The 288,358-nt window shown below is 44.7% G+C and overlaps 1 protein-coding gene across 1 annotated transcript; it reads left to right on the top strand.

The window, feature by feature from the left end:
* Positions 1-37,315: 37,315 nt before the first annotated feature.
* tpm3 (tropomyosin 3) lies at positions 37,316-180,059 on the top strand. The gene is made up of 10 exons (XM_056298752.1): positions 37,316-37,439; positions 46,245-46,370; positions 73,640-73,773; positions 96,208-96,325; positions 129,672-129,742; positions 141,019-141,094; positions 146,757-146,819; positions 173,821-173,890; positions 174,027-174,105; positions 179,895-180,059. The coding sequence occupies exons 1-10, from the start codon at positions 37,326-37,328 to the stop codon at positions 179,896-179,898; spliced, it is 855 nt and encodes a 284-aa protein (XP_056154727.1). The 5' UTR covers positions 37,316-37,325; the 3' UTR covers positions 179,899-180,059.
* The last annotated feature ends 108,299 nt before the right edge of the window (positions 180,060-288,358 follow it).

The following is a 288,358-nucleotide window of genomic DNA, read 5'->3' on the forward strand; positions in this document are numbered from 1 at the left end:
TTGTTCGTTTTTGATGAAATTGTGCTTTTGTCGTCAAGAAAAGGCGTTTAACGCGATAAAAAGGTTTAGTGCGTTATGAATACGGGCTAGCTTACCAAAAGTACAAATGTGAACTAAATAAGGCCGGGAGTCGTTTTTGTTGCTTAAAACACGATTTCTCGACGAGAATATGCTTTTTCAAAAAAGCCATGTTCCCATGGCGAGAGACTCGTTTTCTGTGAGAAAATGCATTAAAAGGAGGGATTTCATCAGAAACACTATAAATACATATTGTACTTGTCGGAAAACGCACAAAACCTTGAAATAGAAGGTTTCTCACCAAAAAACGCATTGGTGAAACCCCTATATCTTAAGGCTCTGAGTGTTTGCACACATGTACAACAGGCATGTTTAAACTATAACGTTTTTAGTGAAATCATGTTTCTCTCGAGGAGAAAACGCGTTTAAAGCCATAAAAAGATTTTACTGTGTTTTGACATTGGACCAAGCTACCAACAACCTAAAAAATGATCAGAACTGGAGAAATTACACATTGACATTGGGTGAAATCACGTAACTCTTAAGGATATGTTGCAGACTTGTTGAATAGATTCATTTTTCTTGTTTTATTTGTTTTTGATGAAATTGTGCTTTCCTTGTCGAGAAAATGCGTTTAACGCGATAAAAAGTTTTAGTTCTTTATGTATATGGGCTAGGTTACCAAAAGTAAAAATGTGAACTAAATAAGGCCGGGAGTCGTTTTTGTTGCTTAAAACACGATTTCTCGACGAGAATATGCTTTTTCAAAAAAGCCATGTTCCCATGGCGAGAGACTCGTTTTCTGTGAGAAAATGCATTAAAAGGAGGGATTTCATCAGAAACACTATACATACATATTGTACTTGTCGGAAAACGCACAAAACCTTGAAATAGAAGGTTTCTCACCAAAAAACACATTGGTGAAACCCCTATATCTTAAGGCTCTGAGTGTTTGCACACATGTACAACAGGCATGTTTAAACTATAACGTTTTTAGTGAAATCATGTTTCTCTCGAGGAGAAAACGCGTTTAAAGCCATAAAAAGATTTCACTGTGTTTTGACATTGGACCAAGCTACCAACAACCTAAAAAATGATCAGAACTGGAGAAATTACACATTGACATTGGGTGAAATCGTGTAACTCTTAAGGACGTGTTGTAGACTTGTTGAATAGATTCATTTTTCTTGTTTTGTTCGTTTTTGATGAAATTGTGCTTTTGTCGTCAAGAAAAGGCGTTTAACGCGATAAAAAGGTTTAGTGCGTTATGAATACGGGCTAGCTTACCAAAAGTACAAATGTGAACTAAATAAGGCCGGGAGTCGTTTTTGTTGCTTAAAACACGATTTCTCGACGAGAATATGCTTTTTCAAAAAAGCCATGTTCCCATGGCGAGAGACTCGTTTTCTGTGAGAAAATGCATTAAAAGGAGGGATTTCATCAGAAACACTATAAATACATATTGTGCTTGTCGGAAAACGCACAAAACCTTGAAATAGAAGGTTTCTCACCAAAAAACACATTGGTGAAACCCCTATATCTTAAGGCTCTGAGTGTTTGCACACATGTACAACAGGCATGTTTAAACTATAACGTTTTTAGTGAAATCATGTTTCTGTCGAGGAGAAAACGCGTTTAAAGCCATAAAAAGATTTCACTGTGTTTTGACATTGGACCAAGCTACCAGCAACCTAAAAAATGATCAGAACTGGAGAAATTACACATTGACATTGGGTGAAATCGTGTAACTCTTAAGGACGTGTTGTAGACTTGTTGAATAGATTCATTTTTCTTGTTTTGTTTGTTTTTGATGAAATTGTGCTTTTGTCGTCGAGAAAAGGCGTTTAACGCGATAAAAAGGTTTAGTGCGTTATGAATACGGGCTAGCTTACCAAAAGTACAAATGTGAACTAAATAAGGCCGGGAGTCGTTTTTGTTGCTTAAAACACGATTTCTCGACGAGAATATGCTTTTTCAAAAAAGCCATGTTCCCATGGCGAGAGACTCGTTTTCTGTGAGAAAATGCATTAAAAGGAGGGATTTCATCAGAAACACTATACATACATATTGTACTTGTCGGAAAACGCACAAAACCTTGAAATAGAAGGTTTCTCACCAAAAAACACATTGGTGAAACCCCTATATCTTAAGGCTCTGAGTGTTTGCACACATGTACAACAGGCATGTTTAAATTATAACGTTTTTAGTGAAATCATGTTTCTCTCGAGGAGAAAACGCGTTTAAAGCCATAAAAAGATTTCACTGTGTTTTGACATTGGACCAAGCTACCAACAACCTAAAAAATGATCAGAACTGGAGAAATTACACATTGACATTGGGTGAAATCGTGTAACTCTTAAGGACGTGTTGTAGACTTGTTGAATAGATTCATTTTTCTTGTTTTGTTCGTTTTTGATGAAATTGTGCTTTTGTCGTCAAGAAAAGGCGTTTAACGCGATAAAAAGGTTTAGTGCGTTATGAATACGGGCTAGCTTACCAAAAGTACAAATGTGAACTAAATAAGGCCGGGAGTCGTTTTTGTTGCTTAAAACACGATTTCTCGACGAGAATATGCTTTTTCAAAAAAGCCATGTTCCCATGGCGAGAGACTCGTTTTCTGTGAGAAAATGCATTAAAAGGAGGGATTTCATCAGAAACACTATAAATACATATTGTGCTTGTCGGAAAACGCACAAAACCTTGAAATAGAAGGTTTCTCACCAAAAAACACATTGGTGAAACCCCTATATCTTAAGGCTCTGAGTGTTTGCACACATGTACAACAGGCATGTTTAAACTATAACGTTTTTAGTGAAATCATGTTTCTCTCGAGGAGAAAACGCGTTTAAAGCCATAAAAAGATTTCACTGTGTTTTGACATTGGACCAAGCTACCAGCAACCTAAAAAATGATCAGAACTGGAGAAATTACACATTGACATTGGGTGAAATCGTGTAACTCTTAAGGACGTGTTGTAGACTTGTTGAATATATTCATTTTTCTTGTTTTGTTCGTTTTTGATGAAATTGTGCTTTTGTCGTCAAGAAAAGGCGTTTAACGCGATAAAAAGGTTTAGTGCGTTATGAATACGGGCTAGCTTACCAAAAGTACAAATGTGAACTAAATAAGGCCGGGAGTCGTTTTTGTTGCTTAAAACACGATTTCTCGACGAGAATATGCTTTTTCAAAAAAGCCATGTTCCCATGGCGAGAGACTCGTTTTCTGTGAGAAAATGCATTAAAAGGAGGGATTTCATCAGAAACACTATAAATACATATTGTACTTGTCGGAAAACGCACAAAACCTTGAAATAGAAGGTTTCTCACCAAAAAACACATTGGTGAAACCCCTATATCTTAAGGCTCTGAGTGTTTGCACACATGTACAACAGGCATGTTTAAACTATAACGTTTTTAGTGAAATCATGTTTCTGTCGAGGAGAAAACGCGTTTAAAGCCATAAAAAGATTTCACTGTGTTTTGACATTGGACCAAGCTACCAGCAACCTAAAAAATGATCAGAACTGGAGAAATTACACATTGACATTGGGTGAAATCGTGTAACTCTTAAGGACGTGTTGTAGACTTGTTGAATAGATTCGTTTTTCTTGTTTTGTTCGTTTTTGATGAAATTGTGCTTTTGTCGTCAAGAAAAGGCGTTTAACGCGATAAAAAGGTTTAGTGCGTTATGAATACGGGCTAGCTTACCAAAAGTACAAATGTGAACTAAATAAGGCCGGGAGTCGTTTTTGTTGCTTAAAACACGATTTCTCGACGAGAATATGCTTTTTCAAAAAAGCCATGTTCCCATGGCGAGAGACTCGTTTTCTGTGAGAAAATGCATTAAAAGGAGGGATTTCATCAGAAACACTATAAATACATATTGTACTTGTCGGAAAACGCACAAAACCTTGAAATAGAAGGTTTCTCACCAAAAAACGCATTGGTGAAACCCCTATATCTTAAGGCTCTGAGTGTTTGCACACATGTACAACAGGCATGTTTAAACTATAACGTTTTTAGTGAAATCATGTTTCTCTCGAGGAGAAAACGCGTTTAAAGCCATAAAAAGATTTTACTGTGTTTTGACATTGGACCAAGCTACCAACAACCTAAAAAATGATCAGAACTGGAGAAATTACACATTGACATTGGGTGAAATCACGTAACTCTTAAGGATATGTTGCAGACTTGTTGAATAGATTCATTTTTCTTGTTTTATTTGTTTTTGATGAAATTGTGCTTTCCTTGTCGAGAAAATGCGTTTAACGCGATAAAAAGTTTTAGTTCTTTATGTATATGGGCTAGGTTACCAAAAGTAAAAATGTGAACTAAATAAGGCCGGGAGTCGTTTTTGTTGCTTAAAACACGATTTCTCGACGAGAATATGCTTTTTCAAAAAAGCCATGTTCCCATGGCGAGAGACTCGTTTTCTGTGAGAAAATGCATTAAAAGGAGGGATTTCATCAGAAACACTATACATACATATTGTACTTGTCGGAAAACGCACAAAACCTTGAAATAGAAGGTTTCTCACCAAAAAACACATTGGTGAAACCCCTATATCTTAAGGCTCTGAGTGTTTGCACACATGTACAACAGGCATGTTTAAACTATAACGTTTTTAGTGAAATCATGTTTCTCTCGAGGAGAAAACGCGTTTAAAGCCATAAAAAGATTTCACTGTGTTTTGACATTGGACCAAGCTACCAACAACCTAAAAAATGATCAGAACTGGAGAAATTACACATTGACATTGGGTGAAATCGTGTAACTCTTAAGGACGTGTTGTAGACTTGTTGAATAGATTCATTTTTCTTGTTTTGTTCGTTTTTGATGAAATTGTGCTTTTGTCGTCAAGAAAAGGCGTTTAACGCGATAAAAAGGTTTAGTGCGTTATGAATACGGGCTAGCTTACCAAAAGTACAAATGTGAACTAAATAAGGCCGGGAGTCGTTTTTGTTGCTTAAAACACGATTTCTCGACGAGAATATGCTTTTTCAAAAAAGCCATGTTCCCATGGCGAGAGACTCGTTTTCTGTGAGAAAATGCATTAAAAGGAGGGATTTCATCAGAAACACTATGAATACATATTGTACTTGTCGGAAAACGCACAAAACCTTGAAATAGAAGGTTTCTCACCAAAAAACACATTGGTGAAACCCCTATATCTTAAGGCTCTGAGTGTTTGCACACATGTACAACAGGCATGTTTAAACTATAACGTTTTTAGTGAAATCATGTTTCTCTCGAGGAGAAAACGCGTTTAAAGCCATAAAAAGATTTCACTGTGTTTTGACAGTGGACCAAGCTACCAACAACCTAAAAAATGATCAGAACTGGAGAAATTACACATTGACATTGGGTGAAATCGTGTAACTCTTAAGGACGTGTTGTAGACTTGTTGAATAGATTCATTTTTCTTGTTTTGTTTGTTTTTGATGAAATTGTGCTTTTGTCGTCGAGAAAAGGCGTTTAACGCGATAAAAAGGTTTAGTGCGTTATGAATACGGGCTAGCTTACCAAAAGTACAAATGTGAACTAAATAAGGCCGGGAGTCGTTTTTGTTGCTTAAAACACGATTTCTCGACGAGAATATGCTTTTTCAAAAAAGCCATGTTCCCATGGCGAGAGACTCGTTTTCTGTGAGAAAATGCATTAAAAGGAGGGATTTCATCAGAAACACTATACATACATATTGTACTTGTCGGAAAACGCACAAAACCTTGAAATAGAAGGTTTCTCACCAAAAAACACATTGGTGAAACCCCTATATCTTAAGGCTCTGAGTGTTTGCACACATGTACAACAGGCATGTTTAAATTATAACGTTTTTAGTGAAATCATGTTTCTCTCGAGGAGAAAACGCGTTTAAAGCCATAAAAAGATTTCACTGTGTTTTGACATTGGACCAAGCTACCAACAACCTAAAAAATGATCAGAACTGGAGAAATTACACATTGACATTGGGTGAAATCGTGTAACTCTTAAGGACGTGTTGTAGACTTGTTGAATAGATTCATTTTTCTTGTTTTGTTCGTTTTTGATGAAATTGTGCTTTTGTCGTCAAGAAAAGGCGTTTAACGCGATAAAAAGGTTTAGTGCGTTATGAATACGGGCTAGCTTACCAAAAGTAAAAATGTGAACTAAATAAGGCCGGGAGTCGTTTTTGTTGCTTAAAACACGATTTCTAGACGAGAATATGCTTTTTCAAAAAAGCCATGTTCCCATGGCGAGAGACTCGTTTTCTGTGAGAAAATGCATTAAAAGGAGGGATTTCATCAGAAACACTATAAATACATATTGTACTTGTCGGAAAACGCACAAAACCTTGAAATAGAAGGTTTCTCACCAAAAAACACATTGGTGAAACCCCTATATCTTAAGGCTCTGAGTGTTTGCACACATGTACAACAGGCATGTTTAAACTATAACGTTTTTAGTGAAATCATATTTCTGTCGAGGAGAAAACGCGTTTAAAGCCATAAAAAGATTTCACTGTGTTTTGACATTGGACCAAGCTACCAGCAACCTAAAAAATGATCAGAACTGGAGAAATTACACATTGACATTGGGTGAAATCGTGTAACTCTTAAGGACGTGTTGTAGACTTGTTGAATAGATTCGTTTTTCTTGTTTTGTTCGTTTTTGATGAAATTGTGCTTTTGTCGTCAAGAAAAGGCGTTTAACGCGATAAAAAGGTTTAGTGCGTTATGAATACGGGCTAGCTTACCAAAAGTACAAATGTGAACTAAATAAGGCCGGGAGTCGTTTTTGTTGCTTAAAACACGATTTCTCGACGAGAATATGCTTTTTCAAAAAAGCCATGTTCCCATGGCGAGAGACTCGTTTTCTGTGAGAAAATGCATTAAAAGGAGGGATTTCATCAGAAACACTATAAATACATATTGTACTTGTCGGAAAACGCACAAAACCTTGAAATAGAAGGTTTCTCACCAAAAAACACATTGGTGAAACCCCTATATCTTAAGGCTCTGAGTGTTTGCACACATGTACAACAGGCATGTTTAAACTATAACGTTTTTAGTGAAATCATGTTTCTCTCGAGGAGAAAACGCGTTTAAAGCCATAAAAAGATTTTACTGTGTTTTGACATTGGACCAAGCTACCAACAACCTAAAAAATGATCAGAACTGGAGAAATTACACATTGACATTGGGTGAAATCACGTAACTCTTAAGGATGTGTTGCAGACTTGTTGAATAGATTCATTTTCCTTGTTTTATTTGTTTTTGATGAAATTGTGCTTTCCTTGTCGAGAAAATGCGTTTAACGCGATAAAAAGTTTTAGTTCTTTATGTATATGGGCTAGGTTACCAAAAGTAAAAATGTGAACTAAATAAGGCCGGGAGTCGTTTTTGTTGCTTAAAACACGATTTCTCGACGAGAATATGCTTTTTCAAAAAAGCCATGTTCCCATGGCGAGAGACTCGTTTTCTGTGAGAAAATGCATTAAAAGGAGGGATTTCATCAGAAACACTATACATACATATTGTACTTGTCGGAAAACGCACAAAACCTTGAAATAGAAGGTTTCTCACCAAAAAACACATTGGTGAAACCCCTATATCTTAAGGCTCTGAGTGTTTGCACACATGTACAACAGGCATGTTTAAACTATAACGTTTTTAGTGAAATCATGTTTCTCTCGAGGAGAAAACGCGTTTAAAGCCATAAAAAGATTTCACTGTGTTTTGACATTGGACCAAGCTACCAACAACCTAAAAAATGATCAGAACTGGAGAAATTACACATTGACATTGGGTGAAATCGTGTAACTCTTAAGGACGTGTTGTAGACTTGTTGAATAGATTCATTTTTCTTGTTTTGTTCGTTTTTGATGAAATTGTGCTTTTGTCGTCAAGAAAAGGCGTTTAACGCGATAAAAAGGTTTAGTGCGTTATGAATACGGGCTAGCTTACCAAAAGTACAAATGTGAACTAAATAAGGCCGGGAGTCGTTTTTGTTGCTTAAAACACGATTTCTCGACGAGAATATGCTTTTTCAAAAAAGCCATGTTCCCATGGCGAGAGACTCGTTTTCTGTGAGAAAATGCATTAAAAGGAGGGATTTCATCAGAAACACTATAAATACATATTGTACTTGTCGGAAAACGCACAAAACCTTGAAATAGAAGGTTTCTCACCAAAAATCACATTGGTGAAACCCCTATATCTTAAGGCTCTGAGTGTTTGCACACATGTACAACAGGCATGTTTAAACTATAACGTTTTTAGTGAAATCATGTTTCTCTCGAGGAGAAAACGCGTTTAAAGCCATAAAAAGATTTCACTGTGTTTTGACATTGGACCAAGCTACCAGCAACCTAAAAAATGATCAGAACTGGAGAAATTACACATTGACATTGGGTGAAATCGTGTAACTCTTAAGGACGTGTTGTAGACTTGTTGAATAGATTCATTTTTCTTGTTTTGTTTGTTTTTGATGAAATTGTGCTTTTGTCGTCAAGAAAAGGCGTTTAACGCGATAAAAAGGTTTAGTGCGTTATGAATACGGGCTAGCTTACCAAAAGTACAAATGTGAACTAAATAAGGCCGGGAGTCGTTTTTGTTGCTTAAAACACGATTTCTCGACGAGAATATGCTTTTTCAAAAAAGCCATGTTCCCATGGCGAGAGACTCGTTTTCTGTGAGAAAATGCATTAAAAGGAGGGATTTCATCAGAAACACTATAAATACATATTGTACTTGTCGGAAAACGCACAAAACCTTGAAATAGAAGGTTTCTCACCAAAAAACACATTGGTGAAACCCCTATATCTTAAGGCTCTGAGTGTTTGCACACATGTACAACAGGCATGTTTAAACTATAACGTTTTTAGTGAAATCATATTTCTGTCGAGGAGAAAACGCGTTTAAAGCCATAAAAAGATTTCACTGTGTTTTGACATTGGACCAAGCTACCAGCAACCTAAAAAATGATCAGAACTGGAGAAATTACACATTGACATTGGGTGAAATCGTGTAACTCTTAAGGACGTGTTGTAGACTTGTTGAATAGATTCGTTTTTCTTGTTTTGTTCGTTTTTGATGAAATTGTGCTTTTGTCGTCAAGAAAAGGCGTTTAACGCGATAAAAAGGTTTAGTGCGTTATGAATACGGGCTAGCTTACCAAAAGTACAAATGTGAACTAAATAAGGCCGGGAGTCGTTTTTGTTGCTTAAAACACGATTTCTCGACGAGAATATGCTTTTTCAAAAAAGCCATGTTCCCATGGCGAGAGACTCGTTTTCTGTGAGAAAATGCATTAAAAGGAGGGATTTCATCAGAAACACTATAAATACATATTGTACTTGTCGGAAAACGCACAAAACCTTGAAATAGAAGGTTTCTCACCAAAAAACACATTGGTGAAACCCCTATATCTTAAGGCTCTGAGTGTTTGCACACATGTACAACAGGCATGTTTAAACTATAACGTTTTTAGTGAAATCATGTTTCTCTCGAGGAGAAAACGCGTTTAAAGCCATAAAAAGATTTTACTGTGTTTTGACATTGGACCAAGCTACCAACAACCTAAAAAATGATCAGAACTGGAGAAATTACACATTGACATTGGGTGAAATCACGTAACTCTTAAGGATGTGTTGCAGACTTGTTGAATAGATTCATTTTCCTTGTTTTATTTGTTTTTGATGAAATTGTGCTTTCCTTGTCGAGAAAATGCGTTTAACGCGATAAAAAGTTTTAGTTCTTTATGTATATGGGCTAGGTTACCAAAAGTAAAAATGTGAACTAAATAAGGCCGGGAGTCGTTTTTGTTGCTTAAAACACGATTTCTCGACGAGAATATGCTTTTTCAAAAAAGCCATGTTCCCATGGCGAGAGACTCGTTTTCTGTGAGAAAATGCATTAAAAGGAGGGATTTCATCAGAAACACTATACATACATATTGTACTTGTCGGAAAACGCACAAAACCTTGAAATAGAAGGTTTCTCACCAAAAAACACATTGGTGAAACCCCTATATCTTAAGGCTCTGAGTGTTTGCACACATGTACAACAGGCATGTTTAAACTATAACGTTTTTAGTGAAATCATGTTTCTCTCGAGGAGAAAACGCGTTTAAAGCCATAAAAAGATTTCACTGTGTTTTGACATTGGACCAAGCTACCAACAACCTAAAAAATGATCAGAACTGGAGAAATTACACATTGACATTGGGTGAAATCGTGTAACTCTTAAGGACGTGTTGTAGACTTGTTGAATAGATTCATTTTTCTTGTTTTGTTCGTTTTTGATGAAATTGTGCTTTTGTCGTCAAGAAAAGGCGTTTAACGCGATAAAAAGGTTTAGTGCGTTATGAATACGGGCTAGCTTACCAAAAGTACAAATGTGAACTAAATAAGGCCGGGAGTCGTTTTTGTTGCTTAAAACACGATTTCTCGACGAGAATATGCTTTTTCAAAAAAGCCATGTTCCCATGGCGAGAGACTCGTTTTCTGTGAGAAAATGCATTAAAAGGAGGGATTTCATCAGAAACACTATAAATACATATTGTACTTGTCGGAAAACGCACAAAACCTTGAAATAGAAGGTTTCTCACCAAAAATCACATTGGTGAAACCCCTATATCTTAAGGCTCTGAGTGTTTGCACACATGTACAACAGGCATGTTTAAACTATAACGTTTTTAGTGAAATCATGTTTCTCTCGAGGAGAAAACGCGTTTAAAGCCATAAAAAGATTTCACTGTGTTTTGACATTGGACCAAGCTACCAGCAACCTAAAAAATGATCAGAACTGGAGAAATTACACATTGACATTGGGTGAAATCGTGTAACTCTTAAGGACGTGTTGTAGACTTGTTGAATAGATTCATTTTTCTTGTTTTGTTTGTTTTTGATGAAATTGTGCTTTTGTCGTCGAGAAAAGGCGTTTAACGCGATAAAAAGGTTTAGTGCGTTATGAATACGGGCTAGCTTACCAAAAGTACAAATGTGAACTAAATAAGGCCGGGAGTCGTTTTTGTTGCTTAAAACACGATTTCTCGACGAGAATATGCTTTTTCAAAAAAGCCATGTTCCCATGGCGAGAGACTCGTTTTCTGTGAGAAAATGCATTAAAAGAAGGGATTTCATCAGAAACACTATACATACATATTGTACTTGTCGGAAAACGCACAAAACCTTGAAATAGAAGGTTTCCCACCAAAAAACACATTGGTGAAACCCCTATATCTTAAGGCTCTGAGTGTTTGCACACATGTACAACAGGCATGTTTAAACTATAACGTTTTTAGTGAAATCATGTTTCTCTCGAGGAGAAAACGCGTTTAAAGCCATAAAAAGATTTCACTGTGTTTTGACATTGGACCAAGCTACCAACAACCTAAAAAATGATCAGAACTTGAGAAATTACACATTGACATTGGGTGAAATCGTGTAACTCTTAAGGACGTGTTGTAGACTTGTTGAATAGATTCCTTTTTTCTTGTTTTGTTCGTTTTTGATGAAATTGTGCTTTTGTCGTCGAGAAAAGGCGTTTAACGCGATAAAAAGGTTTAGTGCGTTATGAATACGGGCTAGCTTACCAAAAGTACAAATGTGAACTAAATAAGGCCGGGAGTCGTTTTTGTTGCTTAAAACACGATTTCTCGACGAGAATATGCTTTTTCAAAAAAGCCATGTTCCCATGGCGAGAGACTCGTTTTCTGTGAGAAAATGCATTAAAAGGAGGGATTTCATCAGAAACACTATAAATACATATTGTACTTGTCGGAAAACGCACAAAACCTTGAAATAGAAGGTTTCTCACCAAAAAACACATTGGTGAAACCCCTATATCTTAAGGCTCTGAGTGTTTGCACACATGTACAACAGGCATGTTTAAACTATAACGTTTTTAGTGAAATCATGTTTCTCTCGAGGAGAAAACGCGTTTAAAGCCATAAAAAGATTTTACTGTGTTTTGACATTGGACCAAGCTACCAACAACCTAAAAAATGATCAGAACTGGAGAAATTACACATTGACATTGGGTGAAATCACGTAACTCTTAAGGATGTGTTGCAGACTTGTTGAATAGATTCATTTTCCTTGTTTTATTTGTTTTTGATGAAATTGTGCTTTCCTTGTCGAGAAAATGCGTTTAACGCGATAAAAAGTTTTAGTTCTTTATGTATATGGGCTAGGTTACCAAAAGTAAAAATGTGAACTAAATAAGGCCGGGAGTCGTTTTTGTTGCTTAAAACACGATTTCTCGACGAGAATATGCTTTTTCAAAAAAGCCATGTTCCCATGGCGAGAGACTCGTTTTCTGTGAGAAAATGCATTAAAAGGAGGGATTTCATCAGAAACACTATACATACATATTGTACTTGTCGGAAAACGCACAAAACCTTGAAATAGAAGGTTTCTCACCAAAAAACACATTGGTGAAACCCCTATATCTTAAGGCTCTGAGTGTTTGCACACATGTACAACAGGCATGTTTAAACTATAACGTTTTTAGTGAAATCATGTTTCTCTCGAGGAGAAAACGCGTTTAAAGCCATAAAAAGATTTCACTGTGTTTTGACATTGGACCAAGCTACCAACAACCTAAAAAATGATCAGAACTGGAGAAATTACACATTGACATTGGGTGAAATCGTGTAACTCTTAAGGACGTGTTGTAGACTTGTTGAATAGATTCATTTTTCTTGTTTTGTTCGTTTTTGATGAAATTGTGCTTTTGTCGTCAAGAAAAGGCGTTTAACGCGATAAAAAGTTTTAGTGCGTTATGAATACGGGCTAGCTTACCAAAAGTACAAATGTGAACTAAATAAGGCCGGGAGTCGTTTTTGTTGCTTAAAACACGATTTCTCGACGAGAATATGCTTTTTCAAAAAAGCCATGTTCCCATGGCGAGAGACTCGTTTTCTGTGAGAAAATGCATTAAAAGGAGGGATTTCATCAGAAACACTATAAATACATATTGTACTTGTCGGAAAACGCACAAAACCTTGAAATAGAAGGTTTCTCACCAAAAATCACATTGGTGAAACCCCTATATCTTAAGGCTCTGAGTGTTTGCACACATGTACAACAGGCATGTTTAAACTATAACGTTTTTAGTGAAATCATGTTTCTCTCGAGGAGAAAACGCGTTTAAAGCCATAAAAAGATTTCACTGTGTTTTGACATTGGACCAAGCTACCAGCAACCTAAAAAATGATCAGAACTGGAGAAATTACACATTGACATTGGGTGAAATCGTGTAACTCTTAAGGACGTGTTGTAGACTTGTTGAATAGATTCATTTTTCTTGTTTTGTTTGTTTTTGATGAAATTGTGCTTTTGTCGTCGAGAAAAGGCGTTTAACGCGATAAAAAGGTTTAGTGCGTTATGAATACGGGCTAGCTTACCAAAAGTACAAATGTGAACTAAATAAGGCCGGGAGTCGTTTTTGTTGCTTAAAACACGATTTCTCGACGAGAATATGCTTTTTCAAAAAAGCCATGTTCCCATGGCGAGAGACTCGTTTTCTGTGAGAAAATGCATTAAAAGAAGGGATTTCATCAGAAACACTATACATACATATTGTACTTGTCGGAAAACGCACAAAACCTTGAAATAGAAGGTTTCCCACCAAAAAACACATTGGTGAAACCCCTATATCTTAAGGCTCTGAGTGTTTGCACACATGTACAACAGGCATGTTTAAACTATAACGTTTTTAGTGAAATCATGTTTCTCTCGAGGAGAAAACGCGTTTAAAGCCATAAAAAGATTTCACTGTGTTTTGACATTGGACCAAGCTACCAACAACCTAAAAAATGATCAGAACTTGAGAAATTACACATTGAAATTGGGTGAAATCGTGTAACTCTTAAGGACGTGTTGTAGACTTGTTGAATAGATTCCTTTTTTCTTGTTTTGTTCGTTTTTGATGAAATTGTGCTTTTGTCGTCGAGAAAAGGCGTTTAACGCGATAAAAAGGTTTAGTGCGTTATGAATACGGGCTAGCTTACCAAAAGTACAAATGTGAACTAAATAAGGCCGGGAGTCGTTTTTGTTGCTTAAAACACGATTTCTCGACGAGAATATGCTTTTTCAAAAAAGCCATGTTCCCATGGCGAGAGACTCGTTTTCTGTGAGAAAATGCATTAAAAGGAGGGATTTCATCAGAAACACTATAAATACATATTGTACTTGTCGGAAAACGCACAAAACCTTGAAATAGAAGGTTTCTCACCAAAAAACACATTGGTGAAACCCCTATATCTTAAGGCTCTGAGTGTTTGCACACATGTACAACAGGCATGTTTAAACTATAACGTTTTTAGTGAAATCATGTTTCTCTCGAGGAGAAAACGCGTTTAAAGCCATAAAAAGATTTCACTGTGTTTTGACATTGGACCAAGCTACCAACAACCTAAAAAATGATCAGAACTGGAGAAATTACACATTGACATTGGGTGAAATCGTGTAACTCTTAAGGACGTGTTGTAGACTTGTTGAATAGATTCCTTTTTTCTTGTTTTGTTCGTTTTTGATGAAATTGTGCTTTTGTCGTCAAGAAAAGGCGTTTAACGCGATAAAAAGGTTTAGTGCGTTATGAATACGGGCTAGCTTACCAAAAGTACAAATGTGAACTAAATAAGGCCGGGAGTCGTTTTTGTTGCTTAAAACACGATTTCTCGACGAGAATATGCTTTTTCAAAAAAGCCATGTTCCCATGGCGAGAGACTCGTTTTCTGTGAGAAAATGCATTAAAAGGAGGGATTTCATCAGAAACACTATAAATACATATTGTACTTGTCGGAAAACGCACAAAACCTTGAAATAGAAGGTTTCTCACCAAAAAACACATTGGTGAAACCCTTATATCTTAAGGCTCTGAGTGTTTGCACACATGTACAAAAGGCATGTTTAAACTATAACGTTTTTAGTGAAATCATGTTTCTCTCGAGGAGAAAACGCGTTTAAAGCCATAAAAAGATTTCACTGTGTTTTGACATTGGACCAAGCTACCAGCAACCTAAAAAATGATCAGAACTGGAGAAATTACACATTGACATTGGGTGAAATCGTGTAACTCTTAAGGACGTGTTGTAGACTTGTTGAATAGATTCATTTTTCTTGTTTTGTTCGTTTTTGATGAAATTGTGCTTTTGTCGTCAAGAAAAGGCGTTTAACGCGATAAAAAGGTTTAGTGCGTTATGAATACGGGCTAGCTTACCAAAAGTACAAATGTGAACTAAATAAGGCCGGGAGTCGTTTTTGTTGCTTAAAACACGATTTCTCGACGAGAATATGCTTTTTCAAAAAAGCCATGTTCCCATGGCGAGAGACTCGTTTTCTGTGAGAAAATGCATTAAAAGGAGGGATTTCATCAGAAACACTATACATACATATTGTACTTGTCGGAAAACGCACAAAACCTTGAAATAGAAGGTTTCTCACCAAAAAACACATTGGTGAAACCCCTATATCTTAAGGCTCTGAGTGTTTGCACACATGTACAACAGGCATGTTTAAACTATAACGTTTTTAGTGAAATCATGTTTCTCTCGAGGAGAAAACGCGTTTAAAGCCATAAAAAGATTTCACTGTGTTTTGACATTGGACCAAGCTACCAACAACCTAAAAAATGATCAGAACTGGAGAAATTACACATTGACATTGGGTGAAATCGTGTAACTCTTAAGGACGTGTTGTAGACTTGTTGAATAGATTCCTTTTTTCTTGTTTTGTTCGTTTTTGATGAAATTGTGCTTTTGTCGTCGAGAAAAGGCGTTTAACGCGATAAAAAGGTTTAGTGCGTTATGAATACGGGCTAGCTTACCAAAAGTACAAATGTGAACTAAATAAGGCCGGGAGTCGTTTTTGTTGCTTAAAACACGAATTCTCGACGAGAATATGCTTTTTCAAAAAAGCCATGTTCCCATGGCGAGAGACTCGTTTTCTGTGAGAAAATGCATTAAAAGGAGGGATTTCATCAGAAACACTATAAATACATATTGTACTTGTCGGAAAACGCACAAAACCTTGAAATAGAAGGTTTCTCACCAAAAAACACATTGGTGAAACCCCTATATCTTAAGGCTCTGAGTGTTTGCACACATGTACAACAGGCATGTTTAAACTATAACGTTTTTAGTGAAATCATGTTTCTCTCGAGGAGAAAACGCGTTTAAAGCCATAAAAAGATTTCACTGTGTTTTGACATTGGACCAAGCTACCAACAAACTAAAAAATGATCAGAACTGGAGAAATTACACATTGACATTGGGTGAAATCACGTAACTCTTAAGGATGTGTTGCAGACTTGTTGAATAGATTCATTTTCCTTGTTTTATTTGTTTTTGATGAAATTGGGCTTTCCTTGTCGAGAAAAGGCGTTTAACGCGATAAAAAGTTTTAGTGCGTTATGAATACGGGCTAGCTTACCAAAAGTACAAATGTGAACTAAATAAGGCCGGGAGTCGTTTTTGTTGCTTAAAACACGATTTCTCGACGAGAATATGCTTTTTCAAAAAAGCCATGTTCCCATGGCGAGAGACTCGTTTTCTGTGAGAAAATGCATTAAAAGGAGGGATTTCATCAGAAACACTATAAATACATATTGTACTTGTCGGAAAACGCACAAAACCTTGAAATAGAAGGTTTCTCACCAAAAAACACATTGGTGAAACCCCTGTATCTTAAGGCTCTGAGTGTTTGCACACATGTACAACAGGCATGTTTAAACTATAACGTTTTTAGTGAAATCATGTTTCTCTCGAGGAGAAAACGCGTTTAAAGCCATAAAAAGATTTCACAGTGTTTTGACATTGGACCAAGCTACCAACAACCTAAAAAATGATCAGAACTGGAGAAATTACACATTGACATTGGGTGAAATCACGTAACTCTTAAGGATGTGTTGCAGACTTGTTGAATAGATTCATTTTCCTTGTTTTATTTGTTTTTGATGAAATTGGGCTTTCCTTGTCGAGAAAATGCGTTTAACGCGATAAAAAGTTTTAGTGCGTTATGTATATGGGCTAGGTTACCAAAAGTAAAAATGTGAACTAAATAAGGCCGGGAGTCGTTTTTGTTGCTTAAAACACGATTTCTCGACGAGAATATGCTTTTTCAAAAAAGCCATGTTCCCATGGCGAGAGACTCGTTTTCTGTGAGAAAATGCATTAAAAGGAGGGATTTCATCAGAAACACTATACATACATATTGTACTTGTCGGAAAACGCACAAAACCTTGAAATAGAAGGTTTCTCACCAAAAAACACATTGGTGAAACCCCTATATCTTAAGGCTCTGAGTGTTTGCACACATGTACAACAGGCATGTTTAAACTATAACGTTTTTAGTGAAATCATGTTTCTCTCGAGGAGAAAACGCGTTTAAAGCCATAAAAAGATTTCACTGTGTTTTGACATTGGACCAAGCTACCAACAACCTAAAAAATGATCAGAACTTGAGAAATTACACATTGACATTGGGTGAAATCGTGTAACTCTTAAGGACGTGTTGTAGACTTGTTGAATAGATTCCTTTTTTCTTGTTTTGTTCGTTTTTGATGAAATTGTGCTTTTGTCGTCGAGAAAAGGCGTTTAACGCGATAAAAAGGTTTAGTGCGTTATGAATACGGGCTAGCTTACCAAAAGTACAAATGTGAACTAAATAAGGCCGGGAGTCGTTTTTGTTGCTTAAAACACGATTTCTCGACGAGAATATGCTTTTTCAAAAAAGCCATGTTCCCATGGCGAGAGACTCGTTTTCTGTGAGAAAATGCATTAAAAGGAGGGATTTCATCAGAAACACTATAAATACATATTGTACTTGTCGGAAAACGCACAAAACCTTGAAATAGAAGGTTTCTCACCAAAAAACACATTGGTGAAACCCCTATCTTAAGGCTCTGAGTGTTTGCACACATGTACAACAGGCATGTTTAAAATATAACGTTTTTAGTGAAATCATGTTTCTCTCGAGGAGAAAACGCGTTTAAAGCCATAAAAAGATTTCACTGTGTTTTGACATTGGACCAAGCTACCAACAACCTAAAAAATGATCAGAACTGGAGAAATTACACATTGACATTGGGTGAAATCACGTAACTCTTAAGGATGTGTTGCAGACTTGTTGAATAGATTCATTTTCCTTGTTTTATTTGTTTTTGATGAAATTGGGCTTTCCTTGTCGAGAAAAGGCGTTTAACGCGATAAAAAGTTTTAGTGCTTTATGTATATGGGCTAGGTTACCAAAAGTAAAAATGTGAACTAAATAAGGCCGGGAGTCGTTTTTGTTGCTTAAAACACGATTTCTCGACGAGAATATGCTTTTTCAAAAAAGCCATGTTCCCATGGCGAGAGACTCATTTCCTGTGAGAAAATGCATTTAAAAGGAGGGATTTCACCAGAACCGCTAAAATTTCATATTGTACGTGTCTGAAAACGCACAGAACCTTGAAATAGAAGGTTTCTCACCAAAAATGACATTGGTGAAAGACCTACTTTAAGGCTCTGAGTGTTTGCAGACATGTACAACAGGCATGTTTAAACTATAACGTTTTTAATGAAATCATGTTTCTCTCGAGGAGAAAATGCGTTTAAAGCAATAAAAAGGATTCACTGTGTTTGACATTGGACCAAACTACCAACAACCTAAACAATGATCAGAACTGGCGAAATTACACATTGACATTGGGTGAAATCACGTAACTCTTAAGGATGTGTTGCAGACTTGTTGAATAGATTCATTTTCCTTGTTTTATTTGTTTTTGATGAAATTGTGCTTTCCTTGTCGAGAAAATGCGTTTAACGCGATAAAAAGTTTTAGTGCTTTATGCATATGGGCTAGGTTACCAAAAGTAAAAATGTGAACTAAATAAGGCCGGGAGTCGTTTTTATTGTTTAAAACACGATTTCTCGACCAGAATATGCTCTTTCAAAAACGCCATTTTCCCATGGCGAGAGACTCATTTTCTGTGAGAAAATGCATTTAAAAGGAGGGATTTCACCAGAAACGCTAAAATTACATATTGTACGTGTCTGAAAACGCACATAACCTTGAAATAGAAGGTGTCTTAACAAAAATAACGTTGGTGAAAACCCTATTTTAAGGCTCTGAGTGTTTGCAGACATGTACAACAGGCATGTTTAAACTATAACGTTTTTAATGAAATCATGTTTCTCTCGAGGAGAAACTGCGTTTGAAGCCATACAAAGGATTCACTGTGTCTGTCATTGGACCAAGCTACCAACAAGCTAAACAATGAGCAGAACTGGTGAAATTTACACATTGAAATTGGGCGAAAACACGTAACTCTTCAGGATGTGTTGCAGCCTTGTTGAAAAGATTCATTTTTCTTGTTTTGTTTTTGTTTGATGAAATTGTGCTTTTCTTGTCGAGAAAAGGCGTTTAACGCGATAAAAAGGTTTAGTGCTTTATGCATATGGGCTAGGTTACCAAAAGTAAAAATGTGAATTACCTTCTGGACCAATTGGAGTCTCTTTATAGAGCTAGCACTGACGCCATAGAGGAGTGAGTTGCAGTAATCAAGGCGGAGGAGATGAAGGCATGGGTCAGTATCTCAGCATCAGGGCTTGTGAGAGAGGATCTTATTTTTGCAATGCTGCAAATGTGGTACAAGGAGGATTTGATGATTTGGCGGATATGTGGCTCAAGGGAAAGGGTGGGATCAAGGATCAAGGATCACACCAAGGTTGCGTGCCTGGGAGGAAGGGGAGACAGTAGTGCCATCGATGGTGAGTGCAAGGTTGTTGAGAGTGGACTTGGAGCCATTGAAGAGTAGTTCAGTTTTGTCACTGTTAAGTTTGAGAAGGTTTTGCTGCATCCAGACTTTAATTGTAGACAGACAGGAGTCAGTGTGAGAGAGGGGTGGATTGTGAGGGTATTTGGTGCTAAGGTATATCTGGGTGTCATCAGCATAACAGTGGAAGTCCAAATTGAAATGGCAGAGAATCTGACCAAGAGGGAGGATGTAGATCATGAAAAGGAGTGGGCCGAGTACAGAATCTTATATAAAGAACGCCTTTTATTGCAAGCAGAATTTGATACTCTTTCTACCACCCACACTGAAGAATTATCGTTCAAATACAGATATACTTACTACGAATATGGAGACAAAGCACATAAGCCCATCAGTTAAGACAACCATCGGCTTCACATCAATCCCATAAATTCAAACCCCGACAGGTATAACTACGGATCCCGAACAAATGAATGAGCAATTTAAACAATTCTATACTTCTCTTTATTCTACTGAGAAATCCAACGATCCCTCTGCTTTTCACAGTTTTGTCTATCCGCTTGATATTCCTCAGGTTGACTCTGACTCGGCTGTAAGACTGGACAAGCCTATCACTATAAAGGAGCTTGAGAAGGCTGTTCAAACTATGCAGGCAGGTAAATGCCCAGGTCCTGGCGGTTCCCAATTGAATTTTATAGGAAGTTTTTCGATAAATTAGCACCAATTCTTATTGACATGTATAATGAATCCTTCCACACTCTCTCAAATTGCCGCATACACTTACTCAGGCCCCAATCTCTCTAGTCTTAAAAAAAGAACAAAGACCCTGTCTTATGTGGGAGCTAGCGTCCAATAAGTTTACTGTCAAGCTGATTTGAAACTTCTCTCCAAATTATTAGCGATGCGTTTAGAATCTTTATTACCATCTACTATTTCTCCCGACTAGACAGGTTTTATCCAAAACAGACAGTCCTTCTTCAGTGTTAGACGGCTTGTCAATATCATGTATAACCCCTACTTCATCAGTGCCAGAGGCTGTGATTCCACTTGATGCAGAGAAGGCCTTTGACCGGACTGAGTGGCGCTATCTCTCCAGTACTCTTGAAAAGTTTGGCTTGGGTAAAACTTTTAATAGGGTGAAATTGCTATATACCTCTCCCACAGACTCAGTCAGAACTAACAACACCCACTCTTACTAATTTCCTCTTTTTCACTCTTCTCGTCAACGCTGCAATTTGAGCCCATTACTATTTGCGATTGCAGTTGAACCATTGGCCATTGCTCTTAGACCAAACCCTCTTATAACTGGTGTTACCAAATTTGGTGTCGAACAGAAGAGCTCCCTCTATGCAGATGATTTACTTTTATATGTATCTAATATCTCTGTTTCTATTCCAGCTGCCCTTGAAATTCTTAGTTCATTCGGTAGAATATCAGGTTATACACTTAACTTGGATAAAAGTGAGCTGTTCCCTCTGAATGTAGAAGTGCGTAACTTTCCCTTTGCACACTTTGCCTTTTAAAATTGTTCCATTCGGCTTCACATGCCTTGGCATTCATTTCACAGATAAATTTGAGAACTTATTTAAATCAAAAATGTCCCCGTTATTGAGCAAACTGCATAAAGACTTTGAACGCTAGTCATTATTGCCCCTGTCTCTATCTGCACGGGTTAATTCAGTAGAGATGAACTCCTTACACTCATTTCTTTCACAAAATTTACAGCTTGGTGTCAGAGTTAATCTGGAACGAAAAAGTCACTGGGCTTGGTAGAACTTTATTAAAAAGACCAAAATCTTTGGGAGACTTGGATTTGCCAAATTTTAGATTTTATTATTGGGCAGCCAACATAAGAGTGTTACAGTACTGGACTCAGTATGAGTACTCCCCTTCATCACATGCATGGTGGGATTTAGAAAACTCTTCTTCTAGTCCTGCCTCATTGACAGCTCGTGTATATGCACCTTTAAGCTCCTCTTCTTCTTCGTACTCTAAAAATATTGTTGTTAAATCATCAATAAGGATCTGGAACCGGTTTAGACGACATTTTGGTTTACAGTCTTTTTCTCTATGGGCTCCAGTTGCAGCTAACCCTGTCTTTCCCCCCTCCCTGATGGATAGAGGTTTTTTTCCACTGGTCTACTCTGGGTATCAGAACATTAAGAGATTTATATATAGGAAACATGTTTGCATCATTCGAACAACTATCTGAGAAATATTCACTTTTAAAACCAAATTTTTTAGATACTTGCAAATCCGTAGTTTTGTCCATAATATTAGTTCTGAATTTCCCAATCTCCCGGATGCCATTGACCCCTTTTTAAGACCCTCACCTTGCACAAAGGGGATTATATCTGCTATCTATGGTCTGATTTTCTCACTGCACCCATTTTCGTCACAACATATTAAGAGGGGATGGCAGGAGGACCTGGGAGTAGAGATCACAGACGACCAGTGGAAGGTAATTCTACGGCGGGCCCACTCCTCTTCAATTTGTGCTAGACATGGACTGATTCAATGTAAAATTGTACACGTTACACATTTAACTAAAGTTAGGTTAGCTAAGACCTGGTGGTCCTAGGCTCCCCCCGGAACACCATATCGGTACCGAACTTAGTGCGGGCACCCGATGGGCATAGCCCACTGCAACCCAGAGCCCCTGTGCTCAATCGATATGCCAGCCACAGCCTCCCAGTGACTTGGATTACAGGCGTACGCCACTGCGCCCGGGATGATGTGGTTTTGTTGGCTTCATCACAACGCGACCTCCGGCGCGCACTGGGGCGGCTTGCAGCTGAGTGTGAAATGGCCGGGATGAGAGTCAGCACCACCAAGTCTGAGGCCATGGTTCTCTACCGGAAAGTGGTGGATTGCTCCCTCCGGATTGTGGATGAGTTGCTGCCCCAAGTGAAGGAGTTCAAGTATCTCGGGGTCTTGTTCACGAGTGGGGGTAGCATGGAGCGGGAGATTGACAGACGGATTGGTGCAGCATCAGCAGTAATGCGGACGTTGTACCGGACCATTGTGACGAAGAAGGAGCTGAGCCGGAAGGCAAAGCTCTCAATTTACCAGTCAATCTTCGTTCCACCTTCACCTATGGTCATGAGCTTTGGGTAGTGGCCAAAAGGGTGAGATCGCGGATACAAGCGGCTGAAATGAGTTTCCTCAGTAGGGTGTCTGGGCTCAGCCTTAGAGATAGGGTGAGGAGATCGGACATCCGGAGGAAGCTCGGAGTGGAGCTGCTGCTCCTTTTCATCGAAAGGAGCCAGTTGAGATGGTTCCGACATCTGATTAGGATGCCTCCTGGACGCTTTCCTTTGGAGGTTTACCGGGCACGGTCAACTGGGAGGAGACCCCGGGGTAGACCCAGAACTCGCTGGAGGGACTACATGTCCAATCTGGCCTGGGAACGCCGAGGGATCCCCCAGGAGAAATTGGAGTGCGTTGCTGTGGAGGGGGACGTCTGGAGTGCCCTACTTAGCTTGCTGCCACCGCGACCCGACCCCGGAAAAGCGACTGAAACCCAACCCGAGTGGTATCTATTGTAGCACTATCTATCCCTTTTAACTGTCAAGGACAACGCTCCTGAGTTCTCTATACAACTCGGTATCCAATAAACTATTGAAGTATGGTAACTTCGCTTTTTAGGTGTTTAAAGTATGTTCTAAAGAGTCTAAATGTCTTAGTGTCATCTGGTAACTCTAACTAAAAAGGTTGACTACCCCTTTAAGGCGCTCAAATATGGCATATGACCCCTTTAAGGCAATCTAACATGGTCTAGACACCTCAATGTGTCAGCGAGTAACTTATATTAAAACGGTGGACTAGCCCTTTAAGGTTGTCTCAACAAGTCACTTACCATAGCCTAGACACCACAGGAATAAACACACATGAATAATCCACACTCACACAGGTACATAGAATTATATATACAAATGTATTATGAGTAATAATTATTAGAATGAATGAAAGTGATAAGCCTCAATGGCTAACAAGCATCTGCATTCAGATATACACAAATTAATCAGACTAACACATTAGCATACAGCTCAATAACCCTATAACTAAGCCGGCAATAAAATAAAAGAAAGTCAACCCCCAGTTGCAGGCCTGTTTCTTTATCGGGTACGTTGGGACCCTAAACAGCCCTCTTCGCTCCCCTTGGAAACCCGCACATCCAGCTTGTACTCACAACGAATGCTCCTCTTTGTCTCAGTGCAGCAGCGAACGTCAGGCCGGCAGCCATCCTAGCTAACTGGCTAGTTAGCCGTTAGCACCATCTCACGGTCGAACCGTGCGCTCACCTAGGCAGCTCAACACGGCAACAGACGACTCCTTCTGCGTTCCTCGATGGTCGCATGAACACACCACTACGCTGGAACTGATAAAGTTACTTCGCTAAACTAGAAGACGGCCCGACTCACTGTGGGGAGAGCCCCTTACCGCATCCAGTCCATTCGCCCGCCTTGCTGTGCTAGCAACGAACACCGACTGGCTAGCTCGCTCCGTAACGTCGCTGGGTCCACATATGGGACTGACAAGTAGTCAGTTTGTCTCCCCAATACACACAAACAGTTCCCGGGATGGGTCTCGGTCAGACACCCGCACACATCACTGTTCACTAAACTTCAATTACATTTCTCTCACCGCAAAATAGCATATAACAACTCGACATCAAACTGCTCCGTTGCTCACACCAGGGACTAGTGACCACCTTTCTCCCAGTCTAGTCTGCTCGCGCTGACGTTTTCCACTGCCCTCTAAACCAATCAAATTCAAGGTAAGGTATTCTCTCCACAGCCAACCAATCACAACAATGGTAAGTTTCAACACTAAAAGCAAATGCATTTCACATTGGTAAACAACTGTTTTGCAGAACAATATCAACAATATAATATATTCATATTCAACAGGTTAACAAAATAACGAACATAGGCCAAACTGTTATCTAATAGTGCAATATAATATATCTAAGGCCTATAATTTAACCACAGGGTTACACCCTCCCCCTAGTGAACGTGTGAATGCCCTCATTCACCTAAATCTAACTAGTAAGGTCTCTGAACATCAGAGGGTATAAACTAAGTGTGGTGCACTAACTCTTTCCTATCCTGATAGTGACACCTCTGTGTACTATGGTTATAGGCGTATCACTGGCTTTTCCTGGCTCATCATAGGCAAGTCTTACGACTGGCTTTACTAACCTCTTTGGCCTACCTACTGGTTGTCTTTGGGGACTAGCTTCCTCATCTACGCTGCTAGCTTGGCCCTCATCTATGTCAGACTCTGACTCTTGAGCTAACTCTTCTTCAGACTCATTCTCCCTCTCTTCTTCTTCTTCACTTTGGTCTTCGTCATTGTTGTCATCATTTGGGTCTTCGTCATTATTCTCTTCAGTTCTAGCACCAGGAGGTTCCTCTTCCTCCTGAGGGATAACTGCTTGTTCCCGTGCAGCTCTACGCTTGTTCAGGACATCTTCCAGGTAAGTGCTGTAGGGTCTTGGTATCGGTCTCTCGTACTCAGACTCTGTAGATGAGTCGGTCGAGCCCTCTTCACTATCCTCTTCTTCTGTACTGACTGTTTGAGACTGTTTGGTTTGTTGCTTCTTTCTTGTGTCGGCTCTTGTCTTTGGCTTTGGTGGTGGTCTGTGGTCGCTCTCTTCTCTGCATTCTGACTTGCTGCCCGATAGGTAAGAGATGATCTCGGTGCAATGTTCTGATTCCTCCGTTTCCATCCTCCAGCTTCACTCTGTAGACAGGTGAGTTTGGCACCTGACTCACAACCACATGAGGAATCTCTTTCCATCGGCTTTTGGAGTTTGTGCTTGCCTTTGAGTCCGAGATTCTTCACCAACACTCTGTCGCCGGGTTCCAGGTTTTGTGATCCCACCCTGCTGTCATAGGCTATCTTGTTCCTCTGGTGTGTTTTGTCGGCTGTGGCAGAGGCCAGTTGGTATGCCTTTGGTTCTTCGTTGGGTAGGCTTGTGCATAGCGGGTAAAGTGATCAGTGACCACTAGCACGTTGCCAATACCCTTGGAGTCTGGCTCCACGGGGAGGAAGTCTATACAGACTAAGTCCATTGGCCCATTGCTCCGGATCTGGTGGAGCGGCGCAGCTCTCTGACAGGGACTCTTCCGTGAGACACACTTCCCGCAGTTTTTGACATACTGCTCTGTCTCTCCTGCCATTCTTGGCCAGTAGAATCTTGCCTTCAGCAGGTCAGTTGTTCTCTCGATGCCTAGATGTCCCATATCATCGTGTAAAGACTTTAGCATGACACCTCTGAACACGGCAGGCAGCACCAGCTGAGAGGACTCTTCTCCTGATGGTCTCTTGCTAATGCGATGGAGTAGGCCGTCTCTCAGTTGTAGTCTTCCCAGCTCCCTTTTCATCTGGCTCACATCTGGATTTGCTTCCAGATCCTCTGGCCATTGGCCATGTTTCAGAGCTTGGATCGTCAGTTCTATCACAGGATCCTCTTTCTGTGCGGCTTTAAGCTCGGACCTGGACATCTGTCCTATCGCACTCACATCCACGCACGTGGGGAAGGCGTAGAGCTCAGGGACACTTTCAGGACGAGCTCCTAGCTGTTCAGCATATCTCGGAGATGTCTTTGGGGAGCTCAGAATGCTTACTCGTCGACAGATTGACTGCACTCCAGCTTGTGAGATGGTCTCCCAGTCTCTTTGCCTCTCTTCACCCCTCTCTTGCCTCGACAGCAGGTCGGCGTCGATGTTGCTTTTCCCAGGTCGGTAGCGGATGTCGAACTCATAGATAGACAGATCGGCCAGCCACCGATGCCCTGTGGCATTGAGCTTGGCTGTAGTGAGTACGTACGTGAGGGGATTGTTATCAGTTCATACTGTGAATCTGGCTCCGTAGAGGTAATCATGGAACTTGTTCACCACTGCCCATTTGAGGGACAGGAACTCCAGTTGATGGATGGGATAGTTCATCTCAGATGCGGACAGCTTCCTGCTGGCAAACGCCACCGGCCTCAACCCCTCTGGGTACTCCTGGTACAGGACGGCTCCCAATCCCGTTAGGCTGGCGTCCACATGAAGGACATAGGGCTTGTTGGGATCAGCAAACGCCAAGACGGGCGCGTGGGTGAGACAAGTGATGATCTGGTGGAAAGCTGCAGTGCAGGCCAGGTCCCATCGCTCTCCGAAGGGTTCAGACTCCTTCAGGTAGACTTTCTTGGAGTCATTCGCAGCTCTCTTTCCGTGCTGTTTTGGGGCGTGTCCTTTTGTCAGCTCGGTCAAGGGCCTGATGATGGAGGAGTAGTTGGCGATGAACCGTCTGTAGTATCCGCAGAAGCCGAAGAAGGATCGCAGAGTCTTCAGGTCAGTAGGCTGGGGCCAGGTGGTGACTGTTTCGATCTTGGCTGGATCAGTGGCGACACCGTTAGCAGATACGATGTGCCCGACGTACTTGACTTTGCTCTGGCCAAACTGACACTTCAGCCCCGCCTCTTGCAGCCTGTCGAGGACTTTGACGAGCCTCTCCTCATGTTCCTCCAAGGTCCTTCCGAAGACTATCAAATCATCGAGGTAGACGAGCACTTCCAGGAGATTCATGTCACCCATGGCTTTCTCCATGAGCCGCTGGAACGTGGCTGGAGCTCCGGTGATCCCCTGGGGCATTCTCTCGAATTGGTAGAACCCCAGTGGGCAGATGAACGCCGTCTTCTCCTTGTCTTCCTCCTTCATGGCGATTTGATAGTATCCGCTTCTTAGATCCAGTACGCTGAACCACTGGCTTCCGGACAGGCAGTCCAGTGCGTCGTCAATACGAGGGGTTGTGTACTGATTCGGGGATGGTTCGACTGTTCATGGTACGGTAGTCGATGCACATCCTCACTTTCCCATTCTTCTTCCGCGCGATCACTATGGGTGATGCGTAGGGGCTTCGGGACTCCTTGATAATGCCTGCCGCTATCAGCTCTTGCACATGTCGTCTCACGTCATCAATGTCAGCTGGGGCGAGGCGTCTGGACCGCTCACGGAAGGGTCGCTCATCCGACATCCTGATACTGTGCTCCACGCCTTTGGCCAAGCCAACATCCCATTTGTGTAGGGAGAAGACATCCGCACGTTGTGTGAGCTTCGTGCGGAGTTGCTCCTTCCACTCCTGAGGTAGTGGCGAGTCACTGAAGTCAATCTCGCTGGCATCCCACTCCACTGAACTTGTTTCTTTTTTGTGGGTGGATGTAACGACATCTGTGGCATACACGTGACCCAGTACCGCTCCAGCAGGTATGATGGCTTCTTTGAGTGACTCATTCCGCAGCAGGACTGTGAACTGGTTGGGGTCAACGGCATAGCTGGGCACTACTATTGACGTCAGTAGCACGCCGGCAGGGAGGGGTTTGGAAGGAGACTCATCCATCATCAGGATCTCTTTCTCCACTGGCTGGGTGAACTCTACTTTGCAGCTGGCCGCACGGCCGGCCCCAGGCGGTAGAATGAGCGAGCCTGGACCTAGCCACTTCACATATCCCACTCCCTCGTCTCCATCTTCCGTATCGTGTAGCGGGAGGTTTGGTCCGGTCTTTGTCCCAGCATCCATCTTCTTGACTCCAATGGTTTGGGCGAGGTGCACCCCCACCGTTTCTCCATACAGACGTGCGAGACGCTTAGGTAGATTGGCCTTGGCGTTGGTCCCCACAATGATTGATGTTTGCTCTGGGCCTCTCGGTGTCGGGCAGATCAGGGCGAGCACGGAGATCGTCTCAGGGGCACCAGTGACTTTCTGGGGGAATTCCATCTCCACCACAACGTATCCTCTGTAGGGGTAGCTGGACTCACTCAAACCCCAGATGTCTAGGCCGTCTACTGGGTAGATGGGTACATCAGGTATGTACTTCTTGTACCAGCCTTCGAAGATTATGGTGACCTGAGAGCCACTGTCTAGTAGGGCAGTAGACAGATGTCCGTTCACCTTCACTGACTCGAAGATTTGGGCTCCGATTAAGCCTGTTGGCAGGTTTGGGCCTCGCTGTACGTCAACAGCACTTTTCTTGGACGTGACAGTCACATTACCAGTAGAACTATCACTGGGAGGCTTCTGGCTCATGACTTGGCCGCTCTTCCGTGACTGGATCAGCTTCTGAATCACCTTGCTCTGGTTCTCAGCGTTTTGACATTTAACAGCGAAGTGGCCGCTTTCACCACACCGGTAACAGAAGTGTTCATCGGAGCCACTGCGAGGCCCTTGGGGCCTGTGACGTACAGGGCGTGTCGTCTCCACTGTCATAACTGCTGCTTGGTTCTCTAGGGGACTGACTTGTCGGTGTGAGAGTTTATGCTGCAGCTGCTTGATTTGCTTCTTTAGGGCTGACACTTCAGGGTCCTGCCAGTGTTCCTGTTTGGGTCTGGCGACTTTAACCTCTTCAGCGACAGAGGGGCCCTTTGTTGACATGGTAGCTAACATTGACCTCAGCTCCTTGATCTCGGCTTTCAGGTTCTGGATCTCGTCCTGCTTGCTATCATCATGTTTGTCGTGGATAGTCTGCACTGAGGGGTTCAGTTTACTCCGAGAGACTTCATACTCTTCCTCACTGCGGATTTCGCTGAGCAGATCCACGAAGTTGGGAGGCTTGTCCGTCCTTTCTCTCAGTCTGAGCCGGATGAGCATCAGATCAGCCTCAATCCCGCCTCGAAGTAGCTGCTCTACACGGGCACGGTCAGCCCGGTCGGCTGGAAGTCCACCCTTCTGCACTACTTTGGTGAGGGAACTCTCCAGGCGTCTCAGGAACTCAGACAGCTTCTCTCTGGGTTTCTGCTGTAGTAAGCGGAAGGAGAAATACAGATCTTCCCCTGACTCTGCTGTTCCGAACGCGCGCTCCAGCGCTTCCAGGCACATTGCAGGACTCATGTTGGGGTCGGACACTCGCACAGCTTTGACTGTCTCCAATGCTGGCCCTTTGAGGCTTTCCATGATCCGCCGCCTTTTCTCCTTGCCACTGCAGTCACTGTCTTCAACCATGAGTTGGGCTTGCTCTAGCCAGTGATCAAATGGCTCTTCACCAGCTGGAGTGCGTAGGTTTCCTGAGAAGATCCGTAGTCGCCGGAAGCCACCACTGTCTGAGGAAGGCTTGGAGGTTTTATCGAGTAGGACGCTGACCACTCGTAGGAGTGCTTCAGTGGCTGATATGGGGTTCGGCTGCGGGTGGAGTAGTGGCGACGAAAGCCTGCAGGTCCTCTTCTGTCTTCCCCTCAGCTCGCAGTAAGGCTCTCAATTTACTATTGAAGTCTTCAACTGTAGCTTCCGGCTCCCCTACCATGACGATGGCCACGCCTCTGGTCCTTCGATAGATAGCACTTCAGGGGGGACGGTCTCTGACCTGACGCTCTCAACACTCACACAGCACCATCAGCTTCCTTAGCTTCGTACTGAACCTCCTTCCTCTAACTCGTACTCTTCCCAAACACTTGATGGTTTCCATGGCTTCTTCAACTTTGGCAGTTTCGGTATCTTCAGGTGCTAGAACCATTACTGCACGGTCCTCTTGCAGGCCCTCACCTCTGCACCAGCTCTTTAGATCACTAACTAACTCCATGTTTGCTTGTTGTCTTGTATCTCTATGCAAACTTACTAATAAAGACTCAATTCAAATTTCTTGGCTCAGGTAACTGACCAATGAGTAATTTAATGACTTGGACTTAAATGTACTGGTCTTACATACAGCTAAACACATAAAAAGATCCCAGCGGTGCCTCCATTTATGTAGCGCTATCTATCCCTTTTAACAGTTAAGGACAACGCTCCCGAGTTCTCTATACAACTCGGTATCCAATAAACTATTGAAGTATGGTAACTTCGCTTTTTAGGTGTTTAAAGTATGTTCTAAAGAGTCTAAATGTCTTACAGTGTCATCTGGTAACTCCAACTAAAAAGGTTGACTACCACTTTAAGGCGCTCAAATATGGCATATGACCCCTTTAAGGCAATCTAACATGGTCTAGACATCTCAATGTGTCAGCGAGTAACTTATATTAAAACGGTGGACTAGTCCTTTAAGGTTGTCTCAACATGTCACTTACCATAGCCTAGACACCACAGGAATAAACACACATGAATAATCCACACTCACACAGGTACATAGAATTATATATACAAATGTATTATGAGTAATAATTATTAGAATGAATGAAAGTGATAAGCCTCAATGGCTAACAAGCATCTGCATTCAGATATACACAAATTAATCAGACTAACACATTAGCATACAGCTCAATAACCCTATAACTAAGCCGGCAATAAAATAAAAGAAAGTCAACCCCCAGTTGCAGGCCTGTTTCTTTATCGGGTACGTTGGGACCCTAAACAGCCCTCTTCGCTCCCCTTGGAAACCCGCACATCCAGCTTGTACTCACAACGAATGCTCCTCTTTGTCTCAGTGCAGCAGCGAACGTCAGGCCGGCAGCCATCCTAGCTAACTGGCTAGTTAGCCGTTAGCACCATCTCACGGTCGAACCGTGCGCTCGCCTCGGCAGCACAACACGGCAACAGACGACTCCTTCTGCGTTCCTCGATGGTCGCATGAACCCACCACTACACTGGAACTGATAAAGTTACTTCGCTAAACTAGAAGACGGCCCGACTCACTGTGGGGAGAGCCCCTTACCGCATCCAGTCCATTCGCCCGTCTTGCTGTGCTAGCAACGAACACCGACTGGCTAGCTCGCTCCGTAACGTCGCTGGGTCCTCATATGGGACTGACGAGTAGTCAGTTTGTCTCCCCAATACACACAAACAGTTCCCGGGATGGGTCTCGGTCAGACACCCGCACACATCACTGTTCACTAAACTTCAATTACATTTCTCTCACCGCAAAATAGCATATAACAACTCGACATCAAACTGCTCCGTTGCTCACACCAGGGACGAGTGACCACCTTTCTCCCAGTCTAGTCTGCTCGCGCTGACGTTTTCCGCTGCCCTCTCAACCAATCACATTCAAGGTAAGGTATTCTCTCCACAGCCAACCAATCACAACAATGGTAAGTTTCAACACTGAAAGTAAATGCATTTCACATTGGTAAACAACTGTTTTGCAGAACAATATCAACAATATAATATATTCATATTCAACAGGTTAACAAAATAACAAACATAGGCCAAACTCTTATCTAATAGTGCAATATAATATATCTAAGGCCTATAATTTAACCACAGGGTTACACTATGATTGATCCGACCTGTGACAGATGCCATCGGGCCCCGGCCACATATAGTCACATGTTTTGATCCTGCCCTTCCCTATTCAATTTTTGGTCAGAATTTTTTTAAACAATTTCAAATAGTGTTGCGATTCCAGTTAGGCCGACAGCTTTAACAGCTTTGGTGTCCCTCCTACTGACCTGCCATTACCATCATATAAAGCAGACCTGGTAGCTTTCACAACTCTTCTGGCAGGACGCCTCATTTTATTACAGTGGGAATCACCCACTCCTCCATCTCACTCTGTGTGGCTCAGGGACAGTTTGTATTTTATTAAGATGGAGCAAATAAGATGTGTCACAAAGGGTTCAACAACCAGATTTCATAAAACATGGGGTCCTTTCTTTAAATTTTTTAAGGAACTACAGTCACTTGACACCCCATAAACTTGGGGTAATCTATTTACATGTGTGGTGATATGGGTGTATCCCTTAACTATTGTTTTGGCATTATATTTTTTCTGTATAATTTCATTTTATAATGTAACGTACACGAATAAGGAGACACCTCAGCCCTTGGCTAACGGGTCGGACCCTTTAGTCGACTGGTTAACGTTGTCGCCCGCGGTAGTGAATATACAAGTTCGCGCCCCGGCTGTGACGGTCCGGCCGGGGACGCCCTTCCCGAAGAAAGGGGGCAATGTAACGTTCACGGGTGAATAGGCTCGGTAGCCCTTGCCTAACGTGTCTACTTATCCATGCACGTTACACTATTTTTTATTTGTCTTGAGCATACAAGCTGTGTCTTCTCTAATTGGCTAGGTGGCCAGGCTATATGTCTGTCTGTTTTTGTTTTTTTGTTTCCTTTTTTGTCTTTTTTATGTTGAATTGTGGTTGCTGTTGGATTTTTTTCTCTATGTAAATATAAACATTGATTTCATATATGTCTGTATAACATTTTGATTGTAAAATTTCAATAAAAAAAGTTGTGAAAAAAATGGTCAATACTTTGCATTGTATGGTTTATTTTTTTTCCTGGTTTCCTTTTTTTCCATTTTAAGAGTATGTTAAAATAAAGAAATTAACCAGTATTTAATTTTTTTCCACGTGGTTTAGGAACATTATATTGGGTAGACCCCCCCCCACACACACACACACACATACATATACACAAAAGGAAACATTAAGATATTGGATCACGTCAAAATGAACTGTATGAAAAAACAACAACAAAAAAAAACAACTATTTTGAAGCCCTGGACCGTACATACTGTAGGCGTCACACTTGGCACATATGTAGTTCACAGCCCCTCCTTCTGCGCACCAGTGATACCACTAGCACCACCCTGTGGCCACCTTTTAAAGTATATTTAAATGGTATTAAGCAGTATTTTAGTTTGTTCCAGGTGGTGTATGAATGTTATGTTGGGGTGAAATACACTGAAAAAAAATCTATGTGCAAGCCCTGGACTCTACATGCTGTGATGTGTGATGGCAGACAGGTCAACATCGTGAATGCGCTCCTCCTACACAAACGTGATGCCGCTAGTTTCACCTTGTGGCCAGTTATAAGCCTCTGCATTTCTGCTGATAATTTGGAAACTCTTCAACCTCCAGTTAGAGTTCTTGACGTGTCAAATTCCTTATGTTAAGATGCTTCTAGACACACGGGCCATGCCCATTTTACCAAACTACTTTTCCACTTTGAATTTGTCCAAAATAAAAAAAAAATGGCTCAAATGATTATTGGAGCCCTCTGATAATGGCTTTCCACAGAGCCGTTTGATACGCCAAGCATATTGCCTGCAACAGCTCATCACTCAGCTGGGTATGGCTACTCTGCACATTGTGCAATATAATCCAAGACTGGAATGTCCTGTCCAGATGAAACCTGATATCGGTGTCAGTGATTCATTGTGCCGGTATGGTGTTATAACAGCAACGTCTTAGTATCTCCAGATGTATTAGTCCTGTGAAAACCAGGCTTGGCTTTTTGTTTTTTGTTTTTTTTTCGTTTTGTTTTCTTCAGCAGAGACCAAGCCTGTTCCTTCAACATGTCACATAAAACATATGGTCAACATGCACCATGGTTCTTGTTTGACAGGAGCAAAAGCAAAGAATATAATGTGTCATCGTCATGCAACACATATCATGAATTATTACTCAACATGAGTGTATAACGGGAAGGACCAGGGTGTGAGTGAGCGTGGCCTCTTTTCATATTTGGCAGCTTAATGTAAAACTAGGCAGGTGCACAATGGAGTCATATCTTTATTAAAATAACACGAGTGTTGAGCGGTAATGGAATTAAAAGTTGATTTGGAAAGTGTGCCGGTACAGTGCATTCATGTGCTGGCAGTAGCTGCTGCATGTATTGGCAACTATCGTTCTCATATGTTGAGGTAGAAACTTGATTTGAACAGTTACATGTTAGGCTTATGTCGGAGTTATGTGCTTGTATTCAACGTTGTTATTTTCTATTTGTGCTATTAATGTTAATAGCTTCTATTTACTAGTTATTTTATTCACTTTTTTGATTACATGGCTCATGAAATGCAATAAATTTGTGCTTGATTACGCTTGTTCTTGTTCCAATTTTACAAATCCATGAGTGCACACACACACACACACACACACACACACACACACACACACACACACACACACACACACACACACACACACACACACACACACACACACACACACACACTCCCATCTTCTAATCTCAGGGACAATGTCAGCCAAGAGATGTGTATTAATACCCTGAGCTGGGCTGATGGACTACATGACTGGCATAGTCATGCCCCTGCCATGGAGTGTGGCGAACTCTTATATCCATCACCAGCTTATGTGGGAAGTATTCTTGGCCGGCCAGGTGATGGAGGCTCTGCAAAGGAATGTGAGGATTAACATGATGGGAGCAGGGATTCCTCCCCCATATGTTGTGTTGTGTTCTCCTGCTCTGCTGGACAGGCTCCTACAGTCCAGCACTGTTCTCCTGCTCTGCTGGGACAGACTCCTGAAGTCCAGTAGTATTCTCCTGCTCAGCTGGGGCAGACTCCGAGAATCCAGCAGTGTTCTCCTGCTCTGCTGGGGCAGACTCCGAGAGTCTACCAGTGTTCTCCTGTTCTGCTGGGGCAGACCCCGTGAGTCCAGCAGTGTTCTCTTGCTCTGCTGGGGCAGACCCCGAGAGCCCAGCAGTGTTCTCCTGCTCTGCTGGGGCAGACTCCGAGAGACCAGCAGTGTTCTCCTGCTCTGCTGGGGCAGACTCCAAGAGTCTAGCAGTGTTCTCCTGCTCTGCTGGGGCAGACTCCGAGAGTCCAGCAGTGTTCTCCTGCTCTGCTGGGGTAGACTCCGAGAGTCCAGCAGTGTTCTCCTTTTCTGCTGGGGCAGACTCCGAGAGTCCAGCAGTGTTCTCCTGCTCTGCTGGGGCAGACTCCGAGAGTCCAGCAGTGTTCTCCTGCCGAGAGTCCAGCACTGTTCTCCTGCTCGGCTTGGGCAGACTCCTAGAGTCCAGCAGTGTTCTCCTGCTGAGAGTCCAGCAGTGTTGTCCTGTTCTGCTGGGGCAGACTCCGAGAGTCCAGCAGTGTTGAACATGGCTGATGTTGCAGTGCTTCAGCTCACAATCAGCTGTGTTTTAACATACACACGAGAAGCCCTGAATTATTTGGAATTTTTGGAAATGACCTTTGGTAATCCTCCAAACTACATGTTTGGTAGGTCTCTGGGCTTTGCTTTCACATTTAAAACATACATGACCTTTAACCTTCATTCTCACCCTGCAGCCCAGTGAGTCAGGCTGCTTTATTAAACTGTTCATTTGTCATGTTTTTGTAGAACTGATGTTAAAAACTTAATTTTTGAGCATGAAATGTTTGATAATATTAATCTTGAACAGATGATAGTATTTAAGCCAGAAAAAAACATCAGATGAATTTGGGAATAGTTTCCACATGTACTGACTTGTTACCAGTAAGAATGGTTTATAAGTACTCTTCATTTTACACATTTAACGTCCATAACCTTGTTCAGTACAACATGTGAAACAAAGAATACAGGACCACTGTACTCTTAACCACTAGGTTTAGTCTTCATACTTGGTTTAAGTCTAGTTTGGTTTAACTATACTCAGTAATAAAAGTAAAGAACACATCAATAAAATAACAAGAATAAGACACTATTCACTAACGGAGTCAGCCAATAATCAGTGTGTGTGCGCGCGCGCGCACGTGTTTGGGGCAGTTATTCAGCGGTTGAACCCGCAATGCTGCGATCTTTAAATCACGTCTAAACATCTGGCAAGCCGCACTGTTCCCTAGTTTAGCCTGCTCGGTCCATTGACTACTTCATTGCAGAGAACATTTAGTGGCATAGTTTAGCATGTTTGCTGGTCGCTTATCTTCCAGTTTTGTTAGGTGCATTTGTAACACCCACCAATGTGTGGACTCGCTAGCCCTTGGCTAACAGGTCGGACCCTTTAGTCGACTGGTTAACGTGGTGCGGGAGACCCCGGTTCGCGTCCTGGCTGCGGCGGTTCCCGGCTGCCCCCTAAATTCGCTACACATTCATCTGGGCTGTAACTGTGCACATAGTCTGACTCAACATGCAAAAGAAGTGGCCATCTTCTCACCTGCCGTGGACTGAAGCCTGGTCACCCAATTAAAATGGGAAAGAAAAAAGTTATTTTTATACTAATGCAAAAATTGATTGAGAGTCCATAGGACTTTCATCTCACGGCCTGGCGGCCTATCCAGGGTGTCTCCCCGCCTGCCGCCCAATGACTGCTGGGATAGGCTCCAGCATCCGCGCGACCCCGATTGGGATAAGCGGCTTGGATAAGGGATGGATGGACATGTGCAAATGTAAACCCCCTCGAGGTGCATGAGTAAAACAAGAGACTTGGAAGGTCTGATGAAGAAATATTTCTTCAAATTTCTAGTCTCGTGTTCAAAGTCTAATATATATTTGGAGAAACCTAAAATCTAAAATAGGTTAGAAAGGTAGTCATGGCCGAGTTCAAACTCCAGTCATGTCCAGGAGGAGGAAGTGGAGACTGAGTGAAGGGAGGTGGTGGTTGAGTTGTGGAGGTAGGTGGAGTTGGAGATTGCCTCCATACTCTTTTGGCAATTTGTAATATTTGAGAAGAAATGTGGGTGTGGTCCTCTGCCACAAATGGGAGGGGGCTTCAAAGTGGGAGGGGCCATGTCCCTTGCTAAATGACATAAATGTTCACTCTCTCAACTTCTGGATTGTGGTCTCTCCTCAGCTCCTCTTTCTTCTCTCTCATCTGCTGACTGCCACACACCTTTGCATATTTCCTCTATCTCTTTTTCTTCCCTTCTCCTTGTACTTGCACATTTTGGTTTTTCTATTAGCCACAGTAAACCTCAACGAACATGGAGGCTATCAAGAAGAAGATGCTCATGCTGAAGCTGGACAAAGAGAATGCACTGGACCAGGCTGAGCAGGCTGAGACGGACAAGAAAGCAGCTGAGGATAGGAGCAAGCAGGTGGGCACTACTCATGATGACCGCCACATGTAGGAGCATATCTGCTGTTCTTGCTCTGGTAGTGTTTTTTACATCTTTGAAAATACACAAACACTGTTCACTTTCCTGTCCTCATTATAACCACGGCCATGTGAGACTAGTTTTTCAGACGAGGGGTCTGTATGGCATCCCTTGCCATCATGTTTACGAACCTCTGGGCAAATTTGGGGAATATAAAATAATTGAGATTAAAGGACTCATAAGAAATACACGATGCTATTTGATTGTCTTATCTTAGTATATCGTGACATTATGAAAAATATAGATTAATTATTCATCATCTCTGAACTATGGAGGTTCCAGGCTATGAAAATATATACTATCACTTCTTCCACCAAGGACCTAAATTACCCGTTTTTCTTTGGAATGGCACTCTTTCAAATGATGGAAATATAATTAGAGGTAAGCATTTTTGAGAGTACATTTAAAAAAATATTGCCAGATGCTTCACAGCTCTCAGTTGCTAAACTGATTTGAAGAAGTGATCATTTATCGTGCATCTAACAATGGACTGGATGAAGGTTATGGTCAAGAATAGACTTGTGTTGTCATCCGCTGGGAGCAACTGGCTGGGACAAATGGAGCAGTGGGATCAACGTAGAGAATTCGGCTCATACCAGAGCAGGGCCGTCTACGAGCCACTCCAGCTGCTATTTCTGCTCTCAGCCGGGGCAGTTTAGTGTTCAAGGGTAAAGTGAGGTTGCAGTGATCTCTCGTTGGAGGGGATGTGGACGTAATGAGAAGTATGAAAAGCATGACAGCGTCAGAGAATACAGGTTGTCAGAATGGCATATTTATAGCCATTTGTCATTCAAAGACATTTCATCCCCCCTTCTCCCTTGCCGGTGTACATGAGTGACGAAGACAGACAGGTGCATTAGAGTACCAAATATGGTTAATTACTTTGATATTTTTGTCATTTCACTTACCTTTATTTATCCAGGTTAGTCCCACTGAGATTGAACTCTCTTTTACAAGGGAGACCTGGCCAAGAAGGGCAGCAGTACACCAGTTTCAGCACACACTCACATGAAGATGACAGAACAGCTCCAAGTGCAAAACAGCATAAAATGAAGGGAAAAACATGGAATAATGAATATTCCTTTTCTATATATCTTGAAAAACTTGTTATAGAAACCCTCAAAAACACACTGATGCGATATATTTGTGATTACTTGAAGCTGAAAAAACATTTGACGGTAAAGAGAAACAACTTTAAGGCTCGAACGATATAGACCCCCCCCTTTTTTTTCTGTACTTGGCCAATTACCCCAATCTTCCAAGCCGTCCCGGTCTCTGCTCCACCCCCTCTGCCGATCCAGGGAGGGCTGCAGACTACCACATGCCTCCTCCCATACATGTGGAGTCACCAGCCGCTTCTTTTCACCTGACAGTGAGGAGTTTCTCCAAGGGGACGTAGCGCGTGGGAGGATCACGCTATTCCCCCCAGTCCACCCCCCCCCCGAACGGGTGCCTCGACCGACCAAAGGAGGCGCTAGTGCAGCGACCAGGAAACATACCCACATCCGGTTTCCCACCCGCAGACATGGCGGGTCTGTGCACAGCTGTAGTCCACTGACTTCCGGTTTCTACTGCAACGATCATACCAGTTTCCTTTTGTTGGCGTGCGCTGTTGACAATGGCATATTTTTCGCGATGCCTGCAAGATTTGCCATGGATAAATGGCAACCATATGCACACAACTGTCCACACGCTTTCACCTGCACCTACCAGCAAACGGGCGAAAAGTTTCTACATATCAAGTTACGTCCACAATTACGAGGATGAGCGGGCGGACGGACGGGCGGGTGGACTGAATTGTGGACGTGAGTTGATATGTACAACTTAAAACTTTCCACCCGTTTGCTGGTGGACGTGAGTTGATATGTACAACTTAAAACTTTCCACCCGTTTGCTGGTGAAAATTTGTCGACAGTTGTATGCATGTCGTTGACATTTATCCATGGTAAATTTTAAGGCATCGCGAAAAATATGGCATTGTCAGTAGCACACGCCAACAAACAGGAAACTGGTGTGACTGCTGCAGTAGAAACCGGAAGTCAGTGGACTACAGCTATGTAGGAACGCCCGACCAAGCCGAAAAAAGGGTGGGGTTGTACAATTTACAAAAATGCATTTCGTATATATGACATGATTCATAAGTAAACATAAATAAATTCACAAGTAAACATAAATAAATTATTTTTAGAAAACATAACTTCAATATGTGCAATTGACATACTACATTGTTCTCAGTGTCGGTAACATGGGAATTCGAACAGGCGATCCTCGTGTTGGTAGGCAACAGAATAGACCGCCACACTACCCGAGAGGATGATATAGAGTTTTACATGTATATATTGAAGTAGAGTACTCAAAACAAATAGCTGTTCAACGTTGACAGTGTCACGCTACCTTACGTTATTTTTTTTAATTTCTCTTACATAAGAAATTTTAATAAATGGTAAAATTATAACTTCTATCATTCTAACCCAACATAATTGATTGATTACTTTTTCGCATTAGGATGAGTTGTGTTCAACAGCAGTCTGTCTTTATTTTTAGCTGTGTATTTTGTTTGTAATATAGAGCTTTGACACCAAATGTATATGCATCATGATACACCTGATGTATTTTGATATTTTTTTCCCTCTGAGTTTACTGTTAGAGTTTACTCTTGTTCAAACTAGAGAATCTTTTTTATAATTAAAATGACTATCTTTTATGTCTATTTTTACCAATGTATTATTTATTATGTATTATTGTCATCCACCAAAGGTACAAGCAAATAGGTAATGTAAATCAACACAAAAACAGAATCTGTCGCCACCCATCACCAAAAAGCCTCCACCCTCCGTCTCCCTGCAACGCAACGCAACATTGTGTTTGCATATTGTAGCCATTTATCCTTCTAAATGTTCTGCAAGTTTCAAGCAAAGTTTCCACTCTTTGCTCTCATTGCATAATCTCTTCACCTCAAGCAACTGTATAAAATAAATGTTTTGGATATTTAAGCAGTTTTAACTTTTTCCAAATTTGACATTTTTGTACAGCTGTTCTAAAATTTGCAGCTTTCAAACGTGTTAAAAATTTCAGCTCAAAGAGCATCGTGGTAGCACAACTAGTCAAGCACATACATAAACACAGCTTGAAATGTCATCCTGGGCTGGTGCGAGCAGGAGCTCACGCTCATGGTCACGCTTATGCTCTTGCTTGTGGCCACGCCCATGCTCATGCTCATGCTCTTGCTTGTGGCCACGCTTATGCTCATGCTCATGCTCCATGTCATGGTTATGATCATGCTCATGCTCCTGGTCATGGGGCATGGTCATGCTCATGGTCCTGGTCATGGTCATGCTCATGATCCTGGTCATGCTCCTGGTCATGCTCCTGGTCATGGTCATGCTCATGCTCATGGTCACGGTCGTGCTCCTGGTCAGGGTAATGCTCATGGTCATGGTCATGCTCATGGTTATGGTCATGGTCATGCTCCTGGTCATGGTCATGCTCATGATCCTGGTTATGGTCATGCTCATGCTCCTGGTCATGCTTCTGGTCATGGACATGGACATGGTCATGGTCATGCTCATGGTCATGCCCATGGTCATGGTCACGGTCATGCTCCTGGTCATGGTCATGCTCATGCTCATGGTCTTGCCAGCCAGCTGTGTTGTTATGGGGCAGCAGCACACAAGTAACAAGTGCCCGCACAAACGCTTAAATATAGTTGCAACACGTTTCTTAGTTTAATGTGGAATATTCCTAATACAACTGAGCAAGTTCCACAATCCCACCAGTAACTGCCGTGTTTTGGCTGCTAGCTACCAGCTGTACGCTCTCCATCACTGCTCTATCGGCACATATCCATGTACAGATGTTATGCCTTGCTCTAAGCAGCTGCTCTTCTAACAGGTGTTTTGCAGTATATCCCAACTTTGGAGAGGTGACTGGCTGTTTGTAAGGGGTGAGATTAAAATGCTTTAAGATTACAATTCAAATGGAAACAAGAAGGAAGCCCCGCTATACACAGACGTTTATCCTTCCAAAGTGGAGTATACACACTGTAGTATACACACTGTAGTATACACAATGTAGTATACACACTAGTGTACACAATATAATACACACAATGGTCTATAAACTGTAATATACACACTATAATGTACGCACTGTAGTATACACGCTATAGTATACACAATGTAATATACACACTGTATATATATAAAATACAAACTGTGTATTTTATATGTATAAGCTGTAATATACACACTGTAATATACGCACTGTAGTATACACGCTGTAGTATGCACAGTGTAATATACAAACTGTAGTATACACACTGTAGTATGCACACACCAATATACACACTGTAGTATATACAGCGTAATGCACGCTATAGTATACACAATGTAATATACACACTGTATATATATAAAACACAAACTGTGTATTTTATATGTATAAGCTGTAATATACACACTGTAATATACGCACTGTAGTATACACGCTGTAGTATGCACAGTGTAATATACAAACTGTAGTATACACACTGTAGTATGCACACACCAATATACACACTGTAGTATACACAGCGTAATATACACTGTAGTATACGCAATGTAGTATACAAGCTGTAGTATACACAATGTAATATATAAACTGTACTGTAGTATACACTGTAGTATTCAGACTGCAGTATACACACTAGTATACACACTGTGGTATATAAACTGTAGTATACACACTATAGTGTAAGCACTCTAGTATACACGCTGTAGTATACACAATGTAATATACACACTGTATATATATATATATATTTAAACCGCAGTATACGCAGTATACACTGTAGTATGCGCACTGTAGTATACACGCTGTAATATGCCCACTGTAGTATACACACACCAATATACACACTAGTATATACACTGTAATATGCCCACTGTAGTATACACACACCAATATACACACTGTAGTATACACAGCTTAATATACACACTGTAGTATACACACTGCAGTATACACACTGTAGTATACATACTGCAGTATACACATTGTAGTATACACACTATAATATACACACTGTAGTATACACACTGCAGCATACACACTAGTATACACACTATAATATACACACTGTGGTATACACACTATAATATACACACTGCAGTATACACACTGTAGTACACATACTGCAGTATATACATTTTAGTATACAAACCGTAGTAAACATGCTGTAGTATACACACTGTCGTATAGATACTGCAGTATACACACTGCAGTATAAAACACTGTAGTATAGATACACTGTAGTATACACACTGCAGTATACACATTGTAGTATACACACTGCAGTATACACACTGTAGTATACATACTGTAGTATATACACTGTCGTATAGATATTGCAGTATACACACTACAGTATACACACTGTAGTATAAATATACTGTATTACACACACTGTAGTATCTGCAGTATAGATACACTGCAGGATACACACTGTAGTATGCATGCTGTAGTGTACAAACAGTAGTATAGATACACTGTAGTATACACACTGTAGTATAGATACTGCAGTATACACACTGCAGTAAACGGTGGCATCAGAAAGTATTCGCCCCCTTACCATCCATTATTTTTTGATTTGCTGTGCCGAAGACACAGGTTAATAAAGGCAAAATCAAATTAAAATAAATCTCAAAGGGATTTTTCTACTGCAATAGAAATCATTCTCTATAAGGCCAAAATGACATCAAGTTTTTAGATGGCTTCAGAATTCTTCATCCATCATCCATCCATCCATCCATTATCTGAACCGCTTATCCTGCTTTCAGGGTCGCGGGGATGCTGGAGCCTATCCCAGCAGTCATTGGGCGACAGGCGGGGGGCGACACCCTGGACAGGCTGCCAGACCATCACAGGGCGCCCACACACACACACACACACACACACACACACACACACTCACACACAAACACACACCCATTCATACCGAGGGAAAATTTAATACGGGTGATTCACATGCCCTACATGTCTTTGGACTGTGGGAGGAAACCCACGCAGACACGGGGAGAACATGCAAACTCCACACAGAGGACGACCCGGGACGACCCCCAAGGTTGGAATACCCCGGGGCTCGAACCCAGGACCTTACTGTAAGACGACCGCGCTAACCAATGCGCCACCGTGCCGCCGGCTTCAGAATTATATTTAAAATAAAAACCAGAAAATTACTTAATTGATAATTACTCAGGGCGGCAAGGCGCCTTATAAAATTCCTCTCTTCATAAAACTCCTCTCTTCACAAAACTCCTCTCTACGCAAGAGTCCACTCTTCGCAAAACTCCTCTCTTCGCAAAACCCCTCTCTTCGCAAAACTCCCCTCTTCGAGAAACCCCTCTCTTCAAAAAACCACTCTCTTCACAAAACCCCTCTCTTCACAAAACTTCTCTCTTCATAAAACTCCTTCTCTTCACAAAACTCCTCTCTTCACAAAACCCCACTCTTCACAAAATTCCTCTCTTCATAAAACCCCACTCTTCGCAAAACTCCTCTCTTCACAAAACTCCACTCTTCGCAAAACTCCTCTCTTCGCAAAACCCCTCTCTTCGCAAAACTCCATTCTTCGCAAAACTCCTCTCTTCACAAAACTCCACTCTTCGCAAAATTCTCTTCGCAAAACTCCTCTCTTCGCAAAACCCCTCTCATCGCAAAACTCCATTCTTCGCAAAACTCCTCTCTTCGCAAAACCCCTTTCTTCGCAAAACTCCTCTCTTCATAAAACTCCTCTCTTCATAAAACTCCTCTCTTCAAAAAACCCCTCTATTCACAAAACCCCTCTCTTCACAAAACTCCTCTCTTCACGAAACTCCTCTCTTCATAAAACCCCTCTCTTCACAAAACCCCTCTCTTCACAAAACTCCTCTCTTCACGAAACTCCTCTCTTCATAAAACACCTCTCTTCACAAAACTCCTCTCTTCACAAAACTCCTCTCTTCACAAAACCCCTCTCTTCGCAAAACTCGTCTCTTCGCAAAACTCCTCTCTTCACAACACCCCTCTCTTCACAAAAACCCTCTCTTCACAAAACCCCTCTTTACAAAACTCCTCTCTTCATAAAACTCCTCTCTTCACAAAACTCCTCTCTTCACAAAACTCTCCTCTTCGCGAAACTCCTCTCTTCGCAAAACCCCTCTTCAAAAAACTCCTCTCTTCACAAAACCCCTCTCTTCACAAAACCCCTCTTTACAAAACTCCTCTCTTCATAAAACCTCTCTCTTCACAAAACCCCTCTCTTCACAAAACTCGTCTCTTCGCAAAACTCCTCTTTTCACAAAACCCCTCTCTTCACAAAACTCCTCTCTTCATGAAACTCCTCTCTTCACAAAACCCCTCTCTTCACAAAACTCCTCTCTTCACAAAACCCCTCTCTTCACAAAACCCCTCTTTACAAAACTACTCTCTTCATAAAACTCGTCTCTTCGCAAAACCTCTCTCTTCACAAAACCCCTCTCTTCACAAAACTCGTCTCTTCGCAAAACTCCTCTTTTCACAAAACCCCTCTCTTCACAAAACTCCTCTCTTCATGAAACTCCTCTCTTCATAAAACTCCTCTCTTCACAAAACTCCTCTCTTCACAAAACTCCTCTCTTCACAAAACTCGTCTCTTCGCAAAACTCCTCTCTTCACAACACCCCTCTCTTCACAAAACCCCTCTCTTTACAAAACTCCTCTCTTCATAAAACTCCTCTCTTCACAAAACTCGCCTCTTCGCAAAACTCCTCTCTTCGCAAAACCCCTCTCTTCACAAAACTCGTCTCATCGCAAAACTCCTCTCTTCGCGCTGGCCTCTCCCAGCGAACCTCCTCCCCCTTCCCTCTCTGTGTTGTTATCGCCCGTGTTTTATTGTCACACTTTATTTGAAGGGGTGCGCATGAGACCGACACGACGCTGTCATAACCATGGCATGACAGCTGTCATGAACATGGAGTCTTTATGAATGTTCATGCCTGTTGTCATTAAGCGTCATGTGGTGAGTTATGTCATTTATAATGCAAAGCTGACCTTGTCTGACATCTCTGCTGTAACAGCCAGGTAACCAAGCCGCCAGACTTGATAGATTTCACGCGTCTGTAGCTCAAACACTGTGTTAACTTTGCATTAAAAGCGTTGCAGCACAGTGGAGAGAGACAAATGGGAAACAGTGCAAAAAGAGCAGGGGAAAGTGCAGCACAGCTCCTGAGCTGGACTCGGACTCAGACACTGATAAGATCTGAGCCCATGTGGCATGTACTCTACCGCCTGAGTTACTGGGGGGCGGCGAAGAAATCTAGATACTGTTCCATGTGTTCAGAGGGAAATGCACCATGTATCACCTTCATCTGGCAACACGGTATTATCCCATGGTGTCATATTTTTACCCCATTGACTAAACGGTGACATATGATACAGAAGGCGCCCTTCAGCGTCTGTACAGGGATGTGGCAGGTGTTCCATAGACTTGGATTTGAAACTTTCACTCTGACTTTTATAATTTATTACATATAGACTTGGTTAGGTTGTGGTTGTGGTTAGGAAGTAGTTAACCTGCTAAGTCTGGATATTACCAAATGTATTTTTGTTTGTTGTAAAATAATCAAAAATTATTTATTTAAATTAATATAGACTTAATAGGCAAGTCAGTGGCAATCCGTAATAAATGACAGTATTGAACAGCCTCCTGACCAATTGATTCTAACGTTGTGTGCCCGGCCTCCCTGTTAGCATGAAGACGAGCTACTGCAGATGCAGAAGAAACTGAAGGGAACAGAGGATGAACTGGATAAGTACTCCGAGGCCCTGAAAGATGCCCAGGAAAAGCTGGAAGTGGCCGACAAGAAAGCTGCTGATGTGAGTATTACTCATCAGGCGGCCAAGACATGAGATTATGGGCCGTGGGAAAAACTTGTCAGGAATACAACAGTCATGTTTAACTGGAGGGTGTGTGCACAATTTGAGATACATTTTATGCATGTATTTATTTATTTACTTACCTTTTGTTGTTTTGTTTAATCTTCGATCATCTTGTATCAGGAAAAATACTATCACACTTGGCATTTGTTTACTACTTACCATCTTGTTTAACAAATTTAAATATTGAGATTTATTTAAATCTTATAAATAATACCTTGTGGTGGTGGATATCACAATATTCATCAAAATATTCATCAAAACAGTCGTTATTCCCCACACCCAACTACAATATTAAAAAGACCACACTTTCTCCATTTACTGGGCTGCAGCTGTTGAGAGCTTCAAAATCCTTATTTGGCTGTGATGTCAGCCAGTCCAGCATTCACAGTTTAAATCAGTCCCTTGTAATTTAAGGAATCTATTGCTATACACTCACTAAGCAACTGGGCTTTGACTGTGGTCAAACTCTACTATTTGGAGTAAGCTGATTTGGTACTTTCATTTCATGTATTGGGCCTCTACAAGGCTTTCTGAAACTAGGCCTGTGCCAAGGCTGAGCCCTTTGGAGGCCCAATATATGAAACGAAGGTTTGTTTGTATGTATGTATGTATGTAGCATCCCCCCCCCGGAAACTGTCAATGGTGTTGATAAAAGTGCTCAACAAATGAGGAGCAGAATATCAAGATAGATGTAGGAAAAAAACTTTTAATGTATAGCAGTACAAGCTTGTTTCGTGTGTTGCACACTCATCAGCTGCCAATGTAATTTCAACAAAGAACACACAGTTTATGTTGCCCCGTCTCATGCCCCTAATTTTGGTGGACAGCAAGAAAACATTTGAACTATTACAGCCGATGGGGTAGGTAATTACGATGCACAGCAACCAATGTTTGGGTAGAAAACATTACAACCAATGGGGTAAAGGGATGGGGCTTGTTTTGAAAAAGCATTTAAAGAGCCAGGGCACTGTTGAAATAGCATACATTTGAAATATAACAAGGTAATGTCAAATGGGGTAATTTATGTAAATCATATAGTGGTGTGGTGTTGGGACACAGTTTGAAGGGCAGGCAGTTAAAGTATAAAAATACAACATCTAATAAATGTCACATGTGTATCATGTAAATGGGGGGATAATAAAGACATTATTTTACTTGTAGTTACAAAGCAGATATTTTTTCCTGTGTCTACAGCTGGTGGCCAATTCATTTATATTGTTCAAGGTGGACATATCAGGCTTGCAAATAATAAACTACTTCTCGGCCAAGCATAGGTTAAATCTTTTGCTGTTAATTGACTATGCATTGCTCTTCGTGAGGATTTTCCATGAAATAGAGTAACTGATATTCTTGTCTATCAATGACCAAATGTGTCAGCTAAAGGCCGTTGCATTTCTTGCATGTTCATTCCTGAAGCTACTCCTATGGGCATTAAACCTAATTTTAAAAGGGCCCTCTGTTAATCCAATGTAAGTGTCCACATTGTAGTTGTCTTCTCTTGGCACCTATGCCTGGTAGATGACTCCCTCTGTCATGCATTTTCCTTCAAGAGGGGATGATGACTTAGCACGGCAGTTGCAGTTGGAGGTGTTTGGTTGTGTTGAGGGGGTCTGTGCCTTGGTCATGATGCTTGTGAACAGATAAGGGCCCTCCCCAAATTGTTCCCACAAAGTTAGAAGCAGTCCAAAATGTGTTGTATCCTGAAGCATTAAGAATTCCCTTCACTGGAACTAAAGGGCCTAGTCCAACTCCTGAAAAACAACCCCATACCATTATCCACCAAACTTTACAGCTGGCACAATGCAGCCAGGCAGATAACGTTCTCCTGGTATGCATCAAATCCAGACTCGTCCATCAGACTGCCAGACAGGGAAACATGATTCATCACTCCACAGAACACGTTTCCACTGCTCCAGAGTCCAGTGGCAGCGTGCTTTACACCACTCCATCCAACGCTTGGCATTGTGCTTGATGATGTAAGGCTTGCATGCAGCTGTTCGGTCATGGAAACCCATTCCATGAAGCTCCAGGTGCACAGTTTTTGTGCTAATGTTAATGCCAGAGGAAGTTTGGAACTCTACAGTTATTGAGTCAACAGAGCGCTGGCGACTTTTACGCACTATGCTGCGCCTCAGCACTCATTGACCCCGTTGTGTGACTTTACGTGGTCTGCCACTTCGTGGCTGAGTTGCTATTGTTCCTAAACGCTTCCACTTTTCAATAATACCACTTACAGTTGACCGTGGAATATCTAGCAGGAAATAAATTTCATGAACTGACTTATTGCAAAGGTGGCACCCTATGACAGTACCACGCTTGAATTGACTGAGCTCTTCAGAACGACCCATTCTTTCACAAATGTTTGTAAATGCAGACTGTATGGCTAGCTGCTTGATTTTATACATCTGTGGCAATGGGTCTGAATGAAACACCTGAATTCAATGATTAAGAGGTGTGTCCCAATACTTTTGTCCATATAGTGTTGGTCTGTAGCTACTGCAGAGTAGAGGGTCTTTGTATTTTTTAACCAGCAGGGAGATTGAGGCCTCTAATAGGGTAGGTGGCAGGCGGCCGTTTTCGAATGTTTCATTATACATCTTTTGTAAGACTGGTGCCAAAGGAGTGATAAATGTCTTTAAAAAGTCAGTGCGGAACCCGTCAGGCTTGGAAGATTTCAGGAATCAGGAACACTTTGTCATTTCACTTCATGCGCTTGTGTACATGAAGTGAAACGAAATGCCATTTTCCCCAGCCCACAGCAGTACAACACAAAGAGAAAAACAAATCCAAAAACTACAAGAACACACAGATCCTAACTAACACATATATCAAAACTAAACCAAAAAAATAAAACAAATCACTAGCCAAGGGAACGAACGCCAGCCAGGATGAATGTCAGAACCGCCGGTCTGCATGGGCTAGCAGTTAGCTTAGCCCGCCCCGCTTCCGCGTCCTGTCAGACCGCCCTCGGCGTTTCCTGCTCGGTCGCAGCTCCAGGCAGGGGCCGTTGTCCCACTGGACGACGCAGACCAAGCTCTCCCAGCCGATCCAGCGCTAGCTGTTCCAGCCAGACACCCTTGATACAACTCACCGGACTCATCACGACGACATCAAAAGACCACAGTTAACGCCAGATGAGGCTGTCGCCAGACTGCCCTTGGTGTTATTGGAACTGGCGGTCTGCATGGGCTAGCAGTTAGCTTAGCCTGCCCCGCTCTCCCAGTCAATCCAGCGCCAGCTCTCCCAGCCATCAAACAAAAACAAAACTTAGATGCAGACGTGGGCAAAGACACTGCTGGACCATACTGGGTGAGGCCGCCGCAAATGTGAATTCGCGCCGCCATCTTCCAACACCGGCACTGCGTGAGGCCGCTGCAAACGCGAATTCGCGCAACCATCTTCCCACACCGGAAGCGGTATTTGCCAGATTATAATAAATTGATTGCCTCATGTATTTCATTTAAAGATATAGGGTTGCCCAGTGTTCTAACTATCCATCCATCCATCCATCCATCCATCCATCCATCCAAGCCGCTTATCCGAATTCGGGTTGCAGAGATGCTAAAACCTATCTCGGCAGTCATTGCGCGGCAGGCGGGGACAAGCCGCCAGGCCATTGTCATTAATTTTCGGAAATTTCATCCAGTCAAGAGGCTGGTCCCCCTCCTCAGAAATCGGGGGGGAGGTCAGAGGTGTATATCTCAGAATAAAATGCAGCAAACGTGTCACTGATTTTAACTGGATCTGAGAAAACCTCTCCTGCAGGATATTGAATTACTGGGATTCATCTTGAGGCCACGGCGGCTCTGGCTTGAAGGGCCAAGATTTTCTCAGCCTCGTCGCCCATTTCAAAGAAGCGGTGCTTAGATTTAAGCAGTTGAAGTTCTGCTTTATGTGTAGTTAGGAGTTCACGTTCAGAATGGAGCTGTAAACGTTTGTTTTTTTATGTAGTTCACAGTCGGGGGAAACAGCACATTGACTGCCCAGATGGTGAAGATCCCGAAGTAATCTCCATCGACCTGGCCTTATCAGCGTTCTTCATTTTCAAGCTATATGAAATGGATTGGCCCCGTATATAGGCTTCGAAGGTTTCCCAAAGAGTTCCCCTTGTGACATCGATTGTGTCACTGGTCTCAAAAAAGAGCGTAATTCGCGAATGTATAAACTTTCTAAATGAGTCCTCGGCCAGTAAAGAGAAAGTGAAACGCCATTGCTTGAGGGAAGGGGTGGGAGGGTTGAGACTAATGTCGATAGAAACAGAGGTATGGTCCAAAATGGCAATGCTATGATATTGTAACGGTCATGAATAAGTAGACTCGCTAGCCCTTGGCTAACAGGTTGGACACTTTAGTCGACTGGTTAACGTTGTCGCCCGTGGTGTGGGAGGTCCGGGTTCGCGTCCTGCATGCTGCGGCGGTTCCTGGTCCACCGAATTCGCTACAATATTTACAGGTGGTTATTTTCTAAATTAATCTGCTGTCTACTAAAAAGAAATCTATTCGTGAGCATGAGTGATGGACATGGAAGAGAAAAAAAAGCCTTACTTGACGGGAATTTGGCTCTCCATGGGTCAGACAGCCCTAAACTTTTGACGTACGTGTCTAGTACCTTTGCTGAATTAGCTAGCATGTAAGGTTCTCTGACAATCTGTCGAGACTGGCATTCTGGACCAAACTGAAATCACCCCCTATGCTGGCTGTCAATATTAGGAAGAAGTATGAAAAACCTGGAGATGAACTAAGTATCGTCCCAGTTGGGCACGTACGCGCTTGCTTGTAAAAGAGGGATGTCCCTTAGTCTCCCAGAGAGATAACGTAGTGTAACGGGGGCAGTCCTATGCTGTTCTATGCTGGTCAGCCTGCTGCATGCCCGTCACTTCCATCATCAGCTCTGCGTTGTGTTCTATTTTCGGTGGGGTCCCAGATGTTGTGGGGGGCCCTCAGTCTCTCATCATCATCATCATCATCATGATCAAGGAAGGAGCGGGGACACACAGGACTCTATTTGGCCTACCTTGCCATTTATTTTGGTTTCAAACCCTTCGACAACCGTCCAGTCCTCCAGCGGGAGCGGTGTTTCTTACGGACGTGGGGGTCGAAGTTCAACCACTGCCCGGACTCCACTCGTGTGCGTTAGAAGTAGAAACCGTCCACGGGACTCCGATGTAAGAAAGGATAAACAAGTATTTTATCCTACAGCTTGCAGTATCTTCTTACAGGGATACTCAAGGTTACGTTCTCCTCAACCAGCAAAACTGTCCCACGGTAAGAAACACGTGTGGCTCGGCTCGATTGCTGCTTGAGACTCCTCCCACAAAACAAAATGGCCTCTCCCGCGTTCCCTCTTCCGTGTACCCACAAGACCTCTCTCTTAAAGCGACAGTACATGTATATGACGGTCGTTGGAAAACATACATAAAAGTAAATAATGACATAAAATAAAATGTAGTAAACACAAATAACAGCACACAGACAGGATTTGGTGATATTTCATACTCAAACAAAATAAAATAAAAACATTAATTTTAACCTGGTTACATTCACCCCTCCTGAAATTCACCAACATCCTGACAGCAGGATAAAAAGAGAAAGAGGAAAGGAAAAGCCCATCACTGACTACTGGCACAAGTGAAAAGAAGGACCTAGTCCTCCAGTCAACTTAGGAGCTACCTCGGTTACGAGGTCCAGAAAATAATGAGGTTGATCAAGTCTCAGAATTCCCTTAGATCAATGTGACGCCTGATACGCCACACCATGCACTTGGCCCAAAACAACCCTGTCTGATAGACACCTAATAACTCACATTAAACTAGTTTGAATGACTCCAACCTCCATCAAAGTTCAAACCCTCACACTCCGTAGAAATGGCATCTGAGCCATAGATTCTATTAACCTGTTCACTGACCTCACCACCCTCCCTGTGCGTGTCCTAACCCGACCATCGCTCTCTACTTGTGTGCGTGAGACAGTGCGAGCTGCAACATCTGTATCGAGTGAGGGTGGTGCCCCTGTGTGCGAATCAGTGTGAGATATAACACCTACATCGAGTGAGTGTGATGCCTCTATGTGTGGTGCATGTGTGTTGTGTGGTGCGTGTGTGTTGGGTGGAGACTGAGCAGTGGCCCCCACAGGACTGACTACCAGACTAGACGGAATGAACTCTTCCGCTTCTGCCCACTCAGATCTAGGTGAGTCTCCAAGTGATGAGACTGCTAGCCCCACTGCATCCCCTGAGACCGTCAGGCCATCTGCACTGTCCTCCTCATCGGACCCTGCGCAGTCAAGCAACTGACTGGTTGTACTGGACTCCTCACCCTGATCTAACTCAGGAAGGGGCAAGAAGTTGACCTCCAACAAACGGTTCCTGTGCACCACTCTGGTGTGCCCCTCTGCATCCTGAATCTTGTAGACGTGGATATTGGGGTTGACACCGACAACCGTGTACACTCCGTTCTCCCATTTGTCAGCCAACTTTCTCTTCCCTCGCTCACTCTGGTTCGCAACCAAAACACGATCCCCGACAGACAGGACAGTGCCCTTGGCGTGTCTGTTGTACTGTCGCGCCTGATGCTGCTGCTCAGCCGTGGAGTGCTTCTGAGCGATCTCCATTGCACTCCTTAGACAGGAAAGCAGAGACTGAGCATAAGAGTCATAGTCAACAACGTGAGGATCATGCAAAACCTGCCTGAACATAACATCCACCGGCAGTCTTGGGACACGCCCATACATCAGGAAGAAAGGTGCATAACCCGTGGTCTCGTGAACAGTGGCATTGTACGCGAGCGTGAGAGAATGGATCTGCTGAGGCCACTGTTGCTTCTGCTGAAGCGGAAGGGAACGGAGCATATTCCCCATCGTGCGATTAAAACGCTCTGTCCCGCCATTACCCATAGGATGGTAGGCCGTCGTGTGGGACTTCGCTACACCCGCCAACTTGAGAAGCTCTGCAATCAGGTTGCTCTCAAAGTTTGTGCCCTGGTCAGAATGTATTCTTTCCGGAAACCCGTAAACACAGAATACATGATCCCAGAGTTTCTTGGCGACCTGCTTCGCTGTCTGATTGGTGCAGGGGAACGCGTGAGCAAGCTTAGTGAAGTGGTCAGTAACCACTAAGACATCGACTGACCGCTGCTTACTGTCCTCAGCGGACCAGAAATCCATACACACAAGCTGCATCGGTGCGGAAGTTTTAATGCTCTCCAGGGGCGCGCAAGCAGCTGGCTCTGGGGTCTTCCCAAACACACATCTCCGACAGCATCTGACATATGCTCTGATATCCCTCTCCATGTCAGGCCAATAAAAACGCTGCCTTGCAAGAGAGAGAGTACGGTCCTGGCCCTGATGACCAGCGTGATCGTGGATACCAGACAGTGCCTTGTCTTTCAGACTCAGAGGTAAAACATACTGAGACCTCCTCTGCTTGGACACTAGGTCCTTTGTCACCCTGTACAAGACACCATCATTGACTTCCAACTTCTCCCACTGTTTCAACAGCCTGAGGACCTTCTGGTCAGCACCATGCCTCTCACGCCTCGATGGCCGCTTCCGAACAGCGACAAAGGGCAACACCTTGGAGATGCAGGGGTCCTGCTCCTGACTCAACCTGAGCTCCTCGGTGGATAACATTGGCAGTGTATCCTGACCACCCGACAGATGCTGAACGTGCTGGACCAAACTGAGTGCTGTGAATACTGATGCATCAGGCCAGTCACATTTGGCTTGACAAAAAGCCCTGACCTCAGCTGCATCACAAGCAAACCCAGATCGCGCACTACTCAGTGTTTGGGACTGGCAACTGAGTCTGAAAACATCCTGCACAGAGTCCCCCTCAACCCCGTCGGCTTCCTGAACAAGGGCCGGGTAGGGCTCCCTAAGTAGCCTCTGACTGACGGGCTTGGAAAAAGGGTCGCGACTCAATGCATCCGCCACCACGTTTTTCTTCCCTGGCAGGTGTTTGAGATCGAAGGTGTAAGATGCCAACTTAGACACCCAGCGGATCTCACACGCGTCAAGCTTCGGCTTCGTTAGGAGATAAGTCAGCGGATTATTATCTGTCCAAACGGTGAAGCTTTGACCCTTCAGCCAGTGGCTGAACTTTTCACAAACACTCCACTTCAGCGCCATGAACTCCAGTCTATGAGCTGGATACTTCCGCTGTGAGGCACTGAGGGACTTGCTTGCAAAACCAACAGGTCTGGCCTTGGACTCTCCTCGGGGTACTTGAGACAGCACCGCGCCGAGTCCGTCCAAAGACGCATCGACCGACAAAATGAAAGGCACCTCAAAGTCTGGATGGGCAAGCACCACACACTCCAGTAACATCGTCTTCAACAGATCAAATGCTTCCCCACATTCCACCATCCAGTCTGCGGAGGTAAGCTTACGGAAGCTGCCATGGGGCTTCTTATCCTTAGCCGACCTCCCCCTCCTCTTTTGTCCAGCTGTAAGGGCGAACAGGGGCTTAGCCACGGAGGAGCAGTTCGGGAGGAAATGCTGGTAGTAAAATACCATACCAAGGAAAGATTTGATCCTACGAACAGAAGGCGTGCACCCATCACCTTCCATGAGATCCTGCACTGCCATGTTGGAGATGACCTCTGCTTTGGAGGGATCGACAGACACACCTCCGCCATCAACCACGTGGCCCAAAAACCGCACCCGCTTCTGCAGCAGATGACACTTCTTCGGAGCCAGTTTCAAGTTGTTCTCCCTCAACCTCTGAAACACAGTGCGGAGCCTCGACAGAGCCTCAACCTCTGACGGCGCGAAGACAAGAAGATCATCAAGATAGCACAAAAGCTTCGTGAAGTTCAGATCCCCAAAGATCCCAATCATCATTCTCATGAAGGCTGCAGGGCTATTACAAAGGCCCTGTGGCATGCGATTGTATTCATGCAACCCAAGGGGAGTCGTGAAAGCAGTGTACCTCTTGTCATCTTCATGCATTGGGATGTTGAAGAAGCCAGAGGTGAGGTCCATCGTACTAAAGAGGCAGTTACCACCCAGCGCGGCAAGACAGTCCGACTGGTGTGGCAAGGGATGAGCGTCTTTCAAGGTCCGAGCATTCAGCCATCTGAAATCAGTGCAGATCCGAAGCCCGCCATCCTTCTTCCATACCATAACCAGCGGTGAAGCGTATGCGCTCGAGGACTTCCGGATAATCCCTTTCTCCTCCATATCAGTGAGAACTTGTCTCAACTTCTGATAGTGGGCTGGGGGAACCCTCCTGTAGGGCAAGCGAAAGGGGCGCTCATCCACCAGATGGATGCGATGTGTGTATCCTGTGACCTCACCACAGTCCAGAGAGTCCCTGGAGAAGATGTCATGGTACTCGGTGAGCAGCTGAGTGAGCTGGGACTTGCATGCCTCACTAACCTGACAGGAGCTGAGGTCAATGTCACTGAGTCCGAGCTCTGACAAACTCCTAGCCGGCTGGACAGGGGGACAGGCACTATCTGTGGCGTTGGACTCAGGCCTCCCTGCAACTGATTGCAGTCCCTGGAAAACATTAAAGTCCTCAATCGCCAAGCATGGAAACACATCAGCCAACTTGCAGTTCCTTTTCAGTGTGATGGCTTTGTCAGATGGATTGACAACAGTCATGGGTACCCACCTATCACCCCAGAGCGGTGTGACAAGTCGACCTACGAGGACACTGCGTGGCATGGCCTTGGAGTCTGTCGGCTCCACAACAACAGTGCTTCCAGCTGACATAGGCACCTTAGCAGGAAGTCTGCCCCAGACTAAGTGCTCGTGCCTCGGTAAGAGTGTCACGGCCTGGGTGAGCTTAACAGTACCTATCTTCTCAGGAACTGCACCACCCCTCCAGCGCTCTACATTCGTGAACATGGACAAGAACTGTTCAACGTCAGGACTAGACGGATGTTCCTGTCTGGACGCGATGTCCCAGTACTCAGTACCACTCTTGAGTACATGGGCCACATGTTTAATGACGTTTGTGCCGACTATCAGATCATCATGCTGACCGGGCACGACCAGAGTGGGTATGACAAAGGAAACACCATAAAGCTGCATGTTGAGGTCATAAAAACCATCAGGCCTAGTCTCCAGACCACCGCAGCCAATCAAGACAATGTTCTCTTCAGGCTGCTGCTTCTCAGGTAAAACACCCCCAGAGCGGAGCTTCTCTACTGCATTTTCACTGATACTGCATGACATAGAGCCAGTATCCAACATGCCATTAAGCTGCACACTCTGGTTGATAAGAACAGGAGCATAGAACAAGTCACTGAAAGCCTGAATCCTCTGTGTCGCCTGAATGACCATACGCGAACCCTGAGGTGCTTTGGCACACTTGTCTTCATACAAGTGAGCCAGGTCGGAGACATCAGTGAGGGATACATCTACATTACCCACACCATCCCTCTCTAGGTGTGGGTTTAGTAGTTTAACGGACGAGACTGACGACTAGCTCTTCCACCAGGCTGAGAACGGAGCTGGTTGGGCGGCTGAGGGTGAGGACAGTCCCTCTTCCAATGACCAGGAGACAAACAGTTTATACATCGGTTCTCCCGGCTGCAGTGGGAAAATGTGGAGTGATCCGGAGACTTACAAACCCTGCACAACCGCTGCGGTGCGTCTGGCACACGCCCTGCGGCGCTAGCTGGCGGTTGAGTCCGCGTCGGTGTCTGGACCGCAGCGCTAACTAGAACCTGAGTCTGCATTGTGACCAAACGGTCTAGCAAGCTCACCAAACTCCTCATATAGTCATCACCGCCAAAGACAGGTGCGGGAGACGGTGTAGGACACCTTGCACAAAATGGTGTAGATGACGCATGAGCCGGGACGGGAGATGGCACCACCGGCACGGTCGTGTTCAAGTCGGGAGCCACGTCGACTACAGGGACATGAACCTGTGAATGGAACCTACGCTCTACCGCGCCTGCTTCACGTTGTCCACCTGCAGCAACACGGTACTTCCTCTCCAGCATGTGCTCATCAAGCCTCTCTTGGATCTCGCTAGCAGACCATTTCCCTGCGGACTTGAACTTAAAAACATTGGCAAGAGACTGATCTGGACAGTGTTTGATAAACATCATGCTTACCGCATGGCTTGGCTCTTCAATACTACGGCCTTGCCGCTTCAAGCATTCGTCAGCCACCTCCACTGTCTTATTAAGCCTAATCCAATACTCCATAGCGTCCTCACCTGGCTTGGGCAGCGTACTGTGAAAGTCCGCCAGGGGCATGCTCGAGTATGTGAAGTCACTAAAGTGTTGCTTCAGTACATCAAAAATAATGTGGGGGTTCGCTATGTGGTCGACAGATGTGTTGCGCAGCTTTATCCTCACCACGTCCCTTGCTTTCCCCATAAGCTTAGCTAGAATCTCATGTGACTGCTCACTAACTGGAATGGCTCGCTTCCTCAAATACAAAGTCATAAGGCTCTCCCACTCATGAACTGTAAACTTATCAGAGCTGTCGCCCCTGAAAATAGGAGGCTCCCTAGCGTCTGTCTGCATTACTACTCTAACACTAGGAGCTGTCTCCAAACGCTGTTCAGCAGACCTAGCACTGTCTGTGTGTGTGTTTCTAAGCACTTGTGTTTCCTGCAGCTTAGCAGTGATTGACTCTCCTATCTTCTCTGCTAACCGAGTAATGAGCATGGCTAACTCACCCACTGGCTGCTCGCTGTTACCTAGCACAGCCCCTTCGCTGATACCTGGCCTGGCCCGTTCTACGTAGCGTGTGGAGGTGAACTGAGGAGTGCCAAATGTGGTCGGGTCTCTAGGTCCTGGTGCTCTGGTGTCTGGTTCCCCGCCCTCTAAGAGCTGCCCGAAACTCCTACCTACACCTAGCCGTAAACCCCCACCCACATCTAACTGGTACCCCCTCTCCATAGCACACTGGCGATCCAAAAGATCCTGATCAGCAATGTTACCCCCACCTACGTACGAACCACCCTCTGCCATGTTCCTACCTCTAACACTCAGATAAAATAAAAAATAAAATAAAAAAGTGAAAAGCTCAATTCATTTAAATAATTGAATCTAGAAATCACTAAGAGATTGAAACAATCACACACAATCAACAAATTCACCAATAGATTAATCACATATGCACATATCCAGTAGTTTAGATCAATAGATTATTCACACGAGTCCTTCAATCACATCAACATTAACCTTTTTTTCCTTTTTTTTTCGTGTGTTTTTCTTCCTTCAGTATATACAAATGTCCTGTTCACAAGCCCAGTCCATGGTAACCACAGCTATGACTGTCCAGTGTCCACACAGCTCAACTCCAGTCCACTGTAACATGAGTGTACAGTCTGTAGAAATACCTGAGGACGTCTGGGGCTTGATGACGACAGCAGCCTCCCGCGGCGAGCAACTGATGTCACTCTCAGAATCCAGGAGGGTCACGGCACCAATGTAACGGGGGCAGTCCTATGCTGTTCTATGCTGGTCAGCCTGCTGCATGCCCGTCACTTCCATCATCAGCTCTGCGTTGTGTTCTATTTTCGGTGGGGTCCCAGATGTTGTGGGGGGCCCTCAGTCTCTCATCATCATCATCATCATCATGATCAAGGAAGGAGCGGGGACACACAGGACTCTATTTGGCCTACCTTGCCATTTATTTTGGTTTCAAACCCTTCGACAACCGTCCAGTCCTCCAGCGGGAGCGGTGTTTCTTACGGACGTGGGGGTCGAAGTTCAACCACTGCCCGGACTCCACTCGTGTGCGTTAGAAGTAGAAACCGTCCACGGGACTCCGATGTAAGAAAGGATAAACAAGTATTTTATCCTACAGCTTGCAGTATCTTCTTACAGGGATACTCAAGGTTACGTTCTCCTCAACCAGCAAAACTGTCCCACGGTAAGAAACACGTGTGGCTCGGCTCGATTGCTGCTTGAGACTCCTCCCACAAAACAAAAATGGCCTCTCCCGCGTTCCCTCTTCCGTGTACCCGCAAGACCTCTCTCTTAAAGCGACAGTACATGTATATGACGGTCGTTGTAAAACATACATAAAAGTAAATAATGACATAAAATAAAATGTAGTAAACACAAATAACAGCACACAGACAGGATTTGGTGATATTTCATACTCAAACAAAATAAAATAAAAACATTAATTTTAACCTGGTTACAGTAGCATCCGTTAGGATCAGACAGGACATTAGCTGGTTCAAATGAATCAGAATGGCAGCACCTCTAGCTCTCCCATTGAGTTTCGAATGGTACCGTTGGCCTACCCAAGCATTTTTAATTCGCAATATATCACCAGTTCGAAGGTGCGTTTCCTAAAGAAAGAAAATGTCCCCCATGAGATGTTGAAGATTAACCTCTGCTTTTTTTTTTTGTGGGATAATTGGCTCCCTTGACATTCCACGTGCTGAATGGGGATGTTACTGTTGTTTGTCTTGGCCATTATTGCAAATGGGATGCATGATTCAGACTATCCACACCTGGACGGCCGAACAGGGAAGAAAAGAGGGGGGAAAGAGGGAGTAAAAACAAAACAAAAATGGAGAAAAAAGAAAAGACAAGCAAAGAAAATAAACTTAAAAATATCCAAAATCCACATCTTGCTGCAAAAAATCCAACAGTTTTTGCACGCTAGTGCCTCTCTTACCCTTTCTTCCTTACAGGAAATATCCGGTATCCCATATCCTATAAATACAATTATAGTAATCCGTAATTCATGGTTGTAGATAACCTTGTAGCGTTATGTTTGTACTGACCTGCATTCCGTACTTACAGAGTAGTCACGTGATCATGCAGCCTAGTGGCGGCATTATACACACAGCTACATGCCTGTACACTGTACCTGAGGTCCCCTATAATGATTATTAAATGTTAAGCCTAGATGTTAACACTGCCTCCATGCGAGTCATTCTACATGGTGTCAGAAGTCAAACCTGATACTTTCCCGACTCGAAAGGTACATACTAGTTAGATCCAACGCCTTGTTCCGCAAAGTGAGTTTAGTTAGCGGCATTGGCTAACTACGTCGCCGTTCCCTCTGCACGTAAGGAACTCCACAAAGACGAAAGAAGAAAAAGCTAGCTAGAAGTACGACAATGGCAGACGGATTTCGGCGACCAGACCCTCTTACCTTCGATGGTAATGTAGCAAAGAATTGGCGCATATTCGAGTCGGAATATGACATATTCATCGCCGCAGCACACAGTGACAAACCAGCCAAAAGGCAAGCGTACATACTGCTAAATTTAGCAGGAGCAGAGGCGATTGAACGTGAATGCTCATTCACGTATTTACCAGCGCTGCTAGCAGAAGATGGGGTCGTCATAAGGCGGGCAGAGACACGAGAAGACCCGGAATGTTCGAAAAGAAAATTCAGGGAAATTTGCAACCCTCAGAAAAACATCACCATGGAGAGGCAGTCCTTCAACTCCAGAAACCAGAAACCTGGGGAAACAGTGGAAGCATATGTGAGTACACTCAGGATCAAATCTAAATGCTGTAATTTCGGAGTTCTCCGGGAGGAGCTAATCAGAGACCGTTTAGTGTGTGGCATTACCAGTGATAGTGTCAGAAAAGGACTACTTAAGGAACGTGAGCTAACTCTAGCTAAGGCTATTCATATGTGTCAAATAAGCGAACTAGCTGAGCAACACAGCAAAACTCTATCCACTCCAGTGCATGCCCCAGTCAGCGTGGATGCTGTCCAATATCCAAAAGCCTCCAGATAAAACCAAAAGGGAGTCAGATTAATGTCACAGAGTGAACAAACTTCAACAACAGGGATCACCAACTGCAGAAATTATGGTGGAAATCACCCACCAAGAGAGTGTCCGGCATACGAGCAGCAGTGCAACAACTGCAACAAATACAACCATTTCAAAAGGTACTGCAGATCCGCTAGACAAGTCCGTGCATACAAACCTGTCAATCATCTGGTCACAGCAGACGACTCAAGACCGCAGCGATGGCTCATTTCATGTAGATGGACTATCACTAGACACTAGAGAAATCAGCACAATCAACCTGGAGAACATAAAGAACAAAAAAGAGAGCTATTGCTCCGTCACAGTGAATGCCAAACCATGGAAACTAAAAGTAGACACTGGGGCCAAGTGTAATGTCATCTCCTCAGACATTTACAACTTCGTGAAACAGGTAGATAAAATCGACAAGACACAGACAGCCAAACTAGTCGCATATGGCGGAACCGTGATCCACACAGAAGGCACTGCGCTGCTAAACTGTCAAATGAGGACGCAGACACATACACTGCAGTTCCATGTGGTGAAAAACAATGTCCAACCACTACTTGGCCTACCAGACTGCCTAAAGATGGATTTAATCACTCTAAACAACGACGTACATCAACTTGACGTCAGCGAGTATTCAACATTATCACACATAATATTCTCTGAATATGCTGACTTGTTCAACGACGAGATTGGCTCACTACCAGTAACATACACCATGAAAGTCGATCCAAATGTCACACCTGTCGTGAGGCCACCAAGGCGCATCCCTGTAGCGATGAAGGACAAAGTCAAAAAAAAGCTGGATCGGATGGTGACATTGGGAGTAATCACACCAATGACAGAGCCCACAGAATGGGTTTCTGCAATAGTTGCCATACACAAGAAGGACACTGACAACATCGGAAATGCATCGATCCAAGTGACTTGAATGGATCTTTAGTGCGCCCTCACCATCCTATGCGCACAGTCGAAGAGGTGGCTACATAAATGTTTGACGCCACTGTGTTTTCAGTGCTGGATGCAAAAAGGTTCATTCTGGCAAATCAAACTAGACACAGAATCCTCCATCCGAACAACATTTGCCACACCCCTGGGGAGGTTCAGGTTCCTGAGAATGCCCTTTGGAATCAGTTCGGCATCAGAGGTCTTGCAACGAGCGATGGAGCAGGTCTTCACAAGCTATCCATGTGCGATCATCGTTGATGACATCATCGTGGGCGGCAACGGAGTAGAGGAACATGATGCCAACCTCAAAAAGGTCCTGGACAGGGCTCGGAAAGTGAAGCTCAGACTGAATCCGGTGAAATGCAGGTTCAGACTCAAACAGGTGAGCTACGTGGGACACGTCTTCACAGACCAGGGACTCAAAGCTAACCCCTCGAAGATAAAAGCAATTGCTGAGATACCCCCACCTGAAGACAAGGCTGCTCTTCAGAGATTCTTAGGAATGACAACATACTTTGGAAAGTTAATCCCTAACTCCAGCGAACTGTCTGCACCACTCCGCCAGCTGCTGCAACGTGAAGTAGCCTGGTGTTGGGAAAAGGAACACGAAGATGCATTCAACAGACTGAAGGCCCACATATCAAGCCCTCCGGTGCTGAAATACTACGACGTGAGAAATCCTGTCACACTCACCTGTGATGCATCACAGTATGGCCTTGGTGCAGCTTGCCTACAGGGAGGAGAATCCATAGCATATGCCTCGCGAACCTTGACGGAGACTGAGACAAGATATGCACAGATAGAAAAGGAGCTGCTGGCGGTGGTGTTTGCATGTTTCAAGTTCTACGACTATGTCTACGGCAAGCCAATCACAGTCGAAACCGACCATCAGCCCCTCATCACAATCCTGAACAAACCAATCCACACCGCACCAGCGCATCTGCAACGCATGATGCTGAAGCTGCACAAGTTAAACTTGACGCTTGTCTACAAGAAAGGGAAGTTCATGTACTTGGCCGACACGCTGTCTCGTGCACCAAGGAAGAGCACATCACAGCATCAAACTGAACAGAACGACTTCGAAGTGATGGCAGTCCAGCCCACCTCATCAAATTGTCTGAAGGAGCTGCGCGAACACACAGCTGCAGACTCTTCAATGCAAGCTCTCTGCCGCACTATAAAGCAAGGATGGCCCGACCGAGCAAGCAGTACTGCAGCCGCTGCAAGACCATTCTTTACATTCCGGGATGAGCTCACCATCGAGAACGACATTGTAATGAAAGGAACAAGAGTGGTCATTCCCCAAACACTACAGTCTGAGTACCTGACCATTCTACACAAAGAACATCCTGGGGCCGAAGCAACGAAACGCAGAGCACGTGATGTTGCATTCTGGCCATCCATGGCAAAGGATGTTGAGAACATGGTCCAAGCCTGCAGTGTGTGCAACAGTCTAAAAGGACATCAACAGAAAGAGCCACTGCAACCCACTCCAATCCCAGAACTGCCCTGGTCCACCGTCGCCACCGACATCTTCGAGTGGAACAGTCACCACTACCTGGTCTTGGTCGACTCGTACTCAGGGTGGTTTGAAATTGATCCACTTAAAGCCTATTTTCACAAAGTGTGATCAACAAGCTAAAGCGGCACTTCTCAGTCCATGGCGTCCCTGACACTGTCTTTTAAGACAATGGCACCCAGTTCTCCAGTCAGACTTTTCGTGAGTTTGCCACAACCTGGGGTTTCCACCACGCCACCAGCAGTCCTGAATACCCACAAACAAACGGCCTGGCAGAACGGGCAGTTCGAAGCACAAAGAGGCTGCTTGAAACTTCAAAGAGAGATGGGACAGATCTACTTCTGAATCTGCTGAACATTCGGAACGTGCCACGAGATACAACCCTGGGCTCTCCCGCTCAGCGTCTCCTATCTAGGAGAACACGCACCACCTTACCTGCCAACCAGCAGCTGTTGGCGCCGTCGTCAGAGCACACTGTAACGGTCCGGGCTCAGCTGTCAAAGAAATGGGGAATGCAAAAAGCGCACTATGACAAGTCAAACAGACCACTGCCTGCACTGGAACTGTCCCAAATGGTCCGTCTTCAGACTACAAAGGGACATGACAAGATCGGAGTGATTAAAAGGAAGTGCAACAAACTTAGATCTTACATCGTTGAGTCGGAAGGAAAGGAATACAGGAGAAACCGACGGCACATTCTGCCAGTATCCAAAACTCAACATATCCTCGACCAAAATGAACACATTCCATCGGTACTTACCACAGAGCAAGATAACGATGGCACTCAAGTGGAACGCATTCTATCAGTCCTCACTAGAGAGCCAGACCATGGCACTCAAGCGACCACTGAAGAGCCACTACCAGTCGTGGAACCACCTGGACAATCTCAATCCCCCTATATCACAGGATCTGGGAGGATTTCAAAGCCCAACCCAAAATACACTGAATGAAGAGTGCATGGACACAAGAACGGACTTGCCTTGTTGGTTGAAATGTTAAATGGTAAATTCTACCTACCGTCATAAGTATACTTCTCTTGTTGTTGAAATGTTTAATGTTACAGTAACATAGATTTGCTTCCTTCGCAGAGTTACATGTCAGGCATAGTTCGTGTAAAACCAGCACAAGATAGCCAGTACTGCTTTACTAAATATAAGCTACTTTGAAATACAGTGAACATTTTGGAAACATAATTACAGCTCTGAACTCGTCCATAGGGTTAGTGGTTGTGTCAGGAAGGGCATCCGACGTAAAATTTTGCCAGATCATTATGCGGATTGACAAGACCGCCATCGGTGTTGTGCCCTCACAGGGTACCGATGGAAACTGTCGATTCCGCTGTGGCGACCCCTGGGAAACAGGGAACAAGCCGAAAGAAGAAGAAGAAGAATTACAGCTCTGAACTAAAGAAGGAGGATGTAAATAACCTTGTGGCGTTATGTTTGTACTGACCTGCATTCCGTACTTACAGAGTAGTCACATGGTCATGCAGCCTAGTGGCGGCATTATTACACACAGTTACATGCCTGTACACTGTACCTGAGTTCCCCTGCAATGATCATTAAATGTTAAGCCTAGACGCTAACGCTGCCTCCATGCGAGTCATTCTGCAATAGTAAAACGCGATGAGTCCGCGCCGCGCACCAGTGTCAGCGGCGCGGACTCATCGCGGTCGTAAAATCTGAGCTTTGCGCGCACATGGCTTGCGGACGTCCACTTTTAGTCCGGCTGAGTGCGCTGCGCGTACGTTCCGCCCGAGTATGTTTGGGCCTTTACACAACACCCAACGCCCCATTCACATTTTACACACACATTTACACTAACACATAGCTAAGACACATTACCGCCTGTCACTACACATACAGTATTCACACAGCCCACTAACAAAACTACCTGAGCACCATACACATCCCGCATTTCCCTCTCCCCTATTATTTTTTCCCTTTGTTAATTTTCATTAAACGTTATTAAGAGTCCTCCGCCTCCCGTGTGGTCGTCTGGGTCCTCCTGCACATCCCGTAACAACCTGCAGCTGTCTGTATACAAAATAAAAAGCAGGGGGGAAAGAACGCAGAGGGGACCCGTAAGACAACAGGATGGTTAAGCAACTTTTCTTTTGTCAGTCTAATATGCGTTTTTGTAATTATAAGACGTCAGCGGACCGCGATTTTAAATTAAACAACACTTCAGTTCGTCTGAGCACATGTCCCAACCCACGCACATTCCAGCTAGTGAAAGCAATGCCACCACCTTGGAAGGTACATTATGATGCATAGCAAGTCCCAGTCCCACTTTCCCAAACAAAACGAGAGCGAAAGCCCCGCATCGCTTAGGGGTTGCTGGACCATATATGAACAAATAAATGGCAGCTAAGTTGACACAACGGCCCCTCAGCTCCCTCTGTACTTCCATCCCACATTTGATAAGTCTATTCCAAAGTAAAATTTGCAAAAGTGAGTGCAGAGCAAAATTTGCCAAATGTCACTGTAAATTGCCACAATTGCTTTACTGTTTGTGCTCACTATAATACATACGACTTGTCGTCACCACATGTAGGGACTCATAATTGTAGGCATTGCGTGAGAGACTGCGTCAATTGCGAGATAAATGTGGTTTGTGAATGAAGCAATTTATGAAACTTGCATCCATTTTGCATGGCCAAGCCGATTGAATCCCTACCCAGATTTTGATCTATGTTGTGAAATCTGTCAAAATGCCGGTGGTATATAATTGATGCTTCTCCATCATGTAACTGATTATACCAGTTGATACATCCAAAATGGTGGACTTTATGGTCACTGTTGCTTTTATCATGGTGCACAAAGCATATGCATAGTCCATCCATTTTGGCAACTGCAATCTGCATACTATGAACAATAACTGATTCATCAACCATGAGATACACCCTGTGGGGAGCCTGGCCTGAGTGGCTAAAATGTAGGAGGCCGACTCAAAACAGTTTTTATAAAAATTATTTACTTACAGGGTGTCGCTACATGTGAAACAAGAATATATACAAAGCAAAGAAACAAATTAACAGTTAAGTCAACTGAACAACACTCAACTCATAACAATTGAGCTTTAAATTAAGAAAACCAAACTCACAACAATTGAACTGAAATTAACATCACATACACACATCTACACCCCGACGTCCTACAGCCCAAAGCTACAGTCCAAAGCTACTGCTTAAATCCTGCCTTGCAGTTGATCAGCAGTGCCTGAGTCCAGGCTGCACCACTGTGGCAGGGAACGCCAACACCTGGTAACAACTGAGATGGATGATGGGACAAATGGTGTGTTCTCACACACCCCAACATCACATCCATATGTAATTATTGAACATCTCATTCCAAAACCATGAACATTAATATCAAGTTTCAATGACCCACAAAAAAAACACAAACAAAACACTAGATTTCATGTCACGCCATTAATGTTGAGTCCAGAGTCACCTGTGAGCTGAAACAACAGAACAACTGGATCAGACCGGTTAGTCTCACTCACTGTTACCATTATCTCACCTAAAGCTCACATCTTCAATTCACCTTGCAAAACAGGAATAAAGTAATTCCACATGAATCTGTTTGGTTTTATATCATGATTGACTCAAAAATAACAGCAAATATATTAGCACGTCAAAGCTTACCCATCACATAGCCTACAGAGCGCAGAGCTCAGTAGCTAAATGTGGCCTACTAGTAAGCTACTAATAAGATTCGAGAAAGCTACTAGTAAGATTCTAGTAAGCTGCTAGTAAGATTATAGTAAGCTACTAGTAAGATTCTAGTAAGCTACTAGTAAGGTTCTAGTAAGATTCTAGTAAGCTACTAGTAAGATTCTAGTAAGCTACTAGTGATAGTCTAGTAAGATTCTAGTAAGCTACTAGTAAGATTCTAGTAAGCTACTAGCAAGAGTCTAGTAAGCTACTAGTAAGATTCTAGTAAGCTACTAGTAAGGTTCTAGTAAGATTCTAGTAAGCTACTAGTAAGATTCTAGTAAGCTACTAGTGATAGTGTAGTAAGATTCTAGTAAGCTACTAGTAAGATTCTAGTAAGCTACTAGCAAGAGTCTAGTAAGATTCTAATAAGCTACTAGTAAGATTCTAGTAAGATTCTAGTAAGCTACTAGTAAACTGCTAGTAAGATTCTAGTAAGCTACTAGTAAGCTAGGCCAATACTCCCTGAGACATGCACAGAGGAACATGAAAGCATAAATAAAAAACCCTTTAACAGAGAGGAAAAACTAGGAAGAAACCTCAGCGGGAGGACCTCTCCAGACGGACAACGTGTAACTACTCTGTGTGCAGAATAAAACAGCACCAGAGGAGGATCTCTCCCACATGGACAATGTGTAACTGCTCTGTGTGCAGAATAAATTATAAAATATATGAAGAATGTGATGAGGAGGACACCAAACGGTATCCAGATGCCAAGCGGAACAGCCCAGGACCTGAGCCACATGACCTGCATCACCATGTAGACGAGACAGGAGGACAGACTGCACATGCACACAGGGGAGACTCACGTCACACCATTCACACACGGGGAGAAGAGACTGGAAAAGACATTAGTCACACACTGGAAAGAGAAAAGGATATAAGATTGAAACAGGATAACAAAATTACATGGACTTAAATTATTTTTTTCAAGGAAAACAAATCGAACTGAACAATTACAGTTGAAAGACTATATATTTTAACATCCCCAAATCCCATTTACCCACATCCTGCCCCCTCTATCTACTCCTACACTGCCCCACAGGCCCCTTCTCACAACAGAATTAAACCACATTAGAGTAGGTTAAATATAAACATGAAAAAGGAAACAAAAGAAAAAAAATAGATAATTAAAAAATACAGAAAAAATAAATAAAACAAATTAAAGAGTAATAATAATAAATAAATAATTAAAGAATAACTACTGTACTAGCATCTGAACGATTACATGGATTTTTCAGGTATATAAAGAAAGTGTATTTCGCTCTGGGAATGTCCTGGCAAGAACGGGTCACCAACAATCAAGTTCTCGAAAGAGCCGATCTCCTTTCCATCGAGACGACAATTGAACATCACCAGCTGCGGTGGCTTGGCCACATCCAGAAGATACCAAACGACAGACTCCCGAAACAAATTTTATACTCCGAACTGACTGTAGGTCAAAGAAAAAGAGGCGCTCTCAAAAAACGCTACAAGGACTGTATCAAGGGAACGCTGATCACCTTCAACATCGACCCTAAGAACTGGGAAAAAGTAGCGGAAAATCGAAAACACTGGAGAGCTGTATGCCTGGCTGGTTCCATCAAGGCCGAAACTGACAAACGAACGCATGAGGAAGAAAAGCGCCGCCAAGAACAGAGAGCCGCAGGAATAGGTCCACCCCCTACTATCCCCTGTCCACACTGTTCCAGCCTCTTCTATTCTCACCTTGGACTGTCAAGCCATCTTCGTTTTAAGCACGCACCTTAATCTCTTGGAGTGGATCCTCGGACACGAGAGACGCCAACGACGATGAAAGAAAATGATGAGGAGGATGCCAAGAAGGGTCCAGGTGGTGACCACCATCACCGTAGAGACTTGGGAGGAGGACAGAGTACATGCGCACATGGGGAAGGCTCACATCACACCATTCACATGCAAGGGAGAAGACAGCTGAGCGGTAATCATTCAGAGAGCGAAAGAAGATGCGAGAGAAGAGAGAACAGTTGCAATGCTCAGTAGTTTATAGTCTATAATCTATACTCTATAATCTGCACGCTATAATATCAACTCCCATATTTTCGTAATGTGTGTGTGTGCGGTGTTAGTGTGTGTGTGTGTGTGTGTTAGTTAGTTAGTGTAGATAGCGGGACCGAAAACTAAAGCATGTATGATCCTAATTCTTTTTGGAGGTGGTAGGTATTGTCTCAGAGGGTAAGGGAAAAATCCCAGAAAATTCAAATTATGTATAGTTATGCATAAATATGCAAAATATGAATTTTTCTAAAAATGGCTAAAAACCACCTTTCTCGGCATTTCAGATGATTCTGAGCATCTTTGATTTTTTCACCTATATAAAAAAAAAATTCGGACTGAAATGTTTTGGCATTATGCAAAATAAATGCATTTTTGCAAAAATGCACTTATGATCCTAAATTTTTTTGGAGGTGGTAGGTATTGTTCCAGAGAGGACCAGAAAAATAGCAGAAAATTAAAATAATAATAATTATGCATAATTATGCAAAATATGCATTTTCTAAAAATGGCTAAAACCACTTTTCTCGGCATTTCAGAAGATTCTGAGCATTTGGGGGGAGGGAGTTGGAGTAGTGGGGGGGGGGTTAGGGGCAGGGGGAAGGCGGTTAGCTGGCAGGATGAAGAGGAGGGAGATTTAGACGGTTGGATAACCAAACCGCTACATAGTAGCGGGGTTCTTCTAGTATTCTATAATCTCGTTGGTAGAACAGTGCTTGGTAAATTCATTGAGACAGAAACCGACTCGCCATGCAGTACAGGTCGTGAAGTACTCAATTTAAAGACAACTAATTGTAGGCTAAGGTAAAAAGATGAGATTTACGTTTGGAATTAAAGGACTCAACAGAACGGAACCAGTTGTAAAAACAAAGATTTATTAACAAACATTAACCCTAAGTCAATATATACAATAAAAAAGGCGACTAAAAACGCTGGCTCTTAACTAACCAGGCTTAGATAACAAAACAAACTCGGATCAGACCAAAAAGAAAGAAACAAAACCCCTAACACAGGTTTCACCCTCCTTCTCAAGGAGTATAGAGTACTGACACAAAAGCTCGCTCTCTGGTTGACAACAATGGCCCACTGGCTGTCTCTCTCTCACTCTGGCTGCCAACAATGGCCCACTAGCACTGCGGGGTGTCTCTCTCCAAGGTATTTACCCAGCTGATGAGGAATTGGGGTCACCTGGACTCAATCAGCATTTCCACAGGAGGCGGGGCATTACCCGGAGAGGGAAAATTACAGACAAGCGGCACTAGGGCCATAACAATGCTCAATAAATCAGGTATGAAAATCAAAGAAAGGTGAATAAGTTCATCTGGACACAACGTTTATTGACAGAAACATTTCATCATCATCTAAAAGTGACCTCTTCAGTCTCACCTGACTGCAGGTATCCCCACCCTTATAAACAATACAGTTGAATAGTGACTGATACCAACGATTGGTTTGCAAATATGGACGCGATCATTAACTAGAATTACAATGGTCATGTGTACTATTCACAGAGAACTGAGCCTGGGGTACACCATATTTAACATCAAAGAAATTTGATGTAAATATTATTATAGCAGACAAACTGTGTTCATCCAGATAAGTAACAGATAAGGACTTAAGTTAAGAGAGTTAGGCCAGGGACACCAAAATTACAATTAATTCTGTCTAATAGTATACAGTGGTCAATAGCATCAAAGGCTGCACTGACATCCAGTTGTAGAAGTACAGAGGTGGAATCAGAGTCCATACTAAGTAGAGGATCATTTGCCACTCTGGTGAGAGCAGTTTCAGTGGAGTGACAGACCCTGAAAGCTGACTGAAAAGGTTCATATAGCTATCACAGTAAGTTGAATCAGTTCATCTGGGCACAACGTTTATTGGGAGAAATGTTTCATCACTCATTTAAGTGAAATCTTCAGTCTCAACTGATTGCAGGAATCCCCACCCTTATTGGCACATTGGCATAATGACCAAAAACAATGATCGGTTTCATATGCCATGACCGTTAAATAGAGTTACAATGGCAATGTGTACTATTCACAGAGGATTGGGGAACAGTTGCAATCACAACACTGTAAGATGGCTACAGATGTACTCTGAGAGCCACAAAACCGGAGTTTATTCCATGTAGTGCAAACCTACATGGACAATCAACACGATTCTGATTCTGATATGCCTGCTCTGCTCCCATCCATCTCTGTAGAGCACACCAGATTTGAAAATGTGGAACAGTTCCCATATCTTGGCAGCCTTCTCCCCTCCAAAGCCAATATTGACACTGAAATACACCATTGTTTCACTTGTGCCAGCCGGGCATACTCAAGATTGAGCAAAAGGGTTTTTGAAAACTGCGACGTTCAGGCCAGAACAAAAATTCTGGTGTACAAAGCAGTAGTGCTGCCCACCCTACTGTATGGGTCAGAAACTACTACTACTACTTTCGGCTGCTCCCGTTAGGGGTTGCCACAATGGATCATCCATTTCCATTTCTTCCTGTCTTCTGCGTCTTCCTCTGTCACACCAGCCACCTGCATGTCTTCCCTCACCACATCCATAAACCTCCTCTTTGGCCTTCCTCTTTTCCTCTTTCCTGGCAGCTCCATATTCAGTATCCTTCTCCCAATATACCCAGCATCTCTCCTCCACACATGTCCAAGCCATCTAAATCTTGCCTCTCTTGCTTTGTCTCCAAACTGTCCAACCTGAGCGGTCCCTCTAATATAATTGTTCCTAATCCTGTCCTTCATTACTCCCAGTGAAAATCTTAGCATCTTCAAGTCTGCCACCTCCAGCTCCGCCTCCTGTCTTTTCGTCAGTGCCACTGTCTCCAAACCTTATAACATATGGTTGTATGGGTCCAGGTTTCTGACCTGTATGGGTCAGAAACCTGGACCACATATAGCAGGCACCTAAAGGCACTCGAGGCATACCAACACCAATGCCTCACGAAGACCCTTAAGATCAGCTGGGGGGATAAGCGCACTAACTTCAGCATCCTTGAGGAGGCCAACATGCCTACTATAACTGCCACCATCGCACAACATCAGCTGAGATGGACTGGCCATGTCCTCTGCATGTCTGACCCTCTTCTCCCAAAACAAGTCCTTTACTCTCAGCTCGTGACACGACACCATGCCCCAGGAAGACAAAAGAAGTGATACAAAGATAACATCAAGGACCATGTCAAAAGGTTTGGCATCGACCTTAACACCTGGGAAGAAGTAGCAAAAAACAGGGAAGCCTGGAGGCTGGCTGTCCGTGAGGGTGTTGGTCGCTATAACCATGACCTCCACTGTGCTGCTGAAAACAAGCAGACTCAGAAAGGAGCGAGTTACCAGAAAGACCCAAAACACATCCTCAACCACTTCTTCACACCCTTGCCCACATTTTCCCAAAATATGCAGCTCCAGGATCAGCCTGTACACTCACCTGAAGACCCACAAGGACCTAGAAGAAGGACAGTCATACTCGACTCTGTGTGACCGCCGATGATGATGATGATTTTGTTTTTTTTTGTAATCTAGCATTATGTCCCATTTTTTTAAACTCTAGGCAAGTTCTATTGTGTTACATGCTCTTATTTTTGTTTGTCGTTCTGATCTTACTTTTTGTTGAACAGAAATTAAAATTATATATATATATATATATATATATGATTACAAAAATGCATGTCCAATGACTTAGAGTGCCTGTGCACAAAAAATTTGAAGCTGCAGTTAGTGAACTGAGACCAAATGCTGTCGAACTGTAGGACATCAAAGTTGTGGTCATTGATGCATATGAAACATTTTGACACTGTTATACCAAATAAACTCTTGCTTTGGATTAGTGAAGCCAGCACCAGACTTTTAATTATATAACAATAATCCAGATTAGGTAGTCTTAATTTTTCTCTCCATATTTACTAACCTAATTTATGGTCTAAAAGTTATTTACTGGTCTTTTACCAGTTTTTTAATCTATTAAGGCTGATCAGGTAATGACTTTTAAGTTATAAACCCTAATGTTGAAAAGCAATGTCAATGTTGCTCCCCCACACCAACCCTTGCTAATCTCCTATATACATTGGTGTCCATCTTCTTAAAATTGCATCTGTGACCAGTCATTCTGGTTCACTTCACAGCAGTTGTAACAGCCCAGAGTTATTATGATATTTTACTTAATGGTCCAGCATTCAAATGGAGATGTGCTTGGGTACAGACCAGGATAAGTCTTAAATTGAAGCTATGACTTCTCTCATGGCGTTAAATACATGATATACATGGCATACATGTTTTGATTTTGTTACTGATTTTATCTGTTGTCCAGGCTGAGGCCGAAGTGGCTTCTCTGAACAGACGCATTCAGCTGGTTGAAGAAGAGCTGGACAGAGCCCAGGAGAGACTAGCAACAGCCCTACAGAAGCTGGAGGAGGCCGAGAAGGCTGCAGATGAGAGCGAGAGGTTAGTTTATGTTATGATTCAGTGTTTCTCAAGCATTGTACTATTACTGGAATTATAAATGTGATCTTGTCCATAAATTGCTTGTCAGTGATGTCACTGTTTCATCTCTATGAAACACAAATCATTTATAAATATTAATTTCTGTTAGAAAAGTGATAGACTTGTTTCACCAACACTTGTTTTATACCAGAACCAATATGCTATTAAAGGTACCTCTCTGACAAAGTGATGTTCAGACATGTTAGGCCTATCTGCCTCATAGTGTTACTGTTTAAATTCACTGTGGCCTAGCAGGTTAAACGTTACTGACCCATATTACATAAAACTGAGATTACAAAATAGGAAAAAAAAGTAGGCAATAGTATACTAGCAATGCACCCTTGTTCAATGTACTGCCTCCTGCATATTCCTCTGACCCGTATTCATACAAGCTAGGGCTTGTTTTTAGAAGATAGCTAGTAAGCAGCTGGTTAAATGATATGCATACAGTGGGGAGAACAAGTATTTGATACACTGCCGATTTTGCAGGTTTTCCCACTTACAAAGCATGTAGAAGTCTGTAATTTTTATCATAGGTACACTTCAACTGTGAGAGACGGAATCTATAATAAAAATCCAGAAAATCACATTGTATGATTTTTAAGTAATTAATTTGCTTTTTATTGCATGACATAAGTATTTGATACATCAGAAAAACAGAACTTAATATTTGGTAAAGAAAGCTTTGTTTGCGATTACAGAGATCAGACGTTTCCTGTAGTTCTTGACCAGGTTTGCACACACTGCAGCAGGGATTTTGGCCCACTCCTCCATACAGATCTTCTCCAGATCCTTCAGATTTTGGGGGTGATGCTGGGCAACACGGACTTTCATCTCCGTCCAAAGATTTTCTATTGGGTTCAGGTCTGGAGACTGGTTAGGCCACTCCAGGACCTTGAGATGCTTCTTACCGAGCTACTCCTTAGTTGCCCTGGCTGTGTGTTTCGGGTCGTTGTCATGCTGGAAGACCCAGCCATGACCCATCTTCAATGCTCTTACTGAGGGAAGGAGGTTGTTGGCCAAGATCTCGCGATACATGGCTCCATCCATCCTCCCCTCAATACGGTGCAGTCGTCCTGTCACCTTTGCAGAAAAACATCCCCAAAGAATGATGTTTCCACCTCCATGCTTCACAGTTGGGATGGTGTTCTTGGGATTGTACTCATCCTTCTTTTTCCTCCAAACATGGCGAGTGGAGTTTATACCAAAAAGCTCTATTTTGGTCTCATCAGACCACATGACCTTCTTCCATTCCTCCTCTGGATCATCCAGATGGTCATTGGCAAACTTCAGACGGGCCTGGACGTGCGCTGGCTTGAGCAGGGGGACCTTGCATACGCTGCAGGATTTTAATCCATGACAGCGCCATGTGTTACTAATGGTTTTCTTTGAGACTGTGGTCCCAGCTCTCTTCAGGTCATTGACAAGGTCCTGCTGTGTAGTTCTGGGCTGATCCCTCACCTTTCTCATGATTATTGATGCCCCACGAGGTGAGATCTTGCATGGAGCCCCAGACCGAGGGAGATTGACCGTCATCTTGAACTTCTTCCATTTTCTAATAATTGCACCAACAGTTGTTGCCTTCTCACCAAGCTGCTTGCCTATTGTCCTGTAGCCCATCCCAGCCTTGTGCAGGATACAATTTTGTCCCTGATGTCCTTAGACAGCTCTCTGGTCTTGGCCATTGTGAAGAGGTTGGAGTCTGATTGATTGAGTGTGTGGACAGGTGTCTTTTATACAGGTAACGAGTTCAAACAGGTGCAGTTAATACAGGTAATGAGTGGAGAACAGGAGGGCTTCTTAAAGAAAAACTAACAGGCCTGTGAGAGCCGGAATTCTTACTGGTTGGTAGGTGATCAAATACTTATTTCATGCAATAAAATGCAAATTAATTATCTAAAAATCATACAATGTGATTTTCTGGATTTTTGTTTTAGATTCCGTCTCTCACATTTGAAGTGTACCTATATTTATTTTTGTAATTTTTCTAGCAGTTGAATAAATTCTTGGCACTAAACAACTGTTTTGATGTCTTCCAGTCAGGATTTCAACCACACCACTGTTCTTGTTAAAGTCTTTAATGGCATGCACTTAAACATAGACAGTGGCAAAATCTCAGTCCTGGTATTATTGGATCTCAGTACTGCATTTGACAATCAGTCATAACACATTTTCTCCAGACCAACTGGAGAACTGGGTGGGACTTTCTGGCACAGCACTAAACTGGTTTGAATCCTACTTAAAGGACAGGGACTGCTTTGTGTCTATAGGTAATTACAAATCTGCTTGGACAAAAACGACCTATGAAGTTCTCCAATGTGCTGTTCGGGGCCTCTTCTGTTTAACATCTATATGCTCCCACTAGTTGAGATTATGGAAAACAATAAAAGCTGTTACCATAATAATGCATATGACACATACTTACATAATCATATCACCAGGGGACTATAATCCCATATAAGCACTGCCTAAGTGCATTAAACAAATCAACGATTTGATGTCTCAGAATTTTCTTTAGTTGAACAAAGATAAAACTGAATTATCTTTGGAGCCAAGGAAGCAATATTAAAAGTCAGCATTCTGCTACAATCAGTAATGTTAAAAACCACAAAACCAATCCAGAAATCTTGGTGTAGTCATGGATTTAGGCTTGAATTTCAATAGCCACATTGCATTCATCCATCAATTATCCAAACCGCTTATCCTGCTCTCAGGGTTGCGTGGATGCTGGAGCCTATCCCAGCAGTCATTGGGCGGCAACAGGGAGACACCCTGAACAGGCTGCCAGGCCATCACATCGCCGAGACACACACACACACACCACTAGGGGTGTAATGGCATATGTATTCGTCCCGCGAATTTACGGTACGGACGTCAAGATTCGGTACATGCAGCCATACGACGAATATGTCTGAGAGTCAGTCACACTGACATAGCCTAATGGCGAGAGTATAGCTCATAAACTGTAAAAAAAATAGCCGTTCTGATCCACACTCCAATCCAGAAGGTGGCGATAAAGCACTTAAACACTGTTTGTCAACCGCCATTAAGGAACAAGAACAGTAGAAGGCACGCCAAAACATTAAGCGAACGCTTTCACATGGACTATGGTGGCGACTGGAAATGAGACACAGGAGCTAGAAAACCTGCCCGCTACTTTCAAATCAGCTGTGTGGGAAAATGTTGGATTCGCAGTGGACTACCGCAGCGATGGAGAGCGAGTGGTTGATCGGGCAAAGACTGTGTCGGCATGGACAGGATCTCAAGGCGCAGCCAGGGCGAGGAGTGTGTCCGTTTTGGGAACCTCAGAATTGCATCTCTGCTCTTCGCAGATGATGTTGGTTTGTTGTCTTCATCAGAACGTCACCTGCAGAGCGCACTAGGGTGGCTTGCAGCTGAATATGAAATGGGTGAAATTAGAGTCAGCACCTCCAAGTCTGAGGCCATTGTTCTCGACCGGACAATGGTGGATTGCTCCCTCTGCGTTGGGGATGAGTTGTTGCCTCAAGTGAAGGAGTTCAAGTATCTCAGGGTCTTGTTCACGAGTAAGGGTAGGGTGGAGCCGGGAGATTGACAGGCGAATTGGTGCAGTACCAGCAGAAATGCAGACGTTGTGCTGGACCGTTGTGGTGAAGAGGGAGCTGAGCCGGAAGGCAAAGATTTCAATTTACCAGTCAATTTTCGTTCCAACCCTCAACTATGGTCATCAGCTTTGGGTAATGACCGAAAGGGTGAGATCGCAGACACAAGGGGCTGAAATTAGTTTCCTCCGTAGGGTGTCTGGGCTCAGCCTTACAGACAGGGTGAGGAGCTCGGACATCTGGAGGGAGCTCGGAGTAGAGCTGCTGCTCCTTCGCGTCGAAAGGAGCCAGTTGAGGTGGTTGGGCATCTGATTAGGATGCCTCCTGGGCGTCTTCCTTTGGAGGTTTTCCGGGCACGGCCAACTGGGTGGAGACCCCGGGGTAGACCCAGAACTTGCTGGAGGGACTACATGTCCAATCTGGCCTGGGAATGCCTTGGGATCCCCCAGGAGGAGCTGGAGGGTGTTGCTGGGGAGAGGGACGTCTGGAGTGCTCTACTTAGCTTGCTGCCACCGAAGCGGCTGATGATGATGAATGAATGATTCACCTGACCTACATGTCTTTGGACTGTGGGAGGAAACCGGAGCACCTGGAGGAAACCCACGCAGACACGGGGAGAACATGCAAACTCTACACAGACGACGACCCGGGATGACCCCCAAGGTTAGACTACCCCGGGGCTCGAACCCAGGACCTACTTTTGTGCTACTGCGCTAACCACTGCACCACCATGCAGCTCTACTCCTGCCTGATCTTGTCCGTCAACCTGTCCATCACCATTGCAAACAAGAAGGGGCTCAGAGCCGATCCTTGATGTAATCCCACCTCCACCTTGAACCCATCTGTCATTCCAACCGCACATCTCACCATTGTCACACTTCCCTCATACATATCCTGCATCACTCCTATATACTTCTCTGCAACTTCCGACTTCCTCATACAATGCCACACCTCCTTTCTCGGCACCCTGTCGTATGCTTTCTCTAAATCTACAAAGACACAATGCAACTCTTTCTGGCCTTCTCTATACTACTCAATCAACATTCTCGAAGCAAACATCGCATCGGTGGTGCTCTTTCATGGCATGAAACCATACTGCTGCTCGCTAATCGTCACCTCTCCTCTATTCTATTACTCTTTCCCAAATCTTCATGCTGTGGCTGATCAACGTTATACCTCTGTAGTTGCTATGGTTCTGCACATCGCTCTTGTTCTTGAAAATCGGTACCAGTATGCTTCTTCTCCACTCTTCAGGCATCCTCTCACTTTCCAAGATTGTGTTAAACAATCTAGTTAAAAACCCCACTGCCATCTCTCCTAAACATCTCCATACCTCCACAGGTAACAGATATGTCATCAGGACCAACTGCCTTTCCACGCTTCATCCTCGTCATAGCTGCCCTCACTTCCTCCTTGCTAATCCACTGAACTTCTTGATTCACTATCCCTACTTCATCCAACCTTCTCTCTCTCATTTTCTTCATTCATCAGCCCCCCGAAGTACTCCTTCCACCTTCTCAGCACACTCTCCTCGCGTGTCAGCACATTTCCATCTCTATCCTTGATCACCCTAACTTGCTGCACATCCTTCGCAGCTCGGTCCCTCTGTCTAGCCAACCGGTACAAGTCCTTTTCTCCTTCCTTAGTGTCTAACCTGTCATACAACTCACCATACGCCTTTTCCTTTGCCTTTGCCATCTCTCTCTTCACTTTACGCTGCATCTCCTTGTACTCCTGTCTACTTTCTTCATCTCTCTGACTATCCCACTTCTTCTTTGCCAACCTCTTCCTCTGTATACTTTGTTGTACTTCATCATTCCACCACTAAGTCTCCTTGTCTTCCTTCCTCTGTCCTGATGACACGCCAAGTACCTTCCTAGCTGTCTCCCTCACTATTTCTGCAGTGGTTGCCCAGCCAACTGGCAACTCTTCACTATCACTCAGTGCCTGTCTTACCTCCTGCCTGAACTCCACACAACAGTCTTCCTTCTTCAACTTCCACCATTTGGTCTTCGGCTGTGTCTTCACTCGCTTCCTCTTCTTGGTCTCCAAAGTCATCCTACAGACCACCATCCGATGCTGCCTAGCTATGTTCTCCCCAGTCACCACCTTGCAGTCTCCAATCCCTTTTAGATCGCGTCTTCTACATAAGATATAGTCCACCTGTGTAGGCTTTCCTCCACTCTTGTACGTCACCCTGTGTTCCTCCCTCTTCTTGAAATATGTATTCACCACAGCCATTTCCATCCTTTTCACAAAATCGACCACCATCTGTCCTTTCATATTTCTCTCCTTGACTCCATACCTTCCCATCACCAACATGTCCACTCCAATCACCACTCTCATCCTTGGGTACCCTCTCTACCACGTCGTCCAACTCACTCCAGAATTCTTCTTTCTCGTCCATCTCACACCCAACTTGCTGGGCATATGCGCTGATAACATTCAGCAATACACCTTCAATTTCCAGCTTCATACTCATCACTCTGTCTGACACTCTCTTCACCTCCAGCACACTCTTGACATACTCTTCCTTCAGAATTACCCCTACCCCATTTCTCCTCCCATTCACACCATGGTAGAAGAGTTTGAACCCACCTCCGATACTCCTGGCCTTACTCCCCTTCCACCTAGTCTCTTACACACACAGTATGCCTACCTTTCTTCTTTCCATCATGTCAGCCAGTTCTCTCCCTTTACCAGTAATAGTGCCAACATTCAAAGTTCCGACTCTCACCTCCACACGCCTACCCTACCTCCTCTCTAGCTGCCTCTGGACATGCCGTCCCCCTCTCCTTCTCCCAACAGTAACATAGTTTCCACCGGCACTCTGCAGTACCTGTGGCGGTCATTGGTAACCCGGGCCTCGACCGATCCGCATATTTGATTTGGCAAAGATTTTTCTTTTTTTTAAAATTTATTTCTGATTTTTCCCTTTTTTCTCCCAATTTAGTGGCCAATTGATCCCTATTCTAATTCAAACACCCACCCTCGTATTGCACGCGTTCGCCAACTGCATCTCTCCGGCCGGCAGTCTCGAAGGAAAGCGCCTCCCCACTTTCGTGACAAGGCGAATCCAAGCCGAACCACTGTTTTTCCGACACACACAGAGACGCATTCACATGACGAACACAAGCCGACTCCGCCCCCCTCCCGAAGACAGCGTTGCCAATGATTGCTGCTTCATCGAGTCCGGCCATAGTCGGATCTGACGAGACCGGGGCGCGAACCCCAGTCCCCAGTGGGCAACTGCATCGACACCAAGCCGATGCTTAGACCGCTACGCCACCGCGGACTAGCATTTGGCAAAGATTTTACGCCGGATGCCCTTCCTGACGCAACCCTCCCCATTTGTCAGGGCTTGGGACCGGCACAAGCCAGTGCATTCTTATGCACTGGCTTGTGCATCCTCAGTGGCTGGCACTGGCTTGTGCATCCTCAGTGGCTGTCCCTCTAATATACTCATACCTAACCCTGTCCTTCTTCGTCACTCCCAATGAAAATCTTAGCATCTTCAACCCTGCCACCTTCAGCTCCGCCTCCTGTCTTTTCATCACTGTCTCCAAACCATATAACATAGCTGATCTCACAACCATCTTGTAAACATTCCCTTCAACTCTTGCTGGTACTCTTCAGTCGCAAAGCACTCCTGACACTCTTCCTCCACCCACATCAACCTGCCTGCACTCTCTTCTTCAACTCTCTTCTGCACTCCCCGTTACATTGGACTGTTGATCCCAAGTATTTAAACTCATATGCCTTTGTCACTTCCACTCCTTGCATCCTCACCATTCCACTGTCCCCCCCTCTCATTCACGCATATGTATTCCGTCTTGCTCCTACTGGCTTTCATTCCTCTTCTCTCCTGTGCATACCCCCACCTCTCCGGGCTCTCCTTAACCTGCACCCTACTGCCGCTACAGATCACAATGTCATCCGCAAACATCATAGTCTATGGAGACTCCTGCCTTATGTCATCCATCAACCTGTCCAACACCATTGCAAACAAAAAACGGCTCAGAGGCACTCCTATATACTCTGCAACTCCCCACTTCCTCATACAATACCACACCTCCTCTCTCGGCACCCTGTCATATCCATTATTATCCATTATCCAAACCAATTATCCTGCTCTCAGGGCCGCGGGGATGCTGAATCCTATCCCAGCAGTCATTGGGCAGCTGGCGGGGAGACAACCTGGCCAGACTTTTTCTGTAAATCCACAAAGACTGGATCAAATCAGGTCAGGATCAGATCTATACTAAAACCCCAATATGGAGGGGAACAGCCAAGACCTCAATAGCATAATTCTGGCACCTCAAAGAATTTCAGCATAACCTAATTAGCATAACCCCTTAGCCTAATCCTGGCCTCGTCATCGTCATCATTAATGGCTGCCTGGACAAACAACAACAATCAGTAGATTGGGCATGCATACAATAGAACATCAGCAGATATGAGGTATGGGCTGTAGGTTGTCAGGTATAAGGGATCTATCAGATATAATAGATCTATGTCAGTAGGTATACAGTGGTGCTTGAAAGTTTGTGAACCCTTTAGAATTTTCTATATTTCTCCAAAAATATGACCCAAAACATAATCAGATTCTCACACAAGTCCTAAAAGTAGATAAAGAGAACCCAGTTAAACAACTGAGACAAAAATATTACACTTGGTCATTTATTTATTGAGGAAAATTATCCAATATTACATATCTGTGAGTGGCAAAAGTACGTGATCCTTTGCTTTCAGTATCTGGTGTGCAGCAATAACTGCAACTAAACGTTTCTGGTAAGTGTTGATCAGTCCTGCACATCGGCTAACTGATATTCTTGTTTACCAATGACCAAATGTGGTGGCTTAAGGCCGTTGCATTTTTCGCATGCTCATTTGTGAAGCTACTCATATGGGCGTTAAACCTAATTTTAAAAGGGCCCTCTGTTAATCCCACATAAGTGTCTACTTACGTAGGATTAAGCTACTCGGCTGATTTCTTTTATTTCTTATTGTTCCCTTTTTCTCCCAATTTAGTGGCCAATCGATCCCTGTTTTAATTCAAACACCCACCCTCGTACTGCATGTGTCGCCAACTGGATCTCTCCGGCCGGCAGTCTCGAAGGAGACGCCTCCCCACTTTCGTGACAAGGCGAATCCAGGCCGAACCACAGTTTTTTTCCGACACACACAGAGACGCATTCATGTGACGAACACAAGCCGACTCCACCCCCCTCCCGAAGACAGCGTGGCCAATTATCACTGCTTCATCGAGTCCGGCCATAGTCGGATCTGACGAGACCGGGGCGCGAACCCCGGTCCCCAGTGGGCAACTGCGTCAATACAAAGCCGATGCTTAGACCGCTACACCACCGCGGACTACAGTCGGCTGATTTCTGAGTAGCTTCAGAAATGAGCACACGAAAAATGCAACGGCCTTAAGCCGCCAACTTTGGTCACTGGTAAACAAGTTATTCCGTCTCATGGAAAAGCCTTGCAAAGAGTGGTGCATATTCAGTTAGGGGCAAAAGATGTAACCTGTGCTTGGCAGAAAAATATTTGGTAACACTTTAGTATGGGGAACATAAAAAAACTTAATTACTAGTGAATTAGTAATGATCAAGATGTCACTTTAGTATGGGGAACATATTCTAAGTAACAAAAACTTAATTTACAGTAATTTAACACTATTAACACTTGTAGTTTTGTGTTTTGTTATGTAAGAACAGAGCATATTCATTAAGTGTTAGTAAAGGAGAATAACTCTTCTTGTGGTACTACCACCTTATAAAGTCCATACTAAGCAAAGCATATTGAGATGGTACTACTTATAAGCAATAATTCTGAGGTTATAGAGGGAAAACTCATAGTTAATGGCTTACTGGTTGTATAATAAGGCCATGCAGAATAAGGCATTAATGAGTACGTAATAATGACCAATTAAGAGCCAACATGTTGCTAATGTGCATGCTAATAAGCACCTAATTAATGGTGACTACGTTCCCCATACTAAAGTGTTACCAAATATTTTATTATTTGCAGACGTGACATGTCCGCCTTGAATAATAGAAACGAATTGGCCACCAGTTGTAGACACCGAAAAAAATATCTCCTTTGTAACTATAAGTAAAACGTCTTTATTATTCTCCCCCCATTAGATAATACACATATGACATTTATCAGGTTTTTTACATATGCTTTTTTTAAATACGCTATTTTTAAATATGCTATTTTTAAATATGGATTTTTTTTAAATATGCCATTTTAAATATGGATTTTTTTAAATATATTTTTTACATATGCTATTTTTTTAAATATGCTATTTTTAAATATGCTATTTTAAATAATAGGGTTTGTGGAAGACCCCAAGCGCACGACACCAGGCAGAGATGGGGTTAGCCGAAACTGGCGTACTTTATTACTTGCTCGTACAACGGTCAAACACAAGGAGGGCAATGAGCGACAAGAAAACGGGAAGTCCAAGGGAAAAAAAACTCACGGGTAATCCAAACTGGGAACACGGCAGGATACTTCCACAGGGAAACTTCGAAAAGAAAACCGTAAACCAAGGGCTGAGATAAACTCGGAGAGAAATGCACCGGGAGGGAAGAGTAACCACTACTGTGAGGAGGTTACGACACGAACTGACAACTGGCGCTGGGAGACCAGCAAACTTAAGCCCAGCCCTGACGGCTAAGCCCGGCCCTGACGAGCTGATTGGCTGCCGACGCGGGGTGGGCGGGCCACGGCGGGGGGTGGGCGAGCCGTAACATATGGGTTTTTTAATTATGTTTTTTTAACTACCTGTCTTCCCAACTGTGCCCCAAAACCACCCCAATATATAATTAACATGTTGCCTTGTTATATTTTTAATGCACGCCATTTCAACAGTGCCCTTGTGGTGTATTGGATCGAGCACTCGGTGCTCGATTGTGTTGGACTGTCACCACTACTGAGTTCTGTAAGACACTGGTCGAGCCTAGTAGTGTGTGATGTCTCCGTCAGTAAAGATCAGACTTGTGCCGCATCCTCGTCTCCGTGTACTTATATATAATAGTGATTAAGTTAGTAACCCACGAATAGTAACATTACAATAGTAATCCAGAAGATGAAGTCTGTGTTTGCCAGACACGGGATTCCTAGGGAGATAGTGAGTGACCATGCCCCATTTGCCAGCTATGAGATGAAGTCATTTGCAGCTTCATGGGAGTTCAAGCTCACACACTCCAGCCCAGGTTTTCCCTCTTCAAATGGCATGGCTGAGAGAGCCATAAAGACAGTGAAACATGCGCTGAAGAATGCAATGCAGACCGGCACTGACCCACATCTGGTGCTGCTGTCACTGAGGAACACACCGGTGACAGGACTGGACGTATCACCTGCACAAATGTTGATGGGGAGAGTTCTACGAAGCACACTTCCGTGCTCCAGTGCTGTGCTGACACAATCAGTCCCACAGCACATTCACAGCAAGTTCCGGAACCTGCAGTTCCGCCAAAAGCAACGTTACGACCAGCGTGCAAAGCCCCTGCCAGTGTTGACCCCAGGAGACACCGTACACATGCAAACGCGGCGCGGCTGGGAGCCTGTCGTTGTCATCCGACAGCGAGATGAACCACGGTCCTACACTGTGCAGACACCGGCTGGGAGGATGCAAAGAAGGAACAGGCGACATCTGAGGAAGATACATCCGAGCCTATTCAGAGACACGGACAGTGAGGAACATTTTGACCAAGAGGTACAACCCTCACCCTCACAAGCGCCTGTGCCAGTCGACTCACCCCCACATGACCTGCCACCACACGACCCTCCTCCGGTGACTACAGGCAGTACACCCACATGCTACACAAAGTGCGGCAGAGCAGTTAGGCGCCCTGCCAGATACAATGACTAACCTCAGGGTTCTTTTGTGTGATCATTCAAGTGTTTATTAAGAAAAAAAAAGAAAAAAAGAAGGTGAAACAAAGAGTACAAGGTGTGTTTAACCCGAAATGTTGCAAGATTGCTGAATGTTCAAAATGTTTACATGCTAACCACCAGAATGTGAAAAGGAAATGGTTTATGTTGTTTAATGAGAGTCATCTGTCATTTAAAAAACATGCTTTATTAATCATGGAAGTATGCAGGGTAGAAAAGACTTGTTCAATGGTGATGCCACAGTGTTAATGGTTCGGTAAAGGGTCTACTGTTGAAGCAACTGATGAGTAGGCCACATCTCAGTTGGAAAAGAGGGATGTGGTGTATTGGATCGAGCACTCGGTGCTCGATTGTGTTGGATTGTCACCACTACTGAGTTCTGTAATACACTGGTCGAGCCTAGTAGTGTGTGATGTCTCCGTCAGTAAAGATCAGACTTGTGCCGCATCCTCGTCTCCGTGTACGTATATATAACAGTGATTAAGTTAGTAACCCACGAATAGTAACACTACAATAGTGTACATGAGAGAAGTCACAACACCCTGGCCCCTAAATGCTTTTCAAAACAAACCCCAGTCCCATTGGTTGTAATGTTTTCTACCCCTCCATTGGTTGCTGTGCATCATAAGTACCTACCTCATTGGTTGTTATAATTTGAATGTTTCCCCATCTGACTGGTCGCTGTCCAACCGACATTAGGGACGTGACGCTGGGCAATGTAACGGTATGATTATTTGTGAAAAAAACATTAGCAGCTGATGGGTGCGAGACGCAAGAAACAGGCCTGTACTGCTATGCAGTAACACCCTTTTTCCTGTGTCCGTGTTAATATTCCGCTCCTCACTAGTCGAGCACTCAACCCCATTAACGGTTTCGGGAAAAAAACGCTATACATATACATATACACTCACTGGCCACTTTATTAGGTACACGTTGCTAGTACCGGGTTGGACCCCCTTTTGCCTTCAGAACTGCCTTAATCCTTCGTGGCATAGATTCAACTAGGTACTGGAAACATTCCTCAGAGAGTTTGGTCCATATTGACATGATAGCATCACGCAGTTGCTGCAGATTTGTCGGCTCCACATCCATGATGCGAATCTCCCGGTCCACCACATCCCAAAGGTGCTCTATTGGATTGAGATCTGGTGACTGTGGAGGCCATTTGAGTACAGTGAACTCATTGTCATGTTCAAGAAACCAGTCTGAGATGATTCGAGCTTTATGACATGGTGCGTTATCCTGCTGGAAGTAGCCATCAGAAGATGGGAACACTGTGGTCATAAAGGGATGGACATGGTCAGCAACACTACTCAGGTAGGCTGTGGCATTGACACGATGCTCAATTGGTACTAAGGGGCCCAAAGTGTACCAAGAAAATATCCCCCACACCATTACACCACCACCACCAGCCTGAACCGTTGATACAAGGCAGGATGGATCCATTCTTTCATGTTGTTGACGCCAAATTCTGACCCTACCATCCGAATGTCGCAGCAGAAATCAAGACTCATCAGACCAGGCAACGTTTTTCCAATCTTCTATTGTCCAATTTTGGTGAGCCTGTGCGAATTGTAGCCTCAATTTCCTGTTCTTAGCTGACAGGAGTGGCACCCGGTGTGGTCTTCTGCTGCTGTAGCCCATCTGCCTCAAGGTTCGACGTGTTGTGCGTTCAGAGATGCTCTTCTGCATACCTCGGTTATAATGAGTGGTTATTTGAGTTACTGTTGCCTTTCTATCAGCTCGAACCAGTCTGGGCTTCTCCTCTGACCTCTGGCATCAACAAGGCATTTTCGCCCACAGAACTGCCGCTCACTGGATATTTTCTCTTTTTCGGACCATTCTCTGTAAACCCTGGAGATGGTTGTGCGTGAAAATCTCAGTAGATCAGCAGTTTCTGAAATACTCAGACCAGCCCGTCTGGCACCAACAACCATGCCACGTTCAAAGTCACTTAAATCACCTTTCTTCCCCATTTTGATGCTCGGTTTGAACTGCAGCAGATCGTCTTGACCATGTCTACATGCCTAAATGCATTGAGTTGCTGCCATGTGATTGGCTGATTAGAAATTTGCGTTAACGAGCAGTTGGAGAGGTGTGCCTAATAAAGTGGCCGGTGAGTGTATATAGTCGCCGCACAGCAAGAAGGTCCTGGGTTCGAACCCCGGGTAGTCCAAACTTGGTGGGTCATCCCGGGTCGTCCTCTGTGTGGAGTTTGCATGTTCTCCCCGTGTCTGTGTGGGTTTCCACCGGGGGCTCCGGTTTCCTTTTCCTCCCACAGTCCAAAGACATGTAAGTCAGGTGAATTGGCCATACTAAATTGTCCCAAGGTATGAATTTGTGTGTGTGTGTGTGTGTGTGTGTGTGTGTGTGTGTGTGTGTGTGTGTGTGTGTGTGTGTGTGTGTGTGTGTCTCGACCCTGTGATGGCCGTGGCGGCCTGTCCAGGTTGTCTCCCCGCCTGCCGCCCAATGACTGCTGGAATAGGCTCCAGCAATCCCGCGACCATGAGAACAGGACAAGCGGTTCAGCTAATGGATTTATATATATATCAACACAAATACAGGAAAAAAAAACACGTGATCGCTAATGGAGGAGTGATTCAAAATTCAAAATCATGTGATTGCACTCATTAGCAGCTGATGAGTGCACGACGCACGAAACAGACCTGTACTGCAATGCATTAAAACATTTTTCCTGTATCTGTGTTGTTATTCTGCTCGTCACTAGTTGAGCACTTATAACACCATTGACGGTTTCAAGAAAAAAAAGTTATATATATATATATATGTATATATATATATATATATATATATATATATATATATACATATATATATATATATATATATATATATATATATATAAAATCCAGTTAGTCGAGGACATTTTCTATGAGACAGTACAATCCTGTTTCGTGCCATAAGCAATCATCAGCTGTCAATGAAACTACTCGAGGAAGGACATACCATCTACTGCCTCGTCATGCACATCACCTGCGCATTGTCCAATGGGGAAGGGAGATGTGCAACGTACAAACATTTCAAAAACACGTGATCGCTAATGGAGGGGTGATTCAAAATTCAAAAACACGTGATTGCTAACGGTTCAATGGGGGGGGGGTATTTGTCGATTGTCATGATTTATTTGTAATTACAAAATAAGTGCTCATATCTATGTCTGCAACTGCTGGCCAATTCATGCCTGTTATTCAATGTAGGCATTTCTGGTTTGCAAATGAAAAAATATTTTTTCAGTTAGACATAGATAGCACATTTTACTACTGGGTGAATATGCTTTGTTCTTTGAGAGGATTTTCCAGGTGGTTGAATAAGTAATGTTTATATCCGCAAATGACCCAATATAACGGCTTAAACATGTGACATTTTTTAAACGGTTGTTTCTAAAGCTACACGTGTGCATTAAACCTCTTTTTTAATGTTCCCACCGTTAGACGGCGACGTATTAGTGCGGCATGCTATGTCAAAAAAACAGCTCCCGTAGGATTTTTTTGCCAATTTTTTTTTTTTTTGCTGTTTTGGCTTCTATAGGGACCAAACTAACAGAAAATGAAGGGTGCCAAATTTTCTGACCCCCACCCCCAATTCTGGGGGGCCATCTATTTTGGGACCTCCCAGAACAGTAAAATAGAAGACCGCCTGGGACTACTCTTACTAAAATGGCTGTGGAATTGTTATGCTTCAGTTGTATAGCACCAAATTTGGAGGAGATGCAGTTGAGAAGTTGTAGAACAGATCCAAATATCTGTGGCCTGCTGGTAAATGGTATTACTGATGTTATTCACACTCAAATTGTAAGTTTTGTTTAGGCAAACCTAAAAAATTGAATTTCTGCTGTAGTTTATCTGCAGTCCTTCTGTCCTGGTGGATGGTACAACTAAACTTCCACTTGAAGTAAATTTTTCCAGGTGTTACCTATACATAGACACCAGAATTGTGCATTTGGGCCCTGTTCTTGCGAAGCTATTACTGAATTATTTTGGGCATGTAATTTCGGGCGAAAACTCAAAAAAATTGCCTGGGGCTGAATTGGTTTTTAATGTCCAATTTTTATAATATTATAGTTGTTTTCTAGGTTTTAAAATATTCTGAGTTGATTTATAACACTATTAAAACAGCTAGAAGAGTATTTGTCTGACTTTTGGTTCCTCACCTGGGACACCCCGGACTGACCCTTGTGCCTATCCCATTCATCATTACTCTCCTCTTTCCACTCCTGCTCTTTTCTTGGCCAATATAACTTTTACAATTATTTTTCATGGGCATCCAGTCACAATTAATACTTTACTGAAGGTGTTGACCATTCTGAAAGACATTCCTGTTCTGACTCTGAAAAAATAAGGGTTGAAATGTGGCCATTGTAGCATAATCCTTGTTAATTTGGTTCATTTCAAACAGGTGAGATCATAATTAAAGCACAGCTGTGTTTGTAGCTGACTGAAAACAAAAAAGAACAGTACTCAAGATGAAATAAAATAAAAATAGGCCAATACGAAAACAACAACAACAAAACAAACAAACACCACAATAGATTTGAAGAGTCAACATTTTGAGAATCACATTCATGGAATTGCTGAAAGCAACTACCTGGTAAGTGATACTTTTATTTTAATTTTTATCATTCAGGTGAAATTTAAAACAAGCCTGAAAGATTTATAAGCCAATGTTTACACATATTTTGACATATATTTACATTGTTTTCCCATTATTAGGTCTAATCTTTCAGTCTGACATGCCCTGATCCAACAATTTTGGACTACTAACAGTAAGCTAAGGTGGGCTAAATTTAAACCATGCCCGCTAAATTTAAAAGCCAACATTTGCACATATTTATATTTACGTTGTTTTCCCATCATTAGGTTTCATCTGTCTGGCATGCACAGATCCGACAACCTACAACAACGAACTAGAAAGCTAAGCTAAACAGTAAGCTAAGGTGGGCTGAGAATGATCTGGTAAATGTGTCATATTTTTCTGATGAAATTTAAACCAAGCCTTCTAATTCAAATATATATTTACATTGTTTTCTCATCATTAGGTTTCATCTGTCTGGCATCCAACAAATTGGACAGCTTGTGAGCTAAGGTGGGATGAGATTTGGTCAATATGGCAGAGGAATGCAACATTTGCGTGATCTGCAAAGAAGGTGCCACCCCTGGCAAGCGACTAGTTAAAAATCCAGCCATGATTGATGACCTACTGCAGGCTTGCAGGGGCAGAGTTTCTTTAGGTCAAAGTGATTTTGAGGAACTTTCCGACTACTTATCTGGCCTAAATGAAGGGGAACTGAAATTGGTTCATTATCATAGTGAGTGTCGAAAATCTGTTATAAACAAGAATAAAATTGACCGTCTCAGGGCTAACCAATCCCGACCTCAGTCACCTGTCTGTTCTAGAAGAGGACCTGGGCGCCCTTCGATTACTACAGGATCTGTTAGACCTAATTCAGAACCAATGCACCGTGTTCTTTCTGATGCAATGGGTGAAACGCTTCTTGAAATAAAGCAGCAGACCCAAGATGACCAAGTAAGAATCTGTGTAGCAGACCTAGTGGATGCTGTTGACGCTTCAGCTCTTGAAAAGTACTATCACAGGGATTGCTTGCGGAATGCAAAACGTACCACAACAATAAAGAAAGATCATGATAATGAATCACTCATTCGCTCTTTATGTGACGAACAGTTAATCCCCGCCATTCAAAATACCGTCACAAACGATGTTACTCTTGACATGGCTCAGGTCAATGATGCTTACTTGTTGATCCTGAAAAGATATCACATGGATGTCGATGAGACTACAAATTATCGCAAGCATCTGAAAAAGATCATTGGTGAGCGACTTCCAGATGTCCAGTTTGTAAGCTCACTGCAACGAAATGAGCCAGACAAGCTTGTTAAATCAACTGTAGTTAGCAATTGATTGCAGTATTTCCACTATGAATGATGGTCAGGTTATTGGCAACCTGAAGAAAGTTGCTAACCTACTGCGGGCAGAGATCATGCAAAAGCGCAGCTGGTCATTTGCCGGGATATTTGATAACTTTAAGAATCCCTCTTTACTCCAATTCTTCCTAAGTCACCTCCTCTTTGGCAGTCATGTTGTCGAAGTGTTTGGAATGCGGGATGAAGAAGTAGACAAAACTGTTGATGCTGCATGCCAGTTTCTAGTCCAGAACACTCGCACTGATCGTCAGGTGAAACATCAGCCAAAGAAAGACGATGCCTTTCGGCAAAATGTCCAAACACCCCTCTCAATCGGACTGTCACTTGCTATCCACTCTAGAGTGCGTGACAAAATCCTTGTCCAGAACCTCTCAGATGTCTACATTGGAAGTGACTACTTGAAGATCCTTGACTTAGAAAAAAGTGTGGAGCAGTCTGTTCTTCAACGAATGAAGGACACTGGCGGATTTTGTCTCCCGGACTTTGTGAAGAAGGGTGTGAACATCTGGTTTGCTATTGACAATACTGATCTTTTGGAAGACACAGCCACTGGGCAAGAAACCTTCCATGGCACAGTGGTTGTAATCAACCAGCAGGAAGAGGATGGAGACCTGATGAACCAACCACTTGTTATAATAGAAAAACCTCTCACGGCATCACCTCTGGCATTTGATATAAACTTGCTGCAGGAGCCAATGATCAAAACCAATCCATTGAGATTTGAGTTCTGTCTGACCACACTGCAGTATCCTTGACCTATGAAGATAATAACTTAGTGTGCGACCCCCCGAGATGGCGTTTTCAACCCGGGTGGCTTGCGGATCCTACATTCATAGATTTCTTAGATAAGCAGATTGACCTGTATTTTGAATGTAACAAGTCCCAGACTTCTGCTAGTACAAGGTGGGAGGCTTTTAAAGCCTTTATCAGGGGCCAAATCATTTCCTTCACTGGCTCCAAGAAAAAGGCTACACGACTTGAAATGAAGACATTAGATGAGGAAATTTAAAACCTGGAAACAGAAATATATAATAATAGACAGATGTTCGTGCAAGACTGCTACTGCTTAGATCACAGTACAATGAATTGGCAGCTAATAAAGCGGCTGCTGATTTAATGAGACTCAAACAGTGCTACTATGATCAGGGGGAAAAGCCCGGAAAACTTCTAGCATGGCGCATTAAACAACAACAAACAGAAAGGTCTATTAATTGTATTGAAGTCCCAAGTGGTAGAACTATAGTGGAGCCGACAGAGATTAATTAAGCCTTTAGAGATTAATGAAACCTTTAGAGACTTCTATGGGAAATTATACAACTCTGAGTAGTCTCCTAATCTGGACACGCAGACACAATTCCTAGACAATCTTAATATTCCTAAAATTTCGGAAGGGGAATGTAGAGTATTAGATAAAGATGTAACTGCGTTGGAAATTGCAGAAGCAATTGGGTGTATGCAGGCTGGAAAATCAGCGGGGCCAGATGGCATCCCTATAGACATTTATAAAACATTTCAAACCAAATTAATACCACCCCTCTTGGAGATGGTTCAGGAATCCTTTGAGAATGGTCTTCTCCCTACATCTATGAGGGGCGCCCTAATCACTTTACTCCCAAAACCGGGGAAACCAAATACAAAATGTGAAAATATGCGTCCAATTAGTCTCCTAAATTCTGATACAAAAATACTCTGTAAAATTATTGCAAGAAGATTGGAGGATCTTCTACCTAGAGTAGTGGGGGAAGACCAGAACGGATTCATTCAAGGGAGACATGGTTTTCATAACGTTAGACGAGTGCTCAATATTTTATACAGTCAGAGGGAGGCGCCTGACACGGCCTTACTTTCACTCGATGCAGAGAAGGCCTTCGACCGTGTTGAATGGCCTTATCTGTTTGAGGTGTTCACACGATTTGGCCTTGGGGATACATTTATCAAATGGGTAAGACTGCTTTGTACAGGGCTTACTGCAGAAGTTTTGACGAATAGTAAGGTTTCTAAACCTTTTAACATTTGCAGAAGTTGCCCTCAAGGGAGCCCTTTATGGCCTTTACTTTTTATCCTAGCAATAGAACCATTTGCTATAGCAGTGAGGACATCGAGAGGGACATCGAGAGGGACATCTGGAGCACAGGGTAGCACTCTTCGCCGATGATGTGATATTAATGCTTAAAAATCTGCATAAATCTATCCCAGCGCTCCTAAGCCTTATTGAATCATTTGGGAAAATATCTGGTTTTAAAGTTAATTACTCCAAATCATCTATAATGTTACTGAATGAAACAGAGAGGAAGAATGGTCTTGTTTATGCTTCTACCTTCAACCCAACAGACACATTTACATATTTGGGAATAAAAATTGTCCCTGAGGTGAATAAGATTGCTCAGTCAAATTGTGAGCCCATCCTGGACACTAGTATTGCTTCGATAGAGCGTTGGACATCCTTACCTATTTCAATGATCGGCAGGATTAATATCCTAAAGATGAATATACTTCCCAAATTTCTTTATTTGTTCCAGAATATACCCCTACCCCCTCCTTCATCTTTGTTCACGAAAATCAAGAAACTGTTTACCAACTTTATTTGGCAAAATAAACGTCCTAGATTACGTCTATCTTTACTTTATCTACCATATGATCGAGGAGGCCTGAAATGTCCAAATATCCAATGGTATTACTGGGCAGCACAATTAAGGTCGATTATTACTTCTCATCTGGAAGTCCCCCAGCTTGGATTGATCTGGAAGCCTGCTCTATTAAACCGGGCTTACCATTGCACCTGTATTTGTATTCAGCAGACCGTAAATATCTGAAGAAAAATACAGACAACCCTATAATATTGAATATGATTGATGTTTGGTTCGATGCTTGTAAGTATTTGAATATAAATATGTCCCGGTCACGCTTCAGTCCTATTTGGGGTAATGCCAATTTCAAACCAGGGCAAAATGATAGGGGATTTTAATTATGGGCTGAAAAGGGGTTAAGGAAAGTGCAAGACATGTACAGATGAAGTATTCATGTCCTTTGAGGAAATATCTACCAAGTATGACATTCCAAGGAATCATTTTTTCAAATATCTTCAGCTAAGGAGTTTTATATCATCCTGTCAAAGCCATTCATTAGACATTCCTACCATTTCTATATTAGAAGTTGCAGTCACAAAACACTGTTATGATAAAGGTTTAATTTCAACTATGTATGACTTATTTGTATCTGGATCTGATGAATCATCAGAGACAAAACTGAGATTATGGGAGGGAGATATAGAGGAGGAAATATCTTTAGAAGAATGGAGTGAGGCATGTAAAGAGGCCCAGAGACAGATAGTTAGCAGCAACCTAAAGCTTCTACAGTATAAATGGCTGATGCGTACATATATAACTCCTGTTAAATTGCACAAGTTTAATGACAATATTCCTGATACCTGTATTAAGTGTAGTGAGGCAAGGGGGACGCTGTTTCACTGTATATGGGAATGTGTGGAAGTGAAAACCTTCTGGCAAGAAGTTGTTGATATGATTGATCAAATTTTGTCAAAGAAATTACCATTGAGTCCAAAGCTTTTTATTCTTGGTTTATATCCTACCACCCCACATTTACATAGCAATGAGTTCAGATTTATAGATATGTGTATATTACAAGCAAAACGTGTAATTGCTCTTAATTGGAAAAGTGTTGATGGACCAAGAATTGGTATGTGGGTTAAAGAAATGGCTTCAAACATGTCAATGGAAAAGATAATGTATATTGTTAGACGTAAACAAAGTGTTTTTGATAAAATCTGGGGATTGTTTCTGTACTTCCTAAGACGTAATACTAATGTTGGTAACTTGCTTCATCAAGAACAAGCTCTGGGGGAGTAGAACAACTCTATCTGACTGTTTATATGCATAAAAGCAACTGGAAAAAAACCACACCCTCTAATCAGTCTGTGAAAGAAATTATTATTCTTATTTTATTTTATTATTTTTATTAATTGAATTTTTATCTTTATTATCTTCTTTAACCCTGCTTTGAATTGTATTACTTGTTATAGGGACAGGGTTATGGGGGGGGGGGGGGTAGGGTGAAAATGTTTGCTGCACTGTGCTATTACTTGTTTTGATGTAATTTGCAAACAAAATTCAATAAATATATTGCTTAAAAAATTTAAAAAAAAAAGATTTTTAAGCTGTTATTTTAAGGTTAAAAAAAGCTGCGGTGCCACTTCACTCGTAACCAAGGTTGAGGTAAAAATGTAGGCCACACTGAAATATCACCATAAATATTTTACTATAGAAACACCAAAGAATACCTTAGTAATACTACTATAAGTTCATCACAGTATTACTAGAGGAATGTATTATAGTGTTTTCGTAAAACAACTGCAGAAACGCTATAATATACTATATTAAATTAATAATATTTAAAATAATAGGGATACTACAGAAACACCAAAGAAAACACTAGTTACTTTTACAAACATTAGTATTGAAATATTATAGGGCTACTATGGCTGATAGAATATTACCACAGCAAAACTACGTATAGTAATATCATAGCTGGTGAAAAATAATATAGAACACTACAAACGTACTATAGGACACTATACAAGTCTTACAATATACTATTGTAATATTATACTTCTTTTTGTATGTGATGGACGGCGGTGATTTTGTAGATTTGAATCCATAATTTTGCTTGTCAATTGGTTAATCATCCGGATTTAGAAAGAATGTCCACATTGAATCACAGGACCTCTGGGCGCACGCGCTTCCGATGGCCTCACGGTCTCACCATCCCAGTTCTGACACCAGTCCATGCACATTACAATATATACTTACAGTGTGTGTGTGTGTGTGTGTGTGTGTGTGTGTGTGTGTGTGTGTGTGTGTGTGTGTGTGTGTGTGTGTGTGTGTGTGTGTGTGTGTGTGTGTGTGTGTGTGTGTGTGTGTGTTCAGGGGAATGAAGGTGATTGAGAACAGGGCCCTAAAAGATGAAGAGAAGATGGAGCTTCAGGAGATCCAGCTGAAGGAGGCCAAGCATATTGCTGAGGAGGCAGATCGCAAGTATGAAGAGGTGAGCAAACCACACACACACACACACACACACACACACACACACACACACACACACACACACACACACACACACACACCTGAACATTGATTGCACTGACCTAAATGTAATCAGGAAAATTTTCAACTGGAAGTACGTTATGTTTGGATGTGTGTTGTGTAAGCAGTGTATGTATAAGTAAGCCAGTATAAGTAAGTACGTAAAGCACGGAGCACAGCAGTAACGATCAATCGTTTCGTATTCTCTTCTCTTCTGACTTACGTTACACGCAACAGGGCATTCATAGCATTAGTGCCACCTACTGGCGTATGCATAGAACACAACATACCCCCCCTTACGTAAAGATAATACTGTAACGTGCATGAATAAGTAGACACGTTAGCCCTTGACTAACGGGTCGGACCCTTAAGTCGAGCGGTTAGCGATGTCTCCCGCGGTACGGGAGATACAGGTTCGCGTTCGGATGCGGCGGTTCCTGCGGTTTGCCCCCCGAATTCGCTGCAATACTATACCATTAACAGAACCAGCGTAGCTATCGATACAATTAAGAATAAGTGCATAACCTTAAGCACTCGAAAGTATCATCAGCATTCAATGCCATAAAGTGTTATCGCTAGGAATGATAATAGTAATAAAAAGAAGCATACTGTTAACATTCTAAAACATCCTCGGTTACTGTTAGGAATAGAATAATAAAAATGGAACGTCATATTTTTTAACACTCTAAGCATCAATAGAAAGTTGTGGAATGATTCCCCCTCGATGTCCAAGCAACAATGAACATCTTCAAAAGGTTACATTAAGCAACATGAATATGGTTGTAAAAAAAGTATGTAAAAAGTATGTTTAAAAAGGTATGAGAATGTATAAATGTATAAAAGGTATATGAACGTGTATATGAATGGTGTGTGTAGACTAGTGTAGGCGCAGCTGTAATTGAGTGTGTGCGTAAGTCACATAGTCTTGAATCCAAGTAGGCGGTCATCTGACACGAGCAGGGGTCGTGCGAGTGTTCATGGCTTCAGTGTTGTCCTGTTCAGGAACGGAGAAGTAGTGACTCGGTAGATCCCGCGATGAGCTCGTGCATGTGTCAGGCAAAGCAAGTGCATGACCTTTAGCTAGACTGGATGCATGCCATTTCTTACCGTCAGCCAATAGATACGTGCATGGGCCAGTTTTCTTTCTAATCTGCAACGGCTGAGTGTATTGTGGGTGCGTCTTAGGAACATGTATAGGCTTTCTTATGTGCCCTCTGCCCCCCTCTTTTAAAACAGGCAATCGTGCTCCACGTTTGGAGTCGGTGTAGGCTTTCATTTTTCCCTGACGAAAGGACTCTCTCTCGGTGTTTGTCAGTGGTGGGGCGAGAACGTTGAGGCGGGTGCGCATTTTCCTGCCATGTAGTAGTTCGAACGGAGACACTCCGGTGGTGGCATGTGGAGTAGCGCAGTACACTTGTAGGAAGTCTGTAACTGTAGTCTTCCACGGCTTCTCTTGCAGAATAGCGGATTGGATGCATGACTTGAGTACACAGTGAAGGCGTTCAATTGCTCCATTTGCAGCTGGATGGTACACTGAAGTGCAGACGTGCTGTATGTCGCGGTCTTTTAAGAATGCAGCGAATTCCGCGGACAAGAACTGAGATCCATTAGCAGACACGATGGTACGTGGATTACCTAACCTACTTAAGACTGATGTAAGAAAAGCAATGATGTTTGCAGTAGTAGCAGAGCTGCAGGGGCCGTGAATGCTACTTCAGGCCACTTACTGTGATAGTCAGTCAGTGTGAGTGCAAAGTGGCAGTCCCAAGCAGCAGTCTTGAAAGGACCAACCACGTCAATGCCTAGCTTTTCCCATGGCTCTGATGGAAACTACGGGTTGTAACGGCGCAGCAAAGGGAGCAGCAGTCTTGTCTGAGGACTGGCACAAGAGGCAACTCTTAATCTGTGTGTTCACCAGGTCATCCATACCTGGCCACCAGCAGACCTCACGGAAGCATTGTTTAGTTCTCACAATGGCTTGGTGGCCTTCGTGAGCCAGCCCAACCAAGTGTGACGCAGTGAGACAGGAAAGATGAGCCTTAAGCCTCGGAAAATATAATCGTCTTGAACAGTCAGTTTATCACGCAGACGAAAGTATGGACGTAGGGCTGTACTTACAGCAGCAGAGGAAGGAGGCCAACCATCCGTTATTTGTGAGCGTAAAGCTCTCAGTTCAGGGCAGGAAGCAGAGGCAGCAGCGAACTCATCCGGAGAGACTGCAGACAGGCCAGAAGCAGAAAGCAAAGCTACAAACTCCGGTTCAGCTTCCACACACTCTTCCGTATGTTCATGCAAGTAGAGAATTTGAACTTCAAGCAAGTCAATTTCGTGCACAGAGTGTGTTCGCGAAGACCGACACGCTCGCACAAAATGATGGATCGTTTGCAAGATGTCGATCAGATCCACAACAGTAGCAGGTCCGGTTAGATGTAGGACGAGTAGGAACAGCAGCAGCAGGACAAGAAAGAGCAGGAAGAGAAGGAGCAGGACGAGAAGGCGATGCAGACGGATGCTTCGGCGGTTTGCGATGGCGGTGTGCTGCGCTATATGCAGACACAGCTTGCACGGGCGTTGAGCGCTCACCAGCAATGAGTTTAGCTTGCTCAGCAACGGCTTCCATCTGTGTTGCAATTGTAATGGCTATTTGCAACGTTAAGTCTGGTTCTGGGAGCAGTCTCTCTCGTTCGCGATGGTTTAAAACGTTTTCCACCAACTGATCTCGTAGCAATTCATCCGAGTTTACGAACTCACACGTATGCTAAGTATCTTAATGCTGCAACGTACTGTAGCACAGATTCATTGGGAGCTTGAGCGCGCTTTCTGAAGGCATGGCGCTCAGCCACTATGTTCGGACGTGGAGTAAAATGTGCTTCTAAAGCTTTTACAGCACCTTCCATGGTCCGACGTGGTCCGGCCATGTATAGAAGAGTCTCTTGCCCTCAGTCCCCAGGCAGTGTAGAAGTAATGCTCGTTTCCGAGTATCCGGACAGTTGTCTGTGTTCTTTGCTACCACTTACAGATAGTTGAGGAACATTTTCAACCACGTGTTGAATGGCAGTGCAGGCTCACCAGGGCACGGCTAAAAAAGTGTAACTGCAGCCATCTTCAGTAGAGTGAGTAAAGAACTCATCGCCAATTTGTTATGTTTGGATGTGTGTTGTGTAAGCAGTGTAGGTATAAGTAAGCAAGTAAAGCACAGAGCACAGTAGTAATGATCATCCATCCATCCATCCATCCATCCATCCATCCATTATCTGAACCGCTTATCCTGCTCTCAGGGTAGCGGGGATGTTGGAGCCTATTCTAGCAGTCATTGGGCGGCAGGCGGGGAGACACCCTGGACACCCCATAAAATCACACATCACACATCACACACACACACACACACACACACACACACACACACACACACACACACACACACACACACACACACACACACATTCATACCTAAGGACAATTTAGTACGGCCAATTCACCTGATTTACATGTCTTTGGACTGTGCGAGGAAACCCACGCAGATGTTGCACTCTTGAGAAGACCAGGACTCTGGTTTTCTTTTTGGCAACTACATACACATGTACAACTAAGCTCTAATCCATCACATCTCCTAACTGCGCATTCTGATGATGTCATATTATTGACACTTGACCTCTTGGCAATAACTAAGCAAAATAATATTCAGGATAACTAATGCAAATGCGGGTTATGGCGAGGGACTAGGGGGTCGCACATCTCAAGCTCTGCAGCTACCGTGTAAATTAATCCTACAATACTAATCCGAATCTTGTCTAAAGTCACGCAATACGTGTATAAGAGTACCCAGAACTAAAATGTCAGGGAAAAACCCGAAAGAAAAGGCAAAGAGAGAAAAAGAGAAGGAGAAAAGGAAATCGCGACACGAGGAAGAGGCTGAGAAGGTTAGCGACGCCATGCAGGTTGAAAATATGGCTAACGAAGGAGACGACCACGAGGAAGAAGATGACGAAATGTTAGACACAGATAAGAATAGCAACCTAGATATCATGAAAGCCATACAGTCTTTGAAAAGTGGACTTTACAAGAAAATTGATGGAGTGCAAGCGACAATTGCGGATGTAAAGAAACAAATACAGGAATGCATGGGTCGCATGGAACAGGCTGAACAACGGATTTCTGACGTGGAGGACGACGTTAAGAAGCTAACACCCCGAGTTAGCACGCTGGAAAGCACCGTCAAAAGCCTTACTGACAAAGTGCAGGACTTGGAATGCAGGAGTCGGCGAAATAACGTAAGGTTGGTGGGCCTACCGGAGAAAGAAGAGGGCCAGGATGCACCTGCATTTCTGGAGAAGTGGTTGCCGGAGGCTCTGAACATGGATCCGCGGGAGGGCTTGGTAGTGGAGCGGGCTCATAGAATCGGCGCTCCGGTAGACTCTCGCACGGGTCGTCCAAGGACATTGATCATGAGGTTCATGAACTTTAAGGACAGGGAGCGAGTACTAAAGGCAGCCAAAACCAAGGGACAGGTCCTTTACAAGAACACGCCGGTCCGTTTTCACATCGACCTCTCTGCTGGGGTGCACAAGATGCAGCGCGACTACGACCAGGTCCGGAAGAAGCTGAGAGACCGGGGGATCCACAAGCACAGAATCATCTTTCCAGCCCGGCTCCTGGTAACACACGACGAGAGACCCCACACCTTTCAAACCCCAGCAGAAGTGGAGCGGTTTATTCAATCCCTCGGATAAGGACTGATGCAGTAGGCTATTAAGCTCACTTTATTTTATTTTATTTCCATTTACACGAAAGATGTAGCTACGTGTTCGGGCTGTCGCCATTTTGTTTTTGTTTAGGCTTTATTTTTCTACCTGGACAGGACGGAGTCTGGTTTATAGCTAGACTATTCAGCTTTTGTGGAATGCACTTAACCCTGAATGAGAGACAATGTCCAAGCACCAGCCGAAATGACATGGGCACATCCAAGTAGGCCTAGACCTAAGGGACAGAGAGAGTCATCATCGGTTTGTGCGCCTGTCGGAGGACGGAAGGCCCAATGCATCGCGGACTCTTGTGACCAGGCTACAGACTTTTCCCTCTCCTCGTCTTCCAGTCTGCATGCACGGGTTCCAGGTTTGTGTATGTGTTCGGATGGTTAATTCTATATATGCCTACATGTTGTTGGCGTTGAACAGTTCATTAATGATGTTATGTGTGATTAGTATTTAGAAAAAGTAAGATAGCAAGCTAGAGCGAGAAGAAAAGAAAAGTTAGAGAAACTCGTTTTAGCGGTAGTTAAACGTGGGATGGGAGGGGATGTCCAGAGTTCCTGGACTTTAGGTTCGTATGGGGTTGAGGTTGGGTTTTTGTGGTTTCATTTTATTATTTATTCTTTCATCAGTGGGTGTGGTTTGTCAAAGTACTTCTTCACTACGGTTCCTAATATAACATACCGGAATCAATGTCAGAGAGTTGCAAGGTAAAATTTACTTCGTGGAATTGTAGGGGTTTGATCAAACTCACAAAAGTGAAGCAGGTAATGAGCAGGATAAAATCATTGAAATCAAAAATCGTTTTTTTACAAGAAACACACATGGTGGATGAGGACGTTCCCAAAATAGCAAGACGATGGCAGGGTCAAGTGTTGTCTGCTCCTTACACCACTCATGCTAGAGGGGTTATGATACTAATTCATAAATCGGTTCCATTACGGGTACAGCATGTAGTTAAGGACCCTGCAGGGAGGTATATTATAGTCCAGGGTAGGTTATTATCTGAAACCTTAACTTTGATAAATGTTTACGGCCCCAATGAAGATGACTCTAAATTATATAATAGTCTGTTTTTGACTGCTTCAAATCATCCTGGGAAATACATAATAGCTGGTGACTTTAACTGTACGCTAGATCCTTCAAAAGACAGGTCAACTGGTTTAGATGATACCCACAGTAAGTCCAGAAAGACGATACACCATTTTATGAAGGAATTGAATCTGTTTGATGTTTGGAGGCATGGTAAACCGAACGCAGTAGAATATTCCTGCTAATCCGGTACTCATAGAACTCACTCACGCATAGACTACTTTTTGGTTTCAGCGCTACTTGTCTCCAAAATAGATGAATGTCATTATAGTAGTATAGTTCTGTCTGACCACGCTGCAGTATCCTTGACCTATGAAGATAATAACTTAGTGTGCGATCCCCCGAGATGGCGTTTTCAACCCGGGTGGCTTGCGGATCCTACATTCATAGATTTCTTAGATAAGCAGATTGACCTGTATTTTGAATGTAAAAAGTCCCAGACTTCTGCTAGCACAAGGTGGGAGGCTTTCAAAGCCTTTATCAGGGGCCAAATCATTTCCTTCACTAGTTCCAAGAAAAAGGCTACACGACTTGAAATGAAGACATTAGATGAGGAAATTAAAAAACTGGAAACAGAAATATATAATAATAGAAATATACCTACAGATGTTCATACAAGACTGCTACTGCTTAGAGCACAGTACAATGAACTGGCAGCTAATAAAGCGGCTGCTGATTTAATGAGACTCAAACAGTCCTACTATGATCAGGGGGAAAAGCCCGGAAAACTTCTAGCATGGCGCATTAAACAACAACAAACAGAAAGGTCTATTAATTGTATTGAAGTCCCAAGTGGTAGAACTATAGTGGACCCGACAGAGATTAATGAAGCCTTTAGAGACTTCTACGGGAAATTATACAACTCTGAGTGCTCTCCTAATCTGGACATGCAAACACAATTCCTAGACAATCTTAATATTCCTAAAATTTCGGAAGAGAAATGTAGAGGATTAGATCAAGATGTAACTGCATTGGAAATTGCAGAAGCAATTGGGTGTATGCAGGCTGGAAAATCAGCGGGTCCAGATGGCATCCCTATAGACATTTATAAAAATGTCAAACCAAATTAATACCACCCCTCTTGGAGATGTTTCAGGAATCCTTTGAGAATGGTCTTCTCCCTACATCTATGAGGGGCGCCCTAATCACTTTACTCCCAAAACCGGGGAAACCAAATACAAAATGTGAAAATATGCATCCAATTAGTCTCCTAAATTCTGATACAAAAATACTCTGTAAAATTCTTGCAAGAAGATTGGAGGATCTTCTACCTAGAGTAGTGGGAGAAGACCAGAACGGATTCATTCAAGGGAGACAGGGTTTTCATAACGTTAGACGAGTGCTCAATATTTTATACAGTCAGAGGGAGGCGCCTGACACGGCCTTACTTTCACTTGATGCAGAGAAGGCCTTCGACCGTGTTGAATGGCCTTATCTGTTTGAAGTGTTAACACGATTTGGCCTTGGGGATGCATTTATCAAATGGGTAAGATTGCATTGTACAGGGCTTACTGTAGAAGTTTTGATGAATAGTAAGGTTTCTAAACCTTTTAACATTTGTAGAAGTTGCCCTCAAGGGAGCCCTTTATGGCCTTTACTTTTTATCCTAGCGACAGAACCATTTGCTATAGCGGCGAGGACACACAGCGATATTTATGGAATTCGAGAGGGACATCTGGAGCACAGGGTAGCACTCTTCGCCGATGATGTGATATTAATGCTTAAAAATCTGCATAAATCTATCCCAGCGCTCCTAAGCCTTATTGAATCATTTGGGAAAATATCTGGTTATAAAGTTAATTACTCCAAATCATCTATAATGTTACTGAATGAAACAGAGAGGAAGAATGGTCTTGTTTATGCTTCTACCTTCAACCCAACAGACACATTTACATATCTGGGAATAAAAATTGTCCCTGAGGTGAATAAGATTGCTCAGTCAAATTATGAGCCCATCCTGGACGCTAGTATTGCTTCGATAGAGCGTTGGACATCCTTACCTATTTCAATGATCGGCAGGATTAATATCCTAAAGATGAATATACTTCCCAAATTTCTTTATTTGTTCCAGAATATCCCCCTACCCCCTCCTTCATCTTTGTTCACGAAAATCAAGAAACTGTTTACCAACTTTATTTGGCAAAATAAACGTCCTAGATTACGTCTATCTTTACTTTATCTACCATATGATCGAGGAGGCCTGACATGTCCAAATATCCAATGGTATTACTGGGCAGCACAATTAAGGTCGATTATGTTTTACTTCTCATCTGGAAGTCCCCCAGCTTGGATTGATCTGGAAGCCTGCTCTGTTAAACCAGGCTTACCATTGCACCTGTATTTGTATTCAGCAGACCGTAAATATCTGAAGAAAAATACAGTCAACCCTATAATATTGAATATGATTGATGTTTGGTTCGATGCTTGTAAGTATTTGAATATAAATATGTCCTGGTCACGCTTCAGTCCTATTTGGGGTAATGCCAATTTCAAACCAGGGCAAAATGATAGGGGATTTAAATTATGGGCTGAAAAGGGGTTAAGGAAAGTGCAAGACATGTACAGGGAGGAGGATGAAGTATTCATGTCCTTTGAGGAAATATCTACCAAGTATGACATTCCAAGGAATCATTTTTTCAAATATCTTCAGCTAAGGAGTTTTATATCATCCTGTCAAAGCCATTCATTAGACATTCCTACCATTTCTATATTAGAAGTTGCAGTCACAAAACACTGTTATGATAAAGGTTTAATTTCAACTATGTATGACTTATTTGTATCTGGATCTGATGAATCATCAGAGACAAAACTGAGATTATGGGAGGGAGATATAGAGGAGGAAATATCTTTAGAAGAATGGAGTGAGGCATGTAAAGAGGCCCAGAGACAGATAGTTAGCAGCAACCTAAAGCTTCTACAGTATAAATGGCTGATGCGTACATATATAACTCCTGTTAAATTGCACAAGTTTAATGACAATATTCCTGATACCTGTATTAAGTGTAGTGAGGCAAGGGGGACGCTGTTTCACTGTATATGGGAATGTGTGGAAGTGAAAACCTTCTGGCAAGAAGTTGTTGATATGATTGATCAAATTTTGTCAAAGAAATTACCATTGAGTCCAAAGCTTTTTATTCTTGGTTTATATCCTACCACCCCACATTTACATAGCAATGAGTTCAGATTTATAGATATGTGTATATTACAAGCAAAACGTGTAATTGCTCTTAATTGGAAAAGTGTTGATGGACCAAGAATTGGTATGTGGGTTAAAGAAATGGCTTCAAACATGTCAATGGAAAAGATAATGTATATTGTTAGACGTAAAAAAAGTGTTTTTGATAAAATCTGGGGATTGTTTCTGTACTTCCTAAGACGTAATACTAATGTTGGTAACTTGCTTCATCAAGAACAAGCTCTGGGGGAGTAGAACAACTCTATCTGACTGTTTATATGCGTAAAAGCAACTGGAAAAAAAACACACTTTCTAATCAGTCTGTGAAAGAAATTATTATTCTTATTTTATTTTATTATTTTTATTAATTGAATTTTTATCTTTATTATCTTCTTTAACCCTGCTTTGAATTGTATTACTTGTTATAGGGACAGGGTTATGGGGGGGGGGGTAGGGTGAAAATGTTTGCTGCACTGTGCTATTACTTGTTTTGATGTAATTTGCAAACAAAATTCAATAAATATATTGCTTAAAAAAACTAATGCAAATGCAATTACAAATACTGGAATAAGATTACAATGAAATAAAAATAAATTTTCATTTTTAGTAAATTATCTATGCAAATGCTTAGAATATTTCCCCCACTAAAAAAAAATGTTGCCAACATTTTGTTTTCTATCTCTTGACAATACAATTCTTTAACAATGTCAACAACAGTAGAACATTTGGTGGAAGGTGAGTAAACATGTAGGTATCTTCACACACCACAAATTACAGGATAATTGGGTTGCACTATCTCTTCTCAGGTTTCTCTCCTTTTTCATCAACTCATATGGCAGTAATACAAACTAAATGTCCATAGTCCGTTAGTATCAAAGGGTGAAAAGTCCATATAAGTATTGGTGGGCCCCCCAATCTTCACAAAGAGACAAGGAAAATCCCATATACACCCGAAATTATGTTTCTAAATATTTCAAAGCAATGTCTTCAGCGAGTCTATACCACTAGTGTACACATTTCTCTTCATCTCATTACTACGTTTACCATAATATTGTCTTAACTCCACTTTTGTGCTAAGATAGTAACCCATTTCTGTACTTATTCTTAAATAAATGTCCATATTCTCTGTTTCTACGTTAAGTGTAATATTGTGGCGGACACAAGGGTCTATGCCTCTCACCCAGCAGGACTGTGAGCTTGGGGCGTGGTTTACGTGCCCGGGCTCTCTGGTGCAATGTTGTTCCTGTTGCAGTTTGGTTTTGGAGCTGAGGAATAAAGTTCAAACTCGCCTTCGTCTACTGTGTTTTTCCTCATCCTGCCACATTGGTGACCCCGAATTGAACATGTTTGGAGCAGAAGAAGAGTGTGAATCCACTTGGGCCACGCCGCCCCAACTCTCACAACAGGCCGTTCTCGCCGCGGCTGTGAAGCTCCCAGAGTTCTGGCAGAGCGACCCGGCTTCGTGGTTCCAGCATGTCGAGGCGCTGTTCCACCTGCGTGGAATCTCCGCGGACGACTCCAGATACTACTTGGTCGTCGCTGCGCTGGACCAGCAGTCCACGCGCCGTGCCATGCAGCTGTTGCGCCCCCCCCCCCCGCAACACGGTAAATACGTCGCCCTCAAACATCTTCTGCTCCGGAGGTACAGCCTATCTGCCGCAGAGAGGGCAGATAGAATCCTTTCCCTATCCGGTTTGGGCGATGGGACGGCTGTGGATCTCATGGACAATATGCTGTCGCTGCTAGGCTCGGACGAAAGTGGATTCCTTTTCCCTCGCGTTTTCCTGCGCCAGCTTCCGTCCCCTGTGCGCGCGGCTTTGGCTAACTCCCCGTGTCTGGCCGCTGGTGACCGCCAAGGTTTGGCTGAGGAGGCCGATCGGGTCCTGCTGGCTACCAGACGGTTCTCTGTGCAGTGTGGCATCGGAGCCTCTACAGCCGGCGTCGGAGGACGCGGACCCGGCAGTGGTGGCTGGAGTGACCGCCCGGAGACGGCGCGGGAGCGGTCTCTGTTTCTTCCACCAGCGGTTCGGCGGCAAGTTTAGGCGCTGCGTCCCTCCGTGCACGTTTGAGGCGCCGGGAAACTCCAGGGCCAGCGCTCAGTAGCAGCTGTGGGCGCTGGTGGACGTAATGAGCTGCTCTTCATTACGGACTCGATGTCCGGAAGACGGTTTCTGGTGGACTCCGGCTCGCAAAAGAGCCTACTCCCTCCAGCTACCACAGACATGTCAGCCGAAGGCGGTGGCCCACAGTTGAGTGCAGCTACGGTTCGTCCATTGCGACGTTTGGCACAAGGTTGGTGACTGTTTGTTTCCACGGGCGCCATTTCGAGTGGGACTTTGTAGCCGCCTCCATTACTGTTCCTATTATCGGCGCGGTAATGGTCTGCTTGTTGATGTTGCAAACCGCCGTTTAATTGATGCTGTGTCTTTCGCCACTTTTCCGTGCAAGACAGGGGGAGCCGGGCCGTTAACACACGCTAACTTTTTAGCATTAGGTGATGTTTTTCAACGTTTGCTGGCGGATTTTCCATCGGTGACTGCACCTGCCTTTTCAACCGCGGTTACTAAATACGGTGTAGAACATTTCATTCCCACTGTGGGACCGCCAGTTTTTGCGCGCGCGCGGCGCCTCGACGCGGTAAAATTGTTTACAGCTAAGGAGGAGTTCGCCATTGTGGAGCGTCTGGGTATAGTGAGGCGTTCCAACAGCCCGTGGGCCTCGCCGCTTCACACGGTGCCCAAGGCGGATGGGTCGTGGCGGCCTTGCGGCGACTTTCGCCGCCTGAACAACGTCACCGCCAATGACCGCTATCCCATCCCACACATACAGGACTTTTCCATACGCCTGGCAAGTACCACTATTTTCTCTAAGGTGGACCTGGTGCGCGGCTATCATCAGGTTCCCGTGCGCGCAGAGGACGTGCCCAAGACCGCAATGATCACCCCATTTGGGATTTTTGAGTTCATGCGCATGCCTTTTGGATTGAAGGGGGCAAAGCAAATTTTTCAGTGGCTGATGGACTCGGTGTTGCGTGACCTTGCTTTCGTGTTCGTTTATCTCGACGACATATTAGTGGCCAGTCTGTCAGCTGAAGAGCACCTGGCGCACCTGAAACAGGTTTTCCGTCGTCTGGACGAACACGGCCTGATAGTCAACCCGGCCAAGTGTCAGTTTGGACTGCCGGTGATTGACTTCTAGGGTCACCGCATTTCCCCGCAAGGCGCGGTTCCGTTGCCTTCTAAGGTGCAAGCCGTGGCGGAATTTCCCCGCCCAGTCTCTGTTAAGGCATTGCAGGAATTCTTGGGCATGGTGAATTTTTATAACCGTTTCCTCCCTCGCGCTGCCCACCCCCCTCAGCCACTTTACGAAGCCCTGCGGCTTAAGAAGGCTAACGACCCTGTCGACTGGACTCCCGAACGGGTCCAGGCCTTTGACGAAACTAAGTGCGCCCTGGCTAACGCTGCCCTCCTCACCCATCCCACACCCACGGCGTCCATAGCTTTAACAACCGATGCATCTGATATAGCCGTGGGGGCTGTGGTGGAACAGCGTGTGGCGAATGCGTGGCAGCCACTCGCATTTTTTAGCCGCAAACTGCGAGATAGCGAGCGCAAGTACAGCGTTTTTGACCGGGAGTTGCTGGCACTGCACCTTGCAACCCGGCATTTCCGCTTCCTGCTGGAGGGTCGCCCATTCACGGCTTATGTGGATCATAAACCGCTGACTTTTGCCATGTCCAAGGTGACTGAGCCGTGGTCTGCTCGTCAGTAGCGCCACCTAGCGGCCATCTCCGAGTTCACAACGGACATTCAGCATGTGGCCGGGAAGTCCAACCCTGTTGCTGATTGTCTGTCGTGTGCTTGTGTGTCCTGTGCACCTCGGTGTGGATTTCTCCGCTATGGCTGCCGACCAGCCCAGCGACCCGGACGTCCTTGCCCTTAGGTCGACGCGTACCGGCCTCAAGCTAGAGGATGCTGTGATGCAGGAAGGCAGTCCTACCCTCCTCTGCGATGTCTCCACCGGCCGTCCCCGCCCCGTTGTTCCAGTGGCCTGGCGCCGTCGAGTTTTCGAATCTATTCACTCCCTCTCGCACCCTGGTGTTCGGGCGTCGGTGAAGTTGGTCGGTTCCAAGTTCGTCTGGCCTGGCCTCCGCAAGGACGTCAAGGGGGGGGGGCGGCTGCAAGTGTGGCGTGCCAGCGCGCTAAGGTCCACCAGCACACTAAGTCGCCCCTCAAACCGTTTCCGATCCCGGCCAGACGTTTCGACCACGTGCGTGTGGACCTGGTGAGCCCTCTACCTTCTTCACAGGGTTTTACGCACCTGCTCACAATGGTAGATCGGACCACCAGGTGGCCAGAGGCTGTCCCTCTGTCCTCCACAACATCCTCGGACGTTGCACGCGCGTTTCTTTCCTTCTGGGTCGCCCGTTTCGGCACTCCGTCAGATATCACCTCAGACAGGGGCCCCCAGTTCGTGTCAGAGCTCTGGTCGGCATTTGCCTGATCCTTGGGTGTGCAGGTACACCATACTACCGCGTACCACCCTCAAGCTAACGGCTTGTGTGAACGTTTTCACCGGTCGCTCAAGGCAGCGCTGCGCGCTGCGCTCTCGGATGGTAACTGGGTGTGTACCGTATACCTTGGGTTATGCTCGGGTTGCGTTCAACTGCTAAGGAGGACCTCGACGCTTCGCCCGCTGAGCTGGTGCTCGGTCAGCCGCTCCGCGTCCCTGGGGAATTTTTGCCTAGGAGTTCCGCTCCTCGACCCCGTCCGGCCGTTTATCCTTTTTTGTCTGACAGCACTCGGGTTCCAGGCCCCGTTCACCACTGTTTTCCGCGGTCGTTCGTGCCTGCGGAGCTCATGTCGGCTCGTTTTGTTTTTGTACGGCATGATGCTCACCGCTCGCCCCTCCAACCCCCATACGATGGCCCATTTCGGGTTCTTGAGACGGGTCCTAAAGGTTTTGTGCTGGATATGGGTGGGTGTAGGGAGCGTGTCACACTTGATAGGCTTAAACCGGCGCACAGGGTGGCAGGCGAAGTTGTGTTTCCGGCCCAGGTTCCCCGTCGGGGTCGCCCTCCTTCCAGGACCCCGGCAGTGTCCTCACAGGTTCAGCATTCTGCTTCTCAGCTGGCATTGGACTGTGTTTCACCTACTGTTTCGGCTGAGGGACGGCGCAGCCGTTATGGCAGGCTGCTTAAGCCTCCAGTGAGAAACTGATTTTCTTTCCAGGAGTCCCTTCTGGGTGTTCGGGGGGAGGCTGTGTGGCGGACACTAGGGGCAGTGCCTCTCACCCAGCAGGGCTGTGAGCTGGGGGCTTGGTTTACTCTGGTGCACTCTTGGTGCTCTCTGGTGCAAGGTTGTTCCTGTTTGAGTTTGGTTTTGGAGCTGAGGAATAAAGTTCAAACTCGCCTTCGTCTCCTGTGTTTTTCCTCATCCTGCCACAATATGTGCTTTCAATGAACTAACATCACCATGAACTGTAACTTGTATTAAATCAAATTTTAAAGTTAAACTAACTTATGACAATATCTCATATCCTTTTAATATATGCTTATTGCTATGAAAAGGATACATGAATGATGATCTGGTAGAAGGATCGTGGCTGAAAACGCGGGATAAAGTCATCAAAGTGTTTTCTGGCTGCAGTCTTCCCTGACTTGTCTTTGGTTGCACATGCCTGTGCGTATTTGGTGAAGTGATCCACTACTACGTGTATGTATTCCTCACCTCCCTTACACTTCTCCAAGTGCAGGTAGTCAATTGAGATCATCTCAAATGGTGCAGAAGTCTCAATGCTCTGAACAGGTGTCCTGATTATTCTGTTAGGTTTCTTTCTTTTTATGCAGAGACACACCTGCATAACGTAGTGCTCCATCTCCTGTCTCATCTTAGGGCAGAAAAGGTGTTCCTTGGCAAGAACCACCATTCTATCTGCACCTAAGTGTCCCATCTCCTCATGAAGGTGTTTGTAAACTATGGCCTTCAGGGACTCAGGAACAACCAACTGCGCTCTGGTCGCTGTCTCTCGCCTAAGGATCCTATCTTCATCTATCCGCATAAGGGGCCACTCTCTGAGCAGTCTGACGGCTTCAGACTCTACCAACTTTTGCTTATATTTTAAGTCGGCATGTGTTCTCTTCAGGACTATGACCCTGCTTATAGCTAGGTCTGTGGTTTGAGCAGCGTTGATATCGTCCACTGCGAGTGGCTGAATTGGCTCTGAAATATTGCCCCCATCTGGCAGTGCATCTACATTACAGGTTACAGCAGAGATCCAATTCACTTATCTTGCTTTTTCTCTCTCCAGAGCTTTCCCGATGGATTCTATGACATCCTGTTGGCACTCCTCTGTGCATTCCTATATGATTTCTCCAATGGGCTTGGCTCTCCTAGATAAGAAATCTGCATCTCTGTTTGCTGATCCAGGCCTCTACTTGAGGGTGAGCCTATAATCTGCTAGCTCTGCCACCCAGCGGTGTCCCGCAGCATTGAGCTTTGCTGACTTGGGAACATACGTCAGGGGATTATTGTCACTGTAGACTGTAAAATGAGGTGCGTGGAACAGGTGGTCACGGAAACGCACCGTTGCGGCCCATTTCAGCACCAGGAATTCTAATTTGCCAGAATGTAGCTTGTAATTCCTTTCTGCCGGTGTCAATGTCCGAGATCCAAATGCTATCACTCTTAGAACTCCATCTTGATGCTGGTATAAAACTGCGCCCAGGTCCTCTTCTGAGGCATCCACATGTAGAAAAAAAGGTTTCTTCAGGTCTGCATATGCCATGACTGGTGGATTTGTCAGTCAACAATTTTGTTGACTATCTCTTGGTGCATCTGCGTCCACTGGACTGGGTGTGATGGTGGCAGCTGAGCAGATTGGCGGCCAGCGCCCTTTTTTTTTTTTTTTTTTTTTTGGCCTGTGCTTTTCCTCAGACTTGGGCTTCGCTAACAGCTCGTAGAGAGGCTTGGCTACCCTGGAGAAGTCTGGTATATAGGACCTGTAGTGACTGAGGAAACCCATCAGCTTTCTCATTTCACGAACAGTGGTTGGTGTCTCATGCTTCAGCGCTTGCACAGTTTCGACCTCTTTAGGATTCATTCTGTATCCCTCCGCAGAGACCACCCGTCGCACATAACAGACCTCACGTTTGAAAAAGTCTCATTTCTTAGGCCTTAGCTTGATGCCACACTCCCTTTGTCTTTGCAGCACCTGCCTCGCATTTTGGATGTGTCTTTCGAAGCTGGGGCTGAACACAAGGACATCATCCAAATATGGGACACAAACTTCATCTCTAGGTCCCCCAGTCATCCCTCCATGTAGCGCTGAAAAGCAGATTGTGCATTGGTAAGACCAAATGGCATCCTAACCCATTCATAGAGCCCCCACGGTGTTATGAATGTGGTACCGGGTCTGTTTTTCTCGCTCATGAAGCCCTGATGATAGGCCTTTCCCTGGTCCAATACCGTGAAGCAGGCATTGCCCGCCAGGCTTTCCAGGATCTCCTGTATTCTCAGGATTGGATGAAAGTCTGGCAGTGTTTTCCCATTCAGCAGCCTATAGTCTATATACAGTGCATCCGGCAAGTATTCACACCCCTTCACTTTCCCCAGATTTTGTTATGTTACAGCCTTATTCCAAAATGGATTAAATTCCTTTTTTTTTCATCAATCCACATACAATACCCCATAATGACAAAGTGAAAAAGGTTTTGTAGAAATTTTTGCAAATTTATTAAAAATAAAAAACTGAAATATTGCATGTACATAAGTATTCACACCCTTTACTCAGGACTTGGTTGAGGCACCCTTGGCAGCGATTACAGCCTTAAGTCTTCTTTGGTATGAAGCTACAAGCTTGGCATACCTATATTTGGGGTATTTCTCCCTTTCTTCTCTGCAGATCCTCTTGGGCTCTGTAAGGTTAGATGGGGAGCGTCGCTGCACAGCTACGATTTTCAGGTCTTCCCAGAGATGTTCAATGGGGTTCAAGTCTGGGCTCTGGCTGGGCCACTCAAGGACATTCACAGACTTCTCCTGAAGCCACTCCTTCGTTGTCTTGGCTGTGTGCTTAGGGTCGTTGTCGTGTTGAAAGGTAAACCTTCACCCAGTCTGAGGTCCTGAGCGCTCTGGAGCAGGTTTTCATCAAGGATCTCTCTGTACTTTGCTCCATTCACCTTTCCCTCAATCCTGATTAGTCTCCCAGTTCCTGTCGCTGAAAAACATCCCCACAGCATGATGCTGCCACCACCATGCTTCACTGTAGGGATGGTATTAGCAAGGTGATGAGAGGTGCCTGGTTTCCTCCAGACGTGACGTTTGGCATTCAGGCCAAAGAGTTCAATCTTGGTTTCATCAGACCAGAGAATCTTGTTTCTCATGGTCTGAGAGTCCTTTAAGTGCTTTCTAGCAAACTCCAAGCGGGCTGTCATGTGCCTTTTACTGAGCAGAGGCTTTCGTCTGGCCACTCTACCATAAAAGCCTGATTGGTGGAGTGCTGTAGAGATGGTTTTCCTTCTGGAAGGTTCTCCCATCTCCACAGAGGAACACTGGAGCTCTGTAAGAGTGACCATCGGGTTCTTGGTCACCTCCCTGACCAAGGCCCTTCTCCCCCGATTGCTTAGTTTGGCTGGGCGGCCAGCTCTAGGAAGAGTCCTGGTGGATCCAAACTTCTTCCATTTACAAATGATGGAGACCACTGTGCTCTTCGGGACCTTCAAAGCTGTAGAAAATTTTTTGTACCCTTCCCTAGATCTGTGCCTCGATACAATCCTGTCTCAGAGGTCCACAGACAATTCCTTTGACTTCATGGCTTGGTTTCTGCTCTGACATGCACTGTCAACAGTGGGACCTTATATAGACAGGTGTGTGCCTTTCCAAATCATGTCCAGTCCATTGAATTTACTAGAGGTGGACTCCAATCAAGATGTAAAAACATCTCAAGGATGATCAGTGGAAACAGGATGAACCTGAGCTCAATTTTGAGTGTCATAGCAAAGGGTGTGAATACTTATGTACATGCAATATTTCAGTTTTTTATTTTTAATAAATTTGCAAAATCTCTACAAAACCTTTTTTGCTTCGTCATTATGGGGTATTGTGTGTAGATTGATGAGAAAAAAATGAATTTAATCCATTTTGGAATAAGGCTGTAACATAACAAAATGTGGGGAAAGTGAACGTGTGTGAATACTTTCCGGATGCACTGTATACAACAGAAGACTTCCATCTTTCTTCCTAACGCAGACTACAGACGAGGAATATGAAGAAAAGGATATCTGGATCCAGCCTCTGTTGAGTAATTCCTGTATGTGTGTTTTCACTTCCTGATAGAGGTGTCGAGGGATTGTATTGTATGTTCTTTGTACAGGCACATTGTCTTTGAGCTCTATATCCATCTCCAAATCTTTGATGCACCCATGCATCCCAATCATCCCTCGCAAAGACATCACATTCATCTCTGAGTATCTGTCGTACCTGACACCGTTGGTCCTCTGACAGGTGACTCAGGTCAATAGGTGGGTCCCAGAGCTCAACTTCTGGCCCCCGACTGGGCTGATGCACTGACAGAGCCACACTGCTGTCTGATGGCTGAGGTCGCTGACCCTCCGTAGGCTTTGTCTGAAGGGAATAGATTGCATCAACACTGTGTAACCAGCCCAATGTAGTGCGACTGCACAGCATGATATTATTGTCAGTTAAGTTTTTAACAGTCACGGCTATTTTCCCATTATCTTCTGGAATGAGTTGTATTAACTGTTCTCTGACTGTCAGTCCTGTGGGCCATGGTGTCTGTTGATTTGGCTGGAACACTACATGCAACCCGCTTAACAACCTCTTATTTAACCGGCTACATTCCACTTCTGTCACTTTGTTTTTTGGGATAACAACTGGCCGTCTGCCTACTCTGGCTATGTGTGGATGGCTATCAGGCTTTTGTTTCTTTACAACAGATAAGACAGCTCTCGCAGTTTTGCATCCCACCTCTAGCGCCGAGCATAGCCGCTGTACCATGTGACCAGAAGGAATGCAGTCTTTACATGTCATTCGTCAGTGCCAATTCTTCAATCACATTAAAGCTAATGATGAGACATTCAAAGTCACTGCTGGCAACCAGAATTTGGACCAGGGCTGGGTTGTCACTCTGCTCCAGCCACAGCATTTTTAGACAGGGTACATTCAATTCCCATCCATCCTTCATAGGGAATGGCTGTTCCATTTGCTACTGAGAGTTCTAACACTCCTTCCTCAAGCAACTCCTCCACTGGTCTCAGGTCAACATCTGGCAGGTGTCTTCTTTTCCAGTAAGCCCCTACAAGTGATACCTGTGAACCGGTGTCCCACAGTATCGTAGTGTCAACACCACCAAGTGAAGCTCGAACTAGACATCTCTTTCCTACCAGCTTAGCTGCTTGTTGTTCCTTACCAGTGAGAGGTGCTCTCAGATTGAACAGACCAACTTTGTACATCTTTTCTGCAGGATGTAGCTGGATTTCAATTTTATTTGTAGTGGCTGCAAGGTTTTTACTACGACAACCTGATGCCCAGTGTTCTGTGCTGCCACACTTACAACAATGACCACACCTTCCGTCAGGGTTGGACAACTGACACTGCCAACATTGTCTTTTGTTTGCAATTCTAGGCTGTTGTTGATAGTTTCGGCTTGGCTGCTCACTCACTTGAAATGGTTGGGGCTTCGAATTCTGACTGAGGCTTGCAATTTGAGTGGTGAGATTCTGGATAGCTTCGCATATGGCTTTGTTCCATTGATCAACTTTTTCCATCAGTGTATCATGTTTGTGGATTTCACCGTGTTTAGTCTCGCTATTTGGTTTATGCGCACAGCTCTCCTTTTCAATTTCATAATTTTCCTCGCTTATTGCTGCAACTTTTATCATCCTTGCTTTTGATGTAATTGGTAACTTATTCTTTCTCGCCATTTCCAGGGTAAACGCAGCTGTCATTTTCCTCAGAAGAATTTCATCTTAAACTTTTGGATCTTGTAAGTATGGCCAGTGATTACTCTTTGGAGGAACTGATTTTGGATAAGCTCTGACCTGTACTTCAGTCCGGATTCAGTTTTTTCTAAAGCAAGTAGTACTTGTTGTCTCAGGTCCATAGCTCGCACCAAAAAACTGAATTGGCGTTTCTTTTGGTTCCTGAACAGCACGCGTGAGAGAGTGATACAGCTCTGTGGCACCTTTCTCGAGATTTTTCTGAGATTTTTCTGAGATGTTGTGATGTCAAATCAACCCTACTTTCAAGGTAACTTTTCAATTTTATTTCTGGAAGTATAGCTTGAATAACAGCCTCAACAACGTCTCCTTTGTCATATCGTTTTTTCAGTGCCCTTCGAATTTGTCTTTCCAAACTACTATATCCTAATTTGTCTTTTTGATTTGGTTCACCTATTTGTCCAATTAGTTTTAAATCTCTCCTGTAAAGTGGGTGAACAAAGGCGACATTTTGGCCAGAGCCATTTACTGCTTCTGTGGCATTTGCTGAAGAGATACTTCCTCTGTGCTCGTTTGAGTTATTGAGTGCCGTACCGATGTTCTCCACAGGATGGCGCGGTTGCGCCATTTTCTCAGGCTGGGGTCGTCATTTTTCTCTTTTAGTTCGTCAATCCTATCAAATATAGATATTTCTTCTTTTAGCTCGTCAATGTTGTCATTTAATTGTTGTAATAAAGACATCCACTCATCTTCTCGTGAAATAGCATCTTCACTTTCTAAACACTGAAGGATCGCCTCCTCAACTAAATTGCGTTCACTTTTCTCCATGTTCAAACTGAGTGCTGCACAGATATCATTTAGCTCCGGTGCTGACAGTGTCAGTAACTTTTCTTCAATCTCCCCAACTAAACTTTCCCAATCAGGCGACATTTGTTGTACGTTGGACATGATAGAAAACTTTTACCTTCACTGCTTCTTCTGTAGCACTGCAGGCTTGACGTCGTTGGTACTACGTTATGCTAGCAGCTAGCTCTTACCATCTTGCAGCTAGTCACTCGTGGCTCGTCTTGCTTCATGATAAATTCTTGAACCGGGCGGAAACACCAAGTTTATGTTGCACTCTTGAAAAGACCAGGACTCTGTCTTTCTTTTTGGTAACTTTATTCCCCGGCCCTGCTTCTTTTTGTTTTGTTATTTTCTCATGAAGCAGGCGGAGCTCACATACACATGGACAACTCAGCTCTAATCCATCACATCTCCTAACTGCGCATTCTGATGATGTCATATTATTGACACTTGACCTCTTGGCAATAACTAAGCAAAATAATATTCAGAATACCTAATGCAAATACAATTACAAATACTGGGATAAAATTACAATGTACCATGAAATAAAAATAATTTCTCCTTTTTAGTAAATTATCAATGCAAAGAGCTTAGAATATTTCTGGGTCGCAACACAGACAAGGGGAGAACATGCAAACTCCACACAGAGGATGACCCAGGATGACCCACCAAGGTAGGACTACCCAGGGGCTCGAACCCAGGACCTTCTTGCAGTGAGGCGACCGCGCTAACTACTGCACCACCGTGCCGCCCTAGTAATCAATCGTTTCTTATTCTCTTCTTCTGTTCTGACTTCTGACTGGTTACATGCAACAGGGCATTCATAACATTGGTGCCACCTACTGGCGTATGCATAGAACACAACAAAGTAGCCATTAAAAAACAAGTAGACTGGGCATCCGGGTAGTGTAGCAGTCTATTCCCAACACTGGGATCGCCGGTTCGAATCAATGTGATAATTGAGTCCTTGATTATATTTTTGGCTCGAAGTAGGCTGCGGGATCTGTATATGTCCTCAAGTGAAGGTAGCTGTGTGCCAGTCGTTTTCTGTGCTGACTTAATCACTCTCTGCAGAGCTTTCTTATTAGCCACAATGCAAGATGCCATAAGTTAGTCTGCTTTCTGTGGAGCAGTAATAGAAGGACACCAGCAGTGGCTGAGACAAATTAGCTCTCCTCAGTGTCCTTAGAAAGTAAAGCCGCTGCTGTGCCTTCTTTACTGGGGAAGTTGTATTGACAGTCCATGTGAGGTCCTGGGAGACGTGTGTGCCAAGGAATTTGAAGCTGGTCACCCTCTCCACCATGTCTCCTCCGATGTATAAGGGAGCAGGTTCCTCTTCCTGTTTCCTAAGGTTGATGATGATCTCCTTTGTTTTGGAGGTGTTGAGTAGCAAGTTGTTACTCGAGCACCATACTGACAGTTTGTGGACCTCATCCCTATAGGCAGTCTCATTGCCATTCTGTATTCGTCCCACCGCAGTAATGTCATCTGCAAATTTGATTATGGCATTTGTACTGTGGGTTGGTGTGCAGTTATGGGTGTAAAGTGAATAGAGAACTCAGCACGCAGCCCTGTGGAGCTCCAGTGCTGAGTGTCAAGGTCGATTAGTGATGTGTCCCCAGCCTGACAGTCTGTGGACGATTTGTTAAAAAATATTTTATCCATCTGCATGTGAACTGGCTGACACCCAGCTGGAGCAGCTTGATCACCATTCTGCTGGTGATCATTGTGTTGAATGCAGAGCTAAAGTCTACAAACAACATCCTCACATATGTTCCCGGGTGCGCCACATGTGTCAATGCAGTATGGACAGCTGTGTTAATGGCGTCCTCTGTTGACCTGTGGGCTCTGTAGGCAAATTGGTGTTGGTCCAGAGTGGGTGGGAGTGCAGATTTAATGTGTTAGGACCAGCCTCTCAAAACATTTAATTAGTGGAGGTGAGTGCCACAGTCATTAAGTGTGCTGATAGATGTTTTCTTAGGGACAGGCACAATAGTGGCAGACTTAAAGCATTTGGGGACAGTGCATAATGACAAGGAGAGGTTAAAGATGTTGCTGAAAACCTCTGCCAGCTGATCCGCACAGTATCTGAGTGCCCTCCCTGGAATGCCATCTGTGCCGGCGGCCTTCCTGGGATTGACACTGCGGAGCACTCCCCTGACATCATCTGTGCTCACATGAAGTGCCAGGTAGTTTCTGGTTGGTATCAGTGCAGTCTCAGTCTCTGCCTCATATACCTCATTCACCTCAAAATGGGCAAAGAAGTGGTTGAGTTGCTCAGCTAGTGAGTCGCTGCTGCTGGTTGGGCCTTTGCTCCCTTTGTAGTTTGTGATGTGCTGATTGCCTTGTCATACACGCTGAGTGTCCCCCTCGCGGAAGTGTTCTTCAAATTTCTGCCTGTAAGCTGTTTTTGCTTCCTTGATTGCTCTCTTCAAGTTAGACTTGGCAACGCTGTAGTTCAGCATTGCCAGATCTGTAGGTTGTGTCACGGTCCCTCAGCAGCAGCTTCAAATCCCTTGTCATCCATGGTTTATTGTTTGGAAAGTATCTGATATGTTTGTCAACAGTCACACTATCAATACAGTTTTGTATGTAAAACAGGACAGTGGCAGTATAGTCCTCTATGTATTGTGCAAATAAATCCCAGTGAGTACGCTCAAAGCAGTCCTGAAGCTGAGTGGAAGCCCCCTCAGGCAGAGTCTTTATGGTTCTCACATAAGGCCTCTTTTTGCTGATGAGGGGTCTGTGTGCCACAGTGAGAAAGACAGAGAGATGGTCGGACTGGCCTAAGTGGGGGAGTGTGTGTAATACTCCTGGAACAGGGGAAGAAATTAATACAGGACAGCTCTTCATCAACTGTATTAATCATATTAATGACTTTCAAATTACATGCAATGTTAACTTACTGGATTTGTATAGAAGGGATAGCAAACATCTTATTTTCAAAAGGTGTACACCATACACTTCACAATAAAATGAAGAGGTATTACACAGGAAAGCTCACTACCACATGCACTGGTCAAAAAGGTGTACCTGTATCACTTTCCCACTGTTAACCCTTACGTTTGTTCAGCTTACCCAAAATACAAATCCCAACCTAAAACAAGACTATTTAGTTACTGCGCCTGCAAATATAACACATAAATTCAGACGTGCACACAAGCATACACTCACACGCGTGCACACAGGCAGCGGGAGTGAAGGTGCACACACTGTGCATGTCTCGATCACACGCCAACTGCATGCACACACCATGTATTCTGTACCAGTAGTAGCTACGATCACGTGCTCATGTCATGCACTTGGCGCCAGGAATATACACTTCCAAACACTGTGCTCCACAAAACACACTTCCACATATTAATAACTACACACCGTCTTCTGAGAATACACTAAAGCCAACAATTATTCTATTTCATATTGGTCACACATTCGACTCGCTTTGGCTCGTGGCTATGCTAGCTAATTAACTCCTATGCTAGCGAGCCTATGCTAGCGAGCTAGCTTTGCATGCACTCAATTCTGTTTTAAACTAAACGTCCTTATTTATGGTATGCTAATGAATCCATAACGGTCCATAACGTTTATACATTGATAATGTGGTCCATAAACATTTATACAGTGATAATGAACTGTAATCATATATACTTTTCATCCTTACCTGAAACAGGGGAAGAAATTAATACAGGACAGCTGCTGGCTCTTCATCAAATGTATTAATGACGAGAACCCCCAGCGCGCCCTCTGGTCACATGTCCCCAGACATGAGCTATTGAAAACTGATTTAGTCATAACTAATCGATATCAGTGCGAACATATTCATCACCTTCAGCGTGAACATATTATAGCGAATTCAGGGGCCAGCCCGGCCGGATCGTCACAGCTGGGATGCGAACTCGGATCTCCCACGCCGCGGGCGACAACGTTAACCAGTCAACTGAAGGGTCCGACCCGTTAGCCAAGGGCTACCGAGCCTATTCATCCGTGATCGTTACATTGCCCCCTTCCTTCGGGAAGGGCGTCCCCGGCCGGACCGTCACAGCCGGGGATCCCACTTCTGACACCAATGTAGCGAATTCGGGGGGCAGCCCGGCTGGACCGTCAAAGCCGGGACGCGAAGTCTGATCTCCCACACCGCGGGCGACAACGTTAACCAGTCGACTAAAGGGTCCGACCCGTTAGCCAAGGGCTACCGAGCCTATTCATACATATCCCGAAGGAGAGGGGTAATGTAATGATCACGGATGAATAGGCTCGGTAGCCCTTGGCTAATGGGTCGGACCCTTTAGTCGACTGGTTAACGTTGTCGCCCGCGGTGCGGAATACGCAAGTTCGCGCCCCGGATAAGAGGTCCGGCCGGGGACGCCCCTTCGCGAAGGAGGGGGGTAGTGTAACGTAGACATGTTGGCCCTTGGCTAACGGGTCGGACACTTTAGTCGACTGGTTAACGTTGTCGCCCGCGGTGCGGAATACACGAGTTCGCGCCCCGGCTGTGACGGCCCGGCCGGGGACGCCCTTCCCGAAGGAACGGGGCAATGTAACGATCACGGATAAATAGGTTGGCTAGCCCTTGGCTAACGGGTCGGACCCTTTAGTCGACTGGTCAACGTAGTCGCCCGTGGTGCGGGAGACCTGGGTTCGCGTCCCGGCTGCGGCGGTTCCCGACTGCCGCAGCCGGGACGCGAACCGCCGATGACATTGTGATCTATAGCGAGAGTAGGGTGCAGGTTGAGGAGAGCCTGGAGAGGTGGAGGTATGCACTGGAGAGAGGAGGAATGCAAGTCAGTAGGAGCAAGACGGAATACCTATGCGTGAACGAGAGTGAGGACAGTGGAATGGTCAGGATGCAAGGAGTGGAGGTGACAAAGGCATATGAGTTTAAATATTTGGGGTCAACTGTCCAACGTAACGGGGACTGCAAGAGAGAGGTGAAGAAGAGAGTGCAGGCAGGGTGGAGTGGGTGGAGAAGAGTGTCAGGAGTGATTTGTGACAGAAGGGTACCAGCAAGAGTTAAAGGGAAGGTTTACAAGATGGTTGTAAGACCAGCTATGTTATATGGTTTGGAGACAGTGGCACTGACGAAAAGACAGGAGGCAGAGCTGGAGGTGGCAGAGTTGAAGACGCTAAGATTTTCACTGGGAGTGATGAAGAAGGACAGGATTACAAATGATTATATTAGAGGGACGGCCCAGGGTGGACGGTTTGGAGACAAAGCAAGAGAGGCAAGATTGAGATGGCTTGGACATGTGTGGAGGATGCTGGGTATATTGGGAGAAGGATGCTGAATATGGAGCTGCCAGGGAGGAAGGCCAAAGAGGGGGTTTATGGATGTGGTGAGGGAAGACATGCAGGTGGCTGGTGTGACAGAGGAAGATGCAGAAAACAGGTAGAAATGGAAACGGATGATCCGCTGTGGCGACCCCTAACGGGAGCAGCCGAAAGTAGTAGAGTAGTAGTAGTAGTGAGAGTAGCATGCTCACCACGTTCATCACGCCATTTGACCGCTAGTGTTTTAAGCGTTTACCTTCTGGCATAAGCATAGCAAGTGAGATATTTCAGAGAAAAATGAGCGAGCTGCTACAGGGGTTAGATAGGGTAGCAGTTTACGTGTAGTAGTGTATGGCAAAATGATGGCAGAGCATGATGCAAGACTGAAATGTGTCCTAAAAACAATTGAACAGGCTGGATTGAAGCTCAATAAGGACAAGTGTAAGTTTAGGCAAAGCAAACTACACTTCCTAGGACACGTCGTGGACGAAAGCGGAGTCAGACCCAACCCATAGAAAATACAGGCGATCAAGGAGCTCCCAGCACCCACGAACATACAGGAACTGAGGCACATCATTGGAATGATCACCTACATGGGCAAATACATCCTGAACGACCTCCTACAGTAGGAGGACCGCTGTATGACCTACTGAAGAAGGAAATGGCGTGGACATGGGGACAATCACAGGTCAGCGCATTCCACAGTCTGAAGGAAGCACTCACATCATCACCTGTCCTCACATACTACGACCCGAACAGAACCACAGCAGTGTCAGCAGATGCGAGCAGCTATGGACTGGGGGGAGTTTTGCTGCAACAACACGGCGACAGCTGGAAACCAGTCACATATTGATCCAGGAGGCTCACTGACACAGAAAAGAGGTACGCACAGATTGAAAAAGAATGTCTGGCCGGAGTGTGGGCGAGCGAGAGATTCGAAAAATATCTCGTAGGCATGGACAGATTCAAACTGATCACAGACCACAAGCCGTTAGTACCTCTAGTCAACAGTAAAGACCTTAATGCAGTGCTTATAAGGTGCCAGAGACTGCTACTGAGGCTGATGCGATTCGGGGCAACCGCCGAATATGCACCTGGTAAGACACTAGTCGTCGCTGACACACTGTCACGTAACCCGGTGGCCAGCGACAACACCAGCAACACATCAGGAAATGTCACATGTTATATGGAGGCAGTGATGGAGAGTCCGCCTGCTTCACAGAAAAAGCTGCGAGAGATCAGAGACGCCACCGCAAAAGATGAGCAGCTCCTGACAGTGCTGAAGCTGACAAAGCAGGGATGGCCAGAACACATAAGGAGAGTATACGAGAGAATAAGATACTTTTACAGAATGAAACATAAATTCTCAGTGAGCGAGGGATTACTCACAGCAGGTAGCAGAACTGTAATACCTGAGTGGATGAGACACGAAATACTCGAACGTATCCACAACGGACATCAGGGACTGTCAAAGTGCCGAGAACGGGCACCGGCATCTGTGTGGTGGCCAGGGCTCTCATCAGACATCAAGGCCAGAGTCCAGTCGTGTAAATTCTGCTGCAAGAACAAGAAGACGCAGAGGAAATAGCCGCTCAACCCCACACCACTGCCAGGCCGCCGGTGGCAGCATGTAGACACCGATATCTGTGAGTATAAAGGACAGAATTATCTGGTAGTGTCAGATTACCACTCACGTTACCTAGAAATACTACACTTACCTAATATAACTACAGGACAGGTAATTTACAAATTAAAAGCAACATTTGCTAGATTTGGTACACCAGTGTAGTGACAATGGCACTCAGTTTACTAGTCAGGCTTGGTCTGATTTTAGCAAATTGTTTGACTTTGAACACATAACCTCTAGCCCCCACAACAGACAAAGCAATGGGCACGCAAAACGAGCAGTACAATCAGCAAAGAGAATCCTGCAGCAAGATGATCCACTACTAGCTGTTGATGAGCCGTAAAATGCGCACAACGCTGCCGACGCTGGAGAAGAACCTCAGCCCAAAATGACCCAACAGACAGCTGACCAAGCAACGGGATGCTGCAGCAAAACAGCAGCATGCCCACCTCTTCAACAGACGCAATGGAGCGCGCGACTTACCAGAATTGAGACCGGGGACCCGGTGCTGGTAAAACTAGATGGAGAGAAACGATGGAGCGACCCGGCAGCAGTGGTGAGAGAGCACACAACTCCTCGCTCTTATAACCTGCAGTCGCCCGAGGGGGCGAGAAGAGGAGAAACCGCCGTCACCTGCAGACACTGCCGGCGGGATTTCCAGCGGAGGAGACCAGAACGGAAACCGAGCAAAGCTCACAAGTGAGACTGGGCCCGGAGCAAGCCACAAAACACGTGAAACTGTGCCCAGAGCAAGTCACAGCACCGACATCCGCAACAGTGACTCAACTGAGCCGCACAACGGAGGGATCAGTAGTGACACGATCGGGTAGAGTGAGTAAACCCAAAGCCAACCTAAACTTATAGCTGGAGGCACAAACAAAGTCAAAAGAGTTCCAGAATGTTAACTCTGATGTGATGGTATTCACTGTCAAAAGAGTCCCTGAATGTAACCCCAATGTGATCATAAACAATGTCAAACGAGTTCCAGACTGTTAACCCTGATGTGATGGTATGCAGTGTCAAAAGAGTTCCTGAATGTAACCCCAATGTGATCATAAACAATGTCAAAAGAGTTCCAGAATGTTCAATTCAATTCAATTTATTGTCATTAAAAACAATGTGCAGGCAGACAATGTGCTTCAACAAACAGTGCAAGACAGACACAGACAAACACAGCAAACACAATATTAGATATACACACATGAAGACCAAAAGCTAAAAATAAGTTAAAAGAGAGCTGGAGTACAAAATATTTAAAAATATCTACAGACGTTCAGTGGGTAGCCAGGTTCAGGTGGGCAACAGCTTGTGGAAAGAAGCTGTTTTTGAGCCTGGTAGTGTGGGCTCTGGGGCTCCTGTAGCACTTCCCAGAGCGCAAGGGGGAGAACAGTCCATGGTTGGGGTGGGTGGGATCTCTGCTGATGCTCAGACCCCTTCGAAGGCAGCGTTTGTGATAAATGTATTTTATGGCTGGGAGCTGGGTAATGGTGATATGCTGGGCCGCCTTGACGATCCACTGCAGAGCTTTCTGGTCTACTGAGGTGCAGTTGCCGCACTACACTGATATGCAGATGGTCAGGATGCTCTCTATGGTGCAGTGGTAGAAGTTGGTGAGAATTTTGGGGGTAGACGGGCGCTCCTCCACCTCCTCAGGAAATGCAGGCGTTGTTGGGCCTTTTTCACAAGGGCCTAGGTGTTTAATGTCCATGAAAGGTCCTCGCTGATGTGGACTCCAAGGAATTCAAAGATGGAAACACACTCCACTTCCACCCTATTGATGTGTATGGGGGAGTGGCTGCAGCTTCTAGACCTCCTGAAGTCCACAATCAGCTCCTTTGTCTTCTGCACATTAAGGACAAGATTGTTGGTAGTATACCATGATGTGAGGTGCTCAATCTCGTCTCTGTAGGCCATCTCGTCATTGTTGGTGATACGGCCAATGACTGTGGTGTCATCTGCAAACTTAACTATAACATCTGAAGGGTGAGTTGGCAGGCAGTCGTGCGTAAAGAGGGAGAAAAGGAGGGGGCTCAGAACACAGCCTTGAGGGGCACCTGTGCTGAGGGTCAGGGTGGAGGAGGAGTGATCACCTAACCTAACAGACTGAGGTCTGTTGGTCAGGAAGTCCAGGATCCAGTTACAGAGGGAAGGGTTGAGGCCAAGGGAGAGGAGTTTGGTGGTTAGATTAGCGGGGATGATAGTGTTGAAGGCAGAGCTGTAATCTATAAACAGCATCCGGATGTATGTGTTGTTAAGTTCAAGGTGGGTCAGAGCAACGTGCTGGGCAGTGGCAACGGCATCCTCAGTAGACCTTTTGGGACGGTAGGCGAACTGATGTGGATCGAATGTGGGGGGGATAATGTTTTTGATGTGAGCCAGAACCAGTCTTTCAAAGCACTTCATGGCAATGGGCGTGAGTGCTATGGGTCGGTAGTCATTAAGACATGTGGATGTTGGTTTCTTGGAGACATGAATGATAGAGGTGGTCTTAAAGCATGCCGGGACTTAAGATTGGGACAGTGAGAGGTTAAATACAGGTGTGAAGACCTCAGCCAGCTGGTCGGCACATTCCCGGTAGACCCAACCCGGTATGCCGTCTGGTCCGGCAGCCTTTTGTGTGTTGACTGCGCAGTGATTCTCTGACCTCTGCGACTGACAGAGTGAGCACCTGGTTTTGTGTGTGGCTGGGGATTTTTGTGGCTGGGTCAGTATTGTCCTTGTTGAAGCGGGAATAGAAATGATTTAGCTTGTCTGGCAGGGAAGCATCATGGACAATGGGACCGCGATTAGAGCTTTTGTAGTCTGTGATAGACTGAATGCCTTGCCACATTCGCCGAGGATCAGAGTTATTGTGAAAGTGGTCCTCTATTCGTAGGGAATATTTATGTTTTGCTGTTCTGATGCCCTTTTTGAGGTTGGATCTGGCTGCGCTGTAGGCCTCACAGTTACCTGGCTTGAACACTGCATCCCGGACTTTCAGCAGCTGCTGGACCTCACTGGTCATCCAGGGTTTCTAGGTTGGAAAGGTGCAGACTGATTTTTTTGTTGTGACACTCTCAGTACAAAAGTTAATGCAGGCTAGTATGGCAGATGGCTGTTCATTGATGTCTATATGGGAGCCATGGGTAGCTGAATGTGCAAAAATACTCCAGTCTGTGTTTTCAAAACAGTTCTGGAGCTCAGAGACTGCTCCTTCTGGCTGGACAGTGATTGTCTTTACTGCTGGCTTGACCCGTTTTATTAGGGGTTTGTAGGCTGAGACCAGGAACAGGCAGAGGTGGTCAGAATGCCCCAGATGAGGGCAGGGAGTAGCTTTGTATGAGTCCTTGATGTTTGTATAGAGATGGTCCAGGGTGTTTTGTCCCCTAGTGGGGCAGGAGACATGCTGATGGAATTTGGGCAATACAGCCCTGAGGTTAGCCTGATTAAAGTCACCACCTATGATAAAGGCATTGTCCGGGTGTTTGGTCTGTTTGCTGATGGCACATTGTAGCTGCTTAAGTGCTTCCTTAGCATTAGCATGTGGGGGATGTATACAGCGGCGATGGTAATGGCCGTTAGCTCCCTGGACAGGTAAAAAGGCCTGCACTGAATCATAAGGAGCTCGAGATCAGCAGAGCAATGCCTTTCGACGATCTTTATATTGTTGCACCAAGAGTTATTGACATAAATACTCAAACCTCCTCCACAGATCTTGCCGGAGTCCGCTGTCCTGTCGGCCCGGAAGGCTGTGCGGCCCGCTAGCTCGACTGCCGAGTCAGCTATGTTGCTGTTGAGCCAAGTCTCCGTAAACATCAGCAGCCTTTTCTGAGGACAGCCTGAGTCTTATCTCGTCCATTTTGTTAGCTAATGATCGGACATTAGCCATGAAGATGCTGGGGAGGGAAACGTTGAAGGGAACGCTACTTAGCTTAGCATGTAGCCCGCCACGATTCCCCCTCTTTTGTTTACGTTGCCGACGGGGGCAGCATTTCCACTGCGAGACCGGTGAGCGGATAATATCGATGGGGAAATTGTCCATGATGGTGGAGGGAAGTGAATAATCCGCTCTGAGGTTTAAAAGTTCCTGACGGTTGTACAAGAGCGCATGACCTACACTTGTAAATAAACTTAAAACTAAAATATAAATAACAAAGAAAACACGACACTGAAGAGGGAACCACAGTAGCCGCTGCGTCCAGCGCGCCGCCATCTTGGAATGTTAACTCTGATGTGATGGTATGCAGTGTCAAGAGTTCCTGAATGTAACCCCAATGTGATCATCAACAATGTCATAAGAGTCCCTGAATGTTAATGTTAATTCTGATCAATGAATTGTTAAGGGACTATGTTGCCAGGTTATTAATACCCACTGTACAAGCTGTGGTGTTTACTGGCTATGTAGACCAACATTGAAATTGTCCACAGTACACAATACATATCAATGTTATAAAAAAGGCTGTTTTTAGAAAGATTCACACAGGAATGTTTTGAATTCTGTAAAGAGTTAACGAGACAGACATAGACAAAGCTTATAGGCTTATTACATCTTTGATGAACGTGTGATGATGCCAGAGGGGGGAGACATCTTTAAAAGTGGAGATGTCAAGGCATTGACTACGTTATTCATGACTGACAGCTCAAGCATCCTATCATAGCCCTGGGTGGAAATGCTACGTACTCATCTACGTAAGCGTTTCCTAAGCAGGTTCATACTGACTTCAGGCACACTGCGCGTGCCTGAAGTCAGTATGAACCTGCTCGCCTGAGAAACCGGCTGTTTGTCTCACTGTCTCTTGTTTCATTAAATAAACCAAATGAAATAACTGAACGTTTAATCATCTGACAGTCTCTGACTGGAAAGCTTGTTTCACTTAGTTATGAAGCCTTTTCTTCCTCTCTTTCCGCGTTTTCTTTCTCAGCATCCCACTTTCGTCGTTCAGTTGCTCTACCATTGTGGGCCTGCATTTCATCTCTTTTTTCGTTCTAGGTTTCAAATTTGTCATGTCCAAGTTTTAAGCTCGGTACCCAGCCAGGATCCATCTACCCCACGGCTGTGCAGCTGCACTCAAAAAGATTTTTCAAAATCTTTTCGGCTAGGCCATCTCGACTGATAGCAGCAAGCCACAGCCTACACCCCTCAGCTGACAATTCTTCGGCTTGTTCTCCTTGGTGCCTAATGACCGATAGCAGCAAGCCACAGCCTACGCCGCTCAGCTGACAGTTCTTCAGCTTGTTCTCCTTGGTGCCTAATAATTTTCGGAGCACGACAAAACGACAAGTGTTTATTGCTATTATTACCACATTTGTAAATTAAACAAAATGAAGGCATGACTGATTACGATGACGATGTTGCTGCTAAAGTGCAATTCGCCCACAGCGTTCTTATCCTCCAAACATGGCCGATAATACATTTTTGGTGACTTTTGGTCACGTGTTCGAACACACACTATTCACTTTAAATTCACTTAGAATATTTTCTTGCATGGCATGTTGCTAATGTGGACCACAACAGTGCTCGGCTCAGTCAGCTCACATGTGTGTTTCAGCGGTGGTGTACTGTTGGCTGTAGTGTTTCCATGGTCTTCTGACTGTAATGGTTATAATATCTTCTGACAGGTGGCTCGTAAGCTCGTCATCGTTGAGGGAGAGCTGGAGCGCACTGAGGAGAGAGCAGAGCTTGCTGAGGCGTAAGTATGCATCACAGGGATGGATGTGTTATTGGCAATGAACTACTTTTGAATGGAGATACGTAGGAACACCACGATGTTTCTCCTAAAACTGGCCAGGGATTTGAATAACTTCATTATATTCTACTAAATATTATAACTATTCAGTAGGCTTGTCATTGCTGCCTTTTTCTAGTATCAATAAGTGGAAAACTTTACCAGTGGTTATCAATATACCCAAGGTGGCACTCTTGTAGTTGTACTTTGGTAGCCAACTAAGCCGTCTAGTGGCCAACTAAGCCATCTGAAACCACGTGTAAGGAGATTTATGATGGCACCACCTGATGTTGCAGGGACACGTGTGTACAGTTGGCTAAATTGCGTTTTTCTGTCTTGGTTTGTTGAATTGTTTGTGTGTGTGTGTGTGTGTGTGTGTGTGTGTGTGTGCGAGCGCGCGTGTAGCTCCAAAATATCAGCACAATATCATATTCTGTGCATTAATCAGAATCAATCCATTCATTATCAGAACTGCTCATCCTGCTCGCTGGAGCCTATTCCAACAGTCATTGGTTGGCAGGTGGGGAGACTTCCTGGACAGGCCACAGGCCATCATGGGGCCGACACACACACACACCTAGGGACAATTTAGTACCGGTGATTCACATGCCCTAAATGTCTTTGGACTGTGGGAGGAAACCAGAGCCCCTGGAGGAAACCCACGCAGACATGGGGAGAACATGCAAACTCCACACAGAAGACGACCCGGGACGACCCACCAAGGTTAAACTACTCCGGGGCTCGAACCCAGGACCTTCTTGCTGTGAGGCGACCGCGCTAAGCACTGCGCCACCATGCCTAACCAGAATCAGAAACACTTTATTACTGAAAGAATCTGCAAAATGCAAAGGACAGTAATGTGTGTGTAACAATGATAATAACGTAACCCTTTCACCACCGGCTCGTACTACATTAATTACTGCCATAACCAGAGTGACAGAAAGATAATTCTGGCATTAAAATGACGGTGAAAATGCCATTGAGCTGAGATAAAATGTCTAGAGTGCTTATGATTCGGGATCTAAGTTACCGGCCCAGAGGGATTGACAACATAGCATTAAAAGCAGAACCACCCCTGTGTAAACACATCCTGCACCACAAATCAGCCGAACACCTGCATGTACATTTCAGTTTTCAATGTATTAACCGACCGTTTACATGTATTGAACAACAGCACCAACTGGGTCCAGACGTGTGTGTACAGTACGTGAGAGTGCAGCAGGTGCGTGAGTGTGTAGCAGGTATGTGAGAGTAGCAGGTACGTGAGAGTGTAGCAGGTGCGTGAGAGTGTGTAGGCGGTACGTGAGAGTGTGTAGCTGAGAGCGTGTAGCAGGTACGTGAGAGTGTGTAACAAGTGTATGAGCGTGTGTAGCAAGTGCGTGAGAGCGTGTAGCAGGTACGTGAGAGTGTAGCAAGTGCGTGAGAGTGTGTAGCAGGTATGTGTGTAGCAGGTACATGAGTGTGTAGCAGGTGTGTGAGAGTGTTTAGCAGCTACGTGATAGTGTAGCAGGTGCGCGAGAGTGTGTAGCAGGTATGTGAGAGTAGCAGGTACGTGAGAGTGTGTAGCAGGTACATGAGAGTGTGTAGCAGGTATGTGTGTAGCAGGTGCGTCAGTGTGTGTAGCAGGTGCGTGAGAGTGTGTACCGGGTACGTGAGAGTGTGTAGCAGGTATGTGTGTAGGAGGTGCGTGAGAGTGTGTAGCAAGTGCGTGAGAGTGTGTAGCAGGTACGTGAGAGTACGTGAGAGTGTGTAGCAGGTATGCGAGGGTGTGTAGCAGGTATGTGAGAGTGTTAAGCTGTGTGCGTGACAATGTGAGAGTGTGTAGCAGGTGGGTTGCAGCTCAGAGAAGTGAATACACAGTTCAGTAACTAACAGAACTGCATCATCCTGTTCAAAGTAAATCCAAAATCCGATGCCAAAAAAAAAAAATCAACTATGAAGTGTGACATCTACGGAGTCCCAAAAGGGACGTATGTCCTCTGCACACGTTTCCTCTCTTGATCCGTCGACCAAGGTTGAGCGGGTAGCAAGGCTCTTGCCCAAAACTCACTTTGAAGTCAGGCACATTTACTGAACGAAAGAAACCCTTCACTTTTTTGTTTTCTTGTCACTTTTTTGTTTTTGTTTTTTTGTTTTTTTTTAACAGTTAGCCACTTCCTCCCTGCTCTCTCTTTTTTCCTTTTTGGGTTCTCTTTTTTTTTCTGGCCCCACCCTAAGGTGAAACCTTCAACCCCCATCTTAAAACTTCTTAAAGCACAGCAAAGTAAAATAGCACCTTTCAGGACACAAAAAAACTACATATTTTTCTTATGCGCTTTTCAACGTTTAAAGGAAGTTATTTTTAAATGCATACAGGCTTAATGAAATAACAACCACGCACAATGCACACTCAAATACACGATCTTCTTATTCATTTAAAGTTTTTATTGTGTTTTGCAATAGTATAATACAAAAACAAAATAAAAATAAAAACACATCCAGGCATAGGCAAGGCCTGGCTGTGTTTGTGCTGGTAAACTGGCCATGGTAACAGTTACAGATGTAGTGCATCAGTCCATCAGGTCTTTGTCATGGTTAGGTATGCTGATATATACATACTAAATACGTCAAATTGTTCCTTAACCATATAATTTATCCCGTTCAGTCTTCCCAGCATCTTTTCACATGCAACAGTTCCCATCATTTGTTTCCTGCACATTTTCAGTGTAGGAGTTTGAGGTTCCTTCCAACAACAAAGAATCATCCTGGCACATGTTGTTAACCCAGTTATCAATACTCTAAATGCAGATTTATTCAACTGTGGTACTACAAATTTATCCCCAAGGAGACATAATTCAGGTGATCTGGGCACTTCACAGTCTTTCCATTTCCCCATATATTCCAGAACATTTCTCCATAAAGGGGAAATCATGGGACACTCCCACAATGTGTGCATATACACTCACCGGCCACTTTATTAGGCACACCTGTCCAACTGCTCGTTAACGCAAATTTCTAATCAGCCAATCACATGGCAGCAACTCAATGCATTTAGGCATGTAGACATGGTCAAGACGATCTGCTGCAGTTCAAACCGAGCATCAGAATGGGGAAGAAAGGTGATTTAAGTGACTTTGAACGTGGCATGGTTGTTGGTGCCAGACGGGCTGGTCTGAGTATTTCAGAAACTGCTGATCTACTGGGATTTTCACGCACAACCATCTCTAGGGTTTACAGAGAATGGTCCGAAAAAGAGAAAATATCCAGTGAGCGGCAGTTTTGTGGGCGAAAATGCCAGAGGTCAGAGGAGAATGGCCAGACTGGTTCGAGCTGACAGAAAGGCAACAGTAACTCAAATAACCACTCATTACAACCGAGGTATGCAGAAGAGCATCTCTGAACGCACAACACGTCGAACCTTGAGGCAGATGGGCTACAGCAGCAGAAGACCACACCGGGTGCCACTCCTGTCAGCTAAGACCAGGAAACTGAGGCTACAATTCACACAGGCTCACCAAAATTGGACAATAGAAGATTGGAAAAACGTTGCCTGGTCTGATGAGTCTCGATTTCTGCTGCGACATTCGGATGGTAGGGTCAGAATTTGGCGTCAACAACATGAAAGCATGGATCCATCCTGCCTTGTATCAACGGTTCAGGCTGGTGGTGGTGGTGTAATGGTGTGGGGGATATTTTCTTGGCACACTCTGGGTCCCTTAGTACCAACTGAGCATCGTGTCAACGCCACAGCCTACCTGAGTATTGTTGCTGACCATGTCCATCCCTTTATGACCACAGTGTTCCCATCTTCTGATGGCTACTTCCAGCAGGATAACGCGCCATGTCATAAAGCTCGAATCATCTCAGACTGGTTTCTTGAACATGACAATGAGTTCACTGTACTCAAATGGCCTCCACAGTCACCAGATCTCAATCCAATAGAGCACCTTTGGGATGTGGTGGACCGGGAGATTCGCATCATGGATGTGCAGCCGACAAATCTGCAGCAACTACGTGATGCTATCATGTCAATATGGACCAAACTCTCTGAGGAATGTTTCCAGTACCTTGTTGAATCTATGCCACGAAGGATTAAGGCAGTTCTGAAGGCAAAAGGGGGTCCAACCCGGTACTAGCAAGGTGTACCTAATAAAGTGGCCAGTGAGTGTATGTAACTTGTTCTATTTTTCAAATCAAATTAAATCAGGGTATTACATGCACCCCCACCAAAATAAGATGTGTCCCATTGCTTCATAAAATGTTGACCTCTTACAAACTGTATGCACAAAACCTTGAGTTTTAACAGTATGCAAGCTTTTACAGAGCTCACTACCCATTTAGTAACATATCTCACCACAGCTTTGATGATGGGTTTGACACTTGATTTCCAAGTGTGTCACATAAATCAGTCTATGGGAGTCCTCCTGACCCTCTGAGATCTCTTGGTTGCAGTTGCATCCGTTTGTGGCTCTTGTGGCAACTCTGTATGTTCGTTTAGATGTGTCTCTTGCTGCAACTCTGTGTCTACTATTTTCTGAGCAGACTTTGGGTCACTTTCATTCTTAATGAACTCTTGTTTCCTCTCCACTATCCGATATCACTTCTGGTTGGTCAGTCATTGTATTCCATACTATATCCAGGTCTAGACTGGAAAGGTGCTGGCATTTCTTCATCAGTTCTCCTTAGCAGATTTGTGTCAATTAAGTCATACCACATTCTGATTTCTTTTTCCTCAGACTCTGGACCAGTGTCGACACACTCATTTGGTTTCTCTTTTTCAGATTCCTCTTCATGCCTGTCCACCAACTCATCTGAATGTTGTGTCCTTTCCCTCTTTCTTCTCCTTTGTAATGTCCTTCTAAAAGGTAAATGTCAGATGCCAGCTCAAAGTCTACTTCCCGCCCCAAAGTAAGTAAGTGGTTTCAATGGAGAATCTTTTACAGGGCCATGTCCATCTTCGGGTTTCATCCAGAAAACTGGCAAATTTGGCATCTGGCTCTCCACTAAATAGGGCATGGAAACCGAGTGGTCTGCCAACTTGTGCTTTCCTGGTATCCCAAGGTTTCTTATCAGGGCTATATCTCCCAGCATCAATTGAGAGAATTTGATCTTCTGATCATAGTTCCTCCTATTTCCTTGGTTCTGCCTTTTAGCACAAGACTCTGCTAACTCATAAGCTTTCTGCAGGTCCTTCTTGATCAACATGTCTTCATTAGAGTTTCCAAAGCACAGAAACACAGGTAACCTGGCTTCATGCCCAAACATTAGATAGTAAGGTGAGTAGCATGTAGCTTCATTCTGAGTGCACTTGTAACAATGTACCAAATGTCCAATATGCCGATTCCACTTGGTCTTTTTCTTTGCATCAAGCATTCCTAGCATGTCTAGCAAAGTCCTGTTAAATCTCTCGGACTGAGGATCACCCTGAGGATAATAAGGTGTTGTCCTCGACTTCTCAAATCCAACCAAGCATGCTCAGTAGCTCATGTATTAAGCTGCTCTCAAAACCCCTACTTTGATCGCTGTTTATCGTCTCAGAAGGCTGTAATGGATGAAATACTTCCCCCATAACACTTTGGCCACTGTAGATGCCCTCTGATCCTTTGTGGGAAAGGCTTGAGAATACCTGGTGTAGTGGTCAGTTATAACCAAGACATTCACAGTACTACTTGATTCTGGCTCAATGGAACGAAATCCCATACATACTAGATCAAGGGGTCCAAGGCTTTGCATCTGTGACAAGTGAGCAACTCTTTTAGGTAAAGTGGTAAAGTGTTTCTCTGAATACAATGAATGCATGACTTACAGTAGTCTCCAACTTCTGGTTTCATTCGTGGACAGTAGAAACGACATACTGTTTTGTAGATCATTGATTTGTAGATATTTTGTACACAAAACATACATAAATCTGTATGTTTTATCCAATCCCAAATACCCTGTATCATCATGAAGTGACCTCATTACCAACTTCTGGTACTTCTCAGGCAAAATCAACTGAGAGCAACGAGTCTGATCTGGAGGAGTAGTCAGTGGTCAACTCCAGTTTTTCCCATTCTCTCAAAAGCAATGATGTGTTAGGATGTCTTGCTCTATCCACTTTTGAAATGTCTTTCCTCAAGAAGGCTGATGAGATTTCCCCTATACAAAGGTCTTCTTGCTGAGCTGTGGCTAATTCAGCTGAATTCAAGGCTGGCAACTGTTGTGTACTGGGCATCATAAGGTTGCAATATGCTTGGGGAATTGCATGACGAGAATAACCTAAATTGTCTACTGCTCTATCAGCCAGCAAGCTGCGTTCAAGTTCTATCTGGCACATCACTCTTACACCTGAAGCAGGGATGTCGTTCCATTCTTGACTGGTTTCAAGCAAATTATGGGGGCGCCTTGATAATGCATCAGCGCCATTGTGGTTGGCTTTCAGGCTGATATTGTAGAATTAAATCATAGACAATGAACCCAACCAGTAATGATCTGTGGCATCCAACTTGGCTGATGTCAGAATATAGGTTAACAGGTTGATGTCTGTTCTTACTCCAAACTTTGCCCACCACTGCCCATTTTAAAGCCAAGAACTCAAATTTGTGTGTAGGGTATTTCTTTTCAGATGGCAACACACTCCTACTAATGAAGGCAACAGGTCTCAGGCCCTCTCCATAGTCTAGATAAAGAACGGCACCTAAACATTCCCAGCTCGCATCGGTGTGCAACTCATATGGCAACTGGGGATTTGCAAAGACAAGCATGGGTGCTTTAGTAAGCTGCACCTTGAGCGTATGAAATGCTTTCTCACACTTTGCATCCCACCTTTCTCCAAAAGGCCCAGAGGGGTTAAAGAAACCCCTGTTTTCTTTTTCTTTTGGCTTTCTTCCTTTCTTTGTTGATGGGAGGTAACCATAAAGAAGCTGGTTGAGTGGATGGCTGACTCTGGCGTAGTCTTTCACAAATCTCTGGTAGTATACACAGTACCAGTGTAGTACCAGTGTAAAGCACTCACAGTTGTTGGTCTGACCCTGTGGTTACTGCCTCTATCTTCGAAGGATCGGTAGCCACTCCATTCTCAGAAAGTTATGTGCCCCACATAGTTGACTGATGTTTTACAAAACTGACACTTATCCAGTGACAGTTTAAGAAGTTCAGCATTCAAGCGGTCGAACATGTTCAGCAGTCTTGTCTCATGCTCCTCTAAAGTCGAGCCAAACACAATGAGATCATCCAAGTAAACAAGTACTTCAAGCAGATTCATGTCCCCCACAGTCTGTTCCATGACCTGTTGAAAAGTCACTGATGCTCCTGATATGCCCTGCAGCATCCTTTCTAATTGAAAAAATCCAAGGGGGCATATGAATGTCGTATTTTCTTTGTCAGTCTCACTCATGGGTATTTGATAGTATCCACTTCTTAGAGCTAACATGCTGAACCATTTGTTTCCACTTAAGCAGGCCAGTGCATCCTCAATCCATGGAACTGTGTATCGGTCTGGAACTGTACTTCTGTTTAGTGTTTGGCAGTCAATACATATTCATATTTTCCATTCCTTTTACTCACAACAACCATAGGTGATGCATAAGTACTTCTCGACTCAGTGATAATTCCAGCCTCTTTAAGTTTCACCAGGTGCTGCCTAACATATTCAATCGTCATCTTCACCTTCATATTCCACTGGTGCAAATCGGTGAGACCTCTCTCAGAAGGGTGTGTCCTCTGTCACTCTAATAATAACTCCTCGACATGTGGCTGACTGTTTATATCCCACCCTTCCCTCCCGGAACCTCCATTGCCTCCTATGGTGGCACCCCACAGTACTGTTTCACCCGATAGCTCCCACCACTGGCCTCATCGGTCATTAACCCTCTGACCAGGAGTTTTCCCCATACAGATTATTGGGCACCGGGCCTCTCATCCACATATATAATAGTAGAAACAATAGCAACATAATATCTGGAGCAAATATCTGCAATTTATGTCCTCCCTCTGCTTTGACACCAAACAATTTTGGCCTCTACAATGTAAGAACTCTTGGTAATAAATCCTTTATCGTTAACGGTTTTATTGTTTCTAATAATCTGGACTTTTTTATGACTACTGAGATATGAATGTTCCCAGGGGGCACTGTTCCCCCTGATTGAGGCTAGGCCCCCTGATTTTGCATATTTTCATGTTCCCAGGCCCTCTGGAGGACAGGGTGGCCTACCTGTTTTTATAAGTTAGGTTTTAAGTGCCATCCTGTTACTTTTGGTAATATTATCTCCTTTGAGGTTTTAAATTTCTTAATCACTGTCCCTCCCCCTTCACTCTGCATCGTAATTTTTAAGCCCCCTAATTCAGGTAGTTTTATTTCTGAATTTTCTGAGCTTCTAGCCATTGTCATGCCTAAATATGACAGGACGATTGTTTTTGGTGAATGTTGTCCTTCACATTCCATAACCTCACATTTTTTAGATCTAGTAGACACTTTAACCTCATTCAATCTGCTAAAACGGCCACACACTCCAAAGGTAATATTTTAGACCTTGTACTCTCATCTTGATTCTCTCTCCAGTGTCTTAAACTGGTGGACATGCTTGTAACCGACCATAAAGCTGTTGTTTTCAAAGTTCCACTACAGCCCTCTATTTCAACACGCTCTCACATTCTCAACGCTGGTTCTGCAGTTAAATTCTGTGATGCTTTTAATTCATCATCCTTTAATTCTATTATAGCCTCTACCAATCCAGATGCACTGTTAAATTCATTCAATGATCAGTGCCTATCTACCCTCGACAAAATTGCACCATTTAAATCTAGAAAACAAAAATCCAATAACCTCCCTGGCTAAACATTCATTCATTCATTCATTCATTCAAACGATCAAACTCGAGCCCTTAAAGACTCTGTAAATCTGAACGACAATGGAAGGTCAACAAGTCCGAAATAGCACCTTAAAAACCAAATGTTGATTTACCAGAGAGCAGTTAAGGATGCGAGATCAGAGTACTTCTCTGAATTATATCTAGAAATAACCACAATCCTAAAGTTCTTTATTAGGGTAATTTATTCTCTTATTAATGGTCCCTCCACTTCCTTTTTTGACCATGATGTTGAGCTGTCCGAAAAATTTTCATTTATTTTGTAAATAAGGTGGAGAATATCAGGTCCCAAACCCAACCTGGCCTTGCATTGTTTTCTCTCCCTACATTAATTCTGCCTCTTTTACCCAGATCATCCCCACTAAGCTGCTCAAGGAGTATTTTCCACTGTTAGCCCCGTTATTTTACACATTTTTAATAATTCCCTGGCCTCTGGTTCTTTCCAGACAGTTTTAAGCATGCCATTGTTCACCAATTGCTAAAGAAACCTAATTTGGATCCCCTGTCCTTAAGTAATTACAGACCGATCTCCAAATTGTCTTTTTTATCTTAGAGTTCTGGAAAAAGTAGTTTAATCTCAATTGATATCTTTTATTAATACTAATAGTGTTTTTAACAGTTTACATTCTGGTTTTAGAGCATTTCATAGCACCGAGACAGCTCTGGTCAAGATTACTAATGACCTACTGCTGACTGCAGACAGAGCTGACTGCTCAATTTTAGTTCTTTTAGACTTAAGTGCTGCCTTTGACACAGTTGGTCACAGTATCCTCTTACATCACTTGGAAACTTGAGTAGGCATCAAGGGCTCGGCTCTTAGTTAATTATGCTCTTAACTCTCCAACAGAACTTTTTCTGTTGTTCTGGGGAACTCTACTTCCTCAACTGAGTTGTGGTGCCAAGACTAGCGAGACGACTGGCAATGGAGACGGATGCAGATTTTTCCTCACGGTTTCTTCCCGAAGCCTTTCCTGTAGACGAGTATACCCGCGAGGCAGCGGAGGTTTTAAACCAGAGTTTGCCTTCTCCTACATGAACTGCCCGACGAGCTAATGAGCTTCATCTACTCGGGTTTGAAATCAAGAGTTGTCCTCCTAGATTGGCTGCCAACCAAGGCTAACGTATCCAGTCGACCCAATGACAAGACCAAACCGGATCAGTCAAGGCTCACTATCAGCTTGGCTGAGGCCCGGGTTAACAACAGCCGTCACTGGTGCTGTGCCCTCACAGGGTCCCAATGGAAACTAAAATCTGCTGTGGCGACCCCTGAGAAACAAAAGGCAACAAGCTGAAGGAAGTTCTTCAAAATGATTACCTGTGTTAAATACAAAGTAATTCTCATTATTTATTTGATATCAGGAATTATGTAGGAAAATGCAAATTACTATTTTAGCTGTCCGCTGAATTTAGGAATTAAACAGACCAGTACCACAAGTAATAACATCATTAATTACGTTGTGCTTTTTTCATTAGAAGAGGAACTCTAGGTGTTAAAATAGGAACATATTTTCCCTTGAGCTCACAGATTAGATTAGATTAGATTAGATTATTTTATTAGCCAAACAACCAAGGTCGGTGGACTTTGTTTTTAGTACACTTTACACTCTGCAGCAAAATACATACATGGACAACAACAGACACTACACATATTATCACGAACAATACAGTTAATGGCTCTTTTGTTCTTTGATGAAACTCCAGGCCATATGGCCTTGCCCCCAAAACAAGAAAATTCCAGGGCTGTACATATTGATTCATACAAAACATAACGAAATTCTTGCTTTTTACTGTATAGAGTTTAGCTCTATACACAACCTTCAACTTGTATTTTATAAATTTGTTCTAATCAAATGTTGAACTATCAGCCTACATATTTATATGGTACCGCTCCTCTTACAGCGGCACGGTGGCGCAGTGGTTAGCATGGTTGCCTCACAGCAAGATGGTCCTGGGTTCGAGCCCCGGGGTAGTCCAACCTTGGTGGGTCATTCCAGGTCGTGCTCTGGGTGGAGTTTGCATGTTCTCCCCGTGTCTGCATGGGTTTCCTCTGGGGGCTCCGGTTTCCTCCCACAGTCCAAAGACATGTAGGTCAGGTGAATTGGTTGTACTAAATTGTCCCTAGGAATGTGTGTGTGTGTGTGTGTGTGTGTGTGTGTGTGTGTGTGATGGCCTGTCCAGAGTGTCTCCCCACCTGCCATCCAATGAGCGCTGGAATAAGCTCCAGCATGCCCATGACCCTGAGAGCAGGATAAGTGGTTAAGATAATGAATGAATGAATACTCCTCTTACTTTGGGTCTTTTCTTACAGAAGTTTTTAATGGCTACTGTGATCTTTCTTTTTCCCTATCTGTTCTGTGGCATTGCCATACTGTGTCTGTCCCTCTTTCTGTCACTGAAAACAACAATGAACTCCAGTAAATGTGCTGAGCTAGAGGAGGAACTGAAAAATGTGACCAACAACCTTAAGTCTCTGGAGGCACAAGCTGAGAAGGTATGTTGCCATGAGCAAATGAAATGGTATGGTTCTTGCTTTGAGTGCTGGCATGCTTTTCAAGTCACAGTAACTCAATAAGAAGAAAGGATTCGATGTTCTGGGAGTGAACTCATTTTTTTCCATGTGTTAAAGCTGGCTCATCATCTTGAGTCGAAATGCATCTGCTGTTTCCATTTTCTGTAGCTATCAATTAAGAGTGGTACATTTAATTTTGCCAGGTTAATATGTGCAAATGATTTGTCAATGGTTTAAACGATTAAACATCAAAGGATTTAATTTTTCTGTTATGTGTGAAAGCAGAGCGCAATTGTCCTCGAATCTAGTTTTATTTCATCTCTGTTAACCTAAATTGCTCACATAGCCTCCAGTTATGTAAGAATAAACTATCAAACCAAATTATTATAATTATTAACTACAAGGCTAGCCTCAAATACTTGGATTCTCATTCTAACGGTTGGTATTCAAACATAATTTCAGTTTTTGAATGCTTTGTTTTTTTTTTTGTTTTTTTGTTTTTGTTTTTTTAATTCAGTTTTTCACGGTCACTACAGGGGTTTTTGAAACAGCATCTTGACTTACTTAAGATGACATCCAAATGCACTGAATCCACATGAAAACAGTGTTCATCTCAATGAGAAAGAGAACAACAGATAAAACAACCAGTTAAAGCAAAGACAATGAGACTGTTTCAACCTACACAGCGCATGGATTCTTAATGCACTTCTGAGCATAGGGGAAAGGAAGTCTGGTGGAGGAATGACATTTTAGCATGACACTATCACTAGAACGACCGTTTTGGATTTTCAAAGTTTAATAACTTTGTGGGGGGGGGGTGCAGACCTGCCGCTCCCTGAATGCTCCTAAAACTGCATATATTTGCATTAAAATTATTTTTAGATAAGCCGCACAAAAAAGTTACGATAAGATCTACCTAAAACGACAATGGGCGGTCAAAATGACCGCCTGTTTTTAAACTCTATATTCTGTCAGGATAAATACCCAATTAAGGCATTACATATGTTCTGTTAGGAGACCACTGACACCAAAATTAACATTTTAAAAGCTATAATACTATTTTTAAACAATTTGAACTTCAAAGACATGCTGTGGACCAGCCAGGAAAAACTTATCAGCATCCTCGGCCGGAACACGACAGTCATGGCCCTTTTCCACCAACAGGGAACGGGTTCAGTGCCATCTCGCAAACCCTTTTTTGAAAGGTTAAGAGCATTTCAACCAAAAATAAATTGGTTGCGAACCCGAAAAGTTAGTTCCGAACCGGCACCAAAAAATAGCAGGTTTTTCAGCGCGAACCGTGACGACATCAGTGGGCGCGTGACATTCCAGAGGAAGACGAGAGAAGATAGTCTAGCGGTAGATAATGGCGAAATCGGCAGATAACAAGGGTGCGCGGTGGTCAGCTAAGGAAACTCAGTGTTTGGTTGTTGTCTGGGCATCTCCCGAGTTTCAGCAAAAACTAGAGTAGCACGAGAAAGCGTAAGCTGTATGGCGAATCAGTAGAAGAGATGGCCAAGAATGGGTTCACTCCAACGCAAGAACAAATTATCAACAACTTAAAAAAAAAAAACTTAAGAAGGACTACTGAGACGATAAAAAAAGTTGTCCAAAAGTGGAGCTGGACGACGTAATAATACGATGCCATATTATTGCTAGCTAGTGGGTTTCATTGGGATGTAGCTAATGTTTACATCCGGTGTGCAACGCACAAAGTCCCCGGTTGATGACGTACAACGATTCCGCTAAAAAACTGGTCGAAACGCGGGATCCGTTCGCCACACAACACCAAGGTTCTCAGAATCCTGAACGGAACCGGTGCCTGAACCAGAGCTACCTTGGTCGAAAAGGGCTATCAGTGATGGCGGTGTTGGCTAAAGCAGCCCGTACCTGAGAAGGCAGCTGTCGCAGAAACAGTTGGATGAAAAGAAAGTCGCGCTTTTCCTCTCCCAGGAGATCCAGCATCCTGTCCATAAGTTCAGACGGCTTACTGTCACCGAGGTCTTGCATGACGAATTAATAAAAGACAGACTGTTATGTGGCATAATAAATGATAGCATGAGAAAACCTCTACTGAACTGACTTTAGCCAAAGCAGTTGAAATATGTCAGATACATGAAATGACAGAGCAACACATAAAAATACTAGCTACACCGAGGCAAAACTTAACAAATGTAGACAGCTTGCAACACAAAACAAAGGAAAAACAGTCACGTGGTGTCAAGCAGAAAAACTACACAGAACGTGTAACTCAGCCCATACTTAACTGTAGCAACTGTGGAGGCAGCCACGAGGCCAAACGGGACAAATGCCCAGCATCTGGCAAGCAGTGTCACAAGTGCAACAAATGGAATCATTACAAGCAGTGCTGCAAATCTATACAAAGCTATCACAGACAAAGTTACCACAGATATAGACCTAAAAAGACTGTAAATCAAGTTGACACAGAACGCTCAGGTGACAGTGATGACTCATTTTATGTTGATGGCATCACAGTAGCGACAGAAACAGTCAATACTATCAGCCCACCGGTAACACGGAGGGGTGAAATATCCTGCACAGTTAAAGTCCATAGAAACCCCGTCGAACTCAAAGTGGATACCGGGGCAAAATGCAATGTCATATATGTCAAGACATTCAAACAAGTGAAACAAAAGGAGAAAGTGGATCACTCCAAGACAACAAAGCTGATTGTTTATGGGGGTAATGAAATCTGCACAATCGGGTCAGTAACCCTATCATGCTACTTAGCAGACAGGCCCTAAACCCTACAGTTCCATGTGGTGAAGTAAAATGTACAGCCATTACTAGGCTTACAAGACAGCCTTCGTATGAGACTAATTACACTCAGTGAAGAGATACATCAGCTTAGTGTGACAGAAGAGGCAAACTTCTCACACAGAGTCTTCACAGACTATGCCGATCTCTTCACAAATGAAATTGGTAAGCTTCCTTCTACCTATTCCATGAAGATTGACCCCCGAAGCACAACCTGTCATCAGACCTTCACGTCGCATTCCAGTTGCAATGCGAGATAAGGTCAAAGTAGAATTAGACAGAATGTCAAGTCTAGGCATAATCACCCCAGTTTCAGAACCTACTAAATGGGTATCATCAATGGTAGTACCCACAAGAGAAATTCAGATGACATACACATCACCCAGTGCGCACTGTGGAGGAAGTAGCAGCACAGATGCCAACTCCACTGTGTTCTCAACGTTAGATGCCAAGAGTTCTTTTTGGCAAATACCACTGGCTCACAGGTCTTCAATGCTAACTACATTCAGCTCGCTCTTTGGAAGATTCAGATTCCTCAGGTTGCCCTTTGGAATAAGCAGCACCAGTGAAGTATTTCAGCCCCCAATCGAGCAAATCTTCGCTGGATGTCCTTGTGCAGTGATAGTTGATAACATCATTATCAGAAGAAGCAGCGAGAAAGAACATGACAACACCTCAAGAAAGTCCTTGATCAAGCACGTGAAGTCAACTTGAGGCTAAACTCAAAAGAAGTGCAGATTCAGACTGAAGGAAGTCAGTTATGTGGGTCACATATTCACAAGCCAAGGGCTAAAGCCGGCCCCATCCAAGACAAAGGCTATCAGTGAAATGTCTGCTCCAGAAGATGTCACAGCTCTGCAGCGATTCCTTTGAATGGTCAACTACTTGGGGAGGTTCATCCCAAACTTTAGTGAGGACTCAGCTCCCCTGCGACAGCTAACTCACAAAGACACAGAGTGGTGCTGGTACAAACAGCACGAAGATGCATTTAATGCACTAAAACAGAGTCTCTTAAACCCACCTACACCAAAGTACTACAATGTCCACAAGCCCGTCACACTTACATGTGATGCTTCACAGTACGGTCAAGGCATGGCATGTTTACAGGAAGCCCTTCCAATTGCATATGCATCTCGTACCTTGACACAAACGGAAATGTGATATGCGCAGATAGAGAAGGAGCTTCTTGCTATGGTGTTCGCATGCTCCAAATTCAACGACTACATATACGGAAAGCGAGTCCAAATCGGAAAAAAATCATCAACCACTAGTCACTATCTTATCCAAGTCCATACACACAGCTCCAGCCAGACTGCAATGTATGATGCTAAGACTATAAAAGTATGACTTTGAGCTGATCTACAAAAGAAGGAAACACATGTACCTTGCTGACACGTTGTCATGAGCCCCTAGACAGCCCACCGAGCAGCACAGCAATGAAAAGACTGATTTTGAGGTTATGGCAGTAAGACACATCTCTTCTTCACATTTAGATGAGCTCAAGGAACACACAGAAAAGGACCCAACCCTTCAGAAAATATGCAACATCATCAACCATGGATGGCCTACAAAGGAGTTCAAACTGCCAGCGGATGTTCGTCAGTACTTTACATTCAGGGACGAGCTCACGATCAAAGATGGCATTGTTATGAAAGGCCCAAAGGCACTAATCCCCAAATCACTACAAAGGGACTACATCGCAATCCGGGACAGAGTCAACGAAACGCCGAGCCAGAGACATTGTGTTTTGGCCCACTATGACAGAGGACATTGAGAGAAGAATACTTTCATGACCTGTCTGTAACAGCACAAAACTTACACCAACAAAAAGAGCCACTCAAGCTATGCATTAATATCTCAATTGGGTATTTATCTTGACAGAATATAGTTTAAAAACTGTCGTTTAGTAGTTTTTAAGTTCCTGTTGTTGTTTGGGACTGTTTCATATATCTATTTTTGGTTCTTTTTTTACATTTCACGTTTTATTGCCTTGTTACGTTTGTTAAATTAGCAATATGTGTTTTCTGTTTTGTTTTTCAGGTAATTTAATTTTTTTCAATTTTGCTGTTCAAGTTCAATCATGTCTCTCTGAAGTTTAAATTGTTTAAAAATAGTATTATAGTTGTTAAAATGATAATTTTGGTGTCAGTCGTGTCATATCAGACATACTAATATATGCAATGCATTAATATCTCAATTGGGTATTTATCTTGACAGAATATAGAGTTTAAAAACCAGCGGTTATGTTGACCGCCTGTGGTCTTTTTAGGTAGGAGTGAAATCCCGGTTGTTCTAGTGGTAGCTAGGCTATCAGCATTAATGGCATTTATTAACTAATTGAATATATTCAGGACACAGTTGCTCTTGTCCATGCTCAAAGATTTCTAGTGTTGTATGATGACATTTTAATAGGACTGGGCATCTCATAGTGATATATCAACTTCGAAGAGCAGCTAAACTCTTAAAACATACTACTTCCGCAGCGTCATAGTCAAAAAAATAAATCCCCATTTTCAAAATGTTCATCCAATTATGGGTTATTTATCTGCATTTTAGACCGAAATCAATTTTTTGGTTAAATACCCCACTTGTTTTCTTACTACTAAGAGGCCACAACTCATGCCTGTGGTAGAGATCCATAAGGAATGAACTGCATGTTTGCTGTTTTCTTAATTATATTTTGAAGCATGTTGAAGAATTTTTTTCTAGATGTAAACTTAAATACTCGGTGAAATCATTTGTGTAAGTCTATTTTGTGGAAAGGCATACGATAAGACCTTGTGCTGGTGTCAAGTGTCTTGCAGTGCTATCTGAGCTTAATGAGAAAGTGATGTACGATGTAAAATTGATGGTTTTCTTCTCACAGTACTCCCAGAAGGAGGATAAGTATGAGGAAGAGATCAAGATCCTGACTGACAAGCTCAAGGAGGTAAGGGAGCATATTTCTGTATGAGAAGAGGCAGCCAATGTTTGGCAGTTGAAGAAATCAAATGTTAAATTTCTTTCATAACAAAACATCTGTCAGAAAGAAAATCAAATTTCAACGTGAACTCTATTTGTATGTTGTAGGGATAACACTTCATTAGCAGTCATATTGTTGAGCAGATGTCTGCGTGTCTATGAAACGCTGCCAAACTTATGGAAAAGTGCCCTCCTGCTTGGTTTGACACTCTGCCTTATGGAGAAGTGCCAACCTGTTTGGTTTGACACTATACATTATGGAATAGTGCCCACCTGCTTGGTTTGACACTACACCTTATGGAAAAGTGCCCACCTGCTTGGTTTGACACTATACCTTATGGAAAAGTGCCCACCTGCTTGGTTTGAAACTATACCTTATGGGAAAGTGCCCACCTGCTTGTTTTGACACTCTACCTCATGGAAAAGTGCCCACCTGCTTGGTTGGACACTATACATTATGGAATAGTGCCCACCTGCTTGGTTTGACACTCTATGGAAAAGTGCCCACCTGCTTGGTTTGACACTCTACCTTATGGAAAAGTGCCCACCTGCTTGGTTTGACACTCAACCTTATGGAAAAGTGCCCACCTGCTTGGTTTGACACTCTATCTTGTGGAAAAGTGCCCACTTGCTTGGTTTGACACTCTACCTTATGGAAAAGTGCCCATCTGCTTGGTTTGACACTATATCTTATGGAAAAGTGCCCACCTGCTTGGTTTGACACTATATCTTATGGAAAAGTGCCCATCTGCTTGGTTTGACACTCTACCTTATGGAAAAGTGCCCACCTGCTTGGTTTGACACTCTACCTTATGGAAAAGTGCCCACCTGCGTGGTTTGATACTATACCTTATGGAAAAGTGCCCATCTGCTTGGTTTGACACTCTATCTTATGGAAAAGTGTCCACCTACATGGTTTGACACGATACATTATGGAATAGTGCCCACCTGCTTGGTTTGACACTAAACCTTATGGAAAAGTGTCCACCTGCTTGGTTTGACACTGTACCTTATGGAAAAGTGCCCACCTGCTTGGTTTGAAACTAAACCTTATGGGAAAGTGCCCACCTGCTTGTTTTGACCCTCTACCTCATGGAAAAGTGCCCACCTGCTTGGTTTGACACTATACATTATGGAATAGTGCCCATCTGCTTGGTTTGACACTCTATCTTATGGAAAAGTGTCCACCTACATGGTTTGACACGATACATTATGGAATAGTGCCCACCTGCTTGGTTTGACACTCTATGGAAAATTGCCCACCTGCTTGGTTTGACACTCTACCTTATGGAAAAGTGCCCACCTGCTTGGTTTGACATTCTATGGAAAAGTGCCCACCTGCTTGGATTGACACTCAACCTTATGGAAAAGTGCCCATCTGCTTGTTTTGACACTCTATCTTGTGGAAAAGTGCCCACTTGCTTGGTTTGACACTCTACCTTATGGAAAAGTGCCCACCTGCTTGGTTTGATACTATACCTTATGGAAAAGTGCCCATCTGCTTGGTTTGACACTCTACCTTATGGAAAAGTGCCCACCTGCTTGGTTTGATACTATACCATATGGAAAAGTGCCCATCTGCTTGGTTTGACACTATATCTTATGGAAAAGTGCCCACCTGCTTGGTTTGACACTATATCTTATGGAAAAGTGCCCATCTGCTTGGTTTGACACTCTACCTTATGGAAAAGTGCCCACCTGCTTGGTTTGACACTCTACCTTATGGAAAAGTGCCCACCTGCGTGGTTTGATACTATACCTTATGGAAAAGTGCCCATCTGCTTGGTTCTACAGTCTACCTTATGGAAAAGTGTCCACCTGCTTGGTTTGATACTATACCTTATGGAAAAGTGCCCATCTGCTTGGTTTGACACTCTACCTTATGGGAAAGTGCCCACCTGCTTGTTTTGACCCTCTACCTCATGGAAAAGTGCCCACCTGCGTGGTTTGACACTATACATTACGGAATAGTGCCCATCTGCTTGGTTTGACACTATACCTTATGGAAAAGTGCCCACCTGCTTGGTTTGACACTCTACCTTATGGAAAAGTGCCGACCAGCCCTGGGTTGACACTATACATTATGCAAAAGTGTCCACCTGCTTGGTTTGACACTCTACCTTATGGAAGAGTGCCCATCTGCTTGGTTTGACAGTATATCTTATGGAAAAGTGCCCACCTACGTGGTCTGACACTATACATTATGGAATAGTGCCCACCTGCTTGGTTTGACACTCTACCTTATGGAAAAGTGCCCACCTGCTTGGTTTGACACTACACCTTATGGAATAGTGCCCACCTGCTTGGTTTGACACTCTACCTTATGGAAAAGTGCCCACCTGCTTGGTTTGACACTATACCTTATGGAATAGTGCCCAACTGCTTGGTTTGACACTATACCTCAAGGAAAAGTGCCCACCTGCTTGTTTTCACACTCTACCTTATGGAAAAGTGCCCACATGCTTGGTTTGACACTCTACCTTATGGAAAAGTGCCCACCTGCTTGGTTTGATACTATACCTTTTGGAAAACTGCCCACCTCCTTAGTTTGACACTATACCTTATGGAAAAGTGTCCACCTGCTTGGTTTGACACTATACCTTATGGAAAACTGCCCACCTGCTTAGTTTGACATTATACCTTATCGAAAAGTGTCCACCTGCTTGGTTTGATATTATACCTTATGGAAAAGTGTCCACCTGCTTGATTTGACACACTACCTTATGGAAAAGTGCCCACCTGCTTGGATTGATACTCTACCTTATGGAAAAGTGTCCACCTGCTTGGTTTGACACTCTACCTTATGGAAAAGTGCCGACCTGCTTGGGTTGACACTATACATTATGGAATAGTGCCCATCTGCTTGGTTTGACACTATATCATATGGAAAACTGCTCACCTATGTGATTTGACACTATACATTATGGAATAGTGCCCATCTGCTTGGTTTGACACTCTATCTTATAGAAAAGTGTCCACCTACATGGTTTGACACGATACATTATGGAATAGTGCCCACCTGCTTGGTTTGACACTAAACCTTATGGAAAAGTGTCCACCTGCTTGGTTTGACACTGTACCTTATGGAAAAGTGCCCACCTGCTTGGTTTGAAACTAAACCTTATGGGAAAGTGCCCACCTGCTTGTTTTGACCCTCTACCTCATGGAAAAGTGCCCACCTGCTTGGTTTGACACTATACATTATGGAATAGTGCCCATCTGCTTGGTTTGACACTCTATCTTATGGAAAAGTGTCCACCTACATGGCTTGACACGATACATTATGGAAAAGTGCCCACCTGCTTGGTTTGACATTCTATGGAAAAGTGCCCACCTGCTTGGATTGACAGTCAACCTTATGGAAAATTGCCCACCTGCTTGTTTTGACACTCTATCTTGTGGAAAAGTGCCCACTTGCTTGGTTTGACACTATACCTTATGGAAAAGTGCCCATCTGCTTGGTTTGACACTATATCTTATGGAAAAGTGCCCACCTGCTTGGTTTGACACTATATCTTATGGAAAAGTGCCCATCTGCTTGGTTTGACACTCTACCTTATGGAAAAGTGCCCACCTGCTTGGTTTGACACTCTACCTTATGGAAAAGTGCCCACCTGCGTGGTTTGATACTATACCTTATGGAAAAGTGCCCATCTGCTTGGTTTGACACTCTACCTTATGTAAAAGTGTCCACCTGCTTGGTTTGATACTATACCTTATGGAAAAGTGCCCATCTGCTTGGTTTGACACTCTACCTTATGGGAAAGTGCCCACCTGCTTGTTTTGACCCTCTACCTCATGGAAAAGTGCCCACCTGTGTGGTTTGACACTATACATTACGGAATAGTGCCCATCTGCTTGGTTTGACACTATACCTTATGGAAAAGTGCCCACCTGCTTGGTTTGACACTATACCTTATGGAAAAGTGCCGACCAGCCCTGGGTTGACACTATACATTATGCAAAAGTGTCCACCTGCTTGGTTTGACACTCTACCTTATGGAAGAGTGCGCATCTGCTTGGTTTGACACTATATCTTATGGAAAAGTGCCCACCTACGTGGTCTGACACTATACATTATGGAATACTGCCCACCTGCTTGGTTTGACACTATACCTTATGGAAAAGTGCCCACCTGCTTGGTTTGACACTATACCTTATGGAATAGTGCCCAACTGCTTGGTTTGACACTATACATCAAGGAAAAGTGCCCACCTGCTTGTTTTCACACTCTACCTTATGGAAAAGTGCCCACATGCTTGGTTTGACACTCTACCTTATGGAAAAGTGACCACCTGCTTGGTTTGATACTATACCTTTTGGAAAACTGCCCACCTCCTTAGTTTGACACTATACCTTATGGAAAAGTGTCCACCTGCTTGGTTTGACACTATACCTTATGGAAAACTGCCCACCTGCTTAGTTTGACATTATACCTTATCGAAAAGTGTCCACCTGCTTGGTTTGATATTATACCTTATGGAAAAGTGTCCACCTGCTTGATTTGACACACTATCTTATGGAAAAGTGCCCACCTGCTTGGATTGATACTCTACCTTATGGAAAAGTGTCCACCTGCTTGGTTTGACACTCTACCTTATGGAAAAGTGCCGACCTGCTTGGGTTGACACTATACATTATGGAATAGTGCCCATCTGCTTGGTTTGACACTATATCATATGGAAAACTGCTCACCTATGTGATTTGACACTATACATTATGGAATAGTGCCCACCTGCTTGGTTTGACACTCTACCTTATGGAAAAGTGTCCACCTGCTTGGTTTGACACTATACCTTATCGAAAAGTGTCCACCTGCTTGGTTTGACACTCTATCTTAAGGAAAAGTGCCCACCTGCTTGGATTGACACTCTACCTTATGGAAAAGTGTCCACCTGCTTGGTTTGACACTCTACCTTATGGAAAAGTGCCGACTTGCTTGGGTTGACACTATACATTATGAAATAGTGCCCATCTGCTTGGTTTGACACTATATCTTATGGAAAACTGCCCACCTATGTGGTTTGACACTATACATCATGGAATAGTGCCCACCTGCTTGGTTTGACACTACACCTTATGGAAAAGTGCCCACCTGCTTGGTTTGACACTATACCTTATGGAAAAGTGCCCACCTGCTTGGTTTGAAACTATACCTTATGGGAAAGTGCCCACCTGCTTTTTTTGACACTCTACCTCATGGAAAAGTGCCCACCTGCTTGGTTTGACACTCTATCTTATGGAAAAGTGTCCACCTACATGGTTTGACACGACACATGATGGAATAGTGCCCACCTGCTTGGTTTGACACTAAACCTTATGGAAAAGTGCCCACCTGCTTGGTTTGACACTATACCTTATGGAAAAGTGCCCACCTGCTTGGTTTGAAACTAAACCTTATGGGAAAGTGCCCACCTGCTTGTTTTGACCCTCTACCTCATGGAAAAGTGCCCACCTGCTTGGTTTGACACTATACATTATGGAATAGTGCCCATCTGCTTGGTTTGACACTCTATCTTATGGAAAAGTGTCCACCTACATGGTTTGACACGATACATTATGGAATAGTGCCCACCTGCTTGGTTTCACACTAAACCTTATGGAAAAGTGTCCACCTGCTTGGTTTGAAACTAAACCTTATGGGAAAGTGCCCACCTGCTTGTTTTGACCCTCTACCTCATGGAAAAGTGCCCACCTGCTTGGTTTGACACTATACATTATGGAATAGTGCCCGTCTGCTTGGTTTGACACTCTATCTTACGGAAAAGTGTCCACCTACATGGTTTGACACGATACATTATGGAATAGTGCCCACCTGCTTGGTTTGACACTCTATGGAAAAGTGCCCACCTGCTTGGTTTGACACTCTACCTTATGGAAAAGTGCCCACCTGCTTGGTTTGACACTCTATGGAAAAGTGCCCACCTGCTTGGATTGACACTCTACCTTATGGAAAAGTGTCCACCTGCTTGGTTTGACACTCTACCTTATGGAAAAGTGCCCACCTGCTTGGTTTGACACTCTATCTTGTGGAAAAGTGCCCACCTGCTTGGTTTGACACTCTACCTTATGGAAAAGTGCCCACCTGCTTGGTTTGATACTATACCTTATGGAAAAGTTCCCACCTGCTTGGTTTGACACTCTACCTTATGGAAAAGTGTCCACCTGCTTGGTTTGATACTATACCTTATGGAAAAGTGCCCATCTGCTTGGTTTGACGCTCTACCTTATGGAAAAGTGCCCACCTGCTTGGTTTGACACTATATCTTATGGAAAAGTGTCCACCCGCTTAGTTTGACACTCTATCTTATAGAAAAGTGCCCACCTGCTTGGTTTGATACTATACCTTATGGAAAAGTGCCCATCTGCTTGGATTGATACTCTACCTTATGGAAAAGTGTCCACCTGCTTGGTTTGACACTCTACCTTATGGGAAAGTGCCGACCTGCTTGGGTTGACACTATACATTATGGAATAGTGCCCATCTGCTTGGTTTGACACTCTATCTTATGGAAAAGTGTCCACCTACATGGTTTGACACGATACATTATGGAATAGTGCCCACCTGCTTGGTTTGACACTAAACCTTATGGAAAAGTGTCCACCTGCTTGGTTTGACACTATACCTTCTGGAAAAGTGCCCACCTGCTTGGTTTGAAACTAAACCTTATGGGAAAGTGCCCACCTGCTTGTTTTGACCCTCTACCTCATGGAAAAGTGCCCACCTGCTTGGTTTGACACTATACATTATGGAATAGTGCCCGTCTGCTTGGTTTGACACTCTATCTTACGGAAAAGTGTCCACCTACATGGTTTGACACGATACATTATGGAATAGTGCCCACCTGCTTGGTTTGACACTCTATGGAAAAGTGCCCACCTGCTTGGTTTGACACTCTACCTTATGGAAAAGTGCCCACCTGCTTGGTTTGACACTCTATGGAAAAGTGCCCACCTGCTTGGATTGACACTCTACCTTATGGAAAAGTGTCCACCTGCTTGGTTTGACACTCTACCTTATGGAAAAGTGCCCACCTGCTTGGTTTGACACTCTATCTTGTGGAAAAGTGCCCACCTGCTTGGTTTGACACTCTACCTTATGGAAAAGTGCCCACCTGCTTGGTTTGATACTATACCTTATGGAAAAGTTCCAACCTGCTTGGTTTGACACTCTACCTTATGGAAAAGTGTCCACCTGCTTGGTTTGATACTATACCTTATGGAAAAGTGCCCATCTGCTTGGTTTGACGCTCTACCTTATGGAAAAGTGCCCACCTGCTTGGTTTGACACTATATCTTATGGAAAAGTGTCCACCCGCTTAGTTTGACACTCTATCTTATAGAAAAGTGCCCACCTGCTTGGTTTGATACTATACCTTATGGAAAAGTGCCCATCTGCTTGGATTGATACTCTACCTTATGGAAAAGTGTCCACCTGCTTGGTTTGACACTCTACCTTATGGGAAAGTGCTGACCTGCTTGGGTTGACACTATACATTATGGAATAGTGCCCATCTGCTTGGTTTGACACTCTATCTTATAGAAAAGTGTCCACCTACATGGTTTGACACGATACATTATGGAATAGTGCCCACCTGCTTGGTTTGACACTAAACCTTATGGAAAAGTGTCCACCTGCTTGGTTTAACACTATACCTTATGGAAAAGTGCCCACCTGCTTGGTTTGAAACTAAACCTTATGGGAAAGTGCCCACCTGCTTGTTTTGACCCTCTACCTCATGGAAAAGTGCCCACCTGCTTGGTTTGACACTATACATTATGGAATAGTGCCCGTCTGCTTGGTTTGACACTCTATCTTATGGAAAAGTGTCCACCTACATGGTTTGACACGATACATTATGGAATAGTGCCCACCTGCTTGGCTTGACACTCTATGGAAAAGTGCCCACCTGCTTGGTTTGATACTCTACCTTATGGAAAAGTGCCCACCTGCTTGGTTTGACACTCTATGGAAAAGTGCCCACCTGCTTGGATTGACACTCTACCTTATGGAAAAGTGTCCACCTGCTTGGTTTGACACTCTACCTTATGGAAAAGTGCCCACCTGCTTGGTTTGACACTCTATCTTGTGGAAAAGTGCCCACCTGCTTGGTTTGATACTATACCTTATGGAAAAGTTCCCACCTGCTTGGTTTGACACTCTACCTTATGGAAAAGTGTCCACCTGCTTGGTTTGATACTATACCTTATGGAAAAGTGCCCATCTGCTTGGTTTGACACTCTACCTTATGGAAAAGTGCCCACCTGCTTGGTTTGACACTATATCTTATGGAAAAGTGTCCACCTGCTTAGTTTGACACTCTATCTTATGGAAAAGTGCCCACCTGCTTGGTTTGATACTATACCTTATGGAAAAGTGCCCATCTGCTTGGATTGATACTCTACCTTATGGAAAAGTGTCCACCTGCTTGGTTTGACACTATACCTTATGGAAAAGTGCCCACCTGCTTGTTTTGACACTATACCTTATGGAAAAGTGTCCACCTGCTTGGTTTGACACTCTATCTTAAGGAAAAGTGTCCACCTGCTTGTTTTGACACTATACCTTATGGAAAAGTGTCCACCTGCTTGGTTTGACACTCTATCTTAAGGAAAAGTGCCCACCTGCTTGGATTGACACTCTACCTTATGGAAAAGTGTCCACCTGCTTGGTTTGACACTCTACCTTATGGAAAAGTGCCGACTTGCTTGGGTTGACACTATACATTATGAAATAGTGCCCATCTGCTTGGTTTGACACTATATCTTATGGAAAAGTGTCCACCTGCTTGGTTTGACACTATACCTTATGGAAAAGTGTCCACCTGCTTGGTTTGACACTATACCTTATGGAAAAGTGCCCACCTGCTTGTTTTGACACTATACCTTATGGAAAAGTGTCCACCTGCTTGGTTTGACACTCTATCTTAAGGAAAAGTGCCCACCTGCTTGGATTGACACTCTACCTTATGGAAAAGTGTCCACCTGCTTGGTTTGACACTCTACCTTATGGAAAAGTGCCGACTTGCTTGGGTTGACACTATACATTATGAAATAGTGCCCATCTGCTTGGTTTGACACTATATCTTATGGAAAACTGCCCACCTATGTGGTTTGACACTATACATTATGGAATAGTGCCCACCTGCTTGGTTTGACACTCTACTTTATGGAAAAGTGCCCACCTGCTTGGTTTGACACTATACCTTATGGAAAAGTGTCCACCTGCTTGGTTTAACACTCTACCTTATGGAAAAGTGCCCACCTGCTTGGTTTGACACTCTACCTTATGGAAAAGTGCCCATCTGCTTGGTTTGACACTATACCTTATGGAAAAGTGCCCATCTGCTTGGTTTGACACTCTACCTTATGGAAAAGTGTCCACCTGCTTGGTTTAACACTCTACCTTATGGAAAAGTGCCCACCTGCTTGGTTTGACACTATACCTTATGGAAAAGTGTCCACCTGCTTGGTTTAACACTCTACCTTATGGAAAAGTGCCCACCTGCTTGGTTTGACACTCTACCTTATGGAAAAGTGCCCACCTGCTTGGTTTGACACTATACCTTATGGAAAAGTGCCCACATGCTTGGTTTCACATTCTACCTTATGGAAAAGTGCCCACCTGCTTGGTTTGACACTATACCTTATGGAAAAGTGCCCACTTGCTTGGTTTGATACTATACCTTTTGGAAAACTGTCCACCTGCTTAGTTTGACACTATACCTTATGGAAAAGTGTCCACCTGCTTGGTTTGACACTATACCTTATGGAAAAGTGTCCAGCTGCTTGGTTTGACACTATGCCTTATGGAAAAGTGTCCACCTGCTTGGTTTGACACTCTACCTTATGGAAAAGTGCCCACCTGCTTGGTTTGACACTATACCTTATGGAAAAGTGTCCACCTGCTTGGTTTGACACTATACCTCATGGAAAAGTGCCCACCTGCTTGGTTTGACACTCTACCTTATGGAAGAGTACCCACCTGCTTGGTTTGACGCTATACCTTATGGAAAAGTGCCCACCTGCTTGGTTTGACACTCTACCTTATGGAAAAGTGCCCACCTGCTTGGTTTGACACTATACCTTATGGAAAAGTGCCCACATGCTTGGTTTCACATTCTACCTTATGGAAAAGTGCCCACCTGCTTGGTTTGACACTATACCTTATGGAAAAGTGCCCACCTGCTTGGTTTGACACTATACCTTATGGAAAAGTGTCCACCTGCTTGGTTTGACACTCTATCTTAAGGAAAAGTGCCCACCTGCTTGGATTGACACTCTACCTTATGGAAAAGTGTCCACCTGCTTGGTTTGACACTCTACCTTATGGAAAAGTGCCGACTTGCTTGGGTTGACACTATACATTATGAAATAGTGCCCATCTGCTTGGTTTGACACTATATCTTATGGAAAACTGCCCACCTATGTGGTTTGACACTATACATTATGGAATAGTGCCCACCTGCTTGGTTTGACACTCTACTTTATGGAAAAGTGCCCACCTGCTTGGTTTGACACTATACCTTATGGAAAAGTGTCCACCTGCTTGGTTTAACACTCTACCTTATGGAAAAGTGCCCACCTGCTTGGTTTGACACTCTACCTTATGGAAAAGTGCCCACCTGCTTGGTTTGACACTATACCTTATGGAAAAGTGCCCACATGCTTGGTTTCACATTCTACCTTATGGAAAAGTGCCCACCTGCTTGGTTTGACACTATACCTTATGGAAAAGTGCCCACTTGCTTGGTTTGATACTATACCTTTTGGAAAACTGTCCACCTGCTTAGTTTGACACTATACCTTATGGAAAAGTGTCCACCTGCTTGGTTTGACACTATACCTTATGGAAAAGTGTCCAGCTGCTTGGTTTGACACTATGCCTTATGGAAAAGTGCCCACCTGCTTGGTTTGACACTATACCTTATGGAAAAGTGTCCACCTGCTTGGTTTGACACTATACCTCATGGAAAAGTGCCCACCTGCTTGGTTTGACACTCTACCTTATGGAAGAGTACCCACCTGCTTGGTTTGACGCTATACCTTATGGAAAAGTGCCCACCTGCTTGGTTTGACACTCTACCTTATGGAAAAGTGCCCACCTGCTTGGTTTGACACTATACCTTATGGAAAAGTGCCCACATGCTTGGTTTCACATTCTACCTTATGGAAAAGTGCCCACCTGCTTGGTTTGACACTATACCTTATGGAAAAGTGCCCACCTGCTTGGTTTGACACTATACCTTATGGAAAAGTGCCCACCTGCTTGGTTTGACACTCTACCTTATGGAAAAGTGCCCACCTGCTTGGTTTGACACTATACCTTATGGAAAAGTGCCCAGCTGCTTGGTTTGACACTATACCTCATGGATACGTGCCTACCTACTTGGTTTGACAGTATCCCTTATGGAAAAGTGCCCACCTGCTTGGTTTGACACTCTATCTTATGGAAAAGTGTCCACCTGCTTGGTTTGAAAATATCCCTTATGTAAAAGTGCCCACCTGCTTGGTTTGACACTCTACCTGCAGTGGGCTACATCGAAATTGACTCCAATATATAAGAAAACGTGACTGTATAAGAGCTACGTACAGCTGTGGCAAATCAAAATAGATGGAGAATGCAACACGCTACTTCCTACATTTCCTTGTGTTTGAAAAGCATCAGTTTTATTCCTATAATAAAAATGAATGAACGAACGAATGAATGAACGAATGCATCTCTTTCCGACTTTGTTTCCTGCTGTCACAGAGCTGATAAAAACCAAAGGGAACAGCATTTAGTCTGAGAATCTTCCCTGTTCTATTTAAAATGTCTGCTTGCCTTTTTATGGTAGGTGTTATGTCCCGTACTGTTTTTGTGTTTAATGTATGCAGGCCTGCATGTTGTATGAATGTGTTGCTCTGTCCTGGTGTGTTGTGGTTTTGTCTCCCCTAGTGTCCCCATAATTCCCTTTCTTACAGAAGCTGCAGCTTGGATCCCCTGTCTATGAACACACTTGTTCCGTATCACCAATTAGCCACGCCCTGCTCCTCCTCCTATATATAGTCCTAGCTTTTCCATTGTTCCCTCTCGTTCTCCTGTGTAGTGGCAGTATCAGGAGGTGAGCGATTGATTGGTTGGGTTTTGTGTTTGTCTTGTTTTTGATTGTTTAAGACTATGAGTTAGTTTACCTCTGATCAGCCTATGTTTGTTTGTTGGTTAGTTTTTCTTTGTTTCTTTTCTTGTATAAGCTCATAGGGGAAATTTAGGTAAGTTGGTAAGTTTAGACACCCTGTGGTCTATATTTACTTTACACGTAGTTTGTTTATGTTATTCTTCATTAGTTTAGCGGTGGGCACCAACCCATGTATTTAGGGGTGCTTGACGCCTGTTAAGGGGGGAGGGGTTTTCTTTTCAGTTTATAGTTTATTTGGTGCCACTGATTAGCGCCCTTTGTCCCTGTGTTACTGTGTTTTTTGTATTAAATAAATATTTCTTAAGTTGTGGTTCTTCCTGCTTATGTTGTGGTTCTTCCTGCTTAAGTTGCGGTTTTGTGAGGCTGCACCCACATTTGGTTTGTTCTGTTGTGGTAAATGTTTCGCCTTGGTCCTCTGGCCACTAGGTAGTGTAACATTTAATGGGGGCTCGTCCGGGATATTTGACCCTTTTCACCCACAACAGATACGATCCATATGTTGGTGTGTAGTGCACATGTACGTTTAGGCTGACAGAGGGTAGGTGGTGCTGGCTGTTTGTGCTGTGGTTCTATTAGTGATTGTGTAGCATTGACCATGAGTGTATTCAGCCTGGATGAGTTTATCAGTAGTCTATCGGTTGACCTGATTGCCCACTGTAGGAAGGTTGACCTGTATGCCATAGCCGCCCATTATGGGATTGCAGTGTCCAAGAGTTTGAGTAAACTTGCTTTGCGGGAAGCAGTGGTTCATGGGTTGGTGGAACAGCAGGTGCTTGGCACGGCGATGCTGCGTCCCCTGACCCTAATACTTCCCCCTCCGCTAGGTCCGAGAATGACCCTATAGTGGGCTCTGAGGAGGTCTCAGAGGAGGTCTTGGGTGAGGTCTCTAAGGAGGGCCATGAGGGCCCTGAGGGAGAAAGAGAGGGAGGAGGATAAGGGGGAGTTGTTTGTGTAACCAGGTTAAAATTAATGTTTTTATTTTATTTTGTTTGAGTATGAAATATCACCAAATCCTGTCTGTGTGCTGTTATTTGTGTTTACTACATTTTATTTTATGTCATTATTTACTTTTATGTATGTTTTACAACGACCGTCATATACATGTACTGTCGCTTTAAGAGAGAGGTCTTGTGGGTACACGGAAGAGGGAACGCGGGAGAGGCCATTTTTGTTTTGTGGGAGGAGTCTCAAGCAGCGACCGAGCCGAGCCACGCGTGTTTCTTACCATAGCACAGTTTTGCAGGTTGAGGAGAACGTAACCTTGAGTATCCCTGTAAGAAGATACTGCAAGCTGTGGGATAAAATACGTGTTTATCCTTTCTTACATCGGAGTCCCGTGGCAGGTTTCTCCTTCTAATGCACACGAGTGAAGTCCGGGCAGTGGTTGAGCTTCAACCCCCACGTCCGTAAGAAACACCGCTCCCGCTGGAGGACTGGACGTTTGTCGAAGGATTTGAAACCGCAAGGAAAGAAGAATTCAGCTCGCGCTGGCTATAGAGCTGAGGATGATGAGAGACTGAGCCCCCCCCCCCAGCAACACCTGGGGCCCCACCCAACTAGAACACAACGCAGAGCTAACGATGAGAGTGACGGGCGTGCAGCAGGCTGACCAGCATAGAACAGCATAGGACTGCCCCCGTTACATTGGTGCCGTGACCCTCCTGGATCCTGAGAGCGACATCAGTTGCTCGCCGCGGGAGGCTGCTGTCGTCATCAAGCCCCAGACGTCCTCAGGTATTTCTATAGACTGTACACTCATGTTACAGTGGACTGGAGTTGAGCTGTGTGGACACTGGACAGTCATAGCTGTGGTTACCATGGACTGGGCTTGTGAACAGGACATTTGTATATATTGAAGGAAAAAAAACACACGAAAAAAAAGGAAAAAAAGTTAATGTTGATGTGATTGAAGGACTCGTGAATAATCTATTGGTGAATTTGTTGATTGTGTGTGATTGTTTCAATCTCTTAGTGCTTTCTAGATTCAATTATTTAAATGAATTGAGCTTTTCACTTTTTTATTTTATTTTTTATTTTATCTGAGTGTTAGAGGTGGGAACATGGCAGACGGTGGTTCGTACGTAGGTGGGGGTAACATTGCTGATCAGGATCTTTTGGATCGCATGTGTGCTATGGAGAGGGGGTACCAGTTAGATGTGGATGGGGGTTTACGGCTAGGTGTAGGTAGGAGTTTCGGGCAGCTCTTAGAGGGCGGGGTACCAGACACCAGAGCACCAGGACCTAGAGACCAGACCACATTTGGCACTCCTCAGTTCACCTCTACACGCTACGTAGAACGGGCCAGGCCAGGTATCAGCGAAGGGGCTGTGCTAGGTAACAGCGAGCAGCCAGTGGGTGAGTTAGCCACGCTCATTACTCAGTTAGCAGAGAAGATAGGAGAGTCAATCACTGCTAAGCTGCAGGAAACACAAATGCTTAGAAACACACACACAGACAGTGCTAGGTCTGCATTACTACTTAGAGTAGTAATGCAGACAGACGCTAGGGAGCCTCCTATTTTCAGGGGCGATAGCTCTGATAAGTTTACAGTTCATGAGTGGGAGAGCCTTATGACTTTGTATTTGAGGAAGCGAGCCATTCCAGTTAGTGAGCAGTCACATGAGATTCTAGCTAAGCTTATGGGGAAAGCAGGGGACGTGGTGAGGATAAAGCTGCGCAACACATATATCGACCACATAGCGAACGCCCACATTATTTTTGATGTACTGAAGCAACACTTTAGTGACCTCACATACTCGAGCATGCCCCTGGCGGACTTTTACAGTATGCTGCCCAAGCCAGGTGAGGATGCTATGGAGTATTGGATTAGGCTTAATAAGACAGTGGAGGTGGCTGACGAATGCTTGAAGCGGCAAGGCCGTAGTATTGAAGAGCCAAGCCACGAGGTAAGCATGATGTTTATCAAACACTATCCAGATCAGTCTCTTGCCAATGTTTTTAAGTTCAAGTCCGCAGGGAAATGGTCTGCTAGCGAGATCCAGGAGAGGCTTGATGAGTACATGCTGGAGAGGAAGTCTCGTGTTGCTGCAGGTGGACAACGTGAAGCAGGCGCGGTAGAGCGTAGGTTCCGTTCACAGGTTCATGTCCCTGTAGTCGACGTGGCTCCCAACTTGAACACGACCGTGCCGGTGGTGCCATCTCCCGTCCCGGCTCATGTGTCATCTCCTACACCATTTTGTGCAAGGTCTCCTACACCGTCTCCCGCACCGTCTCCCGCACCTGTCTCTGGCGGTGATGACTATATGAGGAGTTTGGTGAGCTTGCTAGACCGTTTGGTCACCGTGCAGACTCAGGTTCCAGTTAGCGCTGCAGTCCGGACACCGACGCTGACTCAACCGCCAGCTAGCGCCGCAGGGCGGGTGCCAGACGCACCACAGCGGTTGTGCAGGGTTTGTAAGTCTCCGGATCACTCCACATTTTCCCACTGCAGCCGGGAGAACCGATGTATAAACTGTTTGTCTCCTGGTCATTGGAAGAGGGACTGTCCTCACCCTCAGCCGCCCAACCAGCTCCGTTCTCAGCCTGGTGGAAGAGCTGGTCATCAGTCTCGTCCGTTAAACTACTAAACCCACACCTAGAGAGGGATGGTGTGGGTAATGTAGATGTATCCCTCACTGATGTCTCCGACCTGGCTCACTTGTATGAGGACAAGTGTGCCAAAGCACCTCAGGGTTCGCGTATGGTCATTCAGGCGACACAGAGGATTCAGGCTTTCAGTGACTTGTTCTATGCTCCTGTTCTTGTCAACCAGAGTGTGCAGCTTAATGGCATGTTGGATACTGGCTCTATGTCATGCAGTATCAGTGAAAATGCAGTAGAGAAGCTCCGCTCTGGGGCTGTTTTACCTGAGAAGCAGCAGCCTGAAGAGAACATTGTCTTGATTGGCTGCGGTGGTCTGGAGACTAGGCCTGATGGTTTTTATGACCTCAACATGCAGCTTTATGGTGTTTCCTTTGTCATACCCACTCTGGTCATGCCCGGTCAGCATGCTGATCTGATAGTCGGCACAAACGTCATTAAACATGTGGCCCATGTACTCAAGAGTGGTACTGGGACATCGCGTCCAGACAGGAACATCCGTCTAGTCCTGACGTTGAACAGTTCCTGTCCATGTTCACGAATGTAGAGCGCTGGAGGGGTGGTGCAGTACCTGAGAAGATAGGTACTGTTAAGCTCACCCAGGCTGTGACACTCTTACCGAGGCACGAGCACTTAGTCTGGGGCAGACTTCCTGCTAAGGTGCCTATGTCAGCTGGAAGCACTGTTGTTGTGGAGCCGACAGACTCCAAGGCCATGCCACGCGGTGTCCTCGTAGGTCGACTTGTCACACCGCTCTGGGGTGATAGGTGGGTACCCATGACTGTTGTCAATCCGTCTGACAAAGCCATCACGCTGAAAAGGAACTGCAAGTTGGCTGATGTGTTTCCATGCTTGGCGATTGAGGACTTTAATGTTTTCCAGGGACTGCAATCAGTTACGGGGAGGCATGAGTCTAACGCCACAGGTAGTGCCTGTCCCCCTGTCCAGCCGGCTAGGAGTTTGTCAGAGCTCGGACTCAGTGACATTGACCTCAGCTCCTGTCATGTTAGTGAGGCATGCAAGTCCCAGCTCACTCAGCTGCTCACCGAGTACCATGACATCTTCTCCAGGGACTCTCTGGACTGTGGCGAGGTCACAGGATACACACATCGCATCCATCTGGTGGATGAGCGCCCCTTTCGCTTGCCCTACAGGAGGGTTCCCCCAGCCCACTATCAGAAGTTGAGACAGGTTCTCACTGACATGGAGGAGAAAGGGATTATCCGGAAGTCCTCGAGCGCATATGCTTCACCGCTGGTTATGGTGTGGAAGAAGGATGGCGGGCTTCGGATCTGCACTGATTTCAGATGGCTGAATGCTCGGACCTTGAAAGACGCTCATCCCTTGCCACACCAGTCGGACTGTCTTGCTGCGCTGGGTGGTAACTGCCTCTTTAGTACGATGGACCTCACCTCTGGCTTCTTCAACATCCCAATGCATGAAGATGACAAGAGGTACACTGCTTTCACGACTCCCCTTGGGTTGCATGAATACAATCGCATGCCACAGGGCCTTTGTAATAGCCCTGCAGCCTTCATGAGAATGATGATTGGGATATTTGGGGATCTGAACTTCACGAAGCTTTTGTGCTATCTTGATGATCTTCTTGTCTTCGCGCCGTCAGAGGTTGAGGCTCTGTCGAGGCCCCGCACTGTGTTTCAGAGGTTGAGGGAGAACAACTTGAAACTGGCTCCGAAAACTGTCATCTGCTGCAGAAGCGGGTGCGGTTTTTGGGCCACGTGGTTGATGGCGGAGATGTGTCTGTCGAGCCCTCCAAAGTAGAGGTCATCTCCAACATGACAGCGCAGGATCTCATGGAAGGTGATGAGTGCACGCCTTCTGTTCGTAGGATCAAATCTTTCCTTGGTATGGTATTTTACTGCCAGCATTTCCTCCCGAACTGCTCCTCCGTGGCTAAGCCCCTGTTCGCCCTTACAGCTGGACAAAAGAGGAGGGGGAGGTCGGCTAAGGATAAGAAGCCCCATGGCAGCTTCCATAAGCTTACCTCCGCAGACTGGACGGCGGAATGTGGGGAAGCATTTGATCTGTTGAAGACGATGTTACTGGAGTGTGTGGTGCTTGCCCATCCAGACTTTGAGGTGCCTTTCATTTTGTCGGTCGATGCGTCTTTGGACGGACTCGGCGCGGTGCTGTCTCAAGTGCCCCGAGGAGAGTCCAAGGCCAGACCTGTTGGTTTTGCAAGCAAGTCCCTCAGTGCCTCACAGCGGAAGTATCCAGCTCATAGACTGGAGTTCATGGCGCTGAAGTGGAGTGTTTGTGAAAAGTTCAGCCACTGGCTGAAGGGTCAAAGCCTCACCGTTTGGACAGATAATAATCCGCTGACCTATCTCCTAACGAAGCCGAAGCTTGACGCGTGTGAGATCCGCTGGGTGTCTAAGTTGGCGTCTTACACCTTCGATCTCAAACACCTGCCAGGGAAGAAAAACGTGGTGGCGGATGCCTTGAGTCGCGACCCTTTTTCCAAGCCCGTCAGTCAGAGGCTACTTAGGGAGCCCTACCCGGCCCTTGTTCAGGAAGCCGACGGGGTTGAAGGGGACTCCGTGCAGGATGTTTTCAGGCTCAGCTGCCAGTCCCAAACAGTGAGTAGTGCGCGATCTGGGTTTGCTTGTGATGCAGCTGAGGTCAGGGCTTTTTGTCAAGCCAAATGTGACTGGCCTGATTCATCAGTATTCACAGCACTCAGTTTGGTCCAGCACGTTCAGCATCTGTCGGGTGGTCAGAATACACTGCCAATGTTATCCACCGAGGAGCTCAGGTTGAGTCAGGAGCAGGACCCCTGCATTTCCAAGGTGTTGCCCTTTGTCGCTGTTCGGAAGCGGCCATCGAGACGTAAGAGGCATGGTGCTGACCAGAAGGTCCCTCAGGCTGTTGAAACAGTGGGAGAAGTTGGAAGTCAATGATGGTGTCTTGTACAGGGTGACAAAGGACCCAGTGTCCAAGCAGAGGAGGTCTCAGTATGTTTTACCTCTGAGCCTGAAAGACAAGGCACTGTCTGGCATCCACGATCACGCTGGTCATCAGGGCCAGGACAGTACTCTCTCTCTTGCAAGGCAGCGTTTTTATTGGCCTGACATGGAGAGGGATATCAGAACATATGTCAGATGCTGTCAGAGATGTGTGTTTGGGAAGACCCCAGAGCCAGCTGCTTGCGCGCCCCTGGAGAGCATTAAAACCTCCGCACCGATGCAGCTTGTGTGTATTGATTTCTGGTCCGCTGAGGACAGTAAGCAGCGGTCAGTCGATGTCCTAGTGGTTACTGACCACTTCACTAAGCTTGCTCACGCGTTCCCCTGCGCCAAGCAGACAGCGAAGCAGGTCGCCAAGAAACTCTGGGATCATGTATTCTGTGTTTCCGGGTTTCCGGAGAGAATACATTCTGACCAGGGCACAAACTTTGAGAGCAACCTGATTGCAGAGCTTCTCAGGTTGGCGGGTGTAGCGAAGTCCCACACGACGGCCTACCATCCTATGGGTAATGGCGGGACAGAGCGGTTTAATCGCACGATGGGGAATATGCTCCGTTCCCTCCCGCTTCAGCAGAAGCAACAGTGGCCTCAACAGATCCATTCTCTCACGCTCGCGTACAATGCCACTGTTCAAGAGACCACGGGTTACGCGCCTTTCTTCCTGATGTATGGGCGTGTCCCAAGACTGCCGGTGGATGTTATGTTCAGGCAGGTTTTGCATGACCCTCACGTTGTTGACTATGACTCTTATGCTCAGTCTCTGCTTTCCTGTCTAAGGAGTGCAATGGAGATCGCTCAGAAGCACTCCACGGCTGAGCAGCAGCATCAGGCGCGACAGTACAACAGACACGCCAAGGGCACGGTCCTGTCTGTCGGGGATCGTGTTTTGGTTGCGAACCAGAGTGAGCGAGGGAAGAGAAAGTTGGCTGACAAATGGGAGAACGGAGTGTACACGGTTGTCGGTGTCAACCCCAATATCCACGTCTACAAGATTCAGGATGCAGAGGGGCACACCAGGGTGGTGCACAGGAACCGTTTGTTGGAGGTCAACTTCTTGCCCCTTCCTGAGTTAGATCAGGGTGAGGAGTCCAGTACAACCAGTCAGTTGCTTGACTGCGCAGGGTCCGATGAGGAGGACAGTGCAGATGGCCTGACGGTCTCAGGGGATGCAGTGGGGCTAGCAGTCTCATCACTTGGAGACTCGCCTAGATCTGAGTGGGCAGAAGCGGAAGAGTTCATTCCGTCTAGTCTGGTAGTCAGTCCTGTGGGGGCCACTGCTCAGTCTCCACCCAACACACATGCACCACACATAGAGGCATCACACTCAATCGATGTAGGTGTTATATCTCACACTGATTCGCACACAGGGGCACCACCCTCACTCGATACAGATGTTGCAGCTCGCACTGTCTCACGCACACAAGTAGAGAGCGATGGTCGGGTTAGGACACGCACAGGGAGGGTGGTGAGGTCAGTGAACAGGTTAATGGAATCTATGGCTCAGATGCCATTTCTACGGAGTGTGAGGGTTTGAACTTTGATGGAGGCTGGAGTCATTCAAACCAATTTAATGTGAGTCATTAGGTGTCTATCAGACAGGGTTGTTTTGGGCCAAGTGCATGGTGTGGCGTATCAGGCGTCACATTGATCTAAGGGAATTCTGAGACTTGATCAACCTCATTATTTTCTGGACCCCGTAACCGAGGTAGCTCCTAAGTTGCCTGGAGAACTAGGCCCTTCTTTTCACTTGTGCCAGTAGTCAGTGATGGGCTTTTCCTTTCCTCTTTCTCTTTTTATCCTGCTGTCAGGATGTTGGTGAATTTCAGGAGGGGTGAATGTAACCAGGTTAAAATTAATGTTTTTATTTTATTTTGTTTGAGTATGAAATATCACCAAATCCTGTCTGTGTGCTGTTATTTGTGTTTACTACATTTTATTTTGTTATTATTTACTTTTATGTATGTTTTACAACGACCGTCATATACATGTACTGTCGCTTTAAGAGAGAGGTCTTGTGGGTACACGGAAGAGGGAACGCGGGAGAGGCCATTTTTGTTTTGTGGGAGGAGTCTCAAGCAGCGACCGAGCCGAGCCACGCCTGTTTCTTACCGTAGCACAGTTTTGCTGTTTGAGGAGAACGTAACCTTGAGTATCCCTGTAAGAAGATACTGCAAGCTGTGGGATAAAATACTTGTTTATCCTTTCTTACATCGGAGTCCCGTGGACGGTTTCTCCTTCTAACACACACGAGTGAAGTCCGGGCAGCGGTTGAGCTTCAACCCCCACGTCCGTAAGAAACACCGCTCCCGCTGGAGGACTGGACGTTTGTCGAAGGATTTGAAACCGCAAGGAAAGAAGAATTCAGCTCGCGCTGGCTATAGAGCTGAGAGGTGACTGTCCTATAGCTATGTTATGAGACAGACAACATTCTATTTCCTTTTCTTTCCTGTGATTTCGTACAGAAAATAAATGGCAAGGTGGGCAAAATAGAGTCCTGTGTGTCCCCCCTCCTTCCTTGATCATGATGATGATGATGATGATGAGAGACTGAGGGCCCCCCCCCCAACAACACCTGGGGCCCCACCCAACTAGAACACAACGCAGAGCTAACGATGAGAGTGACGGGCGTGCAGCAGGCTGACCATCATAGAACAGCATAGTACTGCCCCCGTTACATTTGGAAAGCCCATGTTGGGCGGGGCTTCTGTATTGACAGATAGGCCATTTATGGCACGGTTTTCCCGCATGCCTTCGTCTACTGGTGTAAGTGAGGAGTTACGGCGCACTTCACCACGGGATCAGTTTCAGCGTGAGGCACAGGAGAGGGAATATACCCATCTGTTGTCTCTCCGGAGACTGGAGTTAGAGATGGAGATGTCTCGACACAGGATGGCGTTAGAAATAGCTGCAGAGAAGGAGGTGAGGTTAAAGAGAATAGAGTTGGAGGCTGCTGCGGCTGCTGTGAAGTCTTCCCCCTCAGCAGAGAAGCCATGTGCGCTCAAGTATAGTAGCGCGGATTCTTCAGTAGCCTTTAATGTGACCAAAAACTTTACTTTGGTCCCTCAGTTCCGTGAGGATGAGGTTGACGCTTATTTCGGTGCGTTTGAGCGGGTAGCTCACGCACTGAAATGGCCGAGAGATGTGTGGGCGCTATTATTGCAGTGCAAATTGACAGGAAAAGCCCAGGAGGTAATAGCCACACTCACTCTGGATGACAGTTTGTCATATAACGCCATTAAAGCTACCGTGCTCCGCGCTTACGAGCTGGTGCCGGAGGCGTACAGACAAAAGTTTATAAATCACCGAAAGTCACCCGGTAAAACATTTGTGGAGTACGCCCGTGAAAAAGAAGCTCTGTATAAGCGCTGGTGCAAGGCTAGCAGAGTCACTGACTTTGATGCATTATCTGAACTAATCCTCCTCGAGGATTTTAAAAACAGCTTGGAAAAAAGCAGGATGGTGACGTATCTTAATGAGCAGAAAGTCACCACGTTAGCTCAGGCTGCTATCCTTGTTGACGAGTTTGTGCTAACGCAGAAACACACGTTTGGGGCTTTCCGTCAAGACAACAAGAGCTGGTCTAATTCCCCTGCTCCACTTAAAGCGCAGTCAAGTTTACCCAGCCCAACGACCCCCTCCAATAAGAAGCGGGAGTGTTATTTTTGCCATCGTGTAGGTCATATGAAACCAGACTGCCCAGTATTAAAACAAAAGATGGCGCAGACCAAACGCGTAAAAGAGGTGTCATTAGTGACTACTCTTCCGGTGAGGGGTTGTGATTCACCAGTGAACCCTGTGTTTAAACCGTTCCTATTGGACGGGAAGGTTTCTCTTTCGGGAGATGAGTCTGATCAGCGTTCGGTGCGCATCTTGCGCGACACCGGAGCTGCCCAGTCTTTTATATTGTCCGACGTGTTACCGTTTTCTGAGGGCTCCTCGTGTGGGTCTAGTGTGTTGGTGCAGGGTTTTGAAATGGGGTACAAGTCCGTGCCTCTTCACCAGATACACTTATCCTGCAGTTTAGCCAGTGGTATTCACAAGGTGGGTGTGCGCTCCTCGCTACCATTGAAAGGTGTTTCATTCCTTTTAGGTAATGACATTGCGGGTGGCAGGGTAGCTCCGGTTGTGGAGGTTCTAGATCGCCCAGTTGTTCTGCAGCCAGATACGCTGGCTCAAAACTTTCCAGAAATATTTCCTGTTTGTGCAGTCACTCGTGCACAGGCACGGAGATCGCCTGAGATTGACTTAGCCGACACCGTGTTTTCTCCGGTGTTCTCTGAGGGGACTGTCTCTCCGCTGGTGCCTTCTCTGGATGTTTTCGAGAAGTGTTAAATGTAAAAATGAGCCCGAGTGTGTTAAATCCCCTCCCGAGTCACAGTCTCTACCAATGACGAGGGATAACCTCATTATAGCTCAGAAGGCAGATAACAGCCTCTCTAAATGTTTTGCCACGGCTCGTACTCCAGAGACGGCTAAAACGAAAGAGGTGGTTTATTTTATGGAGGATGGCCTTCTGATGCGGAGGTGGGCTTTGCGCTCAGACTGTGAATGGAGTGTTGTGTGCCAGGTCGTGGTGCCGGTTCCGTTCCGCCTGTCCGTACTGTCCTTAGCGCATGACCATCTCTGGGCTGGACATTTAGGGTTAACGAAAACCTACGACCGGGTGTTAAAGCATTTCTTCTGGCCAGGGTTAAAAAAAGATGTGGCCAGGTTTTGTCGCACTTGCCATGTTTGTCAGGTAACGGGGAAACCGAATCAAGTGATTCCACCTGCTCCCCTGCATCCTATTCCAGCGTTAGGGGAGCCTTTTGAGCATGTGTTGGTGGATTGTGTCGGTCCTCTCCCAAAGACCAAATCGGGTAACCAGTTCTTGCTCACTATAATGTGCGTTGCCACCCGATACCCGGAAGCTATTGCTATTAGGAAGATCACCTCGCAGACAGTAGTAAGAGCCCTGATCAAGTTCTTTTCTACATTTGGACTGCCGAAAATAGTACAAACTGATCAAGGTACTAACTTCCTATCAGGCATTTTTGAACAGGTAATGAAAACAGTGTCCATTACGCACCAGGTATCCAGCGCTTTTACCATCCTCATTCACAGGGCGCGCTGGAGCGCTGGCATCAAACATTTAAATCCGTCCTGCGCAAGTATTGTATGGAGAATGAGCGAGACTGGGACGAGGGGGTCCCGTTGGCTTTATTTGCAGTGCGGGAGACCATACAAGAGTCCCTGGGTTTTAGTCCCGCGGAACTAGTGTTTGGCCATACTGTCCGGGGGCCTCTGAAGGTTTTGAAAGACCAGATTACGGACGGGAGCTCGCCTGTTAAAAAGAATGTGCTGACCTACAGTGCATCCGGAAAGTATTCACACCCCTTCACTTTCCCCACATTTTGTTATGTTACAGCCTTATTCCAAAATGGATTAAATTCCTTTTTTTTTCTCATCAATCTACACACAATACCCCATAATGACGAAGCGAAAAAGGTTTTGTAGAGATTTTTGCAAATTTATTAAAAATAAAAAAATAAAATATTGCATGTACATAAGTATTCACACCCTTTGCTATGACACTCAAAATTGAGCTCAGGTTCATCCTGTTTCCACTGATCATCCTTGAGCTGTTTCTACATCTTGATTGGAGTCCAACCGTAGTAAATTCAATTGATTGAACATGATTTGGTAAGGCACACACCTGTCTATATAAGGTCCCACTGTTGACAGTGCATGTCAGAGCAGAAACCAAGCCATGAAGTCAAAGGAATTGTCTGTGGACCTCCGAGACAGGATTGTATCGAGGCACAGATCTGGGGAAGGGTACAAAAAATGTCTACAGCTTTGAAGGTCCCGAAGAGCACAGTGGTCTCCATCATTCATAAATGGGAGAAGGTTGGATCCACCAGGACTCTTACTAGAGCTGGCCGCCCAGCCAAACTGAGCAATCGAGGGAGAAGGGCCTTGGTCAAGGAGGTGACCAACAACCCGATGGTCACTCTGACAGAGCTCCAGTGTTCCTCTGTGGAGATGGGAGAACCTTCCAGAAGGACAACCATCTCTGCAGCACTCCACCAATCAGGCCTTTATGGTAGAGTGGCCAGACGGAAGCCTCTGCTCAGTAAAAGGCACATGACAGCCCACTTGGAGTTTGCCAGAAAGCCCATAAAGGACTCTCAGACCATGAGAAACAAGATTCTCTGGTCTGATGAAACCAAGATTGAACTCTTTGGCTTGAATGCCAAACGTCACGTCTGGAGGAACCCAGGCACCTCTCATCACCTTGCTAATACCATCCCTACAGTGAAGCATGGTGGTGGCAGCATCGTGCTGTGGGGATGTTTTTCAGCGGCAAGAACTGGGAGACTAGTCAGGATCGAGGGAAAGATGAATGGAGCAAAGTACAGAGAGATCCTTGATGAAAACCTGCTCCAGAGCGCTCAGGACCTCAGATTGGGGCGAAGGTTTACCTTTCAACACGACAATGACCCTAAGCACACAGCCAAGACAATGAAGGAGTGGCTTCGGGACAAGTCTGTGAATGTCCTTGAGTGGCCCAGCCAGAGCCCAGACTTGAACCCCATTGAACATCTCTGGAAAGACCTGAAAATAGCTGTGCAGCGACGCTTCCCATCTAAACTTACAGAGCTCGAGAGGATCTGCAGAGAAGAATGGGAGAAATACCCCAAATATAGGTGTGCCAAGCTTGTAGCTTCATACCCAAGAAGACTTGAGGCTGTAATCGCTGCCAAGGGTGCCTCAACCAAGTCCTGAGTAAAGGGTGTGAATACTTATGTACATGCAATATTTCAGTTTTTTATTTTGAATAAATTTGCAAAAATTTCTACAAAACCTTTTTCACTTTGTTATTATGTGGTACTGTACGTAGATTGATGAGAAAAAAAGGAATTTAATCCATTTTGGAATAAGGCTGTAACATAACAAAATGTGGGGAAAGTGAAGGGGTGTGAATACTTTCCGGATGCACTGTATGTGAGTCGCTTTCGTGAGCGGCTGCATGAGGCCTGTCAAATGGCTAGGGAAAGTCTCTCTGATGCTCAAGTCGGGATGAAACGCAAGTTTGACTAGAGGGCCGTCCAGCGGTCATTGCAGGCCGTTGATGAAGTTTTGGTTTTGCTTCCAGTCCCTGGTTCTTCTCTACATGCTCGGTTCGCAGGTCCGTATCGCATTGACAGGAAATTGAGTGATACGGACTATGTAGTTAGAACTCCTGATCGAAGACGGAAAGCCAGGGTCTGTCATTTAAACATGTTGAAACGCTACTGCGCTAGAGGTGATGGAACATCCGAGACGTCTCCTGATGCGCAAAGTAGGCCTATGCCTGCTGCGGTGCTCACGACCGTCACTGCAGCGCTCCTCTTCCCGAGCGGGATGAGGATAGCCTGGCGTTGAGTAAACTCCAGCAACAGACCCCTCGGCTGTGCAATTCGGAGATGTTGAGGGATCTGCCTTCTCTGATGCCCCATTTGAGTAATGAGCAGAAGTCTGAAATTGTTAGACTTATTTCTGATTTTCCCAGTCTGTTTGGAGACGTGCCTACTCGCACTACGGTTCTGGAACATGACATAGATGTGGGTGGGGGACGGCCTATAAAACAACATCCGTACAGAGTGAATGCGGCGAAGAGAGCGCTGATGGAGAAGGAAGTGGCTTATTTATTAGAACATGATTTAGTCCAGCCTAGTACCAGCCCGTGGAGCTCTCCTTGTTTGCTGGTACCAAAACCTGACTCCACTGTTCGGTTTTGTACGGACTATCGTAAGGTAAACAAAATCACCGTCCCTGATTCTTTTCCCATGCCCCGGGTCGATGCCTGTATTGATACGATAGGTTCCGCCTCCTATGTAACTAAACTGGATTTGTTGAAAGGCTATTGGCAAGTGCCACTTTCATCTCGAGGAATACAATATACTATAGGAAAAGAAAGTTATATCAAATTTGGATGAGATATCACTTAATTTAATTAAAATACCAGTAATTGTGAAACATCTCGGACAAATCAACCTATGCAGAGCACGATTATGTTATGGGATTATCGGTTTTTTTCATGAAACGATAGGTTAGCAACACAACATTTTAGAGAATATAGTATTTAGATGGTATTTATGTATTATTTAGTATAGGCAGTGTTTATACTGACAAGTCGAGTAACATGTACAGAACAAATCTTTTTGCTTTGTCATCTCAGGCTGAAACTCGTGCTGAGTTTGCAGAGAGATCTGTGGCCAAGCTGGAGAAGACCATCGATGATCTGGAAGGTAAAATATACATCAGATTTAGACCCTCGAAACTTGCCCTACTCTCCCTCTGCAGTCTTTCTTTTTTTAGCCTCTCGACTTGATGTTCCAGTTTTAACTCTTATTGCTTGCGTCCTCTGTCTGGACATATCCACAGATGAACTTTACGCACAGAAACTGAAGTATAAGGCGATCAGTGAGGAACTGGACCACGCCCTCAATGACATGACCTCCATGTAAATTGTGATGTGTGTGTGTGCGCGAGCGCGAGCGTGTGTGACGTGCAAGCTGAGTTTGTCAGTTGAACATTAACATTCTGGGTGTTTTTAATATATTAGGTAAGAAGAAAAACACACAAAAGCAGCTACTAAGCCTCTGTTTTTGAACTACAACTTACTTGCATTGTGTTTTAAGAGGAGCAGTGTTTCCCCTACTATAGACATTCACTAGTTGTCCACCCGTTGAGTGCACGTGAGTAACTGCCCACTAATACAGTGTAACGAACACGGGTGAGTAGACTTGCTAGCCCTTGGCTAACGGGTCGGACCCTTTAGTCAACTGGTTAACGTAATCGCCCGTGGTGCGGGAGACCCGGATTCGTGTCCCGGCTGCGGCGGTTCCCGGGCTGCCCCCCGAATTTGCTACAATAACATCCCTCCCAAGCAATGCAATTGCACTCCCACTCTCATCCCTATCAAACAATTTAGGGCGTTTTCATATTAGGTACGACCGATTTGTACCGTGCCTGAATGCGATTGCCCCCGGCGCTCAGCTTTCACATTAGTAACGTTGTTCCGTACCCGAGTGCACTGGCGTATCTAAGCTCCGATACAGTAGCGTTATGCACCTACTCGGTTTGCGATCCACCAATAAACATGAAGAAGAATGTTTTAGGGCATATTATTTTCACATTTTTACCCAGAAATAAGACACTTTAGCCCGGGAGAGATGCAGAAACCTCCGCTATGGTACTCTAATCCAGTGGTTCCCAAACTTTTTTGAGCACTGTACCCCCAAAGCATTTCAAGCCAACCTAAAGTACCCCCTACTACGCAATCAATTGTGTTATCACCAGGATATGTCATTAATGTATATAATTTATACATACATATACAGTATTTTATTTAGTCTATATATCATTAATTTAATTATACTTTTTAATAAAAAAGACTCCATCTCCCCAATTAATGTGACACTTGAATCATATTAAATCATAAATAATCATTTTACTTATAATAGCCATTGTTTATAGACGTAAAAAAAAAGTAAGGCTCAAACTCACCAATTAATGTGACACTCAATGGAACACTTGAGCCCGTTTGTCACTCATCAGTCTTGTGAGTCTGGGGGAGATTGTTGCAACAGCTGTGACCAGGTTATTCTCCAAGTTGAGCCCGTTGCTGTGTTTGGTTCTGATGTGTGTCATGGCGGAGAACGTCACCTCACACAGGTGTGTGGGTCCAAAGCGCAACAGATCATTCAGGGCATGTTGCCCCAAGTCAGGATACTCCTTCTGCACAACACACCAAAACTGTATCAGTGGTGTGCTTGAGTACCTCATCTTCAGGCTCCTATCTGAGGACAGATCTATGAGGTTTTCTTGCAGTCTGTCGGGAATGCTGCTGTTCATGTCCGTCACAAATGGATTACGCACCCAGTTTGGAAGACTTTTTGACAATATCAGGGAAGTAGGAGTTGAACCTATTCTTGAGCTTGGATAAATGTGTGTGTACTGTAACGAGCATGGATAAGTAGACGGGTCGGACCCTTTAGTTGAGCTGTTAGCGATGTCTCCCGCGGTGCGGGAGATACGGGTTCGCGTCCCGGTTGTGACGGTCCAGCCGGGCTGCCCCCCGAATTCGCTACAGTACTATTTCCACAATTGTAGCTCTGTCACATTCACCAGTGGCAATGTATGTGTCCAGCTGCAGGAAAGAACTTGTGTCCCCATCTTCACATTTGCTCTGACAGAGCTTGATGTTCTCCATGAATCCACATACTTTGTCATACAAGCTAAGAACATATGTGTCTTTACCTTGAAGAGAGAGATTCAGCTGGTTGAGTTTGCTGAAAATATCGGAGAGGTATCCCAGCCGAGCTACCCAGTCAGCGTCGTCGAACATAGCCACAAGGGGGTGCGTGTGCTCCGACAAACATTTCCTCACTTCATTGCGTAGCTCGAACAGCCGCTGTGACGACTTCCCTCGGGATAACCACCGGACATGGGTGTGAAGCAGTAGCTGCCCATGTTCTGACCCACCGTCTTGACAAAGTGACCGAAACAGTCTATGATTCAGAGGCACGGACTGTATGAAGTTGATCACTTTTACGGCATCATTCAAAACGTGGTGTAACTCTGGATCATTCTCTTGCTAGCTGATGCTTCTCGGTGAATCGTGCGGTGCATCCATGTAACATGAGGGTTTACCATTTGATGTAGGCCATTAAACCTCCACTCTGCCGCTCATCGCCGCAGCGCCGTCCGTGCCCACATGAGAGCAGGACTTCCAGTCCAGCTTGTGTTGAGAGAACAAATGGTCAGTAACGTTAAAAACGTGCTGTCCGGTAGTTCTCCCCGTGAGTTTCTAGCAAAACAGAACGTGCTCGTTCATCTCCAAAGTGTATTTGTGACGCACAAACGCATCAGCTGCGCTTCCCCCTACTGACGTCCGCTGATTCATCCAACTGCAAAGCGAACGTACCGACTCTTTCAATTCCTCCACCACTTGGTCAATAATGTCAGTTCCCATGTCGTCGATCAGATGGCACACAGTATTATTTGACAACGGCACTTTCTTCAGGACATCAGCTGCTTTCTTATCGATCACTGTTTCTGCGAGAATGACAGCAGCAGGCAAGACGAGCTCTTCGGCTGTGGTAAAGGCTTTTTTGATTTAGCCACGAGTAGCGACACAACACGTGATGCCTCCAAAGCCTTGGTTGAGACCGATGTCGCTTTCTTTAGTTTTTCTTGGCTTCTCTTAAATTCAGCCAGCTTTTGATGGAAACACCGCGGGTTTACCCACACAGGAGCGATGCGTAGTACTGAGGTGGCGATGTAAATGGGACGGTTTCATGCTATTACTGAAAAGCACGTTTCCACAGAGGAAACACATTGGTTGCGGCGGCTCTGTAGTTGTGGCAGTAAACCCAGAGAGCACATATTGTTCACCAAACTGACGATGCTTTACCTGCTCCGTTTTCTTTTTCTTCTGAACGGGTTCTCCCGATTCAGCAGTATCAGCTGTGCTGTTGTTGCTGGATGAACCCGCTCGACTCAGCCATTTATCCGTAACGTTAACTGAAACTCTGAAAGAGGCTTGATATTTTGCTAGTTAGCAAGAAAAACAGCGCGCCAGTATGTGCTCGTGAGCGGAGTGACGACTGACAAAGTCCGGCGGGAAACTGTCGCGCATTCCGAAAAAGTATAGCCAATAATAATATAGCCAGCAAATTATTACATAATTTTAAGTGTCCCAATTCTTGTTACATTATTACAGATTAAACATTGTTAATTATTTTGTTACAGTTTTCTTGTACATTTTTTAAATGTTATTATTTTCTCTCATTTCTAAAATATTTTCACGTACCCCCTGGGGACCACCCACGTACCTCTAGGGATACGCGTACCCCGGTTGGGAAACACTGCTCTAAGCCATTTTTTCTACGGTTTCACCCAGTAATGACACTCTTCTTATGACGTCTCATAGTAGTCCACTTCCGTGTTTTCGTACAGTAGTTTTCACAACTGATGCGAACCATACCCGAGTACATATGAACCGAGAACTAATGCTTATTGTTTATCTGTGCCCGGGTATGGTTAGTGTAAACACTGTGTACTGTAGTACACAGTGTTTACATTAAGCAAATGAAATGGACTTTGGGATGAAGTGTACTCTTGTGTGAAAGCCTCAAAAACCTTGAAAAATGTGCCCGGCCGCATGAGAATATGTCACCATACAGCGGATCCCACACCTTTGGCTACGTCCTAGACATAGCTGCGTACTAATCTGGTTACCAGAAATGCATTTGTGCAGCCTTGCTGTTGCATAGAATTAGGCTTACGTCTACATCTTTTCAGGAGAATGATCTGTACTACCTGCCAATACGACAATGTCAACCCCTTCTAAATTATTTTGTTCACGAACTGTTGGACCTTTATGTAAAAATAAATTCACACAGGGAAATATTGCCAGCCATTGAATGTGCAGTTGTCGTGGGCTGCCTGCTATTCTGTTATAATACAACACACACACGCACCACTGTTTTTACATGAGAGACACGAGCACGTTAATCCCATCCTCTCATGAGTTGAATTTCGAAGACCATGATTTTGAATGTTTAATTATTTTTTACTTGCCTGCCACATACTGCTGTTTCTTGCACAAGCCACTGCCATCATACCACCACCACCACCATACTAGCCAGGTTATCATCAGACAACACCATCCACTAACAAAAAACACAATTTGTAGGGGAAACACTGGCAGGTTTAAAGTAAAGCATGTGTTTCTGTCGTTGAACACGTAACAACAACAAATTAATCAGTAGTATTTGCTTCTAGCAGTTATCTATACTTTATAACTGCAAATATATTAACTGCAATATTTTACAACGTGTGACTCAATAATTAATCAACTGGGCACAAACTGAAATTCTGACCATTGTTTTATTACCATCTCTAAGCTGCATTTATAATAGTTTGATAGCAACAGTGACTGTAATTACTCCCTATAATGTAAGAGGATTGCTGGTGCTGCTGAGCTCCTGGAGAATCAACAGCCCAGCTACAGTGTTCCTTGATTTCCAGCTCCTGCAGAATCAACAGCCCAGTCTACAGTGTTCCTTCATTTCCAGCTCCTGCAGAATCAACAGCCCAGTCTACAGTGTTCCTTAATTTGCAGCGCCTGCAAAATCAACAGCCCAGTCTACAGTGTTCCTTGATTTCCAGCTCCTGCAGAATCAACAGCCCAGTCTACAGTGTTCCTTAATTTCCAGCTCCTGCAGAATCAACAGCCCAGTCTACAGTGTTCCTTAATTTCCAGCTCCTGCAGAATCAGTAGCCCAGTCTACAGTGTTCCTTGATTTTCAGCGCATGCAAAATCAACAGCCCAGTCTACAGTGTTCCTTAATTTCCAGTGCCTGCAAAATCAACAGCCCAGTCTACAGTGTACCTTGATTTCCAGCTCCTGAACAATCTAAAGCCCAGTCTACAGTGTTCCTTAATTTTCAGCTCATTGTTGGGTTTCGCCGTTCTGGCAAAGTGCACCTCTCTGTCAGTTGAGTCCCTCCTTTACTTACCATACCCCTTCCCCCAATAAAACAGCAGAGAAGCTGCTTGCAACTCACAAGTTCAGAACGTGGTCTGAGGCGAAACCCGCGGGGATGGGAAGAAGCACATGTGATCATGTAGAAATATGGATGAAGTTCAGCTCTTAGACTAACATGTTAGCAAGCAACTGCACACACTTGCAGATGCAGAAGTTATACAGCAACATGAGCATCACTTCTCAGTCCTCGGTGTGCACTATTCAGCTGATGAAATGGATAGGGAGCCTGCTGTCTGTTACACTTTGGCCACCATTGAGACTGGAAAATAAGGATAAGGAATGGCTTAGCTTTAATTTTTTTTTTTGGAATTTCTGTAGTACAACCATCTGCCCTCTAGTTGTCACAAATCACTCCGTGCAGCTTTCACTCTCAGCATCATTTCTAAAGATTCAGTGTCAAAATACCTTGCAAACAACTGACAGTGTGAGGAAGACTGCATTTTAACCTTCCTCCTCTGAATTTGTACATAATCAAAACTCTACCAGACACATCCCAATTGGGCAGTATATGTCTAATTCAGCAGCATGAAGTTCAGTCTGTGCCCTTGCTTTACTCATAGACATATTTGCATGCTGTGTGAGATTACAACACTGAATGAATGCCTTGATGAAATGTTAAAGTGTGCCAATTATGTAAACTTTTTTAACTTCAAGACCAAATCTTTTTTTTTTTTTTTTACTTCTTGTATTTTCAGATAAATGTCTGGGAGCTCTGCCGTTCTCAAGTTGTTTCAAGACAGTACTGTCAAAAATGTCCTGCTTTGTCTCATTTTTCGTCTCTCTCCAACCCCTTCCCACACTTCCTTCCCACCCTCCCTTCCCACACTTCCTTCCCACACTTCCTTCCTTTGTTACCCCAGCTCGTCCATCTTTTTTCTCTCCTGAGTTGTATTTTTAAAATGCTTTCCTTTATGGTTTGCAATGTCTTCTTTTCTCTGTTGCACTTGTACCTTGGTCATTGCCCACCTGTCCCTGGTGTCCCGCTGTGCTTTATCTCCCATGTAAATGTGACTAAACATGTTAAGCAAAAGGAATCAAGAGTGTCAGTGCCTTGATGTATGTTTTTGCATTGTTCATTTAGTGTTAATCATTTTAGAGTCGGTAAAAGTTGTGTTACTAAAGGAAGAAAACTTGTTACATAATTTTAAAAAATATATATTATTTCCACTTCTCTTTTTCAGTCAAACTGCACACATTTAGAACCTTTTAACATGCTTTTTTGCCAGGCGGACATGGTCAAATTGCTCCATGTAACCTTCTCCTAATTTTCTCAATGAGGACTCGGAAATGACACAGTGAATTCCAACCTTGCAGTTTATTCCAATCTCTTCATATGTCTTCGCATGTGTCCACCAATTTCATTACCATTTCATTCAAAATGATTGTCACATTGCCATGTCAAAGAAAAATATTGTGTTACTAAGCAGATGGTATCAAACACACACAAAAATGTGTAGACTTTGCCGTGGTGTTTGTGCTGGACCTCACAAACCTTATTGGAACACCTTGGACAGAAAGTTTTTGTGGGAATGCACCTTTAATCAGTCGTTTCAGCTGCCTGAGGAACTATTATAAAATCTACTACAGGTGCATGACAGCCAAGTGCATGACAGCCAAGGTTTGACAGCAACACCATGATGTCATAATGTTATTATCATAAGGAGAACATTCTACACAGCTTCTTTCCAACCGTTAGGTGACATACACCTTGAGAACACATGAAAAAGATGGTTTTATTTTTTTACATTGTTTAATTTATGTTTAATTACTGTGCCAACCATTTACCAGTAGTCCAAAAAGAAGATTTTGAGGTTACCCAATTTTTAAAAATTGATAAAATAAGCTGAAAGAAATACTGACCTCAGTCTAAAGGATATAAAAAATGTGATATGTATAGGCACAATACACACCTTGTACCTCATCCTGTAAAATGTACAATCCTGAAGGATCACCTTTTGTGTTTAACTTACTCCTCCTATTGTGATACATGGTAATGATCCATTCAAAATATAGCTGTTGCTGTAGCATCAGCACCTTTCCCCACAATGAAACCCAGGTTGTACCTGAGCTTTAGCTCTTAATGTTGGACAAATTCTTTCAATACCTTGTTTAACCACATTATCTTGCTAGTCACAGATACCTAGCCACTAGTCACACATACCTAGCCGCTAGTCAAAGAGAGCTAGCCACTAGTCACAGATAGCTAGCCACTAGTTACACATACCTAGCCACTAGCCACAGGTAGCTAGCCACTTGTCACACATACTTAGCCACTAGCCACAGGTAGCTAGCCACTAGTCAAACATACTTAGCCACTAGTCACAGATAGCTAGCCACTGGTCAAGGAGAGCTAGCCACTAGTCACACATACTTAGCCACTAGTCACACATACATAACCACTAGCCACAAATAGCTAGCCACTAGTCACACATAGCTAGCCACAAGTCACACATACCTAGCCACTAGTCAAGGAGAGCTACCCACTAGTCACAGATAGCTAGCCACTAGTTACACATACCTAGCCACTAGCCACAGGTAGCTAACCACTAGTCACACATACTTAGCCACTAGTCACACATACCTAGCCACCAGTCAAGGAGAGCTAGCCACTAGTCACACATACTTAGCCACTAGTCACACATACCTAGCCACTAGCCACAGATAGCTAGCCACTAGTCACATATAGCTAGCCACTAGTCACACATACCTAGCCACTAGTCACACATACCTAGCCACTAGTCACATATACCTAGCCACTACTCAAAGATACCTAGCCACTAGTCACAGATAGCTAGCCAGTAGACACACATAGCTAGCATTTTCCTCCAAGTCGCCACTGCCTCTGCCACCTCCATAGTGAATGTGTAGCATTGGCTGCTACACTAAAGACATCAAATGCATCATTATGTCCCATATCATTTTCCCAGGAAAGTGTACTTGACAATAACCATACAAATGAGCTACTACAAAAAGGGTCACGGTTTGACTATTTGTGCATTAACTATTATTTTAAATAAGCCAGTGATTGTATCAAACATGACATTCATTTGCATGTAACTTTCTATCTATCTATCTATCTATCTATCTATCTATCTATCTATCTATCTATCTATCTATCTATCTAACTATCTATCGTCTGTCTATCACCAAGTGTTAATTTTGAAACCTAGTTTTGGATCTAGTCTAGTCTTACTGTTTTGCCACAGTGTGGCTAATAGTTCTTGTCACATGTTAGTTATTTAATTGAGTCAAGATGCTGTTAAGTCGACTAAATCTCCAGTATTAGTCTACTTATTGTCATTTTAATTTGATCAACATTAACACTACAAGGTTGCTACGTTGAGCACAGACTCAGCCCATGACTGCTGATGAAAACACTGTCCTCACTGGGGTTAAATAGATTAAATTACATGTTTGGGTTTATCTAAAATAAAAAGGAATACAGAATGAGAGAACAAGTTAACATGATACCTGCATATGCATATGCATATGGGAGAGACAAGATAGAAAGTTATCAGAATTAACTGTTTGAAGCTCTGCTCTGAGATGTGTCTGAGCAAAAGGGCAGGCAGGACTTCATAGAGGATCAGGTGAGAGATCAGATGAGAGGTCAGATGAGCGGTCAAATGAGAGATCAGATCAGAGGTCAAATGAAAGATCAGATCAGAGATCAGATGAAATCAGATGTCGCCCACATGTGACAAACATCTCACCCAAATGTGACAAACATCTAGCCCACATGTGATAATCATCAAACCCCACACGTGACAAACATCTCACCCATGTGACAAACATCACACCCACGTGACAAACATCTCACCCCACATGTGACAATCATTTCACCCCACCCTTGACAAAGATCTCACCCCACATGTGACAAACATCTCATTCCATGTGTCAAACATCTTGCCCCACACTTGACAAACATCTCACCCACGTGACAAACATCTCATCCACATTTGACAAACATCTCGCCCACTTGTGACAAACACCTCACCCACGTGACAAATATCTCACCCACATTTGACAAATGTCTCACCCACATGTGACAAACATCTCACCCAGATGTGACAAACATCTCACCCACTTGTGACAAACATCTCACCAACATGTGACAAATATCTCACCAACATGTGACAAATATCTCACCCACATGTGACAAACCTCTCACTCCACATGTCAACCATCTCACCCCAAATTTGACAAACATCTCACTCCACGTGTCAAACATATCACCCCACATTTGACAAACATCTCACCCACTTGTGACAAACATCTCACCATACGTGACAAACATCTCATTCCATGTCAAACATCTCGCCCCACATGTGACAATCATCTCATTCACATGTGACAAACATCTCACCCACATTTGACAAACATCTCACCCCACATTTGACAAACATCACACCCCACACGTGACAAACATCTCACCTACGTGACAAACATCTCACCCACATTTGACAAACATCTCACCCACACTTGACAAACATCTCACCGACATTTGACAAGCATCTCACCCACACTTGACAAACATCTCACCGACATTTGACAAGCATCTCATAGTCCATGGGCCAGAGCCCAAAATTTCCTATTTCGGTTCACTCAAGGTGGCAAAACTTACTTATAATTTTTGAAAGGATCCATGTCTGTAGATGATATTTTGGTATGATAACCATTCCTGAGTGGCAGCTGTATCACAGTTATCAGCTCATGAAGTTAACCACCCCCTAAAGTAAATTGCATTTTAGACGCTGGTGCATATCCTGGTTTAGCCTCATGGTCAGGACATTTTTCAATTTTCTATAATATTGTCTTTGGTATCATTTTAAAGGGGACCTTCTTAGCTTTCATTCAAGCCCTGTTGTGGATATTTCTCACAAATATAGAGGTCACTTGAGCTCTTCAACCCGTCAATAACACACATCTTTCTGCAATGTTCGCCTAAACTATATACTTTCTTTTAGCCCTGTGGCATCTAGGAATATCAGGGACACAAAACACAAAAACTGGAATACTCACAGGACTGTAAAGATTCAGGAAATGTATAATATACCCATACTATTTCATTGTGTGAGGTGATTGTGAACCTTAAATTAGAAGGGCATTATTACTAAGAAACTAACTAGACCAAAGCCAGTTAGTCCATGGGTCAGACCAGATATCGATATCACCCAAGGTGACACAACTTCACTGGTGCCATTTTATTTGGTACACTAACAGAAGTAAAATAATACATGATAACCTTTCCAAATGAGCAGCTATTTCATTTTTCTTTCAGGAAACCTGTTTCTGTGCCTCTCACGATTGTGTATTTGCCCAGATTTTTACAAATATAGCATTTCAACACCCCTCGTACTGATTAGCCTAGCTTAAACTCTGGGACAGTTCTTAGTTGGCCAACAACCAAGGATAACCAGTACTGTGTACTTCCATTCATTGTGCTAAGCTAGGCTAACGTGCAGCCAGATAGCTTTCTACTAAATACATATAGAGGAAACTGGTATCTATCTTCTTGTCTCACTCTGGAGAAGATTGTAAGCTAATTTCCCATAATGTTAGCATGTTCTTTTAATGTATATGTTAATATGATTAGTTAAAGTGGCTACGAGGAACTTTCATCTTGTGTTGATTTTAGCGGCCTCATGTGGACAAAATACAGCTGTTGCATAGCAACTAGGTAATGTATCTATTTGTGGCTATGTAAGATCAATAATGGTAATATGACGCTGGTGAAGCAAAGTAAACTTTGTTTTAGTAGTGTTCATACACCTAAGTTACATGTATTTGTTTGTATGTGGCAGGTGAAAACTGACTGAATATGGCCACTGGTGAACAAGCAAGTTTTTACCCAATACCAAAGCGCCCACGGGTGGAGTGCATTATCCACTGTTCTGATGATACAGATAAGCTGGTTTCACTACAAAGTGTCGACTCATGGAGAACTCTGCTCAGGGCAGCTCAGATACGAAATCATGCACCAGTTTTGAAACTGGCAAAAGACATTCCTGAGGGACAGATTCCAGCAATCTACTACCACAGAAAGTGTCGCAGTATCTTCACTATGAAGCAAATTCTTGATGGCCTCCTTGCAAAAGAAAAGAAAAGTTGTGTCTCTGCTGAAGAGAAACAATCTAAGAGAGTAGCTCGACATGCTCCAAGTACATCTAGGACTTATGATGCAGAGTGCATATTTTGTCAGAAAAACAGCAAATATTCCAAGAGACAGAATACGAGAGAAGTACTGGTGCAGTGTCGAGAACTGCGAGCTGATGCAAAGATCAGGAGTGCAGCCACAAAGAAAAGGGACAGCAGAATCCTTGCCATTGTGAGTAGAGACCTTGTAGCAGCTGAAGGGCACTACCACAGGTCATGCTATAGACTTTACACCAAAGAAGAGGTTTACAAAGGAGAGGTTGCCAGCAATGAAGATGATGATGCTGCAGCCCAGTATGAAGCTGCTGTGAATAAGGCATACAATGAGCTGTTCCTCTTCATCAGGATGGAGCTTTTTGGCAATCCTCAAGTGATGACAATGACTGATCTCTCTTCTAGACTGGTAGCTTCAATGAACTCCCAAGGCATTGCCCAAGTCAAGGAATCAACCAAGAAGCACATAAGGCGAAACCTGGAGAGTGAGTTTGCTGGAGCCTTGCAGATATTCCCTGATGAGAAAGGAAAATTCCTCCTCTATCCCGATAACTTGTCCATGAGGGAACTTGCCAAAGAAAATCAGTCTCTCAAAAGGGAGCTGCAGACCCTGAAAAGTGTCAGTGCACAAGATGTTATAGCCAAAGCAGCCATCAAATTGAGAGCAGACATTAAAAGTCAAGATGTTCCTCAAACCTGGCCGCCTGAAGTCAAACCAGAAGCAGAATGTCCTACCATTCCAGAGTCGCTCATTATCTTCATGTACTCTCTACTCACAGGCTCAAATGATCCTGATCATGCATCCCAGAGAGTGCAGTGCCTTCTGCAGTCATTTGGCCATGACATAGTATATGCAGTGACATGTGGAAATACCAAGCCTTCCAAGCACATTGTTCTGCCATTCAGTGTCAAATCGTTGACAGGAAATGTAGAGTTGATAAACATCCTCAACCGACTTGGTCACAGTGTGTCCTATTCACAGATGGAAGAGATCAACACTGCCCTGTGTCTCCAGAAACTCTCATCATCAGGGAGTGGCATTGCCCTTCCAGCTAACATCCATCCTGGCATATTCACAACTTTAGCCTGGGACAATATCGACCGTCTTGAAGAAACTGTCAGTGGTGAGGGAACATCTCACAGAGTCAATGGGATTGCTGTGCAAGCAAAGCCAGTCAACCCACTTCCTGTCCAACCCATGCCCACTGTTCCCAAAACAAAGAAGAGAAGCATTGCTGGACCCCCACCAATGTTACCAACTTACAATGCTGGACAACGGGTAGGGCCACCACAAAGCAAAAAGTCAGATGCCGATACTGCAGCCAATACTAAGCTTGCCAGAGAGAAAAACCTTCTTTGGGTCCTAGCACGCATGTCACAACAAGAAGAACAGTCAGTCAGCAGCTGGACAGGCTTCAACATCCTGACTCGAGGAGAGATGACGGTCATCCCCGACAATATAGGCTATCTGCCTACCATCAATGCTCCAGCGACACAAATGTCTACTGTCAACGAGGTGCTTAACCAGTCACTGAGCATCATGCAGTGCTTAGGCCTGAGGAAGATTGTCTGTGTCTTTGACCAAGCCCTGTATGCCAAGGCTGTCGAGATCACATGGAAACACCATGACAAGTTCCATGATATCATCGTTAGGCTTGGGGTATTCCACACCATCTGCACACTGCTGGCAATAATAGGAAAGCGTTTCCAAGATGCTGGACTCAAAGACCTCTGCATTGAGTCTGGCATGATTGCAGAAGGCTCAATTGCTGGTGTTATGGATGGCCGCAAGTACAACAGGGCAGTGCGACTACACAAGCTCCTGTATGAGGCTCTCATGCGACTGACCTTGAATGGTTTCCTGTCCTGATTGGAAGAAACTCACAGGAATGACATGGTTCACCTGAATGAGACACTGAAGACCATTGACAGCCTTGGGAAAGAAGTCTCACAACATGCTTTGAAGGAGGTCCTCGAGAACAGCTCTTGTACACGCATCATGGATCTATTTGAAGTCTACCGTGAGTCCCTTAGAGGTGGAAATGGCAGCCTCTCGAACTTCTGGATGTCCTATTTGGACATGGTTGAAATCTTGTTGGGGCTCATCCGAGCATCCAGAGAGGGAGACTGGATGCTACACTTGGCTAGCATTCGAGCAATGATCCCATGGTGCTTTGCTTATGACAGGATGAATTATGCCCGCTACCTCCCCTACTACTACGCCCAGATGTCTGAGCTGCCCATCACACACCCAGATGTGTACACAGAATTCATGGAAGGAGGCTTCTCAGTCCAACTGGGCTCCACCAATCCCTTTGGCCGAATCCCTGTTGACCAAGCTATAGAAGAAACAGTGAACAAAGACACCCAAACAGCTGAAGGGACAAAGGGATTCAGCTTGAAGCCAGGAGCTGTGACCAAATATTATCTCACAGCTGAGTATAGAAGCATGTACCTCAGACAGCTGAGAGACCTGACAGGTCAAGGCAGGTGCAAATGGTCTCATCCAGATCTACAGAGTCCAAGGATCAAGAGAGATGAAGCAGATGTCCAGTCTCTCATGGACCTTATGAAGAATAACTGGCTCAATCCTATGTCCCCTGATGAGATTGATTTGGTTAGCCTCTCCACTGGCAACATGGCTCCACCTGATGTGACCATAGATCTCTTGAGAGCTCTTGAGAAAGGAGAAGAGGCCTACCAAGCATTCCAGCAAACAAGGTTAGATGCAGACCCACCACCTGTGAAATTCCACGACAAGATGACCAATCAAAGTCTGAAAACATTCTCCAATGTCAGCACAAAACAAGCTCATGGAAAGAAAGCACAGGATGTGGTTCTGAAGGCAGATAGAAACCTTTTCAGTCACATGATCCTGGTGGCTGAAAGCAGGAAGGTGAATCTGAAGGATGTCCTTGCCTACCCATTGGGCCCACTACCATGGGCACTGGCAAATGCTGATGGGTCCTTACGAAAAACAAACAAGGCTGCACTTGCCAGAGAGCTTGAAAAGAATGTATCTCCTGCAGAAGACATCCCAATCCCATCTACTTCCATCATTGATGGGATGAGCCTGGTCCAAAAAATGAATGGCAACAACAAAACCTTTGCACAGGTGGCAGAGTCAGCCTTGACCCAGGTCCTCCATGAGGGAGCACAGAGTGGGAGGATTGATGTTGTTTTTGATGTCTATCACCAGACTTCGATCAAAGATGCTGAACGACTGAACCGGGGTGGAGACATCACTCTCCAGTACAAGAATCTTGCAGGGGGACACCACGTCCAGCAGTGGAGAAAATTTCTGTGCAGTTCCTCCAACAAGACCAGTCTCATCAAGTTTCTGGTGGAAGAGTGGAAACTCCCACGATACAGAGCTATGCTGCATGGCAAGGTGTTGTACATGACCTGTGAGGAAACCTGCTACAAGTTGACAGAAGATGGGTGTGAGGAAGCAGCAGAACTGCACTCCACACATGAAGAAGCTGACACCCGTCTGCTCCTGCATGCATTGCATGCAGCAAATGCGGGCTCAAAGTCAGTTATCATCACAGCTGAGGACACTGATGTCATGGTGCTTTGTCTTGGCTTCCAGAAGGACATCACCTGTCCCATCTACCAGAAGTGTGGGACTCAGAACCGCACACGGTTTGTCGACATCACCAAACTGGCAAGTTCACTTGGAGACAGCATCTGTGACAGCCTAATTGGCTTACATGCCTTCACAGGCTGCGACACTGTCAGTGCATTCGCTGGTCGAGGGAAGCTGAATGCCCTGAAGATAATGAGAAAGCACACTTCCTGCCAAGAGACTTTTAGTCAACTGGGACAGACATGGAATGTGAGTGATGAGCTGTTCCAGAAAATTGAGCAGTTCACCTGTCGGATGTATGTTGCTAATAGCAGCACTGCTGAGGTGAACAAACTGCGTTACCAGCTCTTCTGCACCAAAAGGGGAGAGGTTGAGTCCAGCCAGCTGCCACCATGTAGAGACTGTCTCTTTATGCATGTTCAACGAGCCAACTATCAGGCAGCAATATGGAAGTGCTGTCTGCAGGGTAACCCTGTGGTACCAAGCCCTACTGAGTATGGATGGACAGACGATGAAGGCAAGCTGGCCCTTTACTGGATGCGCTCCCCACCTGCACCAGATGTGGTCTTGGAAATGCTAACATGCAAGTGTGTGCATTCATGCAAAATGCCAAGCTGCATGTGCCTGTCAAATGGACTTCCATGCACAGACATGTGCAGGTTACAGACCTGCAGTAACCAAAAACAGCAGGATGGTCCAGAACTGGACTTTGAACTTGGGGAGTCAGATGATGAGAGAAACGAGCAGTTTGATGAATGACAGTGTGATGATTCTGATGGTATTACTGTGGTAGTAGTCTATTGATGCACAGGATGTTGATTCTGGACTTGGTTACCCAGAGCTTGATAACAATAATGTAACCATATTCACATATACCCATTACCCTACCCATTACCATTACATATACCCACTAATGATATGAGATTACATGTATCATTGACTAAGTATATGTAAATGTCAATGTTATTTAAAATATTAAAATAGTTCATTACCTCACTATGGTATTCCTTTTTATCATGTATTTTGATTGTGTATTTAAACAAATGTATAGAGACCAGTTTGTGACCTAACTGGCTTTGGTCTAGTTCTCATTTAAGGCTCACAATCACCTCACACAATGAAATAGTATGGGTATATTATACATTTCCTGAATCTTTACAGTCCTGTGAGTATTCCAGTTTTTTGTGTTTTGTGTCCCTGATATTCCTAGATGCCACAGGGCTAAAAGAAAGTATATAGTTTAGGCGAACATTGCAGAAAGATGTGTGTTATTGACGGGTTGAAGAGCTCAAGTGACCTCTATATTTGTGAGAAATATCCACAACAGGGCTTGAAAGCTAAGAAGGTCCCCTTTAAAATGATACCAAAGACAATATTATAGAAAATTGAAAAATGTCCTGACCATGAGGCTAAACCAGGATATGCACCAGCGTCTAAAATGCAATTTACTTTAGGGGGTGGTTAACTTCAAGAGCTGATAACTGTGATACAGCTGCCACTCAGGAATGGTTATCATACCAAAATATCATCTACAGACATGGATCCTTTCAAAAATTATAAGTAAGTTTTGCCACCTTGAGTGTACCGAAATATCGTCTGGCCCATTGACTATCACCCACATGTGACAAACATTTCACCCACGTGACAGACATCTCAATCCACGTGTCAACCATCTCACCCCACATTTAACAAACCTCTCACTCCACGTGTCAAACATATCACCCCGAATTTGACAAACATCTCACCCATTTGTGACAAACATCTCATTCCATGTCAAACATCTCGCCCCACATGTGACAATCATCTCACCCACATGTGACAAACATCTCACCCACATTTGACAAACATCTCACCCCACATTTGACAAACATCACACCCCACACGTGACAAACATCTCACCCACGTGACAAACATCTCACCCACATTTGACAAACATCTCACCCCACATTTGACAAACATCACACCCCACACATGACAAACATCTCACCCACATGTGACAAACATCTCACCCACGTGACGGACATCTCACCCCACATGTGACAAACATCTCACCCATATTTGACAAACATCTCACCCACACATGACAAACATCTCACCCACATTTGACAAACATCTCACCCACGTGACAGACATCTCACCCCACACGTGACAAAAATCTCACCCATGTGACAGACATCTCACCCCACATGTGACAAACATCTCACCCCACATGTGACAAACATCTCACCCACATTTGACAAACATCTCACCCACATTTGACAAACATCTCACCCCACATTTGACAAACATCACACCCCACACGTGACAAACATCTCACCCACGTGACAAACATCTCACCCACATGTGACAAACATCTCACCCACACTTGACAAACCTCTCACTGACATTTGACAAACATCACACACACATGTGACAAACATCTCACCCACATTTGACAAACATCTCACCCCACATTTAACAAACCTCTCACTCCACGTGTCAAAAATATCACCCCGAATTTGACAAACATCTCACCCATTTGTGACAAACATCTCATTCCATGTCAAACATCTCGCCCCACATGTGACAATCATCTCACCCACATGTGACAAACATCTCACCCACATTTGACAAACATCTCACCCCACATTTGACAAACATCACACCCCACACGTGACAAACATCTCACCCACGTGACAAACATCTCACCCACATTTGACAAACATCTCACCCCACATTTGACAAACATCACACCCCACACATGACAAACATCTCACCCACATGTGACAAACATCTCACCCACGTGACGGACATCTCACCCCACATGTGACAAACATCTCACCCATATTTGACAAACATCTCACCCACACATGACAAACATCTCACCCACATTTGACAAACATCTCACCCACGTGACAGACATCTCACCCCACACGTGACAAAAATCTCACCCATGTGACAGACATCTCACCCCACATGTGACAAACATCTCACCCCACATGTGACAAACATCTCACCCACATTTGACAAACATCTCACCCACATTTGACAAACATCTCACCCCACATTTGACAAACATCACACCCCACACGTGACAAACATCTCACCCACGTGACAAACATCTCACCCACATGTGACAAACATCTCACCCACACTTGACAAACCTCTCACTGACATTTGACAAACATCACACACACATGTGACAAACATCTCACCCACATTTGACAAACATCTCACCCCACATTTGACAAACATCACACCCCACACGTGACAAACATCTCACCCACATGTGACAAACATCTCACCCACGTGACAGACATCTCACTCCACGTGTCAAACATGTCACCTCACATTTGACAAACATCTCACTCCACGTGTCAACCATCTCACCCCACATTTGACAAACAGCTCACTCCACATTTGACAAACATCTCACCCACGTGTGACAAACATCTCACCATACGTGACAAACATCTCATTCCATGTCTAACATCTCGCCCTACATGTCACAATCATCTCACCCACGTGTGACAAACATCTCACCCACATGTGACAAACATCTCACCCACATTTGACAAACATCTCACCCCACATTTGACAAACATCACACCCCACACATGACAAACATCTCACCCACATGTGACAAACATCTCGCCCTACATGTCACAATCATCTCACCCACGTGTGACAAACATCTCACCCACATGTGACAAACATCTCACCCACATTTGACAAACATCTCACCCCACATTTGACAAACATCACACCCCACACATGACAAACATCTCACCCCACATGTGACAAACATCTCACCCACATTTGACAAACATCTCGCCCACACATGACAAATATCTCACCCACATTTGACAAACATCTCACCCCACACATGACAAACATCACACCCCACACATGACAAACATCACACCCCACACATGACAAACATCTCACCCACATGTGACAAACATCTCACCCACGTGACAGACATCTCACCCCACATGTGACAAACATATCACCCCACAGGTGACAAACATCTCACCCACATTTGACAAACATCTCACCCACATTTGACAAACATTTCACCCCACATTTGACAAACATCACACCCCACACGTGACAAACATCTCACCCACGTGACAAACATCTCACCCACATGTGACAAACATCTCACCCACACTTGACAAACCTCTCACTGACATTTGACAAACATCACACACACATGTGACAAACATCTCACCCACATTTGACAAACATCTCACCCCACATTTGACAAACATCACACCCCACACGTGACAAACATCTCACCCACATGTGACAAACATCTCACCCACGTGACAGACATCTCACTCCACGTGTCAAACATGTCACCTCACATTTGACAAACATCTCACTCCACGTGTCAACCATCTCACCCCACATTTGACAAACAGCTCACTCCACATTTGACAAACATCTCACCCACGTGTGACAAACATCTCACCATACGTGACAAACATCTCATTCCATGTCTAACATCTCGCCCTACATGTCACAATCATCTCACCCACGTGTGACAAACATCTCACCCACATGTGACAAACATCTCACCCACATTTGACAAACATCTCACCCCACATTTGACAAACATCACACCCCACACATGACAAACATCTCACCCACATGTGACAAACATCTCGCCCTACATGTCACAATCATCTCACCCACGTGTGACAAACATCTCACCCACATGTGACAAACATCTCACCATACGTGACAAACATCTCATTCCATGTCTAACATCTCGCCCTACATGTCACAATCATCTCACCCACGTGTGACAAACATCTCACCCACATGTGACAAACATCTCACCCACATTTGACAAACATCTCACCCCACATTTGACAAACATCACACCCCACACATGACAAACATCTCACCCACATGTGACAAACATCTCGCCCTACATGTCACAATCATCTCACCCACGTGTGACAAACATCTCACCCACATGTGACAAACATCTCACCCACATTTGACAAACATCTCACCCCACATTTGACAAACATCACACCCCACACATGACAAACATCTCACCCCACATGTGACAAACATCTCACCCACATTTGACAAACATCTCGCCCACACATGACAAATATCTCACCCACATTTGACAAACATCTCACCCCACACATGACAAACATCACACCCCACACATGACAAACATCACACCCCACACATGACAAACATCTCACCCACATGTGACAAACATCTCACCCACGTGACAGACATCTCACCCCACATGTGACAAACATCTCACCCATATTTGACAAACATCTCACCCACACATGACAAACATCTCACCCACATTTGACAAACATCTCACCCACGTGACAGACATCTCACCCCACATGTGACAAACATATCACCCCACAGGTGACAAACATCTCACCCACATTTGACAAACATCTCACCCACATTTGACAAACATTTCACCCCACATTTGACAAACATCACACCCCACACGTGACAAACATCTCACCCACGTGACAAACATCTCACCCACATGTGACAAACATCTCACCCACACTTGACAAACCTCTCACTGACATTTGACAAACATCACACACACATGTGACAAACATCTCACCCACATTTGACAAACATCTCACCCCACATTTGACAAACATCACACCCCACACGTGACAAACATCTCACCCACATGTGACAAACATCTCACCCACGTGACAGACATCTCACTCCACGTGTCAAACATGTCACCTCACATTTGACAAACATCTCACTCCACGTGTCAACCATCTCACCCCACATTTGACAAACAGCTCACTCCACATTTGACAAACATCTCACCCACGTGTGACAAACATCTCACCATACGTGACAAACATCTCATTCCATGTCTAACATCTCGCCCTACATGTCACAATCATCTCACCCACGTGTGACAAACATCTCACCCACATGTGACAAACATCTCACCCACATTTGACAAACATCTCACCCCACATTTGACAAACATCACACCCCACACATGACAAACATCTCACCCACATGTGACAAACATCTCGCCCTACATGTCACAATCATCTCACCCACGTGTGACAAACATCTCACCCACATGTGACAAACATCTCACCCACATTTGACAAACATCTCACCCCACATTTGACAAACATCACACCCCACACATGACAAACATCTCACCCCACATGTGACAAACATCTCACCCACATTTGACAAACATCTCGCCCACACATGACAAATATCTCACCCACATTTGACAAACATCTCACCCCACACATGACAAACATCACACCCCACACATGACAAACATCACACCCCACACATGACAAACATCTCACCCACATGTGACAAACATCTCACCCACGTGACAGACATCTCACCCCACATGTGACAAACATCTCACCCATATTTGACAAACATCTCACCCACACATGACAAACATCTCACCCACATTTGACAAACATCTCACCCACGTGACAGACATCTCACCCCACATGTGACAAACATATCACCCCACAGGTGACAAACATCTCACCCACATTTGACAAACATCTCACCCACATTTGACAAACATTTCACCCCACATTTGACAAACATCACACCCCACACGTGACAAACATCTCACCCACGTGTGACAAACATCTCACCCACATGTGACAAACATCTCACCCACACTTGACAAACCTCTCACTGACATTTGACAAACATCACACACACATGTGACAAACATCTCACCCACATTTGACAAACATCTCACCCCACATTTGACAAACATCACACCCCACACGTGACAAACATCTCACCCACATGTGACAAACATCTCACCCACGTGACAGACATCTCACTCCACGTGTCAAACATGTCACCTCACATTTGACAAACATCTCACTCCACGTGTCAACCATCTCACCCCACATTTGACAAACAGCTCACTCCACATTTGACAAACATCTCACCCACGTGTGACAAACATCTCACCATACGTGACAAACATATCATTCCATGTCTAACATCTCGCCCTACATGTCACAATCATCTCACCCACGTGTGACAAACATCTCACCCACATGTGACAAACATCTCACCCACATTTGACAAACATCTCACCCCACATTTGACAAACATCACACCCCACACATGACAAACATCTCACCCACATGTGACAAACATCTCACCCACATGACAGACATCTCACCCCACATGTGACAAACATCTCACCCACATTTGACAAACATCTCGCCCACACATGACAAATATCTCACCCACATTTGACAAACATCTCACCCCACACATGACAAACATCACACCCCACACATGACAAACATCACACCCCACACATGACAAACATCTCACCCACATGTGACAAACATCTCACCCACGTGACAGACATCTCACCCCACATGTGACAAACATCTCACCCATATTTGACAAACATCTCACCCACACATGACAAACATCTCACCCACATTTGACAAACATCTCACCCACGTGACAGACATCTCACCCCACATGTGACAAACATATCACCCCACAGGTGACAAACATCTCACCCACATTTGACAAACATCTCACCCACATTTGACAAACATTTCACCCCACATTTGACAAACATCACACCCCACACGTGACAAACATCTCACCCACGTGACAAACATCTCACCCACATGTGACAAACATCTCACCCACACTTGACAAACCTCTCACTGACATTTGACAAACATCACACACACACATGTGACAAACATCTCACCCACATTTGACAAACATCTCACCCCACACGTGACAAACATCTCACCCACATGTGACAAACATCTCACCCACGTGACAGAGATCTCACTCCACGTGTCAAACATGTCACCTCACATTTGACAAACATCTCACTCCACGTGTCAACCATCTCACCCCACATTTGACAAACATCTCACTCCACATTTGACAAACATCTCACCCACGTGTGACAAACATCTCACCATACGTGACAAACATCTCATTCCATGTCAAACATCTCGCCCTACATGTCACAATCATCTCACCCACGTGGCAAACATCTCACCCACATGTGACAAACATCTCACCCACATTTGACGAACATCTCACCCCACATTTGACAAACATCACATCCCACACATGACAAACATCTCAACCACATGTGACAAACATCTCAACCACGTGACAGACATCTCACCCCACATGTGACAAACATCTCACCCACATTTGACAAACATCTCACCCACACATGACAAACATCTCACCCACATGTGACAAACATCTCACCCACGTGACAGACATCTCACCCCACACGTGACAAACATCTCACCCACATGTGACAAAAATCTCACCCATGTGACAAACATCTCACCCCACATGTGACAAACATCTCACCCACATTTGACAAACATCTCACCCACATTTGACAAACATCTCACCCCACATTTGACAAACATCACACCCCACACGTGACAAACAACTCACCCAAGTGTGACAAACATCTCACCCACATGTGACAAACATCTCACCCACACTTGACAAACCTCTCACTGACATTTGACAAACATCACACACACATGTGACAAACATCTCACCCACATTTGACAAACATCTCACCCCACATTTGACAAACATCACACCCCACACGTGACAAACATCTCACCCACATGTGACAAACATCTCACCCACGTGACAGACATCTCACTCCACGTGTCAAACATGTCACCTTCACATTTGACAAACATCTCACTCCACGTGTCGACCATCTCACCCCACATTTGACAAACATCTCACTCCACATTTGACAAACATCTCACCCACGTGTGACAAACATCTCACCATACGTGACAAACATCTCATTCCATGTCAAACATCTCGCCCTACATGTCACAATCATCTCACCCACGTGACAAACATCTCACCCACATGTGACAAACATCTCACCCACATTTGACAAACATCTCACCCACACATGACAAACATCTCACCCACATTTGACAAACATCTCACACCACACATGACAAACATCACACCCCACACATGACAAACATCTCACCCACATGTGACAAACATCTCACCCCACATGTGACAAACATCTCACCCACATTTGACAAACATCTCACGCACATGTGACAAACATCTCACCCACACTTGACAAACATCTCACCCACATTTGACAAACATCTCACCCCACATTTGACAAACATCACACCCCACACGTGACAAACATCTCACCCACATGTGACAAACATCTCACCCACGTGACAGACATCTCACTCCACGTGTCAAACATGTCACCTCGCATTTGACAAACATCTCACCCACGTGACAGACATCTCACCCCACACGTGACAAACATCTCACTCCACGTGTCAAACATCTCACCCATGTGACAGACTTCTCACCCCACATGTGACAAACATCTCACCCCACATGTGACAAACATCTCACCCACATTTGACAAACATCTCACCCACGTGACAGACATCTCACCCCACACGTGACAAACATCTCGTCCACATGTGACAAACATCGAACCCACGTGACAAACATCTCACCCACATGTGACAAACATCTCACCCACATGTGACAAACATCTCACCCACGTGACAGACATCTCACTCCACGTGTCAAACATGTCACCTCACATTTGACAAACATCTCACTCCACGTGTCAACCATCTCACCCCACATTTGACAAACATCTCACTCCACATTTGACAAACATCTCACCCACGTGTGACAAACATCTCACCATACGTGACAAACATCTCATTCCATGTCAAACATCTCGCCCTACATGTCACAATCATCTCACCCACGTGACAAACATCTCACCCACATGTGACAAACATCTCACCCACATTTGACAAACATCTCACCCACATTTGACAAACATTACACCCCACACATGACAAACATCTCACCCACATGTGACAAACATCTCACCCACGTGACAGACATCTCACCCCACATGTGACAAACATCTCACCCACATTTGACAAACATCTCACCCACACATGACAAACATATCACCCACATTTGACAAACATCTCACCCCACACATGACAAACATCACACCCCACACATGACAAACATCTCACCCACACGTGACAAACATATCACCCACGTGACAGACATCCCACCCCACACGTGACAAACATCTCACCCACATGTGACAAACATCTCACCCATGTGACAGACATCTCACCCCACATGTGACAAACATCTCACCCCACATGTGACAAACATCTCACCCACATTTGACAAACATCTCACCCACATTTGACAAACATCTCACCCCACATTTGACAAACATCACACCCCACACGTGACAAACATCACACCCCACACATGACAAACATCTCACCCACATGTGACAAACATCTCACCCACGTGACAGACATCTCACCCCACACGTGACAAACATCTCACCTACATGTAACAAACATCTCACCCATGTGACAGACATCTCACCCCACATGTGACAAACATCTCACCCACATGTGACAAACATCTCACCCACATGTGACAAACATCTCACCCACACTTGACAAACATCTCACCCACATTTGACAAACATCTCACCCCACATTTGACAAACATCTCACTCCACGTGTCAAACATGTCACCTCGCATTTGACAAACATCTCACCCACGTGACAGACATCTCACCCCACACGTGACAAACATCTCACCCACATGTGACAAACATCTCACCCATGTGACAGACATCTCACCCCACATGTGACAAACATCTCACCCACATTTGACAAACATCTCACCCACATGTGACAAACATCTCACCTACACTTGACAAACATCTCACCCACATTTGACAAACATCTCACCCCACATTTGACAAACATCACACCCCACACGTGACAAACATCTCACCCACATGTGACAAACATCTCACCCACGTGACAGACATCTCACTCCACGTGTCAAACATGTCACCTCGCATTTGACAAACATCTCACTCCACATTTGACAAACATCTCAACCACGTGTGACAAACATCTCACCATACGTGACAAACATCTCATTCCATTTCAAACATTTCGCCCTACATGTCACAATCATCTCACCCACGTGACAAACATCTCACCCACGTGACAGACATCTCACCCCACATGTGACAAACATCTCACCCACATTTGACAAACATCTCACCCCACACGTGACAAACATCTCACCCACATTTGGCAAACATCTCACCCCACATTTGACAAACATCACACCCCACACATGACAAACATCTCACCCACATGTGACAAACATCTCACCCACATTTGGCAAACATCTCACCCCACATTTGACAAACATCACACCCCACACATGACAAACATCTCACCCACGTGACAGACATCTCACCCCACACGTGACAAACATCTCACGCACGTGACAAACATCTCACCCACGTGACAGAAATCTCACACCACACGTGACAAACATCTCAACCACATGTGACAAACATCTCAACCACGTGACAGACATCTCACCCCACATGTGACAAACATCTCACCCACATTTGACAAACATCTCACCCACACATGACAAACATCTCACCCATATTTGACAAACATCTCACACCACACATGACAAACATCACACCCCACACATGACAAACATCTCACCCACATGTGACAAACATCTCACCCACGTGACAGACATCTCACCCCACACGTGACAAACATCTCACCTACATGTGACAAACATCTCACCCATGTGACAGACATCTCACCCCACATGTGACAAACATCTCACCCCACATGTGACAAACATCTCACCCACATTTGACAAACATCTCACCCACATGTGACAAACATCTCACCCACACTTGACAAACATCTCACCCACATTTGACAAACATCTCACCCCACATTTGACAAACATCTCACTCCACGTGTCAAACATGTCACCTCGCATTTGACAAACATCTCACCCACGTGACAGACATCTCACCCCACACGTGACAAACATCTCACCCACATGTGACAAACATCTCACCCATGTGACAGACATCTCACCCCACATGTGACAAACATCTCACCCCACATTTGACAAACATCTCACCCACATTTGACAAACATCACACCCCACATTTGACAAACATCTCACCCACACTTGACAAACATCTCACCCACATGTGACAAACATCTCACCCACGTGACAGACATCTCACCCCACATGTGACAAACATCTCACCCATATTTGACAAACATCTCACCCACACATGACAAACATCTCACCCACATTTGACAAACATCTCACCCACGTGACAGACATCTCACCCCACATGTGACAAACATATCACCCCACAGGTGACAAACATCTCACCCACATTTGACAAACATCTCACCCACATTTGACAAACATTTCACCCCACATTTGACAAACATCACACCCCACACGTGACAAACATCTCACCCACGTGACAAACATCTCACCCACATGTGACAAACATCTCACCCACACTTGACAAACCTCTCACTGACATTTGACAAACATCACACACACATGTGACAAACATCTCACCCACATTTGACAAACATCTCACCCCACATTTGACAAACATCACACCCCACACGTGACAAACATCTCACCCACATGTGACAAACATCTCACCCACGTGACAGACATCTCACTCCACGTGTCAAACATGTCACCTCACATTTGACAAACATCTCACTCCACGTGTCAACCATCTCACCCCACATTTGACAAACAGCTCACTCCACATTTGACAAACATCTCACCCACGTGTGACAAACATCTCACCATACGTGACAAACATCTCATTCCATGTCTAACATCTCGCCCTACATGTCACAATCATCTCACCCACGTGTGACAAACATCTCACCCACATGTGACAAACATCTCACCCACATTTGACAAACATCTCACCCCACATTTGACAAACATCACACCCCACACATGACAAACATCTCACCCACATGTGACAAACATCTCGCCCTACATGTCACAATCATCTCACCCACGTGTGACAAACATCTCACCCACATGTGACAAACATCTCACCCACATTTGACAAACATCTCACCCCACATTTGACAAACATCACACCCCACACATGACAAACATCTCACCCCACATGTGACAAACATCTCACCCACATTTGACAAACATCTCGCCCACACATGACAAATATCTCACCCACATTTGACAAACATCTCACCCCACACATGACAAACATCACACCCCACACATGACAAACATCACACCCCACACATGACAAACATCTCACCCACATGTGACAAACATCTCACCCACGTGACAGACATCTCACCCCACATGTGACAAACATCTCACCCATATTTGACAAACATCTCACCCACACATGACAAACATCTCACCCACATTTGACAAACATCTCACCCACGTGACAGACATCTCACCCCACATGTGACAAACATATCACCCCACAGGTGACAAACATCTCACCCACATTTGACAAACATCTCACCCACATTTGACAAACATTTCACCCCACATTTGACAAACATCACACCCCACACGTGACAAACATCTCACCCACGTGTGACAAACATCTCACCCACATGTGACAAACATCTCACCCACACTTGACAAACCTCTCACTGACATTTGACAAACATCACACACACATGTGACAAACATCTCACCCACATTTGACAAACATCTCACCCCACATTTGACAAACATCACACCCCACACGTGACAAACATCTCACCCACATGTGACAAACATCTCACCCACGTGACAGACATCTCACTCCACGTGTCAAACATGTCACCTCACATTTGACAAACATCTCACTCCACGTGTCAACCATCTCACCCCACATTTGACAAACAGCTCACTCCACATTTGACAAACATCTCACCCACGTGTGACAAACATCTCACCATACGTGACAAACATATCATTCCATGTCTAACATCTCGCCCTACATGTCACAATCATCTCACCCACGTGTGACAAACATCTCACCCACATGTGACAAACATCTCACCCACATTTGACAAACATCTCACCCCACATTTGACAAACATCACACCCCACACATGACAAACATCTCACCCACATGTGACAAACATCTCACCCACATGACAGACATCTCACCCCACATGTGACAAACATCTCACCCACATTTGACAAACATCTCGCCCACACATGACAAATATCTCACCCACATTTGACAAACATCTCACCCCACACATGACAAACATCACACCCCACACATGACAAACATCACACCCCACACATGACAAACATCTCACCCACATGTGACAAACATCTCACCCACGTGACAGACATCTCACCCCACATGTGACAAACATCTCACCCATATTTGACAAACATCTCACCCACACATGACAAACATCTCACCCACATTTGACAAACATCTCACCCACGTGACAGACATCTCACCCCACATGTGACAAACATATCACCCCACAGGTGACAAACATCTCACCCACATTTGACAAACATCTCACCCACATTTGACAAACATTTCACCCCACATTTGACAAACATCACACCCCACACGTGACAAACATCTCACCCACGTGACAAACATCTCACCCACATGTGACAAACATCTCACCCACACTTGACAAACCTCTCACTGACATTTGACAAACATCACACACACACATGTGACAAACATCTCACCCACATTTGACAAACATCTCACCCCACACGTGACAAACATCTCACCCACATGTGACAAACATCTCACCCACGTGACAGAGATCTCACTCCACGTGTCAAACATGTCACCTCACATTTGACAAACATCTCACTCCACGTGTCAACCATCTCACCCCACATTTGACAAACATCTCACTCCACATTTGACAAACATCTCACCCACGTGTGACAAACATCTCACCATACGTGACAAACATCTCATTCCATGTCAAACATCTCGCCCTACATGTCACAATCATCTCACCCACGTGGCAAACATCTCACCCACATGTGACAAACATCTCACCCACATTTGACGAACATCTCACCCCACATTTGACAAACATCACATCCCACACATGACAAACATCTCAACCACATGTGACAAACATCTCAACCACGTGACAGACATCTCACCCCACATGTGACAAACATCTCACCCACATTTGACAAACATCTCACCCACACATGACAAACATCTCACCCACATGTGACAAACATCTCACCCACGTGACAGACATCTCACCCCACACGTGACAAACATCTCACCCACATGTGACAAAAATCTCACCCATGTGACAAACATCTCACCCCACATGTGACAAACATCTCACCCACATTTGACAAACATCTCACCCACATTTGACAAACATCTCACCCCACATTTGACAAACATCACACCCCACACGTGACAAACAACTCACCCAAGTGTGACAAACATCTCACCCACATGTGACAAACATCTCACCCACACTTGACAAACCTCTCACTGACATTTGACAAACATCACACACACATGTGACAAACATCTCACCCACATTTGACAAACATCTCACCCCACATTTGACAAACATCACACCCCACACGTGACAAACATCTCACCCACATGTGACAAACATCTCACCCACGTGACAGACATCTCACTCCACGTGTCAAACATGTCACCTTCACATTTGACAAACATCTCACTCCACGTGTCGACCATCTCACCCCACATTTGACAAACATCTCACTCCACATTTGACAAACATCTCACCCACGTGTGACAAACATCTCACCATACGTGACAAACATCTCATTCCATGTCAAACATCTCGCCCTACATGTCACAATCATCTCACCCACGTGACAAACATCTCACCCACATGTGACAAACATCTCACCCACATTTGACAAACATCTCACCCACACATGACAAACATCTCACCCACATTTGACAAACATCTCACACCACACATGACAAACATCACACCCCACACATGACAAACATCTCACCCACATGTGACAAACATCTCACCCCACATGTGACAAACATCTCACCCACATTTGACAAACATCTCACGCACATGTGACAAACATCTCACCCACACTTGACAAACATCTCACCCACATTTGACAAACATCTCACCCCACATTTGACAAACATCACACCCCACACGTGACAAACATCTCACCCACATGTGACAAACATCTCACCCACGTGACAGACATCTCACTCCACGTGTCAAACATGTCACCTCGCATTTGACAAACATCTCACCCACGTGACAGACATCTCACCCCACACGTGACAAACATCTCACTCCACGTGTCAAACATCTCACCCATGTGACAGACTTCTCACCCCACATGTGACAAACATCTCACCCCACATGTGACAAACATCTCACCCACATTTGACAAACATCTCACCCACGTGACAGACATCTCACCCCACACGTGACAAACATCTCGTCCACATGTGACAAACATCGAACCCACGTGACAAACATCTCACCCACATGTGACAAACATCTCACCCACATGTGACAAACATCTCACCCACGTGACAGACATCTCACTCCACGTGTCAAACATGTCACCTCACATTTGACAAACATCTCACTCCACGTGTCAACCATCTCACCCCACATTTGACAAACATCTCACTCCACATTTGACAAACATCTCACCCACGTGTGACAAACATCTCACCATACGTGACAAACATCTCATTCCATGTCAAACATCTCGCCCTACATGTCACAATCATCTCACCCACGTGACAAACATCTCACCCACATGTGACAAACATCTCACCCACATTTGACAAACATCTCACCCACATTTGACAAACATCTCACCCACACATGACAAACATATCACCCACATTTGACAAACATCTCACCCCACACATGACAAACATCACACCCCACACATGACAAACATCTCACCCACACGTGACAAACATATCACCCACGTGACAGACATCCCACCCCACACGTGACAAACATCTCACCCACATGTGACAAACATCTCACCCATGTGACAGACATCTCACCCCACATATGACAAACATCTCACCCCACATGTGACAAACATCTCACCCACATTTGACAAACATCTCACCCACATTTGACAAACATCTCACCCCACATTTGACAAACATCACACCCCACACGTGACAAACATCACACCCCACACATGACAAACATCTCACCCACATGTGACAAACATCTCACCCACGTGACAGACATCTCACCCCACACGTGACAAACATCTCACCTACATGTAACAAACATCTCACCCATGTGACAGACATCTCACCCCACATGTGACAAACATCTCACCCACATGTGACAAACATCTCACCCACATGTGACAAACATCTCACCCACACTTGACAAACATCTCACCCACATTTGACAAACATCTCACCCCACATTTGACAAACATCTCACTCCACGTGTCAAACATGTCACCTCGCATTTGACAAACATCTCACCCACGTGACAGACATCTCACCCCACACGTGACAAACATCTCACCCACATGTGACAAACATCTCACCCATGTGACAGACATCTCACCCCACATGTGACAAACATCTCACCCACATTTGACAAACATCTCACCCACATGTGACAAACATCTCACCTACACTTGACAAACATCTCACCCACATTTGACAAACATCTCACCCCACATTTGACAAACATCACACCCCACACGTGACAAACATCTCACCCACATGTGACAAACATCTCACCCACGTGACAGACATCTCACTCCACGTGTCAAACATGTCACCTCGCATTTGACAAACATCTCACTCCACATTTGACAAACATCTCAACCACGTGTGACAAACATCTCACCATACGTGACAAACATCTCATTCCATTTCAAACATTTCGCCCTACATGTCACAATCATCTCACCCACGTGACAAACATCTCACCCACGTGACAGACATCTCACCCCACATGTGACAAACATCTCACCCACATTTGACAAACATCTCACCCCACACGTGACAAACATCTCACCCACATTTGGCAAACATCTCACCCCACATTTGACAAACATCACACCCCACACATGACAAACATCTCACCCACATGTGACAAACATCTCACCCACATTTGGCAAACATCTCACCCCACATTTGACAAACATCACACCCCACACATGACAAACATCTCACCCACGTGACAGACATCTCACCCCACACGTGACAAACATCTCACGCACGTGACAAACATCTCACCCACGTGACAGAAATCTCACACCACACGTGACAAACATCTCAACCACATGTGACAAACATCTCAACCACGTGACAGACATCTCACCCCACATGTGACAAACATCTCACCCACATTTGACAAACATCTCACCCACACATGACAAACATCTCACCCATATTTGACAAACATCTCACACCACACATGACAAACATCACACCCCACACATGACAAACATCTCACCCACATGTGACAAACATCTCACCCACGTGACAGACATCTCACCCCACACGTGACAAACATCTCACCTACATGTGACAAACATCTCACCCATGTGACAGACATCTCACCCCACATGTGACAAACATCTCACCCCACATGTGACAAACATCTCACCCACATTTGACAAACATCTCACCCACATGTGACAAACATCTCACCCACACTTGACAAACATCTCACCCACATTTGACAAACATCTCACCCCACATTTGACAAACATCTCACTCCACGTGTCAAACATGTCACCTCGCATTTGACAAACATCTCACCCACGTGACAGACATCTCACCCCACACGTGACAAACATCTCACCCACATGTGACAAACATCTCACCCATGTGACAGACATCTCACCCCACATGTGACAAACATCTCACCCCACATTTGACAAACATCTCACCCACATTTGACAAACATCACACCCCACATTTGACAAACATCTCACCCACACTTGACAAACATCTCACCCACATTTGACAAACATCTCACCCCACATTTGACAAACATCACACCCCACACGTGACAAACATCTCACCCACATGTGACAAACATCTCACCCACGTGACAGACATCTCACTCCACGTGTCAAACATGTCACCTCGCATTTGACAAACATCTCACTCCACATTTGACAAACATCTCACCCACGTGTGACAAACATCTCACCATACGTGACAAACATCTCATTCCATTTCAAACATCTCGCCCTACATGTCACAATCATCTCACCCACGTGACAAACATCTCACCCACATGTGACAAACATCTCACCCACATTTGTCAAACATCTCACCCCACATTTGACAAACATCTCACCCACGTGACAGACATCTCACCCCACATGTGACAAACATCTCACCCACATTTGACAAACATCTCACCCCACACATGACAAACATCTCACCCACGTGACAGACATCTCACCCCACATGTGACAAACATCTCACCCACATTTGACAAACATCTCACCCACACATGACAAAAATTCTCACCCACATTTGACAAACATCTCACCCCACACATGACAAACATCTCACCCACATGTGACAAACATCTCACCCACGTGACAGACATCTCACCCCACACGTGAAAAACATCTCACCCACATGTGACAAACATCTCAACCATGTGACAGATATCTCACCCCACATGTGACAAACATCTCACCCCACATGTGACAAACATCTCACCCACATTTGACAAACATCTCACCCACATTTGACAAACCTCTCACCCCACATTTGACAAACATCACACCCCACACGTGACAAACATCTCACCCACGTGACAAACATCTCACCCACATGTGACAAACATCTCACCCACACTTGACAAACATCTCATTGACATTTGACAAACATCACACACACATGTGACAAACATCTCACCCACATTTGACAAACATCTCACCCCACATTTGACAAACATCACACCCCACACGTGACAAACATCTCACCCACATGTGACAAACATCTCACCCACGTGACAGACATCTCACTCCACGTGTCAAACATGTCACCTCACATTTGACAAACATCTCACTCCACGTGTCAACCATCTCACCCCACATTTGACAAACATCTCACTCCACATTTGACAAACATCTCACCCACGTGTGACAAACATCTCACCATACGTGACAAACATCTCATTCCATGTCAAACATCTCGCCCTGCATTTCACAATCATCTCACCCACGTGACAAACATCTCACCCACATGTGACAAACATCTCACCCACATTTGACAAACATCTCACCCCACATTTGACAAACATCACACCCCACATGTGACAAACATCTCACCCACGTGACAAACATCTCACCCACGTGACAGACATCTCACCCCACATGTGACAAACATCTCACCCACATTTGACAAACATCTCACCCACACATGACAAACATATCACCCACATTTGACAAACATCTCACTCCACATTTGACAAACATCACACCCCACACATGACAAACATCTCACCCACATGTGACAAACATCTCACCCACGTGACAGACATCTCACCCCACACGTGACAAACATCTCACCCACATGTGACAAACATCTCACCCATGTGACAGACATCTCACCCCACATGTGACAAAGATCTCACCCCACATGTGACAAACATCTCACCCACATTTGACAAACATCTCACCCACATTTGACAAACATCTCACCCCACATTTGACAAACATCACACCCCACACGTGACAAACGTCTCACCCACGTGACAAACATCTCACCCACATGTGACAAACATCTCACCCACACTTGACAAACCTCTCACTGACATTTGACAAACATCACACACACATGTGACAAACATCTCACCCACATTTGACAAACATCTCACCCCACATTTGACAAACATCACACCCCACACGTGACAAACACCTCACCCACATGTGACAAACATCTCACCCACGTGACAGACATCTCACTCCACGTGTCAAACATGTCACCTCACATTTGACAAACATCTCACTCCACGTGTCAACCATCTCAACCCACATTTGACAAACATCTCACTCCACGTGTCAACCATCTCACTCCACATTTGACAAACATCTCACCCACGTGTGACAAACATCTCACCATGCGTGACAAACATCTCATTCCATGTCAAACATCTCGCCCTACATGTCACAATCATCTCACCCACGTGACAAACATCTCACCCACATGTGACAAACATCTCACCCACATTTGCCAAACATCTCACCCCACATTTGACAAACATAACACCCCACACATGACAAACATCTCACCCACATTTGACAAACATCTCACCCACACATGACAAACATCTCACCCACATTTGACAAACATCTCACCCACGTGACAGACATCTCACCCCACACGTGACAAACATCTCGTCCACATGTGACAAACATCGAACCCACGTGACAAACATCTCACCCACATGTGACAAACATCTCACCCACACTTGACAAACATCTCATTGACATTTGACAAACATCACACACACATTTGACAAACATCTCACCCACATTTGACAAACATCTCACCCCACATTTGACAAACATCACACCCCACACGTGACAAACATCTCACCCACATGTGACAAACATCTCACCCCCGTGACAGACATCTCACTCCACGTGTCAACCATCTCACCCCACATTTGACAAACATCTCACTCCACATTTGACAAACATCTCACCCACGTGTGACAAACATCTCACCATACGTGACAAACATCTCATTCCATGTCAAACATCCCGCCCTACATGTCATAATCATCTCACCCACGTGACAAACATCTCACCCACATGTGACAAACATCTCATCCACATGTGACAAACATCTCACCCACGTGACAAACATCTCATCCACATGTGACAAACATCTCACCCACATGTGACAAACATCTCATCCACATGTGACAAACATCTCACCCACACATGACAAACATATCACCCACATTTGACAAACATCTCACCCCACACATGACAAACATCACACCCCACACATGACAAACATCTCACCCACATGTGACAAACATCTCACCCACGTGACAGACATCTCACCCCACACGTGACAAACATCTCAACCACATGTGACAAACATCTCAACCACGTGACAGACATCTCACTCCACGTGTCAAACATGTCACCTCACATTTGACAAACATCTCACTCCACGTGTCAACCATCTCACCCCACATTTGACAAACATATCACTCCACATTTGACAAACATCTCACCCACGTGTGACAAACATCTCACCATACGTGACAAACATCTCATTCCATGTCAAACATCTCGCCCTACATGTCACAATCATCTCACCCACGTGACAAACATCTCACCCACATGTGACAAACATCTCACCCACATTTGACAAACATCTCACCCACATTTGACAAACATCTCACCCACACATGACAAACATATCACCCACATTTGACAAACATCTCACCCCACACATGACAAACATCACACCCCACACATGACAAACATCTCACCCACACGTGACAAACATATCACCCACGTGACAGACATCCCACCCCACACGTGACAAACATCTCACCCACATGTGACAAACATCTCACCCATGTGACAGACATCTCACCCCACATATGACAAACATCTCACCCCACATGTGACAAACATCTCACCCACATTTGACAAACATCTCACCCACATTTGACAAACATCTCACCCCACATTTGACAAACATCACACCCCACACGTGACAAACATCACACCCCACACATGACAAACATCTCACCCACATGTGACAAACATCTCACCCACGTGACAGACATCTCACCCCACACGTGACAAACATCTCACCTACATGTAACAAACATCTCACCCATGTGACAGACATCTCACCCCACATGTGACAAACATCTCACCCACATGTGACAAACATCTCACCCACATGTGACAAACATCTCACCCACACTTGACAAACATCTCACCCACATTTGACAAACATCTCACCCCACATTTGACAAACATCTCACTCCACGTGTCAAACATGTCACCTCGCATTTGACAAACATCTCACCCACGTGACAGACATCTCACCCCACACGTGACAAACATCTCACCCACATGTGACAAACATCTCACCCATGTGACAGACATCTCACCCCACATGTGACAAACATCTCACCCACATTTGACAAACATCTCACCCACATGTGACAAACATCTCACCTACACTTGACAAACATCTCACCCACATTTGACAAACATCTCACCCCACATTTGACAAACATCACACCCCACACGTGACAAACATCTCACCCACATGTGACAAACATCTCACCCACGTGACAGACATCTCACTCCACGTGTCAAACATGTCACCTCGCATTTGACAAACATCTCACTCCACATTTGACAAACATCTCAACCACGTGTGACAAACATCTCACCATACGTGACAAACATCTCATTCCATTTCAAACATTTCGCCCTACATGTCACAATCATCTCACCCACGTGACAAACATCTCACCCACGTGACAGACATCTCACCCCACATGTGACAAACATCTCACCCACATTTGACAAACATCTCACCCCACACGTGACAAACATCTCACCCACATTTGGCAAACATCTCACCCCACATTTGACAAACATCACACCCCACACATGACAAACATCTCACCCACATGTGACAAACATCTCACCCACATTTGGCAAACATCTCACCCCACATTTGACAAACATCACACCCCACACATGACAAACATCTCACCCACGTGACAGACATCTCACCCCACACGTGACAAACATCTCACGCACGTGACAAACATCTCACCCACGTGACAGAAATCTCACACCACACGTGACAAACATCTCAACCACATGTGACAAACATCTCAACCACGTGACAGACATCTCACCCCACATGTGACAAACATCTCACCCACATTTGACAAACATCTCACCCACACATGACAAACATCTCACCCATATTTGACAAACATCTCACACCACACATGACAAACATCACACCCCACACATGACAAACATCTCACCCACATGTGACAAACATCTCACCCACGTGACAGACATCTCACCCCACACGTGACAAACATCTCACCTACATGTGACAAACATCTCACCCATGTGACAGACATCTCACCCCACATGTGACAAACATCTCACCCCACATGTGACAAACATCTCACCCACATTTGACAAACATCTCACCCACATGTGACAAACATCTCACCCACACTTGACAAACATCTCACCCACATTTGACAAACATCTCACCCCACATTTGACAAACATCTCACTCCACGTGTCAAACATGTCACCTCGCATTTGACAAACATCTCACCCACGTGACAGACATCTCACCCCACACGTGACAAACATCTCACCCACATGTGACAAACATCTCACCCATGTGACAGACATCTCACCCCACATGTGACAAACATCTCACCCCACATTTGACAAACATCTCACCCACATTTGACAAACATCACACCCCACATTTGACAAACATCTCACCCACACTTGACAAACATCTCACCCACATTTGACAAACATCTCACCCCACATTTGACAAACATCACACCCCACACGTGACAAACATCTCACCCACATGTGACAAACATCTCACCCACGTGACAGACATCTCACTCCACGTGTCAAACATGTCACCTCGCATTTGACAAACATCTCACTCCACATTTGACAAACATCTCACCCACGTGTGACAAACATCTCACCATACGTGACAAACATCTCATTCCATTTCAAACATCTCGCCCTACATGTCACAATCATCTCACCCACGTGACAAACATCTCACCCACATGTGACAAACATCTCACCCACATTTGTCAAACATCTCACCCCACATTTGACAAACATCTCACCCACGTGACAGACATCTCACCCCACATGTGACAAACATCTCACCCACATTTGACAAACATCTCACCCCACACATGACAAACATCTCACCCACGTGACAGACATCTCACCCCACATGTGACAAACATCTCACCCACATTTGACAAACATCTCACCCACACATGACAAAAATTCTCACCCACATTTGACAAACATCTCACCCCACACATGACAAACATCTCACCCACATGTGACAAACATCTCACCCACGTGACAGACATCTCACCCCACACGTGAAAAACATCTCACCCACATGTGACAAACATCTCAACCATGTGACAGATATCTCACCCCACATGTGACAAACATCTCACCCCACATGTGACAAACATCTCACCCACATTTGACAAACATCTCACCCACATTTGACAAACCTCTCACCCCACATTTGACAAACATCACACCCCACACGTGACAAACATCTCACCCACGTGACAAACATCTCACCCACATGTGACAAACATCTCACCCACACTTGACAAACATCTCATTGACATTTGACAAACATCACACACACATGTGACAAACATCTCACCCACATTTGACAAACATCTCACCCCACATTTGACAAACATCACACCCCACACGTGACAAACATCTCACCCACATGTGACAAACATCTCACCCACGTGACAGACATCTCACTCCACGTGTCAAACATGTCACCTCACATTTGACAAACATCTCACTCCACGTGTCAACCATCTCACCCCACATTTGACAAACATCTCACTCCACATTTGACAAACATCTCACCCACGTGTGACAAACATCTCACCATACGTGACAAACATCTCATTCCATGTCAAACATCTCGCCCTGCATTTCACAATCATCTCACCCACGTGACAAACATCTCACCCACATGTGACAAACATCTCACCCACATTTGACAAACATCTCACCCCACATTTGACAAACATCACACCCCACATGTGACAAACATCTCACCCACGTGACAAACATCTCACCCACGTGACAGACATCTCACCCCACATGTGACAAACATCTCACCCACATTTGACAAACATCTCACCCACACATGACAAACATATCACCCACATTTGACAAACATCTCACTCCACATTTGACAAACATCACACCCCACACATGACAAACATCTCACCCACATGTGACAAACATCTCACCCACGTGACAGACATCTCACCCCACACGTGACAAACATCTCACCCACATGTGACAAACATCTCACCCATGTGACAGACATCTCACCCCACATGTGACAAAGATCTCACCCCACATGTGACAAACATCTCACCCACATTTGACAAACATCTCACCCACATTTGACAAACATCTCACCCCACATTTGACAAACATCACACCCCACACGTGACAAACGTCTCACCCACGTGACAAACATCTCACCCACATGTGACAAACATCTCACCCACACTTGACAAACCTCTCACTGACATTTGACAAACATCACACACACATGTGACAAACATCTCACCCACATTTGACAAACATCTCACCCCACATTTGACAAACATCACACCCCACACGTGACAAACACCTCACCCACATGTGACAAACATCTCACCCACGTGACAGACATCTCACTCCACGTGTCAAACATGTCACCTCACATTTGACAAACATCTCACTCCACGTGTCAACCATCTCAACCCACATTTGACAAACATCTCACTCCACGTGTCAACCATCTCACTCCACATTTGACAAACATCTCACCCACGTGTGACAAACATCTCACCATGCGTGACAAACATCTCATTCCATGTCAAACATCTCGCCCTACATGTCACAATCATCTCACCCACGTGACAAACATCTCACCCACATGTGACAAACATCTCACCCACATTTGCCAAACATCTCACCCCACATTTGACAAACATAACACCCCACACATGACAAACATCTCACCCACATTTGACAAACATCTCACCCACACATGACAAACATCTCACCCACATTTGACAAACATCTCACCCACGTGACAGACATCTCACCCCACACGTGACAAACATCTCGTCCACATGTGACAAACATCGAACCCACGTGACAAACATCTCACCCACATGTGACAAACATCTCACCCACACTTGACAAACATCTCATTGACATTTGACAAACATCACACACACATTTGACAAACATCTCACCCACATTTGACAAACATCTCACCCCACATTTGACAAACATCACACCCCACACGTGACAAACATCTCACCCACATGTGACAAACATCTCACCCCCGTGACAGACATCTCACTCCACGTGTCAACCATCTCACCCCACATTTGACAAACATCTCACTCCACATTTGACAAACATCTCACCCACGTGTGACAAACATCTCACCATACGTGACAAACATCTCATTCCATGTCAAACATCCCGCCCTACATGTCATAATCATCTCACCCACGTGACAAACATCTCACCCACATGTGACAAACATCTCATCCACATGTGACAAACATCTCACCCACGTGACAAACATCTCATCCACATGTGACAAACATCTCACCCACATGTGACAAACATCTCATCCACATGTGACAAACATCTCACCCACACATGACAAACATATCACCCACATTTGACAAACATCTCACCCCACACATGACAAACATCACACCCCACACATGACAAACATCTCACCCACATGTGACAAACATCTCACCCACGTGACAGACATCTCACCCCACACGTGACAAACATCTCAACCACATGTGACAAACATCTCAACCACGTGACAGACATCTCACCCCACATGTGACAAACATCTCACCCACATTTGACAAACATCTCACCCACACATGACAAACATCTCACCTACATTTGACAAACATCTCACACCACACATGACAAACATCACACCCCACACATGACAAACATCTCACCCACATGTGACAAACATCTCACCCACGTGACAGACATCTCACCCCACACGTGACAAACATCTCACCCACATGTGACAAACATCTCACCCATGTGACAGACATCTCACCCCACATGTGACAAACATCTCACCCCACATGTGACAAACATCTCACCCACATTTGACAAACATCTCACCCACATTTGACAAACATCTCACCCCACATTTGACAAACATCACACCCCACACGTGACAAACATCTCACCCACATGTGACAAACATCTCACCCACGTGACAGACATCTCACTCCACGTGTCAGCCATCTCACCCCACATTTGACAAACATCTCACTCCACATTTGACAAACATCTCACCCACGTGTGACAAACATCTCACCATACGTGACAAACATCTCATTCCATTTCAAACATCTCGCCCTACATGTCACAATCATCTCACCCACGTGACAAACATCTCACCCACATGTGACAAACATCTCACCCACATTTGGCAAACATCTCACCCCACATTTGACAAACATCTCACCCCACACGTGACAAACATCTCACCCACATTTGACAAACATCTCACCCCACATGTGACAAACATCTCACCCCACATGTGACAAACATCTCACCCACATTTGACAAACATCTCACCCACATTTGACAAACATCTCACCCCACATTTGACAAACATCACACCCCACACGTGACAAACATCTCACCCACATGTGACAAACATTTCACCCACGTGACAGACATCTCACTCCACGTGTCAAACATGTCACCTCACATTTGACAAACATCTCACTCCACGTGTCAACCATCTCACCCCACATTTGACAAACATCTCACTCCACATTTGACAAACATCTCACCCACGTGTGACAAACATCTCACCATACGTGACAAACATCTCATTCCATGTCAAACATCTCGCCCTACATGTCACAATCATCTCACCCACGTGACAAACATCTCACCCACATGTGACAAACATCTCACCCACATTTGACAAACATCTCACCCCACATTTGACAAACATCACACCCCACACATGACAAACATCTCACCCACATGTGACAAACATCTCACCCACACATGACAAACATATCACCCACATTTGACAAACATCTCACCCCACATTTGACAAACATCACATCCCACACATGACAAACATCTCACCCACATGTGACAAACATCTCACCCACATGACAAACATCACACCCCACACGTGACAAACGTCTCACCCACGTGACAAACATCTCACCCACATGTGACAAACATCTCACCCACACTTGACAAACCTCTCACTGACATTTGACAAACATCACACACACATGTGACAAACATCTCACCCACATTTGACAAACATCTCACCCCACATTTGACAAACATCACACCCCACACGTGACAAACTTCTCACCCACGTGACAAACATCTCACCCACATGTGACAAACATCTCACCCACACTTGACAAACCTCTCACTGACATTTGACAAACATCACACACACATGTGACAAACATCTCACCCACATTTGACAAACATCTCACCCCACATTTGACAAACATCACACCCCACACGTGACAAACACCTCACCCACATGTGACAAACATCTCACCCACGTGACAGACATCTCACTCCGCGTGTCAAACATGTCACCTCACATTTGACAAACATCTCACTCCACGTGTCAACCATCTCAACCCACATTTGACAAACATCTCACTCCACGTGTCAACCATCTCACTCCACATTTGACAAACATCTCACCCACGTGTGACAAACATCTCACCATGCGTGACAAACATCTCATTCCATGTCAAACATCTCGCCCTAATGGTCACAATCATCTCACCCACGTGACAAACATCTCACCCACATGTGACAAACATCTCACCCAAATTTGCCAAACATCTCCCCCCACATTTGACAAACATAACACCCCACACATGACAAACATCTCACCCACATTTGACAAACATCTCACCCACACATGACAAACATCTCACCCACATTTGACAAACATCTCACCCACGTGACAGACATCTCACCCCACACGTGACAAACATCTCGTCCACATGTGACAAACATCGAACCCACGTGACAAACATCTCACCCACATGTGACAAACATCTCACCCACACTTGACAAACATCTCATTGACATTTGACAAACATCACACACACATTTGACAAACATCTCACCCACATTTGACAAACATCTCACCCCACATTTGACAAACATCACACCCCACACGTGACAAACATCTCACCCACATGTGACAAACATCTCACCCCCGTGACAGACATCTCACTCCACGTGTCAACCATCTCACCCCACATTTGACAAACATCTCACTCCACATTTGACAAACATCTCACCCACGTGTGACAAACATCTCACCATACGTGACAAACATCTCATTCCATGTCAAACATCCCGCCCTACATGTCATAATCATCTCACCCACGTGACAAACATCTCACCCACATGTGACAAACATCTCATCCACATGTGACAAACATCTCACCCACGTGACAAACATCTCATCCACATGTGACAAACATCTCACCCACATGTGACAAACATCTCATCCACATGTGACAAACATCTCACCCACACATGACAAACATATCACCCACATTTGACAAACATCTCACCCCACACATGACAAACATCACACCCCACACATGACAAACATCTCACCCACATGTGACAAACATCTCACCCACGTGACAGACATCTCACCCCACACGTGACAAACATCTCAACCACATGTGACAAACATCTCAACCACGTGACAGACATCTCACCCCACATGTGACAAACATCTCACCCACATTTGACAAACATCTCACCCACACATGACAAACATCTCACCTACATTTGACAAACATCTCACACCACACATGACAAACATCACACCCCACACATGACAAACATCTCACCCACATGTGACAAACATCTCACCCACGTGACAGACATCTCACCCCACACATGACAAACATCTCACCCACATGTGACAAACATCTCACCCATGTGACAGACATCTCACCCCACATGTGACAAACATCTCACCCCACATGTGACAAACATCTCACCCACATTTGACAAACATCTCACCCACATTTGACAAACATCTCACCCCACATTTGACAAACATCACACCCCACACGTGACAAACATCTCACCCACATGTGACAAACATCTCACCCACGTGACAGACATCTCACTCCACGTGTCAGCCATCTCACCCCACATTTGACAAACATCTCACTCCACATTTGACAAACATCTCACCCACGTGTGACAAACATCTCACCATACGTGACAAACATCTCATTCCATTTCAAACATCTCACCCCACATTTGACAAACATCTCACCCCACACGTGACAAACATCTCACCCACATGTGACAAACATCTCAACCATGTGACAGATATCTCACCCCACATGTGACAAACATCTCACCCCACATGTGACAAACATCTCACCCACATTTGACAAACATCTCACCCACATTTGACAAACATCTCACCCCACATTTGACAAACATCACACCCCACACGTGACAAACATCTCACCCACATGTGACAAACATCTCATTCCATTTCAAACATCTCGCCCTACATGTCACAATCATCTCACCCACGTGACAAACATCTCACCCACATGTGACAAACATCTCACCCACATTTGGCAAACATCTCACCCCACATTTGACAAACATCTCACCCCACACGTGACAAACATCTCACCCACATGTGACAAACATCTCAACCATGTGACAGATATCTCACCCCACATGTGACAAACATCTCACCCCACATGTGACAAACATCTCACCCACATTTGACAAACATCTCACCCACATTTGACAAACGTCTCACCCCACATTTGACAAACATCACACCCCACACGTGACAAACATCTCACCCACATGTGACAAACATTTCACCCACGTGACAGACATCTCACTCCACGTGTCAAACATGTCACCTCACATTTGACAAACATCTCACTCCACGTGTCAACCATCTCACCCCACATTTGACAAACATCTCACTCCACATTTGACAAACATCTCACCCACGTGTGACAAACATCTCACCATACGTGACAAACATCTCATTCCATGTCAAACATCTCACCCCACATTTGACAAACATCTCACTCCACATTTGACAAACATCTCACCCACGTGTGACAAACATCTCACCATACGTGACAAACATCTCATTCCATTTCAAACATCTCGCCCTACATGTCACAATCATCTCACCCATGTGACAAACATCTCACCCACATGTGACAAACATCTCACCCACATTTGGCAAACATCTCACCCCACATTTGACAAACATCACACCCCACACGTGACAAACGTCTCACCCACGTGACAAACATCTCACCCACATGTGACAAACATCTCACCCACACTTGACAAACCTCTCACTGACATTTGACAAACATCACACACACATGTGACAAACATCTCACCCACATTTGACAAACATCTCACCCCACATTTGACAAACATCACACCCCACACGTGACAAACACCTCACCCACATGTGACAAACATCTCACCCACGTGACAGACATCTCACTCCACGTGTCAAACATGTCACCTCACATTTGACAAACATCTCACTCCACGTGTCAACCATCTCAACCCACATTTGACAAACATCTCACTCCACGTGTCAACCATCTCACTCCACATTTGACAAACATCTCACCCACGTGTGACAAACATCTCACCATGCGTGACAAACATCTCATTCCATGTCAAACATCTCGCCCTACATGTCACAATCATCTCACCCACGTGACAAACATCTCACCCACATGTGACAAACATCTCACCCACATTTGCCAAACATCTCACCCCACATTTGACAAACATAACACCCCACACATGACAAACATCTCACCCACATTTGACAAACATCTCACCCACACATGACAAACATCTCACCCACATTTGACAAACATCTCACCCACGTGACAGACATCTCACCCCACACGTGACAAACATCTCGTCCACATGTGACAAACATCGAACCCACGTGACAAACATCTCACCCACATGTGACAAACATCTCACCCACACTTGACAAACATCTCATTGACATTTGACAAACATCACACACACATTTGACAAACATCTCACCCACATTTGACAAACATCTCACCCCACATTTGACAAACATCACACCCCACACGTGACAAACATCTCACCCACATGTGACAAACATCTCACCCCCGTGACAGACATCTCACTCCACGTGTCAACCATCTCACCCCACATTTGACAAACATCTCACTCCACATTTGACAAACATCTCACCCACGTGTGACAAACATCTCACCATACGTGACAAACATCTCATTCCATGTCAAACATCCCGCCCTACATGTCATAATCATCTCACCCACGTGACAAACATCTCACCCACATGTGACAAACATCTCATCCACATGTGACAAACATCTCACCCACGTGACAAACATCTCATCCACATGTGACAAACATCTCACCCACATGTGACAAACATCTCATCCACATGTGACAAACATCTCACCCACACATGACAAACATCACACCCCACACATGACAAACATCTCACCCACACATGACAAACATCTCACCCCACACGTGACAAACATCTCACCCACATGTGACAAACATTTCACCCACGTGACAGACATCTCACTCCACGTGTCAAACATGTCACCTCACATTTGACAAACATCTCACTCCACGTGTCAACCATCTCACCCCACATTTGACAAACATCTCACTCCACATTTGACAAACATCTCACCCACGTGTGACAAACATCTCACCATACGTGACAAACATCTCATTCCATGTCAAACATCTCGCCCTACATGTCACAATCATCTCACCCACGTGACAAACATCTCACCCACATGTGACAAACATCTCACCCACATTTGACAAACATCTCACCCCACATTTGACAAACATCACACCCCACACATGACAAACATCTCACCCACATTTGACAAACATCTCACCCCACATTTGACAAACATCACATCCCACACATGACAAACATCTCACCCACATGTGACAAACATCTCACCCACACATGACAAACATATCACCCACATTTGACAAACATCTCACCCCACACATGACAAACATCACACCCCACACATGACAAACATCTCACCCACATTTGACAAACATCTCACCCCACACGTGACAAACATCTCGTCCACATGTGACAAACATCGAACCCACGTGACAAACATCTCACCCACATGTGACAAACATCTCACCCACACTTGACAAACATCTCATTGACATTTGACAAACATCACACACACATTTGACAAACATCTCACCCACATTTGACAAACATCTCACCCCACATTTGACAAACATCACACCCCACACGTGACAAACATCTCACCCACATGTGACAAACATCTCACCCCCGTGACAGACATCTCACTCCACGTGTCAACCATCTCACCCCACATTTGACAAACATCTCACTCCACATTTGACAAACATCTCACCCACGTGTGACAAACATCTCACCATACGTGACAAACATCTCATTCCATGTCAAACATCCCGCCCTACATGTCATAATCATCTCACCCACGTGACAAACATCTCACCCACATGTGACAAACATCTCATCCACATGTGACAAACATCTCACCCACGTGACAAACATCTCATCCACATGTGACAAACATCTCACCCACATGTGACAAACATCTCATCCACATGTGACAAACATCTCACCCACACATGACAAACATATCACCCACATTTGACAAACATCTCACCCCACACATGACAAACATCACACCCCACACATGACAAACATCTCACCCACATGTGACAAACATCTCACCCACGTGACAGACATCTCACCCCACACGTGACAAACATCTCAACCACATGTGACAAACATCTCAACCACGTGACAGACATCTCACCCCACATGTGACAAACATCTCACCCACATTTGACAAACATCTCACCCACACATGACAAACATCTCACCTACATTTGACAAACATCTCACACCACACATGACAAACATCACACCCCACACATGACAAACATCTCACCCACATGTGACAAACATCTCACCCACGTGACAGACATCTCACCCCACACGTGACAAACATCTCACCCACATGTGACAAACATCTCACCCATGTGACAGACATCTCACCCCACATGTGACAAACATCTCACCCCACATGTGACAAACATCTCACCCACATTTGACAAACATCTCACCCACATTTGACAAACATCTCACCCCACATTTGACAAACATCACACCCCACACGTGACAAACATCTCACCCACATGTGACAAACATCTCACCCACGTGACAGACATCTCACTCCACGTGTCAGCCATCTCACCCCACATTTGACAAACATCTCACTCCACATTTGACAAACATCTCACCCACGTGTGACAAACATCTCACCATACGTGACAAACATCTCATTCCATTTCAAACATCTCGCCCTACATGTCACAATCATCTCACCCACGTGACAAACATCTCACCCACATGTGACAAACATCTCACCCACATTTGGCAAACATCTCACCCCACATTTGACAAACATCTCACCCCACACGTGACAAACATCTCACCCACATTTGACAAACATCTCACCCCACATGTGACAAACATCTCACCCCACATGTGACAAACATCTCACCCACATTTGACAAACATCTCACCCACATTTGACAAACATCTCACCCCACATTTGACAAACATCACACCCCACACGTGACAAACATCTCACCCACATGTGACAAACATTTCACCCACGTGACAGACATCTCACTCCACGTGTCAAACATGTCACCTCACATTTGACAAACATCTCACTCCACGTGTCAACCATCTCACCCCACATTTGACAAACATCTCACTCCACATTTGACAAACATCTCACCCACGTGTGACAAACATCTCACCATACGTGACAAACATCTCATTCCATGTCAAACATCTCGCCCTACATGTCACAATCATCTCACCCACGTGACAAACATCTCACCCACATGTGACAAACATCTCACCCACATTTGACAAACATCTCACCCCACATTTGACAAACATCACACCCCACACATGACAAACATCTCACCCACATGTGACAAACATCTCACCCACACATGACAAACATATCACCCACATTTGACAAACATCTCACCCCACACATGACAAACATCACACCCCACACATGACAAACATCTCACCCACATTTGACAAACATCTCACCCCACATTTGACAAACATCACATCCCACACATGACAAACATCTCACCCACATGTGACAAACATCTCACCCACATGACAAACATCACACCCCACACGTGACAAACGTCTCACCCACGTGACAAACATCTCACCCACATGTGACAAACATCTCACCCACACTTGACAAACCTCTCACTGACATTTGACAAACATCACACACACATGTGACAAACATCTCACCCACATTTGACAAACATCTCACCCCACATTTGACAAACATCACACCCCACACGTGACAAACTTCTCACCCACGTGACAAACATCTCACCCACATGTGACAAACATCTCACCCACACTTGACAAACCTCTCACTGACATTTGACAAACATCACACACACATGTGACAAACATCTCACCCACATTTGACAAACGTCTCACCCACGTGACAGACATCTCACTCCACCGGTCAAACATGTCACCTCACATTTGACAAACATCTCACTCCACGTGTCAACCATCTCAAGCCCACATTTGACAAACATCTCACTCCACATTTGACAAACATCTCACCCACGTGTGACAAACATCTCACCATGCGTGACAAACATCTCATTCCATGTCAAACATCTCGCCCTACATGTCACAATCATCTCACCCACGTGACAAACATCACACCCCACACGTGACAAACATCTCACCCACATGTGACAAACATCTCACCCACGTGACAGACATCTCTCTCCACGTGTCAAACATGTCACCTCACATTTGACAAACATCTCACTCCACGTGTCAACCATCTCACCCCACATTTGACAAACATCTCACCCCACATTTGACAAACATCTTACCCACGTGTGACAAACATCTCACCATACGTGACAAACATATCATTCCATGTCAAACATCTCGCCCTACATGTCACAATCATCTCACCCACGTGACAAACATCTCACCCACATGTGACAAACATCTCATCCACATGTGACAAACATCTCACCCACGTGACAAACATCTCACCCCACATGTGACAAACATCTCACCCACATTTGACAAACATCTCACCCCACATTTGACAAACATCACACCCCACACGTGACAAACATCTCACCCACATGTGACAAACATCTCACCCACGTGACAGACATCTCACTCCACGTGTCAGCCATCTCACCCCACATTTGACAAACATCTCACTCCACATTTGACAAACATCTCACCCACGTGTGACAAACATCTCACCATACGTGACAAACATCTCATTCCATTTCAAACATCTCGCCCTACATGTCACAATCATCTCACCCACGTGACAAACATCTCACCCACATGTGACAAACATCTCACCCACATTTGGCAAACATCTCACCCCACATTTGACAAACATCTCACCCCACACGTGACAAACATCTCACCCACATTTGACAAACATCTCACCCCACATGTGACAAACATCTCACCCCACATGTGACAAACATCTCACCCACATTTGACAAACATCTCACCCACATTTGACAAACATCTCACCCCACATTTGACAAACATCACACCCCACACGTGACAAACATCTCACCCACATGTGACAAACATTTCACCCACGTGACAGACATCTCACTCCACGTGTCAAACATGTCACCTCACATTTGACAAACATCTCACTCCACGTGTCAACCATCTCACCCCACATTTGACAAACATCTCACTCCACATTTGACAAACATCTCACCCACGTGTGACAAACATCTCACCATACGTGACAAACATCTCATTCCATGTCAAACATCTCGCCCTACATGTCACAATCATCTCACCCACGTGACAAACATCTCACCCACATGTGACAAACATCTCACCCACATTTGACAAACATCTCACCCCACATTTGACAAACATCACACCCCACACATGACAAACATCTCACCCACATGTGACAAACATCTCACCCACACATGACAAACATATCACCCACATTTGACAAACATCTCACCCCACACATGACAAACATCACACCCCACACATGACAAACATCTCACCCACATTTGACAAACATCTCACCCCACATTTGACAAACATCACATCCCACACATGACAAACATCTCACCCACATGTGACAAACATCTCACCCACATGACAAACATCACACCCCACACGTGACAAACGTCTCACCCACGTGACAAACATCTCACCCACATGTGACAAACATCTCACCCACACTTGACAAACCTCTCACTGACATTTGACAAACATCACACACACATGTGACAAACATCTCACCCACATTTGACAAACATCTCACCCCACATTTGACAAACATCACACCCCACACGTGACAAACTTCTCACCCACGTGACAAACATCTCACCCACATGTGACAAACATCTCACCCACACTTGACAAACCTCTCACTGACATTTGACAAACATCACACACACATGTGACAAACATCTCACCCACATTTGACAAACGTCTCACTCACGTGACAGACATCTCACTCCACCGGTCAAACATGTCACCTCACATTTGACAAACATCTCACTCCACGTGTCAACCATCTCAAGCCCACATTTGACAAACATCTCACTCCACATTTGACAAACATCTCACCCACGTGTGACAAACATCTCACCATGCGTGACAAACATCTCATTCCATGTCAAACATCTCGCCCTACATGTCACAATCATCTCACCCACGTGACAAACATCACACCCCACACGTGACAAACATCTCACCCACATGTGACAAACATCTCACCCACGTGACAGACATCTCTCTCCACGTGTCAAACATGTCACCTCACATTTGACAAACATCTCACTCCACGTGTCAACCATCTCACCCCACATTTGACAAACATCTCACCCCACATTTGACAAACATCTTACCCACGTGTGACAAACATCTCACCATACGTGACAAACATATCATTCCATGTCAAACATCTCGCCCTACATGTCACAATCATCTCACCCACGTGACAAACATCTCACCCACATGTGACAAACATCTCATCCACATGTGACAAACATCTCACCCACGTGACAAACATCTCACCCCACATGTGACAAACATCTCACCCACATTTGACAAACATCTCACCCCACATTTGACAAACATCACACCCCACACGTGACAAACATCTCACCCACATGTGACAAACATCTCACCCACGTGACAGACATCTCACTCCACGTGTCAGCCATCTCACCCCACATTTGACAAACATCTCACTCCACATTTGACAAACATCTCACCCACGTGTGACAAACATCTCACCATACGTGACAAACATCTCATTCCATTTCAAACATCTCGCCCTACATGTCACAATCATCTCACCCACGTGACAAACATCTCACCCACATGTGACAAACATCTCACCCACATTTGGCAAACATCTCACCCCACATTTGACAAACATCTCACCCCACACGTGACAAACATCTCACCCACATTTGACAAACATCTCACCCCACATGTGACAAACATCTCACCCCACATGTGACAAACATCTCACCCACATTTGACAAACATCTCACCCACATTTGACAAACATCTCACCCCACATTTGACAAACATCACACCCCACACGTGACAAACATCTCACCCACATGTGACAAACATTTCACCCACGTGACAGACATCTCACTCCACGTGTCAAACATGTCACCTCACATTTGACAAACATCTCACTCCACGTGTCAACCATCTCACCCCACATTTGACAAACATCTCACTCCACATTTGACAAACATCTCACCCACGTGTGACAAACATCTCACCATACGTGACAAACATCTCATTCCATGTCAAACATCTCGCCCTACATGTCACAATCATCTCACCCACGTGACAAACATCTCACCCACATGTGACAAACATCTCACCCACATTTGACAAACATCTCACCCCACATTTGACAAACATCACACCCCACACATGACAAACATCTCACCCACATGTGACAAACATCTCACCCACACATGACAAACATATCACCCACATTTGACAAACATCTCACCCCACACATGACAAACATCACACCCCACACATGACAAACATCTCACCCACATTTGACAAACATCTCACCCCACATTTGACAAACATCACATCCCACACATGACAAACATCTCACCCACATGTGACAAACATCTCACCCACATGACAAACATCACACCCCACACGTGACAAACGTCTCACCCACGTGACAAACATCTCACCCACATGTGACAAACATCTCACCCACACTTGACAAACCTCTCACTGACATTTGACAAACATCACACACACATGTGACAAACATCTCACCCACATTTGACAAACATCTCACCCCACATTTGACAAACATCACACCCCACACGTGACAAACTTCTCACCCACGTGACAAACATCTCACCCACATGTGACAAACATCTCACCCACACTTGACAAACCTCTCACTGACATTTGACAAACATCACACACACATGTGACAAACATCTCACCCACATTTGACAAACGTCTCACCCACGTGACAGACATCTCACTCCACCGGTCAAACATGTCACCTCACATTTGACAAACATCTCACTCCACGTGTCAACCATCTCAAGCCCACATTTGACAAACATCTCACTCCACATTTGACAAACATCTCACCCACGTGTGACAAACATCTCACCATGCGTGACAAACATCTCATTCCATGTCAAACATCTCGCCCTACATGTCACAATCATCTCACCCACGTGACAAACATCACACCCCACACGTGACAAACATCTCACCCACATGTGACAAACATCTCACCCACGTGACAGACATCTCTCTCCACGTGTCAAACATGTCACCTCACATTTGACAAACATCTCACTCCACGTGTCAACCATCTCACCCCACATTTGACAAACATCTCACCCCACATTTGACAAACATCTTACCCACGTGTGACAAACATCTCACCATACGTGACAAACATATCATTCCATGTCAAACATCTCGCCCTACATGTCACAATCATCTCACCCACGTGACAAACATCTCACCCACATGTGACAAACATCTCATCCACATGTGACAAACATCTCACCCACGTGACAAACATCTCACCCCACATGTGACAAACATCTCACCCACATTTGACAAACATCTCACCCACACATGACAAACATATCACCCACATTTGACAAACATCTCACCCCACACATGACAAACATCACACCCCACACATGACAAACATCTCACCCACATGTGACAAACATCTCACCCACGTGACAGACATCTCACCCCACACGTGACAAACATCTCAACCACATGTGACAAACATCTCAACCACGTGACAGACATCTCACCCCACATGTGACAAACATCTCACCCACATTTGACAAACATCTCACCCACATTTGACAAACATCTCACCCATGTGACAGACATCTCACCCACATGTGACAAACATCTCACCCACGTGTGACAAACATCTCACCCACATGTGACAAACATCTCACCCACACTTGACAAACCTCTCACTGACATTTGACAAACATCTCACACACATGTGACAAACATCTCACCCACATTTGACAAACATCTCACCCCACATTTGACAAACATCACACCCCACACGTGACAAACATCTCACCCACATGTGACAAACATCTCACCCACGTGACAGACATATCACTCCACGTGTCAGCCATCTCACCCCACATTTGACAAACATCTCACTCCACATTTGACAAACATCTCACCCACGTGTGACAAACATCTCACCATACGTGACAAACATCTCATTCCATTTCAAACATCTCACCCCACATTTGACAAACATCTCACCCCACACGTGACAAACATCTCACCCACATGTGACAAACATCTCAACCATGTGACAGATATCTCACCCCACATGTGACAAACATCTCACCCCACATGTGAAAAACATCTCACCCACATTTGACAAACATCTCACCCACATTTGACAAACATCTCACCCCACATTTGACAAACATCACACCCCACACGTGACAAACATCTCACCCACATGTGACAAACATTTCACCCACGTGACAGACATCTCACTCCACGTGTCAAACATGTCACCTCACATTTGACAAACATCTCACCCCACGTGTCAACCATCTCACCCCACATTTGACAAACATCTCACTCCACATTTGACAAACATCTCACCCACGTGTGACAAACATCTCACCATACGTGACAAACATCTCATTCCATGTCAAACATCTCGCCCTACATGTCACAATCATCTCACCCACGTGACAAACATCTCACCCACATGTGACAAACATCTCAACCACATTTGACAAACATCTCACCCCACATTTGACAAACATCACACCCCACACATGACAAACATCTCACCCACATGTGACAAACATCTCACCCACGTGACAGACATCTCACCCCACATGTGACAAACATCTCACCCACATTTGACAAACATCTCACCCACACATGACAAACATATCACCCACATTTGACAAACATCTCACCCCACACATGACAAACATCACACCCCACACATGACAAACATCTCACCCACATTTGACAAACATCTCACCCCACATTTGACAAACATCACACCCATCACATGACAAACATCTCACCCCACATTTGACAAACATCTCACCCACATTTGACAAACATCTCACCCCACATTTGACAAACATCACACCCCACACATGACAAACATCTCAACCCACATGTGACAAACATCTCACCCACACTTGACAAACATCTCACCCATGTGACAGACATCTCACCCCACATGTGACAAACATCTCACCCCACATGTGAAAATCATCTCACCCACATTTGACAAAAATCTCACCCACATTTGACAAACATCTCACCCCACATTTGACAAACATCACACCCCACACGTGACAAACATCTCACCCACGTGACAAACATCTCACCCACATGTGACAAACATCTCACCCACACTTGACAAACATCTCATTGACATTTGACAAACATCACACACACATGTGACAAACATCTCACCCACATTTGACAAACATCTCAACCCACATTTGACAAACATCACACCCCACACGTGACAAACATCTCACCCACATGTGACAAACATCTCACCCACGTGACAGACATCTCACTCCACGTGTCAAACATGTCACCTCACATTTGACAAACATCTCACTCCACGTGTCAACCATCTCACCCCACATTTGACAAACATCTCACTCCACATTTGACAAACATCTCACCCACGTGTGACAAACATCTCACCATACGTGACAAACATCTCATTCCATTTCAAACATCTCGCCCTACATGTCACAATCATCTCACCCACGTGACAAACATCTCACCCACATGTGACAAACATCTCACTCACATTTGACAAACATCTCACCCCACATTTGACAAACATCACACCCCACACATGACAAACATCTCACCCACATGTGACAAACATCTCACCCACGTGACAGACATCTCACCCCACATGTGACAAACATCTCACCCACATTTGACAAACATCTCACCCACACATGACAAACATATCACCCACATTTGACAAACATCACACCCCACACATGACAAACATCACACCCCACACATGACAAACATCTCACCCACATTTGACAAACATCTCACCCCACATTTGACAAACATCACACCCCACACATGACAAACATCTCACCCACATGTGACAAACATCTCACCCACATGACAAACATCACACCCCACACGTGACAAACGTCTCACCCACGTGACAAACATCTCACCCACATGTGACAAACATCTCACCCACACTTGACAAACCTCTCACTGACATTTGACAAACATCACACACACATGTGACAAACATCTCACCCACATTTGACAAACATCACACCCCACACGTGACAAACACCTCACCCACATGTGACAAACATCTCACCCACGTGACAGACATCTCACTCCACGTGTCAAACATGTCACCTCACATTTGACAAACATCTCACTCCACGTGTCAACCATCTCAAGCCCACATTTGACAAACATCTCACTCCACATTTGACAAACATCTCACCCACGTGTGACAAACATCTCACCATGCGTGACAAACATCTCATTCCATGTCAAACATCTCGCCCTGCATGTCACAATCATCTCACCCACGTGACAAACATCTCACCCACATGTGACAAACATCTCACCCACATTTGACAAACATCTCACCCCACATTTGACAAACATCACACCCCACACATGACAAACATCTCACCCACATGTGACAAACATCTCACCCACGTGACAGACATCTCACCCCACATGTGACAAACATCTCACCCACATGTGACAAACATCTCACCCATGTGACAGACATCTCACCCGACATGTGACAAACATCTCACCCCACATTTGACAAACATCACACCCCACACGTGACAAACATCTCACCCACGTGACAAACATCTCACCCACATGTGACAAACATCTCACCCACACTTGACAAACATCTCATTGACATTTGACAAACATCACACACACATGTGACAAACATCTCACCCACATTTGACAAACATCTCACCCCACATTTGACAAACATCACACCCCACACGTGACAAACATCTCACCCACATGTGACAAACATCTCACCCACGTGACAGACATCTCACTCCACGTGTCAAACATGTCACCTCACATTTGACAAACATCTCACTCCACGTGTCAACCATCTCACCCCACATTTGACAAACATCTCACTCCACATTTGACAAACATCTCACCCACGTGTGACAAACATCTCACCATACGTGACAAACATCTCATTCCATGTCAAACATCTCGCCCTACATGTCACAATCATCTCACCCACGTGACAAACATCTCACCCACATGTGACAAACATCTCACCCACATTTGACAAACATCTCACCCCACATTTGACAAACATCACTCCCCACACATGACAAACATCTCACCCACATGTGACAAACATCTCACCCACGTGACAGTCATCTCGCCCCACATGTGACAAACATCTCACCCACACATGACAAACATATCACCCACATTTGACAAACATCTCACCCCAGACATGACAAACATCACACCCCACATATGACAAACATCTCACCCACATGTGACAAACATCTCACCCACGTGACAGACATCTCGCCCCACACGTGACAAACATCTCAACCACATGTGACAAACATCTCAACCACGTGACAGACATCTCACCCCACATGTGACAAACATCTCACCCACATTTGACAAACATCTCACCCACACATGACAAACATCTCACCCACATTTGACAAACATCTCACCCCACACATGACAAACATCACACCCCACACATGACAAACATCTCACCCACATGTGACAAACATCTCACCCACGTGACAGACATCTCACCCCAAACGTGACAAACATCTCACCCACATGTGACAAACATCTCACCCATGTGACAGACATCTCACCCCACATGTGACAAACATCTCACCCCACATGTGACAAACATCTCACCCACATTTGACAAACATCTCACCCACATTTGACAAACATCTCACCCCACATTTGACATACATCACACCCCACACGTGACAAACATCTCACCCACGTGTGACAAACAACTCACCCACATGTGACAAACATCTCACCCACACTTGACAAAACTCTCACTGACATTTGACAAACATCACACACACATGTGACAAACATCTCACCCACATTTGACAAACATCTCACCCCACATTTGACAAAGATCACACCCCACACGTGACAAACATCTCACCCACGTGACAGACATCTCACTCCACGTGTCAAACATGTCACCTCACATTAGACAAACATCTCACTCCACGTGTCAACCATCTCACCCCACATTTGAAAAACATCTCACTCCACATTTGACAAACATCTCACCCACGTGTGACAAACATCACACCATACGTGGCAAACATCTCATTCCATGTCAAACATATCGCCCTACATGTCACAGTCATCTCACCCACGTGACAAACATCTCACCCACATGTGACAAACATCTCACCCACATTTGGCAAACATCACACCCCACACATGACAAACATCTCACCCACGTGACAGACATCTCACCCCACATGTGACAAACATCTAACCCACATTTGACAAACATCTCACCCACACATGACAAAAATTCTCACCCACATTTGACAAACATCTCACCCCGCACATGACAAACATCTCACCCACATGTGACAAACATCTCACCCACGTGACAGACATCTCATCCCCACACGTGACAAACATCTCACCCACATGTGACAAACATCTCAACCATGTGACAGATATCTCACCCCACATGTGACAAACATCTCACCCCACATGTGAAAAACATCTCACCCACATTTGACAAACATCTCACCCACATTTGACAAACATCACACCCCACACGTGACAAACATCTCACCCACGTGACAAACATCTCACCCACATGTGACAAACATCTCACCCACACTTGACAAACATCTCATTGACATTTGACAAACATCACACACACATGTGACAAACATCTCACCCACATTTGACAAACATCTCACCCCACACATGACAAACATCTCACCCACATGTGACAAACATCTCACCCACGTGACAGACATCTCACTCCACGTGTCAAACATGTCACCTCATATTTGACAAACATCTCACTCCACGTGTCAACCATCTCACCCCACATTTGACAAACATCTCACTCCACATTTGACAAACATCTCACCCACGTGTGACAAACATCTCACCATACGTGACAAACATCTCATTCCATGTCAAACATCTCGCCCTACATGTCACAATCATCTCACTCCACGTGTCAAACATGTCACCTCACATTTGACAAACATCTCACTCCACGTGTCAACCATCTCACCCCACATTTGACAAACATCTCACTCCACATTTGACAAACATCTCACCCACGTGTGACAAACATCTCACCATATGTGACAAACATCTCATTCCATGTCAAACATCTCGCCTTACATGTCACAATCATCTCACCCACGTGACAAACATCTCACCCACATGTGACAAACATCTCACCCACATTTGGCAAACATCTCACCCCACATTTGACAAACATCGCACCCCACACATGACAAACATCTCACCCACGTGACAGACATCTCACCCCACATGTGACAAACATCTCACCCACATTTGACAAAAATCTCACCCACATTTGACAAACATCTCACCCCACATTTGACAAACATCACACCCCACACGTGACAAACATCTCACCCACGTGACAAACATCTCACCCACATGTGACAAACATCTCACCCACACTTGACAAACATCTCATTGACATTTGACAAACATCACACACACATGTGACAAACATCTCACCCACATTTGACAAACATCTCACCCCACATTTGACAAACATCACACCCCACACATGACAAACATCACACCCCACACATGACAAACATCTCACCCACATGTGAAAAACATCTCACCCACGTGACAGACATCTCACCCCACACGTGACAAACATCTCACCCACATGTGACAAACATCTCACCCATGTGACAGACATCTCACCCACATGTGACAAACATCTCACCCCACATGTGACAAACATCTCACCCACATTTGACAAACATCTCACCCACATTTGACAAACATCTCACCCCACATTTGACAAACATCACACCCCACACGTGACAAACATCTCACCCACGTGTGACAAACATCTCACCCACATGTGACAAACATCTCACCCACACTTGACAAACCTCTCACTGACATTTGACAAACATCTCACACACATGTGACAAACATCTCACCCACATTTGACAAACATCTCACCCCACATTTGACAAACATCACACCCCACACGTGACAAACATCTCACCCACATGTGACAAACATCTCACCCACGTGACAGACATATCACTCCACGTGTCAGCCATCTCACCCCACATTTGACAAACATCTCACTCCACATTTGACAAACATCTCACCCACGTGTGACAAACATCTCACCATACGTGACAAACATCTCATTCCATTTCAAACATCTCGCCCTACATGTCACAATCATCTCACCCACGTGACAAACATCTCACCCACATGTGACAAACATCTCACCCACATTTGGCAAACATCTCACCCCACATTTGACAAACATCTCACCCCACACGTGACAAACATCTCACCCACATGTGACAAACATCTCAACCATGTGACAGATATCTCACCCCACATGTGACAAACATCTCACCCCACATGTGACAAACATCTCACCCACATTTGACAAACATCTCACCCACATTTGACAAACGTCTCACCCCACATTTGACAAACATCACACCCCACACGTGACAAACATCTCACCCACATGTGACAAACATTTCACCCACGTGACAGACATCTCACTCCACGTGTCAAACATGTCACCTCACATTTGACAAACATCTCACTCCACGTGTGACAAACATCTCACCATACGTGACAAACATCTCATTCCATGTCAAACATCTCACCCCACATTTGACAAACATCTCACTCCACATTTGACAAACATCTCACCCACGTGTGACAAACATCTCACCATACGTGACAAACATCTCATTCCATTTCAAACATCTCGCCCTACATGTCACAATCATCTCACCCATGTGACAAACATCTCACCCACATGTGACAAACATCTCACCCACATTTGGCAAACATCTCACCCCACATTTGACAATCATCTCACCCCACACGTGACAAACATCTCACCCACATGTGACAAACATCTCAACCATGTGACAGATATCTCACCCCACATGTGACAAACATCTCACCCCACATGTGACAAACATCTCACCCACATTTGACAAACATCTCACCCACATTTGACAAACATCTCACCCCACATTTGACAAACATCACACCCCACACGTGACAAACATCTCACCCACATGTGACAAACATTTCACCCACGTGACAGACATCTCACTCCACGTGTCAAACATGTCACCTCACATTTGACAAACATCTCACTCCACGTGTCAACCATCTCACCCCACATTTGACAAACATCTCACTCCACATTTGACAAACATCTCACCCACGTGTGACAAACATCTCACCATACGTGACAAACATCTCATTCCATGTCAAACATCTCGCCCTACATGTCACAATCATCTCACCCACGTGACAAACATCTCACCCACATGTGACAAACATCTCAACCACATTTGACAAACATCTCACCCCACATTTGACAAACATCACACCCCACACATGACAAACATCTCACCCACATGTGACAAACATCTCACCCACGTGACAGACATCTCACCCCACATGTGACAAACATCTCACCCACATTTGACAAACATCTCACCCACACATGACAAACATATCACCCACATTTGACAAACATCTCACCCCACACATGACAAACATCACACCCCACACATGACAAACATCTCACCCACATTTGACAAACATCTCACCCCACATTTGACAAACATCACACCCCACACATGACAAACATCTCACCCACATGTGACAAACATCTCACCCACATGACAAACATCACACCCCACACGTGACAAACGTCTCACCCACGTGACAAACATCTCACCCACATGTGACAAACATCTCACCCACACTTGACAAACCTCTCACTGACATTTGACAAACATCACACACACATGTGACAAACATCTCACCCACATTTGACAAACATCTCACCCCACATTTGACAAACATCACACCCCACACGTGACAAACACCTCACCCACATGTGACAAACATCTCACCCACGTGACAGACATCTCACTCCACGTGTCAAACATGTCACCTAACATTTGACAAACATCTCACTCCACGTGTCAACCATCTCAAGCCCACATTTGACAAACATCTCACTCCACATTTGACAAACATCTCACCCACGTGTGACAAACATCTCACCATGCGTGACAAACATCTCATTCCATGTCAAACATCTCGCCCTACATGTCACAATCATCTCACCCACGTGACAAACATCTCACCCACATGTGACAAACATCTCACCCACATTTGACAAACATCTCACCCCACATTTGACAAACATCACACCCCACACATGACAAACATCTCACCCACATGTGACAAACATCTCACCCACGTGACAGACATCTCAACCCACATGTGACAAACATCTCACCCACACTTGACAAACATCTCACCCATGTGACAGACATCTCACCCCACAGGTGACAAACATCTCACCCCACATGTGAAAATCATCTCACCCACATTTGACAAAAATCTCACCCACATTTGACAAACATCTCACCCCACATTTGACAAACATCACACCCCACACGTGACAAACATCTCACCCACGTGACAAACATCTCACCCACATGTGACAAACATCTCACCCACACTTGACAAACATCTCATTGACATTTGACAAACATCACACACACATGTGACAAACATCTCACCCACATTTGACAAACATCTCAACCCACATTTGACAAACATCACACCCCACACGTGACAAACATCTCACCCACATGTGACAAACATCTCACCCACGTGACAGACATCTCACTCCACGTGTCAAACATGTCACCTCACATTTGACAAACATCTCACTCCACGTGTCAACCATCTCACCCCACATTTGACAAACATCTCACTCCACATTTGACAAACATCTCACCCACGTGTGACAAACATCTCACCATACGTGACAAACATCTCATTCCATTTCAAACATCTCGCCCTACATGTCACAATCATCTCACCCACGTGACAAACATCTCACCCACATGTGACAAACATCTCACTCACATTTGACAAACATCTCACCCCACATTTGACAAACATCACACCCCACACATGACAAACATCTCACCCACATGTGACAAACATCTCACCCACGTGACAGACATCTCACCCCACATGTGACAAACATCTCACCCACATTTGACAAACATCTCACCCACACATGACAAACATATCACCCACATTTGACAAACATCTCACCCCACACATGACAAACATCTCGCCCCACATGTGACAAACATCTCACCCACATTTGACAAACATCTCACCCCACATTTGACAAACATCACACCCCACACATGACAAACATCTCACCCACATGTGACAAACATCTCACCCACATGACAAACATCACACCCCACACGTGACAAACGTCTCACCCACGTGACAAACATCTCACCCACATGTGACAAACATCTCACCCACACTTGACAAACCTCTCACTGACATTTGACAAACATCACACACACATGTGACAAACATCTCACCCACATTTGACAAACATCACACCCCACACGTGACAAACACCTCACCCACATGTGACAAACATCTCACCCACGTGACAGACATCTCACTCCACGTGTCAAACATGTCACCTCACATTTGACAAACATCTCACTCCACGTGTCAACCATCTCAAGCCCACATTTGACAAACATCTCACTCCACATTTGACAAACATCTCACCCACGTGTGACAAACATCTCACCATAGGTGACAAACATCACACCATACGTGGCAAACATCTCATTCCATGTCAAACATATCGCCCTACATGTCACAGTCATCTCACCCACGTGACAAACATCTCACCCACATGTGACAAACATCTCACCCACATTTGGCAAACATCTCACCCCACATTTGACAAACATCACACCCCACACATGACAAACATCTCACCCACGTGACAGACATCTCACCCCACATGTGACAAACATCTCACCCACATTTGACAAACATCTCACCCACACATGACAAAAATTCTCACCCACATTTGACAAACATCTCACCCCGCACATGACAAACATCTCACCCACATGTGACAAACATCTCACCCACGTGACAGACATCTCATCCCCACACGTAACAAACATCTCACCCACATGTGACAAACATCTCAACCATGTGACAGATATCTCACCCCACATGTGACAAACATCTCACCCCACATGTGAAAAACATCTCACCCACATTTGACAAACATCTCACCCACATTTGACAAACATCACACCCCACACGTGACAAACATCTCACCCACGTGACAAACATCTCACCCACATGTGACAAACATCTCACCCACACTTGACAAACATCTCATTGACATTTGACAAACATCTCACCCACATGTGACAAACATCTCACCCACGTGACAGACATCTCACTCCACGTGTCAAACATGTCACCTCACATTTGACAAACATCTCACTCCACGTGTCAACCATCTCACCCCACATTTGACAAACATCTCACTCCACATTTGACAAACATCTCACCCACGTGTGACAAACATCTCACCATACGTGACAAACATCTCATTCCATGTCAAACATCTCGCCCTACATGTCACAATCATCTCACTCCACGTGTCAAACATGTCACCTCACATTTGACAAACATCTCACTCCACGTGTCAACCATCTCACCCCACATTTGACAAACATCTCACTCCACATTTGACAAACATCTCACCCACGTGTGACAAACATCTCACCATATGTGACAAACATCTCATTCCATGTCAAACATCTCGCCTTACATGTCACAATCATCTCACCCACGTGACAAACATCTCACCCACATGTGACAAACATCTCACCCACATTTGGCAAACATCTCACCCCACATTTGACAAACATCGCACCCCACACATGACAAACATCTCACCCACGTGACAGACATCTCACCCCACATGTGACAAACATCTCACCCACATTTGACAAAAATCTCACCCACATTTGACAAACATCTCACCCCACATTTGACAAACATCACACCCCACACGTGACAAACATCTCACCCACGTGACAAACATCTCACCCACATGTGACAAACATCTCACCCACACTTGACAAACATCTCATTGACATTTGACAAACATCACACACACATGTGACAAACATCTCACCCACATTTGACAAACATCTCACCCCACATTTGACAAACATCACACCCCACACGTGACAAACATCTCACCCACATGTGACAAACATCTCACCCACGTGACAGACATCTCACTCCACGTGTCAAACATGTCACCTCACATTTGACAAACATCTCACTCCACGTGTCAACCATCTCACCCCACATTTGACAAACATCTCACTCCACATTTGACAAACATCTCACCCACGTGTGACAAACATCTCACCATACGTGACAAACATCTCATTCCATGTCAAACATCTCGCCCTACATGTCACAATCATCTCACCCACGTGACAAACATCTCACCCACATGTGACAAACATCTCACCCACATTTGACAAACATCTCACCCCACATTTGACAAACATCACACCCCACACATGACAAACATCTCACCCACATGTGACAAACATCTCACCCACGTGACAGACATCTCGCCCCACATGTGACAAACATCTCACCCACACATGACAAACATATCACCCACATTTGACAAACATCTCACCCCACACATGACAAACATCACACCCCACATATGACAAACATCTCACCCACATGTGACAAACATCTCACCCACGTGACAGACATCTCACCCCACACGTGACAAACATCTCAACCACATGTGACAAACATCTCAACCACGTGACAGACATCTCACCCCACATGTGACAAACATCTCACCCACATTTGACAAACATCTCACCCACACATGACAAACATCTCACCCACATTTGACAAACATCTTACCCCACACATGACAAACATCACACCCCACACATGACAAACATCTCATCCACATGTGACAAACATCTCACCCACGTGACAGACATCTCACCCCAAACGTGACAAACATCTCACCCACATGTGACAAACATCTCACCCATGTGACAGACATCTCACCCCACATGTGACAAACATCTCACCCACATTTGACAAACATCTCACCCCACATTTGACATACATCACACCCCACACGTGACAAACATCTCACCCACGTGTGACAAACAACTCACCCACATGTGACAAACATCTCACCCACACTTGACAAAACTCTCACTGACATTTGACAAACATCACACACACATGTGACAAACATCTCACCCACATTTGACAAACATCTCACCCCACATTTGACAAACATCACACCCCACACGTGACAAACATCTCACCCACATGTGACAAACATCTCACCCACGTGACAGACATCTCACTCCACGTGTCAAACATGTCACCTCACATTAGACAAACATCTCACTCCACGTGTCAACCATCTCACCCCACATTTGACAAACATCTCACTCCACATTTGACAAACATCTCACCCACGTGTGACAAACATCTCACCATACGTGACAAACATCTCATTCCATGTCAAACATATCGCCCTACATGTCAAAATCATCTCACCCACGTGACAAACATCTCACCCACATGTGACAAACATCTCACCCACATTTGGCAAACATCTCACCCCACATTTGACAAAACATCACACCCCACACATGACAAACACCTCACCCACGTGACAGACATCTCACCCCACATGTGACAAACATCTCACCCACATTTGACAAACATCTCACCCACACATGACAAAAATTCTCACCCACATTTGACAAACATCTCACCCCACACATGACAAACATCTCACCCACATGTGACAAACATCTCACCCACGTGACAGACATCTCATCCCCACACGTGACAAACATCTCACCCACATGTGACAAACATCTCAACCATGTGACAGATATCTCACCCCACATGTGACAAACATCTCACCCCACATGTGACAAACATCTCACCCACATTTGACAAACATCTCACCCACATTTGACAAACATCTCACCCCACATTTGACAAACATCACACCCCACACGTGACAAACATCTCACCCACGTGACAAACATCTCACCCACATGTGACAAACATCTCACCCACACTTGACAAACATCTCATTGACATTTGACAAACATCACACACACATGTGACAAACATCTCACCCACATTTGACAAACATCTCACCCCACACATGACAAACATCTCACCCACATGTGACAAACATCTCACCCACGTGACAGACATCTCACTCCACGTGTCAAACATGTCACCTCACATTTGACAAACATCTCACTCCACGTGTCAACCATCTCACCCCACATTTGACAAACATCTCACTCCACATTTGACAAACATCTCACCCACGTGTGACAAACATCTCACCATACGTGACAAACATCACACCCCACACATGACAAACATCTCACCCACATGTGACAAACATCTCACCCACGTGACAGACATCTCACCCCACACGTGACAAACATCTCAACCACATGTGACAAACATCTCAACCACGTGACAGACATCTCACCCCACATGTGACAAACATCTCACCCACATTTGACAAACATCTCACCCACACATGACAAACATCCCACCCACATTTGACAAACATCTCACCCCACACATGACAAACATCACACCCCACACATGACAAACATCTCACCCACATGTGACAAACATCTCACCCACGTGACAGACATCTCACCCCACACGTGACAAACATCTCATCCACATGTGACAAACATCTCACCCATGTGACAGACATCTCACCCCACATGTGACAAACATCTCACCCACATTTGAGAAACATCTCACCCACATTTGACAAACATCTCACCCCACATTTGACAAACATCACACCTCACACGTGACAAACATCTCACCCACATGTGACAAACATCTCACCCACACTTGACAAACCTCTCACTGACATTTGACAAACATCACACACACATGTGACAAACATCTCACCCACATTTGACAAACATCTCACCCCACATTTGACAAATATCACACCCCACACGTGACAAACATCTCACCCACATGTGACAAACATCTCACCCACGTGACAGACATCTCACTCCACGTGTCAAACATGTCACCTCACATTTGACAAACATCTCACTCCACGTGTCAACCATCTCACCCCACATTTGACAAACATCTCACTCCACATTTGACAAACATCTCACCCACGTGTGACAAACATCTCACCATACGTGACAAACATCTCATTCCATGTCAAACATCTCGCCCTACATGTCTCAATCATCTTACCCACGTGACAAACATCTCACCCACTTGTGACAAACATCTCACCCACATTTGACAAACATCTCACCCCACACATGACAAACATCACACCCCACACATGACAAACATCTCACCCACATGTGTCAAACATCTCACCCACGTGACAGACATCTCACCCCACACGTGACAAACAGCTCAACCACATGTGACAAACATCTCAACCACGTGACAGACATCTCACCCCACATGTGACAAACATCTCACCCACATTTGACAAACATCTCACCCACACATGACAAACATCTCACCCACATTTGACAAACATCTCACCCCACACATGACAAACATCACACCCCACACATGACAAACATCTCACCCATATGTGACAAACATCTCACCCACGTGACAGACATCTCACCCCACACGTGATAAACATCTCACCCACATGTGACAAACATCTCACCCATGTGACAGACATCTCACCCCACATGTGACAAACATCTCACCCACATTTGACAAACATCTCACCCACATTTGACAAACATCTCACCCCACATTTGACAAACATCACACCTCACACGTGACAAACATCTCACCCACGTGTGACAAACATCTCACCCACATGTGACAAACATCTCACCCACACTTGACAAACCTCTCACTGACATTTGACAAACATCACACACACATATGACAAACATCTCACCCACATTTGACAAACATCTCACCCCACATTTGACAAACATCACATCCCACACGTGACAAACATCTCACCCACATGTGACAAACATCTCACCCACGTGACAGACATCTCACTCCACGTGTCAAACATGTCACCTCACATTTGACAAACATCTCACTCCACGTGTCAACCATCTCACCCCACATGTGACAAACATCTCACCCACATTTGACAAAAATCTCACCCACATTTGACAAACATCTCACCCCACATTTGACAAACATCACACCCCACACGTGACAAACATCTCACCCACGTGACAAACATCTCACCCACATGTGACAAACATCTCACCCACACTTGACAAACATCTCATTGACATTTGACAAACATCACACACACGTGACAAACATCTCACCCACATTTGACAAACATCTCACCCCACATTTGACAAACATCACACCCCACACGTGACAAACATCTCACCCACATGTGACAAACATCTCACCCACGTGACAGACATCTCACTCCACGTGTCAAACATGTCACCTCACATTTGACAAACATCTCACTCCACGTGTCAACCATCTCACCCCACATTTGACAAACATCTCACTCCACATTTGACAAACATCTCACCCACGTGTGACAAACATCTCACCATACGTGACAAACATCTCATTCCATGTCAAACATCTCGCCCTACATGTCACAATCATCTCACCCACGTGACAAACATCTCACCCACATGTGACAAACATCTCACCCACATTTGACAAACATCTCACCCCACATTTGACAAACATCACACCCCACACATGACAAACATCTCACCCACATGTGACAAACATCTCACCCACGTGACAGACATCTCGCCCCACATGTGACAAACATCTCACCCCACATGACAAACATATCACCCACACATGACAAACATCACACCCCACATATGACAAACATCTCACCCACATGTGACAAACATCTCACCCACGTGACAGACATCTCACCCCACACGTGACAAACATCTCAACCACATGTGACAAACATCTCAACCACGTGACAGACATCTCACCCCACATGTGACAAACATCTCACCCACACATGACAAACATCTCACCCACATTTGACAAACATCTCACCCCACACATGACAAACATCACACCCCACACATGACAAACATCTCACCCACATGTGACAAACATCTCACCCACGTGACAGACATCTCACCCCAAACGTGACAAACATCTCACCCACATGTGACAAACATCTCACCCATGTGACAGACATCTCACCCCACATGTGACAAACATCTCACCCCACATGTGACAAACATCTCACCCACATTTGACAAACATCTCACCCACATTTGACAAACATTTCACCCCACATTTGACATACATCACAACCCACACGTGACAAACATCTCACCCACGTGTGACAAACAACTCACCCACATGTGACAAACATCTCACCCACACTTGACAAAACTCTCACTGACATTTGACAAACATCACACACACATGTGACAAACATCTCACCCACATTTGACAAACATCTCACCCCACATTTGACAAACATCACACCCCACACGTGACAAACATCTCACCCACATGTGACAAACATCTCACCCACGTGACAGACATCTCACTCCACGTGTCAAACATGTCACCTCACATCAGACAAACATCTCACTCCACGTGTCAACCATCTCACCCCACATTTGACAAACATCTCATTCCACATTTGACAAACATCTCACCCCACATTTGACAAACATCACACCCCACACGTGACAAACATCTCACCCACGTGTGACAAACATCTCACCATACGTGACAAACATCTCATTCCATGTCAAACATATCGCCCTACATGTCACAATCATCTCACCCACGTGACAAACATCTCACCCACATGTGACAAACATCTCACCCACATTTGGCAAACAACTCACCCCACATTTGACAAACATCACACCCCACACATGACAAACATCTCACCCACGTGACAGACATCTCACCCACATTTGACAAACATCTCACCCACACATTACAAAAATTCTCACCCACATTTGACAAACATCTCACCCCACACATGACAAACATCTCACCCACATGTGACAAACATCTCACCCACGTGACAGACATCTCATCCCCACACGTTACAAACATCTCACCCACATGTGACAAACATCTCAACCATGTGACAGATATCTCACCCCACATGTGACAAACATCTCACCCCACACATGACAAACATCTCACCCACATGTGACAAACATCTCACCCACGTGACAGACATCTCATCCCCACACGTGACAAACATCTCACCCACATGTGACAAACATCTCACCCACGTGACAGACATCTCACTCCACGTGTCAAACATGTCACCTCACATCAGACAAACATCTCACTCCACGTGTCAACCATCTCACCCCACATTTGACAAACATCTCATTCCACATTTGACAAACATCTCACCCCACATTTGACAAACATCACACCCCACACGTGACAAACATCTCACCCACGTGTGACAAACATCTCACCATACGTGACAAACATCTCATTCCATGTCAAACATATCGCCCTACATGTCACAATCATCTCACCCACGTGACAAACATCTCACCCACATGTGACAAACATCTCACCCACATTTGGCAAACAACTCACCCCACATTTGACAAACATCACACCCCACACATGACAAACATCTCACCCACGTGACAGACATCTCACCCACATTTGACAAACATCTCACCCACACATTACAAAAATTCTCACCCACATTTGACAAACATCTCACCCCACACATGACAAACATCTCACCCACATGTGACAAACATCTCACCCACGTGACAGACATCTCATCCCCACACGTTACAAACATCTCACCCACATGTGACAAACATCTCAACCATGTGACAGATATCTCACCCCACATGTGACAAACATCTCACCCCACATGTGACAAACATCTCACCCACATTTGACAAACATCTCACCCACATTTGACAAACATCTCACCCCACATTTGACAAACATCACACCCCACACGTGACAAACATCTCACCCACGTGACAAACATCTCACCCACATGTGACAAACATCTCACCCACACTTGACAAACCTCTCACTGACATTTGACAAACATCACACACACATGTGACAAACATCTCACCCACATTTGACAAACACCTAACCCAACATTTGACAAATATCACACCCCACACGTGACAAACATCTCACCCACATGTGACAAACATCTCACCCACGTGACAGACATCTCACTCCACGTGTCAAACATGTCACCTCACATTTGACAAACATCTCACTCCACGTGTCAACCATCTCACCCCACATTTGACAAACATCTCACTCCACATTTGACAAACATCTCACCCACGTGTGACAAACATCTCACCATACGTGACAAACATCTCACTCCACGTGTCAACCATCTCACCCCACATTTGACAAACATCTCACTCCACATTTGACAAACATCTCACCCACGTGTGACAAACATCTCACCATACGTGACAAACATCTCATTCCATGTCAAACCTCTCGCCCTACATGTCTCAATCATCTTACCCACGTGACAAACATCTCACCCACTTGTGACAAACATCTCACCCACATTTGACAAACATCTCACCCCACACATGACAAACATCACACCCCACACATGACAAACATCTCACCCACATGTGTCAAACATCTCACCCACGTGACAGACATCTCACCCCACACGTGACAAACATCTCAACCACATGTGACAAACATCTCAACCACGTGACAGACATCTCACCCCACATGTGACAAACATCTCACCCACATTTGACAAACATCTCACCCACACATGACAAACATCTCACCCACATTTGACAAACATCTCACCCCACACATGACAAACATCACACCCCACACATGACAAACATCTCACCCATATGTGACAAACATCTCACCCACGTGACAGACATCTCACCCCACACGTGATAAACATCTCACCCACATGTGACAAACATCTCACCCATGTGACAGACATCTCACCCCACATGTGACAAACATCTCACCCACATTTGACAAACATCTCACCCACATTTGACAAACATCTCACCCCACATTTGACAAACATCACACCTCACACGTGACAAACATCTCACCCACGTGTGACAAACATCTCACCCACATGTGACAAACATCTCACCCACACTTGACAAACCTCTCACTGACATTTGACAAACATCACACACACATATGTCAAACATCTCACCCACATTTGACAAACATCTCACCCCACATTTGACAAACATCACATCCCACACGTGACAAACATCTCACCCACATGTGACAAACATCTCACCCACGTGACAGACATCTCACTCCACGTGTCAAACATGTCACCTCACATTTGACAAACATCTCACTCCACGTGTCAACCATCTCACCCCACATGTGACAAACATATCACCCACATTTGACAAAAATCTCACCCACATTTGACAAACATCTCACCCCACATTTGACAAACATCACACCCCACACGTGACAAACATCTCACCCACGTGACAAACATCTCACCCACATGTGACAAACATCTCACCCACACTTGACAAACATCTCATTGACATTTGACAAACATCACACACACATGTGACAAACATCTCACCCACATTTGACAAACATCTCACCCCACATTTGACAAACATCACACCCCACACGTGACAAACATCTCACCCACATGTGACAAACATCTCACCCACGTGACAGACATCTCACTCCACGTGTCAAACATGTCACCTCACATTTGACAAACATCTCACTCCACGTGTCAACCATCTCACCCCACATTTGACAAACATCTCACTCCACATTTGACAAACATCTCACCCACGTGTGACAAACATCTCACCATACGTGACAAACATCTCATTCCATGTCAAACATCTCGCCCTACATGTCACAATCATCTCACCCACGTGACAAACATCTCACCCACATGTGACAAACATCACACCCCACACATGACAAACATCTCACCCACATGTGACAAACATCTCACCCACGTGACAGACATCTCGCCCCACATGTGACAAACATCTCACCCCACATGACAAACATATCACCCACACATGACAAACATCACACCCCACATATGACAAACATCTCACCCACATGTGACAAACATCTCACCCACGTGACAGACATCTCACCCCACACGTGACAAACATATCACCCACACATGACAAACATCACACCCCACATATGACAAACATCTCACCCACATGTGACAAACATCTCAACCACGTGACAGACATCTCACCCCACATGTGACAAACATCTCACCCACACATGACAAACATCTCACCCACATTTGACAAACATCTCACCCCACACATGACAAACATCACACCCCACACATGACAAACATCTCACCCACATGTGACAAACATCTCACCCACGTGACAGACATCTCACCCCAAACGTGACAAACATCTCACCCACATGTGACAAACATCTCACCCATGTGACAGACATCTCACCCCACATGTGACAAACATCTCACCCCACATGTGACATACATCTCACCCACATTTGACAAACATCTCACCCACATTTGACAAACATCTCACCCCACATTTGACAAACATCACACCCCACACGTGACAAACATCTCACCCACATGTGACAAACATCTCACCCACGTGACAGACATCTCACTCCACGTGTCAAACATGTCACCTCACATCAGACAAACATCTCACTCCACGTGTCAACCATCTCACCCCACATTTGACAAACATCTCATTCCACATTTGACAAACATCTCACCCCACATTTGACAAACATCACACCCCACACGTGACAAACATCACACCCCACACGTGACAAACATCTCACCATACGTGACAAACATCTCATTCCATGTCAAACATATCGCCCTACATGTCACAATCATCTCACCCACGTGACAAACATCTCACCCACATGTGACAAACATCTCACCCACATTTGGCAAACAACTCACCCCACATTTGACAAACATCACACCCCACACATGACAAACATCTCACCCACGTGACAGACATCTCACCCCACATGTGACAAACATCTCACCCACATTTGACAAACATCTCACCCACACATTACAAAAATTCTCACCCACATTTGACAAACATCTCACCCCACACATGACAAACATCTCACCCACATGTGACAAACATCTCAACCATGTGACAGATATCTCACCCCACATGTGACAAACATCTCACCCCACATGTGACAAACATCTCACCCACATTTGACAAACATCTCACCCACATTTGACAAACATCTCACCCCACATTTGACAAACATCACACCCCACACGTGACAAACATCTCACCCACGTGACAAACATCTCACCCACATGTGACAAACATCTCACCCACACTTGACAAACATCTCATTGACATTTGACAAACATCACACACACATGTGACAAACATCTCACCCACATTTGACAAACATCTCACCCCACACATGACAAACATCTCACCCACATGTGACAAACATCTCACCCACGTGACAGACATCTCACTCCACGTGTCAAACATGTCACCTCACATTTGACAAACATCTCACTCCACGTGTCAACCATCTCACCCCACATTTGACAAACATCTCACTCCACATTTGACAAACATCTCACCCACGTGTGACAAACATCTCACCATACGTGACAAACATCTCATTCCATGTCAAACATCTCGCCCTACATGTCACAAACATCTCACCCACATTTGACAAACATCTCACCCACACATGACAAACATCCCACCCACATTTGACAAACATCTCACCCCACACATGACAAACATCACACCCCACACATGACAAACATCTCACCCACATGTGACAAACATCTCACCCATGTGACAGACATCTCACCCCACATGTGACAAACATCTCACCCACATTTGAGAAACATCTCACCCACATTTGACAAACATCTCACCCCACATTTGACAAACATCACACCTCACACGTGACAAACATCTCACCCACATGTGACAAACATCTCACCCACACTTGACAAACCTCTCACTGACATTTGACAAACATCACACACACATGTGACAAACATCTCACCCACATTTGACAAACATCTCACCCCACATTTGACAAATATCACACCCCACACGTGACAAACATCTCACCCACATGTGACAAACATCTCACCCACGTGACAGACATCTCACTCCACGTGTCAAACATGTCACCTCACATTTGACAAACATCTCACTCCACGTGTCAACCATCTCACCCCACATTTGACAAACATCTCACTCCACATTTGACAAACATCTCACCCACGTGTGACAAACATCTCACCATACGTGACAAACATCTCATTCCATGTCAAACATCTCGCCCTACATGTCACAATCATCTTACCCACGTGACAAACATCTCACCCACTTGTGACAAACATCTCACCCACATTTGACAAACATCTCACCCCACACATGACAAACATCACACCCCACACATGACAAACATCTCACCCACATGTGTCAAACATCTCACCCACGTGACAGACATCTCACCCCACACGTGACAAACATCTCAACCACATGTGACAAACATCTCAACCACGTGACAGACATCTCACCCCACATGTGACAAACATCTCACCCACATTTGACAAACATCTCACCCACACATGACAAACATCTCACCCACATTTGACAAACATCTCACCCCACACATGACAAACATCACACCCCACACATGACAAACATCTCACCCACATGTGACAAACATCTCACCCACGTGACAGACATCTCACCCCACACGTGATAAACATCTCACCCACATGTGACAAACATCTCACCCATGTGACAGACATCTCACCCCACATGTGACAAACATCTCACCCACATTTGACAAACATCTCACCCACATTTGACAAACATCTCACCCCACATTTGACAAACATCACACCTCACACGTGACAAACATCTCACCCACGTGTGACAAACATCTCACCCACATGTGACAAACATCTCACCCACACTTGACAAACCTCTCACTGACATTTGACAAACATCACACACACATATGACAAACATCTCACCCACATTTGACAAACATCTCACCCCACATTTGACAAACATCACATCCCACACGTGACAAACATCTCACCCACATGTGACAAACATCTCACCCACATGTGACAAACATCTCACCCACGTGACAGACATCTCACTCCACGTGTCAAACATGTCACCTCACATTTGACAAACATCTCACTCCACGTGTCAACCATCTCACCCCACATGTGACAAACATCTCACCCACATTTGACAAAAATCTCACCCACATTTGACAAACATCTCACCCCACATTTGACAAACATCACACCCCACACGTGACAAACATCTCACCCACGTGACAAACATCTCACCCACATGTGACAAACATCTCACCCACACTTGACAAACATCTCATTGACATTTGACAAACATCACACACACATGTGACAAACATCTCAACCACATTTGACAAAAATCTCACCCCACATTTGACAAACATCACACCCCACACGTGAAAAACATCTCACCCACATGTGACAAACATCTCACCCACGTGACAGACATCTCACTCCACGTGTCAAACATGTCACCTCACATTTGACAAACATCTCACTCCACGTGTCAACCATCTCACCCCACATTTGACAAACATCTCACCCACGTGTGACAAACATCTCACCATACGTGACAAACATCTCATTCCATGTCAAACATCTCGCCCTACATGTCACAATCATCTCACCCACGTGACAAACATCTCACCCACATGTGACAAACATCTCACCCACATTTGACAAACATCTCACCCCACATTTGACAAACATCACACCCCACACATGACAAACATCTCACCCACATGTGACAAACATCTCACCCACGTGATAGACATCTCGCCCCACATGTGACAAACATCTCACCCACACATGACAAACATATCACCCACATTTGACAAACATCTCACCCCACACATGACAAACATCACACCCCACATATGACAAACATCTCACCCACATGTGACAAACATCTCACCCACGTGACAGACATCTCACCCCACACGTGACAAACATCTCAACCACATATGACAAACATCTCACCCACATGTGACAAACATCTCACCCACGTGACAGACATCTCACCCCACACGTGACAAACATCTCACCCACACATGACAAACATATCAACCACATTTGACAAACATCTCACGCCACACATGACAAACATCACACCCCACATATGACAAACATCTCACCCCACATGTGACAAACATCTCACCCACATTTGACAAACATCTCACCCACACATGACAAACATCTCACCCACATTTGACAAACATCTCACCCCACACATGACAAACATCACACCCCACACATGACAAACATCTCACCCACATGTGACAAACATCTCACCCACGTGACAGACATCTCACCCCAAACGTGACAAACATCTCACCCACATGTGACAAACATCTCACCCATGTGACAGACATCTCACCCCCCATGTGACAAACATCTCAGCCCACATGTGACAAACATCTCACCCACATTTGACAAACATCTCACCCACATTTGACAAACATCTCACCCCACATTTGACATACATCACACCCCACACGTGACAAACATCTCACCCACGTGTGACAAACAACTCATCCACATGTGACAAACATCTCACCCACACTTGACAAAACTCTCACTGACATTTGACAAACATCACACACACATGTGACAAACATCTCACCCACATTTGACAAACATCTCACCCCACATTTGACAAACATCACACCCCACACGTGACAAACATCTCACCCACATGTGACAAACATCTCACCCACGTTGCAGACATCTCACTCCATGTGTCAAACATGTCACCTCACATTTGACAAACATCTCACTCCACGTGTCAACCATCTCACCCACATGTGACAAACATCTCACCCACATTTGACAAACATCTCACCCCACATTTGACAAACATCACACCCCACACATGACAAACATCTCATCCACATGTGACAAACATCTCACCCCACACATGACAAACATCTCACCCACACATGACAAAAATTCTCACCCACATTTGACAAACATCTCACCCCACACATGACAAACATCTCACCCACATGTGACAAAAATCTCACCCACGTGACAGACATCTCATCCCCACACGTGACAAACATCTCACCCACATGTGACAAACATCTCAACCATGTGACAGATATCTCACCCCACATGTGACAAACATCTCACCCCACATGTGACAAACATCTCACCCACATTTGACAAACATCTCACCCACATTTGACAAACATCTCACCCCACATTTGACAAACATCACACCCCACACGTGACAAACATCTCACCCACGTGACAAACATCTCACCCACATGTGACAAACATCTCACCCACACTTGACAAACATCTCATTGACATTTGACAAACATCACACACACATGTGACAAACATCTCACCCACATTTGACAAAAATCTCACCCCACACATGACAAACATCTCACCCACATGTGACAAACATCTCACCCACGTGACAGACATCTCACTCCACGTGTCAAACATGTCACCTCACATTTGACAAACATCTCACTCCACGTGTCAACCATCTCACCCCACATTTGACAAACATCTCACTCCACATTTGACAAACATCTCACCCACGTGTGACAAACATCTCACCATACGTGACAAACATCTCATTCCATGTCAAACATCTCGCCCTACATGTCACAATCATCTCACCCACGTGACAAACATCTCACCCACATGTGACAAACATCTCACCCACATTTGACAAACATCTCACCCCATATTTGACAAACATCACACCCCACACATGACAAACATCTCATCCACATGTGACAAACATCTCACCCCACACATGACAAACATCACACCCCACACATGACAAACATCTCACCCACATGTGAAAAAACATCTCACCCACGTGACAGACATCTCACCCCACACGTGACAAACATCTCACCCACATGTGACAAACATCTCACCCATGTGACAGACATCTCACCCCACATGTGACAAACATCTCACCCCACATGTGACAAACATCTCACCCACATTTGACAAACATCTCACGCACATTTGACAAACATCTCACCCACATTTGACAAACATCACACCCCACACGTGACAAACGTCTCACCCACGTGTGACAAACATCTCACCCCACATTTGACAAACATCACACCCCACACGTGACAAACGTCTCACCCACGTGACAAACATCTCACCCACATGTGACAAACATCTCACCCACACTTGACAAACCTCTCACTGACATTTGACAAACATCACACATACATGTGACAAACATCTCACCCACATTTGACAAAAATCTCACCCCACATTTGACAAACATCACACCCTACACGTGACAAACACCTCACCCACATGTGACAAACATCTCACCCACGTGACAGACATCTCACTCAACGTGTCAAACATGTCACCTCACATTTGACAAACATCTCACTCCACGTGTCAACCATCTCACCCCACATTTGACAAACATCTCACTCCACATTTGACAAACATCTCACCCACATGTGACAAACATCTCACCCACACATGACAAACATATCACCCACATTTGACAAACATCTCACCCCACACATGACAAACATCACACCCACACATGACAAACATATCACCCACATTTGACAAACATCTCACCCCACACATGACAAACATCACACCCCACATATGACAAACATCTCACTCCACGTGTCAACCATCTCACCCACATGTGACAAACATCTCACCCACATTTGACAAACATCTCACCCCACATTTGACAAACATCACACCCCACACATGACAAACATCTCATCCACATGTGACAAACATCTCACCCCACACATGACAAACATCTCACCCACACATGACAAAAATTCTCACCCACATTTGACAAACATCTCACCCCACACATGACAAACATCTCACCCACATGTGACAAAAATCTCACCCACGTGACAGACATCTCATCCCCACACGTGACAAACATCTCACCCACATGTGACAAACATCTCAACCATGTGACAGATATCTCACCCCACATGTGACAAACATCTCACCCCACATGTGACAAACATCTCACCCACATTTGACAAACATCTCACCCACATTTGACAAACATCTCACCCCACATTTGACAAACATCACACCCCACACGTGACAAACATCTCACCCACGTGACAAACATCTCACCCACATGTGACAAACATCTCACCCACACTTGACAAACATCTCATTGACATTTGACAAACATCACACACACATGTGACAAACATCTCACCCACATTTGACAAAAATCTCACCCCACACATGACAAACATCTCACCCACATGTGACAAACATCTCACCCACGTGACAGACATCTCACTCCACGTGTCAAACATGTCACCTCACATTTGACAAACATCTCACTCCACGTGTCAACCATCTCACCCCACATTTGACAAACATCTCACTCCACATTTGACAAACATCTCACCCACGTGTGACAAACATCTCACCATACGTGACAAACATCTCATTCCATGTCAAACATCTCGCCCTACATGTCACAATCATCTCACCCACGTGACAAACATCTCACCCACATGTGACAAACATCTCACCCACATTTGACAAACATCTCACCCCATATTTGACAAACACCACACCCCACACATGACAAACATCTCATCCACATGTGACAAACATCTCACCCCACACATGACAAACATCACACCCCACACATGACAAACATCTCACCCACATGTGAAAAAACATCTCACCCACGTGACAGACATCTCACCCCACACGTGACAAACATCTCACCCACATGTGACAAACATCTCACCCATGTGACAGACATCTCACCCCACATGTGACAAACATCTCACCCCACATGTGACAAACATCTCACCCACATTTGACAAACATCTCACGCACATTTGACAAACATCTCACCCACATTTGACAAACATCACACCCCACACGTGACAAACGTCTCACCCACGTGTGACAAACATCTCACCCCACATTTGACAAACATCACACCCCACACGTGACAAACGTCTCACCCACGTGACAAACATCTCACCCACATGTGACAAACATCTCACCCACACTTGACAAACCTCTCACTGACATTTGACAAACATCACACATACATGTGACAAACATCTCACCCACATTTGACAAAAATCTCACCCCACATTTGACAAACATCACACCCTACACGTGACAAACACCTCACCCACATGTGACAAACATCTCACCCACGTGACAGACATCTCACTCAACGTGTCAAACATGTCACCTCACATTTGACAAACATCTCACTCCACGTGTCAACCATCTCACCCCACATTTGACAAACATCTCACTCCACATTTGACAAACATCTCACCCACATGTGACAAACATCTCACCCACACATGACAAACATATCACCCACATTTGACAAACATCTCACCCCACACATGACAAACATCACACCCCACATATGACAAACATCTCACCCACATGTGACAAACATCTCACCCACGTGACAGACATCTCACCCCACACGTGACAAACATCTCAACCACATGTGACAAACATCTCAACCACGTGACAGACATCTCACCCCACATGTGACAAACATCTCACCCACATTTGACAAACATCTCACCCACACATGACAAACATCTCACCCACATTTGACAAACATCTCACCCCACATTTGACATACATCACACCCCACACATGACAAACATCTCACCCACATGTGACAAACATCTCACCCACGTGACAGACATCTCACCCCAAACGTGACAAACATCTCACCCACATGTGACAAACATCTCACCCATGTGACAGACATCTCACCCCACATGTGACAAACATCTCACCCACGTGTGACAAACAACTCACCCACATGTGACAAACATCTCACCCACACTTGACAAAACTCTCACTGACATTTGACAAACATCACACACACATGTGACAAACATCTCACCCACATTTGACAAACATCTCACCCCACATTTGACAAACATCACACCCCACACGTGACAAACATCTCACCCACATGTGACAAACATCTCACCCACGTTGCAGACATCTCACTCCACGTGTCAAACATGTCACCTCACATTTGACAAACATCTCACTCCACGTGTCAACCATCTCACCCACATGTGACAAACATCTCACCCACATTTGACAAACATCTCACCCCATATTTGACAAACATCACACCCCACACATGACAGACATCTCACCCCACATATGACAAACATCTCACCCCACACATGACAAACATCTCACCCACACATGACAAAAATTCTCACCCACATTTGACAAACATCTCACCCCACACATGACAAACATAACACCCACATGTGACAAAAATCTCACCCACGTGACAGACATCTCATCCCCACACGTGACAAACATCTCACCCACATGTGACAAACATCTCAACCATGTGACAGATATCTCACCCCACATGTGACAAACATCTCACCCCACATGTGACAAACATCTCACCCATGTGACAGACATCTCACCCCACATGTGACAAACATCTCACCCACATTTCACAAACATCTCACCCACATTTGACAAACATCTCACCCCACATTTGACAAACATCACACCTCACACGTGACAAACATATCACCCACGTGTGACAAACATCTCACCCACATGTGACAAACATCTCACCCCACATTTGACAAACATCACACACACATATGACAAACATCTCACCCACATTTGACAAACATCTCACCCCACATTTGACAAACATCACATCCCACACGTGACAAACATCTCACCCACATGTGACAAACATCTCACCCACGTGACAGACATCTCACTCCACGTGTCAAACATGTCACCTCACATTTGACAAACATCTCACTCCACGTGTCAACCATCTCACCCCACATTTGACAAACATCTCACTCCACATTTGACAAACATCTCACCCACGTGTGAAAAACATCTCACCATACGTGACAAACATCTCATTCCATGTCAAACATCTCGCCTTACATGTCACAATCATCTCACCCACGTGACAAACATCTCACCCACATGTGACAAACATCTCACCCACATTTGGCAAACATCTCACCCCACATTTGACAAACATCACACCCCACACATGACAAACATCTCACCCACGTGACAGACATCTCACCCCACATGTGACAAACATCTCACCCACATTTGACAAAAATCTCACCCACATTTGACAAACATCTCACCCCACATTTGACAAACATCACACCCCACACGTGACAAACATCTCACCCACGTGACAAACATCTCACCCACGTGACAAACATCTCACCCACATGTGACAAACATCACACCCCACACATGACAAACATCTCACCCACATGTGACAAACATCTCACCCACGTGACAGACATCTCGCCCCACATGTGACAAACATCTCACCCACACATGACAAACATATCACCCACATTTTACAAACATCTCACCCCACACATGACAAACATCTCACCCCACACATGACAAACATCACACCCCACATATGACAAACATCTCACCCACATGTGACAAACATCTCACCCACGTGACAGACATCTCACCCCACACGTGACAAACATCTCAACCACATGTGACAAACATCTCAACCACGTGACAGACATCTCACCCCACATGTGACAAACATCTCACCCACATTCGACAAACATCTCACCCACACATGACAAACATCTCACCCACATTTGACAAACATCTCACCCCACACATGACAAACATCACACCCCACACATGACAAACATCTCACCCACATGTGACAAACATCTCACCCACGTGACAGACATCTCACCTCAAACGTGACAAACATCTCACCCACATGTGACAAACATCTCACCCATGTGACAGACATCTCACCCCACATGTGACAAACATCTCACCCCACATGTGACAAACATCTCACCCACATTTGACAAACATCTCACCCACATTTGACAAACATCTCACCCCACATTTGACATACATCACACCCCACACGTGACAAACATCTCACCCACGTGTGACAAACAACTCACCCACATGTGACAAACATCTCACCCACACTTGACAAAACTTTCACTGACATTTGACAAACATCACACACACATTTGACAAACATCTCACTCCACGTGTCAACCATCTCACCCACATGTGACAAACATCTCACCCACATTTGACAAACATCTCACCCCATATTTGACAAACATCACACCCCACACATGACAAACATCTCATCCACATGTGACAAACATCACACCCCACACATGACAAAAATTCTCACCCACATTTGACAAACATCTCACCCCACACATGACAAACATCTCACCCACATGTGACAAAAATCTCACCCACGTGACAGACATCTCATCCCCACACGTGACAAACATCTCACCCACATGTGACAAACATCTCAACCATGTGACAGATATCTCACCCCACATGTGACAAACATCTCACCCCACATGTGACAAACATCTCACCCACATTTAACAAACATCTCACCCACATTTGACAAACATCTCACCCCACATTTGACAAACATCACACCCCACACGTGACAAACATCTCACCCACGTGACAAACATCTCACCCACATGTGACAAACATCTCACCCACACTTGACAAACATCTCATTGACATTTGACAAACATCACACACACATGTGACAAACATCTCACCCACATTTGACAAACATCTCACCCCACACATGACAAACATCTCACCCACATGTGACAAACATCTCACCCACGTGACAGACATCTCACTCCACGTGTCAAACATGTCACCTCACATTTGACAAACATCTCACTCCACGTGTCAACCATCTCACCCCACATTTGACAAACGTCTCACTCCACATTTGACAAACATCTCACCCACGTGTGACAAACATCTCACCATACGTGACAAACATCTCATTCCATGTCAAACATCTCGCCCTACATGTCACAATCATCTCACCCACGTGACAAACATCTCACCCACATGTGACAAACATCTCACCCACATTTGACAAACATCTCACCCCATATTTGACAAACATCACACCCCACACATGACAAACATCTCATCCACATGTGACAAACATCTCACCCCACACATGACAAACATCACACCCCACACGTGACAAACATCTCACCCACGTGACAAACATCTCACCCACATGTGACAAACATCTCACCCACACTTGACAAACATCTCATTGACATTTGACAAACATCACACACACATGTGACAAACATCTCACCCACATTTGACAAACATCTCACCCCATATTTGACAAACATCACACCCCACACATGACAAACATCTCACCCCACATGTGACAAACATCTCACCCACATTTGACAAAAATCTCACCCACATTTGACAAACATCTCACCCCACATTTGACAAACATCACACCCCACACGTGACAAACATCTCACCCACGTGACAAACATCTCACCCACATGTGACAAACATCTCACCCACACTTGACAAACATCTCATTGACATTTGACAAACATCACACACACATGTGACAAACATCTCAACCACATTTGACAAACATCTCACCCCACATTTGACAAACATCACACCCCACACGTGACAAACATCACACCCCACACATGACAAACATCTCACCCACATGTGACAAACATCTCACCCACGTGACAGACATCTCACCCCAAACGTGACAAACATCTCATCCACATGTGACAAACATCTCACCCATGTGACAGACATCTCACCCCACATGTGACAAACATCTCACCCCACATGTGACAAACATCTCACCCACATTTGACAAACATCTCACCCACATTTGACAAACATCTCACCCCACATTTGACATACATCACACCCCACACGTGACAAACATCTCACCCACGTGTGACAAACAACTCACCCACATGTGACAAACATCTCACCCACACTTGACAAAACTCTCACTGACATTTGACAAACATCACACACACATGTGACAAACATCTCACCCACATTTGACAAACATCTCACCCCACATTTGACAAACATCACACCCCACACGTGACAAACATCTCACCCACATGTGACAAACATCTCACCCACGTTGCAGACATCTCACTCCACGTGTCAAACATGTCACCTCACATTTGACAAACATCTCACTCCACGTGTCAACCATCTCACCCACATGTGACAAACATCTCACCCACATTTGACAAACATCTCACCCCATATTTGACAAACATCACACCCCACACATGACAAACATCTCATCCACATGTGACAAACATCTCACCCCACACATGACAAACATCTCACCCACACATGACAAAAATTCTCACCCACATTTGACAAACATCTCACCCCACACATGACAAACATCTCACCCACACTTGACAAACATCTCATTGACATTTGACAAACATCACACACACATGTGACAAACATCTCAACCACATTTGACAAACATCTCACCCCACATTTGACAAACATCACACCCCACACGTGACACACATCTCACCCACATGTGACAAACATCTCACCCACGTGACAGACATCTCACTCCACGTGTCAAACATGTCACCTCACATTTGACAAACATCTCACTCCACGTGTCAACCATCTCACCCCACATTTGACAAACATCTCACTCCACATTTGACAAACATCTCACCCACGTGTGACAAACATCTCACCATACGTGACAAACATCTCATTCCATGTCAAACATCTCGCCCTACATGTCACAATCATCTCACCCACGTGACAAACATCTCACCCACATGTGACAAACATCTCACCCACATTTGACAAACATCTCACCCCACATTTGACAAACATCACACCCCACACATGACAAACATCTCACCCACATGTGACAAACATCTCACCCACGTGATAGACATCTCGCCCCACATGTGACAAACATCTCACCCACACATGACAAACATATCACCCACATTTGACAAACATCTCACCCCACACATGACAAACATCACACCCCACATATGACAAACATCTCACCCACATGTGACAAACATCTCACCCACGTGACAGACATCTCACCCCACACGTGACAAACATCTCAACCACATGTGACAAACATCTCAACCACGTGACAGACATCTCACCCCACATGTGACAAACATCTCACCCACATTTGACAAACATCTCACCCACACATGACAAACATCTCACCCACATTTGACAAACATCTCACCCCACACATGACAAACATCACACCCCACACATGACAAACATCTCACCCACATGTGACAAACATCTCACCCACGTGACAGACATCTCACCCCAAACGTGACAAACATCTCATCCACATGTGACAAACATCTCACCCATGTGACAGACATCTCACCCCACATGTGACAAACATCTCACCCCACATGTGACAAACATCTCACCCACATTTGACAAACATCTCACCCACATTTGACAAACATCTCACCCCACATTTGACATACATCACACCCCACACGTGACAAACATCTCACCCACGTGTGACAAACAACTCACCCACATGTGACAAACATCTCACCCACACTTGACAAAACTCTCACTGACATTTGACAAACATCACACACACATGTGACAAACATCTCACCCACATTTGACAAACATCTCACCCCACATTTGACAAACATCACAACCCACACGTGACAAACATCTCACCCACATGTGACAAACATCTCACCCACGTTGCAGACATCTCACTCCACGTGTCAAACATGTCACCTCACATTTGACAAACATCTCACTCCACGTGTCAACCATCTCACCCACATGTGACAAACATCTCACCCCACACATGACAAACATCTCATCCACATGTGACAAACATCTCACCCCACACATGACAAACATCTCACCCACACATGACAAAAATTCTCCCCCACATTTGACAAACATCTCACCCCACACATGACAAACATCTCACCCACATGTGACAAAAATCTCACCCACGTGACAGACATCTCATCCCCACACGTGACAAACATCTCACCCACATGTGACAAACATCTCAACCATGTGACAGATATCTCACCCCACATGTGACAAACATCTCACCCCACATGTGACAAACATCTCACCCACATTTGACAAACATCTCACCCACATTTGACAAACATCTCACCCCACATTTGACAAACATCACACCCCACACGTGACAAACATCTCACCCACGTGACAAACATCTCACCCACATGTGACAAACATCTCACCCACACTTGACAAACATCTCATTGACATTTGACAAACATCACACACACATGTGACAAACATCTCACCCACATTTGACAAACATCTCACCCCACACATGACAAACATCTCACCCACATGTGACAAACATCTCACCCACGTGACAGACATCTCACTCCACGTGTCAAACATGTCACCTCACATTTGACAAACATCTGACTCCACGTGTCAACCATCTCACCCCACATTTGACAAACATCTCACTCCACATTTGACAAACATCTCACCCACGTGTGACAAACATCTCACCATACGTGACAAACATCTCATTCCATGTCAAACATCTCGCCCTACATGTCACAATCATCTCACCCACGTGACAAACATCTCACCCACATGTGACATACATCTCACCCACATTTGACAAACATCTCAACCCATATTTGACAAACATCACACCCCACTCATGACAAACATCTCATCCACATGTGACAAACATCTCACCCCACACATGACAAACATCACACCCCACACATGACAAACATCTCACCCACATGTGAAAAAACATCTCACCCACGTGACAGACATCTCACCCCACACGTGACAAACATCTCACCCACATGTGACAAACATCTCACCCATGTGACAGACATCTCACCCCACATGTGACAAACATCTCACCCCACATGTGACAAACATCTCACCCACATTTGACAAACATCTCACCCACATTTGACAAACATCTCACCCACATTTGACAAACATCACACCCCACACGTGACAAACCTCTCACCCACGTGACAAACATCTCACCCACATGTGACAAACATCTCACCCACACTTGACAAACATCTCACTGACATTTGACAAACATCACACACACATGTGACAAACATCTCACCCACATTTGACAAAATTCTCACCCCACATTTGACAAACATCACACCCTACACGTGACAAACACCTCACCCACATGTGACAAACATCTCACCCACGTGACAGACATCTCACTCAACGTGTCAAACATGTCACCTCACATTTGACAAACATCTCACTCCACGTGTCAACCATCTCACCCCACATTTGACAAACATCTCACTCCACATTTGACAAACATCTCACCCACATGTGACAAACATCTCACCCACGTGACAGACATCTCGCCCCACATGTGACAAACATCTCACCCACACATGACAAACATATCACCCACATTTGACAAACATCTCACCCCACACATGACAAACATCACACCCCACATATGACAAACATCTCACCCACATGTGACAAACATCTCACCCACGTGACAGACATCTCACCCCACACGTGACAAACATCTCAACCACATGTGACAAACATCTCAACCACGTGACAGACATCTCACCCCACATGTGACAAACATCTCACCCACATTTGACAAACATCTCACCCACACATGACAAACATCTCACCCACATTTGACTAACATCTCACCCCACACATGACAAACATCACACCCCACACATGACAAACATCTCACCCACATGTGACAAACATCTCACCCACGTGACAGACATCTCACCCCAAACGTGACAAACATCTCACCCACATGTGACAAACATCTCACCCATGTGACAGACATCTCACCCCACATGTGACAAACATCTCACCCCACATGTGACAAACATCTCACCCACATTTGAAAAACATCTCACCCACATTTGACAAACATCTCACCCCACATTTGACATACATCACACCCCACACGTGACAAACATCTCACCCACATGTGACAAACATCTCACCCACACTTGACAAAACTCTCACTGACATTTGACAAACATCACACACACATGTGACAAACATCTCACCCACATTTGACAAACATCTCACCCCACATTTGACAAACATCACACCCCACACGTGACAAACATCTCACCCACATGTGACAAACATCTCACCCACGTTGCAGACATCTCACTCCACGTGTCAAACATGTCACCTCACATTTGACAAACATCTCACTCCACGTGTCAACCATCTCACCCACATGTGACAAACATCTCACCCACATTTGACAAACATCTCACCCCATATTTGACAAACATCACACCCCACACATGACAGACATCTCACCCCACATGTGACAAACATCTCACCCCACACATGACAAACATCTCACCCACACATGACAAAAATTCTCACCCACATTTGACAAACATCTCACCCCACACATGACAAACATCTCACCCACATGTGACAAAAATCTCACCCACGTGACAGACATCTCATCCCCACACGTGACAAACATCTCACCCACATGTGACAAACATCTCAACCATGTGACAGATATCTCACCCCACATGTGACAAACATCTCACCCCACATGTGACAAACATCTCACCCACATTTGACAAACATCTCACCCACATTTGACAAACATCTCACCCCACATTTGACAAACATCACACCCCACACGTGACAAACATCTCACCCACGTGACAAACATCTCACCCACATGTGACAAACATCTCACCCACACTTGACAAACATCTCATTGACATTTGACAAACATCACACACACATGTGAAAAACATCTCACCCACATTTGACAAACATCTCACCCCACACATGACAAACATCTCACCCACATGTGACAAACATCTCACCCACGTGACAGACATCTCACTCCACGTGTCAAACATGTCACCTCACATTTGACAAACATCTCACTCCACGTGTCAACCATCTCACCCCACATTTGACAAACATCTCACTCCACATTTGACAAACATCTCACCCACGTGTGACAAACATCTCATCATACGTGACAAACATCTCATTCCATGTCAAACATCTCGCCCTACATGTCACAATCATCTCACCCACGTGACAAACATCTCACCCACATGTGACAAACATCTCACCCACATTTGACAAACATCTCACCCCATATTTGACAAACATCACACCCCACACATGACAAACATCTCATCCACATGTGACAAACATCTCACCCCACACATGACAAACATCACACCCCACACATGACAAACATCTCACCCACATGTGAAAAAACATCTCACCCACGTGACAGACATCTCACCCCACACGTGACAAACATCTCACCCACATGTGACAAACATCTCACCCACGTGACAGACATCTCGCCCCACATGTGACAAACATCTCACCCACACATGACAAACATATCACCCACATTTGACAAACATCTCACCCCACACATGACAAACATCACACCCCACATATGACAAACATCTCACCCACATGTGACAAACATCTCACCCACGTGACAGACATCTCACCCCACACGTGACAAACATCTCAACCACATGTGACAAACATCTCAACCACGTGACAGACATCTCACCCCACATGTGACAAACATCTCACCCACATTTGACAAACATCTCACCCACACATGACAAACATCTCACCCACATTTGACAAACATCTCACCCCACACATGACAAACATCACACCCCACACATGACAAACATCTCACCCACATGTGACAAACATCTCACCCACGTGACAGACATCTCACCCCAAACGTGACAAACATCTCACCCACATGTGACAAACATCTCACCCATGTGACAGACATCTCACCCCACATGTGACAAACATCTCACCCACGTGTGACAAACAACTCACCCACATGTGACAAACATCTCACCCACACTTGACAAAACTCTCACTGACATTTGACAAACATCACACACACATGTGACAAACATCTCACCCACATTTGACAAACATCTCACCCCACATTTGACAAACATCACACCCCACACGTGACAAACATCTCACCCACATGTGACAAACATCTCACCCACGTTGCAGACATCTCACTCCACGTGTCAAACATGTCACCTCACATTTGACAAACATCTCACTCCACGTGTCAACCATCTCACCCACATGTGACAAACATCTCACCCACATTTGACAAACATCTCACCCCATATTTGACAAACATCACACCCCACACATGACAGACATCTCACCCCACATGTGACAAACATCTCACCCCACACATGACAAACATCTCACCCACACATGACAAAAATTCTCACCCACATTTGACAAACATCTCACCCCACACATGACAAACATCTCACCCACATGTGACAAAAATCTCACCCACGTGACAGACATCTCATCCCCACACGTGACAAACATCTCACCCACATGTGACAAACATCTCAACCATGTGACAGATATCTCACCCCACATGTGACAAACATCTCACCCCACATGTGACAAACATCTCACCCACATTTGACAAACATCTCACCCACATTTGACAAACATCTCACCCCACATTTGACAAACATCACACCCCACACGTGACAAACATCTCACCCACGTGACAAACATCTCACCCACATGTGACAAACATCTCACCCACACTTGACAAACATCTCATTGACATTTGACAAACATCACACACACATGTGAAAAACATCTCACCCACATTTGACAAACATCTCACTCCACATTTGACAAACATCTCACCCACGTGTGACAAACATCTCATCATACGTGACAAACATCTCATTCCATGTCAAACATCTCGCCCTACATGTCACAATCATCTCACCCACGTGACAAACATCTCACCCACATGTGACAAACATCTCACCCACATTTGACAAACATCTCACCCCATATTTGACAAACATCACACCCCACACATGACAAACATCTCATCCACATGTGACAAACATCTCACCCCACACATGACAAACATCACACCCCACACATGACAAACATCTCACCCACATGTGAAAAAACATCTCACCCACGTGACAGACATCTCACCCCACACGTGACAAACATCTCACCCACATGTGACAAACATCTCACCCACGTGACAAACATCTCACCCACATGTGACAAACATCTCACCCACACTTGACAAACATCTCATTGACATTTGACAAACATCACACACACATGTGACAAACATCTCACCCACATTTGACAAACATCTCACCCCACACATGACAAACATCTCACCCACATGTGACAAACATCTCACCCACGTGACAGACATCTCACTCCACGTGTCAAACATGTCACCTCACATTTGACAAACATCTCACTCCACGTGTCAACCATCTCACCCCACATTTGACAAACATCTCACTCCACATTTGACAAACATCTCACCCACGTGTGACAAACATCTCACCATACGTGACAAACATCTCATTCCATGTCAAACATCTCGCCCTACATGTCACAATCATCTCACCCACGTGACAAACATCTCACCCACATGTGACATACATCTCACCCACATTTGACAAACATCTCACCCCATATTTGACAAACATCACACCCCACACATGACAAACATCTCATCCACATGTGACAAACATCTCACCCCACACATGACAAACATCACACCCCACACATGACAAACATCTCACCCACATGTGAAAAAACATCTCACCCACGTGACAGACATCTCACCCCACACGTGACAAACATCTCACCCACATGTGACAAACATCTCACCCATGTGACAGACATCTCACCCCACATGTGACAAACATCTCACCCCACATGTGACAAACATCTCACCCACATTTGACAAACATCTCACCCACATTTGACAAACATCTCACCCACATTTGACAAACATCACACCCCACACGTGACAAACCTCTCACCCACGTGACAAACATCTCACCCACATGTGACAAACATCTCACCCACACTTGACAAACATCTCACTGACATTTGACAAACATCACACACACATGTGACAAACATCTCACCCACATTTGACAAAAATCTCACCCCACATTTGACAAACATCACACCCTACACGTGACAAACACCTCACCCACATGTGACAAACATCTCACCCACGTGACAGACATCTCACTCAACGTGTCAAACATGTCACCTCACATTTGACAAACATCTCACTCCACGTGTCAACCATCTCACCCCACATTTGACAAACATCTCACTCCACATTTGACAAACATCTCACCCACATGTGACAAACATCTCACCCACGTGACAGACATCTCGCCCCACATGTGACAAACATCTCACCCACACATGACAAACATATCACCCACATTTGACAAACATCTCACCCCACACATGACAAACATCACACCCCACATATGACAAACATCTCACCCACATGTGACAAACATCTCACCCACGTGACAGACATCTCACCCCACACGTGACAAACATCTCAACCACATGTGACAAACATCTCAACCACGTGACAGACATCTCACCCCACATGTGACAAACATCTCACCCACATTTGACAAACATCTCACCCACACATGACAAACATCTCACCCACATTTGACAAACATCTCACCCCACACATGACAAACATCACACCCCACACATGACAAACATCTCACCCACATGTGACAAACATCTCACCCACGTGACAGACATCTCACCCCAAACGTGACAAACATCTCACCCACATGTGACAAACATCTCACCCATGTGACAGACATCTCACCCCACATGTGACAAACATCTTACCCCACATGTGACAAACATCTCACCCACATTTGACAAACATCTCACCCACATTTGACAAACATCTCACCCACACTTGACAAAACTCTCACTGACATTTGACAAACATCACACACACATGTGACAAACATCTCACCCACATTTGACAAACATCTCACCCCACATTTGACAAACATCACACCCCACACGTGACAAACATCTCACCCACATGTGACAAACATCTCACCCACGTTGCAGACATCTCACTCCACGTGTCAAACATGTCACCTCACATTTGACAAACATCTCACTCCACGTGTCAACCATCTCACCCCACATTTGACAAACATCTCACCCACGTGTGACAAACATCTCATCATACGTGACAAACATCTCATTCCATGTCAAACATCTCGCCCTACATGTCACAATCATCTCACCCACGTGACAAACATCTCACCCACATGTGACAAACATCTCACCCACATTTGACAAACATCTCACCCCATATTTGACAAACATCACACCCCACACATGACAAACATCTCATCCACATGTGACAAACATCTCACCCCACACATGACAAACATCACACCCCACACATGACAAACATCTCACCCACATGTGAAAAAACATCTCACCCACGTGACAGACATCTCACCCCACACGTGACAAACATCTCACCCACATGTGACAAACATCTCACCCACGTGACAAACATCTCACCCACATGTGACAAACATCTCACCCACACTTGACAAACATCTCATTGACATTTGACAAACATCACACACACATGTGACAAACATCTCACCCACATTTGACAAACATCTCACCCCACACATGACAAACATCTCACCCACATGTGACAAACATCTCACCCACGTGACAGACATCTCACTCCACGTGTCAAACATGTCACCTCACATTTGACAAACATCTCACTCCACGTGTCAACCATCTCACCCCACATTTGACAAACATCTCACTCCACATTTGACAAACATCTCACCCACGTGTGACAAACATCTCACCATACGTGACAAACATCTCATTCCATGTCAAACATCTCGCCCTACATGTCACAATCATCTCACCCACGTGACAAACATCTCACCCACATGTGACATACATCTCACCCACATTTGACAAACATCTCACCCCAAATTTGACAAACATCACACCCCACACATGACAAACATCTCATCCACATGTGACAAACATCTCACCCCACACATGACAAACATCACACCCCACACATGACAAACATCTCACCCACATGTGAAAAAACATCTCACCCACGTGACAGACATCTCACCCCACACGTGACAAACATCTCACCCACATGTGACAAACATCTCACCCATGTGACAGACATCTCACCCCACATGTGACAAACATCTCACCCCACATGTGACAAACATCTCACCCACATTTGACAAACATCTCACCCACATTTGACAAACATCTCACCCACATTTGACAAACATCACACCCCACACGTGACAAACCTCTCACCCACGTGACAAACATCTCACCCACACTTGACAAACATCTCACTGACATTTGACAAACATCACACACACATGTGACAAACATCTCACCCACATTTGACAAAAATCTCACCCCACATTTGACAAACATCACACCCTACACGTGACAAACACCTCATCCACATGTGACAAACATCTCACCCACGTGACAGACATCTCACCCCACATTTGACAAACATCTCACTCCACGTGTCAACCATCTCACCCCACATTTGACAAACATCTCACTCCACATTTGACAAACATCTCACCCACATGTGACAAACATCTCACCCACGTGACAGACATCTCGCCCCACATGTGGCAAACATCTCACCCACACATGACAAACATATCACCCACATTTGACAAACATCTCACCCCACACATGACAAACATCACACCCCACATATGACAAACATCTCACCCACATGTGACAAACATCTCACCCACGTGACAGACATCTCACCCCACACGTGACAAACATCTCACCCACATGTGACAAACATCTCACCCATGTGACAGACATCTCACCCCACATGTGACAAACATCTCACCCCACATGTGACAAACATCTCACCCACATTTGACAAACATCTCACCCACATTTGACAAACATCTCACCCACATTTGACAAACATCACACCCCACACGTGACAAACCTCTCACCCACGTGACAAACATCTCACCCACATGTGACAAACATCTCACCCACACTTGACAAACATCTCACTGACATTTGACAAACATCACACACACATGTGACAAACATCTCACCCACATTTGACAAAAATCTCACCCCACATTTGACAAACATCACACCCTACACGTGACAAACACCTCACCCACATGTGACAAACATCTCACCCACGTGACAGACATCTCACTCAACGTGTCAAACATGTCACCTCACATTTGACAAACATCTCACTCCACGTGTCAACCATCTCACCCCACATTTGACAAACATCTCACTCCACATTTGACAAACATCTCACCCACATGTGACAAACATCTCACCCACGTGACAGACATCTCGCCCCACATGTGACAAACATCTCACCCACACATGACAAACATATCACCCACATTTGACAAACATCTCACCCCACACATGACAAACATCACACCCCACATATGACAAACATCTCACCCACATGTGACAAACATCTCACCCACGTGACAGACATCTCACCCCACACGTGACAAACATCTCAACCACATGTGACAAACATCTCAACCACGTGACAGACATCTCACCCCACATGTGACAAACATCTCACCCACATTTGACAAACATCTCACCCACACATGACAAACATCTCACCCACATTTGACAAACATCTCACCCCACACATGACAAACATCACACCCCACACATGACAAACATCTCACCCACATGTGACAAACATCTCACCCACGTGACAGACATCTCACCCCAAACGTGACAAACATCTCACCCACATGTGACAAACATCTCACCCATGTGACAGACATCTCACCCCACATGTGACAAACATCTTACCCCACATGTGACAAACATCTCACCCACATTTGACAAACATCTCACCCACATTTGACAAACATCTCACCCACACTTGACAAAACTCTCACTGACATTTGACAAACATCACACACACATGTGACAAACATCTCACCCACATTTGACAAACATCTCACCCCACATTTGACAAACATCACACCCCACACGTGACAAACATCTCACCCACATGTGACAAACATCTCACCCACGTTGCAGACATCTCACTCCACGTGTCAAACATGTCACCTCACATTTGACAAACATCTCACTCCACGTGTCAACCATCTCACCCCACATTTGACAAACATCTCACCCACGTGTGACAAACATCTCATCATACGTGACAAACATCTCATTCCATGTCAAACATCTCGCCCTACATGTCACAATCATCTCACCCACGTGACAAACATCTCACCCACATGTGACAAACATCTCACCCACATTTGACAAACATCTCACCCCATATTTGACAAACATCACACCCCACACATGACAAACATCTCATCCACATGTGACAAACATCTCACCCCACACATGACAAACATCACACCCCACACATGACAAACATCTCACCCACATGTGAAAAAACATCTCACCCACGTGACAGACATCTCACCCCACACGTGACAAACATCTCACCCACATGTGACAAACATCTCACCCACGTGACAAACATCTCACCCACATGTGACAAACATCTCACCCACACTTGACAAACATCTCATTGACATTTGACAAACATCACACACACATGTGACAAACATCTCACCCACATTTGACAAACATCTCACCCCACACATGACAAACATCTCACCCACATGTGACAAACATCTCACCCACGTGACAGACATCTCACTCCACGTGTCAAACATGTCACCTCACATTTGACAAACATCTCACTCCACGTGTCAACCATCTCACCCCACATTTGACAAACATCTCACTCCACATTTGACAAACATCTCACCCACGTGTGACAAACATCTCACCATACGTGACAAACATCTCATTCCATGTCAAACATCTCGCCCTACATGTCACAATCATCTCACCCACGTGACAAACATCTCACCCACATGTGACATACATCTCACCCACATTTGACAAACATCTCACCCCAAATTTGACAAACATCACACCCCACACATGACAAACATCTCATCCACATGTGACAAACATCTCACCCCACACATGACAAACATCACACCCCACACATGACAAACATCTCACCCACATGTGAAAAAACATCTCACCCACGTGACAGACATCTCACCCCACACGTGACAAACATCTCACCCATATGTGACAAACATCTCACCCATGTGACAGACATCTCACCCCACATGTGACAAACATCTCACCCCACATGTGACAAACATCTCACCCACATTTGACAAACATCTCACCCACATTTGACAAACATCTCACCCACATTTGACAAACATCACACCCCACACGTGACAAACCTCTCACCCACGTGACAAACATCTCACCCACACTTGACAAACATCTCACTGACATTTGACAAACATCACACACACATGTGACAAACATCTCACCCACATTTGACAAAAATCTCACCCCACATTTGACAAACATCACACCCTACACGTGACAAACACCTCATCCACATGTGACAAACATCTCACCCACGTGACAGACATCTCACCCCACATTTGACAAACATCTCACTCCACGTGTCAACCATCTCACCCCACATTTGACAAACATCTCACTCCACATTTGACAAACATCTCACCCACATGTGACAAACATCTCACCCACGTGACAGACATCTCGCCCCACATGTGGCAAACATCTCACCCACACATGACAAACATATCACCCACATTTGACAAACATCTCACCCCACACATGACAAACATCACACCCCACATATGACAAACATCTCACCCACATGTGACAAACATCTCACCCACGTGACAGACATCTCAACCACGTGACAGACATCTCACCCCACATGTGACAAACATCTCACCCCACATATGACAAACATCTCACCCACATGTGACAAACATCTCACCCACATTTGACAAACATCTCACCCCACACGTGACAAACATCTCAACCACATGTGACAAACATCTCAACCACGTGACAGACATCTCACCCCACATGTGACAAACATCTCACCCACATTTGACAAACATCTCACCCACACATGACAAACATCTCACCCACATTTGACAAACATCTCACCCCACACATGACAAACATCACACCCCACACATGACAAACATCTCACCCACATGTGACAAACATCTCACCCACGTGACAGACATCTCACCCCAAACGTGACAAACATCTCACCCACATGTGACAAACATCTCACCCATGTGACAGACATCTCACCCCACATGTGACAAACATCTCAACCCACATGTGACAAACATCTCACCCACATTTGACAAACATCTCACCCACATTTGACAAACATCTCACCCCACATTTGACATACATCACACCCCACACGTGACAAACATCTCACCCACGTGTGACAAACAACTCACCCACATGTGACAAACATCTCACCCACACTTGACAAAACTCTCACTGACATTTGACAAACATCACACACACATGTGACAAACATCTCACCCACATTTGACAAACATCTCACCCCACATTTGACAAACATCACACCCCACACGTGACAAACATCTCACCCACATGTGACAAACATCTCACCCACGTTGCAGACATCTCACTCCACGTGTCAAACATGTCACCTCACATTTGACAAACATCTCACTCCACGTGTCAACCATCTCACCCACATGTGACAAACATCTCACCCACATTTGACAAACATCTCACCCCATATTTGACAAACATCACACCCCACACATGACAGACATCTCACCCCACATGTGACAAACATCTCACCCCACACATGACAAACATCTCACCCACACATGACAAAAATTCTCACCCACATTTGACAAACATCTCACCCCACACATGACAAACATCTCACCCACATGTGACAAAAATCTCACCCACGTGACAGACATCTCATCCCCACACGTGACAAACATCTCACCCACATGTGACAAACATCTCACCCCACATGTGACAAACATCTCACCCCACATGTGACAAACATCTCACCCACATTTGACAAACATCTCACCCACATTTGACAAACATCTCACCCCACATTTGACAAACATCACACCCCACACGTGACAAACATCTCACCCACGTGACAAACATCTCACCCACATGTGACAAACATCTCACCCACACTTGACAAACATGTCATTGACATTTGACAAACATCACACACACATGTGACAAACATCTCACCCACATTTGACAAACATCTCACCCCACACATGACAAACATCTCACCCACATGTGACAAACATCTCACCCACGTGACAGACATCTCACTCCACGTGTCAAACATGTCACCTCACATTTGACAAACATCTCACTCCACGTGTCAACCATCTCACCCCACATTTGACAAACATCTCACTCCACATTTGACAAACATCTCACCCACGTGTGACAAACATCTCACCATACGTGACAAACATCTCATTCCATGTCAAACATCTCGCCCTACATGTCACAATCATCTCACCCACGTGACAAACATCTCACCCACATGTGACAAACATCTCACCCACATTTGACAAACATCTCACCCCATATTTGACAAACATCACACCCCACACATGACAAACATCTCATCCACATGTGACAAACATCTCACCCCACACATGACAAACATCACACCCCACACATGACAAACATCTCACCCACATGTGAAAAAACATCTCACCCACGTGACAGACATCTCACCCCACACGTGACAAACATCTCACCCACATGTGACAAACATCTCACCCATGTGACAGACATCTCACCCCACATGTGACAAACATCTCACCCCACATGTGACAAACATCTCACCCACATTTGACAAACATCTCACCCACATTTGACAAACATCTCACCCACATTTGACAAACATCACACCCCACACGTGACAAACGTCTCACCCACGTGACAAACATCTCACCCACATGTGACAAACATCTCACCCACACTTGACAAACCTCTCACTGACATTTGACAAACATCACACACACATGTGACAAACATCTCACCCACATTTGACAAAAATCTCACCCCACATTTGACAAACATCACACCCTACACGTGACAAACACCTCACCCACATGTGACAAACATCTCACCCACGTGACAGACATCTCACTCAACGTGTCAAACATGTCACCTCACATTTGACAAACATCTCACTCCACGTGTCAACCATCTCACCCACATGTGACAAACATCTCACCCACATTTGACAAACATCTCACCCCATATTTGACAAACATCACACCCCACACATGACAGACATCTCACCCCACATGTGACAAACATCTCACCCCACACATGACAAACATCTCACCCACACATGACAAAAATTCTCACCCACATTTGACAAACATCTCACCCCACACATGACAAACATCTCACCCACATGTGACAAAAATCTCACCCACGTGACAGACATCTCATCCCCACACGTGACAAACATCTCACCCACATGTGACAAACATCTCACCCCACATGTGACAAACATCTCACCCCACATGTGACAAACATCTCACCCACATTTGACAAACATCTCACCCACATTTGACAAACATCTCACTCCACATTTGACAAACATCTCACCCACGTGTGACAAACATCTCACCATACGTGACAAACATCTCATTCCATGTCAAACATCTCGCCCTACATGTCACAATCATCTCACCCACGTGACAAACATCTCACCCACATGTGACAAACATCTCACCCACATTTGACAAACATCTCACCCCATATTTGACAAACATCACACCCCACACATGACAAACATCTCATCCACATGTGACAAACATCTCACCCCACACATGACAAACATCACACCCCACACATGACAAACATCTCACCCACATGTGAAAAAACATCTCACCCACGTGACAGACATCTCACCCCACACGTGACAAACATCTCACCCACATGTGACAAACATCTCACCCATGTGACAGACATCTCACCCCACATGTGACAAACATCTCACCCCACATGTGACAAACATCTCACCCACATTTGACAAACATCTCACCCACATTTGACAAACATCTCACCCACATTTGACAAACATCACACCCCACACGTGACAAACGTCTCACCCACGTGACAAACATCTCACCCACATGTGACAAACATCTCACCCACACTTGACAAACCTCTCACTGACATTTGACAAACATCACACACACATGTGACAAACATCTCACCCACATTTGACAAAAATCTCACCCCACATTTGACAAACATCACACCCTACACGTGACAAACACCTCACCCACATGTGACAAACATCTCACCCACGTGACAGACATCTCACTCAACGTGTCAAACATGTCACCTCACATTTGACAAACATCTCACTCCACGTGTCAACCATCTCACCCCACATTTGACAAACATCTCACTCCACATTTGACAAACATCTCACCCCTGTGTGACAAACATCTCACCATGCGTGACAAACATCTCATTCCATGTCAAACATCTCGCCCTACATGTCACAATCATCTCACCCACGTGACAAACATCTCACCCACATGTGACAAACATCTCACCCACATTTGACAAACATCTCACCCCACATTTGACAAACATCTCACCCCACATGTGACAAATATCTCACCCACATTTGACAAACATCTCACCCACACATGACAAACATCTCACCCACATTTGACAAACATCTCATGCACGTGACAGATATGTCACCCCACACGTGACAAACATCTCACCCACATGTGACAAATATCTCACCCATGTGACAGACATCTCACCCCACATGTGACAAACATCTCACCCCACATGTGAAATTCATCTCACCCACATTTGACAAAAATCTCACCCACATTTGACAAACATCTCACTCCACATTTGACAAACATCACACCCCACACGTGACAAACATCTCACCCACGTGACAAACATCTCACCCACATGTGACAAACATCTCACCAACACTTGACAAACATCTCACTGACATTTGACAAACGTCACACACACATGTGACAAACATCTCACCCACATTTGACAAACATCTCACCCCACATTTGACAAACATCACACCCCATACGTGACAAACATCTCACCCACATGTGACAAACATCTCACCCACGTGACAGACATCTCACTCAACGTGTCAAACATGTCACCTCACATTTGACAAACATCTCACTCCACGTGTCAACCATCTCACCCCACATTTGACAAACATCTCACTCCACATTTGACAAACATCTCACCCCTGTGTGACAAACATCTCACCATACGTGACAAACATCTCATTCCATTTCAAACATCTCGCCCTACATGTCACAATCATCTCACCCACGTGACAAACATCTCACCCACATGTGACAAACATCTCACCCACATTTGGCAAACATCTCACCCCACATTTGACAAACATCACACCCCACACATGACAAACATCTCACCCACGTGACAGACATCTCACCCCACATGTGACAAACATCTCACCCACATTTGACAAACATCTCACCCCACACATGACAAACATCTCACCCACACGTGACACACATCTCACCCACGTGACAGACATCTCACCCCACACATGACAAACATCTCACCCACATGTGACAAACATCTCAACCATGTGACAGATATCTCCCCCCACATGTGACAAACATCTCACCCCACATGTGACAAACATCTCACCCACATTTGACAAACATCTCACCCATTTTTGACAAACATCTCACCCCACATTTGACAAACATCACACCCCACACGTGACAAACATCTCACCCATGTGACAAACATCTCACCCACATGTGACAAACATCTCACCCACACTTGACAAACTTCTCATTGACATTTGACAAACATCACACACACATGTGACAAACATCTCACCCACATTTGACAAACATCTCACCCCACATTTGACAAACATCACACCCCACACGTGACAAACATCTCACCCACATGTGACAAACATCTTACCCACGTGACAAACATCTCACCCACATGTGACAAACATCTCACCCACATTTGGCAAACATCTCACCCCACATTTGACAAACATCACACCCCACACATGACAAACATCTCACCCACGTGACAGACATCTCACCCCACATGTGACAAACATCTCACCCACATTTGACAAACATCTCACCCACACATGACAAAAATTCTCACCCACATTTGACAAACATCTCACCCCACACATGACAAACATCTCACCCACATGTGACAAACATCTCACCCACGTGACAGACATCTCACCCCACACGTGACAAACATCTCACCCACATGTGACAAACATCTCAACCATGTGACAGATGTCTCACCCCACATGTGACAAACATCTCACCCCACATGTGACAAACATCTCACCCACATTTGACAAACATCTCACCCACACATGACAAAAATTCTCACCCACATTTGACAAACATCTCACCCCACACATGACAAACATCTCACCCACATGTGACAAACATCTCACCCACGTGACACACATCTCCCCCCACACGTGACAAACATCTCACCCACACGTGACAAACATCTCAACCATGTGACAGATGTCTCACCCCACATGTGACAAACATCTCACCCCACATGTGACAAACATCTCACCCACACTTGACAAACCTCTCACTGACATTTGACAAACATCACACACACATGTGACAAACATCTCACCCACGTGACAGACATCTCACCCCACATGTGACAAACATCTCACCCACATTTGACAAACATCTCACCCACACATGACAAAAATCTCACCCACATTTGACAAACATCTCACCCACGTGACAGACATCTCACCCCACACGTGACAAACATCTCACCCACATGTGACAAACATCTCACCCATGTGACAGACATCTCACCCATGTGACAGACATCTCACCCCACATGTGACAAACATCTCACCCCACATGTGAAAATCATCTCACCCACATTTGACAAAAATCTCACCCACATTTGACAAACATCTCACCCCACATTTGACAAACATCACACCCAACACGTGACAAACATCTCACCCACGTGACAAACATCTCACCTACATGTGACAAACATCTCAACCACACTTGACAAACATCTCATTGACATTTGACAAACATCACACACACATGTGACAAACATCTCACCCACATTTGACAAACATCTCACCCCACATTTGACAAACATCACACCCCACACGTGACAAACATCTCACCCACATGTGACAAACATCTCACCCGCGTGACAGACATATCACTCCACGTGTCAAACATGTCACCTCACATTTGACAAACATCTCACTCCACGTGCCAACCATCTCACCCCACATTTGACAAACATCTCACTCCACATTTGACAAACATCTCACCCACGTTTGACAAACATCTCACCATACGTGACAAACATCTCATTCCATGTCAAACATCTCGCCCTACATGTCACAATCATCTCACCCACGTGACAAACATCTCACCCACTTGTGACAAACATCTCACCCACATTTGACAAACATCTCACCCCACATTTGACAAACATCACACCCCATACATGACAAACATCTCACCCACATGTGACAAACATCTCACCCACGTGACAGACATCTCACCCCACATGTGACAAACATCTCACCCACACATGACAAACATATCACCCACATTTGACAAACATCTCACCCCACATTTGACAAACATCACACCCCACACGTGACAAACATCTCACCCACATGTGACAAACATCTCACCCACGTGACAGACATCTCACTCCACGTGTCAAACATGTCACCTCACATTTGACAAACATCTCACTCCACGTGTCAACCATCTAACCCCACATTTGACAAACATCTCACTCCACATTTGACAAACATCTCACCCACGTGTGACAAACATTTCACCATACGTGACAAACATCTCATTCCATTTCAAACATCTCGCCCTACATGTCACAATCATCTCACCCACGTGACAAACATCTCACCCACATGTGACAAACATCTCACCCACATTTGGCAAACATCTCACCCCACATTTGACAAACATCACACCCCACACATGACAAACATCTCACCCACGTGACAGACATCTCACCCCACATTTGACAAACATCACACCCCACACGTGACAAACATCTCACCCACGTGACAAACATCTCACCCACATGTGACAAACATCTCACCAACACTTGACAAACATCTCACTGACATTTGACAAACGTCACACACACATGTGACAAACATCTCACCCACATTTGACAAACATCTCACCCCACATTTGACAAACATCACACCCCATACGTGACAAACATCTCACCCACATGTGACAAACATCTCACCCACGTGACAGACATCTCACTCCACGTGTCAAACATCTCACTCCACATTTGACAAACATCTCCCACGTGTGACAAACATCTCACCGTACGTGACAAACATCTCATTCCATGTCAAACATCTCGCCCTACATGTCGCAATCATCTCACCCACGTGACAAACATCTCACCCACATGTGACAAACATCTCACCCACATTTGACAAACATCTCACCCCATATTTGACAAACATCACACCCCACACATGACAAACATCTCACCCACATGTGACAAACATCTCACCCACGTGACAGACATCTCGCCCCAAATGTGACAAACATCTCACCCACCTTTGACAAACATCTCACCCACATGTGACAAACATATCACCCACATTTGACAAACATCTCACCCCACACATGACAAACATCACACCCCACACATGACAAACATCTCACCCACATGTGAAAAAAAATCTCACCCACGTGACAGACATCTCACCCCACACGAGACAAACATCTCACCCACATGTGACAAACATCTCACCCATGTGACAGACATCTCACCCCACATGTGACAAACATCTCACCCCACATGTGACAAACATCTCACCCACATTTGACAAACATCTCACCCACATTTGACAAACATCTCACCCCACATTTGACAAACATCACACCCCACACGTGACAAACGTCTCACCCACGTGACAAACATCTCACCCACATGTGACAAACATCTCACCCACACTTGACAAACCTCTCACTGACATTTGACAAACATCACACACACATGTGACAAACATCTCACCCCACATTTGACAAACATCACACCCCACACGTGACAAACACATCACCCACATGTGACAAACATCTCACCCACGTGACAGACATCTCACTCAACGTGTCAAACATGTCACCTCACATTTGACAAACATCTCACTCCACGTGTCAACCATCTCACCCCACATTTGACAAACATCTCACTCCACATTTGACAAACATCTCACCCACGTGTGACAAACATCTCACCATGCGTGACAAACATCTCATTCCATTTCAAACATCTCGCCCTACATGTCACAATCATCTCACCCACGTGACAAACATCTCACCCACATGTGACAAACATCTCACCCACATTTGGCAAACATCTCACCCCACATTTGACAAACATCACACCCCACACATGACAAACATCTCACCCACGTGACAGACATCTCACCCCACATTTGACAAACATCTCACTCCACATTTGACAAACATCTCACCCACGTGTGACAAACATTTCACCATACGTGACAAACATCTCATTCCATTTCAAACATCTCGCCCTACATGTCACAATCATCTCACCCACGTGACAAACATCTCACCCACATGTGACAAACATCTCACCCACATTTGGCAAACATCTCACCCCACATTTGACAAACATCACACCCCACACATGACAAACATCTCACCCACGTGACAGACATCTCACCCCACATTTGACAAACATCACACCCCACACGTGACAAACATCTCACCCACGTGACAAACATCTCACCCACATGTGACAAACATCTCACCAACACTTGACAAACATCTCACTGACATTTGACAAACGTCACACACACATGTGACAAACATCTCACCCACATTTGACAAACATCTCACCCCACATTTGACAAACATCACACCCCATACGTGACAAACATCTCACCCACATGTGACAAACATCTCACCCACGTGACAGACATCTCACTCCACGTGTCAAACATCTCACTCCACATTTGACAAACATCTCCCACGTGTGACAAACATCTCACCGTACGTGACAAACATCTCATTCCATGTCAAACATCTCGCCCTACATGTCGCAATCATCTCACCCACGTGACAAACATCTCACCCACATGTGACAAACATCTCACCCACATTTGACAAACATCTCACCCCATATTTGACAAACATCACACCCCACACATGACAAACATCTCACCCACATGTGACAAACATCTCACCCACGTGACAGACATCTCGCCCCAAATGTGACAAACATCTCACCCACCTTTGACAAACATCTCACCCACATGTGACAAACATATCACCCACATTTGACAAACATCTCACCCCACACATGACAAACATCACACCCCACACATGACAAACATCTCACCCACATGTGAAAAAAAATCTCACCCACGTGACAGACATCTCACCCCACACGAGACAAACATCTCACCCACATGTGACAAACATCTCACCCATGTGACAGACATCTCACCCCACATGTGACAAACATCTCACCCCACATGTGACAAACATCTCACCCACATTTGACAAACATCTCACCCACATTTGACAAACATCTCACCCCACATTTGACAAACATCACACCCCACACGTGACAAACGTCTCACCCACGTGACAAACATCTCACCCACATGTGACAAACATCTCACCCACACTTGACAAACCTCTCACTGACATTTGACAAACATCACACACACATGTGACAAACATCTCACCCCACATTTGACAAACATCACACCCCACACGTGACAAACACATCACCCACATGTGACAAACATCTCACCCACGTGACAGACATCTCACTCAACGTGTCAAACATGTCACCTCACATTTGACAAACATCTCACTCCACGTGTCAACCATCTCACCCCACATTTGACAAACATCTCACTCCACATTTGACAAACATCTCACCCACGTGTGACAAACATCTCACCATACGTGACAAACATCTCATTCCATTTCAAACATCTCGCCCTACATGTCACAATCATCTCACCCACGTGACAAACATCTCACCCACATGTGACAAACATCTCACCCACATTTGGCAAACATCTCACCCCACATTTGACAAACATCACACCCCACACATGACAAACATCTCACCCACGTGACAGACATCTCACCCCACATGTGACAAACATCTCACCCACATTTGACAAACATCTCACCCCACACATGACAAACATCTCACCCACACGTGACACACATCTCACCCACGTGACAGACATCTCACCCCACACATGACAAACATCTCACCCACATGTGACAAACATCTCAACCATGTGACAGATATCTCCCCCCACATGTGACAAACATCTCACCCCACATGTGACAAACATCTCACCCACATTTGACAAACATCTCACCCATTTTTGACAAACATCTCACCCCACATTTGACAAACATCACACCCCACACGTGACAAACATCTCACCCATGTGACAAACATCTCACCCACATGTGACAAACATCTCACCCACACTTGACAA

This window comes from Lampris incognitus, chromosome 18 (assembly GCF_029633865.1).
Source record: "Lampris incognitus isolate fLamInc1 chromosome 18, fLamInc1.hap2, whole genome shotgun sequence".
NCBI lineage: Eukaryota > Metazoa > Chordata > Actinopteri > Lampriformes > Lampridae > Lampris > Lampris incognitus.

What these genes read in the sequence shown, in the direction of transcription:
- tpm3 (XM_056298752.1), top strand. Translation starts at nt 37,326, where the DNA reads ATGGAGGCTATCAAGAAGAAGATGCTCATGCTGAAGCTGGACAAAGAG. An exon ending in CTGAGGATAGGAGCAAGCAG is followed by an intron (nt 37,440 to 46,244) that starts GTGGGCACTACT and finishes CCTCCCTGTTAG; the next exon opens with CATGAAGACGAGCTACTGCA. An exon ending in GACCATCGATGATCTGGAAG is followed by an intron (nt 173,891 to 174,026) that starts GTAAAATATACA and finishes ACATATCCACAG; the next exon opens with ATGAACTTTACGCACAGAAA.